Source organism: Theropithecus gelada, chromosome 9 (assembly GCF_003255815.1).
Source record: "Theropithecus gelada isolate Dixy chromosome 9, Tgel_1.0, whole genome shotgun sequence".
NCBI lineage: Eukaryota > Metazoa > Chordata > Mammalia > Primates > Cercopithecidae > Theropithecus > Theropithecus gelada.
In genome coordinates, this window is record NC_037677.1 from 88857742 (window position 1) to 89146099 (window position 288358).

The 288358-nt window shown below is 41.9% G+C and overlaps 4 protein-coding genes and 2 pseudogenes across 14 annotated transcripts; 2 read left to right on the top strand and 4 right to left on the bottom strand.

Moving 5' to 3' along the window:
• Window positions 1–1265: 1265 nt before the first annotated feature.
• On the bottom strand, window positions 1266–124095 carry IDE (insulin degrading enzyme). Of its 7 annotated transcripts, none has more exons than XM_025397961.1 (25): window positions 123535–124095; window positions 89041–89225; window positions 86221–86428; window positions 83464–83633; window positions 65641–65646; window positions 61010–61122; window positions 59703–59865; window positions 59095–59187; window positions 58556–58647; window positions 57406–57486; window positions 55774–55877; window positions 41010–41112; window positions 36421–36543; window positions 32498–32580; window positions 28481–28625; window positions 24764–24874; window positions 23739–23859; window positions 19491–19582; window positions 18131–18242; window positions 14922–15089; window positions 12987–13259; window positions 10144–10205; window positions 5283–5355; window positions 4532–4599; window positions 1266–3547 (listed from the first exon to the last, which is right to left on the bottom strand). In XM_025397961.1, exons 1-25 carry the CDS (start codon window positions 123630–123632, stop codon window positions 3452–3454), a joined length of 2943 nt encoding a protein of 980 aa, XP_025253746.1. In that variant the 5' UTR covers window positions 123633–124095; the 3' UTR covers window positions 1266–3451. The 7 variants fall into 7 exon arrangements, with proteins under 7 accessions (XP_025253746.1, XP_025253745.1, XP_025253744.1 ...); XM_025397960.1 differs by lacking the exon at window positions 28481–28625 and adding an exon at window positions 27846–27990 and having other exon boundaries at window positions 65641–65763; XM_025397959.1 differs by having other exon boundaries at window positions 65641–65763.
• Window positions 29920–39392, bottom strand: LOC112632176 (60S ribosomal protein L6-like). 5 transcript variants are annotated; one of them, XM_025397968.1, is made up of 4 exons: window positions 39092–39382; window positions 38166–38772; window positions 33261–33266; window positions 29920–29948 (listed from the first exon to the last, which is right to left on the bottom strand). In XM_025397968.1, the coding sequence occupies exons 1-2, from the start codon at window positions 39351–39353 to the stop codon at window positions 38168–38170; spliced, it is 867 nt and encodes a 288-aa protein (XP_025253753.1). In that variant the 5' UTR covers window positions 39354–39382; the 3' UTR covers window positions 29920–29948; window positions 33261–33266; window positions 38166–38167. The 5 variants fall into 5 exon arrangements, with proteins under 5 accessions (XP_025253753.1, XP_025253752.1, XP_025253755.1 ...); XM_025397967.1 differs by lacking the exons at window positions 29920–29948; window positions 33261–33266 and having other exon boundaries at window positions 38117–38772; window positions 39092–39392; XM_025397970.1 differs by lacking the exons at window positions 29920–29948; window positions 33261–33266 and having other exon boundaries at window positions 38117–38779; window positions 39087–39392.
• An 18668-nt stretch (window positions 124096–142763) lies between the features above and the next one.
• Window positions 142764–210862, top strand: KIF11 (kinesin family member 11). The gene is made up of 22 exons (XM_025397958.1): window positions 142764–143156; window positions 155314–155446; window positions 155667–155764; window positions 156201–156279; window positions 158428–158613; window positions 158751–158875; window positions 162762–162852; window positions 163096–163338; window positions 166429–166524; window positions 172311–172399; window positions 180513–180600; window positions 182506–182694; window positions 184424–184631; window positions 185603–185775; window positions 189178–189303; window positions 189381–189539; window positions 191794–191900; window positions 198543–198822; window positions 201958–202180; window positions 205456–205607; window positions 206331–206447; window positions 209118–210862. Exons 1-22 carry the CDS (start codon window positions 143080–143082, stop codon window positions 209247–209249), a joined length of 3171 nt encoding a protein of 1056 aa, XP_025253743.1. The 5' UTR covers window positions 142764–143079; the 3' UTR covers window positions 209250–210862.
• LOC112631708 lies at window positions 204013–205422 on the bottom strand (annotated as a pseudogene).
• Window positions 210863–225129: 14267 nt separating the features above from the next.
• Window positions 225130–232960, bottom strand: LOC112631063 (annotated as a pseudogene).
• Window positions 232961–243587: 10627 nt separating this feature from the next.
• Window positions 243588–249301, top strand: HHEX (hematopoietically expressed homeobox). Its single transcript, XM_025397020.1, has 4 exons — window positions 243588–244011; window positions 246017–246195; window positions 246352–246402; window positions 248190–249301. Exons 1-4 carry the CDS (start codon window positions 243651–243653, stop codon window positions 248409–248411), a joined length of 813 nt encoding a protein of 270 aa, XP_025252805.1. The 5' UTR covers window positions 243588–243650; the 3' UTR covers window positions 248412–249301.
• The last annotated feature ends 39057 nt before the right edge of the window (window positions 249302–288358 follow it).

The following is a 288358-nucleotide window of genomic DNA, read 5'->3' on the forward strand; positions in this document are numbered from 1 at the left end:
GGCTGGGTACAGTGGCTCATGCCTGTAATCTCCGTTTTTTGGGAGGCTGAGGCAGGAGGATTGCTTGAGGCCAGGAGTGCAAGACCAGCCTGGCCGACAGAGAGAAACCCTGTCTCTACAAAAAAGAAAAGTAAAATAATGTTGGTGTGGTGGTGCACATCTGTAGTCCTAGCTACTTGGGAGGCTGCATGAGCTCAGGAGTTTGAGGCTGCAGTGAGCTATGATCACACCACTACACTTCAGCCTGTCTTTAAAAAAGTGTCTGGGTGCATGCCTGTGGCTCATGCCTGTAATCCCAGCACTTCAGGAGGCCAAGGCAGGTGGATCATCTGAGGTCAGGAATTTGAGACCAGCCTGGCCAACATGGCAAAACCCCATCTCTACTAAAAATACAAAAAAGTAGCCGAGCAAAGCGGTGTGCACGGTAATCCTACCTACTGCAGAGGCTGAGGCAGGAGAATCGCTGGGACCTGGGAGGCGGGGGTTGCAGTGAGCCGAGATCGCACCACTGCACTGTAGCCTGGCTGACAGAGCGAGACTGTCTCAAAAAAACAAAACAAAACGAAACAAAAAAACAAAAAAGCAACAGGGGAACCAGCTGAGTCCCCCGAGAATGAGAGCACAACTGTCCCAACTCATAAATCCTGGGGTTGCTCTTGACCTCTGTGTGGGGCTGCCGCATCATCCCTGAGCACAATGCTGACTGCACGGGCTGGACCACTGTCCTAGGCTGGAAAGTGAGGAACAAGCAGATTTCCTCTTGAAATGCCTGCCTGAGCCAGCTGGCCACTACATGAGTAGAAAAATTATTTTGACAGGGATCAAGAAGACAGAGATTGAACAAGATATCTGCCTCACCTGCAGCTGGAGATGTGGCAAGAAGATATAAGGACTCATTGTAGAGGAGAGAAATCTTTTGTTTTTCTATCCGTTTTATTTTTGTCCCTGTAAGGGTAGGAACAAATCTTTCTGGGTTTGGAGTCAGTGACAATACTCACAGCAAGGAATCCAACATCAAATACTGAGATTCTTGTTTTATAAAAGTGATCTATTCTTAAGGTTGTGAAATTGAGTCTTCTATTTGACAAAAATCATTGTTACTCAGAAACACTTTAAAAATGTTAATATAATTCACTGCTTTCTGCATTATGAACAATGAAAGCAAGAAATCTGGTCAAACTGAGATGTTGAGAGGTAGGCTGAAAACTGGCCACTGTACTATTTCACTAAAACTGGAAAAATAATACAAATGCAGACTCCAGAGGTGAAATTCAGGCAATTTATTGTAAACAGGATAACCCTAGCACTCCACCATACTGGCTGTGTCACATGCTCCCTCTTTCACATCAACTGGCCAAAAAAGAAGACTTTCTTAAGAAGCCTCAGGTAACCAATAACTTAGTTCCACAAATCTCATTTACTAAGCACTGAGTAAACTGCAGTATATGGGGTAGTCTGTTATTGCTCATGGACTGCAGCTTGGACCCATCTAAATGAATCCATTAGTATGCCTGAGTGATCAACAGCAGCTCTAGATCCAACCTGGAAACTGGAAAATGCTGATGCATACTAAACAACAATTGCAGGTTCATGGAAGACTACATGAGATTGCTCTCAGATCTCTTCATGTGTCATTCTCATAAAAAAAGACACTTAAATTTCACCCACTTTTTAAAAAGAGCTAAAAGTTACTCAATAGCACATAATTTTCCACATAAAAGGTAGGTGGATTTTTATTTACTAGTACAGTGGTGGATTGGAACACTCAGGCCTAATTTTAGATCTGTCTTGTATATACTTGCAGTTTAATGAAAAGCTGCATAGTCTACAAATGCATAAAACCAGAAGGAAGTGATTTCACACACCTTCTGATGGACAAAGACAGGCTTCATACAAGGAGATTCTTGGAAGTAGGGATAAAAACATGGTCACAGCACCACACTGATCTGACAGTAGAAATGGAGCCCCGCTTTTGAAAGCAGGCCCATAGTTGTGACTATGTCGTTCTTGCCCCAAATTGAGATTTGGAAAATGGCAAATGTAAAAACTTAAGATGTGAAAAGATACGACTCTACAGAAGAAAGTCCTAGCCAATCAAATCATATGGGGAGGTAAAATGTCCTTTGAAAATGCCATTCTTTACTGTGCCTGAGTTAGTGGATGACAGGGCCACTTACTGTTACTAGTGCTTGTATATGGAAATATATTCACAATTTCTCTTGAAGCAAGTTTTAATAACAGTAAATATTTCAAAACAGCTGTTAAATCTACAGTAACAATTTCACCTAAAATAGTATCTCATGAAAAAAATATTTTTTTAAAAGTCCACTCCAGTCATCATCTGTGTATGTGTTTATATTTATATATTCAAAAAAATAACTTAACATTTAAGGCAAGATTAGACTGGTAGCAACAAGGAATTTTAGAGTCTTATGAAGACCTGCTATATAAGAATGCAAGGCTTTATTTTTTATATTTCCAAAAAGGTGACTTTGTATTTGCTGCCTTTTAAATTCATAAAGGGGCAAGATATTTTGGTTCACATACTGACTGCAATTTCACTGTAATAAAAAGTTATACAGGTGGTTACAAAAAGCTGATGTTGGAAAAGCATGTCACACACTCAGTAGGATCTGAAATTGACCCTATTTGTATGTGTTAAATAAATATGTTGTGTTAAAGCAATATGTTGATGAGGAAAAGTAAAACTCATGGAACACTGCAAACCAACTATGAAGAAGAAGGTCAATATAATTCAACCAGAATGAAAGAAACCACAGTAATCCTGAGAAATTCGGTTTAGGACAAAATTGATGTAAGGTAAGTCTGTATTTCTAGCATTGTAAATAAGTAGGGTTTTCTAGCATTTTACTAGTTGGAATAAAAAACATGTTCAAATTTTATAAAAAGATTAAAACCATGCCTTATATAACCAGCAATTTCACTAGTAAATTTCATCTGCCAAATGTAATGTTTTCCACTGGTTTACATGAAACCATCAAGTAGAAAGCAAATTTGAGGATCAATTTTTAAAAAGGTATTACTTTCTAAATGTTGTGAAGCCTTCTATGTCAACCTAGGAGGCTTTTAGAAAAGAACTAACTTTTACTTTCTTCGGACAAGTGACTATTTTACAGAATAGGGAAGGAAGATTCTACAGGAATATCATTCATTTTAAGCATTGTTATATAGGAGAAATTTCTCTCAGTAATGAAAAGAAAAATTTTAAAATATTTAAGAGGCATGTATTTAAAAAATATTCTACATCTATAAGATTTTGTAATTTAATTACTTTGGATTTATAATATTTCTACATAATGACATTTGACAACTTTTCAGTTTGTTTCTCTAATAATGAATCAGAAACTATTAAAGTGGCCAAGATGATTTTCCTAGGCTCTGGAAGACTCAGGAATGCATCCACTTGCACTTTCCCACGCGTGGGGAATCTTCAGAGTTTTGCAGCCATGAAGTTAATATGTGGTTTCACAAGGGGAAACAGTGGCAAACCACGCTTGAATTCGGTCATGTTCTGAATCACTTCAGGCTGCAAAGAAAAAAGTTTCCTTTTAGTGTATTTAACCTAAACATCAGAATAAGGACATCGACTTTTCTGGGGGACACTGGGAGCACACCTCAGTTCTAATAACTTAATAACCCATGTATCACGATCTGCTGACCTTTTCTTCTGGATCAGTAGGTCCGGAGGGTCATGAGTTGGTCTGTACAAACCTATGGTAAGTGTCCTTAGTCCTTTTGGTTTTCCTCTGGGCAAACAAGGGCTGGTTCACCAGGGACTTAGAGGCCTAGCATCAAGGCTTCAGCAGAGTAGCAGAGGCTGATGTGCCCACCCACAAAGAGCCTAGTTACACTGCCAGTTTCCTCCTCTTGCAAGTGAATGTCAATCTTTCTAGATGATTACAATATGCAGGTAACATGGGAGAGACTAAGAAGTCCTCTCCAATATTCAGTGCTGGGAACAGATGTAGCCAGAGATGATACATTGTAAAATAACACAACTGTTCCAACAGGAGGCAAAGGCAGACAAGGGTAGAGGCTGAGTGACTAGATGTTCAGGGAAGAACTAAAGTAGAAGCTCCAACACCTGGTGACCTGAAACTTTTAGTTCATTAGTGTCCCGATGAACAAGCCTCTTCCGGCCGGGCACGGTGTCTCGTGCCTGTAATCCCAGCACTCTGGGAGGCCGAGGCGGGTGGATCATCACTTGAGGTCAGCAGTGCAAGACCAGCCTGGCCAACATGGTGAAACCCCGTCTCTACTAAAAACACAAAAACTAGCTGGGCGTGGTGGCGTATGCCTGTAATCCCAGCTACTCAAGAGGCTGAGGCAGGAGAATCGCTTGAACCCGAGAGGTGGAGGTTGCAGTGAGCTGAGATCGTACCACTGCACTCCAGCCTGGGTGACTGAGTGAGACTTCATCTCAAAACAATAACAACAAAACAACAAGCTGTTTCTTCTAAATAGAAAGTCCTCTGTCAGTACAATCTAACATAACATGTATATTTCTTACTTGTGGCAAGGCTGGTGCTTGTGACAAATTTATATCATTTTGATATGGGAACTCTCCAACAACAGGACCTATAAGAAAATAAAAGGTTTAATACTTTGTACTTACTGATACTATCACACAAGAACAACTAAAAAAAATCTAAACCAGACTCAGTTAATTAAAAACACTGCACCTGGCCCCGTTCATGTGCTTCTCAGATCCTCTCAAGGTTGCCTGCTACCCAAGGCCTTAAGTACCTGTCCTGCCTTCTATCCAGAGCCACCCAATGATGGCTCATGATATTCCTGAGGTCATAAAACTTTGGCCACAGCAGTTTTAGTGCCCAGGTCTAATGTGACTTTCTGGCCACCCAGAAGGACCTAGTAAAACTGCCCAGAAAGCCAGGGGAGTTAATGGCCACAGGACAAACTTTGGCCAGTAAAAGCCAGGAAGCAAGAAGGACTGGGAAGTTAGCTTGCTTACCCATACTCCCCACATGCAGTGGTTCATGCAGCCTCTTTGGAGACATCCCAACAGCAAGCCTCTGTGTTTTCCTGTGATGCTGTGGCTAGCTCAGCATTCTGTCACCTGGTACTGGCTCTCTCCTTCACTGCCTCATTTCTCTTTTCCCCTTATTATCTGCAGGCATTATCTCCAGTTTCCGTTCTCTACCTCTTTTACTTTCTGGTGTTCTATAAGGCATGTAGCTATGACAAAGGCCAACCATCAGATGGCTCAACATGAGCCTAAAAAGGCAATATTTAATACTTACAAGAATCCATTTCCCTGGCAAGAACATGGACGGATACCTTATGTCTCCTTGGGGCATCTACTGCCAACATTTCCTAGGCAGAAAGAAGAGCAGGGTCACCCTTTTGCTCCACTAAAGAACTTACATTGAGGTGTTCTCTGATGACTATGAAGACTCAGCTATCACGCAGTCAAATATAGAAAAGATGCTTCCCTTTCTGGCCGGGTGCGGTGGCTCATGCCTGTAATCCCAGCACTTTGGGAGGCCGAGGCAGGTGGATCACTTGAGGTCAGGAGTTCGAGACCAGCTTGGCCAACATAGTGAAACCCTGTCTTTACCAAAAATACAACAATTAGCCAGATGTGGTGGTACATGATTGTAATCCCAGATACTTGGGAGGCTGAGGTGGGAGGATTGCCTGACACCAGGAGGCAAAGTATGCCATGTGCGGTGAGCCAAGATCACGCCACTGCACTCTAGCCTGGGTGACAGAGCAAGACTCTGTCTCAAAAAAAAAAAAAGAAAAGAAAAGAGAAAGAAAAGATACTTCCCTTTCTTTCTCCTCACTTATGTTATTTTATTTAAGCTCTACAAATACTTAGCAAGGCAGGCAAGAATTATTCTTTTTTTTTTCCCTTTCCTTTTCTTACTCTAAGGAAATAATTATTCTTAACCCAATTTTATAGATGAGAAAACTGAATCCAAGGAGATTTAAAAAATTGCTCAAACTCCTACAGCTGATAAGTGCCTGAGCTAGGATTCACACCCTAGCTTAGTACTCACTGGGCTGGGCTGTGCAGGGCTGTACCTGGTGATCTTTAGTGTCTACAGAGACAATGGTCTGAGCTTAGACAGGGACAAGCACAACGCCTGCTCCTCTAAGAACCTTCTCAGATTCTGCTTGTAAACTGTGGTTCATCTACCAAAAGAGAAAGGAAACTAACAATTACTGAGTCCTGCATTATATCAGGCACTCTCCTATGTCAGCTCACTTAATTCTCTGTGAACTAAGCATCATAATGATTCTTACTTTAGAGGCTCTAAGACACAGCACCTTACATGAATTACATGGGTCACACAGTTCATAGATGATGGTGTCAGAAGCTAGAGTCTGCTTGCTCTCTCCATTCCACCATGCTGCTTGGAGGGATTCCCCTTAGTTACTACCATGAACGCCAGCAGTGCTAGGTTGGCAGGTGGATCCTGTGGGGAAGTATGTCCCAACCTTTCCCTTAACAGCAGACTTTTACTGTCTTTTCTAATGGGGTACAAATTGTGACAAAGTTCCTCTGATGTCTTAGCCATAAGCAACGTTTCATATCCTTAGAGCGGAGAAATCATCAGCCAAACCAAATCCACTCAACAGTTACTTCCTAAAAACTGCTATTAGTTATTAGTAACTGAGCAGTTGCTAATTTAGTTACTAGTAACTGAGCAGTTGCTAATCAGTTACTAGTAACTGAGCAGTTACTAATAAGCCTGGTCCTGTGTGCAAGGAAGCCCTGTTGATGTTGCACAGCAAACCTGCCCATGGCTCCCGGCTCTACTCCCCGCCAGCAGGCAAAACAGCCCAGATTCTCACAGGCCTGCTCTGACCTCTCCAGCCTCTTTTCCAGGAGCTCAGCCCAGGTCTGCCTCTATTAACATGTAGTACCTCATCTAAGAACTTCATCTTACTGGAGTAAAAAGTTTGCTTTCAAAGATCTCTCCTCCATCTCCTGTCACCCAAACCTTCATTACCCGCTTGTCTACCCACATCAGCAGACAGCAGAATACCCTCTCCAGTTTCAGATTGTTCCCAATTTTCTGACCAACTCTGGAAAATCCTCATTTTTCTAAAAACAAACAACTGCACCTTCTTGCAAACTATTAGTATGTTCTAAGGAACACTACAGTCCCAGGAGATATTTATAGGTGTTCTGTGTAAAAAAGGATGCATGGTGAAATCAGTTTAGAAAATGTTAGTCAAAATTAAATAAATGCAGGCTAAAGTCTTTACTGTGGGACTTCTTACAATTTCTACAATACCAACACACTCTGTGATTCTCTAAGAATGGGAATCGTCTTTCCCAAACTTGTATGATCATGAAATCCTTTTCCTAGGTACCCCTATTAATGTCTTGCATACCATGGAACACAGCTAGGGAAATGCTATCCTAAACTTAGCTGAAGCCTGGTTATAAATACTCTTTCTGTTTTTTGTTTTTTTGTTTGTTTGTTTTTGAGACGAAATCTCGCTCTGTCGCCTAGGCTGGAGTGCAGTGGTGCAATCTTGGCTCACTGCAACCTCTGCCTTCTGGGTTCAAGCGATTCTCCTGCCTCAGGCTCCTAAGTAGCTGGGATTAAAGGCGTGCATCACCATGCCCGGCTAATTTTGTATTTTTAGTAGAGACGGGGTTTCACCATGTTGGCCAGGTTGGTCTTGAACTCCTGACCTCGTGATCCACCCACCTCCGCCTCCCAAAGTGCTGGGATTACAGGCATGAGCTACCGCACCCAGCCCTTCTCTCTTTTTTTTGAAGCAGGGTCTAGCTATGTTTCCAAGATTGGTCTTAAACTCCTGGGCTCTAGCGATCTTTCTGTCTCAGCCTCCCCAGCAGCTGGGACTACAGGCTATTATCACAGAATAACAAGAGTAATTTAGATGAGACTCTTCTCTTCCTCTATACAATGCAAAGGAGCCATGAAGTAAAGAAAATACCTTGTCTAGCCATTCATTTTCGTAGCCAAAATGGGTGAAATCTCATTGCTGCAAAAGATGCATTCAAAATACCGGCTTTTGCTGCTCAATTCTGAAACTTTAATCTCCTTTTCTTATTGTTAAAGTGATACCAGCTATGTTAATACTTGTTTGCAAACAGCCTAAATATTTTTGCAGAAGAGTTGCAGGGAGAGGTATAACCAACTCATGGATGATACAAAATCACCATTTTCCTCAAAGAAACTAATCAGCACCTTTTGGTCAAAGACGGTTACTTTTTCCTTATCCTCTCACTCAGCACTAGGAGTGGTGAATTACATAAACATTAGAAACCCTAGTATAGGAAAAAATGTGATCAAGCCTCATTGTACCACTAACTTCACAAAGTCATTCTAATGAGAACTGTAAGCACTGACTCCTGTGCTGGTAGCTATAATACATCCCTAGAAAAAAATACCGTAAAGTAGAGTATCTCTCTAAAAGGATGTGGGTACAGGGTGGGACGAGTCCCCGACCAAACAACCTAATGACAAACCAGAAATGGCTAGAACATTAAGGGACAATTCTAAGGTACTATAGTAATCACAGAGTATAATTTTGCTCCTTATTGTGAAAAACAGGCATAACAGTATTTTATACAAACTAGAGGCCCCAATATATTACAAAAAATATATGTAACACTTTAGGTACAATTCCATTGCAGCATACATTTTGAATTTTTGCATTTAGCATACTTATTACACATTAATATACCTACTTAATGGAAATTTTGCTGTCCTTCTTAAGAATTTTTATAGAGGGGAAGATTTAGATGGTGTGAACCTCTTTGTTTTGTTTTTTTTTTTGAGACAGAGTCTCGCACTGTCGCCCAGGCTGGCGTGCAGTGGTGCGATCTCAGCTCGCTGCAACCTCTGCCTGCCAGATTCAAGCGATTCTCCTGCCTCAGTCTCCTGAGTAGCTAGCATTACAGGCACCCACCACCATGCCCGGCTAATTTTTTATTTTTATTTTTAGTAGATACAGGGTTTCACTATGTTGGCCACACTGGTCTTGAACTCCTGACCTCATGATTCACCCAACTCAGCCTCCCAAAGTGCTGGGATTACAGGCGTGAGCCACCGTGCCCAGCCGGTGTGAATCTCTTAAAGCTTGCTGGAAAGACTTTAATGGTGGTGCCTCCCTTTCCTTTTGATAAACTTCCTCAGTGAGCACAAGCATGTAAAATTTATTATATCTCTGACCATGATTCAAAGGTGAGTAATCATTTATTTTAAAAAGCAGCCATAGTGGCACCTAAATGGGTGAAGACAATTTACAGTTGTCAGAGCTTGGAAAATAATCTGATTCTCAAGTTCTTTTGTTTTCTTTGTTCTTCCTTCCCACCAAACAAGCTCAGCAATATTCTTTGCAGAGTAGGGTGGAGAACAGAGAGAAGAAACTGAAAGCGTGCCTAAAAAGGTAGATTTGGAAGTCAGGAAGGGCTGTCACAGTCCTTGGTTTAGAGCATCGGTCAATCTTTTGACTTCCTTGGGCCACACTGGGAGAATTGTCATGGGCCACACGTAAAATACACTAACAATAGCTGATAAGCTAAAACAAAAAAAAAATTTTGCAAAACATCTCATAATGTGGGCTGCACGTGGCCCACAGGCTGCAGGTTCGGCAAACTTGGTTTAGAGGGAGAGGAAAACAGTACTTGGTTCAATAAAAACTGTCTTTATTCTAAAAGTCATTAAGTGTTTATGTCAAAAAACTTAAATCCACAAAAACACCTTCATAAATCCAGCCTGAATGGCTTCAAAGCAGCAACACACAATATAGCACATACAATAGGTGTTTTGGTTTTTTTGAGGCACAGTTTCGCTCTGTCACCCAGGCTGGAGTGCAGTGGAGCGATCTCCACTCACTGCAACCTCTGCCTCCCAGGTTCAAGCGATTCTCATGCTTCAGCCTCCTGAGTAGCTGGGATTACAGGCGTATGCCACCACGCCCAGCTAATTTTTGTATTTTTAGTATAAATGGGGTTTCACCATGTTGGCCAGGCTCATCTTTAACTCCTGACCTTAAGTGATCCTTCCGCCTTGGCCTCCCAAAGTGCTGGGATTACAGGTGTAGGCCACCATACCCAGCCCTACAATACTTTCTTATGAGTCAAAATCTAAATATATGAATTTGACTTACCTTGTAGAATTTGATGATATCTTCCTTGGTAAGTGTCTTTAAATATGCAACTTCAGTGTTATCTGAAAAAGTAATCAAACAATATTTTACTAACATTTCCATATGAAGTAGCCCAGAACAGCACACTAAATGACAATATACTGCACTCTAAGACTCTTAAGTATCCATATATATTTTTTGAGATAGAGTTTCACTCTGTCGTCCACACTGGAGTGCAGTGGCTCGATCTTGGTTCACTGCAACCTCTGCCTCCTGGGTTCAAGTGATTCTCCTGCCTTAGCCTCCTGAGTAGCTGGGATTACAGGTACAAGCCAACACGTCTGGGTAATTTTTGTATTTTTAGTAGAGACGGCGTTTTGCCATGTTGGCTAGGCTGGTCTTGAACTCCTGACCTCAAGTGATCTGTCCAACAGCCTCCCAAAGTGCTCGGATTATAGGCGTGAGCCATTGCATCTGGCCAAGTATCCACATTTTTTTTTTTTTTTTGAGATAGAGTCTTGCTCCGTTGCCCAGGCTGTAGTACAAAGGTGCAATCTCGGCTCCCTATAAGCTCCACCTCCTGGGTTCATGCCATTCTCCTGCCTCAGCCTCCCAAGTAGCTGGGACTATAGGCGCCTGCCACCATGCCCAGCTATTTTTTTTTTTTTTTAATTTTTAGCAGAGATGGGGTTTCACCGTGTTAGCCAGGATGGTCTTGATCTCCTACCTCATGATCTGCTCACCTCAGCCTCCCAAAGTGTTGGGATTACAGGCGTGAGCTACCGTGCCCAGTCAAGCATCCACATTTTTAAGTGACCATTTGCTTTGATTTCAAATAAAAATAAGTGGGTGCTGGCTGGGCACAGTGGCTCATGCCTGTAATCCCAGCACTTTGGGAGGCCAAGGTGGGTGGATCACTCGAGGCCAGAAGTTTGAGACCAGCCTGGCCAACACGGTGAAACCCCATCTCCATTAAAAATATAAAAATTAGCCAGGTGTAGTGGAGTGCACCTGTAGTCCTAGCTATTCGGGGGAGGCTGAGACATGAGAATCACCTGAACCCGGGAAGCAGAGGTTGCAGTGAGCCAAGATCACATCACTGTACTCCAGCCTGGGTGACAAAGCAAAATTGTCTCAAAAAAAAAAGAAAAAAAAAAAGAGCCAGGTGCAGTGGCTCACACCTGTAATCCCAGCACTTTGGGAAGCCAAGGCGGGGGGATCACCTAAGGTTGGGAGTTCGAGACCACCCTGACCAACATGGAGAAACCCCATCTCTACAAAAAAAACAAAGTGGTGGCACATGCCTATAATCCCAGCTACTTGGGAGGCTGAGGCAGGAGAATTGCTTGAACCCGGGAGGCAGAGGTTGCGGTGAGCCGGAGATCGTGCCATTGCACTCCAGCCTGGGCAACAAGAGCGAAACTCCGTCTCAAAAAAAAAAAAAAAAAAAAGTAAGTGGATATAGTGCAATGGGTAAGAGCCTTGGCTCAGGAGCCAGGCCAGCCTGGATTCACATCCTGGCTGTCTGGTTATGAGCTTTTGGATCCTGGCCAGTCATCTCAACTTTTCTGAGCCTCAGTTTCCTCATCTGGAAATGGGGGATAATTAATAGGGCTGCACTGAGAGTTAGGAAAAAAATATATGACAATAACACAATGCTAGTACATGGTAAATGCTCAATAAATGAGAGATACTATTATCATTAATAGTGAATCCAACTGCCAGATAAATTATAGGTAGGCTGGACATGGTGGCTCATGCCTGTAATCCCAGCACTTTGGGGGTCTGAGGCAGGAGAATTGCTTGAGCCTAGGAATTCAAGGCTACGGTGAGCTATGATGACACACTGCACTCAAGCCTGGCTGACAGAGTGAGATATTGTCTGAAAGAACAAAACAAAAATAAAAATTATGGGTAAGGAAACTGAGGTCCAAAAACGGTGTCTTGACCAAGAATTTTAGCTTGTTGGTGTCAGAGTAAGAACACAACCCACATCCCCTGACTTCTAGTACAGCTTAGCACAATCCATTGTTAATCTATGCTCTAGAAGCAAGGTGAAAGGAAGCTGATTCAAGACAGGAGACTTCAAGAATCACAGCTCTCCCAAATCTGAAAGGAGTGAAAAATCTTTGGAGATTCCTATAGGCAAATCTCCTATGGCTCAAGGGTAGCATTTGCCTCAAAGGGGTTCAATCTGGTATTATCTCATTTTTTTAGTATTATGGGAAATAGATACTTAGGTATCTGTGATCAGAATCTCAGGATACACTGATGAAACGAAAACATGAAATTGAATTATTATTAATACTTTATTGTGAGATATGGGTAGATCCACGTCTAGGTTTGGAGGAAAAAAAAGAGATAAGGTTTCTTTTTTTTTTTTGAGACGGAGTCTAGCTCTGTCGCCCAGGCTGGAGTGCAGTGGCCGGATCTCAGCTCACTGCAAGCTCCGCCTCCCGGGTTCACGCCATTCTCCTGCCTCAGCCTCCCGAGTAGCTGGGACTACAGGCGCCTACCACCTCGCCCGGCTAGTTTTTTGTATTTTTTAGTGGAGACGGGGTTTCACCATGTTAGCCCATGTTGGGATGGTCTCGATCTCCTGACCTCGTGATCCACCCGTCTCGGCCTCCCAAAGTGCTGGGATTACAGGCTTGAGCCACCGCGCCCGGCCAGAGATAAGGTTTCTAATAGAAAACTGGAGTTAAATTAAGTAACAGTTCTTTAGAAGTGCGAGCCATCCCCCGACCCCAACTCCCCAAATAGGTAATGGAATATCACCTACAAAATGAATACCATTTTGTAGAATGGCCTTAATCAAATGTTACTTGAATGCCATAAATGTTGGGGCCCTAATTTTACCTTACCTCTGTCAAAATGATATTGCTGGGAGATGATTTCTCCCCAATATTTAGCACACTCTGCAGATAGCTTCTTTGGTTTGTCTAGTCGACGAATTGCTAATGCTTGAATGTGTTTTTGGAAGGCCTCTTCTGTCATGTCCTCTATGGACTTTTCCATGGTAATTAAGAAAGCTTCCACTCTGCTTTCTAGGTAGTGAGGTGGCTTTTCTGACTGGATGATGAATCGCAGGCCCTGTATGCCATTGGCTCGACGTGGCCCGCTGAAGACGATATAGCCTGAAACACAGACATCAGCCAGTCAGGACCTTGGCATTTGAGACCTGGGTCATTTTTAATCCTTTAAAAACTAACCTGTCTGAGCAAATAAAATCTAGTTTAAGGTTTTAGATTACTCACCTCTTAAAGAAATATGAGCACTTAAGATAGTTTCAGTTCCTAAGGACAGAGCAGAAGAGCTCTCTGAAGGATTACAAAGTTGGAGATGACTTTTTCTACTTCTTAGGAAAAAAAATCCTATTCGTTATTCAAACTCCCATCTTGTCATTCCTCATTCTCTGCTAGCTAATCCTCTTCAATTTATGCTAAAGTTACTCCTAGACTATAAAATGCTGGACTCATTTTTCATCCCTTAGTCACAGTCTTAGCTGTGTTTCCTTTAACACCCAAGTTCAGCATATGAACCTGGCTATCCTACTGTATTTCTTGTTAAGTAATCCATTCCTAAACCAATTCATTCAGAATGCAACTCTCTAGAGATCAAGCTAACTAAAAGTCATACTTCCATGTTATCTCATGAGGCCATGCACTACCTCCCTTCAACACCTTTTCAAAACCAAGCTCTTGGCTTATCTCCTTCAGCTGCCCTGCCCTGACCCACCACCTCCAACAGCTGTGGTGCCTCTGCGTCTCACTTCTGAGGAAGTTTCTTTCTTCAACATAGCCATTCATAGTTTGATTTTTTTGAGATGGAATCTCGCTCTGTCACCCAAGCTGGAGTGCAGTGGCACGATCTCCACTCACTGCAAACTCTGCCTCCTGGGTTCAAGTGATTCTCTGCCTCAGCCTCCTGAGTAGTTGGGATTACAGGCATGCACCACCATGCCCAGTTAATTTTTGTATTTTTAGTAGAGATGGGGTCTCACCATGTTGGCCAGTCTGGTCTTGAACTCCTGACCTCAGGTGATCCACCTGCCTCAGCCTCCCAAAGTGCTGGGATTACAGGCGTGAGCCACTGTGCCCGGCCAATAGTTTGAGCTCCTATAATAATATTTACCATGCTGTACTAAAATTATTCCTTTACAGGCCTGCCATCCTGATTTGACTGTGAGCTCCTCGAAAGGAAGGACCATCCAGAGCATCCATTTTCCGTGTCCAGCACCTAGCACAATGGGTATTTAAACAATGACGGGTACTTGGAGAGACTCATCCTTTTTTCACTGGTTTCTTTCTGTCATTACTGGGGCTTCTTTGAACTTTTTTCCTCATTGATCAAATCTGCCAGGACCTCCAGACTTTTAACAATGTTTAAAACTGCAAACACTTGCTGAGTACCTTCTGTATGTTCCAGGCTTGGGATATAAAGATGAATGAGAGATAATACCTGCCCTCAAGGAACTCAAACTTTAGTGAATCTAAGCTCCTCTGGATGGCTTGTTTCTCATCTTGCTACCCATAAGCTTGTCCTTAGTATCCTTTCCCCCCACCTAAAATGCCTTTTATTGACATGTATGTAATATACAGTATCATCTCATAAAGAATTGCTTTACTGTCCATAAGATAGTGATTGCTTATCTTTTAGAAGTGGATTCTCTGTAACAAGGTTTTCTCAAGTCTCTCTAAGTAGAGCACGCCTGATACACTGTCAGGTGAAAATGTTTTACAGGGAAAATAATTCATCAAAGTCTACAGCACCCTGCTATTTCCCCACTTTCATCTCACCCAACTGCTCCTTGGTGCGCAGGGTGTTGAAGCAAGGTTCCGAGATAATCTGACAGAAGAGCTCCAGAAACATATTCTCTGAGGTGCTTTGCATGTCTGTTTGGTAGTATATCTCGATGCCACAGTTATTGTGAACTTCATTTCTCTGCTGATAAACAAACCATCCTCCTAGGAAGTTTCAAAAAGACAGCAGCAAGTTCAAAAACTTATTTGGGGTTTAATAAAGTCAATGCTATGTCTGCCCACACTTACGGATGATAATTTAGACATTAATAGAAAAGGGAGGTAGAGAAGCCTGGAGTTATAGTTCACTGATTTCACTTTTCTCATCATGTCCAACTTTGACCAACAGTCAAACTTTCTGATTATAAATTGGCAGCACTAAGTTCCCTCTCATCAGAAGGAGGGGAGCCAGCGCCATGGCTCACATTTATAGTCCCAGCTACTTGGGAGGCTGAGGCGGGAGGATCACTTGACCCCAGGAGTTTGAGGCTGCAGTGAGCTGTGACTGTACCACTGCGTTCCAGTGGTACAGAGTGAGACCCTGTCTCAAAAAACAAAACAAAACAAAAAAAGCAGAGAGAGAGAAACGTGGCCTGTAAGCCTCTCTCCCTCACCCACCTCACATTCTTCTAGCTTTTTCATACCTTATTATTATTATTTTTTGAGACAAAGTCTTGCTCTGTCACCCAGGCTGGAATGCAGTGGTGCCATCTCAGCTCACTGCAACCTCCGCCTACCAGGTTCAATCAATTCTCCTGCCTCAGCCTCCTGAGTAGCTGGGACTACAGGCATATGCCACCACACCTGGCTAATTTTTCTATTTTTGGTAGATACAAGGTTTTGCCATGTTGGCCAGGCTGGTCTTGAACTCCTGATCTCAGGTGATCCGCCTGCCTTGGCCTCCCAAAAAGGTGGGTTTACAGACGTGGGCCACCACACCTGGACCTTTTCTTTTTTTTTTTTTTTGAGACGGAGTCTTGCTCTGTCGCCCAGGCTGGAGTGCAGTGGTGCAATCTCAGCTCACTGCAACCTCCATCTCCTAGGTTCAAGCAACTCTCCTACCTCAGCCTCCCGAGTAGCTGGGATTACAGGTGCCTGCCACTGTGCCCAGCTAATTTTTGTATTTTTAGTAGAGACAGGGTTTTACCACGTTGGCCTGGATGGTCGCAAACTCCTGACCTCAGGTGATCTGCCCACCTCGGCCTCCCAAAGTGCTGGGATTACAGGTGTGAGCCACCACACCTGGTTGCCTGGCCTTTATCATACATATTCTAAAACATCTCCTTGGTTGCAGTGAGCTGACATCACGCCACTATACTCCGGCCTGGGTGACAGAGTAAGACTCCATCTCAAAAAATAATAATAAAAATAAAGATAAATAAAACATCCCCTTTATAATGCCTGAACATTTTCCTTTTCACTTGAGACAGTCTCTCACTCTGGCACCCAGATTGGAGTGCAGTGGCACAATCATGGCTCACTGCAGTCTCAGCCTCCTGGGTTCAAGCGATCATCCCACCTCAGCCTCCTAAGTAGCTACAGGTGTGTGCCACTATGCCCAGCTAATTTTTTTTTATTTTAAATTTTTTGTAGAAACAAGTTCTCACTATGTTACCCAGCCTAGTCTCAAATTCCTGGCTTCAAGCAATCTTTTTACGCTGGCCTCCCAAAGTGCTGGGATTATAGGCATGAGCCACCACCCTGGCCTGAATATTTTATTTTTAAACAGTAAGAGCCTTTCCATGGAGAGTTAAGTGAAGAACTATTTAAAGCATTCACATCTGATCAGTTGGCTAATTCAGAATGATTTTCTACCACCTAGCATTTTGAGAATGAGCTGTGAACTGGGCTATTTTTGAACATGGAGAAATTTGGGAGGGTACTTAGGAGGCAAAAGAGATAAGATCCTAGGAAAGAGACAGAAAGAGGGAAGTGGAATCAAAAGAAGTAGGAAAGATGAATTTCACTTTGAAATATTGTTTCTAGACTGGCCTCACTTTGAAGTCAACTGCTATGGCTCAGCATATCCTGAGTCTTTCTCTAATTGTAGTGGAATCAGCATATCCTGATTCTTGCCCTGGTTGTAGTGACTGAGGAATAAACTAGCAAAAGTTGGAAATAAACCACTACCAGATCTGTTATGACTGGTCATGCACAATAGAAGAGCTGGGCTCAACGTATCTCTAAGCGTTCAACAAAGGTATCCTGAAGTAATAATATGTTCCAGTTGCTTTAGAAGCTACTCAAATGAAACAGACACAGACTTTGGCTTTAAGGAATGTATAGTCTAATAAGAAGATGGAGATGCACTTCAATCCCAACACAAGAGAAGTGCTAAGTAGCTTGAATAGGGAGGTTCAGAAAAATTGTCCTGCAAGTCCAGAGGTAGATGTGATTATTTCTAGCTGGGAGTTTTAGAAAAAGTTCAGTGGAATAAGTAGCTTATAAAATAGGCCTGGAAGGAGAAGTAGGATGTAGGCACTGGCCCCTGAGGAAGAAGGGGGAAAGGAGAACACCATTTTGGGAGGATAAAATAGCTGGGGGGAAAAGGCAGCACAGATGGTTAATGCATAGGGAACAGCCAAACAATCAAGCTTGGCCAAAAAAAAGCTTCTCTTCCTTCATTTAGTATACCTTCTATTACACAGTTTTGAGCAATATTGACAATAATGCTTAAGGAGTTTTTATCAGAAGAAACCACTGTTAATGTAAAAGTAATCCAACATTGTAAACCGCAATATATAAATTCAGTAAGTCTTTGTTAATCCCTTATAAAAGTATACTTGTAATGATTACATGTTATCTGCACCTGTGGGTTTCCTAAAACTATTTCTGCCAAAGAATCCTATGGGTTTCCAATTAAATATTATAATTCCAGTTTCCATTTTTATAAATGTATTTTATTTCATGACTTATAGTCAATAGCTCTGTGATACTTTTACTTCCTAATTCCCATTCATTCAAGTACCCATCAATTCCAGTATCATTCTCTTCAAAATTATTGCCTACCTCCAATTTTACTTATTTGGCCCTCCTACTAAAAATTTTTTTGGCTGAATTATCTATCTCTAATCATACTTCTATAAGTAGTAGAGGTTCCCAAGTAAATCTTTGGCATAAAACTATACCAAATTCAGCCCACCTGTAATCACCCACACTGTTATGTCAAAGTAGTCCATTCCCAAAGTTACAACATCTCTACTTACTGTCAGGGAGCTGAACTTCTCTATACCGAACCAGCTGACTTGGAAGGAGAGGTTTGGTATGAGCATGTTCAATAAGGGTGTCTTCGACCATCTGCATAATTCCTAATGCAGCCTGTGGAAAAAGATATGTCCCAGTATATTACAAAAACATAAACATATCTTGTTTGTGAAATAAACTAGCTTTGTTTATCATAAAAGTGGATTTTTAAATCTTAAATACATTTGATCCTATTCAAATGGATAAAAACTGAGTTTGTCAGTATGGTCATTTTGCAATAGAGTCAATGTGGTAGTGGTGAAAGAAACAGACACCCATACAATCATCAACACTGATGCTGATGCTGGAAAAAAGGCACTGCCAAAGACGGTCCCAAGTGAAATGATCCTGACTACAGACACCTGGGGTCACAAAAAAGCAAGGGAGGCAAACATAGGCTTTATTGTAGGTAAAATGACCTTGGTAAGAATCTTGCTTCTGCCACTTATTAGCATCTGACCTTGGGCATATTGTTCTGGAGCGGAGATAGAACCAAGGGATCTTTTTTTTTTTTTTTGAGACAGGGTTTCGTTCTGTCACCCAGGCTGGAGTGCAGTGGCACAATCATGACTCACTGCAGTCTCAACCTCTAGGCTCAAGAGATCCTCCTGCCTCAGCCTCTTCAGTGGCTAGGACTACAGGCATGCGCTACCACACCTGGCTAGTTTTCAATTTTTTGTAGAGTTATGTTGCCCAGGCTGCTCTCGAACTCTTGGGTTCAAGCAATCCTCCTGCCTCAGCCTCCAAAGTACTGAGATGACAGGTGTGAGCCACTGCACCAGGCCGAGACTGAGGGATCTTGAGACAAGACTGCCACGAAAATTTTGTAGTGCTTTCCATGTGCTAAGTACTTATCATGTACTATTTAATCCTTACCACACATGATGTAGGTGCTTCTATAACTCTAATTTTACAGAGAAGAAAACAGATAAGCACAGAGTTAAGACATTTTCAAAAGATTACAGATCTGGTATATAGCAGAGCCAGGATTTGAATCCAGGCTGTCTGATTCTACAGCATGTGCTCTTATCTACTATACAATTATGCCACCCTATACAGAGTAGGGATAATTACTCCCGTTTCCTCCTATGATTGCACAAGGTAGGAAACAGCAGAAGAGGCAGCCATGGAAGTAGGTCCTCAGTTAATCACCATCATTCTACTTTCCCTGTGCTCTCCACCTTCCTCCACAGAGCAAGAGGGTTGAGTAAACTCTAATGTGTTTCTTATCACACCATGCTGGTTAATAATCTTGAGAAAGACTAGAGGGAAAAAATATCTTGCAACGATCCACAAAAGACTGCTAAAACCTCAACCACCCACCTGCTTTGTTATGTTTCCATGGAGAAGGGCTTCAATGTGCAGCCGTGAGAGGAGCTGAGGTATGAAGGCCTTAAGGCGAGGAAGGGTTACATCTGCAAAGGTGTAAGAAGACATAGTGAGTGCTGCCTATGAGGGTTTTTTTTTTTTTTTTTAAATTTGAGATAATTTGAGACTTACCAAAGATATGCAAAAATAGTACAGAGAGTTACTATAAACACTTCACTTAGTTTTCCCTAATGTTAACATCTTTCAGAACCATCAAAACTAAGAAATTAACATTGGTATATACTATTAACTAAAGTACAGACTTTATTTAGATTTTTCCCATTTTTGTCTTTTTTTTTTATTCCAGGATTTGATCCACAACCCTCCGCTACATTTAGCTGTCATATGTCTTTAGTTCTCTCTAATCTCTGACAGTTTCTCAGTCTTTCCATATATTTCATGACCTTAAGACTTTTGAAGAGTACTGTTCAGTTATTTTATAGAAGTCCCTCATTTGGGTTTATCTAGTGTTTTCTTACGATTAGATTTCATGTCTGTATTACTATAAAGAATACCACAAAGGTAATGCACCTTTCTCACTGCATCCTATCAGAGGACTCATGAAGTTGATATGTTGTAGTACTTAGTGATGTTAACACTAATCACTTGGTTAAGGTGGTGTCTGCCACATGTCCTTACTATAAATGTATTATTTTATTCTTTTGTTTATAATTTAATAACTCATATATGCTCTATATGCAATTTGGAAAAGCCCACTTGCCCATTTACACCTATTTTTCCTATTGTAATTACTAAATATTTATTTTGGGAAAAATAAATGAGATTATACAAATATTTTTTCTTTAAACTTGACCCACTAATTTTAGCATCCATTAGTGGTTACTGCCTGTAGCAATTATTACTATGGAGTTCTAATGGCAATTTTTCTACTTCCCTCATTCTTTTTATATATATTGATTTAATCCTTCTGTAAAGAAGAGCTGTCCCTTCTCCATTAGGACACCATAGTAATAATTGCTACATGCAAGATCTACCAATGGATGCTAAAATCAGTGACAGACATTTAAGGAGAAACACGGGAATGGAAATAACAAGTGCTTACCACAGATCAGGAATTTTACAGATGTTATCTTTCACACTATAAAGTAGATACTATTATCCCCACTTTAAAGATAGGAAAATTAAGTTAAGAAAATTTAAGTTTGTTGTTCAAAGTCATTAAGCTAGCAAACTGCAGAGCTGGGATTTGATCCTTGGTCAGTTCCAAAGTGGATGTTCATTCTACTCCACTGTACTGCCTTAGAAGTCCTCTTCACTAGGCTCCCTCAGCACTCTGCAGCTTTCCATCACAATACTTAGCCCCTTGTCTCTCTCTATTAAAATGATCTACTCATATTTACGCTTCACCACCAGACTGGAGGTCCTTCATCAAAGAAACCCCATCTAATTGATCATTTAAAATTATTATTTATTTATTTTTGAGACAGAATCTTGCTCTGTCACCCAGGCTGAAGTGCAGTGGTGCAACCTCTGCCTCCTGGGTTCAAGCGATTATCCTGCCTTAGCCTCTTGGGTAGCTGGGACTACAGGCATGCACTACCATGCCTGGCTAATTTTTGTATTTTTTTGTAGAGATGGGGTTTTGCCATGTTTAATTGATTATTTGTTAATCTCAACACCTGGAGTCTTGGGCTGGGTACAGGGCAGGCAGTCAGTAAATGCTGCTGGACCACACTGAACCCCGAAGTTCTTGCTACCCTGGCACCTGGATAGCTGAATGATTTAGAGTCACTGGAGAGGCAGCCTCTCACACTGAGTTGTTTCCAAATTAGCCATTCTGCCATTTTGGATTATTGTAGGATTATATATATAAAAATGGAATAATTATTTACTTGAGCAGAAAAATTTAAACCAAAAAAGTACTTTATAAAATCTTCATAAAATCCATTTAGAAAGCCTTCATATCCCTCTGAGATACCATAGAGCTTATTCTGCTTAAAATTAACATGCCATCTGACCTAGATTCTAACGAAGGGTGAAAAAAACCCTCAAACCTTTGCTTTTTGATCATTATAAAAGTAGTCTTCATTTTGGAAAACATTTAAAATTAATTGTGTGGTATTTTTTTAAAGGTATAATTCTTGCTATTAATTGCATATGACCATAATCATTTTGCAAAGAAAAGTATATTAATTGTCCCAATAAAAAATGCACCTGTTCTAGTTAATGATTTTCATAATCTAGCCTCCCATCCAATGCCTGAGGCAACCAACAAAATAATGACTTTCAGTACTTTGCTCGATTTGTGTCACTGAAGACATCAAAAGCATAGTGTTACATAAGAACTTGTCATAAAAGGTTATTAAAACATTCAACAGCTTTTTTTTTTTTTTTTTTTTTGAGATGGAGTCTCTCTCTGTTGCCAGGCTAGAGTGCAGTGGATGATCTCGGCTCACTGCGACCTCTGCCTCCTGGGTTCAAGCAATTCTCCCATCTCAGCCTCCCAAGTAGCTGGGACTATAGGCGCGTGCCACCACACCCAGCTAATTTTTGTATTTTTAGTAGAGACAGGGTTTCACCATGTTGGCCAGAATGGTCTCGATCTCTTGACCTTGTGATCCACCCGCCTCGGCCTCCCAAAGCTGCTGAGATTAGAGGCATGAGCCACCACGCCCAGCCCAGAATTCTTTTTATTGTATTTTAATGCTTATGGCTGAGCACACAGGAAGAGAGATTAATTGGTGAGGTAATGTTGAGAAGTAAAAAATCTAAAACAATAATAAAGGGTGATACCAATCTACATTTTTTCCCAATAAAGAAATCCTGAAAGTAATTTCTTTGCATTCAATAGGCATTCATTAGATACACACTGAGGGCATAATATTATACTAGATACTAAGTGAAGGAGTATGGAAGGAAGGTATAATCACTGCTCTCAAGGAATTTCAGATTTTCAAGCCAAACTCCTGAAAATTAGACTTAAGATTCTAGAAAAAAAACAACAAAAGATGACTCTTTAGGCTTTATACATTTTCCAATTTTTAACTGAACTGATCTAAGGATGCTAAAGCAGGAAAAAAAAAAAAAAAAAAAAAAGCCTGAACATTGTGTGTTAAGACTTTGAAGTTCAGATTTTTCTTTTCTTAAAACTTCAATATTGGCCGGTTGCAGTGGCTCACGCCTCTAATCTCAGCACTTTGGGAGGCCAAGGCGAGTGGATCACCTGAGGTCAGGAGTTCAAGACCAGCCTGGCCAACATGGTGAAACCCTGTCCCTACTAAAAATACAAAAAATTTGCAGGGCATGGTGGTGTATGCCTATAATCCCAGCTACTTGGGAGGCTGAGGCAGGAGAATAGCTTGAACCCAGGAGGTGGAGGTTGTGATGAACTGAGATTGCACCACTGCACTCCAGCCTGGGCAACAGAGCAGACTCTGTCTTCAAAAAAAACCAACCAAACAAAAAACCTTCATTATTAACAAGGTTAGTACTTGGGTCAGAGCATTTACTCTGCAGAAAAAAAAATTTTTTTTTTTTTTGGAGGTAGAGACAGAGTCTTGCTCTGTCATCCAAGCTGGAGTGCAGTGGCATAATCATGGCTCACTGTAGTCTCAACTTCCCGGGCATAAGCAATCCTCTCACCACAGCCTCTTGAGTAAGTGGGACCACAGGTGTATGCCACCACATCCAGCTAATATTTTTATTATTTTTTGTAGAGACAGAGTCTCACTATATTGCCCAAGCTGGTCTCAAACTCCACCTTCCAAAAGTACTAGTATTACAGGTATGTGCCACCATACCCAGCCTGTCTTCAGAAATCTAAAAATAGTCGTAATTAACTGGTATAGGTCCAGATTAAAAACAGTAAATGTGGCTAACCTGCCTGAATGCAAAAACCACTTCAAAGCCACCATTTTTTTTTCTATTTTATTTTAAATTGAGAAATAATAACTGTAGATATTCATAGACTATATAATAATGTTATTATATATACATATAACATATAGTGATCACATCAGGGTATTAAGCATATCCATCATCTCAAGTTTATTTATCATTTGTTTGGGTTGGGAATGTTCAATATCTTTCTTCTACCTATTTAAAAGTATATGTTACTGTTAATTATAGCCATCCTGCCCACCACTGTTTTTATAAAACATAGGCACAGCCAGTTTTAATAGAACTACAAGTTATTTAGGAAAAAAATGAAGAAAGCATTAAGCTTTAAGTAGAAAGTCTCACCATCCAGAGCTTCTTTTAACTCATCTTTAGTCCAGGCCACTTCAGTCATCAGCAAGCGCAGGTAGTACATGGCATGCTGGTGAGGCTGTTCAGCCCGGAAATTGTTAAGAGATCGCATATACTAGTGAAGGAGACATGCTTTCATTAATTTTATAAATCTTTTAAAAATCATTCCAAAAGTCCAGTTATAATCAAATTTCAATTCTCTATAAACTATGTGTTACTAGGATATTTTCTTCTTTCCCCTTTCTGAAGTTATACAATTAAGAATGGGGTTTACTCCTCTCCGATCCTTACATAAAAGTGCATGCTTTTTCATTTGTTCAGCATCTGACACGGACTATAAGTGCTTCACTATGGGATATCTTTTGTCCCTCAGAAAGTTATCCCTAGTTTTCAGGGATGTCTTTTGGAATCTTTAGGTTCTACGCTATAAAGCCATCCCCAAAGTCTCCATAAGCAAGCAACACAAATAAGTAGCCATATAAAATATGGGATCTTTATTTGAAAACTGATGGTAGTTTCTTCTGATATACAAGAAAAGGTCACAGTTTAGCTTCAGAAGGAGCTGTTCATCCCGTACTTCCATTACTGGGCCAAATATGAATTGAATTTAAGTGGAAGATATGTCAAACCCAAATAGTGTGCTCTATTGTGACAAGGTCTTGTGGGAAAGCAGACCTCAGTCTGATGAATTGTGTGTTCTTCTGAACTGGAGGTTGGGATCGAACATTCAAGGAGGCCCTGACAGCCACTAAGTACTTCTCTTTGAAATTTTGAGCTGCGACTCTGAATTGCAGTGAGCTCTTGGCACCCACAGAGAAGAGGCCAGGTGTCCACAAGAGTCAACTAGGCTTTCTTTCTGGATGGAGTATCAGATTTTGCAAAGACAAGGTGAGGTGACTGCAACAGGGTTATGAATGCTTCTTTTCCTCCTTGCTTCTTTTATAAAAACTATTATGAAAACTTTTTATAACACAGCAATATTATCTTATGAATAAAAAAACAGGGTTCAGAAAACTTACTGCTTCTTTGATAATTTCAAATCTTTTTTCATCAATCTCAAAGGTAGCCATTTTCTCAATAATCTTCTTAAGTAAAATTGGCTGCTTGTCATTGTAACCTTTCACAGAAAGCTACAGAAAGAATTCAGGGTATTAAAAGTCTAAAAATATCACAAAACAACTTCCAAATAAACAACTTGACTTGATTTTTAAACATGTAGAAAATTCAAAAACAGACATATAAAAAATGAAACATTCACTTTAATGTCTCATAAATATATAAATATAGTGTAACAGGAAGATAACATTAACCATCTTTTTTTTTTTTGAGATAGAGTTTCATTCTTGTTGCCCAGGCTGGAATGCAACGGTACGATTTCGGTTCACTGCAACCTCAGCCTCCCAGGTTCAAGCAATTCTCCTGTATCAGCCTCCGGAATAGCTGGGATTACAGATGTGCACCACCAGGCCCGGCTAATATTTTGTATTTTTAGTAGAGATGGGGTTTCACCATGTTAGTCAGGCTGGTTTTGAACTCCTGACCTCAGGTGATCTACCCGCCTCGGCCTTCCAAAGTGCTGGGATTACAGGTGTGAGCCACCATGCCCAGGCTTAACCATCTTTTTTAAAAAATTTATTTATTTATTTATTCATTCATTCGAGACAGGGTCTTGCTGGGGTACCCAGGCTAGACTCAAATTCCTGAGCTCAAGTGATCCTCCTGCTTCAGTCTCCCAAGTAGCTGGAACTATATGTGAGCCAAAGTACCTGGCCATTAGCAATCTCTATACCCAAAAGCATAATTTTACTTTTCTGAAACAAAATCAACAGTAAGTAAACTCACCTAACATCGAACTCTGGTGGCATATACTACATCATCAAAATTCAAGTTCTTATTATAAAACTAATTGTAGAATGTGGCTAAGTTTTTTCTTCAAAAAGAGCATCTAACGAATGGCAGGCTTAAGGTTTTTTTTTTTTTTTTTTTTTTTTTTTTTTTTTTTTGAGACGGAGTCTCGCTCTGTCGCCCAGGCTGGAGTGCAGTGGCCGGATCTCAGCTCACTGCAAGCTCCACCTCCCGGGTTTGCGCCATTCTCCTGCCTCAGCCTCCCAAGTAGCTGGGACTACAGGCGCCCGCCACCTTGCCCGGCTAGTTTTTTGTATTTTTTTTAGTAGAGACGGGGTTTCACCGTGTTAGCCAGGATGGTCTTGATCTCCTGACCTCGTGATCCGCCCGTCTCGGCCTCCCAAAGTGCTGGGATTATAGGCTTGAGCCACCGCGCCCGGCCAAGGTTTTTACAGGTGAGGTAAGAAGATAAAAATCACAGGACATAGTGGCATGTACATGTCGTCCCAGCTACTTGGAAAGCTGAGACGAACGATTGCTTGAGCCCAAGAGTTTAAGACCAACCTGGGCAACATAGTGAGACTCCTGACCTCAGGTGATCCACCTGCCTCAGCCTCCCAAAGTGCTAGGATTACAGGCACGAGCCACGGTGCCACGGAGGATCCACAATTCTAACCACTTGCTTATTTGATAAGTTCTGTTGCTGTTCCAAAAGCTAATGGCAAAACAAATGTGTAAGAAGGATACACTGTATGTATCATCAGGATCTTGGCTTAGCACATTTTTTGTTTTTTGAGACAGGATCTGACTCTGCCACCCAGGCTGGAGTGCAGTGGTACAATCTCGGCTGACTACAACTTCTGCTCCATGGACTCAAGCGATCCTCCCACCTCAGCCTCCAGAGTAGCTGGACTACAGGCATGCACCACCACTTCTGGCTAATTTTCTTGTGTTTTTTGTAGAGACAGGGTCTTACCGTGTTGCCTAGGAGGTTGGTCTTGAACTCCTAGCTCAAAGCAATCTGCCTGCCTTGGCCTCCCAAAGTGCTGGGATTATAGGTGTGAGCCACCGTGCCCAGCCAACTCAGCACAATTCACTTTGTCTCTAAATGCCTAACATTTTGAAAAGTGGGGAATGGAGAATTTCTATCACGATATTTTCACATGGTGGCACCCAAAGCAGTAGAGGATACACTGCAGCTAGAATATCATGAAAGTCTCCATGCTGTGCAGGATGATAGGCAAGAACCTCAGCAGGAGGGAAGGCCACTGGCCATGGCGAGCACATCATGTTTCCTACTGGAGGAACTAGACTGACAATTAGCAGAAAACCCATTTTGTCATAAATAATTATGTGTTTTGATGGTAATATGCTACTAAAAATCAACAGAAAAAAGAGAAAACAGTTGATTACTTTTCTATTTGGAGCTAATTTTGATCTCTGAGCTTCAAACTTCTGTGGACTCTGAGAATGGTTAGATTAATATACATTCTTATACATTAAACAAAAGTTACCAGAGAATTTATTTATGTGAAGAAAAAAAAGTCACTGGAAAATAAATAAAATTTAAAACTCCTAAAATCTTTTGTGTAAGAATTTAAAAAGGAGTACCCCAAAATGCTCTCGTTTTCATTTTTACTAAAATATGCAATACATTTTCAAGAAAAGTGAAGATGAATGTGTGCCATAAAAGGGATGTTAACTTGGAATTGAGATATAAGCAAGCTTGAAAACACATTCCAAAGAAAGGATCTAGTTACTTCTTAGATGGATTTAATAATGCTTATTTTAAAACACATATAAAGTAGGTAATGGTGCATGCTACAAAATAAATTAAAATGTCAGGTGTATCTGAACATAGAAACTTTATACTACTATCTGCAGAAATAAAGGGAGCCTATTTATAAGTAAAATTCAATCACCACAACAACTATTGATATCTTCTACTTACAGATGTTAATATACTCAATTATATGGAAAGAACAACATGCTTTCAGGATTAATATATTAAACATCTCAGGCAGAAGAACATGCAAATAAATGTAGCACACATACATGTTCACAAGATGCACTAAACTTTATTAAATCATTCATTAGTGGAACTAACACTAATTTGAGTTCTTTGATCATCAAAAAGGTGCAAGGAAAAAAACCATCAACTTTCTTGTTTAAAAATGCAGAAGTTAATAGTTTTCCCAAGCTCAACATAATGCTTAAACAGGGTGGTGCCTTTTCTTTGGTTTTCATTTTACTTACAAGTATTGCATTCATTCCTGATGCAATGCCATAGCTCAAACCTGAGAGGCGTGCTGCATATGTATACTCTTTTAAATCATCCTTCAATAACCTGATAAACAGGTATGTCATGTTGCAATGAAGAGGATCAGCATAAATGTAGCGACTAACAAAAAGAAAAACAAAAGAAATGCTTTGATACCTCAAGCAGTGGCATGGTAATGAAGAAACATGACCGAAGAGTATGGATATGCAGCCTCATGATCTGGATTTCTAGGGAAATAGTATATGACAACCTTAGGTTTTACAAAAGAAGGAAGATTTCATTTTCCTTTGCCAAAGACCAAGATTTCAAATACAGAATGGGTAAGATCTAAACCTAAATCAGGGTCCAATTTTGTTTGAGTAGAAAAATATGACATTCTGATGAAAGACGTTTAAAAAAAAAAAGAAATCAAGGAAAATTTGCATAATATGAATGGTATGTAGTTGAACACTTAGAATAAGAGCTAACTTAAAAATTAAATGAGAAAATAGATTAGCCATAAAGATTAAAAAAAAAGAAATTAAACTCATACCCTCAATCAAAAAATGCTTCCATCAAATCAATATAAAAAATGTTGATGAGTGGAAGGCTCTAAGGCGTGGGTACTTACATACATCCCATAGATGGTATTTTGGAGATCATAGCTCAAGCCTGCTAGCTCTGCTGCATATGCATACTCGTTGAGTGAATCTTTGAGGAGCTCAAGGTACAAATAGGCCATGTTACAGTGCAAGGGGTCCACATAAGCAAATGGGCTGGAAGAAAATGTTGACAGTAAAATAGCTGATTTTATTACTTCTCAATGTGATATGGCCTTTTGAGAAGGATCAAGATATTGAACACCGGTTAATATGATTTCCTGAGGATATGGGTGAATTCTTGAGGTTATTTCTTCTTATGAGGAAAAAAACAAGATGTCTGAAAAAGAAGCCTGAAATGTATGTGTATGTGTCTGTGTGTGTGTGTGTGTGTGTGTGTGTGTGTGTGTGTGAGCGCGTGCGTGCCCATGCGCACGCACTGCTGGTAGCGAAGAAGGAGAAGGAACTGCCTACCCCAGATGGTGTGGCAGAACTGACAAGTTAGAAATGCAGGGTATGTGAGGAGTGGGAACGGGCCAAAATGCATGGCTATGCTTAGGCTAACGGGAGGAGCACAGCCGACAGAACACATACAGTATTTGCATGTCTTCCTTCTCTCTCCAATCAAGTCACACCCTTGGTGGACAGGAGTAAAAGACTGGGAAATGTGTCTGTGGTAATTACATGAACTTAGAAAAATTGAGACCTGTGAAAATGTTAACTTATCCCTGAGTTTTCCCCAAAGCAGTAAAGCTAGAGAACTGTCAGTAAAATAATTGATAATTTCTATCATATAACAGCAGCCAAAACTAGGGAAAAAAACTAAAATAGAAAAATAGTTAAATGAGAAAGAACAAAGAAGAAAGAATTATAGAGTACAAGAACTAAACAACCACAGTGATCAACTAAACTTCATTTCCCAGATAAAAAACATAATTTTCTTCAGGTCCCCTGAGTTCGTGTGGCAGCAGAGCTGGGATTCAAATGCAAGTTAAACGACCTGCTCCTCTGACTATACAACCTTGCTTACCTTTTATCAGAAGAAAGTGAAAGTTTCACTCATTCAACAAATATGTATTATATGCTTACTACAGTGCCAGGCTCTTTTCTAGGCACTGAAGACAAAGAGTGGACAAATCAGGCAAAGTCCCTGACCTCAGAATTGATAATCTAGCTAGAGGGGACAAATAATAATAAATTTAAATTTGACATTTTAGTTGGTGACAGTGTTATGAGGTAAAATTAAGCAGGGTAAGGGGAATAAGGAATGATGGGGTGATGGCAGCAGGGAAGAAAGACTGCTGCTTTACATAAGAATAGCCAGTCAAGGCCACTCTTATCATGTGACATCTGGACCCAGACCTGAAGGAGGCGAGTGAGTGAGCCCTGGGGATATCTAAGGGGTGGAGTGGAGAACTTCCCAGGCTGAAGAAATAGCTAGTGCTAAAGGCCTGAGGCAGGTGCCTGCTTGGTTTGTTTGGCAGCAAATTAAAAGTTTCACTCTATTTGTATCACAGTAAATATAACTGATGTACTGAAAACAAAGCCAACATTTTGTTTTTTAATGTTGAGTCAAGGTCTCACTGTGTTGTCCAGGCTGGTCTTGAACTCCTAGGTTCAAGTGATCTTCCTGCCTTGGCTTCCCAAAATGTTAGGATTACAGGTGTGAGCTATTGCACCCAGCCAAAGCCAATAATTTTATCAAAGCTGATAAAAAAGCAAAAACAGGGATAAAATTTGTAGTCACTTAGAGAATTAAAATCAAAGACAAAGTTCTACAGCTATCCAAATATTCTCCAACTGGAAAATTTGAATAAATGATCTGCCATTAAATTTTTTAAAGTATCATACATGATGACAGATTTCCTTCTTTGGGCAAATAGCAGCTCAAAAACTTAAGGCACAATTCACAAAAACAAAATCATCAAAACAAAAGAGAGGCTATGACAGAGGTCGGCCCCACAGGTAACTATGCACCTTTCTCAGATGGAAGTGAAAAGCCAGAAAGTTTGGGGTTTCAAAGCACTATGGCTCAGGCTCAGAAAATAATTCCAAGGAGTGTCCTAAAATGATGTATCCAGCCTGGCGAGGTGGCATGCGCCTGTAGTCCCAGCTACTCAGGAGCCTGAGATGGGAGGATCACTCGAGCCCAAGAGTTTGAGGCTGCAGTAACTGCACTCCAGCCCCGGGTGACAGAGTAAGACTCTGTCTCCTTAAAAAAAAGAACGAAAACAGCTGTATCCACAGCAGCTGTGCTGGTGAAGTGGAGAAGACACTAAACTAACTTTTAAAAGATAATAGGATTCAACTGGGATACCTAAATTCTGGTTCATGTGTTAATTTAAAAAATACATTATTTTGTAACCAGATACTATATGCTTAAATATGGATCACAGGGTTTTAAAAACCATAGCTAACTACACATAATATAATCTTATTTCTGAAAAGATGAAAAGGATATAGACACACACATGAAAATTTCAATTAAAATGTGCAAGAAACAGAACAGTAGTTACCTCTAGGAAGACAGACCAGAGGCTGGGATTTGTGTGGGAGGCAGACATTTTCAATTGTAGGAAATGTGCTAGGCAGTTTAGAGAACACAAAAATGTAAAATGGTCTCTCAAAGGGTATTCTAAAGAAATTCTTCATCACAGAGGCCAAATGAGAAAGTGGTGACAAGCTGCTTACAGTGTTAAAAATATCACTCTCAAATATCAAAAAATAAAAAGCAGCTTTGTAATGCCCTTTACCAATAATAAGCCACAACCTGACAGCCCATGTTTGGTGTAAACAATAAAAAAACTCTGAGCAGTTTCAGATAATCTGTAACTCTCATGCTATAAAACCACAATATTTATAATCATTATAATCTCAACATATTTGTTGATGGAAAATCAGATTCTTTTCCCTTTTTCCAAAGCATTTAAACCATATCTATCTTTAATTTCATGTCAAGCCAACTGAATAAAAATTAATGAAAAAGCTGATTATCATATTGAACATTACTGAACAAATAAACCATGACAGGCTTATCTTATAAACCCCTGAATTTTAGAAATATAAAATTATAAAAAGTATAAACTCACAAAGTAAAATCTGAATCAGGTGATTAACACACAAATAAGTAAAGGAAGACAGAGATGAATTGAAAATGCACTGAGAAATTACTGCAATAGCATTATTCATAAATTTTACTAAACATCTTCTCCCTTTTTATTAGTAATTTTTAAGTAATCAAGCCAGAAATAGAGGAAGCTCCAGACAAAAGATGAAACAAGACTCAGGATAATTTAGTAACTAGTACCTCTTCTTCTAGACAAGTTCCAGGAATACAAAACCAAAGCAATAAAAACACCCCAAATTATTTATTCTTTCTTCAGTGAGTCTTCTGGGTAAATCTACGGCCTCCTCAGAATCCAAAACCCTGAAGGCTAAGAAGGTCGTCCTAACAATAGCTAACATAAATCATTTCAGCTAAAGGGTATACTCATTAATGGAAAAAAAAAAAAAGAGTTAACAACTTTTTTTAAAAAAATACCTCTTAACAGCAACAGCCTCTCCTTTCTTTTTTTTTTTTCCTGAGACACAGTCTTGCTCTGTCGCTCAGGCTGGAGTGCAGTGATGCGATCTCGGCTGACTGCAACCTCCACCTCCTGGGTTCACACCATTCTCCTGCCTCGGCCTCCCGAGTAGCTGGGACTACAGGCGCCCGCCACCATGCCCGGCTAATTTTTTGTATTTTTAGTAGAGACGGGGTTTCACTGTGTTAGCCAGGATGGTCTCGATCTCCTGACCTCATGATCCGCCTGCCTCGGCCTCCCAAGTGCTGGGATTACAGGTGTGAGCCACTGTGCCTGGCCAGCCTCTCCTTTTCTTTATTTTTATTTATTTATTTATTTATTTATTTCAGCCTCTCCTTTTCTAGGTGAAATAACTCTAATTCCTTTTATTTCTAGACATGGATGTTTAAGAAAAATAGATAACTTTTGGAAATGTAATTGTTGATTTTTATAAGAAGCTTTATAAGCTAGACTCATCTTACATACCTGAAAAATTCAAAGTTGAGACAAGCCTTCGGCAAAAAAAACTTATCATCTTGTTTGAACCAGAGTTTGCTCATAGCTGTATCCTGTGATGGAGAAACAGTTTGGTTAGGGAAATAGAGGTGCATTCAGCAAAAATGTTCAATCAAATCACTCTTCAAGAGGAGGAGAACAGAGGCAATAGTTAGAGTTTTGTTCTGGAGCTGCTGTCCCATGGCCCTGAAACATACTCAGAGTCAGCAGGTAGAAAGCTGGAGACAAAGACTGCAGACTCCTGTAGCACAGTGAAATCTGCCTTCTATTTCCCCTGTATTAGGGAGATGGGGGTACAGTGAAGAAAAAGACAGATCAGAGAAGCCAATACCAACTGTCCTGTCTTCATCTTTCCGGACACTGGGAGGCAGGCAGAGGCAGAAGTCCCTTGCAAGCGAATGGCAGCCAGCTTCCAGGGTGGCCCACAACAATCCTTGCCTGCTGAGATTCACAATCTTGGGTGGTCCCCTCCCACACTAGACCAGGGTTGGTCTGCCTTACTAACAAAATATGACAGAATTAATGGTATACCTCTGAGACTGCATTTATAAAAGACACCGCGGCTTGCATCCTGATCACTCACTTTCCCTCTTAGATCATTCACTTTGGGGGAAGCCTGCTGCCATGTCAAGCAACTCTACAGAGAGGTCCATGTGGTGAAAAAGGCTGGCCAACAACCACATAACTGAACTTGGAAGAGAATCCTCCAGCCCTGGTTGAACCTTCAGATGACTGAAGCCTCGGCCAACAGCTTGACTATAACCACACAACGGGCCCTGAGCCAGAACTACCCAACTAAGTCACTGCTGGATTCCTGGCCCTCCTCAGAAACTGTATATGAGGGCTGGGCGTGGTGGCTTCACTCCTGTAATCCCAACACTTTGGGATGCCAAGGTGGGCAGATCATGAGGTCAGGAGTTCGAGACCATCCTGGCCAACATGGTGAAACCCCGTCTCTACTAATAACACAAAAATGAGCAGGGTGTGGTGGCTCATGCCTGTAGTCTCAGCTATTTGGGAGGCTGAGGCAGGAGAACTGCTTGAACTGGAACTTGGGAGGCGGAGGTTGCAGTGAGCCGAGATGGTGCCACTGCACTCCAGCCTGGGTGATAGAGTGAGACTCCGTCTCAAAAAACAAAACAAAACAAAACAAAACAAAAAAAAGAAACTGTGTGTGAGGTAGGGTACGGCGGCTCACACCTGTAATCCCAGCACTTTGGGAGGCCGAGGCAGGCAGATTACTTGAGGACAGGAGTTTGAGACCAGCCTGGCCAACTAGCAAAACCCTGTCTCTATTAAACACACAAAAATTAGTTGGGCATGGTGGCACACGCCTATAATCCCAGTTACTTCGGAGGCTAAGGCATGAGAATTGCTTGAACCTGGGAAGCGGAGGTTGCAGTGAGCTAAGATTGTACCACTGCACTCCAGCCTGGGCAACGGAGAGAAACTCTGTCTCAAAACAAAAACAAAAACAAAAACTGTGTGAGAGACCAGGAATGATGGTTCATGCCTGTGATCCCAGAAATTTGGAAGGGTGAGGCAGGAGGATCGCTTGAGCCTAGGAGTTTGAGATCGGCCTGGGCAACATAGTGAGATCCCACCTCTACAGATATATTGAACAATTAATTAGCTGGGCATGGTGGTGTGTGCCTGTAGTCCTAGGTACACAAGAGGCTGAGGTTGGTGGATCACTTTAGCCCAGGAGGCTGAGGCTACAGTGAGCCATAACTGCACCACTTCACCACAGCCTGGGCAATGGAATGCGAGTCTTAAAAAAAAAAGAAAAAAACTGTGTGAGATAATAAATGGTGTGTGTTTTTTTTTTTTTTTTTTTGAGACGGAGTTTCGCTCTTACCCAGGTTAGAGTGCAATGGCGCAATCTCAGCTCACCACAATCTCTGCCTCCTGAGTTCAAGTGATTCTCCTGCCTCAGCCTCCTGAGTAGGTGGGATAACAGGCGTGCACCACCACACCCGGCTAATTTTTTTTTAGTAGAGATGGGGTTTCACCATTTTGGTCAGGCTGGTCTTGAACTCCTGACCTCATGATCCGCCTGCCTCGGCCTCCCAAAGTGCTGGGATTACAGGCATGAGCCACCGCACCTGGCCTAACTTAAATGTTGTGGTTTTAAGCTGCTAAGTTTTGGAATAATTTAATATGCAACCATGGATAACCAACACGGCCAAGGATGAACAAATAAGCTACTTATCTTGCCTCTCCACTTCACTCATGCTATACTAAGAATGGCTTTAGTCACTTGAAACTACCTTGAAACTCTGGGAAGAGATATAAATGGTTTAATGTTCTTGTTAGTTTGCTCTGGGAAGGCCTATTTAAAACAAACAGCAAAAGTCAGATATGGTAGCTCACACCTATAATTCCAGCTACTTGAGAGGCTGAAGGAGGAGGATCACTTGAGGCCAGGAGTTCCAGACCAGCCCAGGCAACATAGCAAGATCTCATCTCTATAAAAAATTAAAAACAAATTAGCTGGGTGTGGTGTGCGTCTATAGTCCAGCTACTTAGGAGGCTGAGGCCAGAAGATGGTTTGAACCTAGGAGTTTGAGGCTGCAGTGAGCTATGATCCCACCACTGCACTCCAGCCTGGGCAACAGAGAGACCCTGCCTCCAAAAATAAATAGATAGATAGATAGATAAATAAATAAATAAAAACAATACATAAAAAACAGGAGGGGTAAATGAACTTTCTCTTTGCATAAGCTAATAGAAAACTCTTTAAAATGTCATTTTTAAAGAAAAATGGGCTAGGCGCGGTGGCTCATGCCTGTAATCCCAGTACTTTGGGAGGCCGAGGCAGGTGGATCACCTGAGGTCAGGAGTTCGAGGCCAGCCTGGCTAACATGGTGAAACCCTGTCTCTACTAAAAATACAAAAGCTTAGCTGGACGTGGTGGCGGGTGCCTGTAATCCCAGCTACTCGGGAGGCTGAGGCAGGAGAATCACTTGAACTTGGGAGGCAGAAGTTACAGTGAGCAAGATTATGCCATTATACTCCAGCCTGGGCAACAAGAACAAGACTCTGTCTCAAAAAAAAAAGAAAAAACAAGAAAAGAAAAGAAAAAAAAAGAAAAAAAAAGAAAAAAGGTTGCCTCATTAATAATCTAGTTGCTTAAGACAAATTTTCATGTTCCTAAACACTGATTGTTATCTCACTGAACTCATCTAAATTCTTCCAAATGTCAGGTCATTTGAAGAAGATAAAAAGAAAGATGTGTGTGTGTGCCTATAGTCATCAGTTTACAAACAGTTTAGAAGGGAGAAGAAATATGTTTAGAAGGGAGAATGTACTGTAATAATTTGATACAATTTTTTACATACTTTACTCAAGTTCTGAAACAATGGCATGAAAAGGATAGTCTGAAAAAGAGGGGGAGGGAATCCTACTTCTCAACGGCACTTCGCACTAGTTTATTATTCCATTAATTTAATATAGTCACCATGTCATAATGAATGTTTTTAAGGGCAGGAAATCCAACAGCTACCCCTGGACTTGCTCTCTTTCAGGCTGTAGAGATCCTTTCTTATCTTTAATGTCCACGATGCAGCACAAACCTACTTCCTTATTGGGTCTTCAGCAGACATGGAAAAGAGGCACAGACCTTTCTACAGACTTATGGTTACAGCTGAGACTTACTTTTTTCTCCTATAAAGAAAGCAATTTCCTAGATTCTGCATTGTTTAGTTTGCTTGCTTTAATATTTTCAACCTTCTAATATTTCTTGTAGTTATTCTTTCTGCAGGTTTTTTGTCATCTATCAGTATGTGAGCCCCCCCAAATCAACATAGTACCAAATGTAAGAAATCATTTCTCTAGTCCCCCATGTGTTAGGTCTGTCCCCCAATTTAAAATCACTGATTCAAACATATTACCTTAATAAGAGCAGGGTATGGTGTTGCCTCTTTTTCTAACGGTAAAATCTCAAAATTCGTAGGAATAAATTCATTCTTTGTAGGAAGTTTAAATTTCCCATTCAGGTCAGCATTTTGCCATTTCTGGATGAGTAATGAAACACACAAATGCAGTAAGAGCCTGATTTAAGAGTTTAAAATAGTATCTCTGCTCAATATATGGGCAAGTATTAAGTGCACAGATGTCACACAGCATTGTTTTCCATCATATATAAAGGAGGTACTACCAAATCTATTGAGCGGTTTTCATGAAATTTGAGTCGGTCTTTCTAGTACTAGTAAAGATTTTGTGCTCATATATCTATTCTTCCTCTCCACATCTCCAAAATGACCAGCTGAGGAACAATCTGAGACTATGGAACACAGGAAAGCTGACTGGTCCATATGCAGATCATGTTTATTCTAGCTCTTTAAATAATGGAGAATAATCTGCCCAGGAATATATTCCCACAACTGCTAGACAATAGGTCATTTATATAAGAGCCATACTTTCAGCTATACTAAGTTATATCCATGTATGGCCTGAAAGCCAGGCTAAAGGGGGTGTCTTTCACTTCAGTACTTCTCTCTTTTTTTTTCTTCCGGAGACAGAGTCTTGTTCTGTTGCCCAGGTTGGAGTGCAGTGGCATGATCTCAACTCACTGCAACCTCCGCCTCCTGTGTTCAAGCGATTCTCGTGCCTCAGCCTCCCAAGTAGCTGGGACTACAGGTGTGTGCCACCAGACCTGATTAATTTTTATATTTTTAGTAGAGATGGGGTTTCACCATGTTGGCCAGGCTGGTCTTGAACTCCTGGCCTCAACTGATCCACCCACTTCAGCCTCCCAAAGTGCTGGGATTACAGGTGTAAGCCACCATGCCCAGCCTCACTTCAGTACTTCTTTTTTTCTTTTACAGACAGAATCTCACTCTGTTGCCCAGGCTGGAATGCAGTGGCGTGATCTTCACTCACTGCATCCTCCAACTCCCTGGGATTACAGGTGTGCACCACCACACCCAGCTAATTTCTGTATTTTATTAGAGACAGGGTTTCACTGTATTGCCCAGGCTGGTCTCAAACTCCTGATCTCAATCTGCCCACCTCAGCCTCCTAAAGTGCTAGGATTACAGACATGAGCCACCGCACTCGGCCTTCAGCACTTCTTAAGAACTGGCCCATACCTCTCCCAGATGATCATGTGAACTTTTAAGTGAACCAGTAGTTCAAGCGTAAGGTTAAGAACAAAGTTGAGGCCAGATGCAGTGGTTCACGCCTGTAATCCCAGCACTTGGGGAAGCCAAGATGTGTGGATCACGAGGTCAGGAGTTTGAGACCAGTCTGGCCAACATAGTGAAACCTCATCTCTATTAAAAATACAAAAAATCAGCCGAGTGTGGTGGTGTGCATCTGTAATCCCAGCTACTCAGGAGGCTGAGACAGGAGAATCACATGAACCTGGGAGGCAGAGGTTGCAGTGAGCCAAGATCGCGCCATTGCACTCCAGCCCGGGCAACAGTGCGAGACTCCGTCTAAAAAACAAAAAAAACACACACAGTTGAGATTTAGGTTGGGATTCACACAACCTGTAGGCTGGATCTGTTCCCTGTCCTAGTTCCAAAACCTAAGTGGGAGAGATCACAGGCCACTGATTGTTGAACCTAATTTATAAGGCTTTTCTTTTTTTTTTTTTTTTTTGTACTTAGCTATTTAATGAGGTTCTTAAGACATTTAGAACACCAATTTGTGAGGATAAATTCCATTCGTCAGGGCAAACACAGATCGCAGGTAGCCCTGGAGCTGAGGAACAGCTTTGATTTTTGGTAGAATTTGTGAGTCCACAGCTTTCTGATCAATCTTGCGCTGCTCTGTAATCTCGTATTTCTCTTTTTCTGTGTCGAAGATCTCACCTTCCTGGTGTCTGGGCTTCCGCAGCTTCTTCTTCTTGAAGTAAGCATCAGTAAGATGTTTTGGGATTTTGACATTGCTGATATCGATTTTGGTTGAGGTGGCAATGACAAATTTCTGGTGTGTTCTTCGTAGAGGAACTCGATTGAGGACCAGAGGTCCAGTCACAAGTAACAAGCCACTAGCCAGCTGCTTCAGGAAAACCACCCTCTTGCCCCTGTGGCGTCCAGTGAGGATGATCAGAATGGTCCCGGGGGTAATGCTGGCTCGCAGTTTTCTCACGTGCTGACTGAAGGGTTTTTTGCCGTGGCTCAACAGCTTTCGAGGCACATCTTCAGTAGGATAATATCTAGGCATTTTGCGAAGTTTAACCACCCAGGTACTGCCGTTCTTGTCACCACCAACTGGTTTTGTAAGAGTTGCAAGATCTTTTTCCTTCTTTTTCTTTTCTTTTTTTTTTTTTTTTTTTTTGAGACGGAGTCTCGCTCTGTCACCCAGGCTGGAGTGCAGTGGCCGGATCTCTGCTCACTGCAAGCTCCGCCTCCCGGGTTTACGCCATTCTCCTGGCTCAGCCTCCCGAGGAGCTGGGACTACAGGCGCTCGCCACCTCGCCCGGCTAGTTTTTTGTACTTTTTAGTAGAGACGGGGTTTCACCGTGTTAGCCAGGATGGTCTCGATCTCCTGACCTTGTGATCCGCCCGTCTCGGCCTCCCAAAGTGCTAGGATTACAGGCTTGAGCCACCGCGCCCGGCCCCTTCTTTTTCTTTTCAACCTTGGATTTAGCGGCTGAGTACTTCCTCTTGTACATGGCCTTTCTGGAATACATGGCAGATCGGGAATACCTGCCAATTCCTCTGACAAGGACAGGGTTGCGGCTGCAATGGGGCTTCCCCTTCTTGGGCTTCTTAGCCTTGAGGTTACCCTTTTTCACCTTGCCACCAGCATCAGCCTTCTTGGCTTCAGGTTTCTTCTCTTTAGTATCTGGCTTCTCAACTTTTTCACCCGCCATCTTGCAAGATGGGAAAGAGAACTAAGGTCTCGGCTTCCGGTCTATCAAGGCTTTTCATCATTAAAAAAAAAAAAAAAAAGCAACTGGCCAGGAAAAAAAAGCAATCAGCCTGGACAACAGAGCAATGCCCTGTCTATTAAAAAACAACAACAACAACAAAAACCGATTGTCAATAATTCTGATTTCTGGATTCAGTAATTTGATCTCTAGTTGGTGTGGCACAGCCTTGCAGATTTTACGGTTCTATCTTAGCTCCTGTGTTTGTGTCTTTCCGCACTGGGCAAGTTGGCCATATTTCCTAAGTGGTATCTTAGGTTTCCAGAACAGCTGAATAGTAGGGACTAGGAAACACTTAATAAGTAATTTCACTACTGAGTTCCCAGAGAGATGTGTTCTTAAAAAATTCCCAGCCAGCCATGGTGGCTCACGCCTGTAATCCCAGCACTTTGGGAGGCTGAGGTGGGAGGATCACAAGGTCAAGAGATTGAGACCATCCTAGCCAACATGGTAAAACCCTGTCTCTACTAAAAATACAAAAATTAGCTGGGCGTGGTGGCATGCGCCTATAGTCCCAGTACTTGGGATGCTGAGGTAGGAGAATCGCTTGAACCCGGGAGGCAGAAGTTACAGTGAGCCGAGATTGTGCCACTGTACTACAGCCTGGTGACAGAGCAAGACTCCATCTCAAAAAAAAAAAAAAAAAAAAAAAAAAGCCCATTCAGGGCAGGTTTATTCTGGTCAGAATCTGGTGAACATGGGGATTCTTTCTTGTTTTAGGACTATTTCAGACCCAGCGCTAATTCATGGAAGATCAGCTTTCCTCACAGTTTAGAGAGATGGACATTTTCACACACTGGGGGGCTTCAATGATCTCCTTCTGTATTATGAATATGTCAGAGAGCTGTGAAGTATCAGTGATGATTTTCTTTCTTAAACTAATTCCTTTTTTGTATGTCATTACACAGGTACATTTTTAAAATGTCCATTACTCGAGTTTAGCTAGAATCTAGTCAGTAAAGTTTTCTGGTCTTTTCCTAGGAATAATGGAGCCAATCTCAAAGGCACATAGCCAATGAGAATCAAAAGAGAAAGAAAGAAAAAGTACTAGATAAGTAGGTAACATTCACAAGCAAAATCCTGACTACTGATGAATGGGACAAAATATTGTCTTAACATACCTGTTCTGAAAATCATAATTCCCCTATGTTGACAAAAAGAACGGTGCTATAACATGAGGCATAAAACATAGCACCTCCTGAAGTGAACATGGTATGAATCCTAGAGCCTCCTCTCAGCCTGTGTTCACAGCAAGACCGTGAGCTCCTTGGAGCCCTTGCATTGGTCTCTCATGCTTCCTACTTCCATCTCTTCTTGCCTTTCTGCTGCCTGTGCCCGTGTACCCTGCACTTCAGTTACCTTTTATGGCATGAGGCACAACCCTGGTGGTTTGATAGACACATGAGAAAGTGGCTAGAGTATCATGTCTTCATGAAAAGGCTAAACTCCAGCTCCTTATCTACTTATTGATTTCTCTTAGGATGGTACAGACAACACTAGGTCATCAGTCTTCCACACTCTGCGGTCTTAGTTGGTGGATCTAGGAAGCAATGTCCTTCTGATTCCTCACAGGCTTATTCACAGATAAGCTACCCCTACCTTGATGACTTCATCTGGTATAGCTTCTTGTTTGTACTGGGTTCCATACCACTCTTCTGTGCGATCAGTTTTTCCTTCAAAAGATTTAGAAACTATTGCAACCCTAGAGATAGAAAAAACAAACAAAAAAACCCTGTAAACTCACACTGTATATATAAATTTAAAGAACCTGATTCAGGACAATATAAATAATATCCAAGAACGTGCTGGGCCTCTTAAGACCCAGCAAATCCTGTAAGGCTTAGTCCAAACAAGCAATATAAGAATAGAGGTTTCTGATCATAGTCCCTGTTATCCTTTAGTTATAGTCCATTATTTTCAGTGTGAAAAAGTGCTCACAGGAGATTCCTCTAGGTTGCTACTGACTAAAATTTAAAAAGAAGAGTAGCTGGGGGAAAAAATATAACAAGGTCAGTTAAAAAACAGTCCTTAAAAAAAGCAAAGAAGTTGTGGATGTGGTGGCTCATGCCTGAAATCCCAGCACTTTAGGAGGCTGAGGCAGGAAGATCGCTTGAGCCCAGGAGTTCAAGAGCAACCTGGGCAAAATAGTGGGACCTGTCTCTACAAAACATTTTAATAATTAACCAGGTAGGGTGGCACGCACCTGTAGTCCCAACTTCTTGGGAATCTGAGGTGGGAGGATTGCTTGAGCCCAGGAGTTTGAGGCTGCAGTAGGCTAGAATCACACCACTGTACTCCTGCCTGGGTGACAAATCAAAACTTTTTCTCTTGGGGGGAAAAAAAAAAAAGGCAAAAAAGTACTCCTTCCTAGGAATATCTCAGGTGCAGAATTAACAGGAATGATAACAGGAATGACTAACAAAACCTGTTGGCTCATCCAGATATTTTAAAAACGTGACACACATACCCAAGAAACTTTTATTATTGCTTGCTACATTTCTGCTCTATGTTTTTTTCCTGCCAGAGACTGGCATCAAATATATCTACTACAAATACACAGGCCTTCCTGCTACTAGGGGAGAAAGGGACAAGACCAAAAAATGTCTACTACTGTAACCTCTGCCTCCTGGGTTCAAGAATTCTCCTGTCTCAGCCTCCCAAGTAGCTGGGATTACAGGCGCCTGCCACCATGCCTGGTTAATTTTTTTTTTTGAGTCAGAGTTTTGCTCTTGCCACCCAGGCTGGAGTGCAATGGTGTGATCTTAGCTCACTGCAACCTCTGCCTCCCGGGTTCAAGCAATTTTCTGGCCTCAGCCTCCCAAGTAGCTGGGATTACAGGTGCCTGCCACCATGCCCAGCTAATTTTTGTATTGTTAGTAGAGATGGGGTTTCACCATATTGGCCAGGCTGGTCTTGAACTCCTGACCTCAGGTGATCTGCCTGCCTCAGCCTCCCAAAGTGATGGGATTACAGGTGTGAGCCAGTCTAAAAGCTTTTTTTGATGCGACAGTAGAAACAGCCCAGAAGAGAAGTCAGACGGAAAAAAGTGTTCAAGGACAGGCATGGTGGCTCACGCCTGTAATCCCAGCATTTTCAGAGGCCGAGGCAGGCGGATCACGAGGTCAGGAGATGAGACCATCCTGGCTAACATGGTGAAATCCCATCTCTGCTAAAAATACAAAAAATTAGCCAGGCGTGGTGGTGGGCGCCTGTAGTCCCAACTACTTGGGAGGCTGAGGCAGGAGAATGGCGGGAACCCGGGAGGCGGAGCTTGCAGTGAGCCGAGACTGCCCACTACACTCCAGCCTGGGCGACAGTGAGACTGTCTCAAACAAAAAAAGAAAAGAAAAAAAAAAGTGTTCAAGGAGGGAAGGCAGAGATAAAATGATGTCAAAAGATAAGTGAACAAAAAATGACAAGACTAGAGGAGCAAAAGAAGTTCAGAACCAGTGGAACTCTAAGCCATCCCTGTAGAGCACTATCAGGGACACTCTGCCTCTACCACCTTTTAATCATTGAAGTTGGAATCATTACACCCCCACCAGTGGACTCAACCACAGGCTGGAACCAGTCCTATTTTGAATCTTATGGGTCAAGGAATTCTAGCCAATTAGTTTGGGCAACGTGGTGTAAAGTCAGTCCTGCTATTGTTTCCACTTCTCCCTTTCCCAATTCAAATAACTAGGTCCATATCTGTTCCTGCTTGTTCTCACCTATCCCCCTAGAGGTTTGATTCTAGCCTCTGAATGTTGGCCTCACAGCTGAAAGCCTAGTACTTGCAATCGAAACTCCCCTCTGATGATACTCATCCATTTTGAGAATCCCAGTCTCTGTTCCAAATACCTGGCCCTTGTAGAACCTCCCCAACTTCAACGCTAGTAGTGTGAACTACCATCTATTTTTTGTTTGTTTGTTTGTTTGTTTGAGATGGAGTCTCGCTCTGTGGCCCGGGCTGGAGTGCAGTGGCCGGATCTCAGCTCACTGCAAGCTCCGCCTCCCAGGTTTACGCCATTCTCCTGCCTCAGCCTCCTGAGTAGCTGGGACTACAGGCGCCTGCCACCTCGCCCGACTAGTTTTTTTTTTTTTTTGTATTTTTTAGTATAGACAGGGTTTCACTGTGTTAGCCAGGATGGTCTCGATCTCCTGACCTCGTGATCCGCCCGTCTCAGCCTCCCAAAGTGCTGAGATTACAGGCTTGAGCCACCGCGCCCGGCCCCATCTATTTTTTATACATTCTAGACAAAATATTCTACCTGGCTGACTGGACTTGGTCTTCTTATCTGCTTTTTGGTAGATATCCTAAAGCAAGCTGACTCACCTGTCAGTATGACTGACTAATCCTCCAGCTGTAGGTGTTTCTGATCTGGCCTATCTGCCACTAACCACTACCAGTTCTAGAAAACATGCTAAATAAGAAATATGTTCCACAGAAAGATACAGAGGAATCATACGGTTTGACAGATCAAAGAGTTCTATTATTGCATCCAGAAGGAAGTGATGCATGTTGGTAGTTCAAGAATCCCTTTTGAGTTGTATGTGTAGAGTTCACAGAAATCATATAGCTGTATGAAAAGTGTATGGTATCTCTTCTTTTTTTTTTTTTTTTTGAGACGGAGTCTCGCTCTGTCGCCCAGGCTGGAGTGCAGTGGCGCGATCTCAGCTCACTGCAAGCTCCGCCTCCCGGGTTCACGCCATTCTCCTGCCTCAGCCTCCCGAGTAGCTGGGACTACAGGCGCCTGCCACCACGCCCGGCTAATTTTTTGTATTTTTAGTAGAGACGGGGTTTCATCGTGTTAGCCAGGATGGTCTCGATCTCCTGACCTTGTGATCCACCCACCTCGGCCTCCCAAAGTGCTGGGATTACAGGCGTGAGCCACCGCGCCCGGCCTGTATGGTATCTCTTAAGGGCATTCAATACATGATAGAGCCTATGCAGACTCAGGCCTAGGAGCTCGGGCTTCCACTTTTGTTGATTTCTCAGAGAATGAATGGATTGATTCTCAAGGAGACTTCTAAAAAACACATTAAGTAGAAGAATCTGGTAGATGGTCTTCTCATCTACTCTTCCATGAAACACTTGATTTCTTTTTTTTTTAGAGACAGGGTCTCACTCTGACACCCAGGCTGGAGTGGACTTGCCCTCTGAAACAAGAAAACCTTAAACTCAGTTCTGAGAAAGTAAACAAGCTGCCAAGCCAGATGCTCTGGAGGATGACTATCTGACACAGAAAGCAGACACTGAAGGCTATGCAGTAATGCTCAGGTTAAAAAAAGGAGGGGAAAAAGGCAGACCCATCAAATACAGTCTTTAGGGATTTGGATAGCTATATACCAAAGTGAGGTGTACGGGTAACATGTGAAATGTTATTATAAGGAAACAGACAAGCACAGTTCCTCAGACTAGGCACAGATCAAATACCAGACTAACAAAAATAGATACTTTCAGACCAACAGTTAGTATATCATTAACAAATTCAAGATTGAAATATACAATGAAAGGGAATGTATGATGTAATAAATAAAGACAGGGAAGAAAATAATGGTAGAGACAGAGTATACACACATCAAACCCATATAGACACCTATGAACCAGAGTGTGAAAGTACAGGGGAGAGCACTTGAATTAGGAGAAAAACAGTAATTGAAGTACAGATACCTATGGTATACACAACCGCAGACAGTTGAGAAAAACTAGTACAAATATTGGAGCACTTTAGACCATCTGCTGAAAATCTAATTATACGAAAAATAGGGTTTCTTTTTTTTGAGACGGGATCTCGTACAGTGGTGTGATCATACCTCACTGCAGCCTTGAACTCCTGGGCTCAGGTGATCCTCCTGCCTCAGTCTCTCAAGTAGCTGGGACTATAGGCATATACCACCATATCCAGCTAATTTTTTTTTTTTTTTTGGTAGAAACGAGGTCTCACCATGTTGCCCAGACTGGTCTCAAACTCCTGAGCTCAAACAATCCTCCTGCCTTGGCCTCCCAGAGTGCTAGGGTTACAGGTGTGAGCCACCATGCCCAGCCCAGTTTTTTTTTAATGTGGCTAGAGTGTGGGGGAAGAAAAGGCTGCCAATATGGTAATGATGTGATCCTTAGAAATGAGAGAACAGGCCAGGCACGGTGGCTCAAGTCTGTAATCCCAACACTTTGGGAGGCCAAGGCTGGTGGGTCACTTGAGCCCAGGAGTTCAAGGCAAGCCTGGGCAATACAGTGAGACTCTGTCTCTAATTAAAGAAAAAGAAAGAAATTTAAAAATGAAACATGAAAAAACACAACCTTTTCATACTAAAACTTACAACAGCAAGAAAAGGAAGCAGTGGGCTAGAATGAATGCTGTTGACTTCAAGTACATTTAAAAATGTTTGGAGGGAATGCAGCTGTCGAAGCTGGATGGAACTCACCTGGAAACAAAAGGTCTCCTGACTACAGACATTAAAAGGCAATATGGTTCCCAAATAATAAATTCTCTTGAGATTTTTACAAATGATCCCTGACAAAGAAAAGGGAAAAGATATCCAAAGAATGAGAAGAGGCTTCATAGGTAATTGTGATTAATTCAAACAGAATTAGTGGAAAGGGCACAGACCTGGCAATAAGAAACTGGGATTCTGGCAGATACTCTGAATCACTTTCTTTGAAATCTTGCCAAAATTACAGATCTAAGTTAGGCACAAGCCATTTAGCCTCTCTAAACCTCAGTATCATTAATTTTAATTTTTATTTTTTTTTTTGAGACGGAGTCTCACTCTGTTGCCCAGGCTGGAGTGCAGTGGCGTGATCTTGGCTCACCACAACCTCCGCCTCCTGGGTTCAAGCATTCTCCTGCCTCAGCCTCCTGAGTAGCTGAGACTACAGGCACACACCACCATGCCTGGCTAATTTTTGTATTTTTAGCAGAGACAGGGTTTCACTATGTTGGCCAGGCTAGTCTCAAACTCCTGACCTCATGATCTGCCCACCTTGGCCTCCCAAAGTGCTGGGATTAGAGGCATGAGCCATTGCGCCCAGCCTTTTGTATTTTTAATAGAGACGGGGTTTCACCATGTTGGCCAGGCTGGTCTTGAACTGGTGATCCACCCACCTTGGCCTCCTAAAGTGCTGGGACTACAGGCGTGAGCTACCACACCCGGCCTCATTAATTTTTAAATAGGGATTGAAATTAGATGAACTCTCTCCTTCCACTAGTAAAATTCTACACTATCATGATATCAAATTAGATTTTTAAAGGATACACAGAGAAGACAGAAGGTTGAAAAAAAAAAAATCTATTGATAAGACTCAAAAATCATACTTAAATAGTGATGAGGCTCGTGAAAAATGCTAAAAACCATTTTTTTAAAGTGTGTGTGTGTGTGTGTGTTTTTTTTGGGGGGGAGAAAGAGTCTTGCTCTATCCCCCAGACTGGAGTGCAGTGGCTCACTGCAACCTCCACCCCCTGGGTTCAAGCGATTTCCATGCCTCAGCCTTCTGAGTAGCTGGGATTACAGGTGCCTGCCACCATGCCCAACTAATTTTTGTATTTTTAGTAGAGATGGGGTTTCACCATGTTGGTCAGGCTGGTCTCAAACACCCAAACTCAGGTGATCCACCTGCCTCAGCCTCCCAAAGTGCTGGGATTACAGGCGTGAGCCACCACGCCTGGACTAAAGTGTTTCTTAAAGTAAGAAAAAAGTCAAGAAAGATAAGGCTTAAAGTTGAGAAAATTCAGTCAACTTTTGAGTTCTTACCAGGTCAAATTCTGGGAAAGACAAAATACAGTTCCTATTTAGAAGAAACTCATAATTTAATAGGACACATGACCTATAGCAAAATGTAATCAGTTAATCTCATGTTAACAGATGGCAGGACTACTCCCCTCTCTTATTTACCTTGTCTTTGAAAGAAACATGGGTCTTTTAACTGTAAAGGTGGATCAAACACAGAAAAAAGGAGTTGAAGATAGGTGAATGAGCCAAGTATGAAATCACTTCTCTGGCCAGGTGTGGTGGCTCACGCCTGTAATCTCAACAATTTGGGAGGCCGAGGCCGGTGGATCACTTGAGTTCAGGAGTTCAAGACCAGTCTGGCCAATATGGTAAAACCCCATCTCCACTAAAAATACAAAAATTAGCTGGGTGTGGTAGTGGGTGCCTGTAATGCCAGCTACTCGGGAGGCTGAGGCAGGAGAATCCTTTGAACCCAGGAGGAAGAGGTTGCAGTGAGCCGAGATTGTGCCACTGCACTCCAGCCTGGGCAACACAGCAAGACTCTGAAAAAAAAATAAAAATTAAAAAAGAGAAATTACATCTCCAAATACAGATGAGTCACAATTTCTAATGCTTATGCCACTACCAAATCCTAACAGAATCATTGTCCAACATCTTTTAGAAATGCTGGAGAACACGAGATGAGGCAGAAAACTGGAGATGGAGATGGGCAAATGCTGTAACTTTCAAAAAGAAAAAAGGAGTGAAGCCTGAACACCAGAAGCCAGTAAATTAGGCATTGATCCCTGACAATATTCTACAGTTAACTGTCAGACTGCCAAACATTTAGACAAGAAGTCCGTTGTTACCACTAGGACTTTCATGGATTAACCAAGAATAACTTCTCCCAAATAAATTGAATTATTTATGACTAAAGGAAGGCACATGACAAAGACTCTATAGCTATTTTTTAGATTTAATATGGTAAAACAGGCACCAAATGATAGGATCAGGGGAGCTGGGTGACAATGATCATAGAGTAATAATAGGTAAACACCTTTGAACAAGTCATCAAGTCTCAAAATTCAAAATAATTTTCTAACAATTAGGACTGGCAAAAATGAAACTGGCTACCTTAATATTGAGTTTCCCATCCTTGGAAGAGGTTAAACTGAAGCTGGTAACTACTTAGCTGGGATACTACAGAACAGATACACAGTACCATACTGTACCATTTTACATAAGGGACTTGAGCACCTTGGATTTTGATATCCATGGGAGTCTTGGAACCAATCTCCCGCAGATATGGAGGGCCAAGTGTATACCTAACAGGAGTTGGATTAAATGGCCTCTAAGGTTCCTTTTATTCTTAAGAGTGTCCTGTTTATTTCCCTACCTGGTTGCAATGTTAAACTTGTCTCAGTGGGTATTAAAGAAGGTAATCTTACCCTTGAGCCACCCTAGTCTGGCCTGGCAGTTGGCAGTATTATCCCAGGTTGTTTTGCACCATGTATCACTGACCTACTGCAGTTACAATTATAACAGTCACAGAGACCAATCCTGTAGAGGAAAAGTGCTTTCTCTTTAAATGTGAGAGTAAAAAGAGGTATTTAACTCTAATTGCATAAGGTATCACATTTAGAAATATGCAATTTCAAAAGTAAAACATATGCTCCAGCAAATGCACTCCTACAAAGTGTTGTTGAGTCAATTACTGGCTCTAGAGCAGCAAGAATTAGAATTTAAATCATGGTTTTTTCTTACCAAAAAAAAAAAAAAAAGCACAACCTTATTATATGGTATACCTTTAATATAGCATTAGCTTGTGTTTGTACAACACTTTTTGACTTTGCTAAAACATTTTACATCATATAAAGCACTATCCCCATTTTGCAGATGAGCAGGGTTCAAGGAAATTAAATGAGAGCCAGTATTCATGACATTATATAAAGTTAACTTTTCACAAGTTCCCCTTTCAGGACTGTCAACTCTGAGGTTTCACATAAGTGATTCAATAAACGTTGAAGGAAAAAAATTATGTATCCAAGATCTCATGACTAGTAGTAGGTGACAAAACCACACAAAACTAGTAACTGGAAGGAATCTTAAAGATTGTTTAGTGAGGCTGGGTATGGTGGCTCATGCCTATAATCCTAGCACTTTGGGAGGACAGGGCGGGTGGATCACTTGAGGTCAGGAGTTTGAGACCAGCCTGGCCAACGTGGTGAAATCTTGTCTCTACTTAAAAAAAACAAAAACAAAAACAAAAACAAGCCGGTCATGGTGGCTCACACCTGCAATCCCAGCACTTTGGGAGGCTGAGGCAGGTGGATCGCCTGAGGTCAGGAGTTCAAGACCAGCCTGGCCAACACGGCAAAACCCCATCTCTACTAAAAATACAAAAAGTTAGCTGGGCGTGGTGGCAGGAGCCTGTAATCCCAGCTACTTGGGAGACTGAGGCAGGAGAATTGTCTGAACCCGGGAGGCGGAGGTGCAGTGAGCCGAGATTGCGCCATTGTACTCCAGCCTAGGCAACAAGAGCGAAACTCCATCTCAAAAAACAAAAAACAAAAAACAAAAATTAGTCAGGCATGGTGGCGGGTGCGTGTTATCCCAGCTACTGGGAGGCTGAGGCAAGATAATTGCTTGAACCTGGAAAACAGATTGTCTAATAAGTTCTATTAGTAAATCTACAGCTCTTCCTCCTCATGTTGGTAAGAGGTTTTATTTGTAGAAGGTATATATGATAAAATTCAACCAGATTTAGGTTGATTTTTTTCCCCCCGGAATATATAAGTACACTGAGGAAAATACAAATATTTAAATTGTTTTACTTGCCTAAATGAGGCAAGTAAATTAAAATTAGTGTGGCAAGTAAAGTAAAAATTAGTGTGTGTTCTGGGTATTTTTCTTCCATGTATTTCAATCATGTAAGTAAATGCATATATCACTTAATGAGCAGTTTTTAATATTGATGATGTCCATTTTATCAGTGTGTATGTGTTTTTTTTTTTTGGAGATGGAGTTTCACTCTTTTGCCCAGGGTGGAGTAAAGTGGCGTGATCTTGGCTCACTGCAACCTCTGGCCCCCAGGTTCAAGCGATTCTCCTGCCTTAGCCTCCCAAGTAGCTGGGATTACAGTAGAGACGGGGTTTCGCCATGTTGGCCAGGCTGGTCTTGAACCCCTGACCTCAGGTGATCCACCCACTTCAGTCTCCCAAAGTGCTAGGATTATAGGCATGAGCCACAGCGCCCAGCCTTACTTTAAGGCAGGGCCTCACTCTGTTGCCCAGGCTGGAGTGCAGTGGCATGATCATGGCTCACTGCAACCTCCACCTCCTGGGCTCAAGCGATCCTCCCACCTCAGCCTCCTAAGTAGCTGGGACTACAGGCATGTACCACCACACCCTGCTAATTTGCATATTTTTTTTAGAGATGGGGTTTCATCATGTTGCCCAGGCTGGTCTCGAATTCCTGCGCTCAAGCAATCCTCCCTCTATGCCTTGCAAAATGCTGGCATTACAGGCGTGAACCACTGTGCACGGCCAATGTGTTTTTGTCAGTGGTTACTGCTTTTCATGTTCTATCCAAGAAATCTTTGCCTATCTCAAGGTTTTGAAGATATTTTCCTATTTTTTCTGGAAGTTTTATAGATTTAGTGCTTATATTTAGGTCTATGATCTATCTCAAATTTTATAAATAGTATGAGGTAAAGGTCAAGTTTCATCATTTTTCATATAGATATGCAGCTGGTAGAACAGCACCATTTGTTGAAAAGACTTTCCATTCTCAATTATGTTGATGCTCTTGTCAAAAATAAAATCAACTGACTGGCCAAGTACAGTGGCTCATGCCCTCATGCCTGTAATCCCAGCAATTTGGGAGGCCGAGGTGGGCGGATCACCTGAGGTCATGAGTTTGAGACCAGCCTGACCAACATGGAGAAACCCCATTTCTACTGAAAATACAAAAATTAGCCGGGCGTGGTGGCATACACCTGTAATCTCAGCTACTCAGGAGGCTGAGGCAAGAGAATCGCTTGAACCTGGGAGGCAGAGGTTGCAGTGAGCTGAGATCGCACCACTGCACTCCAGCCTGGGCGAGAGTGAGACCCCATCTCAGAAAAAAATAAAAAAAATTAAAAAAATAAAAAAGGCCAGGTGCAGTGGCACATGCCTGTAATCCTAGCACTTTGGGAAGCTGAGGTGGGAGGATCATTTGAGCTCAGGAGTTCGAGACTAATCTGGGCAACATAGTGAGACTCTTTCTCTACGAAAAAATTTAAAAATTAGCTGGGCATTGGTGGCATATGCCTGTAATCCCAGCTACTTGGGAGGCTCAGGCATGAGAATTGCTTGAACCCAGGAGGAGGAGGTTGCAGTGAGCCAAGATCACGCCAGTGCACTCCAGCCTGGGCAACAGAGCAAGACTGTATTAAACAAACAAACAAACAAGCCGGGTGCGTTGGCTCACGTCTATAATCCCAGCACTTTGGGAGGCCAAGGCAGGCAGATCACCAGGTCAAGAGATCAAGACCATCCTGGCCAACATGGTGAAACCCTGTCTCTACTAAAAATACAAAAATTGGCTGGGCATGGTGGTACGCACCTGTAGTTACAGCTACCAGGGAGGCTAAGGCAGGAGAATTGCTTGATCCCAGGATGCAGAGGTTGCAGTGAGCCGAGACTGTGCCACTGCACTCCAGCCTGGCGACACAGCGAGACTCCATCTAAAAAAACAAAGAAAAAAGAAAAAAGGCCCGGAACGGTGGCTCATGCCTGTAATCCCAGCACTTTAGGAGGCTGAGGTGGGCGGATCACCTGAGGTCAGGAGTTTGAGACCAGCCTGGTCAACATGGTGAAATCCCGTCTCTACTAAAATAAATTAGCCAGGTGTGGTGGCGGGTGTCTGTAATCCCAGCTACTTAGGAGGCTGAGGCAGGAGAATTGCTTGAACCTGGGAGGCGGGATTGCAGTAAGCCGATATCGCACCATTGCACTCCAGCCTGGGTGATAAGAGTGAAACTCTATCTCAAAAAAAAAAAAAAAAAATTAAACAGGTATAGTGGCTTGCACCCATAGTCCCAGCTACTCAGGAAGCTGATGCAGGAAGATCACTTAAGCCCAAGAGGTCAAGGCTGCAGTGAGCTATGATCCCGCCACTAGAGTCCAGCCTTGGTGACAATGCAAGACCCTGTCTCTAAATAAATAAATCAAAAGAAGAAAAACAGCCTACCAGGATTTGGGTTATGATTACATTGAGTCTATGAATCAGATTGGAGAGAACTAACATATTAATAATATCAAGTCTCCTAATGTATGAATATAGTATGCTTCTTCATTTATTTAAGTCTTTTTTCATTTTTCTTGGCTACTGTTTGCTCTCTTCTACTGTTTTTAGTTTTTTATGTAGAAGTCTTGCTTATCTTTGGTTAAACTCATTCCTAGTAATATTATGCTTTTGTTGCTATTGTAAATAGTTCTTTTAATTTTCTATTTTTTGTTGCTATATATAGATATGCAATTGATTTTTGTATATTGACCTTGCAACCTGTGACTGTGCTGAATTCACTTATTAGTTCTAGATTTTTGCAGGCGAAAGTAGATTCCTTAGGATTTCCTACATACGCAACCCTGTGTATCAGTGTATATATCACTTTAAACCATTTAAATTATGTGAACTATATCTCGCCATCCCCCACTAGACTATGTCAGGCATGAATAACTTAACATATTAGCGTATACAAATATTTAATCTACAACTTTATCTGGCCGGGTGCGGTGGCTCAAGCCTGTAATCCCAGCACTTTGGGAGGCCGAGACGGGCGGATCACGAGGTCAGGAGATCGAGACCATCCTGGCTGACACGGTGAAATCCTGTCTCTACTAAAAAATACAAAAAAACTAGCCAGGCGAGGTGGCGGGCGCCTGTAGTCCCAGCTACTCGGGAGGCTGAGGCAGGAGAATGGCGTGAACCCGGGAGGCGGAGCTTGCAGTGAGCTGAGATCCGGCCACTGCACTCCAGCCTGGGCGGCAGAGCGAGACTCCGTCTCAAAAAAACAAAAAAAAAACAAAAAAACCACAACTTTATCTGTTGTTCATTGAATGGAAAACGAAAGATTTCTTCATTTTTCAATTCCTCAGTAAATTATCTAGAGTTGAAAAAGAGCATTTGCTGTTAAAGGCAGAATGATCAACTAACTAATCTCTAGTGAATTCACAGCTGTTGGTAACTTCTAGTTTTTTAGTATGATTTTCTGTATCATAATCAATTTTTGAGTAATTAAGGATTAGGCAATGAATGGGGACTTAACATATTGGCAAGAAACTGCATAGGAAACATTGTAACCTACTGGGTACCTCAAACCGGAAATTTAATTTCTAAATAATTTCACATTATTTTCATTGAAAAAGATTTCTAAATTTTGACCCTTAATACATTTTTTAAACCTCAAAACCATGGTATCTTATTCCAATTTAAAAATTCTAGGCTCAGTAAGAAAAAGAAAAGAAAATTATAGGCTGCGCATGTGGCTCACGGCTGTAATCCCAGCACTTTGGGGGGCTAAACTGGATTGCTTGAGGCCAGGAGTTTGAGATCCACCTGGGCAATACAGTGAGACCCTATCTCTATAAAAAATTGTTCTTGAAGCTAATTATTTGTACTCACCCAAACACTGTATCATAATATAAAAAATCACTAAAACTTTTTAAAATAGAGATGGGGTCTTACCATGCTACTCAGGCTGGTCTTAAACTCCTAGGCTTAAGTGATCCTCCTGCCTTGGCTTCCCCAAAAAATAGAATATTTAGCTGAATCCTAGCATGAGGTCAGGTAAAATCTGGCTAATAGTATTTCCTAGAAGAAAATCACCCGACTCCACCAACCACCTAGGAGTCACAATAGATAGGCCAAGCCCACCTGAACATTAGAGGACATTAATTATTGTTCTCAACCTAAACAGTATGGTGCAAGTCATATATATGCAATTATAGCTAATGAATCTTTGATAATATGTCTGGAAAAGTTAAAACAATGGTAACTAGGAAAAGACTCTGACAGTACAGTTCTGTCAAAAGGATTTTTTTTTTTTTTGAGACGGAGTTTCCCTCTTGTCTCCTAGGCTGGAGTGCAATGGCATGATATTGGCTCACAGCAACCTCCACTTCCCGGGTACAAGCGGTTCTCCTGCCACAGCCTCCTGAGTAGCTGGGATTACAGACGCATGCCACCACACCTGGGTAATTTTGTATTTTTAGTAGAGACGGAATTTCTCCATGTTGGTCAGGCTGGTCTTGAACTCCCGACCTCAGGTGATCCGCCCACCCTGGCCACCCAAAGTGCTGGGATTACAGGTGGGAGCCACCATGCCAAGCCCCAAAAGATTTTTTCTTCAAAAAGTTCTATCACATTGTTGATCTTATTCATAAAACAACTGTTCCACCGGGCGTGGTGGCTCAAGCCTGTAATCCCAGCACTTTGGGAGGCCGAGACAGGCGGATCACAAGGTCAGGAGATCGAGACCATCCTGGCTAACACGGTGAAACCCCGTCTCTACTAAAAAATACAAAAAACTAGCCAGGCGAGGTGGCGGGCGCCTGTAGTCCCCAGCTACTCGGGAGGCTGAGGCAGGAGAATGGCATGAAGCCGGGAGGCGGAGCTTGCAGTGAGCTGAGATCCGGCCACTGCACTCCAGCCTGGGCGGCAGAGTGAGACTCCGTCTCAAAAAAAAAAAAAAAAAAAAAAAAAAAAACCTGTTCCAAAAAACTTAATTACTTTTTTTTTTTTTTGGATACGGAGTCTCGCCCTGTCAGGCGCCGCCACCACTCCTGGATTATTTTGTTTTTGTGTTTTTAGTAGAGTCGGGGTTTCACCGTGTTAGACAGGATGGTCTGGATCTCCTGACCTCGTGATCTGCCCGCCTCGGCCTCCCAAAGTGCTGGGGTTACAGGCGTGAGCCACTGCGCCAGGCCAAAACTTATTTACTTAATCACCAAATTGCCAGTAGGATTTCAAAAATACTTCCCCAACAGAGGAGAAAAATTAAAAATGTAAAACGTATCATTCAATTATATTCCATCATTTGACTTTAGAAAACATATATGAAATTCAGTTTTAAGGGAGGAATATCATGTGGTGGCTCACAGGCACTTTAGGGACTACTTTCCTCTAGCAAGAATATCTCTGCTGCTATAAGAGTTTGGACTTTTGATTTCCTGGTTAACCACTGGTCAATCAGGGGGATTCTGAGATTGTAATCTTTACTGTGGCTTAAGTAAAAGAGGGTGTCTTCACTTGCTTATATGAGCCAGATAGGTGGGCTGATACTTTGGGAGTTTGAGTTAGAATAAAGTCAGGTTAAGACAGGTTATTATTCTATTTTACTTATGATAATAAAATTATATTTGTTTTTTAAAATGTCCTCATCTTTTGTAAATATTGCCTCAAAATAATCTAGGGTGGAAGGAGGATGACTGAAGAGGGATGGATAAAAAAGACTGGCCATGTATCAGTGGTTGAAGCTTGGTGTTGCTTCATTATACTATTCTCTACTTTTATAATCATGCTTGATAAAATGTTTAAAAGCATTTTATTCAAAATTTCAAATTTTTTCAGATTCTAATCACTATTGAAACTTTAGTTTATAAATAAAATCTGTATGGTGACTCACCGGACATTTTCTGGTCTGAGTTTATCGAGAACCATCTCTATTAAGTCAGGTCTAAATTCTTCCAGTAAATATTCCGCTGTGAGTACTTCTTCTAGGGGATAATACTTTTAAAAAGGAAAATATATATAAATACATATAGCTACTACATAGTTTATTAAAGCAGATATGTAACACATTAAATTCATTACTGTACACCCTTTCTCCCTTCAATTAAATTTTACTCCATTGGAAAAATTTTCTGTGGCCCTAAATCGTTTTCTCTTTCCTACCACATTGTTAAGCAGTTTCATATTGTTTGATGATTCTGCCAAATATACTGTTAATCTCCAAACATACTTCCATTAGAGAGAGCAAAATCACATTTCTTTCATGGAAAACCATGAATATTTCTGGTCAAAAATTGAGTACTTGTTAATGAAGAAAATTCGGTAATAAAATGCTGACACCTACAGCATTTTTTAATATAAAGTATACACATTTTTATGAACAGAATTTCCTAAATTTCTATGAAACATACTAGACAAACATTTGGGAAACTGTTGTGGGAAAAAAATGGCTTATATTTTTGACCAGTGTAGAAAAACAATGCAGAAGATGCTTTTTGGTAAGAGCAACTTCCAGTATTGGTAAGAGCAGCTTCCACACTGACTGATTCATTCATCCAATAAATATTTAATGAACATCTACTCTGTGCCAGGCACTGTTCCACACACTATGGATAAAACAGTAGGTAAGACACATGAAATCCTTTGTCCTCCAAGAAGTGCACAGACATTGTAATTGGGAGGGAGGCAGACAATAAACAAATATTGTAATTTTAGTGAGAGGTGCTATGAAAACAATAAAAAGGGGGAGGGGCATTATTTTAGATTGGGAGGTCAGAGAAGGTCTGAGGAGAAGAAATCTGAGGGGAGACTCAAATGATAAGAATCTAGCCAGGCAAAGATCAGATAGAAAAGTGTTTCATGTAGAGAAAATAGCAATGGGGGAGGAATAAACTTAATGTCTGAAAATTAGAGAGCCAGTACAGTTGGAGTGGAATGCAAATGGGAGAGATGGGCTGGACAGTGGTATAGAAGATGGCCAGATAGGCTGGGGCCACATCACTTTGTAGGCCAAGGAACATTTTGCATTTTATGCCAACTCTGTTGGGAAACCACTGAAGGAATTTAAACAGAGGAGTGAAACATTCAGATTTTAGTTTTCAAAAGATCACGAGGCTGGAAAAATAAACTACAATGGGGACCAAGAGGAAAATAGGGATCCCAGGTAAAAGACTATCATGGTAGCCCAAGCAAGAAATCATGATAGCTCAGACTAGGATGGTAGCAATGGAAATTAAAAAAAAGTAAACAATAGCTTTCACGTAAGTAGCACTTGACATGCTGCAGAACTGAAATATATTTAAAGTCAATAAGCAAAATGCATATTTAACAAAAATATTACAGAAAATAAATTTCAGGATGAAAATTAAGATTTTAAACATATCCTGACATCAACATTTGCCCTGTTGCTACAAAGTTTAAAGTTTTATACCTCAGCTTCAATAATTCACTTATTACTGAAAATAATATATACAAGATTGCTGAAATACTCTACACAGCAATGTATACAGTAAAATAACAAACTTACATGCAATATTCCTGCAATCTTAGATGTATAGCCCCGTGGCCTCTCTTTGTCTTTAAACCTAAAAGCAACAGCATTCAAGTCCTAAAATAGAAAATTAATCCAATTAGATATGTCCACCCTTATTAAGAAACATTTTTTTTTAAGTGTTTGGCTTGCACTATAAGCTTGCTACTCCATAAATACTCCATAAATACTTTATCACACTTTCTGAAAAAATGGCTATGCTTGATTTAGAAATGTATAGAGTATTTAAAAAATTTCTTAATGTGTATAAAATTTAATCCATCAACCTAGGCTTAAAACCAAAAACAAAATAGGTAAACAATTTTCAGTGAAAATAACAAATACAGGATATGGCTCTATAGCCTAAGTTGTTGAAACTAGTAGCCAAAGAATTTAGAAAAACTGTGTGAAAGAACCTTGTGAGATCCAACAATTCCACCATAGATGATTTTGGTGACTCATTCAGAGAACAGCACCCAGATTAGGAGTTACTGTCATAATTTTTGGAAGCAGAAATTATATCCTTAAACTTTTATCTAGTTAAAAAGGATGTTTCTCATACTAAAATACATTTGAGAATCTCGATAGGCTTTAAAGCACATATTTTTAAAAACCCATTTTAAAAAGGCTTTTAAAAATTTGAAAGACAAACACCATTTGTTTTATGCAAAAAAAAAAAAAAAAAAAAAAAAGCCGGGCTCTTCCCATACATACAATAATAAAATCACTTTTAATAACACAATCATACATAAACAATTCATTACTTCTTCGAGAATTTGCTACAGATTTAAAGATCTGAAAATGACAGAGCTCATGCAGCTTTAGGCAGGGAGTAACATAATCCCTGACAGATTCTAGCTCAAGAAACTGCTGATTTTCTTCTGAGCGATGGAAAAGCATTTGATTTCTTCTCTTTTCCATCCTAAAAAGGGCTACATGATGCCTTTCCCCTTAGTTGTGCCCCAAGTAGCAAATCAGACTAGTACAACTAAGCCTTAACTAATACTATTATACATTGCAAAATTTTAGAGTTCAATTAGGAAAAAAACTTTAAAAGTTTAACTGGGCCTTAAATTTAAATTAATTCACATGTATTTGTTCTTGAAAAATAGATTCCTTAAGAAAAGTTTTGGTGAAACAAAAGTACCTTGCACTCTTGGAAAACCCATTCTTGAGGTCCTTCTGCACGTAACTTCTGAATGTATTGAAACATGTGCAAAATTATATCTTCAACATGTACTGGAAAAAAGGGGCACACTTAAAAACCATTCAGTCCTTGAATCCTTCAAAGCAGTGAGCTCACTCCTAAGGTAAAGTCAGGTAAGTGGAAGATGGTCCCTCTTAGAAAATGCAGTCCTCACCTCCCTGAGACTGGTTTTAGGTGTCCCACACACATGGCCCTCTGGGCTCAGGGATATGTGACAGAAAGGGTGTTGGGGCAGTAAGTGAGCAAATAAAAAGCCAAGTCCACATTTAACAAGTGCAACATAATGATCAGTTGTTAAGGGGGGAAGAATCATCCATGAAACAAAGGCCAAGTTACATATGAAAAATACAATGGATAAGTTGTATGAATTAAAGTGTTATAGCTTTCAACATAAAACAGATCCACAGCAAGAAGAAGTTAAAAAACATCATAGAAAGTAAAATTTTCATTCAAAAGTAAAAAGGTGAATCAATACTTACATAATCCTTCCTCGGTCAAGTCCACATTAATGATAAAAAACATAAAACCTCGGGCTCCTTCCTTCTGCCCACCAACAAGAGTATTAACCCAGCCTGCAACATTCAAAGGAAATCAACATGATTGATTGCATATGTGGCTTCCTTGAAGCTAAGAAAAATTTTTAAAATTCATATTGTATGTTCCTAAGACATGAGAATGAACCTCTTGCAAAAAAGATGGAGGAAAAAAAATCAGTTCAGAAAAGCAGTTTCAGATGGTGCAGAAGTGGGGGCTTTCCTGAAGATTCCTCACATCAATTCCCAGTCAAGAGTAGACTACTGGCTGGGCGCGGTGGCTCATGCCTGTAATCCCAGCACTTTGGGAGGCCAAGCTTGAGACCAGGAGTTTGAGACTAGCCTGGGCAAAATGGTGAAACCCCATCTCTAGCTAAAAAAGAAAAAAAAAAAAAAAAAAAAGACAACAGCATGCCAACAACCACCATCTCACTCACTAACCCAAAATGGTCACATCTAAGAATGTTCATTCACAGGACAATATTCAGGAGAAAATGAGAGCCAGAGTGAAAAGATGTGGTGGACACTCAGAAGCTGCTGCCCAGGAGACTTACCCTTTGATTTAAGTTCTGATAACAGACTTCCAGGACCTTCATGCCCAATGAGATGACCAAGATAATGACCAGGATTTGATTTGTAATATTTCTGAAGGTCAGGTATGGGAAATGTCACATAGAGATTCCTAATATCTTTAATGGGAACTATTTTGTAAAGTTGCTGGAGAAAACAAATCACAGAGATTAGCTATATACAACTCCTACTGAAGAAAATATTTCTAAACTATGAAGAATGATTTTCATGGAAGAATACCAAATTTAAGACCAATCAATTGCCACAGAAAATGATACACTGACCACAAATAAATGACTCAGCACTCTCCTAGTGGAATTTCATTACAGTCGGTATATAGTCCATGTTTGACCCCCTGAACCATGCAGCTAAATATTAATGGTTTTGAATGCTTATCTTCAGGTACAGGGTAACAGCTTCAACAGTTATTAAGACTACAGCTACCAAAACTACTTTTAGCATGTAAAGACCAGAACATATTGATATGTTTTTGGTGATTCATGATCCTAACAAATGTGAGATTGATTTTATTACCCTGACAAATATTTAAAACCACATGGGGGCTGGGTGCGGTGGCTCACACCTATAATCCCTGCACTTTGGGAGGCCAAGGGAGACAGATCACCTGAGGTCAGGAGTTCGACCTCAGCCTGGCCAACATGGTGAAACCCCATCTCTATTAAAAATACAAAAATTAGCCGGGCATGGTGGCATGCACCTATAGTTCCAGCTACTCAGGGGGCTGAGGCAGAAGAATTGCTTGAACCTGGGAAGCAGAGGTTGCAGGGAGCCAAGATTGTACCGCTGCACTCCAGCCTGGGCAACAGAGCGTAACTCCTTGTCAAAAAAAACAAAAACAGAAACAAACAAACAAAAAAACTACATAGGGGCTGGGTGCAGTAGCTCACGCCTGTAATTCCAGCATTTTGGGAGGCTGAGACAGGTGGGTCACTTGAGATCAGGAGTTCAAGATCAGTCAAGGCAACACGGTGAAACCCTGTCTCTATTAAAAATGCAAAAATTAGCCAGGTGTGGCAGTGTGTGCTTGTAGTCCCAACTACTCAGAAGGCTGAGGTGGGAGGATCAACTGAGCCAGGGAGGTTAAGGCTTCAGTGAGCCATGATCGCACCACTGCACTCCAGCCTGGGTAACAATGCAAAACTCTGTTTCAAAAAAAAAAAAAAAACATAAATAATGAAATCTCCAAAAATTTTCACCTGGTCTATGGTAAACTAGGTATATATTATGTCCACAAATTAAGAACACAAAATACCAAAATTTATGCACTTACTTTAAGATGTTCTTCTTGGAAAGGGTGTTCAGGAAATTCTGGCAGTGGGACACTTTTGTTCTCTACTTCAGAAAATAACTTTACCACCAGATTAGTCAAGTCATCTAAAGATTCTACAAGAAAACAGACAAGGAAAACAGAACTTAAGCGAATCGTAACATACAACAGGCAGAGCTTAAAATCTTAGGATCTCCTGAAAAGTCTCAGTACCGCTGAAAGGAAAATGTGAAAATGATTACACCTCACACCTATCTCTATTTTAAAAAATTATTCACAAATATTATTCACAATATTATTTCACAAGTATAATAAAATTTAAACAAATATTAGAAACAATAATTAATTGCATTTGGAAAAATGACTATGATTATCAACAGGCATATATACTGAACTACTAGCAGAGTATAACATTCACCTTATACATAGATAGAGAATTGCCTTCTATGATATAAAATTATCTTTTGTGCCTTTAAATGTGAGCATTTGCATTTTATTTATAAAATATGCCTATTTTTACTTCAATTTTTTGACATGTATGAAGGACTCCAAAATGCACGTTATATATGTGTGTGTATATGTATGTGATATTAGCAAAATTCTACTTTTGGAAGTATAACAAGAAATGAGTTAGGTCTTTGAGAAGAGGGCACAGCAGTCATAGGATGGAATAAAGAACAGCTTGCTTTTTATTTTACACCTTTCTGTGTGGAATTAAATTTTTTCCATTTGTACAAATTACTATTATCCTAAAAAGAAAGGAGTATTTAAAAAACCTATCTTTTTTTTTTTTTTTTTTTGAGGCAAGGTCTTGCTCTGTTGCACAGGCTGCAGTGCAGTGGCACGATGCCAGCTAACTGCAACCTCCGCCTCCCAGGTTCAAGTGATTCTCGTGCCTCAGCCTCCCCAGTAGCTGGGATTACAGGCATGCGCCACCATGCCCTGCTAGTTTTTTGTATTTTTAATAGAGACAGGGTTTCATCATGTTGCCCAGGCTGGTCTCAAACTCCTGAGCTCAAGTGATCTGGCAACCTCAGCCTCCTGAAGTGCTGGAATTACAGATGTGAGCCACCATGTCCGGCCAAAACCTATCTTTTTATAAACAAGATAACCTCTCATCTTGATTCTGTCTCCTCAAAAACAGGTTATTTATAAATGGTATAAACATTCATAACCTGTTACTATCAGTAAGCATTTGAATCAAATAAGAATCTTGCCTTGATATTCTATGACCCATTTGGAACTTTTCCATGAATTCTCGGGAGTACTAAATGACTATTTGAGAGCTGCCTTTATATGGTGTAAAATTCTCTTTTGTGCCTTTAAGTGTAGGCATTTGCATTTTATTTATAAAATACACCTACTTTTGCCTCAATTTTTTGACATGTATGATGGACTCCAAAATGTCCAGAGCCAAATAAAAGGCAGACCAGTGGCTGCTTGTTATATGACAAGTGAATTTAGGAATGCAGAGGGAATATTGTAGCAAGAGATGTCAGAGAGATCTTTTTGCAGATGGGACATATGACTTGAAACAAGGTGAGCAGTCAATAAAGGTTTGTGGGCCTGCAGTGCTGGTGACAGCAACATCCTGAGCAAGGTTCTACCAGGTGAATCTTTCTTCTTGCATATTTCTACCCTAAAAGCATAAATTCACAGTGTCACTTTTTAAAGGTAAGGGAGCTAAACACTACAGCACAGTCTATCTACCCCACTAAATTGTGGGCTCCATAGAGATCAGGGAACTGAGTCCCACTCACCTTCATATCATCAAGGTTTGGAAACCTCAGTGTCTGCACTTGATGATTACCTATGTGGCAAGTGTTCAGACAGTTAGTGCTGCCACAGCTAGAGAAACAGCTCCAGGCAAGAACAGAAAAACTTCTTTGTACCCTTGTGACAGAGATCCTTCCACATGGTTACTCCTCCTCTCTCCTCCAGCCAAAAGAAGGAGTGGATTATTTTTTAATCCTCTAAGAGATCCAGTTTCCTCCTCATACCTCTGTACTGTAAAGACATCTCTCTCGGGTTCAGCACAGGAAGTCAGTCACAATGGGAGAGTGATGTGTATGGATCAGGGAACTGAGACACTTTATTTTTTAGATACTTATTCTGTCATTTCCACTAAACCAAGAACATTCTGAGGACAGGGCTCAGGTTTGATTCATCTATTGCCATTGTCACTTGCCCATTAAATGCTTACTGAAATCATGTGTTTAATCTCAAATACAACATAGATTTAAACAAACAAACAAACAAGCAAAAAAAACAGTTTAGGCACCTACCTATTCCCAGGACTGGGTTGTAAACAGCAAGTGATATTTTAACATTCTAAACCCACCTACCTGAAGCACGCACACAGCATTACAGAGTATGCTTTTTTTAATTGTCCTCTCTCCCTGAACCCATTTTACACCCTGGTTCTTGCTACCAACTTAAAAAAATAGTTTATTTTCTAACTATAAAAGTCACATTTGCCAACAGTAGAAAACTTAGAAACAAAAGCTAAATTATGGTAACAAAAGTTACCATAATTTCATGATTATAAAGATGCTAGAGTGGCTACTACCATTTATGGAGAATTTGCTATGTGCCATACACCATGCTAAACAGTTTTTATTATCTCAATTAAACCTCACAACAGGTACAAGGTACCACCCACCACTTCACAAATGTGAAAACTGAAGTTTGAAAAACTGAAGTAAGTTTGTTAGCTCACAGCCACACAGCTAAGCAAGCGGTATATTTGGAATGAAAAGCCAGGTTGTTGGACTGTGAAATGTGAGTTCTTAACTACTATACAACATTATCAAATTTCTAGTACATGCTTTTCCATTTTGTCTTTTACCTACACCATATATGGTATATTAGAGTTTTTAGTGTTTTGTTGTTGTTGTTTGTTTTTTGAGACAGAGTCTCACTCTGTTGCCCAAGCTGGAGTGCAGTGGCACAATCTTGGCTCACTGCAGCAGCCTCCACCTCCCAGGTTCAAGCGATTCTCCTGCTTTAGCCTCCCAAGTAACTGGGATTACGAGTGCCTGCCACCATGCCTGGTTAAGTTTTATATTTTTAGTAGAGATGGGGTTTCGCCATGTTGGCCAGACTGGTCTTAAACTCCTGACCACAAGTGATCCACCTGCCTCGGCCTTCCAAAGTGCTGGAAATACAGGTGTGGGCCACTGTGCCTGGCCCCTATTAGAGTTTTAAAAAATTTGGGGGGAGGGATATGTCTTAGAATTTTTAATAAATCCCCAAATGGGACCATATAGCACATGTTTTTGTAAACAGCTTTTGTTTTCTCTTTATTAAGAACATTAAAAAATATACAATATATTTTTATATATAATATACATGTATTAATTAAAAATGTTTTATATTTATATATGCATATATAAGAATATATATTCATATATATGAGAATATATTAACAATATCTTCCCATGATATTAAAATGCTGTCATAAAACTGTTTATTCATAAAACTGTTATACATTTACCTATGATGTGCCAAGCACGAAGCACAAGCCCAGGTACTAAGGATAAAGCAGTGAACAAAACAGTTTCTACTCTCAAGTAATTTACATTTTGGTAGGGTGGACAACAAAAACACACAAACATTTAATACCTGAAGTATTAATAAATACTATAAAGAAAAAGCAAGATGGAAAGCAGAATAAGAAATGCTATTTTTCTATAAGATATTCTATTTTACAATTATAAAATCAGTATTTAGCAAATTTCCTATTAACATTTAGATTGCTAAATTTTTACTAATATATACTATACTGACAGAAACATCCTTTTATATCTCCTATTTGAACTCTGATTATTTCCTGAGATTGCATTTTTAAAAGTAAAAATGCATATTTACTTTTAAGACTGATATTGTTAAACTGCCCTCCAGAAAGACTAAAGCAACTGATACCACCATTACCAATACAAAAAAGCAACACCATCTGCAGTGGGTATTACTTAAAAACAGCAGGAAACAATGTTAGTAGTTAATTTGCATTTTAAAAATCAAACCGTTGTTTACATTCCAAACAGTCTCCCAAGTTTACCATCATCTGTTTTTGTTTTTTTTTCCCCAGTTTTCTGAATTGTTATAAGGTCAAATCTGCCAATCTTTGTCCTTTTGGTGTGTGTGTGTGTTTTTTTTTTTTTTAACATGGGATCTCTCTCTGCCACCCAGGCTGGAGTGCAGTGGTGTGGTGATCACAGCCCACTGCAGCCTTTAACTCCTGGGCTCAAGGGATCTTCCTCCTTCAGCCTCCCTAGCAGCTAGGACTATAGGTGCAGACTACCACATCCCGCTAATGTAGAAAAAATTTTTTTTGGTAGAGACAGGATCTTACTATGGTGCTCAGGCTGGGCTTGCCTTGCTTTTATATGCTTAGAGCACCTATTACTGTAGTAATTTGTATTTTTTTCAGATCTCCACTTAAACTTCTTTGGGGAACACAATGATTTAAACATAAAAATCCCCACCTACCTATTCTCTAACAAGCAGATCACTTTCAAAGGACTCTGAGCAAATAAACACCTCTATCTTATATCCATCTTCTAATACTGTGAAAAAGCCAACATGAAAAACTTACATTATCCAACTCTATAAAAAATTGTAAGGGTTCTTACCTCGACCTAAAACACAAACAGCCATTAAGTTGGATGAATAGTAAGTAGAATGGAATTTCAGTAGCTCTTGTCTTACATCAATGCCTTCTTGGTTTGGTCTAGTCTCCAGAGTATATTTGTTACCTGGAAGGGAAGAACAAGGCATTTTTTAGAAAAAGCAAAATATGTGGACTTTTAAAGTTTTGTAATTATCACTGCTATTCCTTAAGATGAACTTTAAAAATAGAGTTCTAATACACATAATAACTCAAATTTATTTGAATGTTATGTGAATAAACAGGATAACAGTACAAACCAGCAACGTTTTAAACTATAGTCTACGGAATTAAAAGTGTCTTTTTTTTTTTTTTTGAGAGGAAGTCTTGCTTTGTGGCTCAGGCTGGAGTGCAGTGGCGCGATCTCGGCTCACTGCAAGCTCCGCCTCCTGGATTCTCGCCATACTCCTGCCTCAGCCTCCTGAGTAGCTGGGACTACAGGCACCCGCCACCACGCCCGGCTAAAGCAGAGACAGGTTTCACTGTGTTAGCCAGGATGATCTCAATCTCCTGACCTCCTGATCCGCCTGTCTCGGCCTCCCAAAGTGTTGGGATTACAGTTGTGAGCCACTGTGCCCAGCCTTTTTTTTTTTTTTTGAGACAGAATTTCGCCTTTGTTGCCCAGGCTGGAGTGCAATGGCGCGATCTCGGCTCACCCCCAACCTCCACCTCCCAGGTTCAAGTGATTCTCCTGCCTCAGCCTCTCTAGTAGCAAGGATTACAGGCATGCGCCACAACACCTGTCTAATTTTGTATTTTTAGTAGAGACGGGGTTTCTCCATGTTGGTCAGGCTGGTCTTGAACTCCCGACCTCAGGTGATCCGCCTGCCTCGGCCTCCCAAAGTGCTGAGATTGCAGGCCTGAGCCACCAAGCCCGGCCTAAAAGTGTCTTGTAAAAATTATACTTTTGGCCAGACTTGGTGGCTCAAGCCTGTAATCCCAGCACTTTGGGAGGCCGAGACGGGCGGATCACGAGGTCAGGAGATCAAGACCATCCTGGCTAACACGGTGAAACCCCGTCTCTACTAAAAAATACAAAAAACTAGCCGGGCGAGGTGGCAGGTGCCAGTAGTCCCAGCGACTCGGGAGGCTGAGGCAGGAGAATGGCGTAAACCCGGGAGGCGGAGCTTGCAGTGAGCTGAGATCGCGCCACTGCACTCCAGCCTGGGCGACAGAGCCAGACTCCGTCTCAAAAAAAAAAAAAAAAATTACACATTTGGCCTGGTGTGGTGGCTCACGCCTATAATCCAAGCACTTTGGGAGGCTGAGGCGGGTGGATCGCCTGAGGTCGGGAGTTCAAGACCAGCCTGACCAACATGGAGAAACCCCATCTCTAATAAAAATACAAAATTAGCCAGGTGTGGTGGTGCATGCCTGTAATCCCAGCTACTTGGGAGGTTGAGGCGGGATAATCACTTGAACCCGGGAGGCAGAAGTTGCAGTGAGCCGAGATCGCACGGAGCTGGGATCGCACCATTGCGCTCCAGCCTGGGCAACAAGAGGGAAACTCCGTCTCAAAAAAAAAAAAAAAAAATTATACTTCTTTGCTAGGCACAGTGGCTCACACCTGTAATCCCAGCACTTTGGGAGGCCAAGATGGGTGCATCACCTGAGGTCAGGAGTTCAAGACCAGCCTGGCCAACATGGTGAAACCCCCTATTAAAAATAAAAAAATCAGCCAGGCATGGTGGTGGGCACCTGTAGTCTCAGCTACTCGGGAGGCTGAGGGATGAGAATCACTTGAACCTGGGAGGCGGAGGTTGCAGTGAGCCAAAATCGCACCACTGTACTCCTGGGCAACAGAGTGAGACTGTCTCAATAAAATAGGTCTGTATCTGTATTTATATTTCCACTTCTTAAAATCCCTATGAGATAGCAGGTATTATGAGCGCTTAAAAGACAAAGTAAGATCCACATGGCCTCCATTCATGCTTATTTTAATTTTCAATTCTCTATGTACTCCATAATTAATTGAACAGAGTCACTGAGGGATTTTTTTGGAACTTGCCAAGTTACTTGTGGAAAGAAATTCACTATTTTGGGCCAAAGCATTAAATTTGTGATGTGAATTCTCATAGATGTGATCTAGACTGGTTTAAAAAAGGATACAATGCTATTTTTGTAACTCTCCAGCGATGTATGTAGTGAACCACTAACAGCTCTCATGAAATCTTAATAACTAATTCAAGTAGGGTAAAATATGTAAGTCAAAAACAAATAGTCAAATTCTCTAAATAATACCTTGCAAATTAGGGATTGGAAGATGAAATTCCAATGATAAGTGTCTCTCCAAAATGGCATCTTGACCGGAAATATCCTAAGATCCTGGCACAATAACTTTTATTATTGGTTCTACTTACACTACTAAGTGAGATCCTGTCTTTCTTCTGCAGAGATAAAACTATGGGAGAGTATGTTCTTGATGTGGTTTAATTTTTTTTTTTTTTCTTGTGTTGTTATAATATCTGATACAGGGGCACTGGGAAAGTCCCTTTCATGAAATTGGATGTCTACAGAAAGCCACCAGATGGCGCTCTCAAACTCAGTCTTCAGCTCAGTAGCGCTGCACAGCACTGAGTAAAGAAAGATTCATGTCCCAGAATGCTTAACAGATCCAGTGAAGAGAAAATGTGCAAGACACAGCCTAGCAAATAACCTTAATCTTAACTCATTAACCTTTTCCTAGTCACAAAGTAATCACACACTTTCATACTCCCTAGACGTAGCTTATCACCCAAGTTTCCAGGTTGTTCTTGTTTTTAAGACAGCACTCTGGGAGGCCGAGACGGGCGGATCACGAGGTCAGGAGATCCAGACCATCCTGGCTAACACGGTGAAACCCCATCTCTACTAAAAATACAAGAAAATTAGCCGGGCGAGGTGGCGGGCGCCTGTAGTCCCAGCTACTCGGAAGGCTGAGGCAGGAGAATGGCGTGAACCCAGGGGGCGGAGCTTGCAGTGAGCCGAGATCGCGCCACTGCACTCCAGCCTGGGGCACAGAGCAAGACTACGTCTCAGAAAAAAAAAAAAAAAAAAAAAGATAGGGTCTTACTCTGTTGCCCAGGCTAGACTGCAGTGGTATAATCACAGCTCACTACAGCCTCGACCTCCTGGGCTCAAGATCCTTCTACCTCAGCCTCCAAAGTAGCTGGGACCACAAGCATGTGCCATCACGTCCAGTTTTTTTTTAAATTTTTTTGGTAGAACCACGGTCTATGTTGCCCAAGTTGGTTCCAGGTTCTTAATTAGTCCTCTCAATTTCTCACTGAAGACGAGCTGAAGCTGGGCACAGTGAATCATGCCTGTAATCCTAGCGCTTTGGGAGGCCAAGGCAGGCGCATCACTTGAGGCCAGGAGTTCAAGACCAGCCTGGCAAATATGGTGGCATGCCTATCATCCCAGCTACTCAGGAGGCTGAGGCATGAGAATCACCTGAAACCAGGAGGCAGAGACTGCAGTGAGCCAAGATCGCACCACTGCACTCCAGCCTGGGTGACAGAGTCAGACTCCGTCTGATTGACTGATAGATAAATAAATAAATAATATAAATAAATAAACAAACAAATAAATAAGACCTAGTTCTGCTTTACTGCCCAAAGAGGTCCTGAGACATTCTCTCACTCTACCTGAGGGGTCCAGATGCTCTTAGATGCATACCCATAGTCCTAACTCCTTAGGGAAAAAAAAAAAAAGGCCTTTCGCTGGAGAATGTTTGAAGTTCTCTCATATCAAGGTGAAATTTGAGTATTGATGATGCCTTTCTTTTCTACTAAATGAAGATTCTAAAAGCCACAGTTTCAGAGGGAGTTTTGCTTAAGCTCCTTAGTGCTTTACACTGCCATCTAGGCTCACTGCAACCTCCACCTCCAAGGTTCAATTGATTCTCCTGGGGCCAGATATCTTCTGACTGCATAGCCTTGAACAAGTTACTTTACTTCTCTGTGGTTCAATCTCCTAAACTGACATTAGTGGGCTTACAGTACATAGTAAGAAAAATACACGTAAAAAAAGCGTAAGACTATTACTTAACAAAAATGTTAAAGTCTTATGACATCAACTGTTGTTTAGTATGCAGAGAATGAGAACTCAGACACTGCCTGAGGGAGTGCATCTTGGATCAACCGCTACAGGAAACATTCTAGTCAATTTGAAGATGTCCATATCCTACTACATAGTAATTCCACTCCTGGATATATGTATCCAGAGGAGTCTGTGTACAAGGAGATATGTACAAGAATTCCATAGCAACACTGTTTCATTAACAGGAAAATGGATAAATAGTGGTACATTCATTCAGTGAATTTTTTAAAGAGCAATAAAATACAAAAATTATCAGAGGAATACTCATCAATATGGACAACTCTTACAAAACAAAATGTTGAATGAAAAAATACAAGCAGCAGAGATTACATACAATAAAGTACTATTTCTATGAAACATAAAAACATATAAAACTATAAACACGGAAATGATAATCATTAAAGAATATAGTGGTTATCTCTCAGGAGCAGGGAGGAAAATGCAATTGAAGTGTACACCGGATGCTCAAAGTGCATTTGTAACATTCTTTCTTTAAGCAGTGTGACAGGGAATGATCTGGCAAATGTCTGTGTACCTACCTCTTTGTATGACAACTACATCATACATCTGTAAACATACTGAAGTATTTAACATAATACTTAATGAATAAACAACAGAAAATAAACAACAAACAGTAGCTACTGCTGTTACAATTTGAATTGTAGGAAGGACACTTGGCTTCTGAGTGGATCATTAAATAAAAAGATGTACTCACCAAGGAAAAAAATAGATTGTGGCTAGAAGCTGAGTAAACGGTCCAGATGACTGCCACCCAACAACTAAGAATCCATGTATGGAGAACAACGTGAATAAGACTGGGATAATAAATACCAGTTTAGTCTCTAGACACATACTGTCCTAATTATGGAGGATCAGGGTTGCTCACCTACTGGGACCCTTCCACTCTAGGCCTGCTAGGACAGAACACTGCCTTGGCATTTAGGAATTCAGGGATTCTAGTCCTGACTCCATCATGTGCTAATTAGAAACCCTGGAAAAGTCTCCAAATATCTCCAAGGGGTCATTTATTTCATCTGTAAAATAGGGATAATATGGATATTTGTCCAGTTGGCAAGAGCAAGGAAGGGCTCAATCCCTGACTCTCCTTCATTTCCTAGCCGTGAGACACAGGCAGGTTTCTTAACCTCTCTTACACCTCAGTTTTACTTATTCATAAATGGGAATAATAAGAGAACCAACCTCACAGGATTGCTGTGAGAATTAAAATATAAATAATCTGCCAGGCTCGGTGGCTGACGCCTGTAATCCCAACACTTCAGGAGGCTGAGGCAGGCGGATTATTGGAGGTCAGGAGTTTGAGACCAGCTTGGCCAATATGGCGAAACCCCGTCTCTACTAAAAATACAAAACTTAGCCAGGCATGGTGGCAGTCACCTGTAGTCCCAGCTACTCGGGGAGGCCAAGTCAGGAGAATCGCTTCAACCCGAGAGGTGGAGGCTGCAGTGAGCCGAAATCAAGCCATTGCACTCCAGTCTGGGCGACAGAGCAAGACTTCATCTCATAAATAAATAAATAATCCATGTTAAGGCTCAGCATAGCATCTATCAGACAATAATTACACAGTATTAACATGGGGTTTTGTGAAGCCTAAGAAATGTAATAATGGATGTGAAGAGGGGTTGGTAAATTGTAAAATCCAGTAAGTGCTACTTTATATTTTCATTTTAACAACTATTTTAAATTCTGTTTAGAATAAATAAAGCTTACAAACTCAGTACCAATGTATATGAATGCTGACTTCGAGGGAATAAAATTTATTTTCCTGGAAAATTCTGAAGTCAGCAATATATTTCTTATTCTGAGAAGGAATGAGTTTTAAGTTTTAGAAATGTCTTAGAAACCAGAGGTTGCTCCAATAGTATGTTCTCAGGGAGAGGTCAACTTTATAGTTATAAGCCATTTTAATTGTATACATTCTCTGAAAACCCAAGATCCTGAAAGTTAGGCTAACATACGTATTGCTAGTTACTTGGAATTATTATAAACTTTTTTTAAAGTCCTTTCTTCTTGCTATAGCAATCTTCTAAAAATCCTGGAAGTGAGAGACTAAAGCCTTTTAATATATGTGAATTTTCTCACAAAATTTAAAATGACAATTCCTCTGCAGCTAAGTATATGCAAGCACAAGATATGAGTTATAAGAGGGGATTTTAAGCAAAAAACCTCTTAAATGCCATCAGAAAACACTCCTACACTTGATTGGTCCAGCTCTTGTTTTCAGTAAATTTCTAGTTTTCTGTAGACACATATCCCAGTGAGGGTAAAAAAGATAGTAACAAAATCCATGGAAAAGCTTAGGGAACAATAAATGATTACATGGACTAAAATATACGACATGTTTTTATATCCATGCGTTTATGTGATACACTCAAAAAAACAAATTAGTCACCTTGAAGGATGCTGACGAACCAATTCATTAGTTTGAAAACTGGTCAATAAACGGAATGGAATAAAAGCATTTATCCTGCCTTTCCTACAGTAACTGTACCACTGACTAGCCAAATAGTAGAAAAAGAGATTTTACAGTAGTACTCAAGTTAACCAAAACAGATGGAATAATAGAATTAGCATTAGAAAAAACAAAATTAGGGAGGTGATGCACTGAGAATCAATGTTTGCAACATCATAAATAAATGACCAGACATTGTATGCCCAATGGAAAAATACATCACCACCTATGAAGGTGCCTTGTCAAAAAGTCAAAGATAAATTTGATCAAGTCTCTATATCCAACTGCCAATTTGTAGAAATACAGAAGACAGAGGAACTTGTTAAACTACATTGTTAGGGGTGCAGTAAAAAAAAAAAAATCTAGGCTATGAGAAGTTCGATAAAACAAACAACCTGATTATTCAATAAATAAATTCCAAGAGGGGAGTGAGGGGAAGGAGCAGAGGAAGAGATGAAGGATGAACTTATAAGCTAAAAAGAGACTTAAAAGACATATCAGACTGGTGTGGTGGCTCACTTTGGGTGGCTCACTTTGGGGTCCTAGCACCTTGGGTGGTCAAGGTGGGAGAATTGCTTGGAGCTAGGATTTCAAGACCAGTCTGGACAACATAGTGAGATCCTCTCTCTACAAAAATTAAAATAATAATAATAAAAATAATAAAGGACATATCAAACAATCACTAATATTTGAGCCTTATTTGGACTCTGATTCAAATAAACTTTAAAAATTATGATTTTTATAAGAACACTAGAAATTTGAACACTAACTGGATATTTGATAATAATGGTAACAATAATGGTATTTTTACGCTTTTAAAAATGAACTGTTATGTCTTAGAATATATACTGAAATATTTATGAGCAAAATGATATCTAGTATCTCTTCAAAATAATACAAAAGGGTGAATGGAAATGTAATGCACACATAGGGTCATTATAGTATTTTGTGTACTTTTGTGTATGTTTTAAATTCTTCACGAAAAAAAAATGGTGAAGGGAAAGAGGAAATAAGGGTGGGAGGGAAGAGAGAAAAAAGTAATTGAACTTGTATTAGAGTCTGATTTGGTGTGTTATTATCTTTACCACAGGATCAGGAGTCACTGAACTACCCTCTGGCTCATATTCCACAATTTTATTTGGTTCTATTTTTTTATTCTATTCCTTCCTATTTTTCTATGCAAAGGCATCCTTTGTTATACTCAAACTATCCTAACTCATGTTCTCCAAAAGAAACCAGGCTCACTCCTTGGTCTTTTCTTCATGTCATGGTTTTGGGGGTCAACCTAATTATTATCATGAAGAACACAGGCTTTGAGTTCAGACTGACTTAATAATTGAAATCCATAACCTATACAGAGAGTTTCACTACCGCCCTATCTCTCTCCTCTCTGTACTCCCTGCAAGACTAAAACATTAGCCAAATACAATAAATATTAATTCCTTTTCTTTTTCCCCTTGAATGGCTCTTCCTTCTGCTTAAGGAAATCTTACCTATACTTCAGGAGAAGTGAAACTGCATCTCCACTAAGATCCTGGAGAATTAAATTCTGGGCAACACTAAAACAGGCAAAATAGAATAGTGTTTAAAAGCTCCAAATCTGGACTCAGATCCTGACTCTAGCACTTAAAAGCTGAGGGACCCTAGGCAATTTAATTATCTTAAGTCTTAATCTGCACGTATATAAGATGGAAATAAGAGCATCTACCTACTGGGGTTACTGTGAGAATTATTAGAAATTAAATAATCCATGTAAAGTACTTAGCACAGCACTCAATAAAAATTAGTAAGAAAAGGAGGAAGAAAAAGGAGAGATGATGATCCTGGAAAATCAAAGCTAAAATTACACTCAATGAAATCCTGGGTTTGCCTTGCTTCCCCAACGAAACTTTCAGCACCTTGAGTGCAATGACACTGGTTACACTTCTTTGCACTTTCAAATGCACTTTGCATGTAGGGGAACTAAAAAAATTACTTTTCAACTGAGAGAGACAAAATTTGGGCTCATTTATACTTATAATCCTATGAACTTGCAATAAGCATACCAGAGTAAATAGCAGCGGAGACAGAGATCACTTGAGCTCAGGAGTTTGAGACTAGCCTGGGCAACATGGTGAAACCCTGACTCTAATAAAAATACAAAAACTAGCCAGGTGTGACGGCACATGCCTGCAATCCCAGCTACTCCAGAGGCTGAGGCAGGAGAATCGTTTGAACGCAGGAAATGAAGGCTGCAGTGAGCCGAGATTATGCGACTGCACTCCAGCCTGAATGACAGAAGGAAACCCTGTCTGAAAGAAAGAAAAGAAAAGAAAAAAGAAATTTTCTTTCTTTTCACTAGCTGGGCGCAGTGGTTCACACCATAATCCTAGCACTTTGGGAGCCCAACGTGGGCAGATCACCTGAGGTCAGGAGTTCGAGACCAGACTGGCCAACATGGTGAAACCCCTGTCTCTACTTAAAAAAAAAAAAATTAGCTGGGCATTGTGGTATGCGCCGATAATCTCAGCAACTTGGGTGGCTGAGATACGATAACCACTTAAACCTAGGAGGTGGAGGTTGCAGTGAGCCAAGATCATGCCATGTCACTCCAGTGTGGGCAACAAGAGTAAGACTCGGTCTCAAAAAAAAAAAAAAAAGTCACCCACACCTAAAACACAGCCCCACCCTCTGTATTCTTGTCTTCTACTTTGCCTTTCATTCTACCTATACATGAAGGAGTACCTGTTTCAATGCTCCCACCCACTCTTTGACCTCCTTCTTTTATTTCCCTCCCAGCTGACTAAACCCAGTTGCTCCCACAGTGTCGGCAGAGTTATGTTTGGAGAAACAGATCAGTAAGGCATAACCAGAACTAAGTTTTTCCTTTTCCTATTCTAAACCTACTTGTAAATATTCAACTGTTCCTACTTTAATTCCATGAAGAGGCAAACAAAAAAACAAAATAGGGCAGAAAAATGGCTTCCAATTTATCAGGAACTATGAAACTAAATGCATATTTGAATAATGAAGAGAAAAAGCCAAAGTGGACACTAACTGAATTCAATAACATAGTAAAAATATCATTCATAAATTAGCCAGGCATGGTGGCAGGCATGTAATCCTAGCTACTTGGCAGGCTGAGGCAGAACTGCTTGAACCTGGGAGGTGGAGGTTGCGGTAAGCCGAGATTGCGCCACTGCACTCCAGCCTGGGTGACAGAGCGAGACTCTACCTCAAAAAAAAAAAAAAAAGAAAAAGAAAAAGAAAAGAAAAATATAAATATATATATGTATCATTCAACATGATCAAGCAGGATTCATCTCAGGGATGCAAAGATGGTTCAACATATACAAATCAGGCTGGACACAGTGGCTCATGTCTATAATCCCAGCACTTTGGGAGGCCAAGGCAGGTGGATCACCTAAGGTCGGAAGTTTGAGATCAGCCTGGCCAACATAGTAAAACCCTGTCTCTACTAAAAATACAAAAACTAACCAGACGTGGTGGTGGGTGCTGCAATCCCAGCTTCTTGAAAGGCTGAGGCAGCAGAATCGCTTGAACACAGAAGGTGGAGGTTTGCAGTGAGCCGAGATGGCACCACTGTACTCTAGCCTGGGCGAAAGAGTGAGACTCCATCTCAAACAAACAAACAAACACAAAATATATACAAATATATACAAATCAATAAACATGATACATCACAGGGCCAGGTGTAATGGCTCATGCCTGTAATCCCAGCACTTTGGGAGGCCAAGGCGGGTGGATCCCTTGAGATCAGGAGTTCCAGACCAGCTTGGCCAACATGGCAAAACTCAGTCTCTACTAAAAATACAAAAATTAGCCAGGCATGTGCCTGTAATCCCAGCTACTGGGGAGGCTGAAGCAAGAGAATCACTCGAACCCGGGAGGTAGAGGTTGCAGTAAGCCGAGATTGCACCACTGCCCTCCAGCCTGGGCAACAGAGTGAGACTGTATCAAAACAAAACAAAACAAAAACATGATACATCACAGTAACAGAATCAAGGACAAACACCATAAGCTGAAACAGGCATTTGACAAAATTCAACATCCCTTCACGATAAACATTCTCAACACACTGGGTACAGAAGGAACATATGTCAAAACAATAAAGGCCATATATGACAAACTCAGAGCTAACATCATATGGAACAGCAAAAAATTGAAAGCCTTTGCTCTAAGATCTGAAGAAGACAAGCATCCCCACTTTTACCACTTTATACAGCATAGTACTGGAAGTCCTAGCCAGAGCCATTAGACAAGACATAAAGAGCATCCGAAATGTAAAGAAAGAAGTCAAACTGCCATTGTTTATAGAAAACATAATCTTATATTTAGAAAAACCTAAAGACTCTACCAAAAACACCTGTTAGAACTGATAAATGAATTCAGTAAAGTTGCAGGATACAAAAGTCAGCATACCAAAATCAGTGGCATTTCTATATGCCAACAGTGAACAATCTGGGAGAAAAAAAGAAAAATAACCCCACAAATCAAGAAAGCAATCCCATTTATAATAGCTACAAAAAACAAAAACAAAAACAAAAACAAAAAACACACACACAAAAAAACACAAAGCACACACACACACCCCCCCTCTAAGAACAAATTGAACCAAAAAAGTAAAAGATCTCAGCCTGGACACAGTGGCTCACACCTGTAATCCCAGAACTTTGGGAGGCCAAGGTGGGCGGATCACTTGAGCTCAGGAGTTTGAGACCAGCCTGGCCAACATGCGAAACCTCGTCTCTACTAAAAATACAAAAATCAGCTGGGCATGGTGGTGCAAGCCTATAATCCCAGTTACTTGGGAGGCTGAGGCAGAATTACTTGAACCCAGGAGGTGGAGGTTGCAGTGAGCTGAGATGGCGCCACTGCACTCCAGCCTGGGCAAAAGAGTGGGACTCCATCTCAGAAAAACAAAAGAAAAGTAAAAGATCTCTACAATGAAAACTATAAAATACTAATGAGAGAAATTAAACAGGGCACACACAAAAAGGAAAGATATCCTGTATTCATGGGCTGGAAGAACTAATATTGTTAAAATTCCATACTATCCAAATATCTACAGATTCAATGCAACCCCCATCAAAATACCAATGACATTCTTCACAGAAATAGAAAAAAACAATCCTAAAATCTATATGGAATCAAGGCAAGGACCTTTTCAGAATCCTACTGTCCTTTCACAGCTACCAATCAGGTATTATACTATTAACATGATTTATTTAACATTATTATGGGCTTCACAAGCACAATCTCATTTAATATTGACATCAACCTGACAAGGAAGGAAACTGGGTAGAGAAGTTAAGTGGATGGGCAAGATGGTTCATGCCTATAATCCTAGCACTTTGGGAGGCTGAGGCAGGAGGATCACTTGAGCCTAGGAGTTTGAGATCAGCTTGGGCAACATAGGGAGAGACCCCATCTCTACAAAAGATTAAATAATTAGCTGAGTGCTGTAGCGTGTGCGTGTAGTCTCAGCTACTTGTGAGGCTGGGATAGGAGGATCATTAGAGCCCAGGAGGAGGAGGTTACAGAGTGCCAAGATTGCACCACTGCACTCCAGCCTGGGCCACAGGGTGAGGCCCTGTCTCAAAAAAAAAGAAAAAAGACAGGGTCTATGTTGCCTAGACTGGTCTTGAACTCCTGGGTGCAAACCATCCTCCTGCCTCAGCTTGCTGAGAAGCTGGGATTACAGGTGCATACCACCACATCTAGCTTGTGTCTCTTTTGAACAAGAATTTTAAATTTCAATGAGGTCAAGTTTATCTCTAAACCTATGGTTTATGTCTATCTTTATGGGTTTTTTTGTGTGTTTAAGAATTTTTCTTCCACCTGAAGATCAAAAAAATTCTCATATATTTTCTTTTAAAAGTTGCAGCGAACCAGACTCAGTGACACGTGCCTGTAGTCTATGGAAAGTCTACATAAAGTCCTAAGAAAGAACTATATTTTTTTCATTCATTTGTAATGTACCTCTTCCTTACATCAAGTTTCCATGTTTGTGGATATGTTTCCAGGGTCTATAATCTGTTCTACTGGTATCTTCATGCACCCCTGCATCAATTCTAATACTGTAACAACTAGAACTTTATAATAAGTCTTGGTACCTGGTAGAAGTAGTTTTCCTTGTTCTTCAAAATTATCTTAGCTATTCTTGGCCTTTTACTCTCCTATTAATTTTATAATGAGATTATAAAAACCCTCAAAAAAACTTGCAGGACTTTCAACTGGCACTGCATTGAATTTAGAGAAATTTGGGGCATATTTCTGAGTATTTTATAGCTTTGTTAAATATTGCGAATGAAATAATTTTTACCCCAGCATTTTCCTGTAATTGACTATTGATACAAGAACATGAACGGGCGCAGTGGCTCACGCCTGTAATCCCAACTACTTGGGAAGCTGAGACAGGAGAATCGTTTGAACCCGGGAGGCGGAGATGGCAGTGAGCCAAGGTCGCGCCACTGCACTCCAGCCTGGGTGACAGAGTGAGACTCCATCTCAAAAAAAAAAAAACAAAAACAAAACAAAACAAAAAAACCAACCGCAATTTTAGTGTGTTCCTCTTCTTTCTGGCAACCTTGCTTAATTATTTGTAATGACTGATCTGAAGATTTCCTTCAGTATTTTTATGGAGGCAATCCTATCATATAGAAATAAAGAAATAGGTTTTGTTTGTGGTGCTTCCTTTCCATCTTTTATAATCACATTTTCCCCTTGACTTACTGTAATGATTAATACTTGGAAGTATAGCCAAACAAAAAGTGATAGTGGGCATCCTTATTTTTTCAACAGAAATCTTCTGAAACCTCCATTAATCATGATGTTTGACAATAGTTTTTAATCAGCTTAAAAGTTTTTTATTGGCCAGGCGCGGTGGCTCAAGCCTGTAATCCCAGCACTTTGGGAGGCCGAGACGGGCGGATCACGAGGTCAGAAGATCGAGACCATCATGGCTAACACGGTGAAACCCTGTCTCTACTAAAAAATACAAAAAACTAGCCGGGCGAGGTGGCAGCGCCTGTAGTCCCAGCTACTCAGGAGGCTGAGGCAGGAGAATGGCGTAAACCCGGGAGGCGGAGCTTGCAGTGAGCTGAGATCGCGCCACTGCACTCCAGCCTGGGCAACACAGCAAGACTCCGTCTCAAAAAAAAAAAAAAAAAAGTTTTTTATTGTTGTGGTTTATTTTTGTTCACGGATGAGTGCTGTATTTTATCCAGTGCTCAGAGTTTATTGTCTATCACTTTGGACTACTAAAACTGTGGGTCAGGACCCATTATATTGTAATTAAATGCATTTAAAGTATTAGCAGACCAGAGTTTCTCTAGGAAAAAACAAAAAAACAAAAAACAGAATATAACGGAAAGTGCCAGACTACATCCCATGATGTAAGATAGTGTTTGACAAAACTTTTGTTTCAGCTGCTCACACAAACACATATATGTGCTCCGAATTGCCAAATAAAATGCCCTTCTTACTATGAGTTGTATACAAAAAAGAGTTTGAAAGCCACTAATCTATACTATTTCTGAAGCATGAAAAATGTTAGGGACAAACATCTCACTGTAAAGTTTTCTTAAAACAGATAATACAATGTGTGGTTTTTATTCATTCAAAAATACATACCTTTTCCTAGTATTATTATTTTAAATCAAAATCCCTTGATGAGACCAGGCATGATGGCTTATGCCTGTAATCCCAGCAGTTTGGGAGGCTGAGACGGGGGGATCACTTGAGGTCAGGAGTTTGAGATCAGCCTGGCTAACGTGGTGAAATCCCATCTCTACTAAAAATACAAAATTAGCTGGGCATGGTAGTGGGTGCCTGTAATCCCAGTTACTCAGAAGGCTGAGGCAGGAGAATCGCTTGAATCTGAGAGGCAGAGGTTGCAGTGAGCCAAGATCACCATACTGTACACCAGCCTGGGCAACAGAACAAGACTGTCTCAAAAACAAAAACAAAAACAAATTCCCTGATGAACAAAGTGGCCCACATTCACAAAAACATCTGAGGCTAAAGCAATCTACATACATTAGCATGAATTTCTGACAAAGGATCCTACTTCACGGATCACTTTTGCAAAGTTTTAAATATGCATAATATCTGAGATGAGGGCATAGAGCTTTCATCAAATTTTCAAATGTACCTGTGACCTTAAAAATACATAGAACTATGGCCAGGCGCGGTGGCTCACGCCTGTACTCCCAGCACTTTGGGAGGCTGAGGCGGGTGGATCACGAGGTCAGGAGATCGAGACTATCCTGGCTAACATGGTGAAACCCCGTCTCTACTAAAAAAAAAAATACAAAAAATTAGCCGGGCGTGGTGACGGGCGCCTGTAGTCCCAGCTACTTGGGAGGCTGAGACAGGAGAATGGCGAGAACCCGGGAGGCAGAGCTTGCAGTGAGCCAAGATTGCACCACTGTACTCCAGCCTGGGTGACAGAACAAGACTCCGTCTCAAAAAAAAAAAAAAAAAAAAATACATAGAACTTCTAAATTCAATGTAAGTTTATAATTCTAAAATCAGAAGGTAACTTGACATTTCTATTATGTCACATTTTCTGTACTGTGTACTGAGTCTGGCTCACTTGTTTCTCAGCTGTTTATATTACCATGTACTTTGCTAACTGCCTAGCTTTGTCAGGCTATAAAAAGAAATATGCCCTGAAACTTCACCCATATGGATATGCCATGCAATGTATCTCTTTGCCCATCATTCCTGAAACCCTTCTATAGAATATTTTAAGATTGTTCTTGTGGCCAGGCATGGTGACTCATGCCTATAATCTCAGCACTTTGGGAGGCTAAGGCAGGAAGAATACTTGAGGCCAGGAGTTCAAGACCAGCCTGGTCAACATAGCGAGATCCCATCTCTACAGGAAAAAAAAAATGTTCCTTGTTTGTGACCAGAAGAAACATTACTCAACTTATTCACTGGATTTATTTCTGGAAAATGTGTAACTGCTTTCTGATTATGCTGATTATAATTTGTCACCAGTGAGGTTATTTTAAAAAAGGCAACTCCCAAAGAGGAGCTCCAACATATTCTGCACAATAGTAGCACTGTTTGTGTAAGTATCTAACATACCAAAGAGACTACTTTAAAAAACAAATAATCATGGCTGGGCGCGGTGGCTCAAGCCTGTAATCCCAGCACTTTGGGAGGCCGAGACGGCGGATCATGAAGTCAGGAGATCGAGACCATCCTGGCTAACACGGTGAAACCCCGTCTCTACTAAAATATAAAAAAAAAATTAGCCAGGCGTGGTGGTGGGCGCCTGTAGTCCCAGCTACTTGGGAGGCTGAGGCAGGAGAATGGCGTGAACCCGGGAGGCGAAGCTTGCAGTGAGCTGAGATCCGGCCACTGCACTCCAGCCTGGGTGACAGAGCCAGACTCTGTCTCAAAAAAAAAAAAAACAAAAAAAAACAAACAAATAATCACTGGGCGCGGTGGATCACGCCTGTAATTCCAGCACTTTGAGAGGCTGAGGTGGGCGGATCACCTGAGGTCAGGATTTCAAGACCAGCCTGACCAACGTGGCGAAACCCCATCTCTACTAAAAGTACACAAATTAGCTGGGCGTGGTGGTGGGCGCCTGTAATCCCAGCTACTCAGAAGGCTGAGGCAGGAGAATTGCTGGAACTTGGGAGGCAGAGGTTGCAGTGAGCTGAGATCAGGCCACTGCACTCCAGCCTTGGTGACAAAAGCCAGACTCCATCTCAAATAAATAAATAATCATTTGAATGTAATGTTTTTGAAAAAACAAAAAAAAAAAGTTTTTTTTGTTTTTTTTTTTTTTTTTGCGACAGGGTCTTACTATCACCCAGGCTGGAGTGCAGTGGCTCAATTGCGGCTCACTGCAGCTGACCTCACTGGCTCAAGCCATCCTCAGCCTCCCAGGTAGCAGGGACTACAGGCACACACCACCATGCCTGGCTAATTATTTTATTTTCTTGTAGAGACAGTGTCTCACTATGTTGCCCAGGCTGGTCTCAAACTCCTGAACTCAAGCAATCCTCCCACCTTGGTCTTCCAAAGTATTGCAGTTACAGGCATGAGCCACCATGCCTGACCTGATATTTGTTTTTTAAAACTCACATTCCCTTCTTTACATACCATGAATGCTGATGTTCTCCACAAAAATCACTTCTCAAAAAATTCAGCATTATGTAGACATTCTAAGAACCACACTATTCATCTTGGCAATTATGTTAATATTGAGTGCCGAGTACTACGGTTCTAAAGAATATAATATCACTGCTTCAGAGTGTAATTTTTGAAAACTCCTAAATCTGTAAAGCTATGCTAATTTCTCTGACTGCTGTTCGACATATTAGAATGATATCCAAACTTAAAGTTGTCTTTATGGTTTTAAAAAGTTCCCAAAACTAATTTATAAAATAAGCACGTTGTCAGAGAAGTTAATTTTTAAGCATAAATTTCTAAGTACACTAAATAATATATTATCATTATTCTTATAAACTTTTATAATACCCAAAACAGTATTTTAACAGTAAAGCAATCTGTTAACAATGATTACCTCTGGTGAGTAGGACTGGCAGGAATAGATAAAGAATAGACAGACTTGGTGTTTCTGCTTTTATTTTTACTTTAAATGCTTTTCTACTGTTTAAATATTTAAACAAGTACTTTTTAATGAAAAATTGAAGAAAAAGGTACAATTATAAAGTCAATAGTCTCCACATTTATCTTATTCTACTTCCTGTTATCCCCACTTCTTATCTCCCTCTAGGAGATTGTAGCACTTTCAGAGCAGGGATCTTCTGTGTCTTCTACAGTGTCCTGTCTTCCGCAGAGTTAACCCCAGAGCAGATGCTATGCATCTGGATTAGCAGAAGTGCAAGAAATGAGGACAAGTGGATTCAACAATACTATAGTGAGCCTTTACAAAAAAAAGTACTTTGGAAGGTAGGCTTCGGAATAAAAGAATCTTATTATCTTCTCCATATGGAATGCTGGTTAATATCTATTCACAACTCTAACTGCTCTGCTCCTTAAACATTTAGAACCCTATTTGAACAGGATATAAGTAGAAATGTGGAATTTTGAAATCTATCCTGAAATGTAAAATATGCCATGAACTGTATATGCCATGGGTTATATACATAAATATATACATAAATATATTTTATATAAACATAAAATATAATACTATGCAGTGGCCTTGGGTTTAAATGAGGTCAAGGAAAGCAGCTGTTGACAAACCTGTCCCAAATTTACTAAAGGGGTGTTTAGGATTCCCTGTAGCTTTTTCCAATTGAAAGAGTCTCCAGGCATCGTTCATCACATTCTTCTCATGTTCTGAATCAACTGCATTCACCTCTCTGTCTTTGCAACTTTCATCGAACAAGGGGCACAGAAAGAACTGTGCAAACCTAAGGGTATGAAACATAATTAAAACTTGAAAGATGTCATTTTAAAAGAATGGTCTTTTAAAAAGATCTTTCAAACTTATTAGATAGGAAATGCAAATTTTGCAGAATCAGAAACAAAACAACCATTGCTACTAAGAAAAAAGGAATACAAAATAAGTGCTGTGGAACAGAAGAAAAATCTAATATTGAACAGAGGTAAATGCAGAGGAGTTGATCTACCCCAGAGATGATAAATAGTGAAAATTTAAAAAATTAACACCAAAAAAGGCAGATTATGGAGACAACAGCAGTCTATTTAAGATTTTTAATTTGGCATGTCTATAAAAACTGTTATATGTGGCTAATTCTCCAAAAAAAAAAAAGAGAAAGAAAGAAAAAGGCAGGTCATAGTTTTGAGGCCAATCTTAAATTTACAGTTTTAGGTGCAATGTCACTAAGACTCAGGCACCTTAGGACAAACAAGTGACCTACTTTTAACAGGCTCAATTTGAATATTTCTTTCTTCTTATGTAGAAAAACAAACTTGAATTAGTAGGAAAAAACATAACGCAGTGAAAAACCTGAGGTATGACATAATTTGCCTAGGCCATGATTATGGGCTTTGATGAAATTATAAGAGAAACAGTCCATAAATTTTTAATAAGCAGTGATTCAGTAAATAACACAGTATGTAACTTTAACATAAGTAACCAATAGGCCTTTCTTGAGGCTATTCCTTAATAATAGTACCAAAGTTTAAGATACCTACAGCTAATAAATTAACTCTTCTATATCAGGTTAAATTTAACTCAGGATTCCTATAGTAATTCTTAAGAAACTTTACATCCCATTTTATAGAATAAGACTTGATTTAGATGAAGTTAAGAGCAGAGGCTCTGAACAGGACTATTTTATTCAGTGGGTCTAAGGAACTCTTAGGTCTATAAACATCTCAGTTACTACACCTCACAGTCCAGCTGTCACAGAAGCCATTATCATTACTTGCTATTCACTTTAAGTGCATAAGTAAATACGATACTGTGCTAAGTACTTTACATATACCACAAGGGGAAACTCTATCTATCTGGAGTCTATAATCAAAGATGTATGAAAACAGAGAATTTCTGGCCACATAACATCTTTTACCCACCTCAATACCTTGAGGCTGGGAAAAATGTCTAACAGCTACATACCAAAGCTGGATGGCCCAGATAAAGGATCATGTTATGACACAGTATAATCAGGTTTTTAAAATGATCCTCTTATACAAGTGGATTTTTAGTTTGAGACAAGTAACAGACATCCTCCATCATACAGAGATCTACTATATGAACATCTGCTGCAGCATTTGTAAAGCAGGAAATGAAATTCAGTGTATGATCCCAGGGCACTCATTAATGGAAGTCCTCTGGGAATACATATCAGAGATGATTATACCTCAAAGCTGCTGCCTAAAGACTGAAACATAAAATATTAGAATAAGTAGGAAACACACTACTTTGACCCAGTACATATCATAAACCCACGCCCTCGCTTTGATAATGTTTTTTCAAAAATATAACAATTATTATTAAAAGTAAGCAAATAAAGCTGACAGTGACTAAAAGTGTCAAATTTCATTATAGATCCAAAAAGTTGCTGAATTACACCTTGGCATCACAGAAAACTATAAATATTCACCAAGGATAAGTTACACTTCAAATAATGAATCAAATCGCTGATGTAACAAAAAAATTAGAAATTGTTAGCTGTATAAAAAATTGATCCAAAAAAAAAAAATATATTGACCAAGGCTGGGTGCAGTGGCTCACACCTGTAATCCCAGCATTCTGGGAGGCTGAGGTGGGCGGATCACCTGAGGTCAGGAGTTTGAGACCAGCCTGACAAACATGGGGAAAGCCCATCTCTACTAAAAATACCAAATTAGCTGGGCATGGTGGCACATGCCTGTAATCCCGATTACTCAGGAGGCTGAGGCAGAATTGCTTGAACCCGGGAAGCGAAGGTTGCAGTGAGCCAAGACTGCGCCATGGCATTCCAGCCTGGGCAACAAGAGCGAAACTCCGTCTAAAGAAAAAATATATATATATTGACCAAGAAATTAAATTGGCCTAATGGAGTTTGCTCCAAAAAACACTTTCAAAATATCCCCATGGTTGAAACAGCAGATCAAAATGTTCTGTATCTACTAAGCATCCTTGAGAAGCAAGGAAATGAATGAGGAGCGAATATTTAAGGTTTAGCATTCTGGAACAGAAGTATGTCTGAAAAGAGATCAATGACACTATCAGGTTAGTCCTCATCACATGCTTTATATGTAACACCAGTTAGAATGGAAAGGGCTGCTAAAAATTCTATACCTCAATAAAATACTTTGCAGGCCTGAAGACTCATTTAAAGTCATGCCATTATTATTCCTTTACCACTCAGTAAATACATGACATCATTCATTTTTTCTTTTTCAGAAAACACAGGGAAAAACACAGGTTAAAATACCTTTTGTTAAACTATGAAGCTATAAAGCCATCTCTGTAGAAATAATAATTGTTATTATTATTAATGTGACAAGTACACAAAGTTGGATAATTCATAGGGTATTCTGCATTACCTGTCTAGGGCACCTTCTAGGTGTTCATGAGAAACATCAAAATAGTAATTGGTATGTTCTCCACTAGTAAAGGCATTTGAACTTCCTGCATGCTCACTGAGAAACTGGCTGTATTCATTTTCTTTAGGGTATTTCTTTGTTCCCAAAAAAAGCATATGTTCACAAAAATGACTTAAGCCAGCAATATTTGGAGGATCCGACAATGAACCTGAAAGAGAAAACACGTATATAATAAATCATTGTCTTATGTTGAAAGCTAGTAAGTACAGATGACTTGTAGTTCTTGTTAGTATGACAACTCCAACCATATAATCAGAGAAAGTTAAGCACAAGTTACCTAAAATGCTATTATTTAGAAAGCAAATCAGTAGTCACAAGACTGGTCTCTAGTGCCTGCTCTTGACACTAATTAGTTGGTAACTTTGGGCAGGTTACTTAGTGTCTCCGAACATTAGTTTTACCACATACTGGACAGGAAGAAAGAGCTGGACTCACAGTTTTAAGAGCTAGAATTTTCTTGTCATGATTTCATTGCGGAAGACTATACAGCACAGTGCTAACAGCATGCATTTGGGGGTTACTGGCTCTACTAGCTGTTGTGAAATGGTAAGCACAATACCTATCCTGGCTCAATCGCTTCAATATATACCCATCTAAGAGGGCTGTGTGAGTACAAATTAGATGACATTTGCAAATCACTCTGGTAGTCCAAAGCATTACGGTAGGCAATAGTTATTTGTTCAATATTACCTTATTTCCTCAGTTCTAAAATGGCACTGAGTTAAAAGCTTTTCAAAGAGGACAAAAAGAAACACTGTCCCACTAACTGTACACATACATAAAAAGCAACCTGCCCGGGCACAGTGGCCCACATCCCTAATCCCAGCACTTCGGGAGGACGAGGTGGGCAGATCACCTGAGGTCAGGAGTTTGAGATCAGCCTGGCCTACACGGCAAAACCTCGTCTCTAATAAAAATACAAAATTAGCTGGGCATGGTGGCGGGCACCTGTAATCCCAGCTACTAGGGAGGCTGAGGTAGGTAAATTGCTTGAACCTGGAGGTGGGGGCTGCAGCGGGCGGAGATTGCACCACTGCACTCCAGCCTGGGCAACAGAGTGATACTCTGTCTCAGAGAAAAAAGAAAGAAAAAAAAAAAAGCAACCTGATTAAAGCAACATTAAATGTGTAAGAAATGTGCACATGGCAGGGCGTGGTGGCTCACACCTGTAATCCTAACACTTTTGGAGGCTGAGGTGGGTGGATCACCTGAGGTCAGGAGTTCGAGACCAGCCTGGCCAATGTGGTGAAACTCCATCTCTACTAAAAATACACAAATTAGCTGGGTGTGGCGGTGGGCACCTGTATTCCCAGTTAGGAGGGTGAGGGAGGAGAATCGCTTGAACCTGGGAGGTGGAGGTTGCAGTCAGCTGAGATCACGCCATTGCACTCCAGCATGGGTGACAACAGCGAAACTCCACCTCAAAAAAAAAAAAAAAAAGAAATGTGCACATGAGGCTGGGCACGGTGGCTCACACCTATAATCTCTGCACTTTGGGAGGCCAAGGCGGGCAGATCATCTGAGGTCGAGAGTTCAAGACCCGCCTGACCAACATGGAGAAACCCTGTCTCTACTAAAAATACAAAATTAGGCAGGCGTGGTGGTGCATACCTGTAATCCCAGCTACTCGGGAGGCTGAGGTAGGAGAATTGCTTGAACTAGGGAGGTGGAGGTTGCGGTGAGCAGAGATCGCACTATTGCACTCCACCCTGGGCAACAAAAGCGAAACTTCTACTCAAAAAAAAAAAAAAAGAAAAGAAAAGAAAAGAAAAAAAAGAAATGTGCACACAAGAACCTATGAAGGCCGGGCGCGGTGGCTCAAGCCTGTAATCCCAGCACTTTGGGAGGCCGAGACGGGCGGATCACAAGGTCAGGAGATCGAGACCATCCTGGCTAACCCGGTGAAACCCCGTCTCTACTAAAAAATACAAAAAACTAGCCGGGCGAGGTGGCGGGCGCCTGTAGTCCCAGCTACTCTGGAGGCTGAGGCAGGAGAATGGCGTGAACCCGGGAGGCGGAGCTTGCAGTGAGCTGAGATCCGGCCACTGCACTCTAGCCTGGGCGACAGAGCGAGACTCCGTCTCAAAAAAAAAAAAAAAAAAAAAGAACCTATGAAATATGACATTAGGTCAGGCACGGTGGCTCACACCTGTAATCCCAGCACTTTGGGAGGCCGAGGCAGGCAGATCACAAGGTCAAGAGATCAAGACCATCCTGGCCAACATGGTGAAACCCCGTCACTAATAAAAATACAAAAATTAGCTGGGCATGGTGGCACGCGCCTGCAATCCCAGCTACTCAGGGGGCTGAGGCAGGAGAATTGCTTGAATCCAGGAGGCAGAGGTTGCAGTGAGCCGAGACTGTGCCACTGCACTCCAGCCTGGCGACAGAGTAAACTCTGCCTCAAAAAAACAAAAAAAACAAAAAAACACAAAAAAAAAACAGAAAAAGAAAAAGGAATATATTATTAAATGTACCAAGGTTAAAAAAAAAATTATAACTCTTACTGTAAAGAATGGCAATGAATTTTTGCTGCTAGGTCACCTTAGGCGGGAACCTAATAAAACGTCCTTAGAAAATGTAAGATTATTTGACTGAGACAACTGCAGTTTACCAACAGCTTTACGAGGGTTCTGGTATAAAATAAGGTACACAGAACTGTAACTACTGAGTATTTAAACACGTATGGAAAGTTCTAATAAATGTCAACATTATGTCAATGAAACAAAATGAAGCTTAATTCACAATTTTCAATTGTACCTATATGCACATCAAGTGCTGCTGATGACTTATCCGTGGTGGGATCACTGATAAGAAGTACTTTGATGCCATTGGCCAGCTCTAGCCCTCGATATTCTCGCTTGTCTTCAGGAGACTTGGTAATGTGATTTCCTATTCTCTTGATGGCTGGATTATTCATTTTGCTACAAGTCTTTTTTTGGAAACTGAAAAGAAAGAGATTATTAATTGTTGATTTGTGACTTTATTTTTAAGGACAAACAATAATGTCAACTAAACCCATATAATACATCATCAGATTTTTTTAAATGCTGGAGGAAAACTTTTATAGCCACTCTACAGGGTGCAGTCATTCCTTTCCTCCCTCTTACCCCTCATTCTTTCAGAGAAATGCTAACAAAATTGTTTTCATGGAACCCTATTTGTATCTGAAACAGAACATGGATAGGGGTTTGAGATAGGGTAGCTTAGACCATGTGTTGGTCTGTATGCAGAACTAGAATAGAGTTTTCTGCTTTTTTTTTTTTTTTTTTTTGAGACAGGGTCTCACTTTGTCACCCAGGCTTGTACGCAGTAGCGTGATTTTGGCTCACTGCAGGCCTCAACCTCCTGGGCTCAAGCAGACCTCATTCTCCTGCCTCAGTTCCCCCAAGCAGCTGGGACTACAGGCGCTCACCACCACGCCCAGTTAATTTTTCGTATTTTTTGTAGAGATGCGGTTTCAACTTGTTACCCATGCTGGTCTTGAACTCCTGAGCTCAAGCCATCTGTCCACTTCAGCCTCCAAATATGCTAGGATTACAAGCGTGAGCCACTACGCCCGGCCTAGAATAGAGTTTTATTTCACACTATTTCAGAGGTATCTGCTGGAATAAGTGAGGTGAGAGATTGTGTAAGAATTATTGCCGGGCGCGGTGGCTCAAGCCTGTAATCCCAGCACTTTGGGAGGCCGAGACGGGCGGATCACGAGGTCAGGAGATCGAGACCATCCTGGCTAACACGGTGAAACCCCGTCTCTACTAAAAATACAAAAAACTAGCCGGGCGAGGCGGCGGGCGCCTGTAGTCCCAGCTACTCGGGAGGCTGAGGCAGGAGAATGGCGTGAACCCGGGAGGCGGAGCTTGCAGTGAGCTGAGATCCGGCCACTGCACTCCAGCCTGGGCGACAGAGTGAGACTCCGTCTCAAAAAAAAAAAAAAAAAAAAAAAAGAATTATTACTGGGTCAGTCCAAACACTGCTCAAACCGATGATATTGAAAGATAGGGTAGATCTGGAACTTGCAGGTCTGATATACACATGCTCAGAACATAGGGAACAACCCCCATAGGGAACAACCCCCAATGAGGAACAATCCTGTAAAGTTCTAATATAAAATAAGAGACCTGTGTTGTCCTATGACGGCAGCAATAACAAGGACATAAAACAAACAAACAAAAAGTTGGAAGGACCCCAAGTAATTTTTGTAATCTGCTGAAGAGCTGAATGCCAGAGCAGGAAAAGTCCGGCAATCTTAACAGAGATGTCAGAAAAATTCTCTTACAAAGGGCTTCCTCTGACAGTCTTCTTTCTTCTCTAGAAAGGCTAGATTACAGTGATGGGAAAGGACTATCAGTACACAGAATCCTGTAGGGATGTTGGCTGGTATTAGGGCAGTGAAGGGACTTTCCAGAGTGTGGGATATGCATGTTTTTTGAGAGCAGGGTAGATATAACTTTTGTCTATACTGGAGATTGCTTAATAGACAAAAAAAAAAAAAAAAAAAAAAATTGAACCTGCTACTACTGGCAGGTTAATATACTGCCAGTATATAATCGAGTAAAGCCAAAAACATATCTGAAACTACAGAGGAAAAATAACCCTCTCTGAGCACATTTGCTTCTTACCTGCAAGACAAACTAAACAGATCTGACTGTTCCTTAAAGACTGATAGCTAGATTTAAAGGTAAATAAGAGGGGGAAGAAATAGGCATACAATTATATTAGATAAATTTTTTTTTGTTAAAATCTCTAGCGATTGAGAAAGGAAAAAAATCTAGTTTGCTTTCATCATTATACTTTCCTCTCTGAAATCACCTATAACTATTCTTCTAATCTGCATAACAATTGATAAACCAAAGGGGTTTGTTGCTATTAACACTGTCCCCTAGATCCCCTAGATCTATTTTTTTTTTTCTATCTTGCCCTCTCTTACAGTGCTGATAGATCTTCCTTAGAGAGAAGATACGGAATTTTAAAGATCAATATATCATACTAAATGTATAATACTGGTTTTAAAAATCACATAGTACTTTACAACAGATAGTGCTAATGGTCTTGCCCTATTTATAGTAAAAATCATTTCTTGAAAAAAGTATAAAATATAATACTAACATATTGGGGCTATAAGGTCACTGTTGGAAAATTCAAAAGCAACTTGAAACTGAAAAGCCATTTTTAACAATTATTTTTGGCCAGGCGCGGTGGCTCACGCCTTTAATTCCAACACTTTGGGAGGCCAAGACGGGCAGATCACAAGGTCAGGAGATCAAGATTATCCTGGCCAACATGGTGAAACTCTGTCTCTACTAAAAATACAAAAAGCAGCTGGGCATGGTGGCATGCACCTGTAGTCCTAGCTACTTGGGAGGCTGAGGCAAGAGAATCGCTTCACCCCAGGAGGCGAGGCTGCAGTGAGCTGAGGTCAAGGCACTGCACTCCAGCCTGGCGACAGAGTGAGACTCCGTTTAAAAGAAAAAAATAAAAAATAATTATTTTCTATCTCATTGGCCATAAACCACTTAAATTCAATGTCAAAGAACGATGAAAATATCTGAGTGCAAAGTCTAAAAAATGGTGTTTGCGGTAAAACAGTAATAATTCCCAGGGTAACAGGAAATGGTCTATTTCAGACTCCAAAGAGGGGTACAAGGAACCTCAGATAACAGTCCTGGGCCAGGCACAGTGACTCACACCTGTAATCCTAGCACTTTGGGAGGCCGAGGTGGGCAGATCACCTAAGGTCAGGAGTTCGAGACCAGCCTGGTCAATATGGTGAAACCCCGTCTTTACTAAAAATACAAGAAATTAGCTGGACATGGTGGCGGATGCCTGTAATCCCAGCTACTTGGGAGACTGAGGCAGGAGAATCGCTTGAACCCCGGAGGCAGAGGTTGCAGTAAGCCAAGATCATGCCACTGCATTCCAGCCTGGGTGCGACAGAGCGAGACTCCGTCTCACAAAAAAAAAAAAAAAAAACCAGTTCTGGTTAAGACATTTGGCAAAGGACAATCTGTTTAGACTGCAGCAAATGCCTTCAGTGCGTACACAGTTTGTTTCAACAACACTGAGTTCAATATAAATTAAATGATTTTTAAAAATGAGCCCCAACTTAGCAGCAACATAACACTAAATAAGCCACAAGGCAGCCTCCATTAAGACCCCCAGCAAGAAGGGCAGTGTTAAAACGGCAGTGTTAATAAGAACCTCCGTGTGTACCAAAGAGAATGCCTGAACTTACCTCAGGCAAGAATCTACTCCAGGGAGAAAAGGGGTTGGTCTTCTAGTGATAGTTATACTCAATTTCCTCTGTGGTGCTTGACCCAGTGAGTTTGACTTAGGTAACCAAGAATTACAAATGATTAAAGTGTAATAATGATGATGATGGTCTAAAACTTCTGTCTAAACCACAACTGTGTAGAAGGGAGATGAAACATAGCTCACTTTGGAAGTATAAATTATCTTACTATGTGGGAGGTTAAAAACTCTATATAATAAAGATAACCACCTTAACTATAAGCTACACTCTGTACTTTTTTTCAGGGTTTCAATTTCCCTTATCTGGATTTTAATTTTTTCAGACAAAAAAATATTTAAATTGTAAAACACAGAGTAGGATGTAGGTAGACAAAACAGTTCCAGCCCAGTAAGAACTATTTACAAAATTATCAGAGTTCATCACAGGCATGGATATAACTTACTTGGATGCTGAAGTTGTGTTGGATTAATATTCCTGATATGGTTGAGAGTAAAGAGATGGATTTATTCTACAAGTCACACATAAAAATTAGTCCAACTACTTTTGTACAAAGGATCAAGAAAAGCTAAAAATTTCCAAGGTGGCAATACTCCCTAATCAAATATCATGACTTCTTGAGGAAGCAAAACCCAAAAGAAACAGTAGCAACATTTTCAAACAAAACCTATTTCTGGCAATCCTATTCAATACAAAGTCTGGGTTTACCTATAGCATATCTATCAACACTTGCTACAGCAATTTGATTCTCACCTTCTGGAGAAGTGAAGACAATGACTGGGAACTCTTCCTCCTCCGATGATGAATTCATCAACAGCTTGCCTGTCTCTGTATTTATACTCATAAGATCACCTGTCTATCTACCTCAGATCATTAGCATAAAGCCTTCAAGAGTAATTTTATTTACAGCAAATGTTCTCCAATAAGCAAGCATACTGACAATTTAGATGACAAGCTAGTGTTAACCCAAATGCTTTCTCAGACATTTATATTTTTAACTTGTTAAAGTTAAAATTTTAAGAGCAATACAATTACTTTCAATTCTAGGGATATTGTCATACACTGGAAACTTCATAAGGCACAGAATTGTCTTTTCAGCACTCTGATAAGCTGGAGAGATATTTAGTAATTACAACACATATTTTGTCATTTTGTTCAGAATTTAAAACAATGACTATAATCACAGAAGATAAAAACTGGAAGAGCCACCAGATGTTATCTAGTCCTTTGTAGTTCATGGACTGGCTACACTGGCTTCTCCTGGGAGTTTGTTAAAAACGCAACATATCAGAACCCACCAGAGACCTACTGAGCCATAATCTGCATTTTAACAAGATCCCCAGGTGGGCTAGATCCCCTCATCTTACATACAAGGAAACTGAATCTCAAGGAGTTTAATAAATCAGTTGCCCAAGATCACACAACAAAACGTTATAATCGAACTCAGTCTTAACTCCCAGTCCTGTGTCCAGCCTCCCCTCCATATCCAAACAAACATTTAAGAAAGTCTATTAAGGTCCAGGCATCACACTACGCAAATGGTTACAAAGATGAGTACACTAGAGCCCTTGTTTTGAAGGAACCGAGACTAGTGATGAAGTCAGATATAAAAACAGGTCATTATCTTTTTTTTCTATTTTTTTGAGACTGGGTTTCACTCTGTCATCCAGGCACAATCTCGGTTCACTATAGCCTCAACATTCCGGGCTCAGGTGATCCTACCACCTCAGCCTCCCCAGTAGCTAGGACTATAGGCACTCACCACTGTACCCAGCTAATTTTTTGTTTTGTTTTATAGACAGGGTTTCGCCATGTTCGCCAGACTGGTCTCGAACTCCTGACTTCAAGCAATCCAACCGCCTTGGCCTCCCAAAGTTCTGGGACTACAAGCATGAGTCACAGTGTCTGGCCTCTAGGTAATTTTTTTTGTATAGATGAGGTTTTGCCATGTTGTCCGGGCTGGTCTTTCAAACCCCTGGGCTCAAGCGACTGCCGCCTTGGCATCCCAAAGTGCTGGGATTGCAGGCATGCGCCACTACACCCAGCCCAGGTCATTATCTTTTAAGTGTGGTGACAAAATTGTCCCCAGAGCACTATGGGAGTAATAGAAGGGGTGCACCTAACCCTGTCTAGGAGGGGAGAGTAGAAGCACACCAAATAAAAGGCAAGGAGACAATCAATCAAGATAGAAGGGAAATATGTGAGCGGAGCCTGACAATGAGGAAAAAGCATGAGGAATATAGTGGAAAAACAAGAAGCATAGTGCTAATGAACTATAACAGGAACTCCAGGTCACAATCATGGACTAAGACATGTAAAGGCCTAAATTTCAGGTATGCAAAAACAAATCCCCAAATATAAGGTCATTTCCAAATTCCACACCAAGAGTAAATTTTACTATGCAAAGAATCTTTTATTCAATTGATCTTTCAGTCTTTCTCATCTCTCTTTCAAGTGTTTCACAATCAATATAGTAGCAGATTGGGAAATTTTACTTTGCTTTTTGCTTCCTACTCACCTCCACTGGTCTCTTACAAATTTAAAGTCAGACCTGATTTAGAAATAATGACCTATAAACCTGAACAGGTGAGTGATCACATTAATAGTGAATTACAAACCAAAACCTCCCTTCTGTGGAATCCATCCACCCCCTCCCAAAACCACAGGTGGAAGTCAAGGCCTATAGCACTCATGCATGTGGAGGAGGAACCCAGAGAGAAAAGGCCTGGAATCAAAACCACACTACATAACATTCCCACTTCCTTCCAGAAGGCAGAGGTAAATAAGCAGAGGGTGACAAGATAGTGGTGGTATGAGCCCTAGGATGCCTCAACATATTAATGCTTAAGACCATATATCCCAAGTACTATTAATATTACATGAACTAAAAAATAACAACATGTCTTAGGGAACCATCTACCCAAAGCTCTTCAGTTATAGGAACACGTATACCTCACTTCATACACCAGCTAGATCATAAAGTTGGGTACAAAATAAAATCCTGTCAGTTAAATCTTATTCACCCTTGATGTTTTGCCTTTGTGCCACGCAGAATATCAGCTATTGTAACTCTATGTCCTGGCCCTCTGGAAAGGAGTTTATGACCAACAAATAAACCCTTAAATGAAGTAGGGTGGTTGCAATTTAAAGAAATTCTAAAGCAGTATCATTCTAGAGAGAAGTGCTTTTGCAAATGTTGTTTTAGTTTGATGCATGCCTATCAATGGTTGTTCATTCCAAAAGTGACAAGCTTAACACAGAACACTTTATAGAAACGTTATAAAGTTTAAGCAAATGAACAAAACCTCTGTTTTAGACCTTGCGCCAGAGAGGTAACTATAGAAAGTTTCTTGTAGTTTGGGTACCAAGAGTGTATCACAAGTATCCTTCTTCCACATGGAGTTTTCGGGGCTGTTAAGAAATGTAAGATATAAGCCAGGCGTGGTGGCTCACACCTGTAATCCCAACACTTTGGGAGGCCGAAGTGGGAGTATCACCTGAGGTCAGGAGTTCGAGACCAGCGTGGCCAACATGGTGAAACCCCATCTCTAATGAAAATATAAAAATTAGCCAAGCATGATGGCGCATGCCTGTAATCCCAGCGACTCGGGAGGCTAAGGCAGGAGAATCGCTTGAACCCAGGAGGCGGAGGTTGCAGTGAGCTGAGATCGCGCCACTGCACTCCAGCTTGGGTGACAGAGCGAGACTCCATCTCAAAAAAAAAAAAAAAAAAAAAGGATAGAATACTATTGCACAAATCTAATCATAACAATCACTCTCATTTTGTTAAAGTGCCATGTGCTTTATAAACTGTTCCTTTAATCTTTCCATTCTCCCTAAGTGATGGGTCACAACAGCTGTTCACAGTCATCCTCTTCAATTCCAAATGAGAAACAAAACCTCAGTCAGTGCTTGCATACCAAAGTATAATCAAAAAGAAAAAAAAAAAAGGTAAGTGGTTAAGTGACTTGCCCAAAGGCAAGCTGATTTATGGTAAAGCTGGAATTACAGGGAAAGAGGAAGCGTGGGAAGGGGAGGAACAGAAGGTGGTGCTGAAGGAAATCATATACTGGTTTATTCTCCAGCTCCTGTTTATCACCCTCACAGTCCTTCCCTGACCCCATTCTTCTTCCCTTACAATCCCAAATAACAAAAGCCAGGAAACAAAAAGTAGGTCAAAATAAATGCTCCAAGGAAAGTTTTCAGTTTTTTTATTCCTTCTTCTGCACATAAAACAGAGGTGTAGGGGGAGTCTGGAATGCTTCTAATCTACCAAAGGAGTCCCTTAGCTAAGAACCATAATACATGGCAAGATTAAATGTATAACAGGTTTAAAGTGAGAGAGTATATGTACAGAACTGCCTCATGCATGAGAGGAAACATAAAAATGAGTACTACAGTAGACATGAATGGGTTTAAGTATTTTTAATTTTTAAAAGTATACATTAAACCACAGGATCAGAAAAAAAGGGAAGAAAATCATAATCATCTTGATAGGTGCAAAAAAGTATTTAAATTCAACAACCATTCATGTATTTTTTTAAAGTCAGCAAACTGGAATTACATTTCTTCATTTTAAAAAGAATATCACAGAAATTACGGTAATTATTATACTCAATAGTTTACATGACAAATAATGTAAACAATCTCACGCCCTCCTCTACCAACACGATGCCACTAACATTTCTTCTATTTCAACACTTTATTGGTAGTTCTAACTAGTCCAAATAAACCAAGAAAAAGAAACAAAACATGTAGAGATGGGAAAGGAAAGAGGAAAAAAATTAACATGATTCTCAAGCAATATGATTATGTATATAGAAAATCCCAAGAATCTACTGACGACTTCCATTTCTGGGTAGGATATAGTAGCTTATGGCAAACAAATTCAACTTCAACAACTGGAAAAGGCCACGATAAATCACAAAAGTCACGTTTGCAAAGATGTTGGAAAGCTGTGCAAGCAACAGGATTGGATAAACTAGTTCCAGAAAGGCAAGCAACCTCTGAGGTGAGCTGATAATCATCATTCACTTTCTTCTCTGAAAATATTTGCTAATTCTGAGTGCAGATTGAAGATCATGCTTGCCCTAAGCAAAGGGACTCTACTGGATGAAGAGATATCATTGAGGTTTCAGTGGTGGCATGAAGTTGGTGTGACAGATTAAAGTCCCAAGAGGTCCCAAATTTGCAACTAACTTTCCCAACAGAAGATTTTCTGAGATACTACTACATATTTACCAGAATGGCTAAAAAGAAAGAGGGCAAATACCAAGTGTTAGAGAAGTTAACAAACTCTCACACACCGCTATAGAAATGCAATTTGGTATGGGCACAACCATTTTCAAAAATTGGCACTATACACTAAAGCTCATACTATGACCTAACAACGCTAGTAACAGATAAATAACCCAAATAAATGCATTTATATGTTCATAGCAACACTATTCAAAATAGCCCAAACTAGAAATGATCAAATGACAATCAACAATGAAATGATAAATTGTACATTCACACAATGGAAAGTATACAGCAATAAAAAGGAATAATACAGAACAAAGCACAATACACATGAATCTCACTAATATAAGGTTGAGTGAAAGAGGCTAGACACGAAAGAGTAAATACTGTAACCTTCCATTTATACAAAGCAGAAGAGCAAGTAAAATCAAGCTATGCCTTCATTCCAGGATAGTCATTAACCCTTGGGAGTGGGAGTAGTGATTGGATTTGAAAAGGAGAATGAAGGGGCTTTGGGGTTCCAGGTCATGTGCTGGTTATACAGGTATGTTCAGTTTGTAAAAATGCATTAAGTTGAACACTGACATCTTTCAATACAAAGTTCTTAAAAATAGAGCTTTTCAAAATATCATAAAACACAGTAAAATAAAAGGAAGGGGGAGATATATGAATTACTGATATTACAAATATCAACCACCAAAAATCATCCTGGAAACAGTACCACTTGAATACTGGAAAGTAGCTACCCATACCAAAGAGGTGCTAAACTAAGCTCACTAAGGAACAGTAGTACAATTAACATAATTAAACCTTCTCAGATGTGTCTTGAGACAATTACTTCTGTTGATTGGCCACAAGAAATAGGAGGCCCATGTAAGTACAGTATCAGTCAACAAAGTTAACTCAGTATGCTAAATGTTTTAACTCAGGTCTTTACTCATTACGTATTATTTGAACTAGCTTTTAGTAATTACTTTAGACTTTAGTTAAGATTTAAAAATAAAACTTGACACTCCCAGTAACTAATAAAGAGCTAAGTATAACACAGATAAAAGCAAAATGATTAAACTTTGAATAAATTCTCCCCTCAACAACTTTCAATATTTATACCAAACAACTTCTAATTCAGGATTTGAATGAGACAAATTATTTTTAAAACAAAATTAAAAGAATACCATACAAAGTTAACATTTCTTCAAACTCAATTAATTTTACATGTGGGTAACCTCTCATAGATGCTTCATGAACCCAGAAGAGCAAGGGCAGCTTAAAGACACCTGTCATGGTTTTCTTCTTCTTCTTTTTAAGATAGGGTCTCGCTCCCATCATCCAGGCTGGAGTGCAGTGCCACTATCACGGCTCACGACTTCCCGGGCTCAGGTGATCCTCCCACCTCAGCCTCCTGTGTAGCTGGAACTACAGGCATGCGCCACCATGCCTGGCTAATTTTTTGTATTTTTTTTTTTTTTTTTCAGTAGAGACAGGTTTTGCCATGTTTCCCAGGACGACTTGAACTCCTGGGCTCAAGCAATCTTCCCACTTCGGCTTCCCAAGTGCTGGGATTATAAGCACAAGCCACCACGCCTGGCCTGGCTTCTAAAGATTAATTCAAATTAGTTATAGGTCAAAGAGTTATCGACCTGTAACTAATTCTCTCAAGATAGCCCTCTAAAAAAAGCAAACCATAAATATTCCTTATCAAAAATAGTTGGGATCAGAAGTGTTTCAGATTTTCCTGGATTTTAAAATATTTGCATTACATTTACCAATAGAGCATCTGCTTTGAGCATCATGTTGGTGCTCAAAAAATTTAGAATTCTGGAGGATTTCTGATTTTGAATTTTTCAGATTTGGAATGCTCAACCTGTATTCTGTACAGAGGGTTCAGTTCCACCTATATGTACATGCTGGTTCTGACAGAAGATAATCTGCCCAACTCAGAGAATGCAGCCTCAGGAAACTTGACCTGTACTTTGCCTTAGTATGATTCTTCACTGTCTGCACTGATCTACTGACAACTTCCAGGCCGTGTTCGGTAATTACATACCTTCATCTTTACCAAATGACCTCTCTGCTCCTGAGGTACTGGATACTACCGGACTATTCTGGCCAAACCAGATTTTCTGGCCTCATCTAGTGTGTTTTTGTTTTTAAAAACAGGTCTCCCTATGTTGCGCAGGCTGAACTTGAACACCCAGGCTCAAGCGATCCTCCCATCTCAGCCTCCCAAGTAGAAGGGTGTGCCAGGCCGGGTGCGGTGGCTCAAGCCTGTAATCCCAGCACTTTGGGAGGCCGAGACGGGCGGATCACGAGGTCGGGAGATCGAGACCATCCTGGCTAACACGGTGAAACCCCGTCTCTACTAAAAAAATACAAAAAACTAGCCGGGCGAGGTGGCGGGCGCCTGTAGTCCCAGCTACTCGGGAGGCTGAGGCAGGAGAATGGCGTGAACCCGGGAGGCGGAGCTTGCAGTGAGCTGAGATCCGGCCACTGCACTCCAGCCTGGGCAACAGAGCGAGACTCTGTCTCAAAACAAAAAAAAAAAAAAAAAAAAGAAGGGTGTGCCATAGTGCCCATTTTGGCCTCAAGAGTCACATGAGGCCGGGTTCGATGGCTCATGCCTGCAATCCCAGCACTTTGGGAGGTCGAGGCAGGTGGATCACCTGATGTCAGGAGTTCAAGACCAGCCTGACCAACGTAGAGAAGCCCATCTCTACTAAAAATACCAAAATTAGCCAGGCGTGGTGGCGGGCTCCTGTAATCCCAGCTACTCGGGAGGCTGAGGCAGGAGAATTGCTTGAACCCGGGAGGCAGAGGTTGCGGTGAACTGAGATCGCGCCACTGCACTCCAGCCTGGGCAACAAGAGCAAAACTCCATCTCAAAACAAACAAACAAACAAAGTCAGATGAAATGTATACATGGCCCATTAAATTGACAGAGGTACCTATAGTTGCATCATACTCAGGCAACCTTCACAGGGTTTCTACTGTAAAATATGTTTATATAAACTTCACCAAGGTATAGTTCCTGGTACACAGCAGTCATCCATGAATGGTAACTTGATTATTATAAAATCATCATCATTATTATGGTCGTAGTGGGTGAGGTGCAAACAGACCACCTCCATAACCACCATGTTATTACCAGCATTCTTAACACATAGTCATGTGAATTCCAGATGTTACTTGTCATCTCTGGTGGTCAAAAACATTCATTAGGCAGGCTGATAATAGGATTATACTTTATAAGACTACTAGGAAAACAGGTAAATAATTATCCCTTTACAACTGCAATAGATGAGCCAGTGTTTATAGTGAGTAGTTCTCAATGGGTGACTATTTCCACTCACCAACCCCCCACTGAGGACATCTGGCAATGACTAGAGGAATTTTTTATTGTCACAACTGAAGGTGCTAATGGCATATAGTGAGTAGAGGCCAGGGATGCCACTAAGCATCCTACACTGCACCGGATATCTCCCACAAGAATTATTTGGCCCACACCTGTAATCCCAGCACTTTGGGAGGCTGAGGCAGGCGGATCACCTGAGGCCAGGAGTTTGAAACCAGCCCAGCCAACAAGCTGAAATACTGTCTCTACTAAAAATACAAAAATTAGCTGGGCATGGTGGCACAAACCTATAATCCCAGCTACGCGGGAGGCTGAGGCACAAGAATCACTTGAATCTGGGAGGCAGATGTTGCAGTGAGCCAAGATTGTGCCACTGCACTGTAGTCTGGGCAACAGAGTGAGACTGTATCTTTAAAAAAAGAAAAAGATGGCCGGGCGCAGTGGCTCAAGCCTGTAATCCCAGCACTTTGGGAGGCCGAGACGGGTGGATCACGAGGTCAGGAGATCGAGACCATCCTGGCTAACACGGTGAAACCCCGTCTCTACTAAAAAATACAAAAAACTAGCCGGGTGAGTTGGCGGGCGCCTGTAGTCCCAGCTACTCGGGAGGCTGAGGCAGGAGAATGGCGTAAACCCGGGAGGCGGAGCTTGCAGTGAGCTGAGATCCGGTCACTGCACTCCAGCCTGGGCAACAGAGCAAGACTCCGTCTCAAAAAAAAAAAAAAAAAAGAAAAAGATTTTGATATAAAATATCAATAGTGCTAAGGATGAAAGACCCTAGTTTATAGTTCTGATTTTATTACCCCCAAAATAATGGATGAAAATCACTGCAACCAATTCTATCCACTTAAACCCAAGAGACAGCCTCATTGAAGTACGAAAAGCTTCTATAAACTCCCATCTATGTATCTATATATTTCTCAATCAATCAATCGAAATCTAAGCCACAAAAGATTTAAATGAAGAGGAAAAAAACTGGTAACGAAAGAGAAAGAGAGAAGGAAACTTTACAGGAACCTTGTCCTAGAGTAAGGAATCTAGTGCACAAGTGAAGGGGTTAAGCTTAGAAAGAAGCAAAACCAGTATGTCAGAACAGATGCTTACTGAATATTCAGTTAGTATCTTGTAGGACATATACTTGTTTAGGGAATAAATATATTATATAATATATTATCTATATACATAACATATTCAATGAACCCCTTATATAGATCCTATTATTCCCATTATTTACTGGATGGGGAAGTTAAAGCTCAGAAAAGTTATTTGGTTGGAACCACATAGGTATAAAATAGAAGAGCTAAGATTCAAACCTGTCTTTAGACACAAAACCACCATGCTGTTAAACACTTCACCAAGTTAAAAGTACAGCTCAACACTTTGGGAGGCTGAGGCTGGCAGATCACCTGAGGTCAGGAGTTCAAGACTAGCCTGACCAACATGGAGAAATCCCGTCTCTACTAAACATACCAAATTAGCCGGGCACGGTGACACATGCCTATAATCCCAGCTACTCGGGAGGCTGAGGCAGGAGAATCACTTGAACCCAGGAGGTAGAGGCTGCAGTAAGCTGAGATTGCACCACTGCACTCCAGCCTGGGCAACAAGAGCAAAGCTGTGTCTCAAAAAAAAAAAATTAAAAATAAAAATTAAAAAAAAAAAAAAAACCATGAAAAAAAAGGAATTAGTTTGTCAGCTCACAACTGGGGCAATTTCCAAAATGATTTTTTAAATGGTTTCTCAGGTGAAAAATTCAAGCAGACAATGGAACAGAACCCACAGCCTAATTCTAGCACTTACATCCTCACTCAACTGCTAATCTAATGTAGTTTGGCCCAATGTTGCTGTCAATTTTAGGTTCCACTTTGTTTCTTTGTACACATAGGAAAATAACTGCTGGAAGTTTAGAAAGTTAGTAGGCTTGATTCTGACTCTCTTACCACCAATGCTATTCTATTTCTATTTCTTCATTTAGATATAAACTTTGTATTTTATTTTTTCTTTTTGTGGGTACATAGCACGTGTATAGACATAGACTTTATGAAAAGTCACCGGCCGGGCGCGGTGGCTCACGCCTGTAATACCAGCTCTTTGGGAGGCTGAGGACAGCGGATCACAAGGTCATGAGATCGAGACCATCCTGGCTAACATGGTGAAACTTCGTCTCTACTAAAAACACACACAAAAAAATTAGCCAGGCGTTTTGGCAGGCGCCCGCAGTCCCAGTTATTCGGGAGGCTGAGGCAGGAGAATGGAGAGAACCCGGGAGGCGGAGGTTGCAGTGAGTTGAGATCGCACCACTGCACTCAAGCCTGGGTGACAGAGCAAGACTCCATCTCAAAAAAAAAAAAAAAAAAAGTCACCTCTGGCCGGGCACAATGGCTCACGCCTGTAATCCCAGCACTTTGGGAGGCCGAGGTGGGCCGATCACGAAGTCAGGAGATTGAGACCATCCTGGCTACCAAGGTGAAACCCCGTCTCTACTAAAAAAAAAAAAAACAAAAAAAAACACAAAAATTAGCAGGTGGTGGGCGCCTGTAGTCCCAGCTACTCGGGTGGCTGAGGCAGGAGAATGGCGTGAACCCGGGAGGCGGAGCTTGCAGTGAGCCGAGATTGTGCCACTGCACTCCAGCCTGGGCAACAGAGCGAGACTCCATCTCAAAAAAAAAAAAGGATGATCACCTATATTCTCTTCAATACCATTAAAATGGACTCATCCATAAAACTGTAACCAATCGATAAAGGCAATCCACAAGCATTCAAGACTATTAGGTAAAAAAGTGAACTCACTTTTTCTTGCCACAGTAGGCAAAACTAAGTTCAATGTTGGTAGATACAAGGAGAGCAACTGATGCTTATGTAGACAATTTAACCTAGTCTTCACGGACTAGGCTGTGTCAGCAGTACCACACCACCAAGCATTCAAGTAGAGGCTACTTTATGATACAAGTTTCAAACTATTTTTTAAAAAAGAAATATGCTTTCTTCCACTGAAATCTTATGGAAATCTAATTCATAAAATGAAATGACTAGTTCAAGAAGGGAAGAGGAAGTCATTGACACCCTCCCCCTATCCAAATGAACAAAACAAAACAAAAATTCCAGGTTCCATCAGTGTTGGTGATACTGACAAGGATTCCTAAAGCTCTGACAAGTATAGTTTAAAAATTAATGCAGAACGCCAATAAAAATACCAAAAAGCTACTTTATGGAGACATATTGATGTTAAAGTTTATATGGAAAAACAAACACACAAGAATAAATAGCAAGGAAAGGCCAGGCACGGTGGCTCACACCTGTAATCCCAGCACTTTGGGAGACTGAGACAGGTGAATCACCTGAGTTCTGGAGTTCGAGACCAGCCTGGCCAACATGGTGAAACCTTGCCTCTACTAAAAATACAAAAATTAGCTGGGCGCAGTGGTGGGCGCCTATAGTCCCAGCTACTTGGGAGGCTGAGACAGAAAAATCACTTGAACCCTGGAGGCAGAGGTTGCCACAGCACTCCAGCCTGGGTGACAGAGCAAGACTCCGGCTCGGAAAACAAACAAAAAAGAATGGAAAAGACTAGAAAGTAGAGAATTAGACTGAAATACATATGGAAACTTAGCATTTAACAGAAATGGCATTCAGTGTAAGAGATGGACTTTTAGGCCAGGCGTGGTGGCTCAAGCCTGTAATTCCAGCACTTTGGGAGGCCGAGACGGGCGGATCACGAGGTCAGGAGATCGAGACCATCCTGGCTAACACAGTGAAACCCCGTCTCTACTAAAAAATACAAAAAACTAGCCGGGCGCGGTGGCAGGCGCCTGTAGTCCCAGCTACTCGGGAGGCTAAGGCAGGAGAATGGCGGGAACCCGGGAGGCGGAGCTTGCAGTGAGCTGAGATCTGGCCACAGCACTCCAGCCTGGGCGACAGAGCGAGACTCCGCCTCAAAAAAAAAAAAAAATACAAAAAACTAGCCGGGCGAGGTGGCGGGCACCTGTAGTCCCAGCTACTCAGGAGGCTGAGGCAGGAGAATGGCGTAAACCCGGGAGGCAGAGTTTGCAGTGAGCTGAGATCCGGCCACTGCACTCCAGCCTGGGCGACAGAGCGAGACTCTGTCTCAAAAAAAAAAAAAAAAAGAGAGATGGACTATTTTTTTTTATTTTTTTTTTAGAAAGAGTTTCGCTCTGTCGCCCAGGCTGGAGTGCAGGAGATGGACTTTTAATAGTGTCTGGACAATTGAGTTGCCATCAGGAAAAAGACAAAATCAGATCCACATCTAACATCATTCACAAATATAAACTCCCAATAAACAAGAAAACAAAATGTAAAAAATGAAACTATGTAAGTGATATGGTTTGAATCTGTGTCCCCACCAAATCTCAAGCTGAATTGTAAACCCCAGTGTTGGAGGTGGGGCCTGATGGGAGGTGACTGGATCATGGGGGCAGAGTTCTCATGAATGGGTTAGCAGCATCCTCTTGGTGGTGTTCTTGTGATAGTGAGTGAGATCTGGTTGTTTAAAAGTGTGTAGCACCTCCCTCCTCCTTGGTCCTGCTCCTGCCATGTAAGCAGTGCTTTCTTCCCCTTCGCCTTCCACTATGACTGAAAGTTTCCTGAGGCCTCCCCAGAAACCGAGCAGATGCCAGCATGATGCTTCCAGTATGCCTGCAGAACTGTGGGCCAATTAAACCTCTTTTCTTTATAAATTATCCAGTCTCAAGTATTTCTTTATAGCAATGCGAGAACTGACCAATAAAGTAAGTACTAGATAAAAGATAGTTGAATTCTTCTTATTCTTCTTTAACTTTGGTGTACAAAAAAAATCCAGGGGCATGGATAAAAAACTAAATATGAGCTAAAATCATAAAACTCTTAGAAGAAAACATAGGCCAAAAGCTTCATGACATTGGATTGGGCAATGATTTCCTGGATATGACACCAAAAACACAGGCAATAAAAGAAAAAAATAAACTGAATTGGCCAGGCATGGTGGCTCACGCCTGTAATCCCAGCACTTTGGGAGGCCAAGGTGGGCAGATCACCTGAGGTTGGGAGTTCAAGACCAGCCTGACCAACATGGAGAAACCGTGTCTCCACTAAAAATAAAAAATTAGCCGGGCATGGTGGCACATGCCTGTAATCCCAGCTACTCGGGAGGCTGAGGCAGGAGAATCTCTTGAACCCAGGAAGTGGAGGTTGTGGTGAGCCGAGATCGCACTACTGCACTCCAGCCTGGGCAACAAGAGCAAAACTCCATCTCAAAAACTAAATAAATAAGTAAATAAATAAATAAATAAACTGACCTATATTAAAATAAAAAATTTCTGTGCAAAGGATACAGTGAAAAGGCAACCTGTGGAGTGGGAAAAAATATCTGATAAGGGGTTAATATCCAGAATATATCAAAACCTTCAACAAAACAACAAAAAAATTCTAAAAGGGCAAAGGTCTTGAAAAGACACTTCTCCAAAGAAGACATACAAATGGCCAATAAGTACATAAAAAGATGCTCAACATCACTAATCATTTGAAAAGTACAAATCAAAACTAAAATGAAATGCCACTTCATACCGATTAGGATAATTATTTTAAAAACACTGTGAATACAAAAAATTAGCCAGGTGTGGTAGCGCGCGCGCCTGTAGTCCCAGTCAATCAGGAGGCTGAGGCAGGAGAACGGTGTGAACCCGGGAGGCGGAGCTTGCAGTTAGCAGAGATGGTGCCACTGCACTCCAGTCTGGGTGACAGAGGGAGACTCCGTCTCAAAACAAACAAATAAACAAACAAACAAAAAAACACATCCTGGCCAACATAGTGAAACCCCGTCTCCACTAAAAATACATAAATTAGCCAGGTGTGGTGGCGTGCGCCTGTAGTTCCAGCTACTCAGGAGGCTGAGGCAGAAGAATCCCTTGAACTTGGGAGGCAGAGGTTGCAGTGAGCCAAGATCGTGCCGTCGCACTCCAGCTTGGAGACAGAGCAAGACTCGATCTCTAAAAATAATAATAATAAATAAAATAAGTGCAGGTGAGGATGTGGAAAAACTAGCCTGTGCACACTGCTAGTGGGAATACAAAATGGTACAGCAGTATGGAAAACAGTATGGCAGTTCCTCAGAAAATTAGAAATAGAATTACCATGTGATCCAACAATTCCACTTCTGGATATGTATACAAAAGAAACGAAAGCAAAGACTCGAACAGATATTTGTACAGCTATGTTCATAGCAGCAGTACTGGCAACAGCCAAAAGGTGGAAGTCACCCAAGTGTCCACTGATGGATGAATCAATAAACAAAATGTAGTTTATACAATAAAATTTATTCAGCCTTAAAAAGGAAAAAATTCTGACACATGCTACCATATGAACCTAGAAGACATACTAAATGAAATAAGCTGGCTGGGCGCGGTGGCTCACACCTGTAATCCCAGCACTTTGGGAGGCCGAGGCAGGTGGATCATGAGGTCAAGAGATTAAGACCATCCTGGTCAACATGGTGAAACCCCGTCTCTACTGAAAATACAAAAAATAGCTGGGAGTGGTGGTGTGCACATGTAGTCCCAGCTACACAGGAGGCTGAGGCAGGAGAATTGCTTGAACCCAGGAGGCAGAGGTTGCAGTGAGCCAAGACCACACCACTGCACACCAGCCTGGCAACAGAGCAAGACTCTGTCTCAAAAAAAAAAAAAAAAAAAAAAAAAAGAAAAGAAATCAGCTAATCACAAAAGGACAAATATTACACAACTTCACTTACATAAGGTAATTAGAGTAGTCAAATTCACAGACAGAAAACAGACTGGTGGTTGACAGGGTCTGAAGGGAGGGGAAATGGTGACTTATTATTTGATGGGCATAGAGTTTCAGTTTGGTGATATGAAAAAAGTTCTAGAGCTGGATGACGGTGATGGTTACACAACAACGTGGATGTATTTACCACGACTGAACAATGCACATAAAAATGCTCAAAATGGGCCAGGTGTGGTGGCTCATGCTTGTAATCCCAGTACTTTGGAAAGCCAAGGTGGGAAGACCACCTGAGGCCAGGAGTTTGAGACCAGTCTGGGCAACATAGTCAGACCCCATCTATACACACACACAAAAAGGTCAAAATAATAAATTTTATATTATATATTTGTTATCACAATAATAAAACCAACCATGATGGGGGGTGGGGTGGGAAACAGAATCAAAATTCTAACAAACTGGCCGGGCGCAGCGGCTCACGCCTGTAATCCCAGCACTTTGGGAGGCCCAGGCAGGTGGATCACGAGGTCAGGAGATCGAGACCATCCTGGCTAACACAGTGAAATCCTGTCTCTACTAAAAAATACAAAAAATTAGCCGGGCATAGTGGCAGGCGCCTGTAATCCCACCTACTCGGGAGGCTGAGGCAGGAGAATGACGTCAACCCTGGAGGCGGAGTTTGCAGTGAGCCTAGATCGAGCCACTGCACTCCAGCCTGGGTGACAGAGCGAGACTCCATCTCAAAAAGAAAAAGAAAAATTCTAACAAACTAACCTAACAACTATAAATGAGTAACATAATCACATTGAAGGAGTGTAAAAGAAAAGAATTTAACTACGGAAAGCTGGATTTTGACTGGATACAATAAAGCTTAAGAGAAAAAGAACTATATGTAAATATTATGACCTATTTTAAAAGTGTTTCTCACAGGTGAGCTAGCAATTATGAAACTTTGTGTACACTAGAATTGAGGAAATAAGAAAGTAAATTGTAGAAAATGAAATCCAGTGTTCTCATTGTTGGAAAAAGAAGTTATAAATAAGAAATGGGAAAAGGCTAAAATTGTGGTACTAAGTTGGAATCAAAGGTATCAATGTAAACTTATATTTTTAATAGATACAGAAAGACATAGAAATATAAATATGTGTATATGTGGCTGTCCACTAGAAGCACTAGACTGTCCACTAGAAGCAATGGCACCTCAGCAGCAATGAGCACATCTAGTGCCCAGACCTTGGTCTCTAAAGATTATTTTCCGGCCGGGCGAGGTGGCTCACGCCTGTAATCCCAGCACTTTGGGAAGCTGAGATGAGCAGATCACCTCAGGTCAGGAGTTTGAGACCAGCCTGGCCAACATGATGAAACCCCATCTCTACTAAAAATACAAAAATTAGCCAGGCGTGGTGGTACATGCCTGTAATCCCAGCTGCCTGGGAGGCTGAGGCAGGAGAATTGCTTGAACCTGGGAGGCAGAGATTGCAATGAGCTGAGATCACGACATTGTACTCCAGCCTGGGCGACAGAATAAGACTCTGTCTCAAAATAAAAAAAAATTATTTTCCAATAAAAGGAACTAAGTGATTGATTCAAGGGCTAGGGTAAGAAAAATATAAGATGAGTCTGGAACACAAGTAAAACAATACTCTAAAAAAAATGGGGCTTATTCAAAATACACAGGCGCCAAAACAAAGAAACTCCTAAGGGTCAAAGCCATAATAATTTGAGCAACAAAACAAAGAACGATAGTACTGAATTTTCAGCCATAAGTTAACATAAATGTATGTTCATAGCAATACAAATAAATAACAAAAAGAAAAAGCAGGCTGGGCATGGTGGCTCACACCTGTAATTCCAGCACTTTGGGAGGCTGAGGAAGGCGGATCACCTGAAGTCAGGAGTTCGAGACCAGTTTGGCCAACATGGTGAAATCCTGTCTCTACTAAAAATACAAAAATTAGCCAGGTATGGTGGCACATGCCTGTAGTTCCCAGTACTCAGGAGGCTGAGGCAGGAGAATTGCTTGAACCTGGGAGGCAGAGGTTGCAGTGAGCCAAGACTGTGCCACTGTGCTCCAGCCTGGGCAACAGAGTGAGACTCCATCTCAAAAAAAAAAAAAAAAAAAAAGAATATCAATATTTCTCAAATTCTTCCAAAAAAGAAGAGAGAATACCTCCAAACTCATTTTAGGAAATCAGTATTACCCTGATACTAAAGCCAGACAAGGACACTATAAGAAAAGAAAATTACAGGCCAATAACCTTGATGAATACAGACAAACATTTAGCCAGACTAAGAAAAAAAGACAGAAGACACAAATAAAAACAGAGATGAAAAAGGAGACATTAGGCCAGGTGCGATGGCTCACGCCTATAATCCAGTACTTTGGGAGGCCGAGGTGGGCGGATCACCTAAGGTCAGGAGCTCGAGACCAGCCTGGCCAACATGGTGAAACCCCGTCTCTACTAAAAATACAAAAATTAGCCAGGCGTTGTGGCAGGCGCCTGTAATCCCAGCTACTCGGGAAGTTTGAGGCAGGAGAAACACTTGAACCCGCGAGGCGAAGGTTGCAGTGAGCCGAGATCACACCACTGTACTCCAGCCTGGGGGACAAGAGCGAGACTTCATCTCAAAAGAGAAAAAAAGAGAAAGAAAAAGAAAAAGGAGACATTACAATTGATACTGCAAAAATTCAAAAGATCATTAGTGGCTACTATGAGCAACTATATGCCAATAAATTGAAAAATCTAGAAGAAATGGGTAAATTCCTAGACACACACAACCTACCAAGATTGAACCATGAAGAAATCCAAAACCTAAACACACCAACAAGTAACAAGATTGAAGCCGTAATAAAGTCTGCCAGCTAAGAAAAGCCCAGGACCCATGGCTTTCCTGCTGAATTATACTAAATATTTAAATAACTAATACCAATTCTGCTCAAATTATTCCAAAAAATAGAGGAGGAAGGAATAACTCCAGACTCATTCTATGAGGCCAGTATTACCCTAATACCAAAACCATACAAAGACACATCAAAAAATGAAAACTACAGGCCAATATCACTGATGAATATTGGTGCAAATACCCTCAACAAAATACTTGCAAACCAAATTCAACAGCATGTTAAAAGGATCATTCACCGTGATCAAGTGAGATTTATCTCTGCAATGCAAGGATGGTTCAACATCAACACACTTATTGCAAACAATAAATGTGATACACCACATTAACAGAATGAAGGGGGAACAACCCCACACGAATCTCAACAGATGTAGAAAACAGGCTAAGTATAGTGGCTCATGCCTGTCATCCCAACATTTTGGGAGGCTGGGATGAAAGGATGGCTTGAGTTCAAGAGCTCAAGACCAGCCTGGGCAACATAGCAAGACACCACCTCTACAAAAACAGCTGGACATGATGGCATACGCCTATATTCCCAAGTACTCAGGGATGCTAAGGTAGAAAGATCCCTTGAGCTCAAGAATTTAGGTCTGCAGTGAGCCAGGATTGCACCACTGCACTCCAGTCAGGCTGACAAGAGTGCAATAGTGTCTCAAAAACAAAAAAACAAAAAAAGATGGCCAGGTGCAATGGCTCATACCTGTAATCCCAGCACTTTGGGAGGCCAAGGCAGGTGGATCACCTGAGGTCAGGAATTCAAGACCCGTCTGACCAACATGGAAAAACCCCGTCTCTACTAAAAATACAAAATTAGCCGAGTGTGGTGGCACATGACTGTAATCCCAGCTACTTGGGAGGCTGAGGCAGGAGAATCGCTTGAACCCAGGAGGCAGAGGTTGCAGTGAGCCAAGATCTTGCCATTGCACTCCAGCCTGGGCAACAAGAGCAAAACTCCATCTCAAAAACAAAAACAAAAACAAATCCCTCTTCACAGACAGCTTTCAGATGCCACATGCAGGATCTGTGAAAAAAGGGGAAAAAATAGATGCAGAAAAATAATTTGACAATATTCAACAGCCTTTCATGGTAAAAACTCTCAACAAATTAGGTATACAAGGAATACCTCCATTGTGTACTTCAGTACAATAAGGGCCATGGAAGACAAGCAAACAATGAACATATTCAGCAGTGAAAAGTTGAAAGCCTTTCCTCTATAATCAGGAACAAGCATGATGAGGATGCCCACTCTCACTTCTATTCATCAGTGATAATTTTCTGATTTTGATGGTATTGTGATTATACAGAGAATCACACTAAAAAGGCCAGGCACAGTGGCTCCCGCCTGTAATCCCAACACTTTGGGAGGCCGAGGTGGGGGGATCACCTGAGGTCAGGAGTTCAAGACCAGCCTGACCAACATGGAGAAACCTCGTTTCTACTAAAAATACAAAAATTAGCCAAGCGTGGTGGCACAAGCCTGTAATCCCAGCTACTTAGGAGGCTGAAGCAGGAGAATGGCTTGAACCTGGGAGGTGGGGGTTGCAGTGAGCCAAGATCTCGCCATTGCACTCTACCAGGCCAATAGAGTGAGACTCTGCCTCAAAAACAAACAAAAACAAAAACAACAACAACAACAAAAACTTAGGAATAAATTTAACAAAAGAAATGTAAAACTTAAACTCTAAATGGAAAGACTCCCATGTTCATGGATGAGAAGACAGTATTTTTAAGATAACAGTAATCCCCAAATAGATTAAAATCCCACCTAAGACTTCTTTTTTGCAGAAATTGACAAATTGATCCTAAGACTTGTTTGGAAATGCAGAGGACCCAAAATGGTCAAAAAAGTCTTGAGAAAGAAAAACAAAGCTGGAAGACTCAAACTGCCTGACTTCAAAACAACTGTAAACAAAATAGTGTGGTACTGGCATCAGGATAAACATACAGATTAATGGAACAAAACAGAAAGCTCAGAGATAAACTCTCACTTTTTGATCAATTTATTTTTGAAAAGAATGATGGCCGGGCATGTTGTAATCTCAGCACTTTGGGAGGCCGAGGTGGGCAGATCACTTGATGCCAGGAGTTCAAGACTAGCCTGGCCAAGATGGTGAAACCCCATCTCTACTAAAAATACAAAAATTATCTGGGCACAGTGGTGGACGCCTGTAGTCCCAGCTACTCGGGAGGCTGAGGCATGAGAATTGTTTAAACATGGGAGGCGGAGGTTGCAGTGAGCAGAGATCATGCCACTGCACTCCAACCTGGGCAACAGAGCAAGACTCCATCTCAAAAAAAAAAAAAAAAAAAAAAAAACCCCAAAAAGGATGCCAAAACAATTCAATGAGGAAAGACTAGTCTTTTCAACAAACAGTACTGGATATCCACATATAAAAAGATGAAGTTGGACTCTTACCTCACACCATATATATAAACTAACTCAAAATAGATCAAAGACTTCCATGTAACAGCTAAATAATTAAATAATACAACTCTTTTTTTTTTTTTTTTTTGAGACAGAGTTTTGCTCTTGTTGCCCAGGCTAGAGTGCAAAGGGGTAATCTCAGCTCACTGCAACGTCCACCTTCCAGGTTCAAGTGATTCTCCTGTCTCAGCCTCCTGAGTAGCTGGGATTACAGACGCCTGTCACTACGCCTGGCTAATTTTGGGTATTTTTAGTAGAGACGGGGTTTCACCATGTTGGCCAGGCTGGTCTCGAACTCCTGACCTCAGGTGATCTGCCCACCTCGGCCTCCCAAAGTGCTAGGATTACAGGTGTGAGCCACCACGCCTGGCCAATAATACAAATATTAAAAGAAAATTTAAGAGTAAATCTTTGTGCCAGCTACTTGGGTGCCTGAGACAGGAGAATCACTTCAAGCCATGAGGCGGAGGCTACAGTGAGCTGAGATCATGCCACTACACTCTAGCCTGGCGACAGAGCAAGACTCCATCTCAAAAACAAAACCCCAAAACTTAAAGTCTCAGATTCATGAAGCTAGGAAGTTTAAAGATGATCTGGTCCCCTCTCACTCACCTCTGCCAAAAAAACAGATGGGTCTAGGTGTGGTGGCTCACGCCTGTAATCCCAACACTTTGAGGGGCCAAGGTGGGCGGATCACCTGAGGTCAGGAGTTCGAGACCAGCCTGGCCAACATGGTGAAACCCCATCTCTACTAAAAATACAAAATTAGCTGGGCATGGTGGCACATGCCTGTAGTCTCAGCTACTTGGGATACTGAGGGAGAGAACTGCTTGAACCTGGGAGGCGGAGGTTGCAGTGGGTCAAGATCGCACCACTGCACTCCAGCCTGGGTGACAGAGAGAGACTCCGTCTCAAAAAAAAAAAAAAAGAAAGAAAAATTAGCTGGGGCATGGTGGCGGGCGCCTATAATCGCAGCAACTCGGGAGGCTGAGGAATGAGAATTGCTTGAACTCAGGAGGCAGAGGTCGCAGTGAGCGCCACTGCACTCCAGCCTACGCAACAGAGCGACACTCTGTCTCAAAAAAAAAAAAAAAAGAAAAGAAAGAAATGGTATTTGTTATTTTCTCAAGACTCCATCCTCCCCAAAATCTCTTTGGCTAGAAGTTCGGACTATTTCACTTCTGATGTCATCTTCCACCTCTCTAACACCCAACCTCTCCAACTATGTTTCCTTCTTATCCCTAAATGTAAGCATTGTCAAGGCTGGCCCCTTCCCCACCACATCTGAACATAGATTATTTTTCCTATATCCATCCATGTCTGTGTCTTCAACTCTATGCTCAGATTTAGGAAATCAGCTCAGGCCTTCTTACCAAGTTCCAGTCATATTTCAAATGCTTCCTGCAGATCTCCCCTTGGCTATCCAGTAATCACTTCAGACTCAATATCAGCAACTACCATGTATATTATTCCTAAAAATATCTCCCTGTTTTAATATCCCCATCTCTACTAAAGATGCCGTGCTACCTCTAGGAAGAAGATAATATAATGGTCACCCCTGAGGTTCTTGAGTGAGCCCAGCTGAATTCATATCTCGCTAAGCCACTTATTAGCTGTGTGTCCTTGAGCAAGTTAACCTCTTTGAGCTTCAATATCCTTATCCGAAAGAAAAAAAAAAAAAAACACCACCACCACCACTCTCCCACAGAATTCCTGTGGCCATTAAAGACAACGACATATGCAGCCAGGTGCAGTGGCTCACGGCTGTAATCCCAGTACTCTGGGAGGCCAAGGTAAGTGGACTGCTTGAACCGAGGAGTTTGAGACCAGTCTGGGCAACATGACGAAACCCTGTCTCTAAAAAAAAAAAAAAAAAAAAAAAATCCCCCAAAAATTAGCCAGGTATGGTGGTATGTGCCGAGTTCCAGCTACTAGTCCCAGCTACTTGGGGAACATGGGAGTACTGAGGTGGCAGGAGAATCACCTGAGCCGGGAGAGGTCGAGGCTGCAGTGAGGCCTGATCACACCACTGCACTCCACCTAGGGGCGACAGAGTGAGAGTGACTGTTTCTCACACATACACATACACGCACACACGCACGACATATGCAAAGCTCCTAATAAAATGCATAAACTGGGGTTATTATAAGTGAAATAAGCCAGGCACAGAAAGACAGACATCACATGTTCTTACTTATTTGTGGGATCTAAAAATCAAAACAACTGAACTCATGGAGATAGAGTAGCGATGGTTACCAGAGGCTGGGAAGGGTAGTGGATGGTTGAGGGCAGGTGGGGATGGTTAATGGGTACCAAAGGAAAAAAAAAAAGACCTAGTATTTGATACCACAATAGGGTGACTATAATCAACAATAATTTAATTGCACATTTCAAAATAATTAAGCGAGTTTAATTGGATTGTTTGTAACAAAGAATAACTGCTTGAGGGGATGACTACCTCCCACCCAAAGAAGCATTAACATATAATAGGCATTCAATAAATATTAGCTACTAAATCTTTTAAAATAAAACATTATCAGCGGCAGCAACAGCATTACAGCTGAATCCACTTAGACCTCAGCACAGGTCAGACTTGTTCTACGCTCCCTATGGGAGCTGAGGGTAATAGCCAGCCCAAAAGTGCCTACAAGACTGTGCCCCACTGCTGTACCCAATCAACCTGTTCTCTTGGTATGCCTTTGGAAAACCTGCCACCTGCCAGGCAGGACAAACATCTCACATAGCTGAACTTCCCAGAGCTGGGTCTCCCCCACGAGAGTTTTCCCTACCCTGGTGGCCCTTCCTAGACTCCGGCTCAAGATCTCAGGCTTCTCTGACTCTCCCATCATCCCTATATCCAATCAATAGCTAAACCCTGCTGAATCCTTCTTGCACATGTCTTCTGCAGACACTCTTCTTTCCCTGTCATTTGTACTACCTTCTTTATCCCTCACCAGTCTCTGCCTGCATTTCAAACTGTGCTTACAAAAAACAGCCAGATTAATTATCCTAAAACATAGCTTTCATATGTCACTCTATTGCTCAAAAAGTATCTGAGGTTCTCTACATCCAATAGGACAAAATTTCACTTTCCTTTGCTGATATTGTGAATTTCCCTACTTCTGCACCTTTGCTAATACCATTCCTTCTATCTAAAACATTTTCTCTTCTGGTTGTGGTGGCTTATGCCTGTAATCACAGCACTTTGGGAGGCAGAGGCAGGAGGATTGCTCGAAGCCAGGAGTTAGAGACCAGTATGGACAACATAGCAATATCCTGCCTCTACAGAAATTTAAAAAATTAGCCAGGCGGCTGGGCGCGGTGGCTCAAGCCTGTAATCCCAGCACTTTGGGAGGCCGAGACGGGCGGATCACGAGGTCAGGAGATCGAGACCATCCTGGCTAACATGGTGAAACCCCGTCTCTACTAAAAATACAAAAACAAAAAAAAACTAGCTGGGCGAGGTGGCGGGCGCCTGTAGTCCCAGCTGCTCAGGAGGCTGAGGCAGGAGAATGGCGTGAACCCGGGAGGTGGAGCTTGCAGTGAGCTGAGATCCGGCCACTGTACTCCAGCCTGGGTGACAGAGCGACACTCCGTCTCAAAAAAAAAAAAAAAAAAAATTAGCCAGGCATGGTGGCACAAGTCTGTAGTCCTAGCTACTCAGGAGGCTGAGGTGAGAGGATCACTTGAGCTCAGGAGTTCAAGGCTGCAGTGAGCTTTGATCGTGCCACCACATTCCAGCCTGGGTGACAGAGTGAGATCCTGTCTCCAAAAAACAAAATGTTTTCTCAACTCTCCTTCTTTGTTCATCCAAATTCAATATTTCCTTCAAAGACTCTTGCTCAAACCCTGCGTTCTCTGCCAAGCTCTCCCCAATCTTACTAGTAGCAGAGTGTTCTCAGCAGAGGGAAAACAGTGCAAATGATCTGAGGTAAGAGCAAGTCAAGCAAGGAGACCAGTGTGACTCATACTGTTGAGTAGGAAGTTCATTACTTAAACCTAAAATTTGAGGGAGAGGTTCTGGCTAGACAAATACATTTGGAAGTTGTCAGAATATAGATTAGGCCTATCTTACAGAATGTTTGCAATGATCGATATGATACCGGGGCATATTTGCATGACTGCCATTCAGCAATGAACTCATACATCTTTATGAATGATGTTAAATGAATGTTAAATGAAAAAAAGTAACTCAGAGAAGAAAAGTTTGTACTAAAGGTCAAAAGCAATAAAACTAAACAATATACTACCTAAGAAGTATTAAATGTGATAAAGCTATAAAGAAAACTAAGGAAATTGTTATCCAAATATAGAACAGCACAGCCAGGTGCAGTGGCCCACGCCTGTAATCCCAGCACTTTGGGAGGCTGAGGTGGGTGGATTACCTGAGGTCAGGGGTTTAAGACCAGCCTGGGCAACGTGATGAAACCCTATCTCTACTAAAAATACAAAAATTAGCCATGCATGGTGGTGCACGCCTATAGTCTCAGCTACTTGGGAGGCTGAGGCAGGAGAATCGTTTGAAGCCGGGAGGCAGAGGTTGCAGTGAGCGGAGATCGCGCCACTATACTCCAGCCTGGGCAACAAGGCCAGGCTCTTTCTCAAAATAATAATAATAATACCTCTACAGGGGAGGAATAGAGTTACAACTGGGCAGGTGAGCACAGACAGGTTCAAAGTTGCTGGAAATGTTCTGTTTCCTAAAGTAGATGGTACACAGGTATTTGTTTTGTTTTTCTTCTTTGTCCTATATACTCGGGCTTGTACAATATTAAATAAGAGAGTACAAAAACAAGAAGCAATATATAAACCTCAAACAGATGTTTCACAATGTTTTTAATAATTATTAAATTGAGAAAAAGGAAGAGTAATTTTGTGACCTGTATAACAAGGCCTAAAAATAAGAAAGGATTTAGTCATATAAAGAAAAGAGAGAAAGAGCATCTCGGAATTGGGAATGAATAGGTCATGTAAAAGGAGACAGCAAATTGGTAAGTCTGACTGGAGAAGAGTTAGGCTGAAAAGTTGGGCTAAGGTCAGCCAACAGAATGCTTACATGCTAGGTCAAGAAGTTTGAACTTGATCTTGAAATAGTGCAGAACCACTGGTGATCTTTAGGCAAGACAACAGCTTGGGAAAAGTGATTTATTAATCTGACAGTGATGATAAGAATCAACTAGTAGGGAGACAGAAGGCTGGAAAAGTCAGTTCTAAAACCTGTTCAGGTGAGATAATCTCACTGATGTAAGATGTTACTGAAGATAATCATGTTCTGAACTAGGATGGTGATGAGGGTCAAGATCACTCCAAGAAACTTTAGGAGTCTTTAAGATGAAAGACTCAGGAGGATTGGGTCTTGGGAATAGGCAATGAGGGAAAAAGATTCAAAGATTTTCAAGCTAAACTGAAAAAAATGATAATACCAACATCACAAAACTAAGGACTCTGCAGAGAAAAATCGTTCTGAAAAAAGACCATTAATCAATTAAGTTATGCAATAAATATGTACTGAGTACCTACTATGTGTCAGGCAGAGTGTGATGCCTTCCCTTCAGAAAGCAGCTTGTGAGTCCTACTTTAAAAAGTTACGTTGCCGGGCGCGGTGGCTCATGCCTGTAATCCCAGCACTTTGGGAGGCCGAGGCGGGTGGATCACGAGGTCAGGAGATAGAAACCATCCTGGCTAACACCGTGAAACCCCATTTCTACTAAAAACACACAAAAAAAATTAGCCGGGTGTGGTGGTGGGCACCTGTAGTCCTAGCTACTCAGGAGGCTGAGGCAGGAGAATGGCGTGAACCTGGGAGGCGGAGCTTGCAGTGAGCTGAGATCGTGCCACTGCACTCCAGCCTGGGCAACAGAGCGGGGACTCTGTCTCAAAAAATAAAATAAAATAAAATAAAACAATAAAAATAAAAAATAAAAAAAAAGTTATGCCGAGCACAGTGGCTCATGCCTGTAATCCCAGCACTTTGGAAGGCCAAGGCGGGTGGATCACCTGAGGTCAGCAGTTCGAGACCAGCCTGGTCATCATGGTGAAATCCCGTCTCTACTAGAAATACAAAAATTAGTTGTGTGTGGTGGCGCCCACCTGTAATCTCAGCTACTCTGGAGGCTGAGGCAGGAGAATCACTTGAACCTGGGAGGTGGAAGTTGCAGTGAGCCAAGATCCTGTCACTCTCCAGCCTGAGCGACAGAACGAGACTCAGTCTCAAAAAAACCAAAAAAAGTTATACCTTTAATAGGCAAAAAGAAACAAAATAGTTTTTTAAGAAGAATAAAATAATTTTGTGAGTCCCACTTTTTAAAAAAGTAATCTGTATTGTGATTAAAAAAAATACTAAGTTGTTTTTCAAAATTAATTGAAAGAAACAAAACATAAGAGTGGAGGTGTCAGCCGGGCGCGGTGGCTCAAGCCTGTAATCCCAGCACTTTGGGAGGCCAAGACGGGTGGATCACGAGGTCAGGAGATCGAGACCATCCTGGCTAACACAGTGAAACCCCGTCTCTACTAAAAAAATACAAAAAACTAGCCGGGCGAGATGGCGGGCACCTGTAGTCCCAGCTACTCGGGAGGCTGAGGCAGGAGAATGGCGTAAACCCGGGAGGCGGAGCTTGCAGTGAGCTGAGATCCGGCCACTGCACTCCAGCCTGGGTGACAGAGCGAGACACCGTCTCAAAAAAAAAAAAAAAAAAAAGAGTGGAGGTGTCTAGTAAAGGGTCAGAGGTAAAGGAGTTTACTGTTTATTACTGAAAGCTCCTTGAGGACAAGATTTATGGCTATCTTTGCATTTACATAGCACTGGACACAGTGTGTGATCACTACAGAGTAGATACTCAAATAATGTCTAAACTAACAGAACAATGAGGACAGACTGAAGACCAGCCAACTGAGAACTCTCCAAAACCTAACATATCTATAGAGGATCTACCCCTGTGGAAGGAAAGTGCTCTAGCCTTGTCATCCTGGCTAAAAGGTAGCCTGATCCTCTGGGTACATGTTTAGGAGATATAAAATACCAACAGAAAAACAGAAAGGAAACCAATATTTATGAAACATATACTGGGCCTGGCACAGTGGCTCATGCCTGTAACCCCAGCACTTTGGGAGGCGGGGGGATTGCTTCAGCCCAGGAGTTTGAGACCACCCTGGGCAACACCACGAAACCCCAACTCTACCAAAAATACAAAAATTAGTTGTGGGATGGGGACGTGAGCCTGCAGTCCCAGCTACTCAGGAGGCTGAGGTGGGAGGATCGCTTGAGCCCAAGAGGTAAAGATTGCAGTGAGCTGAGATCACACCACTGCACTCCAGCCTGAGCAACAGAGTGAAACCCTGTATCGAACTTAAAAGAAAACATACTGAACTTTTCCTCCCCTATCCTGGGAAGACTGTCCCCAACCTAATTTTTTTTTTTTTTTTTTAAGACAGAGTCTCGCTCAGTCACCCAGGCTGGAGTGCAGTGACACGATCTCAGCTCACTGCAACCTCCGCCTCCTGGGTTCAAGTGATTCTCCTGCCTCAGCCTCCCGGGTTCAAGCGATTCTCCTGCCCCAGCCTCATGAGTAGCTGGGATTACAAGCGCCCACCACCACGCCCAGCTAATTTTTTTGTATTTTTAGTAGAGATGGGGTTTCACGATGTTGCCCAGGCTGGTCTTGAACTCCTGACCTCAAGTGATCCGCCCACCTCGGCCTCCCAAAGTTCTGGGATTACAGGCATGAGCCACCCCACCTGGCCTCAACCCTAACTTTCAAGACAGGCAGGATGTGTGGATTAGGTTAATTAAAGAAACTCAGCGATACCCTGTCCTTTTACACTACTAAAAGGCATTTTTCTGATTAAAAGTAGTTTAAAAGCTTGAATGTTGATAGTCCCAATTGACATACCACTGTTTCCTAAGCCTACAGAACAGGGAAATGCAAAGTAGGGCTGCCTGCAAAGTGAGATGACTGATGCCCAGGTGGCTCAAGTTGTTGCCAGGGAAATGGGCTATTATCTCCAGGTGCCCCAACAGTTCAGGTAATTCCACACAGTCCCAAGTTATAAAATATGGCTGAACACAGAACAAGGAGGTTACTTTGTAAATGGATTGATTTTAAATAAATGCTTTAAGACCATCTCTGTCTCAAGAGGTTAGACCAGAAAATGAATGCCCAAATACCAGCAGAGGCAGTACTTGTGTTTGCAAGTACCTAACAGTTAAGAGCTCGGGCTCCGACGCCAGATAGACATGAGTTAAATCCCTGCTCTTCCAGCAAATAGCTGTGTGGCTATCTCGGTTAAGACATTCTTCCTACGATGTACAGCAGGGCTGACTGCATTCTTTAAGGTGTGAATATGTGGTAGCTTCAGACGTTAGGGCTTTCCTTCCTAAAACTATGCCCCAATCCCTTTGGTTGGACCTGTATTTTCCTTAAAAGCCTCACTCACTCATTTTAGGCTAGAGCTTTGCAGCTGGCTCATCTCATTCATTATGCTTTGAATCTCCCAAATTTCCATCTTTGAGAAAAACATATCTTGAAACTCTGGATGGTCGACTGGACTTAATAACTACAGAGAAAATGTAATTTTCACTAGAACATACAAACCACTTAGTTATATAAAACTTAAAATTGGTGCTCTTTAAAAATCACAAATGCTATATGCTGGAGACAGTATGAAGCTAAGCCTAGCCTATCAGTAATGAATTTAGAACAAAAGCGGACTGATCCAAAAAAGGACAAAAGGAGGCATCCTGCCTGTGCTTACCACCTGATTCTCTAGGCTCAGGGGTCTTTTGCACATTATAGGAGATTTTGTGATGTAATGGAAAACAGAGGAGAACAAGTTCCATAGAGTATTCATTTGTATTAGCTTTTCTTAGTGCCCCACTGCTACCGTCCTAACACAGGCAGTAAAGACTAAGTCCCAACAGGTTTCTCTGCCTCAGGACTCTCTCTCTCCACTCCCTGACATCCTGCACACAGCCACCAAACTACTTTTCTAAACTCCCAGTTCCATCAATAACTTCCCAGCTTAAAAACTTAAGGGCTCCCTACCTACTACGCACTGGGAAAATCCCAACTAGAATTCAAGACCCAGGCCAGCATTACCCTACCGTTATAATACAGGACTTGTGTCCTCCTAATTCCCCCAGGGAAATTCTCTAAAGCTTCAACCAGACTAATCGGCTCACCGTTCCAACACAAACTGCCCGCATATCTAGGCTGGATTACGCCCACGGCAGCCCTCACTTCAATCTTTCCGCCATTTCTTGCAAAGCCAGCCTACCCCCCACTTTTCTATCTCTACCTCCACACACTACCCATACTACTCATCTTCTGACCCTCATCAACACACCCTTTTAGCTATCTCAATTCCTGTGGCATCCCAATCCGCTCCAATCAAATCAAAGTTCCTTGGAAGGCACACACATACTTGACATAGAGGGTCCATCACAGTGCCCTGCACTTAGTAGGTGCTGGCTATTACTGATTAAAACCAGGAGGGGTTCAAATAACGTTTCTAGGGAGGGCAAGATAATACTGCCTATCCTCTTCCATTCGTAGTAAAAAATATTCAACGTTCACTACAAGCCTGAAAAAGCCTAGCGTACGCAGATCAACGGTGAAGTGGAGAGCACGCCACTGGATGGCAAAAAACCTGTGTCCTAATCCTGATTTTGCCACAATCTCGGCAATTGTCGGGAAATCAAGCCATCTCTCGGAGCCCCGGTTGTCTCCGAGCAAAACAAGGGAGCTGCTGTAGAGGATCCCGAGGTATCTTTCGGCTCCTAAATGTCCCCTGATAGGAAACCCCACACTCGTCTTCTCACTAAGGCGGGAGGCTGACAAACTTTTTTTTCCCAGCGCGGGCATTCCACACGGTCCTGGAAATTCAGTGCCCGGAGGAAAGGGCAGGGCTGAGGGCAAGGTAAGAAGCGGTCCCCCAAAAGTCGCCGGATTCCTTTACCCCACGGCTCGAGTCCGCCTCAGGTTCCCGGCCCCCTCACAGGCGGACTCCGGCAGAGTGACGCGGCGCGGCTCCCGGGTGCAGGCCGGGTGACTCTGTCCGCCCCCGCGCCCCCACACTACTGGCACACGCCCCGTGGCCCCGGGTAACGGCCCCGGTCCCTCACCAGCCCGAGGGACGTCCCCGACTCTGGACCAGGCCTCTGGCTCCCGCCTGGCCAGCCGCTCTTCCGGGCCCTGGGGCGGCCTCAGCGTGGCAGTCCGGGCCCCAGGCCGGCGGGACGGGAGGCGTGAGGGGCAGCGGCGGCGGCTTTAAGTGCTGAATCACCACTTTGCAACCCGAGCGCCAAACCACCGTGACCCACGGGGCCCGAGGGCCCGCGCGCTCCATTCCACTTACCCACACAGGCGCTCCGGGGGCGGCAGGCGGGCGCCGAAGACTGAGCGGAAGGTGCTGGGCAGCGCGGGGTGCCGAAGCCACGCTAGCCGGTACCACATTAGCCAGCGCAGTCGCCGGGATCACCGCGAACGCTTCCTGCTTGCGCTTCGAGCCGGCCCTGCGCACTGCGCATGCTCTAGCCGCCGCGCTGCGCGGTCTCCCGGGAGCTGCAGAGAGGCAGCCGCTCCGGGTTTTGCCTGGAGCCGGACGGGGCGAAGACGCTAGCGAGGACGTTGGGGACGGCGGCCTGCCGAGGCCTGAGCTAGCGGGCTGGTGGGATGGGCGTCTGGCCGGGGCGCTTTAGGAGCCAGCACCCAGACTTTCCCAGGCGGGGAGGGTCCCAGCTAGGTCCCACCGGCCGCACTTGTGAGGGTGGCGAGGTGTCTGGCTGTGAGGGAGCAAGGGGCCGTTCATGAAAACAGTGAGGGCACACGGGGCCATGTTTTCTGAGGCACCTCCACTGACTAGCGTGCCGGACCCTGCAGGTGTCGGAACTAGGTTCCTGGTCTCGGCGGCTTCACAGAAAATGAATCCGCGGCGGGCGCGCGGCTCGCGGGCTCCCTCTAGAGCGCGGTGGGGATGTGGACCGCGAAGGCACAGATGCGCTGGAGACCAGGCTGGAGTGCGACGTGGGGGAAATTCAGACGCAGGCTTCCGCTGTAGAGAGGTCAGGACCCAGGAGGACGTTTCCATCCTTGGGGAAGCTAGCAGGTCTCTTAAGAGGAAGGTGCGGATGGGACGGGCGCCACAGCAAAACAAGGCTTCAGATCCAGAGTAGAAACTACTACTCTTATTAGTACTCCGTACTAGGAATACTACTAGTGTCAGTCGGCTTCAGTCGTTCCTTTTTAAACAAAGAATTTTCTCCCCAGTGGGAAAGAATGCTTTGCACCCACGAACAGCCTAGTAGTTGTTATGGATCTAACTTTCCATAATACCTTATGGGAGTCTTTAAGGAAGAATGCGATTATGGATGGTAACTTCCCAGCTTAAGTACTTTTAGGTTTCTGGTTGGTAGACCAAAGACTGCAACCAAAAACAGTGTCCTTAGTCCAAGTATTGCTTTAAATGGGAATTCAGTAGGAGGATTCCTTAATCAAGTTGATGCTTTATCGAAGGCGTACCCACGGTCTTTTTAACAATGCAGTTTCACCTAAAGGCAAACCTTTGGATGAAAACAGGTAAAAAAATTATGGCAAGCCTCCTAGTGGGGTTTGCAAGTGCGTGGTTTTAAGAATCTTTAAATTACCAGTCCCAATGCAGAGTAGCCAATCCCCTTGAAGCAGCTCCTCTGAGAGTGTTAATGCAGACTTTCTGAATACATCTATGCTCCATTAATGGAATCTATAAATGAACTGGGTAAAGGGTAGATTCAGACTTGGAGGGCTTGAAACATATACAATTTGGGGGACCTCTTTGAGACATAAAATACAAATTATAAATACAGAATTAGCAGTCAAAAGATTACTATAGAGAGAAAATACATCACAACAAATACTGGAGACTTGGAGGTTAGTACCTTTTTTTTCCCTGAGATCTCTTTAGGCTATTTATTAGAAATGTTTACATAAAAATGCTTCCAGATGGCCAGGCGTGGTGGCTCATGCCTGTAATCCCAGCACTTTGGGAAGCCAAACTGGGCGGATCACGAGGTCAGGAGTTCGAGACCAGCCTGACCAACATGGTGAAACCCCGTCTCTACTAAAAATACAAAAATCAGCTGGGCGTGGTGGCACGCACCTGTAATCCCAGCTACTCAGGAGGCTGAGGCAGGAGAATCACTTGAACCTGGGAGGCAGAGGTTGCAGTGAGCTGAGATCACATCACTGCACTCCAGCCTGGGCAACAAAATGAGAGCTTCTAGACAACTGGCTTTCCCTCTACAAATCCCAGTTTGGAGCCTGTGCAAGTGAGCAGCCCTGAAGTTTAAACTTCATTGGCTTCATGATAAATTTCCCTCTGGTTGGAGTGGATGTCCTGGATAAGAAAGAATAATATTAATATAGTCTCATAACTATCGTCTCAATAAAAAGGAGGTGGATGGAAAGAAAAGTAACAATTTTGAGGGTCTACTCTATGTCTGACATTGTACATTGATCCTTCATTAGTCATCATGACCACCCTCTGTAATGGATATTTCCCCACCTACCAGAGATGAGGAAGCTGTGGCAGAGAGAGGTTAAGTAACTTGCCAACAATTGGACAAAAAGAGTGGAGTTGTAATTTGAACTCGGGACTGTCTGATTCCGAAAGCTGTGATTCGCTCATCTCATTTATGACTTGACAAATGTTTGTTGGATTCCTTACAGATACTAGGTACTATAAAGGTGCTGGGGATACAGCAGTGGACAAAAAAGACAAAAGTTTCTGTCTTGATGGAGCTTACCTTCTAGCTGTGTGGGAAAAACAGATAATAATCAAGTAAGTGAGTAAGTGATATGAAGGAACAGGTGGTCAGGAAAGGCCCCTCTGAGGAAGTGACATTCAAGCAGACCCCAGAATGATGAGAAAAAGTAGGAAATGTGAAGATCTGGGGTATAATCTTTCCCACTCTCACTCAAACAAGTATAAGGTGTAAATCACCTAGACAACTTTTTTTTCTTTTCTTTTTTTTTAGACGGAGTCTCGCTCTGTTGCCAGGCTGGAGTGCAGTGGTGCAATCTCGGCTCACTGCAACTTCCACCTCCCGGATTCAAGCGATTCTCCTGCCTCAGCCTCCAGAGTAGCTGGGACTACCGGCGCGTGCCACCATGCCCAGGTAATTTTTGTATTTTTAGTAGAGACGGGGTTTCATCATGCTGGCCAGGATGGTCTCGATCTCTTGACTTCATGATCCCCCTGCCTCGACCTCCCAAAGTGCTGGGATTATAGGTGTGAGCCACCATGCCCGGCCTACAACTTTTTTAGAGGCATAAAAAGTAATGTGCTGGCCGGGCGCGGTGGCTCAAGCCTGTAATCCCAGCACTCTGGGAGGCCGAGACGGGTGGATCACGAGGTCAGGAGATCGAGACCATCCTGGCTAACACGGTGAAACCCCGTCTCTACTAAGAAATACAAAAAACTAGCCGGGCGAGGTGGCGGGCGCCTGTAGTCCCAGCTACTCGGGAGGCTGAGGCCGGAGAATGGCGTGAACCCGGGAGGCGGAGCTTGCAGTGAGCTGAGATCCGGCCACTGCACTCCAGCCTGGGCTACAGAGCGAGACTCCATCTCAAAAAAAAAAAAAAAAAAAAAAAAGTAATGTGCTGAAGTCATTCTTTGCCTTAGGAAAACTAGACACATATTCAAATATAAGTACTCTGATATACTGGAAGCCAAATATTAGTGTTCATCTGTGCTGTGGGTTCCTTCCATTAGTTCAGATAGAATAGAGTTCACCATAGAGCTGAGTCAGGAGTTCCTAATGAATTGAAAGAAAAAAAAACTTAAAAAGGAAGCCCAGTGGTGACAGATTGACATTTATTTCCTAATTGGTAATGTTCAGAAAAATAATATTTTTTGTCCCCCTGGATGTTTTAGCAGAGGAAAGAAAAAGAATTTTTTTTTTTTTTTTTTGAGACGAAATTTCTCTCTTTTCACCCAGGCTGGAGTGCAATGGCATGATCTTGGCTCACCGCAACCTCTGCCTCCCGAGTTCAAGCGATTCTCCTGCCTCAGCCTCCCAGGTAGCTGGGATTACAGGCATGCACCACCATGCCCAGCTAATTTTTATATGCTTAGTAGAGACGGGGTTTCTCCATGTTGGTCAGGCTGGTCTCCAACTCCTGACCTCAGGTGATTTGCCTGTCTCGGCCTTGCAATGTGCTGGGATTACAGGCGTGAGCCACCACACCCAGCCAATAATTTTTTTTTTTTTAATAGGCCGGGTACAGCAGCTCACACCTGTAATCCCAGCTCTTTGGGAGGCTGAGGCAGGTGAATCACTTGAGGTCAGGAGTTGGAGACCAGCCTAGCCAACATGGTGCACCCTGTCTCTACAAAAAAATTTAAAAATTAGCTGGGCATGACAGTGTGCACCTGTAGTCCCAGTTACTCAGGAGGCTGAGGCACAAGAATCGCTTGAACCTGGGAGGCAGAGGTTGCAGTGAGCTGAGATCGTGCTGCTGCACTCCAGCCTAGGTAACAGAGTGAGACCCTGTCTCAAAAATAAAACTTAAAAATGTCTTTTGAGGCTGGGCATGGTGGCTCACGCCTGTAATCCCAGAACTTTGGGAGGCCAAGGCAGGCAGATCACCTGAGGTTGGGAGTTCGAGACCAGCCTGACCAACATAGAGAAAACCCATCTCTACTAAAAATACAAAATTAACTGGGCACGGTGGCGCATGCCTGTAATCCCAGCTATTTGCAAGGCTGAGGTAGGAGAATTGTTTGAACCCAGGAGGCAGAGGTTGCAGTGAGCCGAGATCAAGCCATTGCACTCTAGCCTGGACGACAAAAGTGAAACTCCATCTCAAAAAAAAAAAGTTTTTTGAACTAATCTAGCCTATTGTTATATATTCAAAATCAAAATCTGAATTCTGAATCCACCAACTCAAAATTTTGTACAAATAGCTAAAGAGAAAACATACCTAGGTAGTTAATAACAAAGGAAAATTTAAAGTTAGGGCCAACGCGGTGGCTAATGCCTGTAATCCCAACAATTTGGGAAGCAGAGGTGAGAGGATGCTTGAGCCCAGGAGTTCAAGACCAGCTTTGGCAACATAGTCAGGCCTTGTCTATATAAAAAAATAAAAACAAAAAAAATTAGGCAGCAGGTGCAGTAGCTCATGCCTGTAATACTAGCACTTTGGGAGGCCAAAACAGGAGGATCACTTGAGCTTAGGAGTTCAAGACCAGCCTGGGCAACACAGGCCTCATCTCTATTTAAAATAAAGATAAAATCAAAACAGAATAAAAAATTAGCCGGGCATGGTGGTGCATGCCTGTGGTCCCAACTACTCTGGATGTTGAGGTGGGAGGATGGCTTGAGCCCGGGAGGTGGAGGTTGCAGTGAGCCAAAATCATGCCACTGTATTCCAGCCTGGGCAAGACAGCCAGACCCTGTGTCAAACAATAATTCTTACAAGACCTTAAATATTTTTCATAAACATCATTTTTATTTGTATTATTTTTTTAAGGCTCTTGAGCAACACCAATTCTTTAATGAACAGCTGAGGAACATTGATTTTAGCCATCTATTTTTCTCAAAAGAAAAATGTCTCAAGAGACTTTTTTTTTTTTTTTCAATTGAGACAGAGTCTGACTGTCACCCAGGCTGGAGTGCAATGGCGTGGTCTTGGCTCACTGCAACCTTTACCTCCTGGGTTCAAGCAATTCTCCTACCTCAGCCTCCTGAGTAGCTAGGATTATAGGCACCCGCCACAACGCTCAGCTAATTTTTGTAGTTTTAGTAGGGACGGGGTTTCACCATGTTGGCCAGGCTGGTCTCAAACTCCTAACTTCAGGTGATCCACCCACCTCAGCCTCCCAAAGTGCTGGGATTACAGGTGTGAGCCACCGCACCCAGCCTTTTTTAATCTTTTTAAGACAGGGTCTCCCTCTGTTGCCCAGGCTGGAGTGCAGGGGAGTGATCTTGGCTCACTGCAACCTCCACCTCCTGGGTTCAAGCGATTCTCCTGCCTCAGCCTCCCAGGTAGCTGGGACTACAGGTATAAGCCACCATGCCCTGCTGGGTTTTTTGTATTTTTAGTTGAGACGGGGATTTCACCATGTTGGCCAAGCTGGTCTCGAACCCCTGACCTCAAGTGATCTGCCCACCTTGGCCTCCCAAAGTGCTGGGATTACAGGCATGAACCACTGCACCTGGCCTTACTTTACGTGTCTTAATTTACTCATTTATCTCCCTCACTAACATGTAAATACCACAAGCATAGAAACCTGGTTGCTTATTTCTCTGGTGTATCCTCAACATTGAAAGCAAGCCCTGGGCCCATAAATATTTGTTGAATGGATAAATCGAGAGTTGTCTTCACTGTGTGTAGAAAATATGAATTATAGATACTGCTCATAAAGTAACTCAAATTTACCTTTAAGGGCTAGCAAAGATGAGTCATTTAGGAAAACTTTTAACAAACAAATTTATAATTAATCACTTATCTATAAAACATTTTAAAAAATTCATGTTGCTTTTAGGTATTTTATTACCATAGTATCATACTTAAAACTAATATACATTTTAAAACTTTTTATTGGGAGGGGCACGGTAGCTCACGCCTGTAATCCCAGCACTTGGGGAGGCTGAGGCGGGTGGCTCATCTAAGGTCAGGAGTTCGAGATCAGCCTGGCCAATGTGATGAAACCCTGACTCTACTAAAAATACAAAAAATTAGCCGGGTACAGTGGCAGGCGTCGGTAGTCCCAGCTACCCGGAAGGCTGAGGCAAGAGAATTGCTTGAACCCGGGAGGCAGAGGTTGCAGTGAGCCAAGATCACACCATTGTACTCCGGCCTGGGCAACAAGAGCAAAACTCCGTCTCATTTTAAAAAAAGAAAAAAAGAAAGCTGGGCACAATGGCTCACGCCTGTAATCCCAACACTTTGGGAGGCCGAGGTAGGTGGATCACCTGAAGTCGAGAGTTGGAGACCAGCCTGACCAACATGGAGAAACCCCGTCTCTACTAATACAAAATTAGCCACGCGTGGTGGTGCATGCCTGTAATCCCAGCTACTCAGGAGGCTGAGGCAGGAGAATTGCTTAAACCTGGGAAGTGCAGAGTGCAGTGAGCTGAGATAGCGCCATTGCACTCCAGCCTGGGCAACAAGAGCAAAACTGTGTCTCAAAAAGAAAGAAAAAAGTGAAAACTTTGTATTATGGAACAAGTAATCAAACATATACAAAAGAAAAGAAAATCATATTACTATTCCAGGCAAAATATGATTTTAGAATTCTATAGCCCAACAATGTCAACATAGATTCTGTGATTTAGGATAAAAACATTTTGAAAAATACAGTTTTAGAATTCCACAGCCAACAATGTCAATAATAAATACCCTAGGCATCCATTCATTATTCAGCTTCCATAATTACCAGTTTATGGCCAATGTTGTTCCATCTTTTCCTCCAACTCCTTCAACCTCCACTAAATTGTTCTGAACCAAATACCGGGCATTATATTATTACTATTTCATCTCAGTATTTCAGTATATGTCTCAAAGGACTTAAAGAAAATCCACAGGCACGAACATACCTAAAACATTAACATAATTATTTAATATCATCAAATATCTAGTCAGTGTTCCTACTTTCCTGAGTGTTCCCACTTTCCTGATTGCCTCAAATGTTTCTTTTTCACAATGGGTTTGTTCAAATCAGGATCCAAACAAGAACAAAACACTTCATTTGATTAACATGTTTCTTTTTTTTTTTTTTTTTGTATCTTTTGAAGATTATCTTTTTCTGAAGAGTTTATTGAAGTATTGCAAACAGAAAAGTAAACAAGTGATAAGTGTACAGCTCAGTGAATTTTCAGAAACTGAACACATCCCTGTAAACACACCCAGAAGCTCTGCCTTATTCTCCCTTTCAGTCACTGTCACCCCAAGGGTAACCACTAACCTGATTTCTAACACAATAAATTAGTTTTGCCTGGTTTACAGTTTAATGTAAATGCACTCATACAGTATATACTCTTTTGGGTCTGGCTTTCTTTCACTATCTGGTGAGATTTAGCCACATTTTTTAGAATAATTTTTGTTTGTTCACTTTCTTTTCTTTTTCTTTCTTTCTTTTTTTTTTTTTTTTTGAGACAGAGTCTTGTTCTGTTGCCCAGGCTGGAGTGCAGCATCATGATCTCAGCTCACTGCAACCTCTGCCTTTCAGGTTCAAGTGATTCTCCTGCCTCAGCCCAAGTAGCTGGGATTACAGGGGCCCACCACCATGCCCTGCTAATTTTTTTTTTTTTTTAAGTAGAAACTGGGTTTCACAATGTTGGTCAGGCTGGTCTTGGATTCCTGACCTCAGATGATCCTCTCGCCTCGGCCTCCCAAAGTGCTGGGATTACAGACATGAGCCACCATGCCGGCCTGTTTGATCTTTTTTTTTTTTTTTTTTTGAGATGAAGTCTCACTCTGTCACCAGGCTGGAGTGCAGTGGTACAATCTTGGCTCACCGCACCCTCCAATTCCCTGGTTCAAGCAATTCTCCTGTCTCAGCCTCCTGAGTAACTGGGATTACAGGCACGCGCCACCATGCCCAGCTAATTTTTTGTGTTTTTAGTAGAGACGGGGTTTTCACTATGTTAGCCAGGATGGTCTTGATCTCCTGACCTCAGGTGATCCACCTGCGTTGGCTTCCCAAAGTGCTGGGATTATAGGCATAAGCCACCGCGCCCGGCCCATAGCTTGTCAATTCTAAATCTTTTTTAATCCACAGGTTTATCCCTCTTATTTATTTATTTATTTATTTATTTTTGTTTGTTTTTTTGAGATGGAGTCCTGCTCTATCACCCAGGCTAGATAGAATGCAGCAGCAGGATGTCAGCTCACTGCAACCTTTGCCTCCCAGGTTCAAGAGATTCTCCTGCCTCAGCCTCCTGAGTAACTGGGATTGCAGGTGTGTGCCACCATGCCTGGCTAATTTTTGTATTTTTAGTAGAGATGGGGTTTCACCATATTGGTCAGGCTGGTCTCGATCTCCTGACCTCAAGTGATCCACCTGCCTTAGCCTCCCAAAGTACTGGGCTCATAGGCGTGAACCACCGTGCCTAGCCAATTTTTGTATTTTTTTAGTAGAGATGGGGTTTCACCATATTGGTCAAGCTGGTCTTAAACTCCTGACAGGTGACCCACCCACCTTGGCCTTCCAAAGTGCTAGAATTACAGGCGTGAGCCACTGTGCCTGGCCTCCTCTCCCTCCTCTTTTTTATTTTGCAATTTATTTCTCAAAGGAGTTGAGTCATTTATCCTGTAGTGTTCCCAATGTTCTAAATTTTGCTGACTGTATTTTTTCTTTTTCATTTTTTGAGACGGCGTTTCACTCTTGTTGCCCAGGCTGGAGTGCAATGCAGTGACCTCGGCTCACTATAACCTCCGCCTACTGGGTTCAAGCGATTCTCCTGCCTCAGTCTCCTGAGTAGATGGGATTACAGGTGTGCACCACCACGCTTGGCTAATTTTTTTGTATTTTTTTTTTTTTTTTGTATTTTTTTTTTGAGACGGAGTCTCGTTCTGTCGCCCAGGCTGGAGTGCAGTGGCCGGATCTCAGCTCACTGCAAGCTCCGCCTCATGGGTTTGCGCCATTCTCCTGCCTCAGCCTCCCGAGTAGCTGGGACTACAGGCACCCGCCACCTCACCCGGCTAGTTTTTTGTATTTTTTTTAGTAGAGACGGGGTTTCACCGCATTAGCCAGGATGGTCTCGATCTCCTGACCTCGTGATCCGCCCATCTCGGCCTCCCAAAGTGCTGGGATTACAGGCTTGAGCCACCGCGCCCGGCCATTTTTTTGTATTTTTTAGTAGAGATGGGGTTTCACCACGTTGCCCAGGCTGGTCTCAAACTCCTGACCTCAAGTGATCCACCCACCTCAGCCTCCCAAAGTGCTGGGATTCCAGGCATGAGCCAGTGCGCCTGGCCTGCTGACTGTATTCTTACAATGTGACTTAACATGTTTATTTCCTGTATTTCCTATAAATGGTAGTTACATTCACAAGATTTGATCAGATTCAGCAAATATGCATTTGACAAGTGTTTACTAAGCACTGTATTTGCTACTAGGTGGGATACAAAAATGACTAAGACATCACTCCTAATCTATTGTTTATTATGAATATGAAAGGTTAAGCCTGGGCGTGGTGGCTCACGCCTATAATCCCAGCACTTTGGGAGGCTAAGGCAGGCGGATCACTTGAGGTCAGGAGTTGCAGACCAGACTGGCCAAAGTGGAGAAACCCCATCTCTACTAAAAATACAAAATTAGCCGGGTGTGGTGGTGCATGCCTGTAATCCCAGCTACTTGGAAGGCTGAGGCAGGAGAATAGCTTGAACCTGGGACGTGGAGGTTGCGGTGAGCTGAGATTGCACCATTGCACTCCAGCCTGGGCAACAAAAGCAAAACTCTGTCTCAAGAAAAAAAAAAACAACTAAAAATACAAAAAGTAGCCGAGTTTCGTGGTGCGCACCTGTAGTCCTAACTACTTGGGACACTGAGGCAGGAGACTCCTTTGAATCTGGGAGGCAAAGGTTGCAGTGAGCTGAGATGGTGCCCCTGAACCCCAGCCTGGTGACACAGTGAGAACCTGTCTGCCTGTTTTGTTTTGTTTTTGTTTTTTGTCTTCTGAGATGGAGTTTTGCTCATGTTGCCCAGGCTGGAGTGCAATGCCATGATCTTGGCTCACCACAACTTCCGCCTCCTGGGTTCAAGCCGCTCTCCTGCCTCAGCCTTCCAAGTAACTGGGATTACAGGCATGTGACACCATGCCCAGTTAAATTTGTATTTTTAGTAGAGACAGGGTTTCTCCACGTTGGTCAGGCTGGTCTTGAACTCCCAACCTCAGGTGATCTGCCCACCTCAGCCTCACAAAGTGCTGGGATTACAGGTGTGAGCCACCGTGCCCGGCAGGGCAGGACTTTTTAAATTCATTTTTGTGACTATCACAGGATATGCACCTAAGCTCAGTAAACATTTGTTGCGTAATTAAAACTAACTAAAGGTGTGTTTTTTTGTTTTTTTGAGACGGAGTCTCGCTCTTTCCCCCAGGCTGGAGTGCAGTGGCACAATCTCAGCTCACTGCAAGCCCCACCTCCCGGGTTCATGCCATTCTTCTGCCTCAGCCTCCCGAGTAGCTGGGACTACAGGCACCCGCCACCACACTAATTTTTTTTGTACTTTTAGGAGAGACAGGGTTTCACCGTGTTAGCCAGGATGGTCTCGATCTCCTGACCTCATGATCCACCTGCCTTGGCCTCCCAAAGTGCTGTGATTACAGGCATGAGCCACTGTGCCTGGCCCCTGTTTTTTTTTTTTTAAGAAGATCTTGCTCTGTCACCCAGGCTGGAGTGCACCGGTATGATCAACCTCACCTCCCAGGCTCAAGTGATCCTCCAGCTCAGCCTCCCAAGTAGCTGGGACCACAGGTGAGTGCCACTATGGCTGAAACTATTTTCATTTCTTGTAGAGATGAGGTCTGGACGGTCTTGGAGGAATTCTTATGTTAAATAGAAATTCAGGATGCAAAATTCTATATTCAGGCTGAGCATAGTGGCTTACCCCTGTAATCCCAGCACTTAGGGAGGTAGAGGCAGAATGATTGCTTGAGTCCAGGAGTTCAAGACCTGCCTGGGCAACATAGTGAGACCCTGTTCTCCACAAAAAGGGGGAGAAAAGACAAAACCCCTATATATTCAATTATGATCTCAATTATTGAAAATACATGAATAGACAACTGGAAAGAAATACATCAAAATATTAATGGTAGTAATTGCTGGGTGGTAGAAATCTACTATATATAGGAGTTCCAGAGAGAAAGAACAGACATGACAAATGAAATATTCAATGAATAATTCAAAAACATTTCCCAGACTGAAGATAACAACTTGCCAGACTGAAAAGCTCAGCCCAATTAATGAAAGTAGATGCAGACATTGGCTGGGTGCGGTGGCTCACGCCTGTAATCCCAGAACTTTGGGAGGCTGAGGTGGGCAGATCCTGAGGTCAGGAGATCGAGACCATCCTGGTTAACATGGTGAAACCCTGTCTCTACTAAAAATACAAAAAATTAGCCGGGCGTGGTGGCAGGCGCCTGTAGTCCCAGCTACTTGGGAGGCTGAGGCAGGAGAATAGGGTGAACCCAGGAGGCGGAGCTTGCAGTGAGCTGAGATTGCGCCACTGCACTCCAGCCTGGGTGACAGTGCGAGACTCCGTGTCAAAAAAAAAAAAAAGAAAGTAGATGCACACTAAGGCACATCATTGCAAGATTTCTTTTCTTTTCTTTTGGTGGAGTCTTGCTCTGTCGCCCAGGCTGGAGTGCAATGGTGTAATCTTGGCTCACTGTAACCTCCACCTCCTAGGTTCAAGCGATTGTCATGCCTCAGCCTCCCAAGTAGCTGGGATTACAGACATGTGTCACCATGCCCGGCTAATTTTTATATTTTTAGTAGAGACGGGGTTTCACCATGCTGACCAGGCTGGTCTCAAACTCCCAACTTCAGGCGATCTGCCTGCCTCGGGCTCCCAAAGTGCTGGGATTACAGGCATGAGCCACTGCGCCTGGCCTCATTGCAAAATTTCTAGTCACTAGAATGAAATTCTCAGCTATGAACAGACATAATAACCTGAATATAGATTATTGATTTAACCAGAAATTGTAATATTGGGTATATAGAGAAGGAAATGCAGAGAGAATGGTAGAGTTTGAGAACTAAACCTCACCTACCATAAGATGTCAATAAATAATGTCTAAAATTGATTAATCAAAAGATAACGGTATAGGTCTGGCACAGGGGTGGCTCATGCCCATAATCCTAGCACTTTGGAAGACTGAGGCGGAGGACTGCTTGAGTCCAGCAGCTGGAGACCAGCCTGGGTAACAAAGCAATACCCTATGTCTATGAAAAAATTTAAAAATTAGTGGGTGTGGTGGTGTGCGCCTGTAGTCCCAGCTACTAATGAGGCTGAGGCGGTAAGATCACTTCAACTGATGCAGTTGAGGCTATTCAGGAGGTGGAAGTGGATTGCTGGAACCCAGGAGGTCAAGGGCCAGGCGTGGTGGCTCATGCCTGTAATTCCAGCAATTTGGGAGGCCGAGGTGGGGGAATCACTTGAGCCCAGGATTTCAAGACCAACCTGCACAACAAAGTGAGACCCTGTCTCTACAAAAAATAGAAAAAAATTGGCTGGGTGTAGTGGCATGTGCCTGTGGTCCTAGCTACTCAGGAGGCTGAGGCAATAGGATTGCTTCAACTGGAGCGGTTGAGGCTGCAGTGATACCTGATAGAGCCACTGCACTCTAGTCTGGGCAACAGAGTGAGACCCTGTCTCAAAAATAAATAAATACAAATAACAGTATATACAAATTCCTTATGAAAATAGAAATATGTAAATGCCTGCACAAACAGCTAAAGTGGTTGGTTGTTTCTGGGGTAAAGGTCTAGAGGCATTGGGGTGGGATAAGGCAGATAAAATACCTTTTTTTTTTGTTACAAGCCTTTTAGAACTATTTAACTTTATAAAACATTTCCACGTTTTTCTTTTCTTTTCTCTTTTCTTTCTTTTTCTTTTTTTTTTTTTTTTTTTGAGACAAAGTCATACTCTGTCACTCAGGCTGGAGTGCAGTGGCATGCTCTCGGCTCACTGCAACCTCTGCCTCCCAGGTTCAGGCAATTCTCCCGCCTAGTATTACAGGTATGAGCTGCCATGCCCAACCTCCGTGTTTTTCTTTAGGAAAAATAAAAATCAATTTAAAATAATTTATTCGAGAAGTACATATACTCCTGAAAGAGAAGTGCTGGAGCAAACACATGGGCAACGATGTTGCATTGTTAGAATTCAGTTTAACTAGACTTAAATTATTATTATTAATGTTATTGAGATGGAGTCTTACTCTGTCGCCAGGCTGATGTGTAGTGGCACGATCTCGGCTCACTGCAACCTCTGCTTCCCAAGTTCAAGTGATTCTCCTGCCTCAGTCTCCCGAGTAGCTGAGACCACTGGCACACGCCATCACGCTAATTTTTTTTTTTTTTTTTGTATCATTAGTAGAGATGGGGTTTCGCCACGTTGGCCAGGATGGTCTCTAACTCCTGACCTGGTGATCTGCCCGAATCGGTCTCCCAAAGTGCTGGAATTACAGGTGTGAGCCACCATGCCTGGCCCCAACTGATTTGTTTGTTTGTTTTGAGATGGAGCCTCACTCTGTTGCCCAGGTGGGAGTGCAATGACGCGATCTCAGCTCACTGCAACCTCCACCCCCAGGGTTCAAGCGATTCTCCTGTCTCAGCCTCTCAAGTAGCTGGGATTACAGGCATGTGCCACCACACCTAGCTAATTTTTGTATTTTTAGTAGAGATGGGGTTTTGCCATGTTGACCAGGCTGGTCTCAAACCCCTGACCGCAGGTGATCTACCTGCCTTGGCCTCCAAAAGTGCTGGGATTACAGGTGTGAGCCCCCGTGCCCAGCCAAGAAATGTTGATTATTAGCCTGAGTAGTTTGAACTCAATAAAGGCAATGTAAAATGGCATTTCAGGGACTGCTTAGTGCAACAAAACACTTACACGTGGCCATTAGACCCTGGCTATCTCTATTTGACCTAGCCCTGAGGGCAAGTACAATAATTCACCCTGTATATTCATTGCCAGGCCCACAGTAAGCACTTCAAAAACAGTATGATAAAAGTGGATACAGGCAGGCATGGTGGCTCACGCCTGTAATCTCAGCACTTCGGGAGGCCGAGGCAGGTGGATCATGAGGTCAGGAGTTCAAGTCCATCCTGGTCAACATGGCAAAACCTCGTCTCTACTAAAACTACAAAAATTAGCTGGGTGTGGTGGCATGCGCCTGTAATCCCAGCTACTCGGAGGCTGACGCATGAGAATCGCTTGAACCCGGGAGGCAGAGGGTGCAGTGAGCCGAGATTGCGCCACTGCACTCCAGCCTGGCGACAGAGTGGGACTCTGTCTCAAAAAAAAAAAAAAAAAAAGAATACATGCACACTTAGCAAATGAAAAAAATTCAGGGGGAAAGACAGTAGTTAAGAGCCTGGGAGTTGGAATGGGAAAGAATTCTAAGTTCCTTCCCCAATAGTTAACCTTACACTATGATTAAAGTGTAAGTATAGTCATATGCTGTATGACTACAGACAAACTTATTTGACTAGTTTACTGATAAAACAGTGGAAAGTAATAGTTCCTACTTCAGAAAGTTGTTCTGAAGATTAAATGAGATGATGCACACAAAGCATTTGGCATGGAATCTGACTCACAGTAAACTGTAGATAAACGGTAGCTGTATCTATTATCAAATGGAGACTCTTGAATTTCTTGCGTCAACCCATGTGACTATTAATGTATATATTGTTTGAATATTTACTAAAGAGAAAGGAAAGACGGCCCAGCAGGGTAGCTCGTGCCTATAATCCCAGCACTTTGGGAGGCTGAGGTGGGAGGATTACTTGAGACCAGGAGTTCAAGACCAGCCTGGGCAACATAGGGAGACCCCCATATCTATCAAAGGAAAAAAAATTAGCCAAATCTGGTGGCTTGTGCCTATAGTCCCAGCTACTCAGGTGGCTGAGATAGGAGAATCCCTTGAGCCCAGGAGGTCCAGGCTTCAGTGAGCCGTGATGGTGTATTGTACTTCAGCCCTGGTGATAGAGCAAGATCCTGACTCAGAAAAACCAAAACAAAATGAAAGAAAAGGGGATTTTTTTTTTTTTTTTTTGAGACAGAGTCTAGCTCTGTCACCCAGGCTGGAGTTCAGTGGTGCCATCTCGGCTCACTGCAACCTCTGCCTCCTGGGTTGAAGCGATTCTTCTGCCTCAGCCTCCCGAGGAGCTGGGACTACAGGTGCCCACCATCACGCCCGGCTAATTTTTTTTGTATTTTTAGTGGAGACAGGGTTTTGCCATATTTATTGGCCAAGCTGGTCTTGAATTCCTGACCTCGTGATCTGCCCACCTCGGCCTCCCAGAGTGCTGGGATTAAAGGCATGAGCTACCATGCCCAGCCAAAAGGGAGAAATTAAGATTTTTTTTTTTCCTATTATATCCCCGGCACTTTGCATATGTTATTTTAATCCTCACAATAATAGTAATTATTATTATCTCCATTTTACAGATGAGGAAACCAAGGCTGATAGACGTTAAGTAATCTCCTTCAGGTGCTCAATATATATTTATTGAGTAAAGCCTTACTTTGGTGTAAGGCTTTGTTCAAGACACTGGGAAAAGAATACTGAACAAAAAGACAGGGTCCCTAATGAAACTTACATTCTATCCAGGGAGACACACAATATATTGACAATGTAATATACTGTCAATACACACAATATATTGACTGTAGTGTTATGAAGAAAATAGGCAGGGTTCTGGGATAGAAAATTATAGGAGGAAGGCCAGGTGCAGTGGCTCACATCTGTAATCCCAGCACTTTGGGAGGCCAAGGAGGGCAGATTACTTGAGGTCAGGAGTTCGAGACTATCCTGGCCAACATGGTGAAACCCAGTCTCTACTAAAAATATAAAAAAAAAATTAGCCAGGCATGGTGGGGCGCCTGTAATCCTACCTGTTCAGGAGGCTGAGGCTCAAGAATTGTTTGAATCCAGGAGGCGGAGGTTGCAGTGAGCCAAGATCATGCCACTGCACTTCAGCACGAGGGACAGAGTGAGACTCCATCTCAAAAATAAAAAAAAGAGAAAATTATGAACAATGTGCTTTAGATAGGGTGGTCAGGATAGGTGTTTTTAAAAGAGAAAGTTCAACTGAGAGCTGAAGAATGAGAATGGGTAAGCCATGCAAAGAGCCAAACACAGTTTAGGGCAGAGGGTATGTCAGGTACAAGGACCTGGCCACAGGAAAAAGCTAGGAGCTCTGAAGCATGGTAATGAGATTTTTGGAAAGTGCCTTTAGTTGATTGTATAGACAAGGGCCAGATCATGAGGACCCTACAGGGCATGGTAATGAGTTTGGATTTCATTCCAAATACAAATGAGAAGATAGTATAAGATTAAAAAGCAGATGAAGAGCATGGTCTTATTTTCTTATTTCTTAAAAGACACTTCCCTTGCTGAGTAAACGTAATGGAGGGTTCGAGGGGAGGAGAAAAGGGCAGAAGAGAATCTTGTTAAGGAGGTAGATGACAGTTGTTCAGGGAAAAGATAAGAGCCTTGGACTATGGTGATCCATCGCAGGGGAGACAAAATCAACAGGACTCCACTACACATAGAGGAATCAAAGGTTCTGGTTAGCTCCAGTATCCAGATGAGAAAGATTAAGGTGGAGATAAGATAGAGTTCCGTTTGGCATAGGTCCCATTTTGAAATGCCAGCGAGCCACCTAAGAGGAGATATCAATAGGCAGCTGGCTACTCAAAATAGAGATGACCAGCAGAAGGAGCTATAGATGCAGATATTTCCTTGGGGCGGGGGGCCGGAGGGGTGGGACGCATGTAGGGGATTAGCAAGTGGAGGAACATAAAAAGGACATCAGAGCTTTCCACTACACCGGGGTGTTACTTAATAGACTAACACGACATTTAGGTTCTCATGGGTTGTGTGGGCCAGAAGCACAGTTCCAGGAACCGACTACAACATAGTGTGAGATATGATGTTTCTCTTCAAATAACCCGATCAGTCTTTTCTTCTTTAATTCATAGTACCCTCCCCTTTTTCCCTTTTTCTTTTTGCCTTTGTTAAATGCCGAGGCACGCCACAATACCAGACGTTATCAATACCAGCTCACATTCCTTTCCTCATTTGAAAAGAGGACTAACTTTCTAGCTCATTACAGACATCCCTTCCCCTTTCCTCTCCGCCTTCTGTTACGTGCCCACCTTATCTAAAAAAAATCAAATGTTTAGCCAAACGGGATTAGTTTAGATTATACGACCCGACCCCAGCCAATGGGAAAAATATACAGGGGCAGGACTTGGGTCAAAAATAAAGACTCTCCTGCCCCTTTGTTCAGGTGTGCTCTCGTGGCGACTGGCCAAAAAGGCGCCCCTCTGCGCAAAAATAAAATTGCTTTGCTAAAAATCCTTTGTTCAAGTGTTCAATTTCCTTAAGATTTTAAACGTTATTCATAACAATAGGCTCCTGTTACAGTATTTCCTGATGCAGCATCCCACACCTACAGCGGTCAAGTCACGCCAGGCACTGCCAAGACGCCGAAAATTTCGCCTGCAGCGACTTTTCGGTGACTGACCAGAGGTGACTGAGGGCGCGCAGGCCCCAGCGAGCGCTGCATGCTGGGATTTGTAGGCCGGGGCGGCGGACGTTTGCGCAGCTTCCTTGCGATGCAACCGCCCGCTGCGCCGCGCGGAAACCCGGAGCGCAGCGCGCCCGCGGCCTGCGTTAGTCGGTCAGTGCAGTCGTTCTAAAATCAAGGCGGACCCTGCTTTTTTGCCTGGAGTCGCTTAGAGATGATGACCAAAGGATAAATTCAGAGTCCTCCAAATGGCATCCAGTGTCCATTTCATCACGATTTGGAACCTGTAGTAGCCTATCTCTTAACACTTCCTTATTATTATTATTATTATTATTTTTTGAAAAAGGGCATTGCTCTGTCGCCTAGGCTGTAGTAATCCAGCGGCATAATCCCGGCTCACTGCAGCCTCGATCTCCCCTGTTCAGCGATCCTTCTGCCTCAGCCTCCTGAGTAGCTGGGACCAACAGGCACGCACCACCACACCAGGCTATTTTTTCCTCCTGTTTATTGTTGAGACGCATCGGGGAGCGGGGGGCGGAGGGGGGGTCTCCCTATGTCGCCCAGGCTGGTCTCAAACTCCTGGCCTCAAGCTATCCTCCTACCTCGGCCCGTTAAAGTGTTGGGATTACAGGCGTGAGCCACCGGGCCCCGACATTAATTATTCTTCAAGACTATTCTGGGCCGGGCGCGGTAGCTCACACCTGTAATCCTAGCACTTTGGGAGGCCAAGGCGGGCGGATCATCTGAGGTCCGGAGTTCGAGACCAGCCTAGCTAATATGGTGAAACCACATCTCTACTGAAAATACAAATATTAGCCGGGCGTGGTGGAACATACCTGTAATCCCAGCAACTCGGGGGCTGAAGCAGGAGAATCGCTTGAACCGGGAGGCGCAGTGAGCCGAGATCCAGCCCGGGTGACAAGAGCGAGACCCCGTCTCAAAAAAAAAAAAAAAAAGACTATCCTGGTCTCTGCCTCCGGGATGGCGGCTCGCTTTGGACCTCTCTTCTGTGCTTCTATTGCCCTCTCTTGCAATTCTCTAATAATTATAATCATGGCGAGTGCTTACCATATATTCCGATCTATTTCCACGAGCTCATTAATTCTCATCCTAACCCTCTGAGATGGTTACTATTATTTCCTCTCTGCAGATGAGGGAATTTGGGGCTAGGGACGTTATGTAAGTTGAGCCACGCTACGCTAAAAGTTCCACGCTTAGTTCCAAAGTCTCAGCTCTGGACTACGAAGTTCCGGAGCAGGCGGATAGCCCAACTCTTTACGATCCCGCAGGCCACGCTCCGAGGGCGGGGCTCCGGTGAGGACACTGCATCCCATGGTGCCTTGCGCGCCAGCGCAGTCATTGGTCCGGCTACTCGGTCCCTTTTTCAAATTGAGGCGCCGAGTCGTTGCTTGATTTCTGGGGCTTGGGGTGGAGACGAGATTGGTGATTTGGCGGCTCCGGCTGGCGCGGGATAAACGCCACGGCCAGAGTACCGGGTAGAGAGCGGGGACGCGGAGCTGCGTGCGTCGGTCCCCCAGGCCACGCCAGCGCCCGGGAGGGACCAGGGAGACTCCGGCCCCCGTCGGCCGCCAAGCCCCTCCGCGCCTCACAGCGCCCAAGTCCGCGGCCAGGCCTTGATTTTTTGGCGGGGACAGTCATGGCGTCGCAGCCAAATTCGTCTGCGAAGAAGAAAGAGGAGAAGGGGAAGAACATCCAGGTGGTGGTGAGATGCAGGTAGGGAGAGGGCTGACAGGATTCCGAGCGCCGGGGCTTCGCTGCTGGGCCCCCTAGTGCGCGGTCCAGGGAGAGGGATTTTATTTGCATTTCCTGAGGGTCCCAGTTTCTTGGTTCTCCTCGTTCTGTTCAATAAAAATGACACCCGGTTGCTGTGTGTGTCTGATTTTTAGCAGAAAATAGTATGTTTGGTTTGATCACTGTTCCATACTGAAAAGTGCGTTATTTTTAAACTATAGTCAAGACTTAGGTGTCACTTATATATGCTACTTCATGTAGTTTGTCCATTTGGAAGTAAGACTGAATACCTGTTTTGCAGATGGTTTAGCACTTACGTTGGTATTACCGCCTCTAAAAAGCAATCAACCACTGTTCTCTTTATTCTAGATGCAGTATTTTCTGCATCCCTACTAAACAAGTAAACATCTGTCTTTCAACATTAAGTTATAAAGTGAGTTTATGTTTTTTAAAAGATCAAGACAAGCTAAGCTAGTGTAAATTTCTGATTGTGCTACAGTTTTCCCTTTTATCTGCCTGTTTGTTCATAGACCAAATTAAATGGATATTTCGAGATAAGAAGATGTGGAGGGGTGTTCGGCCCTCCCCTGACTCGTTTCCAAATAACTTCCCAATTTTAAAATGAGCTAGAAACTGCTGTTTAGTTAGAATTGATGTATTCAACTTTTTAGAGGCTCTCCACAGTTTACTGAGTTTGTGTTTTGTGTGTCTGTTTTTGTGGCTGTTAACAGTTGCTGTTGCAACTTTTCTGTAAACCCCAAAGTAGTCTAAAATTAAAAGGCTATTTTTTTGGAAAAACCTGTTTCAACAAACTTTCTTAGGCTATTGTTTACTCAGCCCTGGTAACTTCAATTGTAGATATCAAAGGTGATGACTAGGTTTCTAAGCGAGGTACCAGAGAGGAAATTTGGTGGCAATCTTAAATCTAGCCAGTGACACTTACCAGTTGTTGTACTCTGGGGCTTCTGTTAGTAGTTGTTCTGAAAATTTTTATTTAAAAATGCAGTGCATATAACAAGTGCAAATTTTAAACTTATTTTGGTTGTTTAATAAAACCAGGCAATATTACCTTTTCCGTATGCCTTTATTTGATTTCTTTTTTTAACATTAGTTACAAAATACTTCAGACTTACAAAAGTTATTAAGAACAATGTAATAAACATTTGTATATTCATCACCCAGATTAAGAAACAAAACAATCATTGCTGGAGCCCCCCCTTTCCCCTCTCTATCCCTTTTCCTCCAGCCACAGTTAACCATTATCTTGAACTTGATGTTTATGATCCGCATACATTTCAAGCCTTGCCTTAGAGGAGATTTACTTTATCACCAATGAATATAATAGTTATTTGCTTGTGTCTAATATTTACAATAATTTTTGTGTAAAGAGATTTTTTTTTCCACATTAGCCTTTTTCTTTCAAATAGCCTTCCTGGTGCAAGTCTGTTATTAAGCTTTCGCAAATAGGCAACTTATGAGTTGCAAGGCCCTCAGGGGTTGGTAAGCCTTTTCTGAAAAGGGCCCAGAGAAATAAATATTTATTTTATTTAAATACTTTAGACTTTGCAGGTCACATGTGGTTTGTTATTTTTTTTTTTTGAGACAAGGCCTTGCTGTCTCGCTCAGGCCCTAGTGCAGTGGCGCAATGGCTGCTCACTGCAACCTCCGCCTCCTAGATTCAAGCGGTTTTCCCACTTCAGCCTCTCAGGTAGCTGGGATTACAGGTGCACACCACCATGCCTTGCTAATTTTTGTATTTTTAGTAGAGATGGGGTTTCACCATGTTGGCCAGGCTGGTCTCAAACTCTTGACCTCAGGGAATCCACCCGCCTCAGCCTCCCAAAGTGCTGGGATTATAGGCGTGAGCTACTGCACCCCTCCACATGTGGTTTCTGTCACATTATTTTCTGATCTTTTTTTTTTTTTTTTTAAAGAACACTTTAAAACTGTAAAAATCATTCTTAAATCTGGCAGGGCAAGGGCCAGGTTTGACTCACAGGTTAAAGTTTACAGATCCCTACATAATGCGCTACTGGCTATCTTTCTTATGCCCCTGCTATTCTGTCCCCTATTTTTTTCCCAATTTAAAAAGTCATTTTCGAATACACATAATATAAAATTTAACATCTTAACCACTTTTAAGTGTACAGTTCGGTGATATTAAATACATAATACTCTGCAACCATTACTACCATCCATCTCCATAACTCTTTTCATCATGAACAACTGAAACTCTATACACATTAAACAATAACTCCCCATTTCCCTCTCCCATCAACCCCTGACACCTACCATTCTACTGTCTATGATTTTGACTACTCTAAATACTTCATAAAATAGAGTCATAATACAGTATTTATCCTTTTGTGACTTGCTTATTCCACTTAGCATAATGCCCTCCAGGTTGGACCATGTTGTAGCAAACGTCTTCTTTTTTAAGGCTGAATAGTATTATATGTATGTATCACATTTTGCTTGTCCCTTCATATGTCAGTGGACACTTGAGTTACTTCTTAATTTTGGCTATTATGAATAAAGTTGCTATGAATATGGGTTTTCAATTCTTTTGGGTATTTACCCAGAATTATAATTGCTGGATCATATGATAATTCTATTTTAAATTTTTTGAGGAACCAACAAACTATTTTCTACAGTGGCTGGACCATTTACATTCCCACCAACAGTGCATAAGGGTTCCCATTTATCCACATCCTCACCAACATTTATTTTCTGTTTCTTTTTTTTTCGAGTAGCCATCCCATTAGGTGTGAGGTGGCATCTCATTGTAGTTTTGATTTGTGATGATTTTGAGCATCTTTTCGTGTGTTTACTGGCCATTTTGTATATCTTTGGAGAAATGTCTAAGTCCTTTGCCCATTTTTATATTGGTTTGCTTTTTTGTTGTTGAGTTTTAGGAGTTTTCTATGTATTTTGGGTATTTTCAGATATATGATCTGCAAAAAATTTTTCCCCATTACTGTGGGTTGCCTTTTTACTCATTGATACTGTGGTCTTTTCCTTTCTTTTTCTTTTTGGAACCAGCGCATGGCCTCTTTGCTGATTCTGTTTGGCCCCAGTGCAGACTGTTCTGTGCTATGTGTCTGCAGTGCTGAAACCAGGCCTACCCTGCGCCATGTAGAAGTCCAGGCTGTAGATACCAATGCATGGGTCACATTTGATACCCAAATCTATGTGTTCCTGCATCTCCAAACCAGTTTCCAGTATCCGAGAAGTTGCTCTTTCTTGATTTACACTCCTGCATCTTTAGGCCTTTCTCCAGGGTTTCTTCTGCTTTGGCCCTTTGTGCAGTAGGTGGCAATCTTTTCATTTCTCCTGATGCCAAAGGATCTGACAATGTATTTGGCTTTGGAGAACACAGGGATCTGGCTTATGATCTGCTTCAACACCTTGGCTGCCGGGGTCAGTCATCTCCAGTCTCCTCCATACAGATGTTGAGACAGAAAATCGCTGTGTCACCCAGGCTGGAGTGCAGTGGCACAGTCTCGGCTCACGGTAACCTCTGCCTGCCAGGTTCAAGCAATTCTTATTCTTCAGCCTCCCAAGTAGCTGAGATTACAGGTGTGCACCACGCCTGGCTAATTTTTTTTTTTTTTTTAGTAGAGATGGGGTTTCGCCTTGTTGGCCAAGCTGGTCTTGAACTCCTGGCCTTAAGTGATCCACCCATTTTGGCCTCCCAAAGTGATGGGATTATGAGTATGAGCCACTTTGCCTGGCCAGAGTTCTCTTTTTTTTACCTTGATCCTGCACCGTGATGGAGAAAAGGAAGATAAAACTTTTTTTTTTTTTCCGCTTGGGTTTTTTTTGTTTGTTTGTTGTTGTTGTTTTGAGATGGAGTTTTGCTCTTGTTGCCTAGGCTGGAGTGCATTGGTGCGATCTTGGCTCACTGCAACCTCCGCCTCCTGGGTTCAAACAATTCTCCTGCCTCAGCCTCCTGAGTAGCTGGGATTACAGGCATGCGCCACCACGCCTGGCTAATTTTGTATTTTTAGTAGAGATGGGGTTTTACCATGTTGGTCAGGCTGGTCTCGAACTCCTGATCTTAGGTGATCTGCCCACCCTGGCCTCCCAAAGTGCTGGGATTACAGGTGTCAGCCACTGTGCCCGGGCTTTTTTTTTTTTTTTTTTAATCCCCCTTTAAATACAGTATCTTGCTTTATTGCCCAGACTGGTTGTGAACTCCTGGGCTCAACTAGTCCTCCTACCTCAGCCTTCCAGGTAGCTGGGATCATAGGGATACTGTCTTTTGATACACAAACATTTAAAATTTTTATGAAGTCCAGTTTGTCTTTTTGTTTTTGTTCCCTGTATCTTTGGTGTTATATCCAAGAAATCAGTGCCAAATCCATTGTTGTGAAGCTTCTGCCTTATGTTTTCTTCTAAGAGTTTTATATAGCTTTAGGTCTTACATACATTTTTGATCCATTTTGAGTTAATTTTTGTATATTGTGTTAGATAAGGGTCCAACCGCATTCTTTTGCATATGGATATTTAGTTTCCCAGCACCATTTGATGAAAAGATTGTCTTTTTCTGATTGAATGGTCTTGACAACCTTATTAAAAATCATTTGCCCTTATATAAGAGGGCTTATCTGTAAGTGCTATTCTGTTCCATTGGTCTATAAGTCTGTCTTTATGTCAGTACCACATTGTTTTGATTATTGCAGCTTTGTAGTAAGTTTTGAAATCAGGAAGTGTGAGTCCTCCAGCTTTGTTCTTTTTCAAGATTGTTTTGGCTATCTGGACTCCCTTGGGATTCCATATGAATTTGAGGATGGATTTTTCTATTTTTGTAAAACACATCATTGGGATTTTAATACGGATTACATTGAATCTGTAGATCACTTTGGGTAGTATTGGCATCTTAACAATATTAAGTCTTCAGTTCATGAACAAGGGATGTGTTTCCATTTATTTATGCCCTTTAATTTCTGTCAGCAGTTTTTTTTTTTTTTTGAGACGGAGTTTCGCTCTTGTTGCCCAGGCTGGAGTGCAGTGGTGCAATCTCGGCTCATTGCAACCCCCACCTTCCTAGTTCAAGTGATTCTCCTGCCTCAGCCTCCTCAGTAGCTGAGATTACAGGTATGCACCACCACGCCCAGCTAATTTTTGTATTTTTACTAGAGACAAGGTTTCACCATGTTGGTCAGGCTGGTCACGAACTCTTGACCTCAGGTGAACCACCTGCCTTGGCCTCCCAAAGTGCTGGGGTTGTGAGCCACTGCGCCTGGCTGGTCTCAGCAGTGTTTTATAGTTTTCATTTTATAAGTCTTCCACCTGCGTGGTTAAATTAATTATTAATATTTTATTCTTTTTGATGCTATTTTAAATTGACCTGTTTTTGTAATTTCCTTTTTAGATTGTTCATTCTTAGTGTATAAAAATGTAACTGGAGGCAAGGCGTGGTGGCTCTCACCTGTAATCCCAGCACTTTGGGAGGCCAAGGTGGGCGGATCATGAGATCAGGAGTTGAAGACCAGCCTGGCCAACATAGTGAAACCCTTTCTCTACTAAAAATGTAAAAATTAGCCAGGCATGGTGGCGCACGCCTGTAGTCCCAGCTACTTGGGAGGCTGAGGCAAGAGAATCGCTTGAACCTGGAAGGTGGAGGTTGTGGTGAGCCAAGATCCTGCCACTGTACTCCAGTCTGGGCAACAGAGTGAGACTCTGTCTCAAAAAAAAAAAAAAAAAAAGAAAGAAAGAAATGTTGCTGGATCTTGCATGTTGACTTTGTATCCAGCTACTTTGCTGAATTGACTTATTAGTTCTAACAGTTTTTTTTGTGTGTGTGTAATTTTAGGGTTTTCTTTTTTCTTTTCTTTCTTTTTTTTTTGTGCAGGATGTGCAGGTTTGTTACATAGGTAAACCTGTGCCATGGTAGTTTGCTGCACAGATCAACCCATCACCTAGCTATTAATTAAGCCCAGCATCCACTAGCTATTCTTCTTGATGCTCTAGCTCCTTGTGCCCCGCTGAATTTTAGGGTTTTCTTTCTTTACTTTTTTTTTCTTTCGAGATGGAGTCTTGCTCTGCTGCCCAGGCTGGAGTGCAGTAGCACGGTCTTGGCTCATTGCAACCTCCGCCTCCTGGGTTCAAGCGATTCTCCTGCCTCAGCCTCCCAAGTAGTTGGGACTGCAGGCATGCACCCATGCCTAGCTAAGTTTTTGTAGTTTTTGTAGAGACGGGGTTTCACCATGTTGGCAAGGCTGGTCTCAAACTCCTGACCTCAAGTCCCCTTGGGTTCCCGAAGTACTGGGATTATAGGCCTGAGCCACCACACCCGGCCAGGTTTCTATATAAAAGATCATATAGTCTGCAGACAGATAATTTTACTTTTTTCTTTTCTTTTCTTTTCTTTTCTTTTTTTTTTCTTTTTTTTTTTTTTTTTTTTGAGATGGAGTCTTGTTCTGTCGCCCAGGCTGGAGTGCAGTGGTGCCATCTCGGCTCCCTGCAACCTCTGCCTCCTGGGTTCAAGCAGTTCTTTGCCTCAGCCTCCCGAGTAGCTGGGATTACATGCACATGCCACCACGCCCAGCTAATTTTTGTATTTTTAGTAGAGATGGGGAGTTCATCTTCTTGGCCAGGCTGGTTTTGAACTCCTGACCTCGTGATCCATCCGCCTTGGCCTCCCAAAGTTTTGGGATTACAGGCGTGCTCTCGGCTGTCAACCTTTTCCTTTTCAATTTGGAGATGCCTTTTCTTTTTCTTTTTTCTTTTTTTTTTGAGATGGAGTCAAACTCTGTTGTCCACGCTGGAGTGCAGTGGCGCGATCTCTGCTCACTGCAGCCTCTGCCTCCTGGGTTCAAGTGATTCTCCTGCCTCAGCCTCCCGAGTAGCTGGTGATACAGGCATGTGCCACCACACCCGGCTAATTATTTTTTTGTATTTTTAGTAGAGACGGGGTTTCTCAGTTTAGCCAGGCTGGTCTCGATCTCCTGACCTCGTGATCCGCCTGCCTCAGCCTCCCAAAATGCTGGGATTACAGGCATAAGCCACCATGCCTGGCCCTTATTTTTCTTTCTTGCCTGATTGCTCTAGCTAGAACTTCCAGTATTACGTCGAATGGAAGTGGTGAAAATGGGCATTGGGCATCCTTGTCTTGCTCCTGTTCTTTTATTAGTTTGTTTGAGATCCTCCTGCCTCAATTTCCTGAGTAGCTGGGACTGTGGACACACTACTACACCCAGCTAATTTAAAAAAAAGAATTTTTTTTTTTTTTTAGAGATGTGGTCTCGCTATGTTTCCCATGCTGATCTTGAACTCCTGACTTCAAGTGATCTTCTCAGCTTCCCACAGTGCTGTGATTACAGGTGTGAGCCACTGTGCTGGCCTTGTCCTTTTTTTTTTTTTTTTGAGACGGAGTCTCGCGCTGTGTCACCCAGGCTGGAGTGCAGTGGCGCGATCTCGGCTCACTGCAAGCTCCGCCTCCCAGGTTCACGCCATTCTCCTGCCTCAGCCTCCAAGTAGCTGGGACTACAGGCGCCCGCCACCTCGCCCGGCTAGTTTTTTGTATTTTTAGTAAAGACGGGGTTTCACCATGTTAGCCAGGATGGTCTCGATCTCCTGACCTCGTGATCCACCCGCCTCGGCCTCCCAAAGTGCTGGGATTACAGGCTTGAGCCACCGCGCCCGGCCTCTTGTTCTTGTTTTTAGAGGAACATTCTTCAGTCTTTGACCATCAATTATGTTTGCTGTGGGTTTTTCATACGTTGCTTTTATTTTGTTGAGGTAGTTTCACTCTATTCCTAGTTTGTTGAGTGTTTTTATGACTAATGGGTTTTGAATTTTGTCTAATGTTTTTCCTGCATCGATTGCCATGATCCTGTGGTTTCCTTCATTCTATTAATGTGGTATATTACATTGATCAATTTTTACATGTTGAACCATCCCTGTATTCCAGGAATAAATCCCACTTGGTCATGGTGTATAATCCTTGTGCTGCTCAGTTCAATGTGTTGGTATTTTGTTGAGGATTTTTTAATCAGTGTTCATAAGGGATAGTGATCTGTAGTTTTCTTACAGTTGCCTTTGTCTGACTTTGGTATCAGAATAATGCTGGCCTCACAAAATGAGTTGGGAAGTGTTTTCTCCTTTACCAGATTTTTTCTAGGAAAAGATTGAGAAGAACTGGTATTAGATCTTGAAATGTTTTGTAGAATTCACCTATGAAACCGAGATCTAGGGCTTTTCTTTGTCAGGAGGTTTTTGGTGAGTGAGTCCATCTGTTTACCGGTTATAGCTCCATGTGTCTTCTCTCTTATTTTCTTAGTCCATTTAGCTAAAAGCTTGTCAGTTTTATCCTCTTGAAGAACCAACTTTTGATTTCATTGGTTTTTATCTTCTTTTTATCTCTGCTCTAATCTTTATTATTTCTTTCCTTCTGCTGCCTTTGTATTTAGTTAGTTCTTCTGTTTCCAGTTCCTTAAGTTGTAAAGTTAGGGTGTTGATGTGAAATCTTTCTTGCTTTTTAATGTAAGCATTCATAGCTATAAATTTTCCCCTTAGCACTGCTTTTGTTGTGTCCCATAAGTTTTGTTTGGTATGTTGTGTTTTCATTTTCATTAATCTCTAAGTATTTTCTAATTTTCCTTGTGATATCTTCTTTGAACCCTGGTTACTTAAACACACACATTTGTGTGTGTGTATGTGTGTGTGTGGTTTTTTGTTTGTTTGTTTTGAGACGGAGTTTCACTCTTGTTGCCCATGCTCACTGCAACCTCTACCTCCTGGTTCAAGCGATTCTCCTGTCTCAGCCTCCCAAGTAGCTGGGATTACAGGCGCGTGCCACCACGCCTGGCTAATTTCACACACACATTTAAAAAATACATCTACCTGCTTTTACTTCAGAATTTTTGCAATTTCTGTTCTCTCTGCCTGAAAAACTTTTCCACCAAAATACCTACAGGGCCTGGCTCCCTTGCTTTTTAGGTTCTGCTTAAATGTCATCTTCTGTATAGAAGCATTCCCTAGCTACCCTAGAATAGCAACCAACTATCTTCCCCCCTCAACACTTCCTATCCCCCTTAAACTGCTTTCTTTTCTTTTCCTTTCCTTTCCCTTCCCGTCCCTTCCCGTCCCGTCCCGTCCCGTCCCGTCCCTTCCCTTTCCTTTCCTTTCCTTTCCTTTTCAGACAGAGTCTTGCTCTGTTGCCCAGGCCTGGAGTGCAGTGGTGCATTCTTGGCTCACTGAAGCCTCTGCTTCAGCTTCCCAAGTAGCTGGGACAGTAGGCGGCAGCCACCATGCCTGGCTAATTTTTTTTTTTTTTTTTGAGATGGAGTCTCACTCTGTCGCCTAGGCTGGAGTGTAGTGCACAGTCTCGGCTCACTGCAACCTCCATTTCCCAGGTTCAAGTGATTTCTGGCTAATTTTTGTATTTTTAGTAGATATGAGGTTTCACCGTATTGGCCAGGCTGGTTTCAAACTTCTGACCTCAAGTGATCTGCCCACCTTGGCCTCCCAAAGTGCTAGGATTACAGGTGTGAGCCACTGTGCCCAGCCTAATTTTTGTATTTTTAATAGAGATGGGTTTTCACCATGTTGGCCAGGCTGGTCTCAAACTCCTGACCTCAAGTGATTCGCCCACCTCAGCCTCCCAAAGTCCTGAGATTACAGTCATGAGCCACTGTACCTGGCCTGCTTTATTTTCATTTCTAATTTATCAGCATCTAATATATTTATTTATTTGATAATTATCTCTTCCTTCCTTCAACTAAGTTAAAAGCTCCCTGAGCACAGGATTTTGGTGTTTTTTTCTTTCCTTTAACTTTGTATTGTTCATTGTTATATCTCCAGTGTCTAGAAAATTACCTATCACATAGTAAGTACTTGATGAATATTTGTGGAATGAGTTAATTTAGCACTTCTCCACAGGATAGGACTTAGGTTTTTTTAATCCTCCATCTCCCTTCCCTCACCATTTTGATTGTTTGAATTTTTATATAACTATAGTGAAACCAGCAAATTGATGGATTTGTTAGTGTGATCGGCAGAAACTTTGCAATTTCTAATAAGTTAGAGAAGTCTGGGTAGGAAACTAATGGCTTGGCATTACTCTTTCTTAGAGTACAGATGGTCCCTAAAGCTTCTCTGAGAATTTTGATAACTTTTAGGAATGTGTGATCTGTATGAATTTCCTATTACTCAGTCCTGACAATGTGAATGGTATTCATTTGGTAGCTTAATTTTATACATCCAGGCAAGATACTAGTTTAGGGGATGCCAAAAATAATAGACTAATTGGAAAAGCTTTAGTCACATGAGAGCAAATCACTCCACTTGATGCTCTTGGCCTACCTCAGTATAAGTTGGTTCTGCCTTAGTTTTGTTGAAGTTTTAATAATACTGTACATTCATGTAGGTTATATGCATTGTGTAGGTTTTAGTATAGTTGGCAAATGAAAGCATTACCAAATATTACCTGGGAGTTAAGTTTCCTAGGATCACAAATTTGGTCTTCTGATCACTCGGAAGTAGAGTGGGCTGTGCCAGGGGAAGTTAAGGTATCCTTAAATAAATAGCAACTTGGTTTATCTAGTGATAAGGGGAAAATAATTTCCTGTTTGGCACTTTCTCCAAAATACATGATACTCAATGGGAAAAATGAACTCAGGTCAAGATTATGTCTCTCCCTTTGGCCCAGACATGTATTAAGTATATAATTATCTTATTAATGCTACTCTGTGGACTGTGATTATTTTTAGTTTTCCCATAATTCCTCTTAGGATGACATTTATTAGGTAATGTGGTTTAACAAATATTTGAGAACCTACTGTGTGCTAAGCATGGTAGTTGTTGCTGGGGAAACAGTAAACTAGACAGGATTTCTTTCCGTAGTGATCTGAGGTCTAGTGGGTAACACATTAAAAAAAAGATGATAAGAGAGGTGATGTTTAGAAAGGGTGTATAAAGGGTGCTGTAGGAATATATAGCAAACATTAAATGTGGTCTTGGTTGGAGCAGGTGGGGGAGGCACGTAGGATGGAAAGGACTTCCTGAGGAAATAACCATTTCAACTAAATACCTACTCAGGCATTTCCGTAGAATGAGGACTCTTGATCCAGTCGGCTTGGGCAGTGTAGACCTTCTGTGTCTATTCACTCATTTGAAAAATGGGGCTAATAATATTGCCAACCTCACAGTGTTGTGTGGACATACTGAGTGAGCACATGTAAAGCACTTGAAACAATAAGTACCTGGCACATAGTAAGTACTCAGCTTATTAGTCATTATTTTTATGTACTTTTTATTTTGTGCCAGGTATCCACTGGCAGATGGGTATTTTGAACACAAACTTGACATGGTTTTTCTGCTACATCATAACCCAACTTGATCAGATTTTTTTTTTTTTTTTTTTTTTTTTTTTGAGACAGAGTCTTGCTCTGTTGCCCAGCCTGGAGTGCAGTGGCCGAATCTCAGCTCACTGCAAGCTCCGCCTCCGGAGTTTACGCCATTCTCCTGCCTCAGCCTTCCGAGTAGCTGGGACTACAGGCGCCCGCCACCTCGCCCGGCTAGTTTTTTGTATTTTTTAGTAGAGACGGGGTTTCACCGCGTTAGCCAGGATGGTCTCGATCTCCTGACCTCGTGATCCGCCCGTCTCGGCCTCCCAAAGTGCTGGGATTACAGGCGTGAGCCACCACGCCCGGCCAATCAGATTTTAAGAATAGGAGAAATGGAATTCTGAAAAATAAGTTTGGCATTTTTACAAGTTAAAACCAGTTAGTGGCTTGGCACAGTGTCTCACATCTGTAATACTAGCACCTTGGGAAGCTGAGGTGGGATGATCACTTGAGCCCAGAAGTTTGAGACCAGCCTGTGCAACACAGTGAGACCCCAATCTCTACTGTCAAAACAAAACAATTCTGTTAGTATCTACTCATAAGAAGCTGCCAGAATTGTAATGTCTTACATATCTTTGAACATTTAAAAAATTATATTTGTGAAACTTGAGACACTTATAATTTTACTGTCTGCTTTAGCAGTATCATTTAGTCCTGATTTAATCCCCATCACCAACAATGTGGTCAGAACTTTGCGTTTTTCTTGACAAATGTAGTTAGGGAAAATGTCGTTGATAACCTGAGAACTAAGAGCTCTTGAATGACTTTGTGTATTTCTTTTATAGACCATTTAATTTGGCAGAGCGGAAAGCTAGCGCCCATTCAATAGTAGAATGTGATCCTGTACGAAAAGAAGTTAGTGTACGAACTGGAGGATTGGCTGACAAGAGCTCAAGGAAGACATATACTTTTGACATGGTAACATATGGTGTAATTTATTGATTATCCACTAATGTAAAATAATTTTAATATACATATTTTACCTGGAAAAGGGTGTATACTTAGGAATTTCGGTTGTCTCTTTGAATTGTCAGATGGCTTCTAGTGGGCTGGATTATGAATTAATTAACATACGAAAAACAAAATTATTAAAATGAGTAATTTTGAGTTTTATTTTTTTAATTCTTTTTTTTGATAGGTGTTTGGAGCATCTACTAAACAGATTGATGTTTACCGAAGTGTTGTTTGTCCAATTCTGGATGAAGTTATTATGGGCTATAATTGCACTATCTTTGCGTAAGTAAAACAGTGTTTTTTCAGATTTATGAAAAAGCTTAAATGCGTGTGTTTTTTTTGTTTGTTGTTTGCTTTTTGAGACGGAGTTTCACTCTTGTTGCCCTGGCTGGAGTGCAATGGCGCAATCTTGGCTCACTGCAACCTCCGCCTCCTGGGTTCAAGCAGTTCTGTCTCAGCCTCCCAAGTAGCTGGGATTACAGGCGCCTGCCACCACGCCTGGCTAATTTTTGTATTTTTAGTAGAGACGTGGTTTCACCTTGCTGGCCAGGCTGATCTCGAACTCCTGACCTCAGGTGATCTGCCTACCTCAGCCTCCCAAAGTTTTGGGATTATAGGCGTGAGCCACTGCGCCTGGCCTGTTTTTTGTTTTTTAGTCTATCACTAAGAGTCATATGGGTGTGTTTCCTTTTGATTTAACACTTGTTAATCTTTACAGGTATGGCCAAACTGGCACTGGAAAAACTTTTACAATGGAAGGTGAAAGGTCACCTAATGAAGAGTATACCTGGGAAGAGGTATTTATTGTTTATAATATACTTTTATCTCTAATGTGGCTGAAATTTAACTGTATAAAACTTGTTTGAGGGTCTCTGTCTTGAAATAGAGAAGATCAAAATACCTATGTCAAAATGAACTTAGGATAAACCACTACTACAGTAAAATTAAAGTGCATGGTATGACTCCTGTTTAAGAAACAGCCTCAATGGAAGAGGAAGGACCAATATATATGGCACAGTTATGTCATAAAAAAGGGGTCTATTTACGACAGAATGGTTGGAGCAGAATATTGTAGAAAAGTTGGAATATGAGTGAGGCTCGAAAGCAGGCAGGGCTTTGTACTGTAGGAATGGGTCTCAAAGTTAGCATGGCCAGGGGAAGTATAGTACTTTATTCATGATGATCTTAAGTGTTCAATAAATTAAGATGAATGTATTGTTTAATATTGCAGAAAGCATATACTACATTTTACAAAGATTTCCATGAATTTAAGTGAGTTTAATAACTATGGGAGAGAACCAATACTGGAAGAAAGTTGAAAGAAGAACAAGACAAGTTGAACAAGAGCTGAAGTGTTACAACTTTTTATAAAAAGTTTAGTTTTAAATTTAGTAATGTGTTTAAATTTAAATGAGTTTAATAACTAGTTAATTGGCCGGGTGTGGTGGCTCATGCCTGTAATCCAAACACTTTGGGAGGCCAAGGCGGATGGATCACCTGAGGTCAGCAGTTCGAGACCAGCCTGGCCAACATGGTGAAACCTTGTCTCTACTAAAAATACAAAAACTAACTGTGTGTGGTGGTGCATGCTTGTAATCCCAGCTACCCGAGGGGCTAAGGCGGGAGATTCACTGGAACCCAGGAGGTAGACGCTGCAGTGAGCTGAGGTGGCACCACTGCACTCCAGCCTGGGCAACAGAATGAGACTCTGTCTCAAAAAACAACCAAAAAGCTAGTTAATTTTCCAAAAAAAAAAAAAAAAATTATTTTATTTTTTTTAATTTTAAATTGATGGGGTCCCACTGTGTTTCCCAGGCCAGTCTTGAACTCTTGGGCTTCAGGAGTCCTCCCAACTCAGCCTCCTGAGTAGCTGGAATTAGAGGCACATACTACCTTGCCCAGCCAGTTTTCCAAATTATTGAAAGTTGGGTAGAACCTTTTTTCTAGTGGTTACATAATTGAGTCATTAACTTACTTTACATATATGGATAATAAAGTTATGAATTGTAACCATAGGGGATATGGAATAGGCTTAAAGCATAGTTTCATTGGGCAGAATTATTGAACTTGGCTTTTTTCTTTTTTGAGATGGAGTCTCGCTCTGTCGCTCAGGCTGGAGTACAGTGACTCAATCTCGGCTCACTGCAACCTCCACCTCCTGGGTTCAAGTGATTCTCCTGCCTCAGCCTCCTGAGTAGCTGGGACTACAGGTGCACGCCACCAAGCCCGGCAAAGTTTTGTATTTTTATTACAGATGGGGTTTCACCATATTGGCCAGGATGGTCTTGATCTCCTGACCTCGTGATCCAGCTGCCTTGGCCTCCCAAAGTGCTGGGATTACAGGCGTGAGACATCACGCCTGGCTGAACTTGGCTTTTTTTTTTTTTTGAGACGGAGTCTCACTCTGTCACCCAGGCTGGAGTGCAGTGGCCAGATCTCCGCTCACTGCAAGCTCCGCTTCCCGGGTTCCCGCCATTCTCCTGCCTCAGCCTCCAGAGTAGCTGGGACTACACCTCGCCCGGCTAGTTTTTTGTATTTTTTTTTTTAGTAGAGACGGGGTTTCACTGTGTTAGCCAGGATGGTCTCGATCTCCTGACCTCGTGATCCGCCCGTCTTGGCCTCCCAAAGTGCTGGGATTACAGGCTTGAGCCACCGCGCCCGGCCTGAACTTGGCTTTTTAAGTAGATAGGTTCCATTGGTTTCTATGTAATGCTCAGGCATGAAGATGGCTAAGAAGTGTGACAGGTTTATGGAGGGTGTGAAGACTACTATTGAACAGATTGTTGTAAATGGCTTCTCTAACATTAACTTAGTTGTTTCTTTTTTTTTATTTTAACTTGCTTTGCCATACTTATGTTTAAATATATTATAAAGGAGGCCCATGTATTTTAACTGCCACAGTAAATGGCATTCTTCCTTTATATTAGTCCTTATTATAATTTCAGGATCCCTTGGCTGGTATAATTCCACGTACCCTTCATCAAATTTTTGAGAAACTTACTGATAATGGTACTGAATTTTCAGTCAAAGTGTCTCTGTTGGAGATCTATAATGAAGAGCTTTTTGATCTTCTTAATCCATCATCTGATGTTTCTGAGAGACTACAGATGTTTGATGATCCCCGTAACAAGGTAATTCAGTCTTTGAGAATGAAATGTCTCTGAATTTTAACATGTGAGGCTTTGAGAAGTCAGAGAGAGAGAGAGAGAATGTGTGTGTGTGTGTGTTTTAACCAATCTAATGGATGTTCTTTTGGTATTTTGGTCAGAGAGGAGTGATAATTAAAGGTTTGGAAGAAATTACAGTACACAACAAGGATGAAGTCTATCAAATTTTAGAAAAGGGGGCAGCAAAAAGGACAACTGCAGCTACTCTGATGAATGCATACTCTAGGTAAGAAAGCCATAGTCTCTTTCCTAGCCCCATTTTGTTTTAAGAAGAATTAGGACTTGGAGAAAATCAAATTGGGGTGGGTCAGGGTATGAGTCACGTACCTAGAGTTTGTGTTATAAGGAGGGGTCGTTGGTGATTGGCTTGAGATTTATAGGGAAGGAACCAATATTGGAAGAATGTTGAAAGGAGAACAAAGATAAGTTGAACCATAGCTGAAGTATTAAACTTTTTTTTTTTCTTTTTTGAGACCAAGTTTCGCTCTTGTTACCCAGGCTGGAGTGCAGTGGCACGATCTCGGCTCACTGCAACCTCTGCCCACCAGGTTCAAGCAATTCTCCTGCCTCAGCCTCCTGAGTAGCTGGGATTATAGGTGCCCGCCACTAGCCTAGCTAATTTTTGTATTTTTGGTAGAGATGTGGTTTCACCATGTTGGCCAGGCTGGTCTCAAACTCCTGACCTTAGGTGAACCACCTGCCTTGGCCTCCCAAAGTGCTGAGATTACAGGTGTGAGCCACCGCACCCAGCCTAAACTTTTTTGAAGTAGAAGAATCCTTTTATTCTAGTGACATCATATATGGAAGCCCAGGATAAAATGTGGCTGCTATAGTTGATTTTAGAATGGGATGCTCTGAGGCTTACCTCCTTAAGCCTTATGAAGGGGTCCCTGAGGCACTTTTGTGGAGCCCCCTACTGATATTAGAATATAGTTTGAAAACCCTTGCATTTAATAAGGATTAGAAGAAGTCAGGTCTTTTAAAATGGCTTCATTTTAATGTGGGAGACAGATGGTCACTAACACTGGCTTTCATGGGTTGAAAGGGATGATTTTTTCTCTCTAAATATCTTTTACTGAAATATAAAAATTCCTTTTTAAAAATTGTTTATTTTCCTCTCTTACCACTCTATTCATTGAAATATAAAATGCCTGTCATAAATTTACATAAGTTAGGAACTCCTTTTTTCTTGTAAAGACTCCTACAGGACAAATTCCAAATTCTACAAATATAGTTTACTAAAACAAGTGTTTGTGTGTGTGTGTGTGTGTGTGTGTGTTTATGGTCTTTGAAGGAAACATCAGAATGTGACAGAAAAAGCAATAGATTGGGAATTAGATATTTGTGTGTAGTCTCAGTTTCACAGTTAATTCAGTATGTGACTTCAGGTGAATAAGTGAATTTATCTGCATATTAGTTTCTCTGAGCTACAAAATTATTGTTAGGATTGGAAGTCTTATTTCTTTGCTGGCTTGTAGTTGAAAATTTCTATAAAATGCCATATCAATTATAGTTGCAACTCTAAAAAAAGTTTGCATTTAAAGAAAGAAGAAAAATGTAACATAAAAGTGATTAAGATCATGGAATTTTGGATGATTTCAAAATTTTAATTAAATTTGCACTTAATGGCTTTCCAATAAAATGGAAATTTTATTCTGTGGTTGATTTATGACTTAATTTCATGTAGAATTTTGAGAACTGAAGACTAGTTAAAATTTCTTTAGGTACATTTCACTAAAGTATAAAATTTCTATTTTTCCTTTTTTCTTATATGTAGACTTGTATAAAGGTCACTTTTTATGAATGTATGTGACAAAGAGGAGAAGCTAATATTCAGTTTTCCCAAATTAGAGCTAACTCCAATGCTTATTTGTATTAATTGCCTAATCTGGATTAGGAATGGGTAGATAATGGTCGAAAAATATGAGATGAATATTATTATTATTATTATTATTATTATTTTTTTTTTTTTTTTTGAGACGGAGTCTTGCTCTGTCACCCAGGCTGGAGTGCAGTGGCCGGATCTCAGCTCACTGCAAGCTCCGCCTCCCCGGTTTACGCCATTCTCCTGCCTCAGCCTCCCGAGTAGCTGGGACTATAGGCGCCTGCCACCTCGCCCGGCTAGTTTTTTGTATTTTTAGTAGAGACGGGGTTTCACCGTGTTAGCCAGGATGGTCTCGATCTCCTGACCTCGTGATCCGCCTGCCTCGGCCTCCCAAAGTGCTGGGATTACAGGCTTGAGCCACCGCGCCCGGCCTATTATTATTATTATTGTTATTATTTTTATTTATTTATTTTTTTTGAGACAAAGTCTCTCTCTGTCCCCCAGGCTGGAGTGAAGTGACGCGATCTCGGCTCATTGCAAGCTCCGCCTCCCGGGTTCATGCCATTCTCCTGCCTCAAGCCTCCCGAGTAGCTGGGACAACAGGTGCCCACCACTACGCCCAGCTAAGTTTTTGTATTTTTTAGTAGAGGCGGGGTTTGACTGTGTTAGTCAGGATGGTCTTGATCTCCTGACCTCGTGATCTGCCCGCCTCGGCCTCCCAAAATGATTACAGGCGTGAGGCACCACGCCTGGTGGAGATGAATATTATAATTCAGATCTATAGTTTGCATTTATGCTTTTCCTTGGATCTTCCTCCTTTTCTGTAATTTTAAATAATTTAAATAATTTTTATAAAAATGCTACTTGGCTGGGCGCGATGGCTCACGCCTGTAATCCCAGCACTTTGGGAGGCCAAGGCGGGAGGATCACTTGAGGTCCGGAGTTCGAGACCAGCCTGGCCAATGTGGTGAAACCGCGTCTCTACTAAAAATACAAAAACTAGCTGGGCATGGTGGCGTGTGCCTGTAATCCCAGATACTTGGTAGGCTGAGTCAGGAGAACTGCTTGAACCCAGGAGGCAGAAGTTGCAGTGAGCTGAGATCGAGCCATTGCAATAAGTCTAGCCTGGGCAATAAGTCTCAAAAAAAAAAAAAAAAGATACTTAATTTTTTGTTTAAGTAACATGAAAGTACAAAGAAGAAAATTGAAACTTACCAGATTCTCTGTCAACTGTCAATGATATTAACAAACATGATAATGTTCACCAACTGCCATTGGATACAAAAAGAATGTCTTTGGTCATCTGTATAATTTTTTTTCCCCTAAGATAAAAGCAGAGTATTTGGTTTTTTTTGTTTGTTTTTTTGCTTGTTTGTTTTTTTTCCCAAGACAACATCTTACTTTGTCACCCAGGCTAGAGTGCAGTGACTCAGTCATGACTTACTGCAGCCTTGACCTCCTGGGCTAAAGTGATCTTCCCACCTGCGCCTCTAGGGTAGCTGTAACTGTAGGAGCATACCACTACGCCCAGCTAATTTTGAAATTTTTTTGTAGAGATGGCAGTCCCACTATGTTGCCCAGGCTGGTTTCGAACTCCTGGGTTGAAGTGACCCTCCTACCTTGGCCTCCCAAAGTGTTGGGATTACAGGCATGAGCTACCACCCCTGGCCTGAATATCAGTATTTAGCATAAGGTAGACTTTTGAACATTTTATAATCTAGCAGTGATTATCTTGTAGTGTTTTAGTAATCATGCTGTTTACTATTTCTGCTGTTAGGGGATAGGAGTCACCTATTTCTGATGACAGTCTCAAAGCAGAGAAGTGTACTTGTGCATGTACACAACAGCTGACATGGATGGGGAGGTGGAATAGTAAACTAATGCCTTGCCTGGTACTATTTGAATTTATGGTAATGACATACTTCAAATGGTTCTTATGAATAGCAGATTGATTGCAAGCCATCTCTTCTTGACATACCAGGCAAATGTTTCGACCCCATCCACATCCAGCTTTCAGAGGTGCCTCAGGATTCTAAGTCTTTTGGAGTTTTTTTTCAGATAGCTTCTTATTGATGCCGCTTTTGCAGGCAGTAGATAGGAGAAAACAAAATCCTAATCACTGTTCTATCCATCGCCTATCTTCCAGAATATTCTTGATATCTCCTGTCTGATGTTATCTTTCTCTACCCATGTGGATTTAGATCTTCCTTTCCTGTTTTCAGTATTTCAGAAGCAGGAAATGCTGTTTTACATTATAATGACTGGGCAACTTGATATTGTTTTCTAGTCGTTCCCACTCAGTTTTCTCTGTTACAATACATATGAAAGAAACTACGATTGATGGAGAAGAGCTTGTTAAAATTGGAAAGTTGAACTTGGTAAGCATCCACCTTAATACTACTGTTTCACTCTTAAACACCTTATAGAGCAGCTTGAAATTTTGCCCTTGAGACAGTTTTTGTGGTCACTGGGTGATTAGCTTTCTAGTGGGAGAACAAATTTATTAATTACAGAAAAATTATTTTGCTGGCTATTTAATACATTATGTATACTATAAGAATGAAAGTCTTTGAATCCAAATCCAATAGACTCACTTTTTATTTTTATTTTTGAAATTAAAGGTTGATCTTGCAGGAAGTGAAAACATTGGCCGTTCTGGAGCTGTTGATAAGAGAGCTCGGGAAGCTGGAAATATAAATCAATCCCTGTTGACTTTGGGAAGGGTTATTACCGCCCTTGTAGAAAGAACACCTCATGTTCCTTATCGAGAATCTAAACTAACTAGAATCCTCCAGGATTCTCTTGGAGGGCGTACAAGAACATCTATAATTGCAACAATTTCTCCTGCATCTCTCAATCTTGAGGTAAGCCCTTTGAAAGCAAGCTGCGAGTGTAGTAGCTGTAATTCTTATTTAGCTATTATATATTTTAAAAGTTTATTTACTAGGCTGGACATAGTGACTCATACCTGTAAACCCAGCACTTTGGAAGTCCGAGGTGGGTGGATCACTTGAGCTTAGGAGTTCGAGACCAGCCTGGGCAACCTGCCGAAACCCTGTCTCTACCAAAAATACAAAAAATTAGGTGGGTTTGGTGGTGCACACCTGTGGTCCCACCTACTTATGGGGCTGAGGTGGGAGAATCGCTTAAGCCTGGGAGGCGGAAGTTGCACTGAACTAAGATCATGCCACTACACTCCAGCCTGGGTGGCAGAGGGAGACCCCATCTCAAAAAAAAAAAAAAAATATATATATATACATATATATATATATACACATATATATATATATACACATATATATATATATATACATATATATATATACATATATATATATATATATATATATATATGGTGGAATAAAAAAAGTTCATTTAGTAGCTTCATTCTTTTTTTTTTTTTTTGAGATGAATCCCGCTCTTATCCCCCAGGCTGGAGTGCGATGACGAGATCTCAGCTCACTGCAACCTCCACCTCCCGGGTTCAAACGATTTTCCTGCCTCAGCCTCCCAAGTAGCTGGGATTACAGGCGCCTGCCACCACACCCAGCTAATTTTTGTATTTTTAGTAGAGATGTGGTTTCACCTTGTTGACCAGGCTGGTCTCAAACTCCTGACCTCAGGTGAACCGCCCGCCTTTGTCTCCCAAAGTTCTGGGATTACAGGCGTATGCCACCGCGCCCTCTTCATTCTATGCTATAATGTAAAACAATCTGGAGATTGCATATGAACATATACAGGAGGACACTCCTGAAGAAGTTATCTTTTTCCTTCCTTGCAGAGTTTTTAACCTTAAAAAGTCAGTTTCTCAATGGCTTTTTCCACACAGTCTTCAAAGAAAATTGCTGTGGTCATTAGCAGTGGGTGGTATATGGAGATTTAATTGAGGACTTAGGAGCAGGTAAAGTGAATGCTCGCTAGTGTGGTAAGGCTGCTTAGAGAACACTGAAGATGGCGTTGGATGTGTGAGAACAGAGAGAAAAACCAAGAGAAATAACAAAGATGGTAAAATGTAGTCTTATTTTATTGCTATCATCTGCCTTAAGTGGAAATTTTATTTATTTGTTTATTTATTTATTTATTTTTAGAAGTAGAGTCTCATGCTGTTGCCAAGGTTGCAGTACAGTAGCATGATCATGGCTCACTGCAACTTAAATTCCTGGACTCAAGTGATTCCCCCAACCACAGCCTCCTGAGTAGCTAGTACTACAAGTGTGAGCCACCAGGCCTGGCTAAGTTTTGTTTTGTTTTGTTTTGTTTTAAATAGAGACGGAGGTCTCACTATGTTTCCTAGGCTGATCTTGAACTCCTGGGCTCAAGGGATCCTCCTACCTCAGCCTCCTGAAGTGCTGCGATTTAGGCATGGGCCACCTCGCTTGACCTAAATGGATTTTAAAAAGCTTTTTTAGGCCGGGCACGGTGGCTTACACCTGTAATCCCAGCACTTTGGGAGGCTGAGGTGAGTGGATCATCTTAGCTCAGGAGTTCAAGACCAGCCTGAGCAACATGGTGAAACCCCGTCTCTACTAAAAAACACAAAAAATTAGCTGGGCGTGGTGGTGCACGCCTGTAATCCCAACTACTCAGGAGGCTGAGGCAGGAGAGTTGCTTGAACCCAGGAAGTAGGGGTTGCAGTGAGCTGAGATTGAGCCACTGCACTCAAGCCTGGGTGACAGAGCGAGACTTTGTCTCAAAAAAACAAAAAAGCTTCTTTAAGGTCTCCAACTTCCCCTTCATTAAAAAAAAATCTTTATTGAGATTTAATTCACATATAAAATTCACCGATTTAAAGTATATTAATTTAATAATTTTAGTATATTAACAGAGCTGTCCAACCGTCACCGAAATCTAAGTTTTGAACATTATCGTAACCCCAGAAAGAAGGCCTGTACCCATTGAAAGTACTTTTCCATTTGCCCCACTCCCAGCTCTAGGACACTACTGCTTTTTGCATCTATGGATTTGCCTGTTCTGGATATTTCATATAAATGGAATTATGTAATATGTAGTTTTTTTGTGACTGGCTTCTTTCACTTAGCATAATGTTTTCAAGGTTCATCTGTGTTGTAGCAGCAATACTTTATTCCTTTTAATGGGTGAATAATATTCTATAGTATGGAGTGCAATGGTATGGTCTTGGCTCACTGCAACCTTTGCCTCCCGGGTTCAAGTGATTCTCCTGCCTCACCCTCCCGAGTAGCTGGGATTACAGGCGCCTGCCACCACGCCTGGCTAATTTTTGTATTTTTACCAGAGACAGGGTTTCACCATGTTGGCCAGGCTGGTCTCGAACTCTTGACCTCATGATCCACCTGCCTTGGCCTTCCAAAGTGCTGGGATTACAGACGTGAGCCACTGTGCCCGGCTGATATAGGACATTTTGTTTATTCATCAGTTGGTAGATTCATTGAGCTTTGTGTTTTTTTGTTTTTGTTTTTTTGTTTGAGACAAACAAACCTGTTGCCTAGGCTGGAGTGCAATGGCACAGTCACTGCAATCTCAACCTCCTGGGCTTAAGTGATCCTCCCACCTCAGACTCCCAAGTAGGTGGGACTATAGGCACATGCTACCATGCCCAACTAATATTTATCTATTTATTGTAGAAACAGGGTCTCCCTATGTTGCCAAGGCTTGTCTCGAACTCCTGGACTCAAGTGACCCTCATGCCTTGGCCTCCAAAGTGCTGGGATTACAAATGTGAGCCATCATTGAGTTTAAGAATAGTCTAAAGGAAATTATCCTAAGGGTCAAGACTATGAAAATTGAAGAGAAGGGAAAAAAGGATTGAACAGCTTCCTTTTTAAAGGTTGGGCATAGTGGTCTTAATGACTAGATTTTAAAATTAGATACAACTATAAAATATTACTTTAAGTTATTATATAACATATTTTAGATAACAGAACTACATTATTCTCACAATATCTTCACTAATTGATCTTTCCTTTCTATGACAGGAAACGCTGAGTACATTGGAATATGCTCATAGAGCAAAGAACATATTGAATAAGCCTGAAGTGAATCAGAAACTCACCAAAAAAGCTCTTATTAAGGTAACTGAATTTTGGAGCATAATGTAATCTTGCTTGACAAATGTGAAAATAAGAAACTTAAGTGGGAGATAATTGTTAAACAACATTTGTAAATTGCCCATGGAAGGCTTCTTATATAGTGATTTAAACTAAATATCTTACGTGTTAACATATTTTTTTCTAATGCTAATATGTTGACTTTACCAACTTTATCAACTGAGTTGGTACTCTTAACAAAATTTTCATTTATTTACATTTACAAAATTTATTTATTTGCATTTTTGAGGTATAATTTACATGCCATAACACCCACCCCCTAATGTAAGCATACAATTCAATGATTTATAGTGCATTTACAGAGTTGTGGAATATAACCACGATCTAGTTTTAGAAAATTTGTATCACTATCCAGTTTCCCTTTGCTCCTTACAATCATGTGGCCACTGAACTGCTTTCTGTCTATAGATTTGCCTTTTCTGGAAATTTCCTATAAATGGAATCATGTAGTATTTGGTCTTTTGCATCAAGTTTCTTTTGCCTAGCATAACATTTGGGGTTCCATTTATAACATGTATCAGTAGTTTATTTCTTTTTATTGCTGAATAGTATTCAATTATATGCTGATAATATGACATTTGGATCATTTCCAATAATGCCATTGTGAACATTTCTCTACATGTCTTTTGTGTTGATGTGTTTTCTTTTCTCTTGGGTAGATATCTAGGGATTTAATTTCTGGGTTGTATAGTAAGTTTATGCTTAAGAAACTTTTCCAAGTAGCTCTACCACAGAGCTACTTCCTACAGCAGTTTATGAGGTCTGCAATTTCTCCACCTCCTTTTCAACACTTGTTTTGTTTTTGTTTTCTTTTTTTTTTTTTTGAGATGAAGTCTCGCTCTTTCACCCAGGCTGGAGTGCAGTGGCATGATCTTGAGTCACTGCAACCTCTGTCTCCCATTTTCAAGCGATTCTTCGACCTCAGTCTCCCGAGTAGCTGGGACTACAGGTGTGCACCACCACGCCCAGCTCATTTTTGTACTTTTAGTAGAGATGGGGTTTCAACATGTTGGCCAGGCTGGTCTTGAACTCCTGACCTTGTGATCCGCCTGCCTCAGCCTCCCAAAGTGCTGGGATCACAGGCGTAAGCCAATACACCTGGCTCTAGTATGGTTTTAATTAGCATTTCCCTAATGATGTTGAACGTCTTTTCTTGTGCTTATTATCTATTTGTTTTTTTTTTTTTTTTTTTTTTTGAGACGGAGTCTTGCGCTGTGTCACCCAGGCTGGAGTGCAGTGGCGCGATCTCGGCTCACTGCAAGCTCCGCCTCCCAGGTTCAGGCCATTCTCCTGCCTCAGCCTCCGAGTAGCTGGGACTACAGGCGCCCGCCACCACGCCCGGCTAGTTTTTTGTATTTTTAGTAGAGACGGGGTTTCACCATGTTAGCCAGGATGGTCTCGATCTCCTGACCTCGTGATCCGCCCGCCTCGGCCTCCCAAAGTGCTGGGATTACAGGCTTGAGCCACCGCGCCCGGCCTTATCTATTTGTTTATCTTTTTTGGTGAAATGTCTATTCAAATGCTTTCCCCAATTTTAATTGGTTTGTCTTCTTATTAAGTTGTAAGAAGTTCATGTAGTCTAGATGCAAGCCCTTAATGAGATATGATTTGCAAATATTTCCTCCCAGTCTGGCTTTACTTTTTCCTTTCCTTGGTGGTTTTTTTTTTTAAATAAAGTTTTTATTATTGAGATAATTATAGATTCACATGCAGTTATAAGAAATAATACAGAGAAAACAGGCCAGGCACAATGGCTCATGCCTGTAATCCCAGCACTTTGGGAGACCGAGGTAGGCGGATTGCTTTAGATCAGGAGTTCAGGACTAGCCTGGCCAACATAGTGAAACCCTTATCTCTACTAAAAATACAAAAATTAGCTGGGCGTAGCGGCGCGTGCCTGTAATCCCAGTTACTCAGGAGGCTAAGACAGGAGATTTACTTGAACCCAGGAGACAGAGGTTGCAGTGAGCTGAGATCGTGCCACTGCACTCCAGCATGGGAGACAGAGTGAGGCTCTGTCTCAAAAAAAAAAAAAAAAAAAAAAGTAATAATACAGAGAAATCCTTTGTACATTTTCTTGAACTATAGAATATTACCACGGGGATATTGATATTAATAACAATCCACGGATCTTTCCCAGTTTTCCTTATGTGTGTGTGTATGTGTATTCAAGTCTAGACAGTATTGTCACATGTATAGGTTCGTGTATTCACTACCACAATCAAGATACTGAACAGTTCCATCACCACAAGGACCCCTCATATTGCCCTTTTGTTACCACTTTTCTTCCCACCATCTCCCTCCTTTTCTGGTACCCAATAATCTGTCCTCTATCATTTCAAGACTGTTATTGATTGGAATCATATATTATGTAAAGGTCTGAGATTGCTTTATTTATTTATTTATTTATTTATTTATTTATTTATTTATTTTGAGATGGAGTCTTACTCTGTTGCCCAGGCTGGAGTGCACCCAATAATCTGTCCTCTATCATTTCAAGACTGTTATTGATTAGAATCATATATTATGTAAAGGTCTGAGATTGCCTTATTTATTTATTTATTTATTTTGAGACGGAGTCTCATTCTGTTGCCCAGGCTGGAGTGCAGTGGTGCGATCTCAGCCCACTGCAACCTCTGCCTCCCAGGTTCAAACGATTCTCCTGCCTCACTCTCCCAAGTAGCTGGGATTACAGGTGTTTGCCACCATGTCCGGATAATTTTCTGCATTTTTAGTAGAGACAGGGTTTCACCATGTTCGCCAGGCTGGTCTCAAACTCTTGACCTTGTGATCCACCCACCTTGGCCTCCCAAAGTGCTGGGGTTATAGGCATGAGCCACTGCACCCAGCAGATCTTTTTTTTTAGTAATAAGTAGTAGTCCATGGTGAGTGTGTACCATACAGTTTTTGTAACTATTCACTTATTGAATGACATATGAGCTGATTGCAGTTTTTTTGCTATTACAAACAAAACTGCTATTGACATTCATTTATAGGTATTTATGTAAACATACATTTTTATTTCTCTTGGATAATTGCCCAAGAGTGCAATTGCTGGGTTGTATAATAATTGAATGTTTATTATTTTAGGGAACTGCCTGTTTTTCAAATTGTAATGAAAAACAATTTGAAATTAATGTATGAGTGATCTAGTTTCTTCATATCCTCACCAGCATTTAGTGTTGTAACTTTTTTATTTTAGTCATTCTGATAGGTGTGGTAGGTAATAGATATCTCATTGTGGTTTTTAACTTGAATTTTTCTAAAGGCTAATGATGTTGAGCATCTTTTTAACATGCTTATTTGATGTTTATATATTTATGTATATATAGCATATACATATATTGCATATTGATATGTATATAACATACACATGTATAGGTAACATATATATGTATATATATATTTCCTCTTATAATTTATTTGTGGAAATATCTGTATGTTTGTCCTGTAGAGTTTTACTGTAGTATCTTTTGACGTGTTCCTCTGTTCTTTGTATTTTCTGTAAATTAGAAGCTGAATCTTGAGGCTTAATTAAATTCAAGTTTTGTCTTATTTATTTTTGGCAAAACTAATTCATAAGCAGTAGTGTCTTCTTCCATTTAGAAGTATATAATCTCTGGTTCTCTTTTTTTTTTTTTTGAGACGGAGTCTCGCTCTGTTGCCCAGGCTGGAGTGCAGTGGCACCATCTCGGCTCACTGCAAGCTCTGCCTCCCAGGTTCACGCCATTCTCCTGCCTCAGCCTCCCTAGTAGCTGGGACTACAGGCACCCGCCACCATGCCCGGCTAAATTTTTGTATTTTAGTAGAGATGGGGTTTCACCGTGTTAGCCAGGATGGTCTCGATTTCCTGACCTTGTGATCCGCCCGCCTCGGCCTCCCAAAGTGCTGGGATTACAGGCTTGAGCCACCGCGCCCGGCCGGTTCTTTGTCTTTTTTATGGGCAATGACAATATTCAGGGACTTGGTCAGTAGTTTTCTAAGGTTGCAATATGGTAATATTTGAATTCAATTATTCTTTCTTAATTGATTGCTGAACCTCAGGTTGAATATCCCTTATCTGAAATGCATGGGACCAGAAGTGTTTTGGATTTCAGATATTTTGGATTTTGGAATATTTGCGTATACATAATAAGGTATATTGGGGATGGGACCCAAGTCTAAATATGAAATTCATTTTTGTTTCATATAACCATATATACGTAGCCTGCAAGTAATTTTATGCAATATTTTGAATAATTTTGTGTATGAGACAGTGTTTTAACTGTGACCTGTCACATGAGATCAGGTGCAAAATTTTCAATTTCTGGTGTCATGTCGGTGCTCAAAAAGTTTGGGACTTTTGGACCCAAACTTTTGAGTTTCAGGTTTTCAGATTAGGGATGTTCAACCTGTGCTTCTATTAAGAGGTTCTTTCTCTCATCTACTTAGAGGTATAGTTCTTATAGGAAAGGCAGGACACATGCTTGATAATTTCCTTTATTTGCCAATTTTGAGAATAATGAGTTAGTTTCCTAGGTTTCTTAGTGTCATTATAATCTCATATATTTAAATTGTTTGTGTTAACTGACTGTAGTTTTTCTCCTCACTGATGCTCAGATTGGCTCATCTTTGGCCAGGGGTATGTTAGTCTGTTTTCATGCTGCTGATAAAGACATACCCAAGATCGGGCAATTTACAAAGGAAAGAGGTTTATTGGACTTATAGTTCCACATGGCCGGGGAGGCCTCATAATCATAGTGGAAGGCAAGGAGGAGCAAGTCACATCTTACGTGGGTGGCAGCAGGCAAAGAGAGGGCGCTTGTGTGGAGAAACTCCCATTTTTAAAACCATCAGGGCCGGGTGCAGTGGCTCAAGCCTGTAATCCCAGCACTTTGGGAGACAGGCGGATCACAAGGTCAGGAGTTCGAGACCAGCCTGGCCAATATGGTCAAACCCCGTCTCTACTAAAAATACAAAAATTAGCCGGGAGTGGTGGTGGACGCCTGTAGTCCCAGCTACTTGGGAGGCTGAGCAGGAGAATCGCTTGAACCCAGGAGGCGGAGGTTGTAGTGAGCCGAGATCGGGCCACCGCACTCCAGCCTGGGAGACAGAGCGAGACTCTGTCTCAAAAAAAAAAAAAAAAAAAAAAAATAAATAAATAAAACCATCAGATCTTGTGAGACCCATTCACTGTCATGAGAACGGCATGGGAAAGATCTGCCCCTACAATTCAATCATCTCCCACCGGGTGCCTCCCACAACAAGTGGGAATTATGGGAGCTACAAGATGAAATTTGGGTGGGGAGACAGAGCCAAACTATATTAAGGGGTTATCTCTTCAGGTGGCTTCTTGAGTCCTTTTGATTAGCCTAGTAGTCTTTGTTTAGCTTCTTTCATTGCCTTATTTGACAAGATGTTCTGTGTTCATCTTGAGTATTTCCTACCTCAGTCCTGGAATCAGATGCTTTTCTAAGGAATCCTGGTTCATTTTAGTTTGAAATACTGCTACCAACCTGGGTACTGGAGGTTGTGGTTTTTCTTGGGAAGTCCATATTTTTAGAATGAGTGCATTTAAAAAAGAGCTTTGAAAGACTTTATTTCTATACAAATTAATATTGATAAACAAGTATGGTTATAACTTTTTATCATGCTTCTTTATGTTTTAAAAGACATAAAAAGGCTAACTTTACTTTTTATTTGATGCATATCCTTCCCAAAGTGAATGAAAAAAGTACTAAACTGACACCTTCAACATTCCTCTTGTGTAGGAGTATACGGAGGAGATAGAGCGTTTAAAACGAGATCTTGCTGCAGCTCGTGAGAAAAATGGAGTGTACATTTCTGAAGAAAATTTTAGGTAAGCCCTTGGCAATGGAGTTAATTTCCAAGAATAAGCATTTCTGATAACAGGCTATTTGAAGTAAAACTTACGTAGCAGTAAATAAAATCTTTATATCAAGTGCCGATAAATACTTCATTTTGTGTGTGTGTGTGTGTGTGTGTTTTCTTTTGAGACAGGGTGAGTGTGCACTCTCACCCAGACTGGAGTGCAGTGGCACAATCTTGGCTTGCTATGTCCTCAATCTCCTGGGCTCAAGTGATCCCCCTGCCTCAGCCTCCCAAGTAGCTGGGGTTACAGGCATGAGCCACCACACTCAGCTAATTTTTGCAATTTTTTGTAGAGACAAGGTGTCGCCACGCTGCCTAGGCTTCTATTTTGTTTTGACATTAACAAGTAGCTATCAAACACTTTATAAAATCTTTACTTTTAGTTTTTAAATCATTAATTCATATGAAGTTTCAAGAAGAGTACAAGAGAGGTTTCATATATTCTTCACCCAGTCTTCCTCAGTGGTTATCTCTTATATAATTATAGTACAAGGCTGGGCGTGGTGGCTCATGCCTGTGAATTCTAGCACTTTGGGAGGCCAAGGCAGGCGGATCACCTGAGGTTGGGAGTTTGAGATCAGTCTGACCAACATGGAGAAACCCAATCTCTACTAAAAACATAAAATTAGCCGGGTGTGGTGGTACATGCCTGTAATCACAGCTGCTCCAGAGGCTGAGGCAGGAGAATTGCTTGAACCTGGGAGGCAGAGGTTGTGGTGAGCCGAGATAGCGCCATTGCACTCCAGCCTGGGCAACGAGAGCAAAATTCTGTCTCAAAAAAAAAAAAAAAAAGATAAATAAAAAATAGACTGGGCGCCATAGCTCATGCCTGTAATCCCAGCACTTTGGGAGGCTGAGGCGGGTGGATCACCTGAGGTCAGGAGTTCGAGACCAGCCTGGCCAACATGGTGAAACCCTGTCTCTACTAAAAATACAAAAGTTAGCCGGGCGTGGTGGCAGGCCTGTAATCCCAGCTACTTGGGAGGCTGAGGCAGGAGAATCGCTTGAACCTGGGAGGCAGAGGTTGCAGTGAGCTGAGATAGCACCATTGCACTCCAGCCTGGGGAAGAAGAGTGAGACTTCATCTCAAAAAAAAAAAAAAAAGAAAGAAAACAATAAAATAAATAACAATTATAGTACAATATCAAAGCTGGGAAATTGACCTTGATACAATATGTATATTAGTTTGTTCTTATACTACTATAAAGAACCACGGAGACTGGGTAATTTGTAAAGAAAAGAGGTTTAATTGGCTCACAGTTCAACAGACTCTACAGGAGGCATGGCTGGGGAGGCCTCAGGAAACTGACAATCCTGGTAGAAGGGCTAAGAGGAAGCAAGCACATCTTCACATGGCAGCAGGAGAGAGAAAGTGAAGAGGAGAGCGCTGCACACTTCTGAACAACCAGATCTTGTGAGAACTCATTCGCTATCATGAGAATAGCAAGGGGGGAGTCCATCTTTATCATTCAGTTATCTCCCACCAGGCCTCTCCTCCAACATGGGATTATAATTCAACATGAGATTTTGGTGGGGACAGAGAGCCAGACCATATCAACATGTGTATATACTTCTGTGCCATTTTGTCACTTGTATAGATTTGTGTAACCACCACTGCAATCAAGATACAGACTATCCTATCATCACAAGGAACTCTCTTGCTAATTCACTATAGTTGCACTCAGTCCATCTTTTTCATGATTCCTAACCCCTGGCAACCACTAATCTATTCACTTTTTAAAGCCCTGGAGTAGTTGTTCAAAGGAAAGCTTTTATTGAGGCCCATTATATAAAACAACAATAATAACAGAGAAAACAAGGGGAAGAAGGCAAGAGGGATGCTAAGGACTATAACTTGAAAATTCTTTTTTTTTTTTTTTTTTGTGAGACGGAGTTTCGCTCTGTCGCCCAGGCTGGAGTGCAGTGGCCGGATCTCAGCTCACTACAAGCTCCGCCTCCCGGGTTCACGCCATTCTCCTGCCTCAGCCTCCCGAGTAGCTGGGACTACAGGCGCCTGCCACCTCGCCCGGCTAGTTTTTTGTACTTTTTTAGTAGAGACGGGGTTTCACCATATTAACCAGGATGGTCTCGATCTCCTGACCTCGTGATCCGCCCGTCTCGGCCTCCCAAAGTGCTGGGATTACAGGCTTGAGCCACCGCGCCCGGCAACTTGAAAATTCTTGATTGTGTTTATCCTTGAAGATAGTAGGAAGCAAGACTTTCACAGAGCATTTTTTAAAAGTTAATAGTGATAAAAGATATTAGACCTAATTAATAATAACCAGAAGCATTTTAGTATAATCTTTTACTGAACTTTTTTATAGATGTTAACACGCTAATAGTATATAAATCATTTAATAAACTTACTTTTTTCTGTGTTATTTCCAGCTGTCATAATGTACTCCATGAATGTGTAAGATGCCCTAGAATCAGAACAATGTAAGATTGTGGGTTAGATAACAGTTTACCACCACTAAAGGAGGTGTTCTTTTTTTGATGCTTTAGAAGTAAAAAGTAATTGGTGAGGCACTCAGTCCTGGCCTGTAATCTTTAGAAATGATATCGATTACTGGCTTTCATCTTTCTGATTTTATTTTTGAACTTAAGAAGTAACTTTAGTTTTCGTTTGTTTAATCCCATGATTTAAAATGTGTTTGCTCTTTTTTTTAACTTTTATTTTAGTTTCATGGATACATGTGCAGGTTTGTTCTATAGATAGATTGCATGTAACAGGAGTTGGTGTATATATTATTTTGTCACCCAGATAATAATCATAGAACCTGATGGATAGCTTTTCAATCCTTACTTTCCTCTTACCCTCCACCCTCAAAGAGGCCTAGGAGACTATTGTTCCCTTCTTCGTGTCCATGTGTACTCAGGGTTTAGCTCCTACTTATAAGTGAAAACATTCAGTGTTTGGTTTTCTGTTCCTGTGTCAGTTTGTTTAGGACAATGGCATCCAGCATCCAGCTCCATCCATGTTGCTGCAAAGGACATGATCTCGTTCTTTTTTTCTTTTGAGACAGTCTTGCTCTGTCACCCAGGCTGGAGTGCAGTGGTGTGATCTTGGCTCACTGCAACCTCTGCCTCCTAGGTTCAAGCGATTCTCCTACCCCAGCCACCTGAGTTGCTGGGATTACAGGCGCCTGCCACCATGCCTAGTGAATTTTTTTTTTTTTTTTTTTTTTAAGTAGAGACGGGGTTTCACCATGCACAATGTTGGCCAGGCTGGTTTTGAATTCCTGGCCTCAAGTGATCAACTCACCTCAGTCTCCTGAAGTGCTGGGATTACAGGCATGAGCCACTGCACCTGGCCGTCTTGCCTTTTTTATGCCTGTGTAGTATTCCATGGTGTATATGTACCACATTTTCTTTATCCAGTCTACTGTGGATGGATAACTAGGTTGATTCCATGTCTTTGCTGTTATGAATAGTGCTATGATGAACATATGTGTGCATGTGTCTTTATGGTAGAACAATTTATATTCCTTTGGATATATACCTAGTAATGGGATTGCTGGCTCGAATAGTATTTCTTTGTGTGTGTGTTTTATTTATTTATTTTTTTTGAGATGGAGTCTTGCTCTTTTGCCCAGAGTGGCACAATCTTGGCTCACTGCAAACTCTGCCCCCCAGGTTCAAGCAATTCTCCTGCCTCAGCCTCCTAAGTAGCTGGGATTACAGGTGCCTGCCATCATGCCCGGCTAATTTTTGTATTTTTAGTAGAGATGTGGTTTCACCATGTTGGCCAGGCTGGTCTCAAACTCCTGACTTCAGGTGATCCACCCACCTCAGCCTTCTAAAGTGCTGGGATTACAGGCCACCATGCCCTGTGATAGTTTCTTTTGTTATGCAGAAGCTCTTTAGTTTAATTACCTCCCATTTGTTAATTTCTGGTTTGTTGCAATTGCTGTCAGCATCTTCATCATGAAATCTTTGTCAGGGCCTATACCACCGTTTTTTTTTTGAGATGAAGTCTTGCTCTCTTGCCCAGGCTGGAGTGCAGTGGCGTGATCTTGGCTCACTGCATCCTCTGCCTCCCACATTCAAGCAATTCTCCTGCCTCAGCCTCCTAAGTAGCTGGGATTACAGGCGCCTGCCACTACGCGTGGCTAATTTTTGTATTTTTAGTAGAGATGGGGTTTCACCATGTTAGCCAGGCTGGTCTTGAACTACTGATCTCAAGTGATCTGCCCACCTCTGCTTCCCAAACTGCTGGGATTACAGGTGTTAGCCACCGTGCCCAGCCGGGCCTATATGATTTTATACCTAGAAAACCCCATAGTCTCTGTCCATAAGCTCCTAGATCTGATAAACAATTTAAGCAGAGTTTCTGGATACACAATTGTTGTACAAAAATCAGTAGCATTCCTATATACTAATAATGTCCAAGCTGAGTGCCAAACAGGAACGCAATCCCATTCACAATAGCCACAAAAACAGTAAAATACCTAGGAATACAACTAACCAGAGAGGTGAAAGATCTTTACGGTAAGAATTGTAAAACACTGCTGAAAGAAATCAGAGTTGACACAAACAAATGGTAAAACATTCCATGCTCATGGATAAGAAGAATCAATATTGTTAAAATGGCCATACCACCAAAAGCAATTTACAGACTGAATGCTGTTCCTCTCAAACTACCAATGACATTCTTCACAGAATTGGAAGAAACTATTATAAAATTCACATGGAAGTGTAAAAGAGCCCAAATAGCCAAAACAATCCTAGGCAAAAAGAACAAAGCTGGAGGCATCGCATTACCTGACTACTACAGTGCTACAGTAACCACAACATCATGGTACTGGTACAAAAACAGACACATAGACCAGTGAAACCGAATAGAGAGCCCAGAAATAAAGCCACACACCTACAGCCATCTGATCTTCGACAGAACATGCAATGGGGATAAAACTGCCTGTTCAATAAATGGTGCTGGGATAACTGGCTAGCCATATGCAGAAGACTGAAACTGAACCCCTTCCTTTATGCCCGTATACAGAAATCAACTCAAGATGGATTAAAAACTTAAATGTAAAACCTAAAACTAAAAACCCTTGTAAAAATCCTAAGTGTTTGTTCTGTAACAGACATGAGACATAATCTGAGATAGTTTTGTCTGAGAAAACTTTTGGAATTAGTACAGTGTCAGTCAGAGAAGAGTCACAAAAACTACAGCCAACATTTAAAACAGGATAATGCTTTATTTAAGCCAAGCTTAATAGACATTTTAAAACCATATCAAAATCATGTCATCCATACAATAACAATATTGTCTTACCCTTTGGCATTCACTATAAGAAAAGCATTTCAAATAATCCCATTTTGCATAAAAGATCCATTTCTATTTTATTTTATTTTTTATTTTTGAGACGGAGTCTCGCTCTGTCACCCAGGCTGGAGTGCAGTGGCGCGATCTTGGCTCACTGCAAGCTCCGCCTCCCGGGTTCATGCCATTCTCTCGCCTCAGCCTCCTGAGTAGCTGGGACTACAGGCGCCTGCCACCATGCCCTGCTAATTTTGTTTTTGTATTTTTAGTAGAGATGGGGTTTCACCGTGTTAGCCAGGATGGTCTTGATTTGCTGACCTCATGATCCTCCCGCCTCGGCCTCCCAAAGTGCTGAGATTACAGGTGTGAGCCACCGCGCCCGGCCGTAGAAGATCCATTTCTAATAAAAAGCTAATATATTTAATTAAAAGACTATTAGAATTAACTCTTCTCTTACAGCTCTTTTCTAGCTTTTCCTTTAGTCAACAATATCTTTAGCTAATATGTTAAGGGAATTTGTATTCACGGAAGAATCTTTGTCATTTAAGCATAATGTGAAATATAAAATTGTTGGTTGCTATCAAAGAATTAGATGAGCAAATACAGGCATTCACTTCTGAAACTTACTAATACTCAAGAAATCAGAGACCCATTAAAGTGGGTTTGGAAGACCTGTGAGCTTTGTGCTTGAGAAAAGCATTGTTCTATTTTACTTTTTATGACTTCTTTTGACTTTGACTTCATCTTCTAATATTTTTGTTGAATTTCATTTTTGCTGTCAAATTTTTAGTTTCTAAAAACTCTTTTCTGCCATCTTTGTCCCTCCTTTTGAAAACTATAACATCCTCTTATTTTACAGATCTGTTCCTTATCTCAGGAACATTATTAATGTTATTAATGTTTTCTTTTCTGTTTTTCTTTCCTTTGGGATTTTTTTTTTCCCTGTTGTGATATCTGTCATTTGTATTTATTTTCTTCAAATGTCTAATGACTTGGCTGGCAATTAAGATGGATTAGAAGCTTTGTACATGGGTGAGGATTATGGATCTGTGAGTTCACTGCAGATGAAAAAGTGGTGATCTCAGTCTTAAGTCTGGGCTTCCATCAGATACCATTCTTTGTTGGATTTTTTTTCTTTTGGACAAGGCCTCAGTCTTTCCTGAGAAGACTTACCCAGTTTGCTTGGAGATTTTTCTAGCTGCTGACATTTTTTGATTAGAATGGGTATAGGAGGCTGAGGATCCCATCATTTTAGTATGCAGATTTACACCTAAATGCTCATTTCTAGTCCCTAAACCTTCTGCAATCCATGGTGTCTAGTGAAAGTGAATCTGGAAATTCTGCTGCAATTCCTGAGGACTAGTGGCTCTCAGCGGAAGTGGTGTTTGGGGAGTGGTGGTGGTGGGTGATTTTGTCCCCCAGAGGACATTTGGCAGGGTCCAGAGACATTTTTTATTGTCATGACTTGGATGGTACTGAACATCCTAAAATGTACAGGACATCCCCACAATGAAGAATTATTTGATCCACTAGTGCTGAGGCTGAGAAACTCTGCTCTAGAGAGTAATCCTTTGTTCTCATGAGGGTTATGTGGTGGTGTGAGGGTGGTGTTTTTTTTTTTTTTTTTTTTGAGACGGAGTCTCGCTCTGTCGCCCAGGCTGGAGTGCAGTGGCCGGATCTCAGCTCACTGCAAGCTCCGCCTCCCGGGTTCACGCCATTCTCCGGCCTCAGCCTCCCGAGTAGCTGGGACTACAGGTGCCCGCCACCTCACCCGGCTATTTTTTGTATTTCTTAGTAGAGACGGGGTTTCACCGTGTTAGCCAGGATGGTCTCGATCTCCTGACCTCGTGATCCGCCCATCTCGGCCTCCCAAAGTGCTGGGATTACAGGCTTGAGCCACCGCGCCCGGCCCGAGGGTGGTGTTTGTGCTGGTGTGTGTGCATGTTGCTGCAGCAGGGGGTATGATTGCTCTGTATACATACTTTAAGTCTCAGTTTTTAACCCCTAATCTTACCCCTTCCTTCTGAGATACCTGATGCCTTCAAGTCCCACATTTTTCGTTTTCTTTTCTTACTTTTTTTTTTTTTTTTTTGAGACGGAGTCTCACTGTTGCCCAGGCTGGAGTACAGTGGCACGATCTCGGCTCACTGTAAGCTCCGCCTCCTGGGTTCACGCCATTCTCCTGCCTCAGCCTTCCTAGTAGCTTGGACTACAGCGCCCACCACCACGCCTGGCTAATTTTTTGTATTTTTAGTAGTGACGGGGTTTCACCGTGTTAGCCAGGATGGTCTCGATCTCCTGACCTCGTGATCCGCCCGCCTCAACCATCTAAAGTGCTGGGATTACAGGCATAAGCCACTGCGCCCGGCCTAGTCCCACATTTTTCCAACATTCTGTGGGGCATATTTATATTCTGTATCCCTGATTATAGACACTTAGGTTGTATTCCCTTTTCTCTCTACTTTGAGTTACAGTCAGTCCTCTGTTAGCTTTCTAGCTTCTCAAATTGGGTACACACATACTTTTCCCCTCATAGGTAGGGATTCTTAGTTTCAGAATTTAGGGCAAGGGAAAAATATTTCATTTATAAAACAAAGACAAGGAATATAATTTGTTCTTTGTAATTTGTATTTATTGCTTATTGACACTTAGGTATCAAGTGACACTTGGGTATCAGGTGATACTTGGGTGTCAAGTCATGGTGATAAATGTTGGAAATGAGTTTGTGTAGCTGTCACAATTGTGTTGGAATACATTTTGTAGGAGTTAGAAAAAATATTAACTGTTAAACTCATATTAAACTTTATTTTAGAGTCATGAGTGGAAAATTAACTGTTCAAGAAGAGCAGATTGTAGAATTGATTGAAAAAATTGGTGCTGTTGAGGAGGAGCTGAATAGGGTAAGCATTTAAAATGATATTTACTGTTATGTGAAAAGCAAATATTGAAAGAAAATTTTAGAAGGTGAAAGACCTAATATTTTTTCCTTCAATATATGTATATATATTTTTTTTAGATGGAGTCTCGCTCTGTCACCCAGGCTGGAGTGCAGTGGTGTGATCTCGGCTCACTGTAACCTCTGCTGCCTGGGGTCAAGCGATTCTCCTGCCTCAGCCTCCCAAGTAGCTGAGATTACAGGCGTGTGCCACCATGCCTGGCTAATTTTTTTGTATTTTTAGTAGAGACAGGGTTTCACCATGCTGGCCAGGCTGGTCTTGAACTCCTGACCTCATGATCCACCCATCTCGGCCTCCCAAAATGCTCGGATTACAGGCATGAGCTACCGCACCCAGCTCCTTCTTTAAGATTTTATTTAAAAAAAAAAAAAAGATTTTATTTTGCTGACCCTTATACTGAAAGTAAGTTATATCATGATTTTTTACTATCATCAATCACATAAAAAAAGCTGACAGCTTATATTAATGAAACATTACAAAAAATTAACTGAATTGTTTGATTTTGTTATTAAAACTACAAAATAGTGAATGCTGAAGCATTTTTGTTAACATGTTTATCAGATGAAGGAACACAGATATTGGGAGAGGCTGGATATTAAAGAAAAGTAATATAACGGCCGGGCGCGGTGGCTCAAGCCTGTAATCCCAGCACTTTGGGAGGCCGAGACGGGCGGATCACGAGGTCAGGAGATCGAGACCATCCTGGCGAACACGGTGAAACCCCGTCTCTACTAAAAAATACAAAAAACTAGCCGGGCGAGGCGGCGGGCGCCTGTAGTCCCAGCTACTCGGGAGGCTGAGGCAGGAGAATGGCGTAAACCCGGGAGGCGGAGCTTGCAGTGAGCTGAGATCTGGCCACTGCACTCCAGCCCGGGCGACAGAGCCAGACTCCGTCTCAAAAAAAAAAAAAAAAAAAAAGTAATATAACTAGGGTAGGCAAGAGGCCTGACCTTTCAGGCCACTCTCATATTAATACCTTTATTTATTAATAATAATTATTATTATTATTTTTGAGACAGAGTCTCACTGTGTCACCCAGGCTGGAGTGTGGCGTGATCTCGGCTCACTGCAAGCTCCGCCTCCCGGGTTCACGCCATTCTCCCGCCACAGCCTCCTGACTAGCTGGGACTACAGGCACCCGCCACTGCGCCCGGCTAATTTTTTGTATTTTTAGTAGAGACAGGGTTTCACCGTGTTGGCCAGGATGGTCTCTATCTCCTGACCTTGTGATCCACCCGCCTCGGCCTTCCAAAGTGCTGGGATTACAGGCGTGAGCCACCATGCCTGGCCATTTTAAATTATTTTTTAGAGACAGGGTCTTGCTCTGATGCCCAGGCTACAGTGCAGTGGCGTAATCATATCTTACTGCAGCCTCAAACTTCTGGTCTCAAGCAACTCTCCTGCCTCAGCCTCCTGAGTAGCTGGACTTCAGGCATGCACCACCATACCTGGCTAATTATTTTATTTTTTTGTAGAAGTCTTGCTATGTTGCCTAGGCTGGTCTCAAACTCTGGGGCTCAAGTGATCCTCCTGCCTTGGCCTCCCAAAGTGCTGGAATTACAGGCGTGAATCACCTTGCCGGGCCACATTAACACTGTTTTATTCAAATTCAATGGCAATGTTGAAGGAACCTGAAGAATTAATAGTACTACCCCAAACCTATTATTTAATCTCAAAGAGTTGAGTAAGATTGCAGAAAGAAACCGGATGACATATTTGTGTTAATCTACTGGGTAACTTGTTACAGCTTTTGCATGGAAATAATTTGTTTCATTTTTCTAATCTTATGAACTAGCCAGATATCCTACCAACCAGATCAGCATTTTTTAAATTCTACGTTATATTTAGGTTACAGAGTTGTTTATGGATAATAAAAATGAACTTGACCAGTGTAAATCTGACCTGCAAAATAAAACACAAGAACTTGAAACCACTCAGAAACATTTGCAAGAAACTAAATTACAACTTGTTAAAGAAGAATATATCACATCAGCTTTGGAAAGTACTGAGGAGAAACTTCATGATGCTGCCAGCAAGGTTTGTCCCTTGTATTGATTTATACTCATATTAAATAGAGAATGGGTAGAAATAATGTCTGTGCTTAAGCATTAATTATGATATTCTGTTTATTCACCCAAAATGGTATTTCTGTCCATTTAAAACACATTATTTTACTATTTCATCCATATTTTTCTTAGTGGAGATGTTGACTTATGAAAAAACTACTCCTGCTCCTGGAGTTTGGAAAATAGAACATAACTTAGCCAGGCGTGGTGGCTCACGCCTGTAATCCCAGGACTTTGGGAGGCCGAGGCGGGTGGATGACCTGAGGTCAGGTGTTCGAGACCAGCCTGACCAACATGGAGAAACCCGTCTCTACTAAAAATACAAAATTAGCTGGGCGTGATCGCGCCATTGCACTCCAGCCTGGGCAACAAGAACAAAACTCTGTCTCAAAAAAAAAAAAAAAGAAAATAGAACATAACTTTATAATATATTTTGTAGACATTTAGAATGTGATGTTGTGATGCTTTTTCTTTGTGGGGATGATTGAACCTAATTAGTCATTAAGAATTGAGTATGTTCTGGCCGGGCACAATGTCTCACGCCTATAATCCCAGCACCTTGGGAGGCTGAGGTGGGTGGATTGCTTGAGGTTAGGAGTTCGAGACCAGCCTGACCAACATGGTAAAACCCCATCTCTACTAAAAAAAATACAAAAATTAGCCAGGCATGGTGGCACATGCCTATAATCCCATCTACTCAGGAGGCTGAGGCAAGAGAATCGCTTGAACCCAGGAGGCAGAGGTTGCAGTGAGCCGAGATCATGCCACTGCACTCCAGCCTGGGTAACAGAGCGACTCTGTCTCAAAAAGAAAAAAAAAAGAATTTAGTATGTTCTAATGATGAAAGATGTTGAAGGTATTTAATTTTTTATTAGTTGTACTTTTTTTTTTGAGACAGACTCTTGCTTTGTCGCCCAGGCTGGAGTGCAGTGACATCATCTCAGCTCACTGTAACATTTGCCTCCCGGGTTCAAGCAATTCTCCTGCCTCAGCCTCCCAAGTAGCTGGGATTACAAGTGCCTGCCACCACACCCAGCTAATTTTGAATTTTATTAGAGACGGGGTTTCACCATGTTGGCCAGGCTGGTCTCAAACTCCTGACCTCAGGTGATCTGCCTGCCTAGGCCTCCCAAAATGTTGGGATTACAGGTGTGAGCCACCACCCCCGGCCATTAGGTGTACTTTTGAGGAAATAGTAGAACATAGAAGGGAAAAAATTTCTGAGGAGGCATGATTATTGCAATAACTGACAAAATCAGTTTTCCTTGCTTGCGTAGATGGCTACAGGAAGGGAAATAAAAATTACTGGGCATCTGGATAAATTAGCATAAGTTAAAGCATTTCTTCTGATACAATGTCTAAAATTTACTAGTTGTTTTTTTTTTTTTTTTTTTTTTTGAGACAGAGTCTCTCTGTCTGTCGCCCGGCCTGGAGTGACAGTGGCACAATCTTGGCTCACTGCAGCCTCCACCTCCCAGGTTCAAGCAATTCTTCTGCCTCAGCCTCCTGAGTAGCTGGAACTGCAAGTGTGTACCACCACACCTGGCTAATTTTTGTATTTTTAGTAGAGACGGGATTTCACCATGTTGGTCAGGCTGGAAAATTTACTAGTTCTTATCAAGATAAATCTTATGTAGATACTTTCATTAGATTCCTTTCGTCATATCCATTTTGTCTAACACTTATTTTTTAAAATACAGCTGCTTAACACAGTTGAAGAAACTACAAAAGATGTATCTGATCTCCATTCCAAACTGGATCGTAAGAAGGCAGTTGACCAACACAATGCAGAAGCTCAGGATATTTTTGGCAAAAACCTGAATAGTCTGTTTAATAATATGGAGGAATTAATTAAGGATGGCAGCTCAAAACAAAAGGCCATGCTAGAAGTACATAAGACCTTATTTGGTAAGTTCAGGCTGTTCTGTTCTAGTCTTGATGTGTTAAGTGTGATGTTGATTTCAAAACTGATAATTTAATTTTGTGAAACATAGACGACAGTGTCACCAATACTCTCTACCATGCACAAACTATTTGTTCAGGCTGCAGATTAATGCTTTACTGTCTCTGAATTAAAACAAATCTTTTTCCCTCCCCACCCTCCCTTCTGTTTTCTATAAATTGTTACATTTATTAAGTAACTAAGTATATAAACGTTAGAAGTAGAAGTCCTCTTTTTCCCTGACTCTGGCTCCTGTCCCTGGGTCATTCACCATAGGTGTTATTGTTAAATTTCTTGGGCATTTTTCTAGAAATTTTCTGTGCATAAACATTCTGCAACTTTTTATTGGGGGGGGGGGCATGTATATCTTGATGGTTTGCTGTATTGTCAGAATATGTTTGTGTCTCATTGTTTTTAACTATTCTATTATCTCCCTTTAGAAAAAAGTATGTTTATTTAGTGTGAAATACTATCTTCATTATGGAAAATTTGGACATCTAGAAATATAAAAATTTAAAACATCATCTAGACTCTAGTCTCATTAAGCCAAGCACAATCAATACATTTTGGTATTGATTTCCAGTTTTTCTTTTCTTCTGTAAACTTACCATAATTCTGTATATTATTTTTAGTTAGAGATTAATTATAGAATATTCTAATTCTTTGTGCACTATGAATTATAGTTATGGGTCTGATACACTTACAAATATGTTAAGGGCTTACAGAGCACTGTAGAAAATATGTAATGTATATTTAAATATTTCCTTGCTTATGTAGAGAGCCAGTTCTTTTAAGCTCGTTATTACAAATTCTACAAGGGTATACTTTTGCCAACTTCTCTGAAATGGTTTGAACTGTATTTAATATATATATATGTGTATATCAAATATATTTATGTCAAAGTTTACATCTTTCTGTTTTTTTCTGTTTGTTCTAGGTAATCTGCTGTCTTCCAGTGTCTCTGCGTTAGATACCATTACTACAGTAGCACTTGGATCTCTCACATCTATTCCAGAAAATGTGTCTACTCGTGTTTCTCAGATTTTTAATATGATACTAAAAGAACAATCATTAGCAGCAGAAAGTAAAACTGTACTACAGGAACGGATTGTTAGTATATCTTTTAAAATATTTTTGAAGGATTACATTTGATAAGTATTTGATAAAATATTTTGAAGGGTTACATTTGATAAATCTTAATAAACAATGTTAACTGCTATTCTTTCATCTTAAGCTTTGCTAGACGCAGTCATAGACACGTCACTGTGAGAGTACATATATATATATTTTTTTTTTCTTTCTTTTTTTTTTTTTTTGAGACGGAGTCTTGCTCTGTCGCCCAGGAGTGCAGTGGCACCATCTCAGCTCACTGTAAGCTCCGCCTCCCAGGTTCATGCCATTCTCCTGCCTCAGCCTCCCGAGTAGCTGGGACTACAGGTGCCCGCCACCACGCCTGGCTAATTTTTTGTATTTTTAGTAGAGACGGGGTTTCACTGTGTTAGCCAGGATGATCTCGATCTCCTGACCTCGTGATCCGCCCACCTTAGCCTCCCAAAGTGCTGGGATTATAGGCGTGAGCCACCGTGCCCAGCCAGCGTCTCATTTTCTTTATTTTTATGTATTTTTTTTTTAGCCTCTCCTTTTCTCGGTTCACTGCAACCTCTGCCTCCTGGGTTCAAGCGATTCTCTTGCCTCAGCCTCCTGAGTAGATGGGATTATAGGCATGTGCCAACATGCCTGGCTAATTTTTTTTTTTTTTTTTTTTTTTTTTTAGTAGAGATGGGGTTTTACCATGTTGGTCTGGCTGGTCTCGAACTCCTAACCTCAAGCAATCCACCCACCTCAGCCTCCCAAAGTGCTGGGATTATAGGCGTGAGTCACCGTGCCCGGCCGAGAGTACGTCTATATTTTAAAAGACAGATCTCTCCACTGTTTATTCTCTCCCAGAAAGATTATTTTCAAATGTATGGAACTAACTTTTGAAACTTTTTTCACTCATGTCTTGTAACATTAGGAATAGGAGTTATTAGTGAGGCTTTTAATGACTAAAGGGCAAGTTTAGCACCACATGATAGCAAGGGATTTGTTAGTTGGCCCAGAAATTGGTAAGTCCCTCTTTCCTCAGGGGTCCTGGACCCAACCAGAAGGGGATATTGGGTAGTTAATTTTAAAACTACAGTAATATATGATAGTAATAATAGTGCAAGAAAAGTATGTTTAAGAATTCTGGGAACACATAACAATTCTTAGGGTTAGATCTGTGTGGCTGTGCCCTTCTGGGCCATAACTGTAAATCTTTTCTCCACAGTTCTATGGAAGTCACTCATCTAATTGCACTTCATATTACCTCCTTCATACTTGATTTATATAGTCTTTATTTTAAAATTGTATGGTTGGTCTAGGAAGTTCTTAGCCATATAATTTGTTTTCTGTGTGCAGGGTCTTTGCCTCCCTTTTTCAGTTTAACAATATTTATTAAACATTTCCAAGTAAATACTACAAATGTTAGCTGACCCTCTGCCTCAATTCATTGCTTAGATGACATTATTTGATAGGTTTTCTCAATCACCCAAATTTGACAGTGTTAAAAGATACCCTGTCAGTACTAACTTTTCAAATATTGATTCATTCATTAAATGGTCTCTATATGTACAAGCATACTTCAAAGATGTTGCAGGTTTGCTTCCAGACTACTGCAATAAAGTGAATATTACAATAAAGCAAGTCATGAATTTTTTGGTTTCCCAGTGCATATAAAGGTTATGTTGACCAGGCGCAGTGGCTCACGCCTGTAATTCCAGCAGACGCCTGGTGGGACAATCAGAACACAAACAACGTTTATCAATTACGTTTGCTGTCTTACAGGGGTACAGTTTATGGTACCCCAAGACAATTATAATAGTAACATCAAAGATCATTGATCACAGTGTGTAATGAAAAAGTTTGAAATACTGCAGTAGTTACCAAAATGTGATGCAGAGACAGAAAGTGAGCACATGATATTTGAAAAAAGTCACTGATAGACTTGCTCATGGTAGGGTAGCCACAAACCTTCAATTTGTAAAAATTTGGTATCTGTGATGCATAGTAAGGTGAAGCACAATAAAATAAGCTATGCCTGAATTGATATATTTCTACTTACCAAGTTACGATTTTTGCTTGAATTAAAAGAAAAGAGGAATGTTGCTGTCATAAAATTAGGTGAAATTGATATGCTAGCTCTTCTTTCCAAAAGAATGCCAGTAGGCCTATAAGTATTTACTAATGTATTTCTGTTATACTTCCTCAGCCCTATCCTACCAAAAGAGCTTAGATCAGGACTTTTTTTCTTTTTATAAATATTTCCAATCTATACTACATTCTTAATTTTTCCCATTTCTTGACAAGAACAACATCTTTCACAAGTTCTTCTGATACAATAGGATATAAGTCATCTCAGATCTTCAAAGTTAAATACTTCTAGCCCAAGGGCTAATCTTGATGACTACTTGGTCTCAGCCTTTTTGACTGGTAACCTAAACTTGTTTGAAATTTATTTTCTTAAAGTATACTTACAGGTTTTTTAAAATTTATTTTCTTTGGAGTGCTGAAATCTTAATTGATTGTCATTTTCCTCTCTTTTGAATTCTTCTGACTTCTATTTCATTAAACTATTAAATTGTTCTGGCTCGTGCGGCAGCTCATCACAGCACTTTGGGAGGCCGAGGTGGGTGGATCACCTGAGGTCAGGAGTTCGAGATCAGCCTGGCCAACATGGTGAAACCCTGTCTTTACAGAAATACAAAAATTAGCTAGGCATGGTAGCAGGTGCCTGTAATCCCAGCTACTTGGGAGGCTGAGGCAGGATAATTGCTTGAACCCAGGAGGCAGAGGTTGCAGTGAGCCGAGATCACGCCATTGCACTCCAGCCTGGGCCACAAGAGTGAAACTCTATCTCAGAAAAAGAAAAAAAAAAATTCTATGTTTTCACTGGGCTTGAAAAAAGAGAAATTATTATATTTATTGTAATATAATAAATTATAATAAATTATTATATTATTATATTGATTTATCTATGTAGACTATAAAGAACGGAGAATGGGGCCGGGCGCGGTGGCTCACGCCTGTAATCTCAGCACTTTGGGAGGCCTAGACGGGCAGATTATCTGAGGTCAGGAGTTTGAGACCAGCCTGGCCAACATGGCAAAACCCCATCTCTACTAAAAATACAAAAATTGCCTGGGTGTGGTGGCTCACACCTGTAATCCCAGCTACTCGGGAGGCTGAGGCAGGAGAATCACTTGAACCCATGAGGCAGAGGTTGCAGTGAGCCAAGATCTTGCCATGGTACTCCAACCTGGGCAACAGAATGAGACTCTGTCTCAAAAAAAAAAAAAAAAAAAAATGGAGAATGGAAATTTAGAATTTTAATGTGAATATTTAGCTACCAAAGTATTTAAGATATCATTTAGAAAGGTTTATGGAAGTGGAAGTATTCTTTTTAAAGACCTATTTGTTTATTTTTAAAACCAGAATGTACTCAAGACTGATCTTCTAACTTCACTGGAAACGATTTTATCCCCAACTGTGGTGTCTATACTGAAAATCAATAGTCAACTGAAGCATATTTTCAAGACTTCATTGACAGTGGCCGATAAGGTAACAAATGCTATGTTCTTAATATCTCAAAATTGATGTGTTGTTTAAGAAGGAAACTCATTTTTGTTTCTTCAAAGATAGAAGATCAAAAAAAGGAACTAGATGGCTTTCTCAGTATACTGCGTAACAATCTACACGAACTACAAGAAAATACCATTTCTTCCTTGGTTGAGTCACAAAAGCAATGTGGAAACCTAACTGAAGACCTGAAGACAATAAAGCAGACCCATTCCCAGGTATGTTGTTTAGCTGACTTGGGGAGTACAGAAAGAGAGTTTTAGGATGATTTGATATAACTTGATAATTAATCTATGTTATACAATCTGAATACTGTAAAACCTGAAACCTGAAAATACCATAGCCACTGTTGCTTATAACAGTAATTACTGTAAAGCAATCGAGAATACTTCTCTTAATATTTGAAGTTTTGCTACATCTAGAACCCCATGCAGAACCACAATATGACAAAACAGTCCTTTTCTCACATCAAGATGAAAGAGGAATCTGGAGAAACATACCTTTAGAGAAGAATGGTTATAACATTTAAAGTGAACATGTATCTACATTAAAACCTGCTAAGTTGCTTCTTTCTAGGATGGCATGGATAGTTGTCTTTCATAAACCAAGTCCTACTTTTCTCTTATTTCTGTCTCATTGATAGACATTTAAAACATAGTAAATTGATACAATTTATAATTCTTATTGATTATAAATGTAATTCATGATTTATCTTCCCTGTAAACTGTTCCTCATTATATGAGGCTTTAAACCAAAACCAAGCCTTCAAACCATAATCTATAAATATCAGATATATGAAAAACAGCTTCTGGTATTCTTAAGACTTTAATAATGACTGTCTAAAATTTTATTAAATAAGCTTATTATGATATGACTGAACTCTTGTAATAGTTAACATTTATTGAGCAATTAACTGTGTGTTTATTCCTCCCATCAATATAGATATAAATTCTATTACTAGTCAGATTTAATGAGGAAACTGAGACCTTGTGAGCATCTAATAGTATGTAGATCATCTTACAGAAGGTGGGAGTGATTGTATTACCTGAAAAGCATCCATGTTTGAGTGTCTCTTCTATGTGTTTCTTGGCAACTTAAAATTGCAGTATTTTCTCATACATCTGCGTAGGTTATTTCCCCTTAAGCCTGTTGAGAACTTTTTAGGTGTATATTCTAAGGCTGATCTAAGGCTTTTTATAAATTTACTGTTTTGAAATGCTTAAAATTGTTAGGCAGTTGTTTAAAAAAACAAAACAAAAAAATCTGATCTGAAAAGTATCTTAGCATGAATAATTTGGCTTCCCTGGCTTTAAGAAAGCAAGTTCAGTTTGTGAGCTATTTCTTAGGTTTTCCAGAACTTGAAATGAGCACTATTAAAATAATTGTGTAAAACTTTGAACACATTTACATATGGATAAATATGATAATACCTGCATTAGCATTCAAATTATTAATCTGATAATACCTTTGAGACTAGTAAAAATACTGACAGACTTTATTCATAATCAGAATGTTAGATATGTATTGTCAACTGATGTGTTATTCAGAGATACTGGCCAACGAGCAGACTGAACAGTGAATAAGAATGTTAGATGTATTTTCAGCTCTTCCTTGGTCATTAGGATGGCTTCTTCATTTTGCAATGTAGCATGTTATATGCCTGCAAGAGCTTGTTTTCAAAAATGTAAAATATGAGCAAAGATAAGACTATTTACATTTTGTTAATATGATCCAACTAGGTTCTGTAAAATTTTTTAGCTCCAGTAATTGATATTTTTGGATTGCTTGACCCGTTAGTATATCACATTAATTTTCCCTTCTAGTAGTGTTATCAGTTAAAAAGCTACTACATACATCTGTCAAAGTTGGTCTTAAACATAATGTGATATATGGGGTTGTTTGAGTAGTTTTGAGGTACACTGAAAGTAATTTGTTACTTACAGCTAAAATAGTAAAGTTTGCTAATTATTTACTTTTTAAAAAATCCTGGCTGGATGTGATGGCTCACATCTGTAATCTCAGCACTTTGAGAGGCTGAGGCAGGTTGATACCTGAGGCTAGGAGTTTGAGACCAGTCTGGTCAACATAGTGAGACCACGTCTCTACAAAAAAAAAAAATTGTTTAAATTAGCCAGGCATGGTGGCTCATGCCTGTAGCCCCAACTACTTGGGGACTGAGGAAAGAGGATCCCTTGAGCCCAGGAGGTTGAAGCTGCAGTGAGCCTTGATTGTGCCACTGCACTACAGCTTGGACAACAGAGTGAGACCCTGTCTCTAAAAAAAAAAAAATCCTACATTTTAATATCACTTCCACCGCTTTCCTCTGTGGAAGAAAGGTAGAGTTAAAGCTCTCTTGTCAAGAATTTATATAATTAACACCTATGGACAATACTTCTTGTTTTGTTACCAGTCATAAAAAATGTTCAAGTGTCATAATTTTAAGTCTCCTCACTTCCCACACTTTTCTTACAGGAACTTTGCCAGTTAATCAGTCTTTGGACAGAGAGATTCTGTGCTTTGGAGGAAAAGTGTGAAAATATACAGAAACCACTTAGTAGTGTCCAGGAAGATATACAGCAGTAAGCTATTTTAAAATTCTCTTAAACTTTTCTGTAAGTCTGAAATTATTTCAGAAGAAAAAGCTTTAAATAGTACAAATAATTCCTCTGTGTACTTTCAAATTTTGTTGATATTTTATTATGTATGTGTATATATACATGCATATAAATGTCTTTTCATTGCATATTTGTGCTCTCTTTTAAGACAGTGAAAAACCTGGCTGTTATCCACAATATATTTTTGAATTTCCTCAATTTTAGAAAACACACTAAGTAATTTCACAATTTCTAACCTATATTACTGATGAAAAATTTACTAACTAGAGCAGGGTTTGGCAAACTATGGATAGCAGGCTGGATGCCTATTATTGCAAATAATTTCATTGGACACTGTCATATCTGTTTACATGTTGTCTTTGGCTGCCTTTGCACTGCAGTGGCAAAGTTGAGTCATTGCATCCAAGTCATTGAACAATAGCCTAAAATATTTGCTATCTGGCTTTTCAAGAAAAAGTTTGCTGATTCCTGTATTAGAGTTTTGTTTTGTTTTTTCATTTTTGTTTTTGTTTTTGAGATGGAGTCTTGCTCTGTCACCCAGGCTGGAGTGCAGTGGTGCGATCTCGGCTCACTGCAAGCTCCGCCTCCCGGGCTGACGCCATTCTCCTGCCTCAGCCTCCCAACTAGCTGGGACTACAGGTGCCCGTCACCACTCCTAGCTAATTTTTTGTATTTTTAGTAGAGACGGGGTTTCACCATGTTAGCCAGGATGGTCTCTATCTCCTGACCTCGTGATCTGCCCGCCTCGACCTCCCAAAGTGCTGCGATTACAGGCGTGAGCCACCGCGCCCGGCCCTGTTTTGTTTTTTGAGACAAAAACAAACAACCTGCTCTGTAGCCCAGGCTGGAGTACAGTGGCCCGAGTGCAGTGGCGTGATCTCGGCTCATTGCAACCTCCGCCTCCCAAGTTCAGGCGATTCTCCTGCCTCAGCCTCCCGAGTAGCTGGGATTATAGGCACATACCACCATGCCTGGCTAATTTTTTGTATTTTTAGTAGAGATGGGGCTTCGCCATTTTGGCCAGGCTGGTCTTGAACTCCTGGTCTCAACTGATCTCCCACCTCGACCTCCCAAAGTACTGGGATTGCAGGTGTGAATCACTGTCCCCCGCCTATATTAGAGTTTAATGTTGCTTTGTAGCCTCATTGCTTGCCAGTTCTGGCCTGTATTAGAGTTTAAGGTTGCTTTGTAGCCTCATTGCTTGCCAGTTCCGCATACTTACCATACACTACAGTCAGACCTATGTTTTCTTTTTTAGGAATTTTATAACTTTATGGTTTAACATTTATATTCATAATCCATTTAAAAATTTTTATATAACATAGGAGATTTGCCAGGTTTCAGTTTTTTTTTTGCCTATAGAGTATTCTATTCTCCTGAGGAGAAAGATACTATATTTACCCTATTTTTCCCCATTTAATTCCTAAATTAAACTTCCTAAAGTTTCAAGCTTTCTTTGGTGTGAAGAACTTCTTGTAGTCTTTAAGGGTGGGTCTGCTGGACACAAATTCTGTTTTCCTTTGTCCAAGAATGTCTTGATTTCCCCTGCATTCCTGAAAGGTATTTTCGCTGGCTATGGAATTCAGGGTTGACAATTATTTTTTTCCAGCATTTGAAATATGCTATTCATTTTCTTCTTCTGGCCACTATGAAATGAGAAATCCACTGCCATTCAAGTAATTGTTCCCTTATAGGCAATGGTACAGCTGCTTTCAAAACTTTTTTGTCTTTAGAAACTTGATTATATTTTGTCTACTCATATTTCTTTGAGTTTATTCTATTTGGGTTTTGTTTAGCTGCTTCAATCTGTAGGCTTATGCCTTTCGCCAAAACTTGGGAATTTTTCATCTATTAATTCTTTGAATAGTTTTCAGCCCTATACTCTTTTTTTCTCTGCCCCAATGACTTTGATGACACAAATGCTAAATCTTTTATTTTGGTCCCTCAGGAGATACGTATATTTCTTATAGATATATATATATTCTCTTTGTTGTTCACATTGGGGAAATTCTATTGATCTGTCTTCATATTTACTGAGTCTCCTTCTGTCATCTCTAACCTACTGTTAAACCCATTCAGTGAGGTGTTTTATTTCAGTTATTGCTTTTTTATTTTTAGTTTTATAATTTTCATTTGCTTTTTTTATACCTTGTTTCTTAGCTAGGATTTTTTTTTTCCCCAGGAGTATTTTAATTTCTTTTTAGAGCATTTTTATGATGGCTGCTTTAAAATCCTTTCCAGACAATTGCAACATCTGAGTTTTCTTGTTGTTGGCGTCTATTGATTGTCTTTTCTCATTCAACTTGTGATTTTGTGATTCTTGATAAGTGATTCCATATTGTACCTTGAAGATTTTGGGTATTATGTTAGGAGATTCAGGATCTTATTTAAGTATTTTTTAGCTGGCATTTACCCTGTTTAGGCTTAGCATACAGATCCAGGCTCACTTTTATGGGCTGTGGTTCCACTGACAATTTAGTTTTTAGAGCCCTTGCAGTGTTACTCTGATAATGCTTTGTTTGTGTGCTACCCACATGAGAAAAATCTGTATTCTGCTTTTGTTGGATGAAGTGTTCTGTATGTGTCACTTTGATCAAGTTGATTAATAGTGCTATTCAGGTCATCCACGGCCTTACTGAGTTTCTGCCTATTTGTTCTCTCAATGACTAAGAGGGGAGTATTGAAATCTCTAATTGTAGATTTATCTGTTTTTTTTTAATTAGTTCTATCAGTTTTTGCCTCATGTATCTGAAACTCTGTTGTTGGGTGCATATACATTTAGGATTATTATACCTCCTTGGAGAATTGACCTCTTTATCATTATGTAATATCCACTTTTATTTCTGATAATCTGTCTTGTTCTGAAGTCTGTTTTGTCTGAAATGAATACAGATTCTCCAGCTTTCCTTTGATTGCTATTTGTATGATGTATCCTTCTCCATCTCTTTACTTTTGGTCTAAGTCTTTTTTTTTTTTTTTTTTTTTTTAAGACAGAGTCTCGCTCTGTCGCCCAGGCTGGAGTGCAGTGGCGCTGTCTCCCTCGCTGCAAGCTCCGCCTCCTGGGTTCACGCCATTCTCCTGCCTCAGCCTCCCGAGTAGTTGGGACTACAGGCACCTGCCACCACGCCCGGCTAATTTTTTTGTATTTTTAGTAGAGGCGGGATTTCACCGTGGTAGCCAGGATGGTCTCGATCTCCTGACCTCGTGATCTGCCCGCCTTGGCCTCACAAAGTGCTGGGATTACAGGCATGAGCCACCGTGCCCGGCCCTTTTGGTCTAAGTCTTTATATTTAAAGTGGGTTTCTTATAGACAGCATATAGTTGGGTCTTGCTTTTTCATCAAATTTATAATCTATGATGATTTATTTATTTATTTGAGACAGAGTCTTTTGCTGTGTGGCCCAGGCTGGAGTACAGTGGTGCAATCTTGGCTCACTGCAGCCTCTGCCTCCTGGGTTCAAGCGATTCTCCTGCCTCAGCCTCCTGAGTAGCTGGGGCTATAGGCACACACCACCATGCCCAGCTAATTTTTGTATTTTTACTAGAGATGGGGTTTCACCGTGTTGGCCAGGCTGGTTTCGAACTCCTGACCTCAAGTGATTTACCTGCCCTGGCCTCCCAAAGTGCTGGGATTATAGGTGTGAGCCACTGCACCCAGCTGCCTTTCCTCATTTAAATTGAGCAATTTTTATGTTTTTATTTTATCTCTTCCATTGACTTATTTATACTTTTAAAATTTTCCCTTTTTAGTAGTATTTCTAGGATTTAAAGTATAGATTTTTTTTTTTTTTTTTTTTTGAGATAGAGTCTCACTCTGTCGCCCAGGCTGGAGTGCAGTGGTGCGATCTCCACTCACTGCAAGCTCCGCCTCCCAGGTTCACGCCATTCTCCTGCCTCAGCCTCCCGTGTAGCTGGGACTACAGGTGCCTGCCACTGCGCCCGGCTAATTTTTGTATTTTTAGTAGAGACGGGGTTTCACCGTGTTAGCCAGGATGGTCTCAATCTCCTGACCTCGTGATCCACCTGTCTTGGCCTCCCAAAGTGCTGGGATTACAGGTGTGAGCCACCGCGCCTGGCTAAAGTATACATTTTAAGATAATTTGAATCCATTATCAAATAATTTGCCATTTCACGTGTAGTGAAAGGACATTATAATAGTATATTCCTGTTTCCTCTTTCCCATTTGTCATTATTTTCATATATTTTACTTAGGTGTTTATATATGCAATAAACACCCAATAGATTACTTGGATTGCTTTATCTTCATTTTTAATGTATCTGTTAGATTTTTTTTTTGTTTTGAGAGGGAGTCTTTGGTATTTGTCATTATTTTCATATATTTTACTTAGGTGTTTGTATATGCAGTAAACACCTAATACATTGTTACTTGGATTGCTTTATCTATTTTCTTTTTTAATGTATCTACTAGATTTTTTTTTTTTTTTTTGAGAGGGAATCTTTGGTCTGTCACCCAGGCTGGAGTGCAGTGGCGCAATCTTGGCTCACTGCAACCTCTGTCTGCCAGGTTCAAGCAATTCTCCTGCCTCAGCCTTCCAAGTAGCTGGGATTACAGGCACTCATCACCACGCCAGGCTAATTTTTGTATTTTTAGTAGAGATGGGGTTTCACCATGTTGGCCAGGCTGGTCTCAAACTCCGGACCTTGTGATTGCCCGCCTCGGCCTCCCAAAGTGCTGGGATTACAGGTGTGAGCCACTGCGCCTGGCCGAAAATTTTTAATTGCATATGTGGCTCCTATTATACTTCTGTTGAGCAGTGCTGTTCTAGAACTGTAGCTATCATTTATATATCCCTACCTAACTTCTATCATTTGTTTTTCAACCCTGTTTTTGATCCTGTTAAGTATAGCGTGTTCCATTGTGAGCTCTTCCTATATGCTGAATCAAAAAAGTATTTCCTACTTTTTATTCCTGGTATCTAGACTGATGGATTTCTATGCCATTCCATGGCTTTGGAGGAAATACTAGAGTGGGGTTGAAGTAGGAAGAGAAGTGTGATATAGTTTCTTAAGGCCCATGTAAATCATTTTTCCTGCTTTCCTGACATTTATTGTCTACACCAGTGTTTCCCAGTATGGTCTAGGGACTTTGTATTCATCACTCAGGAATCTAGGTGATGTTTTTTTTTTTTTTTTTTTTGAGACGGAGTCTCGCTCTGTCACCCAGGCTGGAGTGCAGTGGCCGGATCTCAGCTCACTGCAAGCTCCTCCTCTCGGGTTCACGCCATTCTCCTGCCTCAGCCTCCCGAGTAGCTGGGACTACAGGCAACCGCCACTTCGCCCGGCTAGTTTTTTGTATTTTTTAGTAGAGACGGGGTTTCACCGTGTTAGCCAGGATGGTCTCGATCTCCTGACCTCGTGATCCGCCCGTCTCGGCCTCCCAAAGTGCTGGGATTACAGGCTTGAGCCACCGCGCCCGGCCCTAGGTGATGTTTATATACACACTGAACATAACTGCACTTGGCATTTATTGTCATGGCTTGTAATATTTTTAACTCAATCTCATCTTCCCATTAAGTTGTGAGGTTTTGTTTTGTTTTGGTTTTTGTTTTGTTTTGAGACAGAGTCTCACTCTGTTGCCCAGGCTGAAGTACAATGACACAATCTCGGCTCACTGCAACCTCTGCCTCCCAGGATCAAGCAATTCTCCTGCCTCACTCTCTCCCAAGTAGCTGAGATTACAGGCACCCACCACCACACCTGGCTAATTTATTGTATTTTTAATAGAGACAGGGCTTCACCATATTGGCCAGACTGGTCTCTAACTCCTGACCTCAGGTGATCCGCCTGCCTCGGCCTCCCAAAGTGCTGGGATTACAGGTGTGAGCCACTGTGCCCTTTTTTCAATCATTATGACTTTCATTTGTAGGTTTGGTTTTCAACATCTTGGCTGACTCACTTGGTTTACCCACGTGGTGTACCATCTAGTGGTAATAAAGAGTCACTTCATTCCACAAGGTTTAAATCTTGTCCTGTAAGATAACTTGGAATGCTATTATAGGGAAACTTACAAAGAGGGAAATTATCAGTGAATTTTAAATGTATGTCTAACCAACATTAATTTTATATCAAGTTTATGTTATATTGTTCTATATGTATAATTTGTCACACCCCAATATAATTTTCTTTTAATTATTAGAAAGCTTTATAGCTAATTTAAACATAACGTTTGTAATGTTCATGATTTGTTTTATATACTAGGCAAGGGAAACTGCTTAATAACAGAATAAATGACTGATTGTCCAATTTAGGGACTAGACAAGAGGCTGTAGTAGATGCCTTGAAGTAACATTGCTTAGTAAGAGGAATAAAACAAGCAGACAGATTTTGAAAGCATCGTAACTGAAGGAGGGCTGTGAAAGGTTTCATGAGCAAAGATGATCCTTTCAAAGGTCATTTAATGGCAATGCTGTGAAAAGACAGTGGCCAAGGCATCCATTCTCAATGTCGATTTATTAAGATCACAGGCCCTGGAGCCAGACTGCCCACGTTCAGATCTGCCACTTAAGAGATGAGTGATCTTGGGAAGTTATATATCCTTTGAGTCTTAATTCCCCATTTCAACAGTGTCATTCTCTTTTCCTATAGGAAATCTACGGATATAGTCAACAAAATGACTTTTCACAGTCAAAAATTTTGTGCTGATTCTGATGGCTTGTCACAGGAACTCAGAAATTTTAACCAAGAAGGTACAAAATTGGTTGAAGAGTCTGTAAAACACTCTGATAAACTCAATGGCAACCTGGAAAAAATATCTCAGGAGACTGAACAGCGATGTGAGTCTCTGAACACAAGAACAGTTTATTTTTCTGAACACTGGGTATCTTCCTTAAATGAAAGGGAACAGGAACTTCAGAACTTATTGGAGGTAATAACTTTATAACTAGAACTTACTTTGGGGAGAATAATAATCAGAAAATTAAATATTCTTGGCTGAGAATAGATTTCAAAACAAATGATATTTTAAGCTATAATCACTTAAACTTTTAAGTATAATATTTGGTATGCTTACACATGATCTTGTTTTGTGCTTTGGTATATGTCTTCTCGATCTTGGAATTAATTTAACATTTATACAGTTTCTTTCCTGTATTTATCCTTGGTTTCTGACTTAGTAGTTTCTTCAAAGAAGGGCAGCCTGTCTTTGATATGTAATACCTTCCACTTATATATGCTTTTTTTTTTTTTTTTTTGAGACAGAGTCTCGCTTCGTTGCCCAGGCTGGTGTGCAATGGCACGATCTCAGCTCACTGCAACATCCGCCTCCCAGGTTCAAGCAATTCTCCCGCCTCAGCCTCCCGAGTAGTTGGGATTGCAGGCACCCGCCACCACACCCAGCTACTTTTTTTGTATTTTTAGTAGAGACGGGGTTTCACTATGTTGGCCAAGCTGGTCTCGAACTCCTGACCTCTTGATCTACCCACCTTGGCCTCCCAAAGTGCTGGAATTACAGGCATGAGCCACTGCGCCCGGCCTATCTATGCTTTTTACTTTTCTCCAAGTACATTCAAACCTATTATTGTTTTAAGTATTTAGGTTATTGTTCTGGTAACCAAAGGATACTTGATAGGTTTATGGATTCGCTTAAACTTAATACTTGCACAAGCCCTTTGTAACTTGGTTTTTTCTTTCTTTGCATTAGAAGGATTTTACTAACATTCTCAGGAAGTAGGTTACAAAGAATTAAAAATTTTAATCTATATAAGCTGTTTTCACTAAAAGGAACTAGAGTTTGTATACAAATAACTAATTTCAGATTTGTGATAGGAAATGTACAATATATGACCCTAGAGATCTTGTCATACCAGAAAGTAAAAAAGCTGTTAAAGATTTCTGAGGGGCCGGGCGCAGTGGCTCAAGTCTGTAATCCCAGCACTTTGGGAGGCCGAGACGGGCGGATCACGAGGTCAGGAGATTGAGACCATCCTGGCTAACCCGGTGAAACCCCGTCTCTACTAAAAAATACAAAAAACTAGCCGGGCGCGGTGGCGGGCGCCTGTAGTCCCAGCTACATGGGAGGCTGAGGCAGGAGAATGGTGTAAACCCGGGAGGCGGAGCTTGCAGTGAGCTGAGATCGCGCCACTGCACTCCAGCCCGGGCGACAGAGCGAGACTCCATCTCAAGGTTGTCAAAAGGTCTTAGTAGCCAACCTCCCCATGTTCAAAGGTGGTATAATTTGAGCATCAAAAAGAATAATGGCCATAAAGGATTAAAACACATCAAATATATTAAAACTTAGGAACTCATAAAAATTTCATAGGTCTTCTTTGGATCATGCCAGGGAAGCAAAACATTGTCCTGAAAATGGGTAAAGAAGAAGAAACAATATAGCATCCTAAAAAACAATATAGCATCCATCTGTCTTTCCATATCTTGGTTTAGCAGGGTAATGAAGAAAAGTTTTCATTAGACTCTAAGCTAATAAAATGGAGAAGAAATGATAGAATATATCACCAGTATGCAACTCTTAATAAAATAACCCCTGTGGATATTAATGATGGCTTAAACCATTTGATCAAAAGCTGATGGGGAACTTTATAATTAATAGGCTAACCATACCTGAACTCACTGATAAATCTTTTTTTTTTTTTTTTGAGATGAAGTCTTGCTCTGTTGCCCAGGCTGGAGTGCAGTGGCGCAATCTCGGCTCACTGCAAGCTCCGCCTCCCGGGTTCACGCCATTCTCCTGCCTCAGCCTCCCGAGTAGCTGGGACTACAGGCGCCCGCCGCTGCGCCCGGCTAATTTTTTCTATTTTTAGTAGAGACGGGGTTTCACCATGGTCTCGATCTCCTGACCTTGTGATCCACCCGCCTCGGCCTCCCAAAGTGCTGGGATTACAGGCGTGAGCCACCGCGCCCGGCCACTGATAAATCTTAACATGAGAGACCCAGCAAAGCATTTTGTGTTTGCTGTACTACCTATGAAATATTCTTGCTAAAAAATTAAACCTGAATTAAATCAAGCCTTTAGGTCTAGCCAGTTTGTAGAAAATAAAGCATAGAAATGCAGTTGACCAAATCCAGAATTTGAGGTGTTCAATAGGGTAAAGACCTCATGTCTTCAGCAACAAGTTTTTTTCCAAGGGAAAAAAATAGGAGAAAAGATAACCTGTAGACCAAAAGAGACTTAAGACTAGAGGTCCTTAAGTCTTAGTTGGCCTGAGGCAGTCCTTGTTGAAGTTGTATTCGAATGATTATTATGAATGGGCCCTTTCACTCTAAAAGGTTTCCAATTTGGATGATAAATTATATAGTGACCGACTTAAGACCTATAAACCAAATCTAGTGGTGAATTCTGGTTCAAACAAAGCAATTGTAACACACATTTGAGACAACTGGTGAAGTCTGAACATGGACTAGACATTTGATAGGAAGGAATCAGTGTTAACATTTTCAGATGTGATAGTGGTCTTAAAGTGCTCTTACCTCTTAGAGATACATGCTGAAGTAAATGGATGAAATGATACAGGATTTGTTTCAAAATAATCCTGGGTTTGTGAAGGAGTTAAGTGGCCAGTCCTGTTGGTAAATGTTTGTACTCTACTTGTTGGTAAATGTTGAAGCTGGGTAATGAATACAAGGAGATTAATTATACTGTTCTCTCTACTTTTGTATGTGTTTTAAAATCTTTTATTATGAAGGCCAGGCGTGGTGGCTCATGCCTATAATCTTTGGAGGCCAAGGTGGGCAGATTGCTTGACCCCAGGAGTTTGAGACCAGCTTGGGCAACATGGTGAAACCCCATCTCTTCAAAAAATACATAAATTAGCCAGGCATGCCTATAGTCCCAGCTACCTGGGAGGCTACCTGGCTTGAGCCTGGGAGGTCAAGGCTATAGTGAGCCCTAGTCATGCCACTGCACTCCAGCCTGGGCAACAGAGTGAGACTTGTCTCAAAAAAAAAAAAAAAAAAATTTATGGAAAAGGTAAGGGGAAATATGATATTGAATAAAACACTGGCAACTTTAATTTTAGTAATAAACACTTGTTTGCATCATTTACAGGTTGTAAACCAATGTTGTGAGGCTTCAAGTTCAGACATCACTGAGAAATCAAATGGACATAAGGCAGCTCATGAGAGGCAGCATAACATTTTTCTTGGTCAGATGACTATTGATGAAGAAAAATTGATAGCACAAAATCTAGAACTTAATGAAACCATAAAAATTGGTTTGACTAAGCTTCATTGCTTTCTGGAACAGGATCTGAAACTGGATATCCCAACAGGTACTTTAAAAGAGAAATAGAATTGTTAAATTTTTTGAAGTCGAATTCAACTCTATGTAGTGTCAGATGTTCAGAAAAATTAGGTCCTGCCGTTGCCTGACAGGAATTTACCATCTCACTGTAATCAACTCAAAATGGGAAAACTGGAACCTTAAAATAGTTTTAATCAAGTGTCATGATATAGGTGGTATCACAATTCAGTAAAATTTCACATACATTCAGGGAATTGACTTTGTTAATAGGGGATATTTTCAAAACAAATACAAACCTAGCACTGTTTGTAAAAGGACATTTTAATACCACAAATATTGGAGAGATGTAACTAACTAAATCGAGTTTAATGCAAAGTTTACCACATTGTGCATTTTGTTCTGTGTTCCTCTCATTTTGTCATAGACTATTGCCATTTAGGAATCCCTGTTTTAAGAGATGAGGGATCACCGTGGACCACTGGCATTTAGGAATCGACATTTTGAGAGATCAGATATGTCAAAGATCATTGTAGGCTGTAATGATTCAGGAAGGTCTTCATGGAAGAGATGTAACAAGCTGTTTTTTTTTTTTTTTTTTAGCAGAAAAACATTTAAATTTTATTGACAACAGAAATAATTTATAGCCCAACCCAGTACACAAAAATGGTGGCTATGTCCCAGTGAGTTGATTTCACGACTCACTAATGAACTGTGACCCACAGATGGACAAATACATTGCAGGGTATTAAATGGCCTGGAGAATCACCAGAAAAGAACAGTCTTGCCTGTGCTTCCACAAACTGGGTGGCCAAGTAAACTGATAGTTCCAGAAGCACTCCATGTATATAACCCACATCCTCAAAACAATGCCTGGTGTCTCATAGAATCTGATGGACAAAACCTAAGTAACACCAAAAACCCTGACACAAAGGAATTTGAGAAACATAGTAAAGAAAGGAAAGCACACTAGCAGAAACTTCCAAAAGATGTTAATCAAGCTAAGCCACAGAATCAGTCCCGTATCTGCAGTGAAGTGCTGCTTATGTGTGAGAGACAGAAAAAGCTGGTGGCCGAAGTATATATTATTTCATTTATCTTATTATTTCATTTATATGCCTATAAATGGCATATTTTCTCGATTACAGCCTATTGCTACTTCACTTAGCTACAACTAGTACTCATAGCTACAACTAGTACGATTTGCCTGATGAGATGAAATTCAGGGGAACAAACCAAAGGTAACAGATCCCCAAGTTACATGTCTTTCACAAACATACCTCTATCCAGTCAATAGAGGATTTATCAAAAGAAAGATTAATAGTGGAAAAATAAACTGAGGATTCTTTTCTCATCCTCATCACAAAGAATCTTAAGATTAAGAAGTTTTTAAACTAGTGAAGAGAAAGAAGAACAAGGAATACCTTTAATCTCTCCTTTTCATTTTCATTTCTTTTAGCTCAGCTTATGCAAGATTTTGTACCTTGTGAAAGAATATAAGTTTACTGAATACAAAATATTGCTTAAGATTTAAAACAAAGCAAAATAAGTTGCTGAAGGGGGATCATTTGAGTTAAATACAGGTTTTTTTTTTTTAATCTGTAATTGATGTACATTTGATTGTAAGAAGACACTTTACATCAGGTCACCACAAAGCAGATTTACATACAACCATCAATTGCAGAAAAACAAAGTTTCTTTTTGATCCAAACACAAAGAAAAACTTTGTGTTTTATTTTTTTATGATCTTTTCCTTGACCATAAAAAAAAAAAAAGTAAAAAATGCAGTACTTTTCGAAGGTGAAGCTAGTAAGTTTATAGAAGTGCAAAACACTTTAAGGAAAAACTTTTTTTTTTTTTTTTTTTTTAAGAAAAAGGCATGACTTCTCGTTTTCTGTTCTTGGCATAAATTTTAATCCTTTCCAGTGGAACCAAAACCTCCTGAACCCCTTTAGGTGTCATCCAAAGCTTGAACTTCTTCTATTTCCGGATAAAAAATCCGTTCGCAAATGAGCTGTGCAATTCGATCACACTTTTTGACTTCAAACTTTTCTTTGCCAAAGTTAAACAGTACAACACCAACATTTCCTCTATAATCTTCATCTATGACACCAGCTCCTACATCAATAAAGTGTTTTGCAAGCCAAGCCTGACTGTGGAGCTCCTCTTCCATAACACCCAGAAGGGAGCGCTATCTGAATGTCCGTTTTCACAAGAGCTTTCTCCACAGGTGGTATTGTGTAATCATAGGCTCTGTACAGGTCCCGTAGCCCGCGGCCCGTGCGGAGCCCCGGGTGGGGGCCGTGGCGTGCTCGGAGAGCCGGGCAAAGCGGAGCTGCAGCCGCTCTCCTCTGCAGGCCGGGGCCGCTTACTGGATGAAATGGCGGGTGTCTCTCCGGAGCAGGGCGTGGCAAAGCCAGAAGGCGAGCGAGGAGAGCCACAAGCTGTTTTACACAGCACAAATAATTGGGTTCTTCATTGGATTGTGGTGATGGTTGCATACCCTGTAAACTCACTGAAATCCACTGAATTGTACACATAAAATGAGTGTTTTATGGTATGTCAGTTATATCACAAAACTCTCTTTTTTTAAAATTTAAAAACCAATTGTTAAAAGGGGATGGTGCTACATAGAATGTTGGTTTATTTTTTTCCCCAAGGGACCTGTAAGATTTACTGTCTACTTTTCAATGAAGTTAGGAATGTAAATGTTGAGTGGAAAGGCAAGTACTTTTGTAAATTACGAAAGCATGAGCTCATTACAGATAAATATAACTGGGGGCCTGATGTGGTGGCTCACGCCTATAATCCCAGCACTTTGGGAGGCCAAGGCAGGAGCATCGTTTGAACCCACGAGTTCAAGACCAGCCTGGGCAACATAGTATATATATATATAACTGGTTAATATTTAACCACCACTCCACATTTATAGTGAAATGATTACTCCTATCAAAGTAATCATGTTGGGAAATCTGCTCGTTCCAATAATGCTGCCATTTTTTTCAGAACACTACAACTCCTTTTAGAGCTTATAACACATCTTTTATATATCCTCAGAGATGGTAAACTTCATGTTTTAGAGAGTAGGATGAATCTTGAAAATAGTAAAGTCTGTTGTCAAATTAGAAAATATTGTTAGTTGCAAACAATGTCTGCCTTACAGGTAGCAAGACTGATCCTCAAATATGGCAATTATACTTTTATATTTTATATTTTTAGAAGACAAGATTGATTAGGAAGTTTTAGTACTTTTTAAAAATACTTACATCTCATACTTTGTTACCTCTTATCTAATGTCCATTAAAGGTACAACACCACAGAGGAAAAATTATTTATACCCATCAACACTGGTAAGAACCGAACCACGTGAACATCTCCTTGATCAGTTGAAAAGGAAACAGCCTGAGCTGTTAATGATGCTAAACTCTTCAGAAAACAACAAAGAAGAGACAATTCCGGTAAATTTAAAGGATCATAATTTTATAATAGAACTCTCTTATGAACTCTTGATGTGGTTGACTTCATGTGAAGAATTTTACTTTTCACTCCTCAGTCTTACCCTGCCTCTCATTAATGATAGGCCTAGCCCTTAGGCTTCTTTTAATCTTACTAGTTTTTAAATTATGCTAGTAGATAATAATTGCCAATATTTAATATTGTACTTAGTAACATTGTTATATAGGAACCTCTACTCTCTTTTTTTTTTTTTTTTTTTGAGACAGAGTCTCGCTCTGTCGCCCAGGCTGGAGTGCAGTGGCGCGATCTCGGCTCACTGCAAGCTCCGCCTCCCGGGTTCACGCCATTCTCCTGCCTCAGCCTCCCGAGTAGCTGGGACTACAGGCGCCCACAACCGCGCCCGGCTAATTTTTTGTATTTTTAGTAGAGACGGGGTTTCACCGTGGTCTCGATCTCCTGACCTTGTGATCCGCCCGCCTCGGCCTCCCAAAGTGCTGGGATTACAGGCGTGAGCCACCGCGCCCGGCCATGGAACCTCTACTCTCTATAAAAATATATTAGGAATTATTTTCATTAATTTGTAGACTTTCTAATAATTTTGTTGAGGTTTAACTTTCATATTATACCATGGGCATTGTGTTATATTCAAAGAAGAAAACTACCGTTACTCTTGCGATGACTTTTAAGCCCTTGGACTTAGTCACTCATCCAGTTTCTTCTTTTAGGATGTGGATGTAGAAAAGGCAGTTCTAGGGCAGTGTACTGAAGAACCTCTAAGTCAAGAGCCATCTGTAGATGCTGGTGTGGATTGTTCATCAATTGGCGGGGTTCCATTTTTCCAGGTATATCATATCAGATAACCCTTCCATATCTGATGTAAGTCATTCATTTACTATTCAGTATAAAGGCATTATTTGTGGTGAGTAGAACAACAAAAACCTTTCAATTATTCCTTAGGATGGCTTGTTAAGGCTTATGATTTGAATTATTTACAAAAATCTGATATTGATAAGGGGTTTTCTGTAGAATAAATGAAGGCAGAATTTGACTTAATCTACATCCTTAGCTGATAGTGTTTAGCTATTGTATTTATTCCTTTTCTGCTTCCTATGTACTCAGACACTGAGAGCAGTCATTCCTCTTTCTTCTACCTTTGACATGTAAGTCTTGGAACCTATCTCTGCCCATAATCAGACTTTGAAGGCAAAGTGACTGAAAAGATTGAGAGACCGAGGCTGGGCGCGGTGGCTCAAGCCTGTAATCCCAGCACTTTGGGAGGCCGAGACGGGCGGATCACGAGGTCACAAGATCAAGACCATCCTGGCTAACCCGGTGAAACCCCATCTCTACTAAAAAATAGAAAAAACTAGCCGGGCGAGGTGGCGGGCGCCTGTAGTCCCAGCTACTCGGGAGGCTGAGGCAGGAGAATGGCGTGAACCCGGGAGGCGGAGCTTGCAGTGAGCTGAGATCCGGCCACTGCACTCCAGCCTGGGTGACAGAGCGAGACTCCGTCTCAAAAAAAAAAAAAAAAAAAAAAAGATTGAGAGACTGGAGACTGCTTAGGTTATATTAGTGATTTCCCCTCCCTGAGGCTCTTCTCTTGTAAACTGTTGCCCCATGTTTCCTGAGCACCTTGCCTGCTCTAATCCAATGTGAATAAATCCTGTGACCTCTCCTACCCACTTTTGGTTTTTTTTTTGAGACTGAGTCACTCAGGCTGAAGTGGAGTGGCACAATCTCGGCTCACTCAACCTCCACCTCCCGAGTTCAAGTGATTCTCCTGACTCAGCCTCCCAGGTAGCTAGGATTACAGGCGAAAACCACCACACCTGGCTAATTTTTTTGTATTTTTAGTAGAGATAGGGTTTCACTATGTGGGCCAGGCTGGTCTCAAACTCCTGGCCTCAAGTGATCCACCGTCCTCGGCCTCCCATAGTGCTGGGATTACAGGCGTGAGCCACTGTGCCCAGCCCTCTACCCACTTTTTTTCTTTTCTTTTTTTTTTTTTGAGATGGAGTTTTACTCTTGTTGCCCAGGCTGGAGTGCAATAGCGCAATCTTGGCTCACCACAACCTCTGCCTCCTGGGTTCAAGCGATTCTCCTGCCTCAGCCTCCCGAGTAGCTGGGATTATAGGCATGCACCACCACACCTGGCTAATTTTGTATTTTTAGTAGAGAAGGGGTTTCTCCATGTTGGTCAGGCTAGTCTCAAACTCCCGACCTCAGGTGAACCGCCCGCCTCGGCCTCCCAAAGTGCTGGGATTACAAGCGTGAGCCACTGTGCTTGGCCTGTAACTGTTTTTAGTTGATCTACAGGTCCTTCCCTTAAGGTCTAAAGATTCTCCATCACTGCTTTCAACTGTTAACAAAGTTCTAATTCAGGTTCTCATAAATTCCTCCCTGTTTTCCTCTGGGCAATTTTATCCCCAAATTCTTGCCACCTTTTGCTTTATTCTTCACTATTAGAGAACTATATATATGTTTCTTTCAGTTTTTATCCTTTTCTTCTATCTTATAAAGTTAGGAAAGGGGGAAGGATAAGAGAACCTGGTGACTACTTAATCCCTGGTCAGGAATTCTTTTATTATTATTACCTGTGGCATTTTGAATTAGGCTTAGTGATTCAGCTATGGCAAGGAAGTCCCTACAATACCAGAGAGGGTTTGGGATGGAGTTTTAGACCTTCAGCTGAAGTCCAGAAATCTTTTCCCTAGTAACAGTGTGATGTGGGGATTTTCTCTGGGTTTAAAGCTTTAATAGTTTGTTTATAATTTGTCTCAGCATTGATGACTGAGTGTACAATGAATGTCACCAGTCCATTAATGTTCTGTATGGGTAAGTAGGATTCCAATGAAATAGAACTTCCAAATGAGGAATATGAAATAGGTTTTACAAATAAAATAAAATACAATTTTTAAGAACTAAGCAAAACTGTTTTTAAGGTGTCCCATATACCAGTTTCTCTGCTTAAAACAGAATTGGCTTTTCTGCATGACAGCAAATCTTTGTTTCCTTAGAGCAGGGTTTCTTGACAGCAGTGCTATTGGCATTTTAAACTGGGTAATTCTTTGTTGTAATGGTCTTTCCTGTGGACTGTACTATGTCGGTACACAAGAAAAACAGTGAACTATGTGAATACTCACTCAAAGCCAGTAGCACTCCCTGGTTGTAACACCAAAAAAGTCTCTAAACATTGCCAAACGTCCCCTGTGGGAGCAAAATCGCTCCCTGATGAGAACCCCTACCCTGGAGTAAAATCTGTAACTATGTCTTAGAAAATAACACAGAAAATTAATATTTCTTTCACTCTACTCCTTCCATTAGTGATCAAATAAAGAAGGCATTTGGTTCTACTTGCCAAATTGTTGGCTCAAACTTGTGCTAAACCTTTTCTGGTTTTCTACACTTAAGTTTTCTTGCTTATAGCCCAGAGAACTTTGAAAATAGAGTGTAGTTAATGTGTATCAAATGTTACTTTATATTGACTTAATTTTTCCCCCTTAAATCCACAGCATAAAAAATCACATGGAAAAGACAAAGAAAACAGAGGCATTAACACACTGGAGAGGTCTAAAGTGGAAGAAACTACAGAGCACTTGGTGACAAAGAGCAGATTACCTCTGCGAGCCCAGATCAACCTTTAATTCACTTGGGGGTTAGCAATTTTATTTTTAAAGAAAACTTAAAAATAAAACCTGAAACCCCAGAACTTGAGCCTTGTGTATAGATTTTAAAAGAATATATATATCAGCCGGGTGCAGTGGCTCATGCCTGTAATCCCAGCACTTTGGGAGGCTGAGGCGGGTGGATTGCTTGAGCCCAGGAGTTTGAGACCAGCCTGGCCAACATGGCAAAACCTCGTCTCTATTAAAAATTAGCCGGGTGTGGTGGCACACTCCTGTAATCCCAGCTACTGGGGAGGCTGAGGCACGAGAATCACTTGAACCCAGGAAGCAGGGGTTGCGTTGAGCCGAGATCACACCACTACACTCCAGCCTGGGCAACAGAGCAAGACTCGGTCTCAAAAACAAAATTTAAAAAAGATATAAGGCAGTACTGTAAATTTAGTTGAATTTTGATATCTACCCATTTTTCTGTCATCCCTATAGTTCACTTTGTATTAAATTGGGTTTCATCTGGGATTTGCAATGTAAATACATATTTTTAGTTTTCATATAAAGTAGTTCTTTCATAACAAATGAAAAGTATTTTTTCTTGTATAGCATTAGGTAGTGAATATATAAGAACTGTACTCTTCTAGGCTTGAGCTTACATAGGTAAATATCACCAACACCTGGCCTTAGAAAGGACCATCTCATGTTTTTTTCTTGCTATGACTTGTGTATTTTCTTGCCTCCTCCCTAGACTTCCCTATTTTGCTTTCTCCTCGGCTCACTTTTTCCTTTTTTATTTTTCACCAAACCATTTGTAGAGCCACAAAAGGTATCCTTTCTTATTTTTGGTAGCCAGAATTTTATCTAGAAATCTTTTAACATGTTTTTAGTGATTTATTTCTAAAATCACTGTCAACAATAAATCTAATCCTAGTTGTATCCCTTCTTTCAATATTTTTCACTTGTTGCCCCAAATGTGAAAGCATTTCATTCCTTTAAGAGGCCTAACTCATTCACCCTGACAGAGTTCACAAAAAGCCCACTTCTCTAGAATATAAATTGCTATTATGGGAGACCACCCAGACGTCTGACTGATGGCTCTGTGCCCACACTCCAAGACCTGTGTCTTTTCGAGAAGATCACAATGATTTAAGGACTTTTTGAAACTTCCAATTATGTCTATAATTTATATTCTTTTGTTTACATGATGAAACTTTTTGTTGTTCCTTGTTTGTATATAATAAAATATGTATATGTGTCTTTTTCTTGATTCAAATCTTAACCCTTAGAAGGACTCTGGTATTTTTGATCTGGCAACCATATTTCTGGAAGTTGAGATGTTTCAGCTTGAAGAACCAAAACACTTAGAAGGAATATGTACAAAGAATAAATTTTGTGCCCACAATGAGTTTAGTGTGTAAAGTTTAGAGACATTTGACTTTGATAGCTAAATTAAACCAAACCCTATTGAAGAATTAGAATATATGCTCCTTCAAGAAACTAAATTGATCTTGTAGAATTATCTTAATAAAATAATGGCTATAATTTCTCTGCAAAATCAGATGTCAGCATAAGCTGTGGATAATATCTAATAAAACTGCCCTCAGTGAATCCATGGTTAATAAATGTGGTTTCTACATTAACCTGCTTGCTCCATTATTTCTTCTCTGGCAATGGGTATGTTTAGAGAGTTAGGCAAGCTGCATTCACATTCCCAAAATAAACTATGCAGGTACCACCAAAGAAGAAGGAGCCTAGTAAACATGCAGGGTTTTAGTTGCACTCCAAGGGACTATCCTACATGCAAGGTTAGTGAGAAATAGGCCCTCACACAGCCTGAAGTCCAGTTTTAAGTCATCTCATTCCATGACTGTTTAAAAGTTATCTGAGAATGCTGATGCAACTAATTTCACTGCCTCACAGAAGCAAAAATAAATCTCCAGAGAATTTTAACATGCAGAGCCATAAATTAGCTCTACCAATTTTCATACACAATGTCGGGCCCTCAGAATGTAACCAAGAGTAGCATCAGCAAAAATGGCCAAGTAGGTAGCTTCAAGGACCTTTTCCTCCACAGAAACATTGAAAAATCAAGCAAAAACATTCAGAAACAACTTTGTCAGAACCCAGGAAAATAGTTTACAGCACTAAGCATTTGCTGAATCAAGAAAAAGGCAACCTAAAAAGAGAAGGAAAGCTTGGCAGTGTTACTTGCCCTTTCCCCATTCTCAGCTCTGCAACAGTCTTGAAGACACACAGACCACATTCTCAGCGTGGGGTCCTAGTCCTGGTTTCTAGGGAGAAGAGAGGTTTTTTTTTTCTTTTTTGGGGACAGAGTCTCACTCTCACCGAGGCCAGAGTGCAAATTGGCATGATCTTGGCTCACTGCAACCTCCCAGGTTCAAGCAATTCGTGCCTCAGCCTCCCAAGTAGCTGGGACCACAGGCACACACCACGACACCCGGCTAATTTTTGTACTTTTAGTAGAGACGGAGTTTCACCATGTTGACCAGGCTGGTCTCACACTCCTGACCTCAGGTGATCCACCCTTTTCCGCCTCCCAAAGTGCTTGGATTATAGGCGTGAGACACTGCACCCAGCCCCAGAGATCTTATTCTTGAAAGATTATGCTTGTTCTGGCCAGTCTGGCAGCTTCAAGGACTGACACAAGGCATCTGCATTTGTTTCATCTAACTCAGAACTCAATCAGGGTTGGAAAGAAAGTGGCAGGTTTGTCTCTAAATATTGTAAGACAAATGAACAACCTGCTGCCACCTGAGGCAAAAAATTACAGTTTAGGTAAACAAAGGAGTGCCTAAAGCCTGAGAGGAAAGCAGCAGAGAGAATTTCTTAGAGAAATTAGGTTATTCAAAAGCACCCATGTATATTGGGGGATTTAGAAAGCCATGCACATTCAAACATGAGAAGACCCCAAGATTTCATGTCTGGCTGATGTGTAGGCTCAGTGCAAGCAGGAAGTAAAGGCTAAGGCCAAATTAAAATGGCCCAGATAGACACTGAAGGTGTGTCCCAACACAGCCAATCAGCAAAAACAGGGTTTTTTTCTTCCTTTGTTAATTTTTGGGGCAACCAGTTTTCAAAGAAATCTCAACACACTGGCTGAACACAAGCAAAAGGAAGACACCTTACAGACCATGTAAGTCAAAGAACAGAAACTTTACAAAAACAGGTCAGAAAAGTCACTAGGACTGAGTGCTGTGGCTCATGCCTGTAATCTCAGTACTTTGGGAGGCCAAGGTGGGAGGATCACTTGAGTCTAGGAGTTCGAGACCTGCCCGGGCAACATAGTGAGAGCTCGTCTCTATAAAGCAAATTTCTCTTTTTAATTAGTTGGGCATGGTGGCATATGCCTATAGTCCCAACCACTTGGGAGGCTGAGGTGGAAGGATCAGTCGAGCCCAGGGATTTGAGGCTGCAGTGAGCTCTGATTGTGCCACTGCATTCCAGCCTCGGGAACAGAGCGAGACCTTGTCTCTATAGTCCCTAAACAAACCACTACAACCCACAGCAAGTAACAAAAACCCTGAGGAGCGAAGAATCTGGTTTCCAGAGTTACCACATGATAGTAAAGTAATATTCAGCTTCCAACAAAAAACTGTGAAGCATGCAAAGAAATTACAGCCCACTTACAGCAAAAATTAAAATAAACTATCTGAGGAAGCATAGACATTGGACTTGAAGACAACATTTGTAAATCAACTGTCTCAAAAGTGCTCAAAGAGCTAAGGGAATACAGGGAAACAATGTCCCATAGAGATTTTCAAAGGAATTATAAAAAGGAACCATAAAAATTAGCTGAAAGGTACAATAAAAAAGGGGGGATAATCACTGAATGGTTCTAATAGCAGATATGGCCAGACAGTAGAAAGAATCAGTGAAGCTGAAGGTAGATCAGTTGAAATTACCCATCTGAGGAGCAGAAGAACAAAGGAAAGAAGCAATTTAAGAGGCCTGTGGATTACCACCAAGCATACCAACCTTTGCAAAATAGGAGTTTGAGAAGGAGAGAAGAGAGAAAGAGGCAGAAAGAATATTTGAAATAACGGCCCCAAACACCTCACATTTGTGAAAACACTTGAATGTACCCATCCAAGAAGTTTGCAGAACTCCAGATAGGATAAGTCAGGAGAGATCCATGTCGAGACATACATAAACTGTCCAAAACTGAAGAGAGGATCTTGGAAGCAGTAAGACAGTGGCCATCAGAGAAAAGCAAATCCAAATCACAGTGAGATACCACTTCACATCCAGAAGGATGGCTATAACAAAAAATACAGAAAAAACAAAGTGTTGTTGGGGATGCTGGAAAATGGGAACCTTTTTGTTTTCTGAGATGAAGTTCATTCTGTTGGCCAGGCTGGAGTGCAGTGGCTCTGTCTCAGCTCACTGCCACCCCTGCCCTCTGGGTTCCAGTGATTCTCCTGCCTCAGCTTCTGGAGTAGCTGGGATTACAGGTGCCCACCATCACACCCAACTAATTTTTTTCTGGCTAATTTTTATATATTTAGTAGAGATGGGGTTTCACCATGTTGCCCGGGTTAGTCTTGAACTCCTGGTCTCAAGTGATCCACCTGTCTTGGCCTCCCAAAGTACTAAGATTTCAGGCATGAGCCACCCCGCCCAGCCTGAAAATGGGAACCTTGTACATTGTTCATGGGAATGTAAAATGGTTCAGTCACTGTAAACAAAGAGTTTGGTGGTTCCTGAAAAAGATAAACAGAATTATCATATAGCCCAGCAATTCCATTCCTAGCTGTCTGCCCAAGAGAAAACATGCATCCACAAAAATGTATACACAGATGCTGTAGTAGCACTACTCACAGTGACCCAGTGGTGTAAACAACCCATCAATATATGAATGGATAAACAAAATGTATTATATACATATGATAGATTACTCAGCCATAAAAATGAAGTACAGATACATGCTACCATATGGATAAACACCGAAAACATTATGCTAAGTGAAAGAAGTAAGACACAAAAGTTCACATATTCTATGATTCTAGTTTTATGAAATATCCAGAATAGGTAAATTCATAGAATCACCAGACTGGTGGTGGTTAAATCTGGTGTGAGGAGGGGAATGAAGAGTGACTGCTTAATGGGTATGGGATGTTGGAAATATGTTGGAACTAGCCTGTAATCCCAGCACTTTGGGAGGCCAAGGAGGGTGCAATACCTGAGGTCAACAGTTCGAGACCAGCCTGAGCAACATTGTGAAACCCCGTCTCTACTAAAAATACAAAAAATAGCCAGGTGTGGTGGCAGACGTCTGTAATCCCAGCTACTCGAGAGGCTGAGGCAGGAGAATCGCTTGAACCTGGGAGGCGGAGGTCGCAGTGAGCCGAGATTGCACCACTGCACTCCAGCCTGAGTGACAGACTGTTTTGTTTGTTTTTGAGACAGAGTTTTATTCTTGCTGCCCAGGCTGGAGTGCAATGGCGCAATCTCGGCTCACTGCAACCTCCGCCTCCCAGGTTCAAGTGATTCTCCTGCCTCAGCCTCCCAAGTAGCTGGGACTACAGGTGCCCACCACCACACCTGGCTAATTTTTTATAGTTTTTAGTAGAGATGGGGTTTCATCGTGTTAGCTAGGATGGTCTCCATCTCCTGACCTTGTGATCCACCCGCCTCGGCCTCCCAAAGTGCTGGGATTACAGGCGTGAGCCACCACGCCCGGCCTGATTTTTGTATTTTTAGTAGAGACAGGGTTTCTCCATGTTGGTCAGGCTGGTTTCGAACCCCCGACCTCAGATGATTCACCCACCTCGGCCTCCCAAAGTGCTGGGATCATAGGCAGGAGTCACCGCACCTGGCCAGGGTTCTTAAACTATATATGAATCAGTATAATAATTTTTGAAAGTACACCATGATTAATTCGTGATGTATCTTGTAAGCCTTTGGGCAATAACTAGGCAACATTTTTAATGGATATAAAACAGATTCATAAAAGTACTCAGTTAATTTTAGAATTACAGAAAATGAGGGAAAGGGGACAAAGAACAAAGAAAACAAACAGAAAAGAAGTAGCACATGGATATATTTAAGCCCAATAACCACATTAAATGAAGTGGTTTAAATAAACGAATTAAAAGATCATCGGATTGGATAAAAAGTAATTATAATCTATCTACAAGAAGCCCACTTCAGATAGAAAAGCTATATACAGATTAACAAGAAAAGGATGGGAAAAGATATACAAACCCTCATCCAAAGAAAGCTGGAGTGTCTAGATTACTACCAAAGTTGACTTTAGAATAAGGAATGTCACCAAGGATAATGAGGAACATTACATAATGATATTTTAATAAACATCTTAAATAACACAACTAGAGAGAAAATCAAAATGATATTGAAAACCTGACAACTCTGTCAACCAACTTGACCTAATGAATATTTATAGAACAATACACCCAACAATAGGAGAATATATTATTTGTGAAGTTCTTGAAACATTCAAACAATATGAACTATATTCTGAGTCATTAAAAAACAACTCCACAAGTTTTAAAGAATTGAAATCATACAAGTATGAAGTCAATACATACAACTTGAAGTCGATAATACATACAACTTGAAGTCAATCCAAGTCATACAACTTGAAGTCAATAATACATAGTTGGAAAATCCCCAACTATGTATTATTGACTTCAAGTTTAACTCAATTTTAAGTCAAGTTTAATTCCCCAAATATTTCCAAATATTTGGAAATTAAACAACACAATTCTAAACCCACTGATCAAAGAGGAAGTCACATGTAAAATTAGAAAATGTTAAATGGTGGCTTGTGCCTGTAATACCAGCTACTCTGGAGGCTGAGGCAGGAGGATCTCTTCAGGTCAGGAGTGTGAGAGCAGCCTGGGCAACATAGCAAGACCCTATCTCTACAAAACAAAAAAAATAAAAAATGTGGCCAGGTGCAGTGGCTCACGCCTTTCATCCAACACTTTGGGAGTCAAATGCAGGCAGATCACTTGAGCTCAGGAGTTCAAAACCAGCCTAAGCAACCTGGTGGGGCCCCCATCTCTACTAAAAATAGAAAAAATTAGCTGGGTGTGGTGGAGCATGCCTTTATTCCCAGTTACTTGGGGAGGCTGAGGTGGGAGGATGGCTTGAGCCCAGGAGGCAGAGGTGGCAGTGAGCCGAGACTGGCATTCTGGCCTGAGTGATGGAGTGAGATCCCATCTCAAAAAAAAAAAAAAAATTAGTTGAGTGTGGTGACACACACCTGTAGTTCCAGCTGAGGCTAAGACAGGAGGATCACTTGAGCTCAGAGTTTGAAGCTGTGGTGAGCTATGCTTGTGTCACTGGACTCCAGCCTAGGAGACAGAGCAGGACTCTAGGAAAAAAGAAAAAAATATATAAAATATATGTATATTATACAATATATAATGTGTGTGTTATATATATGTAAGTATGTACATACATGCATGTTTGCATATGTACATATATGTATACATAATATATACATACATATACATACATACATGTATGTAGGTATAATTATATAATATATGTAGGTATGTACAACTATAAATTTCTTTCTAGGCACTGCTTTAGTTACATCCCATAAATTTTGATATGTTGTATATTTGTTTCTTTCCTCTCATAGTATTATGTAATATCCCTTGTGACTTTTTCTTTAACCAACAGGTTATTTAGGAGTGTGTTGTCTAATTTCCTCATATGTGTGAACTTCTCAAATGTCCTTCTGTTATTTCTAATTTTGTTCTATTATAGTTGGAGAAAAATACTTTGTATTACTGCAATCAATTTAAATGTATTGAGATTTGTTTTATGGCCTAACATATGGTCTATCCTGGAAATGTTCCATCCCCACTTGAGAAAAATGTATCTTACACTGTTGTTCGGTGGAATGTTCTACAAAAATCTGTTAGGTCTAATTGGATTATAGTATTGTTCAAGTCTTTTATTACCCTCTTGATCTTCTGCCTATTTGTTTTATTAGTAAAAGTGGCATATTTGGCCGGGCGCAGTGGCTCACACCTGTAATCCCAGCACTTTGTGAAGCCGAGGTGGGTGAATCAAGAGGTCAGGCGATCCAGACCATCCTGGCTAATACGGTGAAACCCTGTCTCTACTAAAAATATAAAAAAATTAGCCAAGCTTGGTGGCGGGCGCCTGTAGTCCCAGCTACTCAGGAGGCTGAGGCAGGAGAATGGTGTGAACCTGGGAGGCAGAGCTTGCAGTGAGCCGAGATGGCACCACTGCACTCCAGCCTGGGGGACACAGTGAGACTCTGTCTCAAAAAAAAAAAAAGTGGCATATTTAAGTCCCCAACTGTTATTTTTTAATTGTCTCTTTCTCTCTTCAATTCTGTTATTTTTTGTTTCATGTATTTTGGGGTACTGTTGTTAATTACATATGTTTGTAGTTAAGCCTTGCTAATAAACTGATACTTTTATCATTAAAATATGTCCCTTTTTATAATTGGTAACACTTTTTGCCTTAAAATCTATTTTGTGGGATATTAGAATAGCCACCTCAGGTCTCTTTGAGTTACTGTATGCATAGTGTAGCTTTTGCCGTCTTTTTTTTTTTTTTCTTGAGACGGAGTCTCACTTGTCATCCAGGCTGGAGTGCAATGTCATGGTCTCTGCTCACTGCAACCTCCGCCTCTCGGGTTCAAGCAATTCTCCTGCCTCATCCACCTGAGTAGCTGCGACTACAGGCTCAGGCCACCACACCTGGCTAATTTTTGTATTTTTAGTAGAGGTGGGGTTTCACTATGTTGGCCAGGCTGGTCTCGAACTCCTGACCTTGTGATCTGCCTGCCTTGGCCTCTCAAAGTGCTGGGATTACAGGCATGAGCCACTGCACCCAGCTGCCAACCTTTTACTTTCAACATATTCACGTCTTTGAATCTAGTGTGTTACTTGTAAGACAATATACAGTTGAATCATTTTTAAAATCCATTTGCCATTCTCTTACTTTTGACTGGAGTGTTTAATCAATTTCACGTCATTACTATTAAGGAAGGAATTACATCTGCCATTTTGCTATATTCTCTATATGTCTTATGTCATTTTTCCTTTCTATTTTCCATTATTCTCCTCATTTGTATTAAATAGATATTTTCTAATATACTATTTTAATTCCTTTGTCATTTCATTTTTTTTTACCATGTATATTTTTGAGTCATTTCCTTTGTTGTTTTGAAGATTACAATTAACAGCTTAATTTAACGATCTAGTTTACGTTACTACCAATTTAATATCAATAGTATACAAAATCTAGCTCCTACGTAGCTCTGTTCCCTTTCCCCTTCTTTGCAATGTTGTCATAATTACATGTTCATACATTGTGTGCCCATCAGCACAGGTTTATAAGTATAACTTTATGCAGTAGTCTTTAAAATCATTTAAAAGAAAAAAAGAATTATAAGCAAAAATATATTAATATGGTCTTTTATATTTATTTAGTTTTCTTTACCAGTGCCCTTTATTTCTTCATGTGGTCTCAAATTACTGTCTAGTGTTCCTTCATTTCAACTTGATGGACCCCCTTTAGTATTTCTTGTGTGACAGGTTTGCTAATGACAAATTGTCTCAGTTTTGTTTATCTGGGAATGACTTAAATTTTGCTTCATCTTTGAAGGTTGGTTTTGCTGGATATAAAATTCTTGGTTGACAGTCTTTTTCAGCACTTTGAATGTCATCCCATGGCTTTCTGGCCTCCATGGTTACTGATAAGAAGTCAGCTGTTAATCACGTGAAGGAGCTCTTCTAAATGATTAATTGTATTTCTCTTTCTTCAAGACTCTTCTTTGGATTTTGACAGTTTGATTATGATGATGTGTATAAGTGTGGATCTTTTTAAGTTTGTCTTAGTTGGAGTTCACCGAGCTTCTTGGATATGGAGATAAATGTTTTTCAACAAATTTATTTTGTTTTTCAGCAAAAAATACTTTTCGGCAAATTGTTTCTTCAAATATTATTTCTGTCCTTTTCTACTCTCTTCTACTAGGATTCTCATTATGTGTATGGTGGTAGACTTGATAATGTCCCGCAGGTCTCTGATGTTGTATTCATTTTTATTTATCCCTCTTCCTGTCTGTTCCTCAGACTAGACAATCACAATTGACTTTTCTTCAATTTTTCTTCAACTGACTTTTTTAAGAACTTCAAGATGTCTCTTGCATGAACTTGTAGGTTTTGTTTGTGAGTTATCGTTGACTCTAAAGGAACACCTCATTGCAGAAACAGAAACCAGGTCTAGGAGTTTTACTGTCAAGCCATAGAAATAGGCCTGAGAGTAGGCCTCGAGCCACTTAATATATTCTTCACTGACAATTCTGGTGTTTCCTAGAGATCCAATGGATCCAAAAGGACTTTTGCCGAGTCTTGGTTTTTGCTTAATCACATTTGCTTGTGAGTCCCTCTAGTGAATTTTTAATTTCAGTTATTGCATTTTTTAAGTTTTTTTTTTTTGAGATGGAGTTTCGCTCTGTCACCCAGGCTGAAGTGCAGTGACAACATCTCAGCTCACTGCAAGCTCCACCTTCCGGGTTCACGCCATTCTCCTCCCTCAGCCTCCTGAGTAGCTAGGACTACAGGCACCTGCCACCAAGCCCGGCTAATTTTTTGTATTTATTTATTTATTTATTTTAGTAGAGGCGGGGTTTCACCATTGTTAGCCAGAATTGTCTCCATCTCCTGACCTCATGAAGCCTGCCTCAGCCTCCCAAAGTGCTGGGATTACAGGCATGAGCCACTGCGCCTGGCCACTTTTTAACATTTTTAAAAACATGATTTCCTTTAATGCTTTGAATACATTTAAAATATCCTCAAGGATAGTTTCTATAGATTGCTATTTTCCTGTGTAAGAACAATACTTTATTTCTTTGCTTGTCTCATAATTTTATACAGAAAGCTGACATTTCTTTGTTGTTGTTGTTGTTGTTGCTTGAAACAGAGTCTCACTATTGCCTAGGCTAGAGTGCACTGTTGCGATCTCAGCTCACTGCAACCTCTGCCTCCCGGACTTAAGTAGTTCTCATGCCTCAGTTTCCCAACTAGCTGGTACTAAAGGCATGTGCCACCACGCCTGGCTAATTTTTGTATTTTTAGTAGAGATGAGGTTTCACCATGTTGGCCAGGCTGGTCTCAATCTCCTGACCTCTAATGACCCGCTTGCCTCGGCCTCTCAAAGTGCTGGGATTACAGGTGTGAACTACCATGCTGGGCCAAAAACTGACATTTCTAATAATACAATGTGACTACTCTGGAAATCAAACTATTTCCCCTTCTAACGACTTGTTGATGTTGGGGTTTTTTTAGTGGCTTTTCCAAATGAATCTGTGAAGTATGTCTTCTTTCTCACTAAATTCTCTGCTCACTTAGCTTAGTCGTCAGCTAGTGACTAGATAGTTACTTAAGGGCCGGGCGCGGTGGCTCAAGCCTGTAATCCCAGCACTTTGGGAGGCCGAGACGGGTGGATCACGAGGTCAGGAGATCGAGACCATCCTGGCTAACACGGTGAAACCCCGTCTCTACTAAAAAATACAAAAAACTAGCCGGGCGAGGTGGCGGGCGCCTGTAGTCCCAGCTACTCGGGAGGCTGAGGCAGGAGAATGGTGGGAACCCAGGAGGCGGAGCTTGCAGTGAGCTGAGATCCGGCCATAGCACACCAGCCTGGGTGACAGAGCAAGACTCCGTCTCAAAAAAAAAAAAAAAAAAGATAGTTACTTAAATGACTGAATCTGTTTACTGTCCCAGCCATTTCCAAGAGGCTCTGTGTATGTTTGTGTTGGAGCACCCTTCACACTCAGGCAGGCATTTAAAAATGCTGACAGCTTTTGCCATTTTTTTTTTTTTTTGCAGTGCTTCAAGGTCAGCCAGATGTTGTGTTAGAACTTCGGACCTTCTTAGGTCTTTCCTCGGCATGTGGACAGATTTGAGCATGCACATAGCCCATGCATGTGTGTGGCCTTCTAGAGTCCCATGAATATGTCAGCAGTTTTATTTGTTTCTTTTTTTTGAGATGGAGCTTAGCTCTTGTTGCCCAGTCTGGAGTGCAGTGGCGCAATCTCGGCTCACTGCAAGCTCTGCCTCCTGGGTTCGAGCGATTCTTCTGCCTTAGCCTCCCGAGTAGCTGGGATTACAGGCGCCCGCTACCATGCCTGGCTAATTTTTGTATTTTTAGTAGAGATAGGGTTTCACCATGTAGGTCAGGCTAGTCTCCAACTCCTGACCTCAGGTGATCTGCCTGCCCCAGCCTCCCAAAGTGCTGGATTACAGGCATGAGCCACTGCGCCCAGCCCCTAATTTTTCTATTTTTAGTAGAGACAGGGTTTCAACATGTCGGCCAGGCTGGTTTCAAACTCCTTACCTCAGGTGATCTGCCTGTCTCAGCCTCCCAAAGTGCTGGGATTACAGTTGTGCAGTATGTCAGCAGTTTTGAAAGCCCCTTATGGACACCTCATTCCTCAGCTCTTCTTTTGATTTTTTTTTTGGCTGAGGGGGGCAGCTTGTTTGCCTCAACTGTTATCACTACCTCGGTTAGCTGCATGTTAGCCATGCTACTAATTATTTTCAACAAATGTCCCAGGTGAAAAGCTATTCTCACTGAGCATGGTCTGAGTTGGGTCAAATAAAAGCAAACATTTGTTTTTTAATTTTATTTATTTTTTTATTATACTTTTAAGTTCCAGGGTACATGTGCACAACGTGCAGGTTTGTTACATATGTATACATGTGCCATGTTGGTGTGCTGCACCCATTAACTAGTCATTTACATTTATTTTATTTTCTTTAGAGACAGGGTCTTGCTCTATCACCCAGGTTGGAGTGCAGTGGTGTGACCATAGCTCACTGAAGCCTCGAACTCCTGGGCTCAAGCAATTCCCCTGCTTCAGCCTCCCAAGTCGCTGAGACTATAGGTGTGTGCCACTATGCCTAATTTTTTTTATTTGTTGTAGGGGCAGTGTCTCACTCTGTTGCCCAGGCTGGTCTTGAACGCCTAGCCTCACACAATCCTTCCACCTCAGCCTCCCAAAGTAGTGGGATTATAGGCATGAGCCACTGTGGCTGGCCAAGGCAAGTCTTGTGAATGAGGATTTCCAGGGAATTGTCAGACAGGCCAAATAAGGACAGGTCTCAAATAATGCTATTTTGGGGATCTCCAAACCCATTTTGTCCTAACAAGTGGCTGCTAGGCTACTGGTCTTCACTATGATTGTAGAACTGTTGGTTTTGAAGACTAATGAGGAGTTGAGGAGAGTGTTGAGAATAAGGCAAGTTAAAACACCACAAAGCTCACCATTCTTACTGAGATACAGCCTTTAAAAAAAAGAAAAGAGTTCTTTGGGTTATTGCAAAGCTTTCGTTAATTTCAGAATTCTGAAAATTTTTATTTTACAAGTTATCTCAATATTCTCACTGCTTTTATGGAGGAATAGGTTTTTAGAGGCCCTTACTCCACCATTCCTACCGACCTCACCTCATTCAGTAATTTGAAGGCATCATGCCATTGTCTGCTTCATTTTTTCTGTTGCAAAATCATAGTCAGTTTAATTATTGTTCCTATGAAAATAATCTTTTTCTCCTTGGTTACTTTTTTTTTTTTCTTTGAGACAGGGTCTGGCTCTGTCACTCAAGCTGGAATGCAATGGCACGATTTCAGCTCACTCCAACCTCCATCTCCCGGGCTCAAGCCATCCTCCCACCTCAGCCTCCTGAGTAGCTAAGAATATAGTCATGCATGACCATGCTCAGTTAGTTTTTGTATTTTTAGTAGAGACAGGGTTTTGCCATGTTGCTCAGGCTGGTCTTGATCTCCAGAGTTCAAAGCAATCCACCTGCCTCTGCTCTTTGGTTACTTTTAAGATCTTTATCTTTGGTTTTTAGCAGTTTTGCTATGATATACCTCAGTGTGACTTTGTATGTATCCCGTTTAGGGTTTATACAGTGCTATAGACCTAATTGTGTCTCCCCACCCCACAGTCCACATATTGAAGCCCTAACTCTCAATGTGAATGTATTTGGAAATAGGGCCTATAAGGAATGAATTAAGGTTTAATGCGGTCTTGAGGGTGGGGTTCTGGTACGACAGAATATATCCTTGTAGAGAAATACCAGAGAGGGCCCTTTCCCCCTGCATCCCACTCTGCCACGTGAGAACACAGCGAAAAAGCACCATCTGCAACCTAGGAAGCGAGCTCTCACCAGAACCCAACTGTGCTGGCACCCTGATCCGAGACTTTCAGCCTCCACAATTTGAAAACATTTCTGTTCAAGCCACCCATTCTGGCTAGGTGTGGTGGCTCACACCTGTAATCCCAGAACTTTGGGAGGCCAAGCCAGGAGGATCACCTGAGGTCAGGACTTCGAGACCAGTCTGGCTAACGTGGTGAAACTACGTCTCTACTAAAAATATAAAAATTAGCCAGGCATGATAGCACACACCTGTAGTCTCAGCTACTTGGGAGGCTGAGGCATGAGAATGGCTTGAACCTGGGAGATGGAGGTTGCAGTGAGCTGAGATTGCGCCACTGCGCTCCAGACTGAGCAAAACTCCATCTAAAAAAGAAAAAAAAAAGCCACCCATTTTATGGTATTTTATGGCAGCATGAGCTGACTAATACATAGTGCTTCAGTCCCATTCTTTTTTTCCGAGACGCCAGTTACATGTATGTTAGACTTCTTTACCATAACCTCTTTATGTTTCTCATCCTTTTGCCTACCCATGCCTTAGTAACAGATGACCCTTAAATAATGCAGGGGTTAGGGGTGCTGTCCCACCCCATGCAGTTGAAAATTTGTGTATAACTTTTTTTTTTTTTTTTTTAAAAGACAGAGTCTTGGTTTGTCGCCAGGCTGGAGCGCAGTGGGATGATCTCAGCTCACTGCAACCTCTGCCTCCTGGGTTCAGGGTTCAAGTGATTCTCCTGCCTCAGCCTCCCGAGTAGCTGGGATTACAGGCATGAGCTACTGCACCGGCCTTGTATAACTTTTCACCCCCCCCAGAACTCAGCTATGAATAGCTTACTGTTGACTGGAAGCCTTACTGATAACATAAACAGTCCATTAACACATATTTTGTATCTGTATTATATACTGTACTCTTACAATAAGTAAGTTAGAGGGAATAAAATGTTATTTTAAAAGGCATGAGGAAAATATATTTACTATTAAGTGGAAGTGGATCATCATAAAGGTATTTGTCTTTATTGTCTTCATGCTGAGGAGGAGGAAAAGGATGAAGAGGAAGAAGAGGAGGGGGAGGAGGAGGAGGAAGGGTTGGTCTTGCTGTCTCAGGAGCAGCAGAAGTGGAAGAAAATCTATGTATAAGTGGATCCACATGGTTCAAGCCCATGTTGTTCAAGGGTCAACTGTAACTATTTTCTTACAACTATCACCCAGTCTTTTTCTCTTTTTAACTGACTAGTCAGTAAGTAAACCCATCCCCTGTTCATAATTTTTTTGCATTTTTCAATTCTAGAATTTCCATCCAATTACTTTTTATAGTTTTCAGCCAAAGTACTCCATCTTATCTTTAAAGTTTTTGAAAATTCAATTTTTAAAAACTTTATTTGGGCTGGGCATGGTGGCTCATGCCTATAATCCCTGCACTTTGAGAGGCCGAGGTGGAAGGATTGCTTGAGGCCAGGAGTTCAAGACCAGCCTGGGCAACATAGGGAGACTTTTTGTCTCTACAAAAATTTTAAAAATTACACCAGTGTGGTGACATGCACCTGTAGTCCTAGCTACTTGGGAGGCTGAGGTGGGAGGATCACCTGAGCCCAAGAGTTGAAGCTGCAGTGAGATATAATCACACCACTGCACGCCAGCCTAGATACAGAGCAAGATCCTGCCTCAAAATCTTGTTTTACAACTCCATTAGCTGTATGGTGCTTTTTTTTTTCCACTGTTATAATAACTTTAATTTAACTTGCATTTTACAGAAGTCTAGGAACGATTTTAAAAAAGCACCTCCTTACCCCATATCATGTTTCTTTGACAGGTGTTAAAGTAGACAATGAGTATGTCAACAGCTTGAGCATCAGCGTCTTGCAAGGACTTCAGATCAATCAACCGCTCGCCAAAAATCTTGGCAGCTTTTTTAATCTTGCTTTTAATACAATGGTACATCCACTCTGATGGCAAACCTGTACAGCCACATCTCCACAACACGCTTTGCAAAATCAGTGATTAGCAAATTAGTTAGCTTTGGCACGGAGCTTTGCTCGCTTGCCCATGACAGCCTGGAAGCCGGTTTTGATGCTGGCAACAGAACATCTAGAATGACAAGTTTCGCACTGTAGGAAATAGAGTCACGTGTCCTTTTGCAGGATTGCGTCCAGTAATCGGCACGTGTGACAAGTGACATATTCCTTGATATATCTTCTCAAGGCATTTTCTATCTGTTTCTGTTGGAATCTTCCTTTGATGACAAGTTGATTATTACCAGCTATAGAACTACTTGTACCCAATTCAGCCAACAAAAATGCAGGAGATGTTTGGGCTGACGATGTAATAGTTTACAGATATGTGTAAAGTTGACAAAAGTTTTCTTGGTTCCTAGTCGGACGAACTGTGGAGGTTTCATGACAAATTTCCTTTTCTCCCCAGCAACCAGATCTGGATTCTTTTCCCTCGTGATGTTGAACACTCAATTCAGTAGTTCCTCATATGTGTAGTCTCTTTCTGAGCCTGCCCAAGCAGGGCCTATCTGATTACCGAAACCCCGTTTCTATTAAAAATAAAAAAAGTAGCCGGACATGGTGGCAGACACTTGTAATCCCAGCTACTCGGGAGGCTGAGGCAGGAGAATTGCTTGAACCTGGGTAGCGGAGATTGCAGTGAGCTGAGATTGCCCTATTACACTCCAGCCTGGGCGACAAGAGCAAAACTTCGTGTAAAAAAAAAAAAAAAAAAAAAAAAGAAGAACCTAATAACAGTACACTTTCAATTATTCTCTTTAATCTTTTCTATGATTGCTTTTATTTTATTTATAAATGTGCAATAAACCCACAATACATTCCACTATATTTCTTTTTGAAAGTTAATAATTTTTAGAGATCAAAAATAAACGTAAAGAAGTTTTTATATGTAATTTTAGTCATTTCCAGAAATCTTCATTTTTTGTGTGTAGATTTCTTTGCTTTGTGTGTAATATCAGATTCTGTGCTATCATATTCCTCTTGCTTAAAGAACTTCCTTTTTTTTTGAGGCAAGCTCTTGCTTTGTCACCCAGGCTAGAGTGTAGTGGCACAGTCACAGCTCACTGCAGCCTCTACCTTTTGGGCTCAAGCAGTCCTCCTACCCCAGCCTCCCAAGGAGCTGGGACTACAGGTGTGCACCACCATGCCTGGCTACTCCTGGGCTCAAGTGATCCACCTTGGCCTCCCAAAGTGCTGGGATTACAGACGGGAATGACCACGCCTGGCCTAAGAACTCCTTTTAACATTTCTTTTCTTTCTTTCTTTCTTTTTTTTTTTTTTGAGATGGAGTTTCACCTTCACTCTTGTTGCTCAGGCTGGAGTGCAATGGTGCGATTTCGGCTCACCACAACCTCCGCCTCCCGGATTCAAGCAATTCTCCTGCCTCAGCCTCCTGAGTAGCTGAGATTACAGGCATGCACCACCACGCCTAGCTAATTTTTGTATTTTTAGTACAGACGGGCTTCCCCATGTTGGTCAGGCTGGTCTTGAACTCCCGACCTCAGGTGACCCACCCGCCTCAGCCTCCCAAAGTGCTGGGATTACAGGTGGGAGCCACCGTGTCTGGCCAATATTTCTTATAGTACAGGACTGTTAGTAATAAATTGTTAGGTTTGTTTTCTAAGGAAGTATTTATTTTGCCTTCATTTTTGAAAAGTATTTTCATTGAGTATAGAACTCTGGTTAAAAGTGGGTTTTTTTCAATATTTTTTAAATGTCACTTTATTGTCTTCTGGTTTGCACAGTTTTAATGAAAAACCTGGTATAATTCTTATCTTCATTCCTCTGCATTTAATGTGCCTTCTGTTTTTGGTTGTCTTCAAAGTGTTCTCTTTCTGGTTTTCAGTAGTGTGGTGGGGGGGCTAGGTTGCTAGAGGGTGTTTCTTTTCTTTTGAAACAAGCATCTTGCTCTGTTGCTCAGGCTGGAGTACAGTGGTGTGATTACAGCTCACTGCAGCCTCGAACTCCTGGGTGGGAGTTGACTCCTGGGCAGGAGTCAGTACAGGGCAGCAAATGCTGAGGTTTCACAGGGGCCTCTCTGGAAACCTCGCCCTCAAGGCCCCTGCTTGTCTTAAAGAGCTCTGAAATGCCTCTGCGATCATCCTTCCTTTGCCTTAATAAACGGAACCTGGTTTTCCTCTAGTCCTACTAATCTCTTTAGCAAATTGTTGCTTGGCCATGGCCTTGGTTTGCTCTCCTGAAGATGCCTTTTCACTCTTTACCAGGCCAGGCCGTGAATTTTCTAAATCTTTCTGCTCTGCTTCCCTTTTAGTGATACATTCAATCTTTAAATTATTTCTCATCAGGCCTGGCGCCATGGCTCACGCCTGTAATCCCAGCACTTTGGGAGGCTGAGGTAGGTGGATCACTTGAAGCCAGGAGTTTGAGACTATCCTGGCCAACATGGTGAAACCCTGTCTCTACTAAAATTACAAAAATTAGCCAGGCGTGGTGCTGCACGCCAGTAATCTCAGCTACTCAGGAGGCTGAGGCAGGAGAATCGCTTGAACCTGGGAGGTTCAAGTGAGCTGAGCTGAGATAGCACCACAGCACTCTAGCTTGAGCGACAGAGCCAGACTCCATCTCAAAAAAGAAAAAGAAAGAAATGAAATTAATTATTTCTCATCAGTTCCTTCGTGGGAGTAAAAAAATTCTTTCTATCCTCTCATATCTTACTACATGCAGTTAAAAGTAGCCACGAAGCTCCTTCAATATTTTGCATCTTAGAGATTTTTCCACGAGATATTCTATTTATTTTTTATTGTTGTTTATTTTTTTGAGATGGAGTTTTGCTCTTGTCACCCAGGTTGGAGTGCAATGGCACAATCTTGGCTCACTGCAACCTCCACCTCCTGGGTTCAAGCAATTCTCCTGCCTCAGTCTCACAATTAGCTGGGATTACAGGTGTATGCTACCACTCCTGGCTAATTTTTTTGTATTATTAGTAGAGACAGAGTTTCACCATGTTGGCTAGACTGGTCTTGAACTCCTGACCTCAGGTGATCCACCTGCCATGGCCTCCAAAAGGGCTGGGATTACACGCATGAGCCACCGTGCCCAGCCCAGATATTCTATTAATAGTTCATCACACTCAAGTTCTGCCTTCCACAAAGCCCTAGGACATGGACGAAATTCTATCAAGTTCTTTGCAACGGTATAAGAAGGATGGTCTTTACTCCAGTTTGCAATATCTTATTCCTCATTTCTATCTGAGACCCATCAGAATGGCCTTCATTGTCCATATTTCTTCTTTTCTTTTTTTGAGACAGAGTCTCACTCTGTCTCCCAGGCTGGAGTGCAGTGGTGTGATCTGGGCTCACTGCAACCTCCGCCTCCCAGGTTTAAGCAATTCTCCTGCCTCAGCCTCTCGAGTAGCTGGGATTACAGGCACACACCACCATGCCCAACTGATTTTTGTATTTTTAGTAGAGACAGGGTTTCACCGTATTGGTAAGGCTGGTCTCGAACTTCTGACCTCAAGTGATCCACCCACCTTGGGCTCCCAAAGTGTTGGGATTACAGGCATGAGCCACTGAGCCTGGACTACTGTCCATATTTCTATGAACATGCTAAGCAACATCACTCTAGTAATCTCTAGGAAGGTCCAAACTTTGCCAACAGCTTTTCTCTTCTTCTGAGCCTTCTTGAGAATTGCCCTTAGTGCTCCACTCATGGCAGTCTAGGTGTTTTCTTTTTTTTTTTTTTTTTTTTCGAGAAGGAGTCTGGCTGTGTCGCCCAGGCTGGAGTGCAGTGGCCGGATCTCAGCTCACTGCAAGCTCCGCCTTCTGGGTTTACGCCATTCTCCTGCCTCAGCCTCCCGAGTAGCTGGGATTACAGGCGCCCGCCACCTCACCCGGCTAGTTTTTTGTATTTTTTAGTAGAGACGAGGTTTCACCGTGTTAGCCAGGATGGTCTCGATCTCCTGACCTCGTGATCCGCCCGTCTCGGCCTCCCAAAGTGCTGGGATTACAGGCTTGAGCCACCACGCCCGGCCCAGTCTAGGTGTTTTCTAGCCTGCTCTTCCAAATTCTTCCAGCCTCTATGCATTACCCGGTTCCAAACTTGCTTCCACATTTTCAGGCATTTGTTATAGCATCAGCCCTGCTTCTTGGTACCAGTTTTCTGTCTTGGTCCATTTTGTACTGCTATAACAGAATATCTGAAGACTAAGTAACTTATAAAGAAAAAATGTATTTAGCTCCCAAACTTTTGAGTTCTGGAGCCCGGAAAGTCCAATATGAAGGTGCCAGCATCTAATGAGGGCTTTCCTGCTGCATCATCCCGTGGTGGAAGATGAGAGAGTGGGAAAGGATGAGGGAGGGCTGACTCGATTTTATAACAAACCCACTATCTTGACAATGAATCCACTCCCATAATAACAACCTTAATCCATTCATGAGGGCAGATCATTCATGACCTAATCACCTTTTACACATCCCATCTCTCAACACTGTTGCATTAGGGGATTACATTTACAACACAAAACTTTGTGGGATACATTCAACTCATAGCATTTGCATAATTTATGAAGTTAAAAAATCAATCAACCAAAAAATTGTTTGCTCTTAAACATGGGAGAAGGAAAGATGGGCTGAGCTAAGGTTTTTGGGTTTTTTGTTTGTTTTTGTTTTCGTAGAGATGGGGTTTCACCATGTTGCCCAGGTTAGTCTTGAACTTCTGAGCTCAAAAGATGCTCTTGTTTCAGCCTCCCAGATTGCTGGGATTACAGGCATGAGCCACCATGCCTGGCCTGAACTAGTTTTTTCTACAGCTATTTTTCTGCCACTAGGCAAAATTTATTCAACTCTCCTCAAACAGAAGGAAGTAGAGAACTTACTGGGTCAGGCATAGTGCTAAACATTTTAAAACCATATGATACGAGTGTAATTATTAGCCGGCCTTTTTTTAAAAGGCTAAACTCAAAACAAAACAATAAAAAAACACACCCTGAGAAAGAGTAAATGCCTTGCCGAACGTCACAGAGTTAGGAAGTTTAGAGAAAAGTCCATACTTTTAACTACTGGGTAACACTACCTTCTATATTCAGGAATATATATAAACACTGTACAAAAAATTCAGTTGCTAAGCAAAGGTAAGAAGATGAGACTATTGTCCATGTGATATTTGGCACATTGCCACACTAGTGACTAGAGAATCTAGAGTATTAGATTCATTGAATTTCCAGCTCTTGAATCTTCATGTTATATATTTATTATAATTAAATCCACTACAATAACACCAACAAAAATCAGATAGTCTGGAGCTTTTCAGGACATTCATTTACCAATACCATTATAACAAAGCTCCTTGAGGGCAGGAGCCTTGTCCTATTAATATTTATATTCTCCACTAGATATTTATATCTAGTACGATAGACCCTGGGTAAATTTCTAACTGAAAACCTCCCTATAGTAACAGATTTCCAAAATTCAGACAAGGCACATTTATTTCAAGCAATATTTGCTAGAGAAATGCTCTACTTTACCATAAAAGAATTAGAAGAGCCCCTTGAGCTACTTTTCTCCATTATCATTATTGTAGTTGTCATTGGCATTATTATTATCACCATGGCAACTACCATTTATTAAGTGCTTACTCTATGCTCTGATTTACTGCAACAACTCATTTTATCATCACAATACTATTACGAGAAAGATATTACCATCCCTATGCTACCTGAAGGACACTGGGGCGCGAAGAAGTTAAGAAACTAATCAGGCTGGGCTTGGTGGCACACACTTGTAATCCCAGCACTTCAGGAGGCTGAGGCGGGCAGATCTCAAGGTCAGGAGTTCAAGACCAGCCTGACCAATATGGTGAAACCCCGTCTCCACTAAAAATACAAAAATTAGCTGGGCGTGGTGGGGCACACCTGTAGTCCCAGCTACTCGGGAGGCTGAGGCAGGAGAATCGCTTGAACCTGGGAGGCAGAGGTTTCAGTGAACCAAGATCATGCCACTGCACTCCAGCCTAGGTGACAGAGTGAGACTGTCTCAAAAAAAAAAAAAAAAAAAAAAAAAAGAGGAAACTAATCAAAGCACACAGTTAAATTGGTGGGACTTGAATTCAAAATCATGTTTGCATGTGACCCATTATTGGGTATATTCTCAAATAAATATAACTAATTCTACCATAAAGATGCATGCACTAGCATGTTCATTGCAGCACAGTTCACAATAGCAAAGACAAGGAATCAATCCAAATGTCCATCCAAAGTAGACTGGATAAAGAAAATGTGGTACATAGACACCATGGAATAGTACACAGCCATAACAAAGAATGAGATTATGTTCTCTGCAGCAATATGGATGGAGATGGGGGCCATTAACCTAAGCAAACTAATGCAGGATCAGAAAACCAAACACCACACGTTCTTGCTTATAAGTAGGAGCTGAACATTGAGATAAAGAAGGGAGTAATAGATGCCAGGGTCTAACTGAAGGTGGAGGGTGAGGACCGAAAAACTACCTAAAGGGTACTATGCTTATTACTTGGGTGACAAAATAGTATGTACACCAAACCCCTGCAACATGCGATTTATCTATAGAACCAACCTGTACATGTACCCCTGAAACTAAAAGTTTTAAACAATCATGTTTATTTGACTCCATTCATGCAGCTTTTCAAAAATACCTATCATGCACCTACTATATGCCAGACACTTTTTAGAAACCGGGTTCAAAATTCAAAAAGTACAAAAGTGGCAGCATAAAGCCACTTCCCATCTCATTCTCCCCTGCCTCTCTCCACCACTGTGTCTACACCACCAACCAGCTTCCCTCTTTTGAGCAACCAATGTTATCAGTTTCTGGTGAGGCCTGTAACTTCAGTCAGGGAGTTCCTTTTTGGGTCAAACCTTGGCATGGGCAATCTCTCACACCTCTCCGAATGACCTCAGACTTCTTCAATAAGCCAATCTTTTTTTTTTTTTTTTTGAGATGGAGTCTTGCCCTATCACCCAGCCTGGAGTGCAGTGGCATGATCTCGGCTCACCACAACCTCTGCCTCCCGGGTTCAAATCATTCTCCTGCCTCAGCCTCCCGAGTAGCTGGGATTACAGGTGTGTGTCACCACTCCCAGCTAATTTTTGTATTTTGAGTAGAGACGGGGTTTCACCATGTTGGCCAGGCTGGTCTTGAACTCCCGACCTTGTGATCCACCCACCTCGGCCTCCCAAAGTGCTGGGATTACAGGCATGAGCCACTGTGCCTGGCCAGCGATAAGCCAATCTTAAATAATTCAGTGTTTCAGGCCCATTTCACGTCTGGGGGAAACATGTCTCGGGAAGGCAGCTTATGTTTGAAACGAGATGAAGTCCTTATGGAACGGAAGGGTGAGTTCCTGTAGGTTAATTCACAATGTCTTTACCATGAAGCCTCTGTTTTTCTAGGAGGCGGCCATCCTCAGCTCTCATAGATCCCCACACTTAGAAAGTCCACACTGCTTCCCTTCCACCTCTGTCTGAACCGGGCTCTCTCTGACACTGGCAGCCCCACAGAACACGGGTCTTGCGACTTCTTTGTGGGCCTGGCATCGTGACATTTGTTGCCTTTTCCTTTTCTCAGAGTGGAATCTTTACAGTGCTCCTTAAAGTGAAGGATGGTGGAATTTTGTGGCCATAAGATCTGAGAGGACATTGTGAAAATTTTAAAATCAGGAACAGAATTTGGACTGGCTTTCAGGTTTTCCAATAGACTTTGAGATCTCTGGCTTACTCTGGAAGAGTAAGTCCCTCTTCCCCTACTTTCTCGGTGGTGATTAGAGGGGCACCTGGTTAGCGAAAAACATGCAAATTAAAAGGCACAGGATCAAGAGGAGCAGGCTGTTCCTCTTGAATAGAGGTGTCCATGGTCCAGACAGCATGAGTCCTGGTTTATCATTGAGATTAATAGTACCGGCCAGGTGTGGTGGCTCATACCTGTAATCCCAGCACTTTGAGAGGCTGAGGCTGGCAGATCACCTGAGGTCGGGAATTTGAGACTAGCCTGACCAATATGGTGAAACCCCATCTCTACTAAAAATAAAAAATTACTCGGGCTGTGGTGGCATGCACCTGTAATCCCAGCTACTCAGGAGGCTGAGACAGAATTGCTTGAACCTGGGAGTCAGAGGTTGCAGTGAGCCGAGATCATGCCACTGCACTCCAGCCTGGGCAACAGAGAGAGATCCTGTCTCAAGAAACAAAAAACGGCCAGGCGAGGTGACTTGCGCTTGTAATCCCAGTACTTTGGGAGGCTGAGGCTGGCGGATCACCTGAGGTCAGGAGTTTGAGACCACCCTGGCCAACATGGTGAAACCCCGTCTCTACTAAAAATACAAAAATTAGCCAGGCATGGTGGTGGCATCTGTAATCCCAGCTACTCTGGAGGCTGAGGCAGGAGAATCACTCAGACCCGGGAGGTGGAGGTTGCAGTGAGCTGAGATCACGCCACTGCACTCCAGCCTGGGCACTCCAACAAAACTGAAACTCCGTCCCCCGCCAAAAAAAGATGTTGATAGTACTTTCTCAGGACTTATTGCCTAGGAGTTTGGCTGTATATCTACAGATTTAGATTACATGTAGAAATCTCACTTCTGATATTATAACCCTCGTTTAAAATTATTATAGGGTACATTACTGGCTTTCATATATCCTTTCATCGTCTAAAAAAAAAACTACGTAGAGGCTGGGTGTGGTGGCTCACACCTGTAATCCCAGCATTTTGGGAAGTTGAGACAGGCCAATCACTTGAGGACAGGAGTTTGAGACCAGCCTGGCCAACATGATGAAACCCCATCTCGACTAAAAATACAAAAATGAGCTGGGCATGGTGGCACAGGCCTGTAGTCCCAGCTACTCGGGAGGCTGAGGCACAAGAATCACTTGAGCCTGGGAGGCGGAGGTTGCAGTGAGCTGATATCACGCCACTGCACTCTAGCCTGGGTGACAGAGGGAGACTCCGTCTCAAAAAAAAAAAAAAAAAAAAAAAAAGAACCAAACCTACCAGTTGTATTGAGATATAATTCACATATCATAAAATTTACTCATTTAAAGTTTTTTTTTGGCCGGGTGTGGTGGCTCATGTCTGTAATCCCAGCACTTTGGGAGGCTGAGGTGGGTGGATTACCTGAGGTTAGGAGTTCGAGACCAGCCTGGGCAAGATGGTGAAACCCCGTCTCCACCAAAAATACAAAAATTAGTTGGGTGTGGTAGCGCACACCAGTAATCTCAGCTACTCGGGAGGCTGAGGCAGGAGACTTGCTTGAATCTGGGAAGCAGAGGTTGCAGTGAGCCAAGATCATGCCACTGCACTCCAGCCTGGGTAACAGAGTGAACTCCGCCTTGTCTCAAAAAACAAAAAAAAAAAAAAAAGAAGAAGAAAAAGTGTTATTAAAGCTATTCACAAAGCTGTGTAACAACCACCACAATAACTGTTAGAACATTTTCATCACTCCAGAAAGAAACCCTGTATCCACCAGCAGTCACCCTTCATTTATCCCCAACCTCCTCAGCCTTGGCAAACACTACTCCACTTTTCATTTCTACACATTTGCCTATTCTGAACATCTCATATACAGCAGGGGTGTCCAATCTTTTGGCTTCCCTGGGCCACACTGGAAGAGGAACTATCTTGGGCTACACTAAAATACACTAACACTAACGATTGCTGATGAGCTAAAAAAAAAAAAAAAAAAAAAAATCTCATCATGTTTTAAGAAAGTTTCCGAATCTGTGATGGACTGCATTCAAAGCCACCCTGGGCCACATGTGACCCATGGGCCGTGGGCTGGACAAACTTGAAAGATACATACAATATGTGGGCTTTTGCATTTGACTTCTTTTGAAAATAAATCTTTTCAAAGTTCATCCATGTATCAGATGTATCTTTTTATTACCAAATAATATTCCATTGTATGGATATACCACTTTGAACATATACATTCATCATTTGAGGGACATTTGGGTTGTTTCCACTTTTTGGCTATTATAAATAATTCTGCTGTGAACATTAGTGAACGAGTTTTTGTGTGGACACATGTTTTCATTTTGTGGGAATATACCCAAGAATAGAATCATTGGGTCATGTGGTAACATTATGTTTAAACTTTTCAGGCATTGCCAGACTGCTTTTCCAAGCTGCTGCTTCATTTTACATTGCAATTAGCAAAGCATGGGGTTCCAAATCTCCACATCCTCACTAACACTTGTGTTTTTAAAATTATTATAGCTATCCTAGTGGATGTGAAGTGGCATCTCATTGTGGTTTTGATTTGCATTTCCCTAATGACTAATGACATTGAATATCTTTTCATGTGCTTATTGGCTATTTGTATATCTTCTTTGGAGAAATACCTATTCAGACCTTTAGCCCATTTAAAGAACTGGGTGCTCTTTTTATTATTGAATTCTTCATCACTTTTTAAATTGAGCAGTTACCTAAAGCTCTACCTAAAGCTCCATGGTCAGTAAAATTCACCCACATGACAGTGGTATGTGATGCACCTTGTAGTATGTAAAATGTGGAAAAAGGCTAGGCGTGGTGGCTCATGCGTGTAATCCCAGCACTTTGGGAGGCTGAGACTGGTGGATCACCTGAGGCCAGGTGTTCAAGACTAGCCTGGCCAATATGACAAAACTTCATCTCTACTAAAAATACAAAAATTAGCCAGTACCTGTAATCCCAGCTACTCGGGAGGCTGAGGCAGGAGAATTGCTTGAATGCAGGAGGTGGAGGTTGCAGTGAGCCAAGATCACGCCATTGCACTCCAGCCTGGATGACAGAGCAAGACTCCATCTCAAAAAAAAAAAAAAAAAAAAAAAATTGGAAAAAGACCATCACTGAAGCAATGTCATGATGCCTACTGCTTATGTATTTCAGGGCTCTGATTCCATTTCTGATGTGGATGAGGCATTTCTGTTTGATCAGGTTAGTATTTTGTAAGTTAGTAAACCACTAAAGCACTAACGAGATTTTGTCAAATATTTGAAAAATATATGATTTGATATGAAATTCAATAAATGCTTTAGTCATCCCAACAGTTGAAGATAAAACTTAGTGTAAGTATAAATAGAACCAAGTTGTTATAATAAAATCCACTGATGCTTTCAAGCTATAGCTAACTTGAATTTTTACCTCTACACATATTTATTAAAAGTAAGTTGCAAAACGTTTACCTAAATTCCTTCTAGATAAATTACAAGAACCTTCTTACAAATTTGGTCTTTTGCACAACAGCAATGGCTAAAATAAATGGGGCCAAATTTTTGGAGAAAGTCTTGTTTAATTCAGAATATAATTAAAATCTCATGTAGCTTTATTGGTTTTAGTATCCAGCAGAGAAAAAATATTGAAACTCCAAGAGATTTTGAATTAAATAGCTACAACAGTTTTGTTTTTTATTAGTTCTGACTGTGTGAAAAAAAATCATAAGGACAACTTTGGAAAAATCTAGTTCTTTTAGGGCCCCAAATGACTTTTAAAACAATAAAACAAACTATAAAACGTACACAAGTGATATTAAAAATTATGTAGTTCAATAAATGTGACATTCACAAATGTGGTTGTAATTTTTTTTTTAACTTTAGCTAAGTGAACATGGATCTGATGATTAGATGTAGAAAAGGTAGTGTTATATAGCTTAACAGAATTAAGTGCTTCAGTTTGCCAGTGAGAATGATGTAGCTGAATTGGAATGTTTTACCAATGCCTTCTCAGATCTCCATCTACTTCCCAGGATCTGTGGCTAAATCAAAGAAAGAGAGGATGCTTCCTTTATTAGTGATTATTTAATAATTCTATGCTAGTGATTATTTCCCTAGCATTTTAATATATATTTTTAAAAGATTTGTAGATTAAGATCTTTTGGCTGGTGGTTGAATCATGCACAGAATAAACCAGTACCATAAACTCATACTATTTCTGAAGATGGGGAATAAAGGCTGGCTAGTGATTTACTGTGAAAGCATTAAATGAATTGGAGTCATCATCTGTTACTTGCAGAGTAGAAGGGGCAGGAAAAAGGAGAACAACAAAAACAAGGGGGAAACATTTTGTGAGAAAAATAATAAGCACAGTTTTCTGCTTAGTTTACTGAGGTCCCAATCTTTGAAGACCCAAACATAACTTGTGAAGGTAGGTTTGAATTTCAGGTAACTGTTCTTTCTTGGTCCCCAGAGCTTGTCTCTGTCCTTGGAACACAGAAGAGCACATTGAATTCATCAGGCCATTCATGAGAATGATGACTGGTGGAGATGGCATAACATTGGAGCTGACCCACAGAGGGATCAATGATTCCCAAATAACGCTTCACTGATAGTTTCCAGGGGCAAGGCACTACCTGAAATTGTACGCAATCTTCACAAATTATTCAAAACATTTTGCCTTTAAAAAAATGGATGGTAGGCCGGGCATGGTGGCTCATGCCTGTAATCCCAGCACTTTGGGAGGCCGAGACGGGAGGATCATGAGGTCAGGAGATCGAGACCATCCTGGCTAATACGGTGAAACCCCATCTCTACTAAAAGTACAAAAGAATTAGCTGGGTGTGGTGGCGGGCGCCTGTAGTCCCAGCTATTTGGGAGGCTGAGGCAGGAGAATGGCGTGAACCCGGAAGGCAGAGCTTGCAGTGAGCCAAGATGGCGCCACTGCACTCCAGCCTGGGTGACAGAGCGAGACTCCGTCACAAAAAAAAAACGATGGTAAAAAGGAATTTGAGATTTAAAAAAAGAAATGGTGTTTTCATTTTTTTCTCATTTTTACATTGAAAACTTTCAAATCTATAGGAATTATGGTAATTTAATTACTATGTGTAATTATAAAAAAGCTAAAATTAGAGTACAACAAATACTTATATACCCTGAAATTATAGTAAAACAAATGCCTGTATACTCTTCGCCTAAATTCACCAGTTAATAATTCTCGATACAGGCATACCTCATTTTATTGTGCTTCACTTTATTATGCTTTGCAGATACTGCTGTTTTTTACAAATTGAAACTTTGTGACGCCCCTGCATCAAGCAAGTCTATTGGCACCATTTTCCCAAGAATATGTGCCCATTTTATGTCTTTGTGTAACATTTGGGTAATTCTTGTAATATTTATTATTATATCTGTAATGATGATCTGTGATCAGTGATCTTTGATGTTACTGCTGTAATCGTTTTGGGGCACCACAAACTGCACCCATATAAGATGGCTAACTTAATAAATGTCGTGTGTTCTGACTGTCCTACTGACAGGCTGTTCCCCAGTCTCTTTCCTTCTCTCCTTGGGCCTCTTTATTCCTTGAGAGACAACAATATTGAAATTGGGCAAATTAGTAACCCTACAATAGCCCTTAAGTGTTCAAGGGAAAGCAAGAATCGCATGTCTCTTTCAATCAAAAGCAAGAAATGATTAAGCTCAGCAAGGAGGTCACGTAGAAAGATCCACCAGAAGTTAGACAAGCTGTGAACACAACGGAAGAGTTCTTGAAGGAAATGTAAGGTGGTACTCCAATGAACAAATGAATGCTAAGAAGTGAAACAGCCTTATTGCTGATCTGGAGAAAGTGCAAGTGGTCTGGATAGAAGATTAAACCAGCCACAACATTCCCTTACACGAAAGCCTAATCCAGAGCAAGGCCCCAACTCTCTTCAATTCTATGAAGGCTGAGAAAGGTGAGGAAGCTGCAGAAGAAATGGTGGATATTAGATGAGGTTTGTTCACGAGGTTTAAAGAAGGAAGCCATCACCATAACATAAAAGTGCAAGGTAAAGCAGAAAATGTTGATAGAAAAGGTGCAGCAAATTACCCAGAAGACCTAGCTAAGATCACTGATGAACATGGCTACACTAAACTGATTCTACATGTAGATCAAAAAGCCTTCTATTGGAAGAAGATGCCATCTAGGACTTTCATAGCTAGTGAGAAGTCAATGCTGGCTTCAGAGTTTCAAAGGACAGTCTGACTCTTGTTAGGTGCTAATGCAGCCGACACTTAAGTTGAAAGCAATGCTTATTGGCCATTCTGAAAATCCTAGGGCCCTTAAGAATTATGCTACATCTACTCTGCCTGTGCCCTATAAATAAAACAACAAAGCCTAGATGGCAGCACATCATTTTACTGTGTGGTTTACTGAATATTTTAAGCCTACTGTTGAGATCTACTGCTCAGGGAAAAAAAAAATATGCCTTTCAAATTATTACTGATCATTGACAATGCACCTGGTCACCCAAGAGCTCTGAAGATATACAAAGAGATGAATGTTGTTTTCATGCCTGCTAACACAACATCCATTCTGCAGGCCATGAATCAAAGAGTGATTTTGATTTTTAAATCTTATTACTTAAGAAATACATTTTGTAAGGCTATAGCTGCCATAGACAGTGATTCCTCTGATGGATGTGGGCAAAGTCAAGTGAAACCCTTCTGGAAAAGATTCACCACTCCAGAGGCCATGATTCATGGGAGGAGGTAAAAATATCAACATTAATAGAAGTTTGGAAGAAGTTGATTCCAACCCTCACAGATGACTTTGAGGGGTTCAAGATTTCGGTAGAGAAATTAATTGCATATGTGCTGAAAACAGCAAGAGAAATAGAAGTGGAGCCTGAAGATGTGACTGAATTGCTGCAATCTCATGATACAACTTGAATGACGAGGAGTTACTTCTTACGGATGAGCAAAGAAAGTGTTTTTTTGAGATGGAATCTACTTCTGCTGAATATGCTGTGAACATTATTGAAATGACAACAAAGGATTTAGAATATTACATAGCTGGATGCAATGGTTCATGCCTGTAATCCATTTAGGGAGGCAGAGGCAGGAGAATAGCTTGAGCCCAGTAGTTCGAGACCTGCCTGGGCAATGTAGTGAGACTCCATTCTCTACAAAAAGGAAAAAAAAAAGGACAAAAAAGAGAGAGACTATTACACAACCACACTTGATAGAGCAGCACAGGGTTTGAGAAAATGAACTCCGATTTTGAAAGTTCTACTGTGGATAAAAATGCTATCAAACATCATCACCACATGCTACAGAGAAATCTTTTATGAATGGAGCAGTCAATAGATGTGGCAAACTTCATTGTTGTCTTTAAGGAATTGCCACAGCCACCCCAACCTTCTGTGCCTCCCACCCTGCAGTCATCCACATCAAGGCAACACCCCTCAAAAGCAAAAAGATTATGACTTGCTGAAGGCACAGATGATTGTTAGCAATTTTTTCTTTTTTGAGATGGAGTCTCATTCTGTTGCCCAGGCTGGAGTGTAGTAGCATGATCTCAGCTCACTGCAACCTCTTCCTCCCGGATTCAAGCAATTTCCGGCTAATTTTTGTATTTTTAGTAGACACGGGGTTTTACTATATTGGCCAGGCTGGTCTTGAACTCATGACCTCAAGTGATCCACTGGCCTTGGCCTCCCAAAGTACTAGGATTACAGGCATGAGCTAACACCCCTTGCCGATAGTTAGCAATTTTTTTTAGTAACAAAGTATTTTTAAATTAAGGTATGTACATTGTTTTTTCAGACATAATGCTATTGAACACTGAATACAGTATAAAGATAACCTCCTTTATATGCACTGGGAAACCAACGAATTCATGTGACTTGCTTTATTGCTATGTTTATTTATTGAAGTGGTCTGGAACTGAACCTGTGATATCTCCCTCTTTATATATACATCTATGTGCATATACATAGATATGTGTGTATAAATATACATGTAGATGTGTGTGCACATATATGTATATATTGAAGCATATGAAAGTAAGCTGCAGATATGACCCATCACCCCTAAACACTTTAGCTTGCAACTCCCAAGATCGCAGACATTTTCCAAAGTAACTTACAATACCAATATCATATCTAAAAGAATATTAATAATGTCAACTAACATATACTTCATAGTTTGTCCCCATTATCCCCCCATAAAAAGCAATGTCTTTTATAGTTTTTTAAAATCTAGAATCCAGTTAATTGGGATGATATTATGAGGCCTTGTGAAAATCCTCATCCTCAACATTTCACTCGTTAGTTGATGATGACTCTTTCTTGAAAGAATTATTACGTTTTTTGATTGTACCAATTTTTCTGCATCTGTTAGCTGGCATTCTTCCAGCTTTCACATCCACTGCACGTTTCCCCCTCTGAGTACCACTACGGACTCACGAATTGTTATATTCAAAGTGGTATAAATCTATAATGTATTTTTAAAGCTTAAATCACCCCAAATTTTGCCGATGGAAACCACTCCAAGGTGGTCCCTATTTTCTTTTCACGGTTTCTGGCACAAGATGTCTTTGAGCTTACCTTGTACTTTTCTTGCCCTAGACCTAGAATCAGTCACTTCTTCAAGGACTTATACGACAAATAGGTCATACATCCATCTAGTGCAAGTCTCCAAATATTCACAGCCATACATGTTCCCTCCAATCCATCCCTTTCTTCATAGTCAACCAATGTTCGTTATCCTTCCAGAGATAGTTTATATCATATATAAAATTATAATTTATATATACTATATAATAGAGCAATTATATTCTTACCTACCCCCAACATGCTTTAACTCGAATGACAGTGTAGTACATTTCTGAGTTTGTCTGGGCTTGTAGCTCTTGTCTGTCCTTAGATTCTGAAAGATACCTGTTAACACTACCCTAAAAAGATTAGGAGCCTTTAGGCCAAGTCTCAAATGTTTCAGGTGAGAAAAACTCAGGGATGGTGACTTGATGAAAGTTGCATTAACTAACAACGCTCACATGCTGTTCTCTGGACTTGGAATGTGAAAGCACCCTGGGCTTGCTGACACCTACTCGCTTTTCAAACATCAATTCTTGGGAAGTTTTTCCCTTCCTTAATGTCCCCCAGATAGCTGATGTCCCCTTGTTACAGGTTTTAGATCATTATGTACATCTCCTTCCTAGCACATACATGTATTAAAATTTGTTTCCTGTCTCCGTGAGGAGAGGGACTACATCTGTCCTTTTCACTGCTGGCACACACTAGTTGCTCAACAAAAATGTGCGAAGTGAAACTCGAACAGGCGGTCAGGCTCACAGTCCACGCCTCTTCCTACTGTGGTCCCGCTGCGTTTGGACAAATAGTTCCAAATTATAAACTTTAAAACCTGAGAAGTCTCAGTAGAAAAAGCTGGGAAAAAGCTGGGAAGTCTTTCCATTTCCACGATTAATGGAGCACCTTAGCAGAAACCGCTCACCGCGAGGTGTGACGACCGCAGGAGGGCGTCAATCAAGAAAATGCCCCCTTGCCCCGCAGGCGAGTGGAGCCGCACAGAGCCGAGGCCATACCGGCCAGCGGTACGGACTGCCTCAATAGAAAACACGTGCAAAACCAGAGAGCCAGACTGCGCGCAGCTGCGACCCTCAAGAGCCGGCAGAAAAGACACGGAGCAGCCCCCACTGGATTGTAGACTGCACAGCCTCCGCCCGGCGCTGTAGAACCCGGGTCTCCCCTTGATTGCTGCTCGGTGCGGCTTCTGCCAGCATCCTCGCGGAAGTGGCTTGAGTCCGAGGCCTCCAAATGAAACCGGGTGGAGCGGCCAAGAGCCCGCAGCACCTGAAAGCCAGCCATCCGAACCCCGCCGAGCCGCAGCTAAGGGCCGCGGAGCAGCCCTAGGAACCCAGGGCGCTGTCCCGCTCTGAGCTCGGGAGACGGCCGGGGTGACAGCCAGCGCCACTGTTAATCCAGGGAGCGCACCCACTGGGAAGGCGTCTTAGGCCAGCGGCCTCTGCTCCCGCCGAGTCCCGCTGCTCCCCGCCTGGAAACGCCTGCTGCCACCCCGGGCCCGGGGCCGGACGGCGCTCCCGAATTTCGGCAGAGGTGCCTCGGGACTGCGGACAGGGCCGCTGGAGCCCGCACTCCAGGCGGCCGCCTTCCTCGCGCCTCCCCCGACGCACGCGGCCCCGGACTTCCCTCGAGGGCGTCCTCAGCCGGGGTGCCTGGAGCCCCGAGGGGCGACGGCGGCGGCGGGGCACCAGGGAGCCAGGTCCCCGGAGCCTGGGAGCAAGCGCGTCCCAGGGGCGGGGAGCTCGGCAGGCTGGGCGGGCCGGGGTGGGGGCGGGCGGCAGCTCCTGGGGCCCCGCGCCATTGGCCGCAGGGCCCGGCGGCAGGAAGGGGCCAGCGAGCGCGGCCCCACCCCGCGGCCGGCGGAGCCTATCGCCGGGAGCGCGGAGCGCGGATAAATGTAGCGCCGCGGCGCGAGCTAGTAGCTCTGCGAGGGGCCGAAGCGCGGCGGAGCCATGCAGTACCCGCACCCCGGGCCGGCGGCGGGCGCCGTGGGGGTGCCGCTGTATGCGCCCACGCCGCTGCTGCAGCCAGCACACCCGACGCCCTTTTACATCGAAGACATCCTGGGCCGCGGGCCCGCCGCGCCCACGCCCGCCCCCACGCTGCCGTCCCCCAACTCCTCCTTCACCAGCCTCGTGTCCCCCTACCGGACCCCGGTGTACGAGCCCACGCCGATCCACCCCGCCTTCTCGCACCACTCCGCCGCCGCACTGGCCGCTGCCTACGGACCCGGCGGCTTCGGGGGCCCTCTCTACCCCTTCCCGCGGACGGTGAACGACTACACGCACGCCCTGCTCCGCCACGACCCCCTGGGTAAGGCGGCCGGGCGAGGGTGGGGGTGAGGAGGCGCCACCCGGCAGGTGGCAGCGCCGGGGAGGCCAAGGGGGCGAAGAGGGCAGGCCGTAGACGGCTGTGGCAAAAGCGATGGAAAATCGGCTGTGGGGCACGCGCGGCGACAGGAGGCGCGCGGCCGGGGCTGACCGCACCGTGACTCAGATTGGTTTTCCTGCACCTTGCAGGCGTCGGGGCCCGCGGGCCGGCGATAGACCTCGCGGCGAGAGCAGCCGTGGACCGCGCGTGTCACCCGGGGTGGGGCTCCCTTAGCGGGAGGGATGGGGAAAGGGGCGTCGAGGCGCCTGGGCCGGCCCCCGTGGGGCAGCCGGGCCCCGGTGACTACGGGGCTGGACCTGGTTCAACAGGCTTGTGCAGTGAAAGAGCCTGACCCTTTCCGTTCATACAGGAAATCTTGAGTTCTCGATAGGAGTAAATCTGGTTTCAGAAGCTGTTAAGTGTTTTCCTGGCTGCATGAAGCAGACCCTTCCCCCGGAGTAGTGCACGCTGCTGATTATTTTATCGACATCCTCAATACAGACAAATTCAGGAAACACTCGACTTCTGATAGCCGGGATCCGTTTTTCTGATATTGTTCATTTCCTCTGTGTGGGATGTGACTTTATGGCAGCTAAAATAACCAGTTGCTTCCTATTTTTTTTTTCGAGGCTGTTTTGCACCAGTCTGAAGCCTGACGCAAGCAAAATCTCGAAAAAACAATGCTAGCTTTCAAAGCGTTGAGGTGCAGGCCTGCACACTGACGGACACACCGACCGACACTACTTTGGGAGTAGGAAGCAGCAGCTGCTGGTCGCCAGTTAGGAAGGGAAGCAGGGACACATAGGGCATATATTCCAGAACTTCGGGGCTTGTCCCCTCACTGTGCGGCCTAAGAAATAAGCCGCCCGTGGTCCGCGCTGTGGGTGACCCTTGGCGCCTTCGAGGTCTGGAGCCCTAGGGTAAATAAGGAAACGGGGCGCCTCTAGAGTTTTAAATGAACTCTGTTATTAGAAGCTTCAGTAGGGACCCTGAAAACAATTAACGTCTTAATTAGCATTTTAATGTCGCCATTATTATGGCGCGGCCTCTAGCTCGGCCCTCTACCTTACCTTCTCGCCGTTACAGGGAGGGGGATTGTATTTTTAGTTCATCTTTTTATGATTTTCAGTTGTTATCCTGTCTGATTCCAGCCTCGAGGGTTTGATGATGCGGCCCGAGCCTGGTTGTGGTCGCCTGTCGGGGCTGGAGCGGGACCCTCAGCCGGGCCGGACCTGGGGGCTAACGTTTTCACAGTGCGCCCTGAGTTTCCTTGGGTTACTGCTGGGACCGCGCAGGAGGAAGCAAAGGGTTTTTCGAGCTAGACCAACAGGAAACACATTGACGGAAATGTTGCCATAGCCCATGGGGTGGCTTTAACTGGCCGCCCCCGCGGGCTGGGTGTGAAATCAGAGGAGGCCGCGGCTCCCCCAGCCAGGATTGGAGGCTCCTCGCGCGGCCTAATGCGGGCGTCCGGGCCGGAGCGCTTCCCGCGCAGCCAGGCCTTGGCGGTGCAGCAGCCCCGCTCCTCCCCAACACGCACACACCCGGTGTTCGAAAGTGCGGCCCACCAAGGGAGATCCAACGGGGCAAAAAGTTATGTATAAATCCGAGATCCACTGGTGAAAGAGGGTCATGGTATTGTAAAACCAGCAGGTAGTGCGCATTTTTTTCGGGGTTAAAGATATGTCTGGATTTAGTTCTAGGTGTGACGGCTGTGTGTCTGTGTGTGTGTGTACAAGGCTGTGTGCATCTGCGGTGTCGGGTGTGACTTTGGGTATGTTTATGTGTTGATGGGAACGTGTTAGGTCCACGTGCCGGTGGGTGTATGTGAACGTGTCTGGTTGGGTGGCCTCCTGGCCAACCTTTGTCATCCCCTGGGCCCGGCAGCTCTGGGGTCTGACCAGGCCGCTCCAGGGCCGTGGGTGAGCGTCGCTCTTTCCGCCCGCAGGCAAACCTCTACTCTGGAGCCCCTTCTTGCAGAGGCCTCTGCATAAAAGGAAAGGCGGCCAGGTGAGGTTCTCCAACGACCAGACCATCGAGCTGGAGAAGAAGTTCGAGACGCAGAAATATCTCTCTCCGCCCGAAAGGAAGCGTCTGGCCAAGATGCTGCAGCTCAGCGAGAGACAGGTGAGCTCGTTCGGGGGCCTGGGGCCGCCTCCCGGGAAGGGAAGGCTTCTGGGGCAGGGGTCGCCGGGTCACCGAGAGAGAGGCGAGGAGCCACCCTGCCCTCTGGCACGTCCCGATGCGGGCTCGTGGCAAGTTTTCTTTCTCTCTTTCCTGTAGGTCAAAACCTGGTTTCAGAATCGACGCGCTAAATGGAGGAGATTAAAACAGGTATGGACATGGTTCTGTTTCTATGGAAATATTTTTATCACGTTATCTCAGTGCAAGGCTGTTATGGGTTGTATGCAAAAGTCATTTAAGAGACTATTTAACCTCTTCACCTTGATTAAAAAGACAAATAGTCCTGCTGAAATTCAGGATGAGTTGCTCAGGTGGCAGTAATGCTAAAAGCACCTAATGGGGTTCCTATATCAATTATGCTTGGGTTTTCACACACTGGCTAGTAAAACTCCCAGCTAATTGTTTTATAAATCCCATATGTTGTTTATCTAATTAACGCAGGAAAGATAAAGTAATTGACAGTAAATGACTTAAGCAGTTATCTTTGGGAGAAAATTGTTTCTTTTATTTACACAGCCATAATAAAACCAGGCAGAACTCAAGGGTAAATATAAAGAAACAAACACCTTTAAGTTTTGTTTGCACTGTTTTTTTAGAAGAATTAAATGTCAGGGAGTTTAAAAATTATTTTCCATCTAATGCCAGCTCTTAAAATGAAATATAAAACTTGTAAGAAAATATTCAAGCCTGTTTGAAAAGTAGCTTAAACTTTCTAACAGTCTTTCTTCCAGTGACCTTGTTTCGCAATATGCGATAAAAAGTAAAGGCTAATTTGGTTTTTTAAAAGAAGGTCTATTGACTTAAAGCTAAACATTCATTTTTGATGTCCTAATCTGGATATATTCTCCATAGTTATCTGATAATTGCTGAATTGTTCACTTGTCATTGTATATGTAGTTTATAATAAATACTTTGAAACAATGAGTAGAGAAATTTAAAGCAAAGTGGATTTTAAAATTTATTGATCATTACTTTTTCATTAAAAAGAAAGTGTCCCAAAGAATATTTTGAAATAGAAAATAAAATTCCTGTAATTTCATTACTGTAATGTGATTTAAATATTTGCAGATTCACTCTCAATTTGTGACCTTGTACATCTATTTGTTGAGACTATAGGCTTGCAACTATATAACAAATAGATGTTGTAATATTTCTGTGTAGTATTTATATGCATTTTAGACAAGCATAGGATTAAAAATTCACTAGCTTATATACTTAATAGTTCTTGGTCAAAGGCTTGACTCTAGTTTACCAGAGACCTTAAAAATAGTGGTTTCTATGTAATATGGGGATATTTCCCAGAAATTTGCCCCAGATTTTAAGTAAATTGTAGCTAATTGTCTACGTTCTCAGTTGGCAGCCTTCTTCCAGATACACATTTTTTTCTTTGCCATGATTTTTTAACTTGTTATACATTTACACATGTAGATGTTTATAAATTTGCTCCAGAAAATGAATGAAAAAAATCCAGTCTAATAATTTTGAAACTTTATTCTTAATTCACCATTTAGCATTCTTATTTTTAAAATGTCGGAAAGACTGTTAATTGGCAAGGTGTTTAAATATTTAAAGAATGAAGTTAAGGTGTATCTGTAGAGATCGGATTTTCTTTCCCCCTTAAACTTTTGAGAATATTGAAACCATGGGTCTGGGCTGGTATTAAGTAACCAGAATTCATGTTCAATTGGTGTAATATATCACACTTATGTTCATGATTGGTTCTCATCTTTTAAGCATATAATCTTTGATATGACAGAAACTTTTCTTACAAAGTGAGAGAAAAGCACAAGTATGTATCTCCTGAATAAGATTATAAACTAAAAACAGTAAACTAAAAATTAAAAGATGGAATCGGATGAGGAGACATTTTGATATATTCCTCTCACTATCCATATTTTATGATCCTTCCAATCTCCATTTTCATTTCCTTTATTCAGGAGAACCCTCAAAGCAATAAAAAAGAAGAACTGGAAAATTTGGACAGTTCCTGTGATCAGAGGCAAGATTTGCCCAGTGAACAGAATAAAGGTGCTTCTTTGGATAGCTCTCAATGTTCGCCCTCCCCTGCCTCCCAGGAAGACCTTGAATCAGAGATTTCAGAGGATTCTGATCAGGAAGTGGACATTGAGGGCGATAAAGGCTATTTTAATGCTGGATGATGACCACTGGCATTGGCATGTTCAGAAAACTGGATTTAGGAATAATATTTTGCTACAGAAAATCTTCATAGAAGAACTGGAAGGCTATATAAGAAAGGGAATCAATTTTCTGGTATTCTGGAAACCTAAAAATATTTGGTGCACTGCTCAGTTAACAAACCTACATGGAGACCTTGATTTTGACTTAACAAATAGTTTATGTACCGATCTTAGGTGGTTTTCATAAAGTGACATTGTAGTGATTAAATTCATCCCCCTTTTAAAAAAAAATAAGTTGTTTTCACTATTTATAAAAAAGTAATTTTGAGCTTTTTGTTAAATTTAAATTTTTAAGTTACAGCTTTAAGGGTTTTAATAGGACCTTCTTGAATGTCTTTTCTGTAATCTGTGTATCTCCCACTTAATGGAAAGGCAAAGGGATACCCCAAATCCAGAGGTGCCTACATTTCAGGCAGCCTTGGAGTATTTTAAAATGAAAACATTCTTTACTTTTATATGACATTCTTATACTGGTGTCTTAAATCCAAAACCATTTCAGAGCTCTTGTCTCAGAGATGTGTGTTCTTTTTGTCAGAGATATAGCTGATAAGAATCTTAAATGCTTGTTTTGCACTATCACTTAGTACCTGTTTGACCAAGGTGTTAAGGGGATAGTACCTCCCAATTCAAGCAGAGAAACTGACCTGACTAAAATTAATCGCAGATGAACTAGAAGTCACAGCTTAATTAAATGTAAGTAGATTGTAGATACTGTTTTATATCAAACAATGTTTATAATGTGTATATAGAATTGTTCACTGTAAAAAAAAAAAATGGCCAAAATGTTTTTTTTAAATAAGTAACTTGACTGTAAAATAAAGCCATCCGTGGGACGACTGACCTCGTTGCAAGTCTAATTCTTTGATTTAAAAAATCTGCATACCTTTTCTTGACCTCCTGGGTGCCTGGCGTGGTGCTGGGCTCTGGGGACAGGAAGTGACTGGAGCTGCATCTTGGGGCCCTCGCTCTGAGGCCCGGGACCGTGGCTGGGTGCTTGGAATGTGGGTTGGGGTCTCTCCCGGGGCGTTTGCCTTGGGGCTCTGCTCCTGCCGGCGGATGGCGAGCTGGGCAGGTTCGAGTCCCGGGCACGCCAGGCGACGGGAAGAGCCGAGGCCCAGGCCCGCTACGCTGCGAAGCGCGGGACTGTCTGGACCCCATCGATTCGCCTCAGCCCCCGGGCTGGCCCTCGCCGTCCTTGACCGGCTGAGTCAACACCGCGTCATCTCTCCGTGGCCGGGGCTCAGGAGCCTGCTCCGCACCGCTGGGCCCGCGGTGGGGAGGTTCGTGTGGGGGGATGGGGGACCCTGGCCGAGAGGAGTGGGGAGGTGGTTTGCACTGAGAGCGGTTCTCGAACCCGGGGAACTTCAGAACCTCCTGCAGGGCTTGTGGAAACTCATTGCCAGCCCTGTTCCTGGAGTTCTGATCTGTTAGGACTGGGCTGGGACCGGGAATTTGTATTTCCAGCAAGCGCTGAGGTGACACCAAAGCTGCGGGCCCGGACACCACCCCTGGGGAACCACTGATATAAGCGCTTGAGGGTGTGGAAGAAGCAGCTGGGACCGGCACTCCTCCCTCCCACCTGCTTCCCCCGGGTAACTCTGGCCAGCAAGAGGCTGGGGCGGAGGCCTGAGAGGAAGGAAAGGCGAGGGGGAACAGAAGAACGCGGGGCTTATCCAGGCTAGTGGGAGTGAGGTTTGATGGCTGAGCCCAGGATGCAGGGTGGAGGAGGGGACACTATGAGATGGAGGGAGAATGGGGTGCTGAGGTTAGGTGGGTGTGGGGGCCCAGGTTTCTGACTCTTCAGGGTATTGCTAGTCTGTGCCAGCTGCTTGCCTAGCTGAGCCATCAGGTCTCTGACATTCCAGGTAAACCATGACAGAGACCTTTTCGGGAGAGGTCTGGAAATCTCTCTCTCTAGCCTTGGCCTCCATGGAGGCCTCTAGTTGGAGAGTTGGGTACCTCCTGGCTAAGGACTTGTGAAGGAATGCCCCCTACCCCTGGCCTGGCTCCCAGGGCTGTGGTACCCCCAGATATGGACACTCAGATGAAGACAGTGAAAAAGTCATTGCTCTTAGGGACTTGTCATATCCTGCTTCCTTAGATTCTTTTTTTTTTTTTTTTTTTTTTTTTTGAGACTGAGTCTGGCTCTGTCGTCCAGGCTGGAGTGCGGTGGCCGATCTCAGCTCACTGCAAGCTCCGCCTCCCGGGTTCACGCCATTCTCCTGCCTCAGCCTCCCGAGTAGCTGGGACCACAGGCGCCCGCCACTTCGCCCAGCTAGTTTTTGTATTTTTTAGTAGAGACGGGGTTTCACCGTGTTAGCCAGGATGGTCTCGATCTCCTGACCTCGTGATCCGCCCGTCTCGGCCTCCCAAAGTGCTGGGATTCTAAGAAGGCCCCTAGAATTGCAGGGGAATTAAGATTTCTGAGAAAAGCAGTACTAGCCCTTAAGCAGAGAGGTGTGGTTAGACTTGGAAGATTTGGGTTGGTGTTTTAGTTATTGGCCTCAAATCATTTGTAGAATGAAGATGGTCTAGTTGAACCACACGAACCCCTTCCAGCTCCCAAATTCCCAACTCAGTTCATGCTGTCATTATTGTTCTCCCTACTCCCCATGTCTCCTCAGCCTTGGCACCCAAAGTGGCCACCCAGAGGGAGAGTTTCCCTTCCCATCAGCTGTAGGCTCCAAGCTCCAGACCCTGCCTAACAGATTACATCAGGGTTTCAAAGGTCATAATCTGTCTCGTCTGAAAATGGGATTGTCCGTATCAGATTTTTGGAGAATGGGAGGCTTATGGATGTAATATTAAAGTAATCCTGAAACCTGTGTGTGTGTTTCACTTCTGGAGATAAACCCTGGTTAATGTTTATTCTTGAGAGTAACTGTATCATGACTATTCAGCAGAGAAATACAGACTAATGTATTGATTGACACTAGAAAATTTGAGGGGTAAAATCTAGTTTTAAAGTTGACAATTCCCTGAAATCAGGCTGCTTTCCAGTTTCAAGCTTATCTTAACTCTCTTCAAGTCGCTCCCATTCTGAATCTAAACATGTCCTTAAGAATCAAGAGCATGTTAACTGGAGGAGGTGCAATATTCTCAGGACACAGGTAGGCATTCACTTTTCTGAAGTACCCCATTGCAGATTGCCAATGAAGATTTAGAAATTCCTCCTACGATCCGGGCATTTTTCATTTGTTTGTCTTTTGGCTATTTCATGTCGAAGCAGCACGTATGACCTTTACAGCACAACTCCTGTCTTGTTTTTAACTCTTTTTATCAGGAGATTCAACTTGAAAACGGTTATCATTTAGCAGAAAGACAAACAGAAAAGCACATTTTTGTAAGCAAAACGTTAATGATTGGAAGAATTGCCCTAATTTCACCATGACAGTGTGTGATTAATCCCCTGGGTCGTGTACTTATACTTTAAGTTATTCAGTTCATTGGTCTTTGATATTCAGAACCCTTTCTAACTTAATATGATATTGATTTTGTTGGATGATGTACTTTGACTCTTTAAACAATATCACTTTTAGAGATGACTAGCCTACTGTGTAGTATTTTATTCAGAGAACTATTGCATAACATTTCTTTTTCTTACTTTTTATGGTTTTCTCAGGGCGAAAGCTGATAAGACATCTTGTGGGAAAAGAGGAAACCATCTCTGATAGTGAAAGTACCTTTTCTCTTTCAACTTTTCTGACAAGCTTGTGTGTGTGTGTGTGTGGTTTTCATTACTGTGAATACTCATCTTAGTTAATGGGGGCAGACAGGGATTCAAGAAAACTTATTTGGACTTGGGGAAAATGCATTTTGCTAGGGACAGAAGACACCAAAATTCCCACTCCAGATATATTGGCATGTGGAAGCTGATGAACTCAAAATCTCCTGATTTTGATTTTTTTTCAAGATCTACTAATCAATGATCCTTTAAATCTGTGATTAGAGGTACTTATGTGACTACTTACAATATGGGACAGAATGTGAATACCAAACAATCACCCAGGATGCTTCTAAATGATTGGGAGTTCAAGCTGGGCATGGTGGCTCATGCCTGTAATCCAGCACTTTGGGAGGCCAAGGTGGGCAGATCACTTGAGGTCAGGAGTTTGGGACAAGCCTGGCCAACATGGTGAAACTCTGTCTCTACTAAAACTACAAAATTAGCTGGGCATGGTGGCACGCACCTGTAATCCCAGCTACTCGGTAGGCTGAGGCAGGAGAATGGCTTGAACCCAGGAGGCAGAGGTTGCAGCGAGCTGAGATCATGCCACTGCACTCCAGCCTGGGTTACAGCGTGAGCCTCTGTCTCAAAAAAAGAAAAAAAAGAAAAAAGAAAAAAAGAAAAAAAAGAAATGATTAGTTCAGTATTTTGTGGTCAAAATAATCAGGTTGGACTGCCATTTATTTTTCAGTCCCAGTTGGGCTCCGTATATGTCTAATCTAATTTTGTCCCTTGATATGTATTTTTTGGTATTGCTGATAACTCCAGATAAGAAGCACTTTGGAGACTCCTCCCACTCACCCAAAGATCTGAGACCCCAGGTCTACAGAAGAGCAGTTACCCCTTCACATGTGGCTGTAGGAAAACCAGAATCACCCCGTTGTGGATACAAGCATGGCTCGCAGCAGGGGAGATGGAACCCCCTACCCTTCTCTTGCTGGCCGGAGCCCCGGGGGACACCGGCATCCTCTGCCTACGTCCCTCAGTTCCTAGAGCGGAAAGCGTCCGTCCCTGGCCCGCCGTGGGCCCCGAGTGTCAGTCAGAAAAGCTAGACAGCCCGAGTGATTCCCTTCTTCTGAGATAGCTCTTGGGTTCGCAGTTGCAGGCGGGAAACCTATTCAGTCGGATGTACACAAATCTCTCTGGAGGGCTGCGGCGAAGGGACCTTGGAGCTGGCAGAGGCATTTCCTGTCTGCGGAGGATCTTGACTTTGGAGCATCCGGCCGTCGCCGCGAGCAGCCGAACACTTTCCTGCGTCGCTACTTAAAAAAAAAAAAAAAAAGTCACTGCCAGTATCAGGCGACTTTCCACATGAAAGCCAATGAGGCCGCTTCCCACTTTAAAAACATTTGTTTAAAACATATTTTCTAAGCATTCCTTAGACTCCTTTTTATTTTGGAAGGTGAGTTTGGTGTCCTTGAAAAACCGTAAGTATTCAAAAATCTCATTCTCTCTGAAGACAACTTCATAGATGAACAAGTATGGGAAACAGTTAACAGTAGAGGATCCCTCCCCTGATGCTCGCAGACGCTTGCAGTAAGACATGCTCATAACCTTGTTTATGTTTTTCTTTCATGGTTCATGCCCTTCCATCCTTCTGCTCCCCACTTTTCCTTCCTCATCTTATTCATTCCCTTTCTCTTTTTTCCCCCTTCCCTTTTAGGATTCCTCATCTTCATTCAGTTTACTTCCCCATTTAGAATAGAAAATGACTAATCTCCGCTCTTTGGACTAGAAATGTTCAACTTTTAGCTGAGGTGAGAATCCTGTTTGAGGGAAATGTTGCTGGAGTCCTAATGCGTTGCTCCCATCCCACCAGGGATTTTTTTTTTTTTAAACAAAACAAAACAAGCAATAATAATAACATAGGCCGGGCACGGTGGCTCATGCCTGTGATCCCAGCACTTTGGGAGGCGGAGGCAGGCAGATGATTTGAGGTCAGGAGTTCAAGACCAGCCTGGCCAACATGGTGAAACCCCGCCTCTGTTAAAACAAATACAAAAATTGGCACGGTGTGGTGGCAGGTGCCTGTAATCCCAGCTACTCAGGAGGCTGAGGCAGGAGAATCACTTGAACCTGGGAGGTGGAGGTTGCAGTGAGCCACTGCACTCCAGCCTGGGCGACAAAGCGGGACTCCATCTCAAAAAATAATTTAAAAAAATAACATAAGTAGAAGAGTAATAATCCCTGTGTCTCTAGGGTCCAGGCACTCAGTAGCACTAGAGTGTAACGGAGCTGACACAGAGAGATGCTCCAATAAGGGGTGGACAGCAGATGCTGTGGCAGAGTCCGCCAGGGACTCCCAACCAGAGAAAAGGAAAAGGAAGGCTGTTCCACGGAGAAGGACGATCCTGTACACGGGCCTGGAGGTGAAAGAGGGCAGGGAGTATGCATGACTGGACTCCAGAGATTTTGGATTTGAGAATTTTGAATGAGGGATTGTGGACCTATGTTCTTTCTACGCACCACAAAGGTCTCTTTGTTTTTGCATTGGCACTTTCCTCTCTCTGGAACTCTCTTCTCCCCAGATATAGCCTCATGGCTTGCTCCTCCTCTACTTCAGACATGGCCTTCCCTTGCCACCTTTCTACGTGCCAACCTCCTCTTCCTATCCCCAAAAACAATTTAATTTTCTCTATTTCACTTAATGCAATTGGATATAATATTTTTACTGCCTTATTTATTATTTGTCCTCATTGACATATGAACATCATGAGGGTAGGGATTTTTGTCTGTTTTGTTCACTGCTATGTATCTTCAGCCTGACCTATTAGGTGCTTGTTAAACATACGTTAAATTAATGAATTACTGAGCGTGTACTATGTGCTGCTAAATATTATGTAAGTCTTTCACCTGCTTTATATCATTTAATCATCAACGACTGTATGAGGTAGAGGCTGTTATCAACCCCATTTTCCAGATAAGGAAACTGTCACTGAGAAGTTAAGCCCAAAACCTCAATTACCATACTGGTCAATGTTGTAATGAGAAATTCCTCATTGAATCTGTTGCATTCTTGAGAAGGTATCAAATCAAGTCTAATTCTAGCTATAAGAAGAGAGTTGAGGCTTTTTTTTTTTTCTCATCTTATTTAATCTTTTGCCTTGATTCAAGTCTAGCATTACATCTGGAAGGGATTATGATACAGTCTAGGGGATAAGCAATTTCTGTGTATGTAACATATTATTCTATTACATTAGGAAACTAATAAGCTGGGTGAAGTACCATTTTCCCCTCAGTTTTCTGGGGAAATGAGCATTATAAGATATACTTTATATCTTTCAAAGTGTTTAAAAAAAAAAAAAAAGTTGGCCAGGCGTGGTAGCTCATGCCTGTAATCCCAGCACTTTGGGAGGCCGAGTCGGGCAGATCATGAGATCAAGAGATCAAGACCATCCTGACCAACATGGTGAAATCTCATCTCCACTAAAAATACAAAAATTAGCCGGGCATGGTGGTGCACTCCTGTAATCCCAGCTACTTGGGAGGCTGAGGCAGGAGAATCACTTGAACCCGGGAGGCAGAGGTTGCAGTGAGCTGAGATGGGGTCACTGCACTCCATCCAGCCTGGAGACAAAATGAGACTTCATCTCAAAAAAAAAAAAATATATATATATATATATATATTTAAATGTCCATATATATAAAATATCCATATATATAAAATATCCATATATATAAAAGTTTGCCTCTCATCTGGCCCATTGAGGCATGTTCCACAAGGGACTCTGAACATGGCAGTGTGATGGCTTACTATTTGTGTCCCCAGCATCCAGCACTGTGTTTGGCCTACAGTAAACTTTTAATAAATATCGTATTACAGAATGAAAGTGAAAGCCATGTGCCCTCCCTGAAGGAAAGGAGAGCCGTTTCTCTCCCTCCCCAAGCCCTGCACTCTCACTATACTTCCTATTCTTTGGCCACCAGAAACACAGCTTGCCTGAATGGCTTTGGGAGCACAGCAGAAAGCATAGTGGGTAGGGGCTGTAAGTGCTGCAGAGACACTTGCCAGGTGCCAACTTGGGCCACAGGTGAGGGGAGGACATATTTAGGTCTATTTAAGCCTAAACAAGCTCTAAAAGAAAATGTTCTCTCCCATCTTTTTACCAGCATAAATTTGAAGAGGAAATGCTTCTATGGTTTTATTAGCCATTTTTCCCTTTCAGACTTGGCAATTTCATTCAATTTCCAGTTCACACTTCTCAATTTCAATCAAGAGTTTTATTTAAGGCCGGGCGCGGTGGCTCAAGCCTGTAATCCCAGCACTTTGGGAGGCCGAGACGGGCGGATCACGAGGTCAGGAGATCGAGACCATCCTGGCTAACACGGTGAAACCCCGTCTCTACTAAAAAATTAAAAAAAAATTAGCCGGGCGAGGTGGCGGGCGCCTGTAGTCCCAGCTACTCGGGAGGCTGAGGCAGGAGAATGGCGGGAACCCGGGAGGCGGAGCTTGCAGTGAGCTGAGATCCGGCCACTGCACTCCAGCCTGGGCGACAGAGCGAGACTCCGTCTCAAAAAAAAAAAAAAAAAAGAGTTTTATTTAAAATATACCCAGTTTCCTAGAAAAAAAAGATGACACTATTTGGGATGGGCTGTGATCACTACGATTTTTATCAGCATCATCTATTCAGAAAATGGAAGCAGGAAATCCAAATGTTTTAAAATTATTTCTGAAAGTATTTTATGAATTGCAAAGAAACAAGTGTAGAAGGAACAGAAAGTGTTTGCTTCACATGCTCTTTCAAAGTTTTAACTTTCCTTAGCTGCTTATGGAATCTGCATTACTACAGACTTTCCATTAATTGTAGATTAGACCAGACTAATTCAATAAGTGTTTAAAAAATGGACCCTGAGTGCAGGTTCAGACGTCTAGAGGAAATGACTTGACAGTACGGAGGTGGAAAGGAGTGAGAAGTTATGATGATATATGGTGCTGTTGATCAGTTAATTGAAGGTAAAATTTTTAGCTTCACCAAGCAATTACCTGATCTCATTAAGGTCTTTAAAATCACCTAAGTACCATTTTGCCTGAGGCAGCTGCCCCTTGTTTAGAAGTTATTTCAGGCATTAAGAAAAACACAATGTTAATGGTGACCAGGGAATTTATGTGTGCAGTTTCTGGTATATATTGTTCTGAATCTTAGCCATTATTCAGTATTATCCATCCTGTATCAACATGGAGCACTAAAATATATTTACATTTTGCATATATTTACATTTCGTATTTGTTTTACTTTTCAAATGTATTTTAAAGCATGTTTACAAGATAGTTTTTTTACAAGTAAAATTTGTCAAGAGATATGGATTGTCAATTTTTTTCAAGAAACTATTTATTAAAATATAATATATATATTTTAAAAGCTCACAAATCATAGGTGTACGGCTTACAGCATGACTACACTATGTAACTAGAATCTGTATCTTGAAATAGAACATTACCAGATCCCAAGGAGCTCTCTTTATGCCCCTTCTAGGTCACTATCCCCAACCCCACTCCAAGGGACTCCACTAACCTGATTCCAAATGGTATAGATTCATTTGCCAATTTTTGAACTTTATGAAAGTAAAATCCCACAGTATTTTCTCTTTTATCTCCCATTCCTTTAATTTTTAGGTTTTGGTTTTTTTTTTTTTTTTTTTTTTTGAGACAGAGTCTTGCTCTGTCACCTAGGCTGGAGTGCAGTGGCGTGATCTCGGCTCACTGCAACCTTGCCTCCCAGGTTCAAGCAATTCTCCTGTCTCAGCCTCCTGAGTAGCTGGGATTACAGGTATCTGCCATCACACCTGGCAAATTTTTGTATTTTTAGTAGAGATGGGGTTTCACCATGTTGGGCAGACTGGTCTCGAAGTCCTGACCTCAAGTGGTCTACCCGCCTCGGCCTCCCGAAGTGCTGGGATTACAGGAGTGAGCCACCATGCCCGGCTGCCCATTCCTTTAGTTTTTTGCTGGTAAAATTCATCCACGTTATGGTGTGATGTTGTTTGTTCATCCTCACTGCTGCATAGTGGTCCATTGTATGAATTTTCATGTTAGTTCAAATAATGCATCTAAATATAAAAACTGTACCATAAAATTTACATTTGAAAATGACACTGCTCACATTTTACTGGACTCCAGGACTCCTAGGTGTAGAGAATGAAAGACAGCAGAAAGACCAGGAGCATTAGGCTGTCAAGAAACAAATTACTGCAACCTTTCACATATCAGAAGGGCTGGGAATATCAGTAACCAAAATATCACTTATTTTTCCCACTCATGTGGGTTAAATGAAAAATCACCTAGGTTGGGTGCGGTTGCTCACGCTTGTGATCCCAGCACTTTGGGAGGCTGAAGCGATTGGATCACTTGTGGTCAGGAGTTCGAGACCAGCCTGGGCAACATGGTGACACCCATCTCTACTAAAAGTACCAAAAAACAACAACGACGACAACAAAGACTCTAAAAAATTAATCAGGCGTGGTGGCGGGTACCTGTAATCCCAGCTACTCAGGAGGCTGAGGCAGGAGAATTGCTTGAACCTGGGAGGCAGAGGTTGCAGTGAACTGAGATCATGCCACTGCACTCCAGCCTGGGCAACAAAGCAAGAATCCATCTCCAAAAAGAAAAAAAAAATTTCTAAAGACAACTTTATTTTAATTCTGGACATAGGTCTCCCTGTAGTTACAGTATTTTATTTCAGTCGTTTTAGGAATTTAGTTTGCATTCTATTCCACTTTCATTTTCTGTTGCTTTGATGTTTATGATTATAAAGCTGCTATGGGATGGTGTGCTGGATTTTATGCCTAGATTTGCTGTTAAGTAGCAATGTGACTTTGGACATGTCACTTACCTCTCTGTTACCTCATCATAAAATGAAGCGCTTCGACCAGGTCATCTTTTTTTTTTTTTTCTTTTTTATTTGAAATGGAGTCTCACTCTGTCACCCAGGCTGGAGTGTAGTGGCGCAATCTTTGCTCACTGCAACCTCTGCCTCCCGGGTTCAAGAGATTCTCCTGCCTCAGCCTCCGGAGTAGCTGGGATTACAGGCACACACCACCATCCTGTCTAATATTTGTATTTTTTAGGAGAGATGAGGTTTCACCATGTTGGCCAGGCTGGTCTCAAATTCCTGACCTCAGGTGATCCACTCCCCTTGGCCTCCCAAAGTGCTAGGATTATAGGCGTGAGCCATTGCACCCAGCCTAGGTCATCTTTATGTTGCACTTAACACTAAGACGCTATATTTTTATGTTTTATATCTTTCTAAGCAACATATTCATCCCCTAAACTTCAGTGGCTATGTGTTTTAGGTGTTGAGGGGAGTGAAGAATCTTTTATTTCACCAGCCTTCTGATGTTCACTCCCTGAGCAGGACTTGTCTTATACTTAAGGTCAGTTCTAAGGTTGAATCAAGGCTCAGTCTCTATCAAAGCCTATAAAAGCTCACCCTAGGGAAGTGTTTCCCAGCTGTCCATATATTTTCAAACAAATAATAGCGTATTGAAGTAAACTCGAATGTTGATTATAATTTTTCTATCAAATTATTCAAGTAGTCATTCAGAAAATATTTATTGAGCACCTACTATGTGGCAAGTGGTATGAGAAGCCCTGGGGATATAAATTTGCATAAGGCACAGTAGGATGACTTTGAAGACCAGAAAAAACATCCTTTTAATTTCCAATATTCAAGGATGAACCTATTTTTATCCTAAGCATAATTATAATTTTGCTTGCTATATAATAATTTCATGCTGTTTAAGTTCTTGAGTTTGTCTTGCAAAACTTTTGCCAAGCAACCCATAGCAAAATATTTAATAACACATGGGCATTCCAAAGTCATAAATAAGAAATGAAGTGGACCTCCTTTTAGAGCATGTCCCCACAAATGCCCTCTTCTCTCCTCATTTCCATTCTGGGGTCAATGCCCACTTCACCTCCCACACAGTGTGGTTGAAATAACGATAAAAGTGTCTCCAACAGATGGCATTATCTGGCATCCCACACCCAGGACTGTCATCTCTCCCTTGACATTTCCTTCCTTTAGCATTGAGGCTGTGAATCTGCCCATCTCCCCTGGTTTCCTCCAGGTAACTCCACCTTGGGCAAGGTTTGCATTATGTGTATATATATATATATATATCTATATTTACATGTATAAAAGTATATGTATACATATTTTTAGAGGCAAGGTCTCGCTGTGTCACCCAGGCTGGAGTACAGTGGCATAATCATAGCTCACTGCAGCCTCCAACTCTTGGGCACAAGGGATCCTTCCACCTTGGGCCCGCAAGTAGCTGGGACTATAGGTGCATACTACCACACTTGGCTAATTAAAAAAAAATTTTTATAGAGGTAAGATCTCTATGTTATCCAGGCTGGTCTTGAACTCCCAGCCTTAAGCAATCCTCCTGCCTCAGCCTCCCAAAGTGCTTGGGATTACAAGCATGAGCTACCCTTTGGGCACATAATATATTATTAGGTAGAGATGGCATGGTTTCTTAATTCTCTTGTTGGGTTAATGTTGTTTTGTTATTATAAAATTTTCTAAAATGAGAATGTTTTCCCTCCATTTCAGTTTAATTCCTTCTAGAGTATATTCGTAGAAAATGAATCATTGAGGCAAAGGGATGAATATTTGATAAATACTGTGAAATTACTTCCTGGAAAGTTCTATCAATTTATATCAGTGGAGAACAAGGATTATTTCTCTATATCTTCACCAATGGAAGTGCTGTTTTACTAATCTTAATTATTTAGGAGAAGAATAGTATGCTGTATTTTAGTTTTATGTTTCATTTATTTCATTATTCCCAAAGGTGAATTTTAAAAATATTCTGGCTGGGCGCGGTGGCTCACGCCTGTAATCCCAGCACTTTGGGAGGCCGAGGCGGGAGGATCATGAGGTCAGGAGATCGAGACCATCCTGGCTAACACAGTGAAACCCTATCTCTACTAAAAATACAAAAAATTAGCCGGGTGTGGTGGCACGTAGCTGTAGTCCCAACTACTTCCGGAGGCTGAGGGAGGAGAATCACTTGAACCCGGGAGGTGGCGGTTGCAGTGAGCCGAAATCACGCACTGCACTCCAGCCTGGGTGACAGAGTGAGACTCTGTCTCAAAAATTAAAAAAATGTATATATGCTAACCTTTTATTTCTTTATCTTCTTTAGTATAATGTCTTTCATGTCTTAGTCCTTTTTGTGGATTTATTTGAATTTTTTATTTTTTTATTTTTTGAGACAGTTCACTCTGTTGCCCAGGCTGGAGTGCAGTGGTGCCATCTCGGCTCACTGCAACCTCCGCCTCCCAGGTTCAACCAATTCTCCTGCCTCAGTCTCCCGAGTAGCTGGAACTACAGGTGCGCACCCCCATGCCCAGCTAATTTTTTGCATTTTTAGTAGAGACGGGGTTTCACCATTTAGGTCAGGCTGGTCTCAAACTCCCGACCTCAGGTGATCCGCCCGCCTCTGCTTCCCAAAGTGCTGAGATTCCAGGTGGAAGCCACCATGTCCAGCTGATTTATTTGAATTCTTTATGTTGGAAGATATAAACTTTTTGCCTTATTTATTGCAAAAATGTTTCTCAGTTATTTAAGAAGATGTTTAGGAAAACAGAAAATTTCTGTGTAGTCAAATGTAACAATCTCTTTTATTATTTCTTTCTTTTCTCGTAAGCTTAGAAAGATTCCCTCATTCAGAAAGCAAATGGACATCCACATACATTAAACAAAAACCCTCCCCCTAAAACTCTTCCTTCTCTCCCCAACCCCTCATTATTTTACATTTAATGCTTAATCTACCTGAAATTCATTTTGCTGAACAATATCAGGTAAGGAACTAAAATAAAAAATTACCCCCAAATACCTAACTGTTTCATTCATGCAATAATCATTCCTTTTTGCCCTTTTCCTGGATTAAATGTCTAAAAACACCTTGGTTTCTGGACTAATTGCTATGTTCTTTCAATTTTGTTTTTGTATTTTGTGTGGCTGGGCTTACGGACTAGAATTTGCTTTCTGTAGCAGAAGGATGAGAGCTTCTGTTCATTCTTACATATAATCAGCTTTCTCCTTCAAAGGTGTGAGCTGGCTTTTAAAACAAACAATAGCTAGCCTTCTCATCAGATTCTCTTCAGAGTCTACCATATCTGGGTTTTCCTGTTTATGACTTTTTTTGTGTGTGTGAGACTGAGCCTGTCTCTGTTGCCCAGGCTGGAGTTCAGTGGCACGATCTCGGCTCACTGCAAACTCCGTCTCCCAGGTTCAAGTGGTTCTCCTGTCTCAGCCTCCCGAGTAGCTGGGATTACAGGCGCCCGCCACCACGCCCGGCTAATTTTTGTATTTTCAGTAGAGATGCAGTTTCAGCATATTGGTCAGGCTGGTCTCAAACTCTTGATCTCAGGTGATCCACCCACCTCAGCCTCCTAGAGTGCTGGGATTACAGGTGTGAGCTATCGTGCCTGGCCTTCTGTTCATGACTCTTGCACTGCAGATGAAAGTGCTATCAGAACCTACAGAGCACTGAACTCAAGAAACAGAACGTAGGAAGCTTTATGTGTATCATTGACTGAATCCTCTGACATGGAGGAGCAAGTGCCCTGCCTGCTAGTCCATTTCTATTTTAAATTATAGTGTACTACTCCAGTGGTGTATTAGAAAAAGTCTTTAGATGAAAACAATAGCTAACACTTACTGGAGACTTATATTTTTTGCATTTTTTTTCAAATCTTTATGAATGTCCTCAGTAAAGTTAAATATTTTCTTTAATACATACTCATTAAAAATTTTCAAGTTTATTGAGGTGAAATATTACATAAAATTAGCCATTTTAAAGTGAACAATTCAGTGGCATTTAGTACATTCAAAATGTTGTACAAACACCACCTTTATTTGTTCCAAAACATTTTCTTTTCCTTTTTTTTTTTGATTTAGCTTTTGGTGCCCAGGCTGGAGGGCAGTGGCATGATCTCGGCTGACTGCAACCTCCACCCGCTGGGTTCAAGTGATTCTCCTGCCTTAGCCTCCTGAGTAGCTGGGATTACAGGCGCGTGCCACCACACCTGGCTAAGGTTTTGTATTTTTGGTAGAGATGGGGTTTCACCGTGTTGGCCAGGATGGTCTCGAACTCCTGACCTCAGGTGATCCACCTGCCTCGGCCTCCCAAAGTTCAGGGATTACAGGCAGGAGCCACCATGCCCGGCCTGTTTCAAAACATTATCATCTTTCCAAAATAAAATTCTGCATCCATTAAGAAGTCACTCCCCATTCTCTCTTCTCCCCATTTTCTGGCAACCACCAATCTGCTTTCTGGATGGGTTTACTTATTCTAAGCATTTCACACAAATGGAATAATACAATATGTGATCTTTCATGTCTTATTTATAAAACATTAGCATAATGTGTTTGAGGTTCATCCACGTTGTAGCATGTATCGGTACTTCATTCTTTCTTATGGCTGGACAATATTTCATTGTATAAATAAAACACAGTTTATTTATCCATTTGTTAGTTGATGGACGTTTGGGTTGTTCCCACATTTTGGCAATTGTGAGTAATGCTGCTATGAACCTGTGTGTCCAAGTACTTATTTGAGTATCTGTTTTCAGTTACTTGGGGTATATGCCTAGGAGTGAAATTGCTGGGCCATATGGCAATTGTATATTTAACTTTTTGAGGAAATTCTAAATCATTTTCCATCATCACTGCGCCATTTTACATTCCTACCAGCAATGTTTGAGGATTCCAGTTTCTCCGTCCTTACCAATACTTGTTGTTTTCCTTTTATAGAAAAATTATAGCCAACCTCATGGGTATGAAGTGGTATATCTTTGTGGTTTTGATTTGCATTTCTCTAATGACTAATGATGTTGGGCACCTTTTATATGCCTATTTGCATTTGTATACCTTCTTTGCTTTTTTATTTTTTATTTTTGAGTAGCCAAGTGCAGTAGTGAGAAGGGGGAAAGAGTAGAACAAGGAGTTCGATCTATAACTGACTCTGAACAATCAACTGAGATAACTCACTATCTTCAGATCAGCCTGTATACCTTCTTTGGAGAAATGTCTTTTCAAATTTTTTACTCATTTAAAAATTGTGTTGTTTGTCTTTTTTGTTGTTGAGTTGTAGGAGTTTGTTACATATTCTGGATACTGAACCATTATCAGATATATGATTTGCAAATATTTTTTCCCCATTCTGTAGGTTGTCTTTTCATTTTTTAAAAATTGATACATAACAATTGTACTTATTTAGAGGGTACATGTAATATTTTGATACATGCATACAATGTGTAATGATCAAATCAGGGTAACTGGAATATCCATCACCTCAAACATTTATCATTTCTTTTTGTTGAGAACATTCCACATCTTCTAGCTACTTTGAAATATACAATAAATTATTGATAACCATTCTTTCACTTTTTTGATAATGTTCTTTTTTGTATAGAAGTTTTTAATTTTGATGAAGTTCCATTTCTCAATTTTTCTTTCATTGCTCAAGCTTTTGATGTCACAGTTAAGAATCAGTTGTCAAATCCAAGGTCATAAAGATTTACTCCTATGGTTTCTTCAAATAGATTTATTATTTTAGCTCTTATATTTGAGTTGTTGATTCATTTTGAGTTACTTTTTGGATATGGTATGAGGCAGCTTCATTCTTTTTGTTTTAATTTTTTTTTTTTTTGAGACAGAGTCTCACTCTATTGCCCAGGCTGGAGTACAGTAGTGCGATCTTGGCTCACTCCAACCTTGGCCTTCTGGGTTCAAGCGATTTGCCTGCCTCAGCCTCCCAAGTAGCTGGGATTACAGGCATCTGCCACCAGGCCTGGCAAATTTTTGTATTTTTAGTAGATACAGGTTTCATCATGTTGGCCAGGCTGGTCTTGAACCCCTGACCTCAAGTGATCCACCCACCTCGGCCTCACAAAGTGCTGGGATTATAGGCGTGAGCCATCATGCCCAGCCAAAGCTTCATTGTTTTGCAAGCCGATATCCAATTGTCCTAGTACCACTTATAGAGATTATGCTTTTCCCACTGAATGGTTTTAGCACCCTGTTGAAGATCAATTAACTATAGACATATGGGTTTATTTCTGTACTTTCTTTTTTTTATTTTAATTTTTTTTTAAATGGAGTCTCACTCTGTTGCCTAGGTTGGAGTGCAGTGGCATGATCTCAGTTCACTGTAACCTCCGCCTCCTGGCTTCAAGGGATTTTCATGCCTAGCTTCCCAAGTAGTTGAGACCACAGGTACATGCCACCATGCCTGGATAATTTGTGTGTGTGTGTGTGTGTGTGTGTGTGTGTGTGTGTGTGTGTGTGTNGCCTGGATAATGTGTGTGTGTGTGTGTGTGTGTGTGTGTGTGTGTGTGTGTGTGTGTGTTTGAGACGGGGTCTTGCTCTGTCACCCAGGCTGGAGTGCAGTATTGCGATCTTGGCTCACTACAAGTTCTGCCTCCCAGGTTCATGCCATTCTCCCGCCTCAGCCTCCCGAGTAGCTGGGACTACAGGTGCCTGCCACCACACCCCGCTAATTTTTTTGTATATTTTAGTAGAGACAGGGTTTCACCATGTTAGCCAGGATGGTCTCGATCTCCTGACCTCAGGTCATCCTCCTGTCACAGCCTCCCAAAGTTCTGGGATTGCAGGCGTGTGACATCACGCCCGATCCTGAGCTTATTTTCTTAAGAATTACATACCGTCTCTGTCGAAGAGGAGAGACCATTGGCACTTAATACGTTGTTTACTTTAGGTTTACAAAAGGTTAGATAAACAAAAAGACAAAAAATCTGTTTGTACTAGTGAACGTTTCTTAATTGGTAACCCACAGTTAGGTTGATAGACATACTGAGCAATTTTTCTTGTTCACATATAGTACTTAATTTTTGTCAAGTTTGTGACTGCTCAGTTTTGCATCCTCCTTTGTCTTCCTCTTTTCATGACCTTATTTCTTCAGATGAATGTTTTGAGGTTATTTTCTATTTTGAGAAAACTATACAAATCTGATTTATTATCACAATAGCTCAAAAGTAGTTCCTGTTGAAGCTGTCCACATTGTCAATACTGTGACCTCCTGTCAGTCTCCTACACTGGATGGGAAACTCAAGCTGAGATTTCTCCAAAGTGCTTCCCACAGTGGCTGAACTAATTTCAATTCCCACCAATGGTATATAGGCGTTCCCTTTTCTCCACAGCCTCGCCAGCATCTGATGTTTTTTGACTTTTTAATAATAGCTGTTCTGACTGGTGTGAGATGGTATCTCGCTGTGGTTTTGATTTGCATTTCTCTGATGACTAGTGATGTTGAGCATTTTTCATACATTTGTTGCCTGCTTGTGTGTCTTCTTTTGAGAAGTGTCTGTTCATGTCTTTTGTCCACTTTTTAATGTGGTTATTTGTTTTTTACCTGTTGGATTATTTAAGTTTCTTATAATTTTGGATATCAGACCTTTGTCTGATGCAGTTTGTGAATATTTTCTCTCCCATTCTGTAGGTTGTCTATTTACTCTGTTGATAGTTTCTTTTGCTGTGCAGAGGCTCTTTAGTTTAATTAGGTTCCATTTGTCAATTTTTGTTTTTGTTGCAATTGCTTTTGAGGACTTAGTCATAAATTCTTTCCCAAAGCCGATATTCAGAATGATGTTTCCTAGATTTTCTTCTAGGATTCTTTTTTTTTTTTTTGAGACAGAGTTTCACTCTTTTTGCCCAGGCTGGTGTGCAATGGTGCAATCTCAGCTCACCGCAACCTCCGCCTCCCGGGTTCAAGCGATTCTCCTGCCTCAGCCTCCCGAGTAGCTGGGATTACAGGCATGTGCCACCACCCCGGCTAATTTTTTTTTGTATTTTTAGTAGAGACGGGGTTTCCCCATGTTGGTCAGGCTGGTCTTGAACTCCCGACCTCAGGTGATCCACCTGCCTCGGCCTCCCGAAGTGCTGGGATTACAAGCGTGAGCCACCGCGCCCGGCCTCTTCTAGGATTCTTATACTTTGAGGTCTAACATTTAAATCTTTAATCCATCTTGACTTGATTTTTGTGTATGGTAAGAGGGAAGGATCCAGTTTCATTCTTCTGCAAATGGATAGCCAGCTATCCCAGCATCACTTATTGAATAGGGGAGTCCTTTCCCCATTGCTTATTTTTGTTGACTTTGCTGAAGATTAGATGGCTGTAGGTTTGTGGTGTCATGCCTTTTGAATGCATTTTTTTTTCTTTGTCACTTAGCACAATGCATTTGAGGTTTATGTGTGTTCATATGCTTATTAATAGTTCCTTTGTTTCTGAGTAGTATTCCATAGTATGCATGTACCTCAGTTTGTTTATTTATTTGCTGCTTGAAGAACATTTGAATTGTTTCCAGTTGTTGGTGATTACAAATAAAGCAGCTATAAACAGTTAACATAAAGGTATTTGTGTAAACATATGTTCTCATTTCTCTTGGGTTCGTATCTAGGAATGGGATTCCTGAATTATAGGATAAATGAAGGTTTAATAAGAAACTGCCAAACATTTTCAGTTTTGTAGAGCCACCACAACGAATTATCACGGTCTTGGTGGCTTAAAACAACAGAATTTTTATTGCCTCATAGTTCTGTGACGCTAGAAGTTCAAATTCAAAATGTTGGCAGGCCCATACACCTTCTGAAAGTTCTAGGGGAGAATTCTTCCTTCCTTTTTTTTTTTTTTCTGAGACAGACTGTCACTCTGTCACCTAGGCTGGAGCACAGTGGGGCAATCTCAGCTCACTGCAGCCTCTGCCTCCCGAGTTCCAGCAATACTCCTGCCTCAGGCTGCCAAGTAGCTGGGATTACAGGTGCCCACCACCTTGCCCGGCTAATTTTTGTCTTTTTAGTAGAGACAGTGTTTCACCATGTTGGCCAGGTTGGTCTCAAATTCCTGACCTTAAGTGATCTGCCCGCCTTGGCCTCCCAAAGTGCTGGGATCTTAGGGGTATCGATTTTCTTCCTGGAAACCTTTGTGGCCGGTGGCACCTTTGCCTGAGTTCTTGTGTCCAGGAAGAATGAGGTACGCAGACAAGTGAAAGGTGAAGACGTCAAAGGGGAGCTTTATTTAGTGTTAGCACAGCTCAGAGGAGACCCACAGTGGGTAGCTCCCCTCTGCAGGCAGGTTGTCCCATGGAGTGTTCAGCTCTCAGCAGAGAGGAGGCCCTGGAGAGGGTAGCTCCTCTCCACAGGCAGGTTGTTAAGGGCATCTCTGCAGCTCTCTGAAGCTCTCAGCAGAGAGGGTAGCTCCTCTCTGCAGCTAGTCTTCCCATTGTCTGTCCATCCTCTGCCCTCTTCTTGCTGAGCCCAGGGCTCAGAGGGGAGGAAGTATGTGCTGATTGGCCCATGGCAGCCATAGGTGGCCTGGAGGAGGCACCACAACTCCTCACTCTGGTCTGTGGGACTGGCAACCCAGCCCCCTCTCTGGCCTGAAGGTATGGCCTTACTGGAACGTGTTCCCTTCCCCGCAGGAATCTGTCTGCCTTCTGCTGCCATTCATGACCCCAGAGCTCAGCCCCCACGCTGCTCAGAGATTGGAGCAGGCACTGGGAGAGGAGAGAGGCCAGGCAGTGGGAGCAGACAACCCCAGGCATGCAGGTATGGGTGGGGAGGGGCCTTCTTGGGCCCCCGAGGGTGCAGGCTGCAGAGATGCCTGGGTCCTGTGCCTGGGAGGGCGGCTGCAGCTGCACCCTGGGAGCTACCACCCCTCCAACTTGGAAGCCTCTTCCTCTGCTTGTCCCTGGCTCCTGCCTGCTCTGTGGAGCAGGAGGCCCAGGTCTGCAGCTGCGGGTCCAGGGGCTGCAGTTGCACCCAGTGGGGCAGGGCCCCTGCCTGCTCAGTAGAGCAGGAGGACTGGGTCTGTGGCCATGGTCAGCTACCATCCCTGGGATGACAGGCATGAGCCACTAGCCTGACCCTTCCTTCCTCTTCTCACCTTCTGGTAGCTCCTGCAAACCTTGGAATTCCTTGGTTTGCAACTGTCACTCAATCTCTGCCTTTATCTGCACATGGCCTTCTCTCCTGTGTCTTTCTGTGTTTTTTCCTTTTTTTAAGGACACTAGTCATTGGGTTTACAGCCCACCCTTATCAAGTATGACCTCACTTTAACTAATTATATCTGCAAAGACCCTATTTTCAAGTAAGTTCACATTTTTAGGTTCAGGGTGGACATGAATTTTGGGGGGAACACTTACTCAGCCCACCCTGGTGGCTGTACCATGTTGCATTCCCACTAGCAGTGCCTGAGAGTTACAGTTGTTCCCAATCCTCACAACTTCAGGCTTAGCAACTTCAGGAGATAGGAGAGTTTCATTAGCAGTCTCAGGACTGTCTCTCATTGGGCTGCCTTGGCATACATGTGCGTTCATCCTTGAACTTATCGCTACAGCACAGACATGGAACATGATGGTTGGCCAGGACATGGTCATGTCCCTACTCCTAAAGGTAGGAATGGGCAGGGGTCAGTGCCACATGAATCATGTAAATTGATTGTGGATAAGGGGCTCCCTGGAAGAAAACTAGGGAGATGTTAACAGAAGAAGAGGAACTGAATGATTGTCAGGTAAAAACAACTAATTTCCTCTACAAATAGGAAAGTGCCTTTTGCAACCGCTTCTTATCAGTTTCCAACAACTGCTGGAATCAAAGCAATTGATTATTTTCAATGTGCTGGGCACTATGCCACGTGTTTTACATGGCTCCAATTTCCCCAGCATTCCTCTGGGGAAGATTCCACTACTCTCACCGTTTTTTGTTTTCTTTCTTTTCTTTTCTTTTGAGGCAGAGTCTCGCTCTGTCACCCAGGCTAGAGTGCAGTGGCACGATTTCTGCTCACTGCAACCTCCACCTCCCAGGTTCAAGCAATTCTCCTGCCTCAGCCTCCTGAGCAGCTGGGATTACAGGCGTCTGCCACCACGCCCAGCTAACTTTTGTATTTTTAGTAGAGATGGGGTTTCACCATGTTGGCCAGGCTGGTCTCGAATGCCTGACTTCAAGTGATTGCCCTCCTCGGCCTCCCAAAGTGCTGGGATTACAGGCGTGAGCCACCGTGCCCAGCTCACCCTTTTTACATGTAGGAAACTAAGACTTGGAGACTTTGGATAACATTCCAAAATTCACGTAGCTATTAGGGGGTACCCTGGATCCTGGGCCAGGTCTGCTAACGTTGGTGCGCATTATACTGTCCTCGTATCTCTCCCCAGTCTCCCAACCAGCCAGTCTGTCCCTGTCTACCTGGATTTGATCCTTTCATTAACATGAATAATTTCATGGAGTGGTAACTTTTTTTTTTTTTTAAACATTTTAGGGCTTTTCCTAGTGATAACCTCTGCTTCCTGCTGAGTTCTGGATCTAGAGCACAGGCAGGTTTCCTGCCCTTTCTCCCGTAGCTACTGAACTCTGACTTTGTACTGATGGAGTGTCTGGGGCCCAAAAGAGATTTCTGGCCTTCACCTGGCAGCAGTAGACCGCTAATTTATATCAGAGTGTGTTTCTTGCCCCTCCCCCAGGGGCAGACAGGCACCACCTTGTCCTCAGACAAGATTCAAGGCATGAATGGGCTTCTCTAGGTATGCCTGCTCCACCCTAAAACCTTGGCAGATGCTGTAGGGCTGTACTACCAAGGGGGAAGGGTCTCCTAGGCCTCCTGCGCTGTTTCGTCTTTCTCATGCACACCGAGTAGAGGCCAGAGGGAAAGGTAGCAAGCAAATGGGGATTTCTCTGTGTCCAGCATGCTCAGGACTTCTAAACTGCCCTGCTAGCTTATCCTTTGCCGGTAAGAATTTGTTTTCTTCTTAGCCAATTTTCTGATGATTGTCTGTTCTTCCTATTCTCTGCCAAAAGAGGAAACAGCTGGTGTGTCTTGTCCCTCTTTGGAAGGACTTGTGAGCTTTAGGAATTCAGTTCCCTTGATTGCTTTGTATAATAGCTCAATTTGCTGATGAACTAAAACAAAACTATGGTTTTGTATGTCTTATGGGTTATCCATTTTTTAATATATTTATTTGACACATTGAGGGTTTTTTTGTTTTGTTTTTGAGACAGAGTCTCACTCTGTTACCCAGGCTGGTGCGCAGTGGCGCAATCTTGGCTCACTGCAACCAACCTCCACCTCTTGGGTTTAAGCGATTCTCCTTCCTCAGCCTCCCAAGTAGCTGGGATTACAGGTGCCCGCCACTACGCCCAGCTAATTTTTGTATTTTTAGTAGAGATGGGGTTTCACCATGTTGGCCAGGCTGGTCTCGAGTTTCTGACCTTAGGTGATCTGCCCGCTTCGGCCTCTCAAAGTGCTGGGATTACAGGCGTGAGCCACCGCGCCTGGCTGTTTAGCTATTTTTTTCTTGTGTATGCCAGCCTCACAGAGTGTGGGATATGAGAAAGAAAGGATCCTAGGGTTGAATAAACCTGAGAAATTTGTCATGCATTATCCTCTTCTGGATATTTACATGGTACATTCACATCTTAAAGACCCTGAGAATTCCTGCAGAATAGAGAAATATATATATATATATATATTTGAAATGGAGTCTCGCTCTTGTTGCCCAGGCTGGAGCACAATGGCACAATCTCAGCTCACTGCAGCCTCCACCTCCCAGGTTCAAGCAATTCTCCTGCCTCAGCCTCTCAAGTAGCTGAGATTATAGGCATGCACCACCACACCTGACTAATTTTGTAGTTTTAGTAGAGACGCAGTTTCACCATGTTGGTCAGGCTGGTCTTAAACTCCTGACCTTAGGCAATCCACCAGCCTCAGCCTCCCAAAGTCTTGAGATTATAGGCATAAACCACCACACCCAGCCTAGAGAAGCAAATTTAACTTTGTTTAACAAAGTGTCCCTAAAGTTTGTTTGATCATAGAACCCTTTGCTTGTGTAGCACTCATTATTTCCCTTAGAATTAACATTCTGTGAACACAGTTTGGGAAATAGAGGGCTGGATGTTGATGTTTTATTGTCTGGGAACCTAGAACCAAAATAGCCAGGATCCATAAAGATAGTAACAGAATTGTTGTGGGTATGTCTAGAACCAAAAGCCATCCTAAAGATTGGGTGGAGGTTCTGGGTGATACCGAGGCACTCAGCAATGGCCTTGGTCAGTAGTCCGTGTTTCATCTTATACGCTATAACTTCAGAGATGGCCAGGTGTGGTCACTCACTCCTGTAATCCCAGTGCTTTGCGAGGCCGAGGCGGGTGGATTAGTTGCGGTCAGGAGTTTAAGACCAACATAGCGAAACCTCATCTCTACTAAAAATACAAAAATTAGCTGGGCGTGGTGGCAGGCAGCTGTAATCCTAGCTACTTGGGAGGCTGAGGCAGGAGAATCGCTTGAACCTGGGAGTCAGAAGTTGCAGTGAGCAGAGATTGTGCCACTGCACTCCAGCCTGGACAACAGAGTGAGATTCTGTCTCAGAAATACAGAAACAAAAACAGAAACAACAAAAGACCTCAGAAAGGACACCTGGATGAATGAGACACAAAGTCAAAATAAAATGGAAGTCTCTAGATCATTCCATGGACTCTCCTTTCTGACACACCCATCTCACTCTCTGAAACCAGTAAGAAATCTGTTCCTGGCCCCTGTGTTTATACAGCTTGCTCTGATGGCTGGTCCTCACCAACCCTGCTGTGGTTGGGGCCGACTCTGAATATGAAGCTGCTATTATATAGTAGGGCTGGATGCGAACCTGTTTTGTGGATCTTCATCCTAATTGTAATTATTTCTCAGCCTCACATTTAAACTCCTTTGCTTCTGGGCCCTGGTCTGCCCCATGGATTTGAGAGTGGGCATTTAGTCTCTCTGCTCTGTGCCCCTCAGTTCCATTACCATCCCTTGAAGTAGACTAGACACCTGTTGTTTTCAGCTCCTTACATCCCTTTTATTTTTGCTCATGGGACACCACCTCTCTCCTCCATCCTATATTCAGGTGGGTCTGCCTGTTCGTAATTGCTGGTAGGGACCAAAGCTGGGGTTCAAACCCAAGGGATCTGACTCCAAAACTCACTTTCATAAAAATTACTCTAGCTTGCTTCCTGGTGCCAAATTGCATTGCTTTTCATTGCATTTAATTTTTAACACTCTAGATCGTGAAATATACTAGAGTTTCTCTCCAGTCATTTGGATAACCACATGTCAGACAATATTTGAGTCAAGGTTTAAGATTACACAAAATAAACCAAAGTTCTCATCTCATAACAGGGAAAAGTTTCATCTTACTAGTTTTAATGGTGGCAAAAAATTAAGGTTCTGTTTGAAAAATTATTTTTACTCTAAGATCCTTAGCCTTTTTATTCCTCAACTACATCGGTTAAAATGTGGCCATGTATGATGATTAGGGAAGCAAACAGCTCTTTCTGAAAGATACTAACCTAATTACTCTGGAAATATCAACCATGAATCAAGAAGTATATTATGACTTAATTGTTCATTACACAAAATTTAGATAATCCTTCATTTCTTCCATGCCTTTCCTCTCTCCATCTAGAAGCATATTTAACTAAGTAATCAGAGATACTAACTATTCACAGCCTAGGCAAGTGTGGGTAAATAACCACTGCAATAACACATTGCAGCCTCAGAAATGACTGGCTATGAATAAGCACATAGCACTTAGTCTGCTCCTTCTTATGTGTTTGCCAATACATTTGCAATTTCATGCACAGTTTTAAATGTTAAGCATTAATCTGAAATGGGCACTGAAGCATCAATAAAGTCTACAATTTGCCCCCTTTAATGAAAATGCTAGATATAGATTTAATGCAAAACTAAACATTTGGCTTAATATGTTCTACTCCAGTAAATTAGCTAGTGTTTGTCATCTTTTTAAAAAACGGGGGTTGAATGCCTCATTTCACATGGTTTTGTTAGGGACAGATAGAAAGCTGATAAACAACCCATTTGTTCTATGACAGTAGCTCCTAGTCACACTACTGAAGTTAAGCTTCAGTGCTCATTTCCTTTACAAATCCTGTTGTGAGTTTAAGTGGCCTGCTGTTGAATATTTGACTGAAGTGTAGCCTTGATGAGAGTGTTTTCCCAGAGGAACACAGACGAAGCTTTTTTGGACGGTGGCCCTAGAGCAGTGGATTCTGAAATGACTCGGTGAACCTGAAAGGGAACAGGGCATCAGTGAGCCCTACTGTGTGCTATTTGAAACTGTCAGAGATGTTATCCCACAACAGCCCCAAAAGGTTCATGTAATTGCCCTCTACTTGGCCAGATGAGGAAACCGAGGGCTAGAGATGAAGCCGTGTAGCTAGGAAGTGATGAAACCTGGATTTGACCCCACTCACTATTTCACACTGTCTGGCAGCTGGGAGCTGCCCTTCTTCTATCTCTACCAGTGGTGCATTATTTGTCATTCAAGGAGCTTACACATGCCACCTCCTCCAGGAAGTCATTGCTGACTGCTCACTATTAACCATCCTTCTTATGTGTTTTTATTGTACTTTGTCTGTTTCCAATGCAGTCCTTAATTTCGAACCTTTTGGTACATTAATTTTAATACCTGTCTGACTCTTTATAAGGGGAAGGGCTATCTCTTACATCGACCTTCTATATACTGCAGGACTTTCACTATCAAAGGCACTCAATAAATGTTCATTGAGGCTGGGCATGGTGGCTCACACCCCTAATCCCAGTACTTTTGGTGGCCAAGGTGGAAGGATCACTTGAGGCCAGGAGTTTGAGACCAGCCTGTGAAACATAGCAAGACCTCATCTCTGCAAAAAAAAAATTTTTTTTTTGAGACGGAGTCTTGCTCTGTGGCCAGGCTGGAGTGCAGTGGTGTGATCTCGGCTCACCGCAACCTCCGCCTCCCGGGTTCAAGCGATTCTCCTGCCTCAGCCTCCCAAGTAGCTGAGATTACAATGGCGTGCCACCATGCCCAGCTAATTTTTGTATTTTTAGTGGAGACGGGGTTTCACCATGTTGGCCAGGATGGTCTCGATCTCCTGACCTCGTGATCCACCTGCCTCAGCCTCCCAAAGTGCTGGGCTTATAGGCATGAGCCACTGCACCCAGCCAAAACGTTTTTTTAAAAAATTAGCCAGGCGTGGTGGTGAGCACCAGTACTCCGAGCTACTCAGGAGGCTTAGGTGGGAGGATTGCTTAAGTCCAGAAGGTCGAGGCTGTAGTGAGCTATGATTACACCACTGCACTGCAGCCTAGGTGACAGAGTGAGACCTGTCTGCAAAAAGAGTTAAAAAACTGTTCATTGAAATGTTTATAAAATAGATGGTTCTCAACATCTCATATCCTATTTCCGGAATTATGAAGAACAGTACAGTCGAGGGGGCAGGTCTTGCAGTAAGCCTGGCTGAGTTTGAATCCCAGCTGTATGACCTTAGGAGAGTTGCAGAGCTTCTCTGAGTTTCCTATTCCTTCTGTTATAAAACAAGGATAGGAATAGTAGCTACTGCAAAAGGTTGTTGCAAAAGTCCAATAAGAGAAGGCACACATAGTGCTTAGAATAGTGCCTGGTACATAGAAAATGCTCACTGAACCTTGGCTATTATTTCCGGAAATGTTTGGAGATTTTTATTGCACAGGCGAGAAACTTCGTGGCACTGGTTGTTTACCATTTTAAAACGTAAAAAAAAAAAAAAAAAAAAAAAAAGGCAATATTTGATTTGATTAATAGTTGAACTGACAACGTGCAAGAACCATTTAATAATGACCAATAATTAAAGATTATGGAAAAAGAAATGATTTAAGAAGGCCAAGACCCAGGCCCGGGTATTGGTAAGCCCAGAACTCATCACATGCCTGGAGTTGACAGTTCGATCAATTCTAGTCTTGAATATGGGCAGGAGATTTTTGTAAAAAAAAAGCTTTTGGGCAATATGCATACTGCTTTCTTTTTTTCTTTCTCTTTTCCTGCCCCCTGGGCAATATGCGTACTGCTTTCTGAGAATGACTTTCCAAATAATTGTGTACCTACTGACGCAGGTGTCATAATTTCCAAACCCATCCAATCAATATGTACCGGAGAGAGATCTGCTCACAGTTCAGAGAGCTACTTTGGAAACTCCAGTGGGCCATTCGATTCCTTGTTCTGGATAACCAACTGACTAACCTACCTGCCTATTTAACACTATTTGACTTGGGTAAGCCCCTCAACATCCCTTGGGACTTGAATCTTCTTATGGATAAATATGAATCAAAATATGGATACCTCTCCTTCCTTTCCCTGTTTGGACCTCACTTTCTCATCTGTAAAATGACCAGGTGGCCTCTCAGTCCCTCCTCTGGCTAACCTTCCATGGTTCTGCCTCCTCTGGGATGCTGTAAAGTCAGTTCAATGATATTGACTAAGCTCCTGTGAACTTCCTGACCCACAGCCCAGCTGGACACCAACTGACTAGAAGAGTTGATGGCCACATGGGGAAGAACTGCCTCTCTTCAACTGCTGGACAGGGAAAGGAGGGGTGGGGCAGCTGCTGATGGCTATGTCTTCCCCTGTGTCCTGGTCACCTGGCCTCTGCTTGCATGTAACAACTCTATTTTTGGACAGGAGGTGGGTGGCAGGAGGGCCCAGAGGTCTGAATTTTCTTAAACAGTCAGGCATCCTTGGGCTGACACGGTGTCCTTGCTCTCACCAAAGGACATGATGAGTGTATAGAAAGTGAAGCTACATGAGCAGCCCATTGTGAAGGGAGGAGAAGGGCAGGAGGTCTTGTAGCCTAGACTCTTTGGCTCCAGATGGCTGGAAAAGTCAACAGCTCTAGACAGTTTCCCAAGCCGGCTGTGCACCAGCAGCACTTGGAAAGGTGGTTTGAAGTACAGATTTGTGGGCTGTAGCTTAGAACAGTCTGATTCAGTAGGTGAATGGCCTGAGCGTCTTATTTTTAGCAAACTCCCCAAGTGGTTCTTGTGCATAGCAAGGCTTGGGAATCCCTTTGGTTTAGGTCATAGGGAGATCGAAGCTGTAAGAGAAGAATGGCTCACGAAGCACATCAGCTCCATCCATGCTCCAGTGGGGTTGGCAGTATGCGGCATCCCAGCTCATTCCAGCTGTGTCTTGGTTGTGTCTTAAAATCTCAAAGCCTCGATGCTTATTTCTAAAATAGGAACCATACTGACAACCCTATAATATCAATGTGAGGGTGAAATGGATGATACCCATAAGGCATTTAGCAGGGGGCCTGGCATAGAGTGAGCATTGAATAAATGTTAGCTATTGTCATTCTTGTTGTTATTGACATTATTACGGAGGGCCAGGTGCGGTGGCTCCCACTTGTCATCTCAGCACTTTTGGAGGTTGAGGTGCAAGAATTGCTTGAGGCCAGGAGTTCGAGACCAGCCTGGGCAACATAACAAGCTCCTGTTTCTACAAAAACAAAAACAAACAAACAAACAAACAAAAACAACCTGAAAAAATTAGCCAGGTGTGGTGGTGCATGCCTTTAGTCCTAGCTACTCAGGAGGTTGAGAAGAGAGAATCACTTGAACTCAGAAGTTGGAAGTTGCAGTGAGCTATGATTGTGCCACTGAACTCATCTCTTAAAAAAAAAAAATAAAAAGAAAGGATCTTTAAATTCTTAAAAAAAAAAAAAAAAAACCCAAGCAAAAACCATTATTAACTAATGAAGCACTTGGCCATTCCTACTGTTGTTCTCTTCCTTATTGTAGGGTGGGTGTCTTAGTTTGGGCTGCTAGAACAAATACAACAGACTGGGTACTTAAACAACAAACATTTCTTTCACACAGTTCTGGAGACTGGAAGCCCAAGGTCAAGGTACTCACAGATCTAGTGTCTGGAGCGGGTTCACCTTCTGGTTCAGAGATGGCTGTCTTCTCACTAGGTGCTCACATGGCAGAGAGCAGAGAGACACAGGAAGCAACCGCTCATGTCTCTTCTTAGAAAAGCATGAATTCCATTTCTGAGGGCTCTACTCTCATGATCTAATCACCTCTCAAATCCCTGCCTCCTAATTCCATCACACTGGGGGTAAAGATTTCAACATATGAATTCTGTTCAGTCCATAACAGTGGGGTAGCCCTGGACAACATCTAAGTTCTTGTTCGCTACATGATTTGCTTCAGAGCCCCCAACAAACTGCACTTCTAACACATTTTACAAAGATGACTCATAAAAGTAGGCTAAAAAATGTTAATATTATTCTAACTGGGTGAGGAGTATTTAACTGGCTATTAAGATATTCCTTCAATTTCCTTAATATGAAATATTTCATAAAAACAACAACAATAAACTAAGCTAACATTCATAAATGCCAGCTGATTTGTTCATGTTAATCCCAGCTGGTGTGACCTTGATCAAAATGGGTAAGCAGACAAAATGGCCTTCAGGATCCTCCAGTTGTGTGACTATACTCCCCTCTTTTAGACCCCCGTCACTCCCTCCCAAGTTCTTCAGCCACCCAAGACCTCCCTTCCTCAAGGACTTGTTCTTCCAGAGCTCCTGATCTCATCTTGGAACTAGTCTGACTGGAGGTATTAACAGTTGATGGTGGCTTAATTTCGATTTCTGCTTTTTCTCATAAACCAAGTGGCATACACGTCGGACGCCTGCCTGTGAGTGATGAGGACATTTTGATGGAGGGTGAAAGTTGTACACTACCTTCGCAAACTACCAGGTGTAAAGCTGTTCCCTTGTTGCAGTGGAAAGGTCAACCCCATTTCAATGTTACAATGTTCAGTTTCTGTTCAGAGCAATTCAGAATGGTGCCAAACAACTGCTCAATTCAGGCGTGTGTGTGTGCGTGTGTGTGTGCGTGTGTGTGTGTGCGTGTGCGTGTGTGCGTGCGTGCGTGTGTGTGTGCGTGTGTGCGTGTGTTTAACCTGTCAATTTGTTGGTTGAAAAAAAGTGATGAGTTGCCTTTATGTAAACAAAATAGCCAGTTAATTGACTGGGATTTTCACTTTTTAACCAGTCATCATTGCAAAGACAAAGAGAACTTTTGCTAAGTTGCTTTTGACAATGTCACACAGTCAAACAAGCACAAATTCAAGGTGAGATTTTCCTTTTGTTACTATCCTCCTCTGGTGTGAATACCTAACCTGATATCAGAGCTTTCTCTTCTTCCTTCACAGTCCTCCCGATGGGCTTTGATTCCCTGAGTCTTAGTTTTCTCCTGAGGAGGCACCTCTCTCTCGGATACCTGCAGCGCTGCCCAAACTTCAGTCATTCCCATATCGCTCTCCTGGTTTTTGCCATATCCATGTATCACCCTTCCTATCATTGAACCAGCTTTCTTTATATAAAATCACTTAGAAAATAAATTTATTTTTGCCAGGCACGGTGGCTCACACCTGTAATGGCTCACACCTGTAATCCCAGTACTTTGGGAGGCCAAGGCGGGTGGATCACCTGAGGTCAGGAGTTTGAGATCAGACTAACCAACATGGTGAAACCCTGTCTCTATTAAAAATACAGAATTAGCCAGGCATGACAGTACATGCCTGTAATCCCAGTTACTTGGGGGACTGAGGCAGGAGAATCGCTTGAACCCAGGAGGCGGAGGTTGCAGTGAGCCGAGATTGCACCATTGCACTCCAGCCTGGGTGACAAGAGCAAAATTCTGTCTCGAAAAACAACAACAACAAAAAAGAAAATAGATTCATTTTTAAAGAGAACTTTACATTATTACCATAAATGGGAAACCAGTATTACTCACCATACATACAGGGTAACCATAAAAATTAACACAGTGAAAACAAAACAGTGTTCCTAAATTCTAGCTGTATTCCCTAATAAGAATCTTGACCTAAGACCTGCTTTTTCTAATAAAAAAATAAAGGAGGGCCGGGCATGGTGGCTCACGCCTGTAATCCCAGCACTTTGGGAGGCTGAGGCGGGCGAATCACTTGAGGTCAGGAGTTCCAGACCAGCCTGGCTAACATGGAAAAACCCCATCCCTACTAAAAATACAAAAATTACCTCAGCATGGTGGTGCATGTCTGTAGTCCCAGCTACTCGGGAGGCTGAGGCAGGAGAATCACTTGAACCTGGGAGAATCACTTGAACCTGGGGTGAGCCGAGATAACGCCACTGCACTCCAGCCTGGGTGACAGAGTGAAACTCTGTCTCGGAAAAAAAAAAAAAAAAGGGAGTAGCAAGTGTTAAACTTTAAAAACATATTAGCATCAAACTCAGATTTTTTCTCCTTGATTTAATCCAAACAACCAAAAAGCTAATAACCTGTTTAAGTAATCAACTGTTATTTAATGCCTACAGTGATCCCTTATGCTAAAAGTAGCCACATCCCACTCTTTGGAGCTCTGGATCCCTGCAAATGGTCTTCTAATCAGGCTACCTGGTTCTATTCTGGCCTTAATACCTTGAATGCCCAAGCCACCCACTCCCTTGTTAGCTTTGGAGTCTTGCATTCTTTCCCAGCGTCTTCTACAAGTCTCTTCAGGCCTTTGTACCTCACCTCACCTGCCACTCATTCAGGTCCACACAGATGCTAATTTTGTGAGCATTTTTCCTAAACCCTGCCTCAAAGACTTCCAAAGAAGGCTGACAGTGTGTCACTTAGTCTCTCAGAGCCTCCATTTCCTCATCAGCAAATCAAGGAAGTCTAATCATTCTGGCCTCACAGACTGTTGCAAGGATTAACTGATTCAATGGAGAGAAAGTGCCTTGCACAATGGTCGTAATATGTGCTCAATAAGCAGCCACGTGTTGTTAGCCATGGAGTCATCCAGTCTGACCCCAGTGCCAACTTCTTTCAGTCAGTCAGTTCTTGAACTACTTCTTAGCCCTTGCGACGCACATTCACTGGCTCTTACAAATGCCAATAAGTTGTTGCTTTACTCAGACTCCTGGTCAGTGATGGTTGATTGTCTGGAATGCCATGTGTGTTTGCTTGGTGCATCTCAAACCTGGATTAGCTACCGAAGTCAAGGAGTCCTGCAAGGGAGTGTGATTGGAGAGCATGTCCTACTGTTCCCACCAGAGAGATTCATGGCTTCGTGGACAGCCTTTGTTTTTCTCCCTTAGTGGACATAAGTAGAGGGACAGTTTTTACAAGGGACTGTGGCCATTTGCTCTCAAGGGGCTTTGGAGTCTCCTCCTGAGTATGAGGCAGTAAGTTCCCAAGGTAAGATCAGTTTCTTTGTGCAAGCCTCTCCAGCGCGTCTTTGCCTTACACACTAGACTCTTGGAACCCAGGTTCATCCTCTTATAAAAGGATGCCAAGCAGAGGGTCATACAGTAAAGGGAGGTAAACATTCTTTTAAACTAGTTATCAATTCAACACAGCACAGTGGTGTTGGGTTACCAGGGTCAACAGTCAGCAGTCACATTCCTCAGCTGTTTGATTGGGGCAGTGCATTAACAAACAGCCAGGAAAACTCTTTCTGATTAATTATATTGATAAGTTTTTTTGTAGTGTGCTACAAGTTCTTTTAATTTAATCTGCTTGGACAGCAGCCCATTCAGGTGAAGTGTCTTGACTTATCTAAAGAAGCACTGATGAGAAGGCTACTGGGCCTGGGATTTTATTGTGCTATCATGTAATCATTAACACATGTGGCTACTGTTTTCCTGCATTTTGATTTTCTTCTTGAAAGGAAGGACATGTCTGTGGGGTGGGGGTATTAGGGAAGTAAGGATGAGGCCCGGCAGCAGTGACAGGAAAAGAGGATGCTATTACTAGCTTAGCCTGAAAACACTATCTTTATTGCCAGGAGTAAAAGTATTTGAAAGCACTAATAATGACTTCAGTGAATACTCATCTTTTAAAAAACAGCAAAGGATGACGAGGACATACTTCTCTCAAAGAGTGGAAATCTTCTGGATTAGGGTTGTCCAATCTTTTTGCTTCCCTGGGCCACAATGGAAGAAAAATTGTCTTGGGCCACACATAAAATACACTCACACTAATGGTAGCTGATGAGCTTTAAAAAATTGCAAAAAAACCTCATAATGTTATAAGAAAGTTTATGAATTTGTGTTGGGCTACATTCAAAGCTATCCTGGGCCATGTGTGGCACATGGGCTGCAAGTTGGACAAGCTTGTTCTAGATCAAGGTTTCTCCACCTTGGCAATACTGGCATTTTGGGCTGGATAAGTCTGTGTTGTGGGGTGCCTGTCCTGTACACTGTAGGATGGGTAGCCTCTTCCCAGTAGGTACCAGCAGCACCCCTCTCCCCAACAATTGTGATAACCAAAAAGATCTGTGGACATTGCCAAATGTCTCCTGGGGCACAAAATTGCCCCCAGTGGAGAACCACTGTCCTGGATGTACAGATTCAAATCTTAAGTAGCCTATTATGACTCTCTGCTGATCTCTTTCCATCACCTCATTTAAGACACAATTCAGCCAGGCCCGGCTCACACCTGTAATCCCAGCACTTTGGGAGGCCGAGGCAGGCAGATCACGAGGTCAGGAGATTGAGACCATCCTGGCTAACATGCTGAAACCCCGTCTCTACTAAAAAAAAATGCAAAAAAATTAGCCGGTCGTGGTGGCGGGTGCCTGTAGTCCCAGCTACTTGGGAGGCTGAGGCAGGAGAATGGCGTGAATCCGGGAGGCGGAGCTTGCAGTGAGCCAAGATCGCGCCACTGCACTCCAGCCTGGGAGACAGCGAAACTCCATCTCCAAAAAAAAAAAAAAAAAGACACAATTCAACACATAACTCTTCCAGGGTGCCAGTCCTCACTGACTTCTTTGTCATCTGTCCTCCCTACATTGAGACCTTGGGTCTATACTATCTTCTCCTTCCTTCTCTTCTTCCTCTACTCCCTTCTTGTTTTTTCATCCACAGAACTCTGTTCTGAGCAACTGTTCAATATCAAGTTGTGAATTAACCAGGGAATTATTTCTCCCTTATATTTGTGACAGACGTCTATCTCAGAGGCAACCCAGACAAAATTTCCCAAATGGTCCAAAAATAAAATGAATATTTTTTTATTAAAAACAGATGTCTAGGCCGGGTGCAGTGGCTTATTCCTGTAATCCGAACACTTTGGGAGGCGAGGGGGTGGATCACCTGAGGTCAGGAGTTCAAGATCAGTGTGGCCAACATGGTGAAATCCCATCTCTACTAATAATACAAAAATTAGCCAGGTGTGGTGGGGTGCCCCTATAGTCCCAGCTACTCAAGAGGCTAAGACAGGAGAATTGCTTGAACCCAGGAGGTAGAGTTTGCAGTGAGCTAAGATAGAGCCACTGCACTGCAGCCTAGTTCACAGAGCTAGACTCAGCCTCAAAAACAAACAAACAAACAAACAACAGAAAAAAAAAAAAACACAGACGTCTAGGCCAGGCACAGTGGCTTGCGCCTGTAATCCCAACACATTGGGAGGCCAAGGAGGGAGGATCGCTTGAAACACGGAGTTCAAGACCAGCCTGGGCAATGTAGTGAGACCCTGTCTCTATTAAAAATAAGAGAGCGAGAGGGAGAGAGAAAGCAAAAAAATACGTGTCTAAATGGGGGCAATTTAAATTTGAGGTGAAAAGTAGCAGGAAGAAGTGGCAGAATTACAGAAATTTAAAATAGCTCACATTCTGCAAGCACTTAATCCACTATATGCCATGTGCATTATCTCATTTAATTCACACATTACCCCATTTTGTAGAGGAGGAAATAGAGTTTTAGTGAAGTGAAGAAATTTATGCAAGTCCCCGGAGTTGAACTGGCAGTGTGAGGATTTAAACCCCGGCAGCTTGATCCTGGGGTGGGTCCTCAGCCCCTGTTCACACAGTTACAGTCCTAAAGGGGTGGAAAGTCATCAAATGAGGCTGAGGACCAAGGGCAGGGTGACTTTTCAGGAGCTGTAAGAACAACTTGTCTGAATTCTAGAGGCCCCAGCTTTCAGTGTCTGGACCTATGCAAATCTACAAGTGAATGTGGTCCCATTTCTTTGTTTCCATCTGTCTTAGTGAAACTGCCTCTGCTTAGCGGTGTGGAGTATTGCTTTCCCAGTTTAGAAAGTTAATTTATCAAGGCAGCTGAAGTGAAGAATATGGTTCAAGAGGGTGCTTCAGCTAGCAGGTGCTAGGGGAGTGGGGTGGGGGCGGGGAATGTAGGGCTGGAGAATCAGGAAATAAATTAAATCTTTGACCCTTGATGACTGTGGGAGAAAAACATGTGTGGACATAGATCCAAAGCCTTGGCAGTACCTATCCCTTACCTGTCCTAAGCCGCGATTTTTGCTCATTTTGTATTTCTCATATGAAAGCACAAAGTTGTAGTTTCCAATTTCTTGGTGGCAAAATTGTGGGCAAACATTGAAAAAGAATTGAAAAATCTTTCCCCTTGTCATTCCTCCTCCTCCTCCTCCTCCTCTTCTTCTGTTTTTGTTTTTTGTTTTTTGAGATGGAGTCTCGCTCTGTTGCCAGGCTGGAGTGCAGTGGCTCAGCTCACTGCTGCAACCTCTGCCTCTGGGTTCAAGAGATTCTCCTGCCTCAGCCTCCCAGGTAGCACATGCCATCATGTCTGGCTAATTTTTGTATTCTTAGTAGAGACGGGATTTGCCATGTTGGCCAGGCTGGTCTTGAACTCCTGTCCTCAAGTGATCCACCTGCCTCAGCCTCCCAAAGTGCTGGGATTACAGATGTGAGCCACCATGCCTGGCCTCTAGCCTCCTCTTGAGCCACCTTTTCTTCATCCCGTGCTCCTGCCATACTGGCCTTTCCACCGTTCCTGCCTCAGGACCTTTGCACATGATGGCCACTTTACATGGGTGCTGACTCCTTTGCCCAGGTAAGCTCCTCGGGTCTTTGTTTACATATCACTTCCTCAGAGGGGTTTCCTGGCTTCCTTCCCTAAGCTGATTCCTTCCTTCACTGTTCTCTCAGCACTTCCTTTTTTTGGGGGGGAGGCAGGGAGCAGAGTCTCACTCTGTTGCCCAGGCTGGAGTGCAATGGCATGACCTTGGCTCACTGAAACCTCTGACTCCTGGGTTGAAGTGATTCTTTGCCTCAGCCTCCCAAGTAGCACATGCTATCATGCCTGGCTAATTTTTGTATTCTTAGTAGAGACGGGGTTTCACCATGTTGGCCAGGCTGGTCTTGAACTCCTGCCCTCAAGTGATCCACCTGCCTCAGCCTCCCAAAGTGCTGGGATTACAGGCGTGAGCCACCATGCCTGGCCTTCTCAGCACTTCTTTTGGAGAATTTTCCATAACTTAATGTTTGTCTCCCAGCTAGACTATAAGCTCCCTGAGAACAGAGACTTAGCATCCCATATGGCAGTGGCACACAATGGCCTGGCACACAGTGTTTTATAAATATTCGCTGAGGGAATACATGAAGTCTAGACTGAGTATTTGGTTGATTTGGAAGCAATTGTGTGTTTCCTGCCTTTTAACTTTAAAAATGTGTGAAAATTTTCAAATGTACATAAAATTAGAATAATACAATGAACTTTTATATATGCATCACCTGGGTTCACCAATTGTCAAGATTTTGCCACATTTACATGATTTTTTTTCCCTTTTTTAACTTAAAATTTTCCCTAGCCTTCTAAAGGCACAGAAACATTAGCTACTATTCATTGTGTTTACTACGTGCCAGCAAATGTGCTAAATGTTTCTTTCTTTTTTTTGAGACAGAGTTTCGCTCTGTCACCCAGGCTGGAGTGCAGTGGCGAGATCTCAGCTCACTGCAAACTCTGCCTCCCGGGTTCAAGTGATTCTCCTGCCTCAGCCTCCTGGGTAGCTGGAATTACAGGTGCCTGCCACCACACCTGGCTAATTTTTTGTATTTTTAGTAGAGTCGGGGTTTCACCATGTTGGCCTGGCTGGTCTCGAACTCCTGAGCTCAGGTGATCCACCTGCCTCGGCCTCCCAGAGTGCTGGGATTAGTAGGCGTGAGTCACTACTTCTGGCCTAAATGTTTCTTACATATGTTGTTATTTAATCTTCTCAACAGCTCTGCTGTGGGTATTATAACCCTCTTTTAGAAAGGTGGACGCTGTTGACACAGTGTAAGTCACTTTATGCAGTGTTCCCACTTTAGTAGCTGGAAATCTGGGACTCCAAAGTTCATGTTCTCAACTACCAAACGTTGCTCTTTACAGATTTTATCAAACACATTTCTCTCCCACCTGCCCTTTCTTCTTCATACCTACTTAAATGTTTGAAACATTTTTATTGTGCCTAACCTGGAGGGCAAGTGCTCTAGTGCCTGTGAAAAAAGAACAGCAATTGGCTTTATTATTCTCCTAATAAAAAATCAATTTGGCAATAAACATTTATTGAACCATTTTTTATTTATCAAGCACCATATGAAGAGCTGGGGAGACAACAGTGAATGAAATAAATATTGTCTCTAGTCTTACAGAGCACAGTAGAGTCAGGTTCTCCAACAGTAATTCAGATAGTTTGTGGTTGGATCCACCCCATGTAAATATCCTCTTGGCTTTCCAACTGAGACTGTGGGTTTACAATGAGCAAAGTAAGATGGAGCAGCTGACGCTGAGGGTTCAAAACAGTCAACTCCACTATTTAGAGGTTTCTTCTCTGACACTCCCCTCTACTTTTTTCCTTGCCCTCTGTTTCCTGACTATCCTGGAGCAGTACTGCTTTCATCTCTGATTGGACAAAGGAAGGGACCAGATATGTAATTCGAATTTACTCTGATAGCTACAAAGGTCTTCTGTGTTCAGTTGTGCAATTTGTGCACTACACAAAGACATCTGGTTGAGGAGCTGGCTGGAGCTGAAACCCTGCTTGCGCCCCATTTGCCAAGGGGTGGCCCCAACCTGGGGCTCTGCCAGCCTTGAGAAAGAGCCTCCTTTTCTACCTACCAAGCTTCCCACAGCAGACACACAGGAACCATGGGTCTATGAGCTACAGAAGCATCCCATGAACTTGAGGAAGCCCTCTTGGCCAACCTAGAAAGAGAATGGAAAAGGAGATCATTGAAACAGCTGGGTCAAATTGAAATTTTGGATTATGTGTGAAGCTCACCATTTGTACTCTCCATGTCACCCTTGGACTCAGTGGATGGAATTCAAAGTGCCTTCAGGTTTGATGGCAGTAAGAATGTCAGTTCAACACAGGAAAAAGGCATGGTGGTTAAAAGCATACACTTTATAGGGTACATAATGTGACTTGCGAGACTTCTTGCCAGCAAGTAATAGAAGAGAATGGGAAGAATTGGTAACAATTTTTAGGTGGTTTATTTCCTAGACTTAATTCCCAGTGTTAAGTGGATCGCCTCATCATAGTGATGAAGAGAATACTAACACCTGCCCAGCCCTCTCAGCATAAAGCAAGAGGTTTTCCACAGGGAGTATATTCACTGTTTTTATGATTGTGTATAGTAATATTAATAGCTTTCACTTAGTAAGCACAGATACGTGCAGGGCATTGTACTGAGAATTTCACCTACATTGCTTTATTGAATTCTCTTTATATCTGCATAAAGGAGGTATGATTACATTTTATGCATGGGGACACTGACATTTGAGTTACCTAAGGTTATATAATAAAGAAGTGGTACAGCAGGGCTTGAACCCTTGCCTTTTGACTTCAAAACCCACACCTGGCCGGGTGCAGTGGCTCACATCTGTAATCCCAGCACTCTGGGAGGCCAAGGTGGGAGGATCACTTGAAGTCAGGAGTTTGAGACCAGCCTGGCCAACATGGTGAAACCCCATCTCTACTAAAAATACAAAAATTAGCTGGGCATGGTGGCAGGCACCTGTCATCCCAGCTACTTAGGAGGCTGAGGCAGGAGAATCGCTTGAACCCAGGAGGCCAAGGTTGCAGTGAGCTGAGATTGCACCACTGCACTCCAGTCTGGGTGTCAGAGCAAGACTCCGTCTCAAAAAAAAAAAGACCAAAACCCATACCTGTAACCACCACACATGCCTGTTTTGGGAGAAGAGTCTGTCCTGTTAGGTCTCTCTCCTGGCCTGGAGAACCTACCATGCACATCTCAGACTTCTGTTCAAACATATCAAACTTCCCCCAACTTGGGATCTTTTTTAGCTTTCTTTTCTTGAATACCCACTGTCTTCATGCATAACTGATGAATAGGAATCCTTCTTGGGGCCGGGCGCGGTGGCTCAAGCCTGTAATTTCAGTACTTTAGGAGGCCGAGACGGACGGATCACGAGGTCCGGAGATCAAGACCATCCTGGCTAACACGGTGAAACCCCGTCTCTACTGAAAAATACAAAAAAACTAGCTGGGCGAGGTGGCCGGTGCCTGTAGTCCCAGCTACTCGGGAGGCTGAGGCAGGAGAATGGCGTGAACCCGGGAGGCCGAGTTTGCAGTGAGCT

Excerpts from the sequence above, each read along its gene's own strand:
- LOC112632176 (XM_025397969.1), bottom strand. The coding sequence starts at position 39,353 with ATGGCGGGTGAAAAAGTTGAGAAGCCAGATACTAAAGAGAAGAAACCT. Across the intron at positions 38,783-39,086 it reads AAAAGAAGGGGCCGGGCGCG|AAGGAAAAAGATCTTGCAAC; the intron begins GTGGCTCAAGCC and ends GAAAAGAAAAAG.
- IDE (XM_025397960.1), bottom strand. The coding sequence starts at position 123,632 with ATGTGGTACCGGCTAGCGTGGCTTCGGCACCCCGCGCTGCCCAGCACC. Across the intron at positions 55,878-57,405 it reads AGATTGCAGGAATATTGCAT|TATTATCCCCTAGAAGAAGT; the intron begins GTAAGTTTGTTA and ends CCTTTTTAAAAG. Across the intron at positions 32,581-36,420 it reads CATACCCTGCTCTTATTAAG|GATACAGCTATGAGCAAACT; the intron begins GTAATATGTTTG and ends TCTCCATCACAG.
- KIF11 (XM_025397958.1), top strand. The coding sequence starts at position 143,080 with ATGGCGTCGCAGCCAAATTCGTCTGCGAAGAAGAAAGAGGAGAAGGGG. Across the intron at positions 158,614-158,750 it reads TTGATGATCCCCGTAACAAG|AGAGGAGTGATAATTAAAGG; the intron begins GTAATTCAGTCT and ends TATTTTGGTCAG. Across the intron at positions 202,181-205,455 it reads GAAACTGGATATCCCAACAG|GTACAACACCACAGAGGAAA; the intron begins GTACTTTAAAAG and ends TGTCCATTAAAG.
- HHEX (XM_025397020.1), top strand. The coding sequence starts at position 243,651 with ATGCAGTACCCGCACCCCGGGCCGGCGGCGGGCGCCGTGGGGGTGCCG. Across the intron at positions 244,012-246,016 it reads GCTCCGCCACGACCCCCTGG|GCAAACCTCTACTCTGGAGC; the intron begins GTAAGGCGGCCG and ends TTCCGCCCGCAG. Across the intron at positions 246,196-246,351 it reads TGCAGCTCAGCGAGAGACAG|GTCAAAACCTGGTTTCAGAA; the intron begins GTGAGCTCGTTC and ends TCTTTCCTGTAG.